The sequence below is a fragment of the Mixophyes fleayi genome, chromosome 1 (assembly GCF_038048845.1).
Source record: "Mixophyes fleayi isolate aMixFle1 chromosome 1, aMixFle1.hap1, whole genome shotgun sequence".
Taxonomy (NCBI): domain Eukaryota; kingdom Metazoa; phylum Chordata; class Amphibia; order Anura; family Limnodynastidae; genus Mixophyes; species Mixophyes fleayi.
In genome coordinates this window covers 106,132,811-106,421,168 of record NC_134402.1, presented here as the reverse complement: position 1 = coordinate 106,421,168, position 288,358 = coordinate 106,132,811, and the positions used below count along the sequence as shown (strand labels likewise).

The 288,358-nt window shown below is 39.1% G+C and overlaps 2 protein-coding genes and 2 long non-coding RNA genes across 6 annotated transcripts; 2 read left to right on the top strand and 2 right to left on the bottom strand.

Moving 5' to 3' along the window:
- Positions 1 to 9,862: 9,862 nt before the first annotated feature.
- LOC142141001 (uncharacterized) lies at positions 9,863 to 12,132 on the bottom strand. The gene is made up of 2 exons (XR_012688597.1): positions 11,697 to 12,132; positions 9,863 to 10,484 (listed from the first exon to the last, which is right to left on the bottom strand). It is a non-coding gene; the product is annotated as an uncharacterized LOC142141001 (long non-coding RNA).
- Positions 12,133 to 14,866: 2,734 nt separating this feature from the next.
- On the top strand, positions 14,867 to 18,591 carry POU4F2 (POU class 4 homeobox 2). Its single transcript, XM_075199042.1, has 2 exons — positions 14,867 to 15,884; positions 16,221 to 18,591. Exons 1-2 carry the CDS (start codon positions 15,666 to 15,668, stop codon positions 17,151 to 17,153), a joined length of 1,152 nt encoding a protein of 383 aa, XP_075055143.1. The 5' UTR covers positions 14,867 to 15,665; the 3' UTR covers positions 17,154 to 18,591.
- A 56,076-nt stretch (positions 18,592 to 74,667) lies between these two features.
- Positions 74,668 to 273,726, bottom strand: TTC29 (tetratricopeptide repeat domain 29). 3 transcript variants are annotated; one of them, XM_075199007.1, is made up of 12 exons: positions 273,643 to 273,726; positions 269,019 to 269,134; positions 259,197 to 259,280; positions 243,479 to 243,702; positions 200,669 to 200,854; positions 177,058 to 177,270; positions 174,250 to 174,335; positions 144,667 to 144,758; positions 141,519 to 141,642; positions 130,797 to 131,028; positions 107,940 to 108,023; positions 74,668 to 75,873 (listed from the first exon to the last, which is right to left on the bottom strand). In XM_075199007.1, exons 2-12 carry the CDS (start codon positions 269,126 to 269,128, stop codon positions 75,752 to 75,754), a joined length of 1,557 nt encoding a protein of 518 aa, XP_075055108.1. In that variant the 5' UTR covers positions 269,129 to 269,134; positions 273,643 to 273,726; the 3' UTR covers positions 74,668 to 75,751. The 3 variants fall into 3 exon arrangements, with proteins under 3 accessions (XP_075055108.1, XP_075055117.1, XP_075055127.1); XM_075199016.1 differs by having other exon boundaries at positions 269,019 to 269,130; positions 273,643 to 273,711; XM_075199026.1 differs by lacking the exon at positions 107,940 to 108,023.
- Positions 162,019 to 193,214, top strand: LOC142140986 (uncharacterized). Its single transcript, XR_012688595.1, has 2 exons — positions 162,019 to 162,368; positions 190,697 to 193,214. It is a non-coding gene; the product is annotated as an uncharacterized LOC142140986 (long non-coding RNA).
- Positions 273,727 to 288,358: the final 14,632 nt, after the last annotated feature.

Below are 288,358 nucleotides of genomic sequence, written 5' to 3'. Positions count from 1 at the left end.
GATAAATTATAGAAAGGGATTTATAGAGTAATTTCCGGTAATTAACTTTCGATTTCCACCTGTTATTCTGAGAGAACATAGGTCTTACAATAATGAGATCTGACAGATTGATCCATAGTGTACTCCGTGACTTGACAGTGGTTTCTAAAGGTTATATATACAATCACAGGGCAGGAGATGATGGGATTCTCAAAAAGACAATATTTGTACTACATGGTACATAAAATAAATCCAGTAAAATGCATCCAATGCAATTCAATATTGTTTTTATCTCATTGAACGTGAACAGGTTATATGATGCAATATAATAACAAATATTTGTTGCTGTGAGATTTGTTGATGTGTATATTCGCCTATCAAGAGAATTAGAAATTTCAGTGTGCAACTGTAAACCTAGCTAATGGTTCTATATGTAATTGTGGTGAAGACATGTGGTGTGAGAAGTGTGTAAGACTTATATCTTGAATATTTCCATCCTATTGTACTGGAATTAATGGGCCTGATTCATTTAGGAAAGTAAGGCAAAAAAAAGAGTAAGTTTTCTCCTGGACAAACCATATTACAATGCAAGGGGTGCAATCTAGTTTATTATTTTGCACATAAGTTAAATACTGTCTGTTTTTTCATCTAGCACACAAATACTTGATAGCTTTATTTTTACAGTAACATTTAAAGTTTATCTAGGAGATGCCCTACCGCAACTATAAATCTGCCCCCATATTTCACATTTATCTCCTCTTCCAATGCAACATGGTTTTGCCAGGTGCAAAGTTATTTCTTTTTTTTGCTTTACTTCCCTTAATGAATCAGGCCCAATGTGTTCAGATAGGCAAAAATAATAACAATGAAGATCATCATTGCCATCTTATTGGAATTTATTGTAGATAAATTTCAAACTTACGGTGCAGATAATCTTCATTCCATACACAATACTGAGGGCTTGATGTAGAGTCGGACACAAGTCCATAGTCCATCTCAGTTTGCACTCTGACTGAGACGGATCTCCCCCTCTGTACCTCTCTGTGATTAGAGAGGGAAGATAGGTGAGCCTAGCAATGTAAAGGCACTTTACATGCTATGCTTGTTGGTATTCGGGAGCGCTACGCTCCACCTCCTAGGCAACCGAAGCTTTCCCGGTGGTCTAGTGTAGGAGGAAGTGGGGCAGGACATCTGCGTCCTGAATGTACTACTGCGCATGCCCCAAATGCCCTAAAAAACGGAATTTCAGCTTCGCACCAAGACTTCCATCAGTGAGTGAACAGACTGGACGCATCAGTGATAGCTGCGTACTGTATGTAATATAGATACCCTCAAAGCACACTAGAAGGTGACCGGAGGCTCCCCTAATATAAGAGGAGAGTCTGTGCCCACAAGAATAAGTTTCTCCACAGACGTGCAGCTTACTAACAACCTGCCTGCGTATGTACATACGAGTGTATACTGCTGATACCTATACAAGTGTGCATTGCCCACTGCTGTAATGTACTACTTAACTGTATCTACACTGTGAGTACCTGCATATATTCGTCTGTTGTTACAATGTTCAATAAACCGCAACCTGTTTAAGTTCAAAAACGTTTCTGGCTTCACATCCACCTAACACCGCTGACACCTTTAATAACATCAGAAGTTAAAACCAATAATGCTGAGCTGAAAGCAGCTACAGATAGGTCTTTAGCAGACGTATCTTTTGTGGGTGCTTTCTTCTGGTGCAACAGACCTTGCAGTGTTAAAAAAAAGAAGTTAAAAAATAATTACATTTTAAACAAAAGTGTGCACCCCCTCCCAAACAGCATAACTAACCTTCCTCAAACCCTTCCAAACAGCATAACCAACCCAACTCCCTGCCATTTGGAATACTGATTTCAGTGTAAATTACACCCAACTATACATCAGACCCTGAATGTGTAAAGCCTAGTGCATCAACATCTAGCACATTGTGTATCAAGGAAGGATAGACCCAGTGGTGCAGAAAGGATCAGCCTGGAAAATAATGTAAAGTCACTCCTTTTCTGCCATTCTGCAATCAGAAAGCTTCATTTTGGTCCCCCAGATGGTAGATGTAATTCCACAATCCCTGCTGAGTGGGTTTCCTAAAAGTGTATAATGGGTAGTCAGTGGATAAATGGAGAAAACTAATTCTTCAAACTTCCCTTGGTTGGCTTGGTTTTGTTAGTGTGACTAGACTCTTGAGAATTGTAGAGGGGAGTTATTTTCTCTCACTTGCAAGAAGGATAGGGCATTCTAATTTTACATTGTAACTTTTACTGGACCAATCAACACTTGCTATACATTTACACTTCACACCATGTAATTAAAATACCACATCATTTAATACATAATAGTTGATCAACGTCATACACTGTTGTGTAGCCCTGGATCTTACTCATGTATCGGTAGTTGCATTATAGTGCTCCGGTTATTAGAGCTTATTTATGACCTCTCCTTTCCAGCTGAAAGGCTCTCTATTTACATTGGCCCAATTAGACACAACCCAGAATGTTAAGTCCTCATTGATTTGAGAAATCAACACAGTTGTGGCAGAAAGCAAAACCCAAGACTGACTATAAATCACTACAGGTATCTACCTAAGGTAGAACAAGTGAAAACATACCTGTCATCTACACATAGTGGAAGCAATCATTTTGTGAGTAAAACTATTATTCATTATATGGCATTCTCACAGTTATCTAGGAATCTCTATCTCATGAATTAAAGTCATTAATATTAGTCAAGCAGCGTCTTTGTGATATCACTCATTCCTAACAACTTGAAAGAATGCATATAGATTTAGCCCACAAAATGCCTTAAGTGTGTAGGTGAGAGATCTACTTTAAATGGATATCTGAACAGATAACATATAACGAAACCAAAGTTACATTTACTGTGTGTTACAATTGTATAGTTTACTGGACAACTATAAATATTCTTGACTATGAATGTCCATGTGACTAGCCCATGTACTGTCAGCAGTATGCTCAATGTGCTCCTGAGAAACATTCTATGACATCATCAAGCTGCCAGCTTCCAGTCCATTGGCTCTGAATGATCACATGAGATTAGTGTCATAGGAATTTCTGCCCACACCTACAGCCGATTTAAATTATGTCTAAGACATATATGACACAGCGAGAAGGCACACAGTTTTACATCTCAGTTTTCTTCTCAATGATATGTGTGTTATGTGTTTTGATATGTGTATTAATAACTTTGCATTGCAATTAGACTTTACTATTGTTGATTTTTCAAAACTGCATGGCAGATACACTTGAATATCACTCATTATCAAAGCAGCCAACTTTCCCAAATATGTTTGGAGAGTCCCAGATTTTGAAGGTTTGTCCTCATTATCTTAATACTTTAATTAACAAATGTAAAATACCTTTATCGAAACATGAAAATCGACGTTTTGAAGTCACACAGCGCCCCTTTTTCAAGGCATACATAAAGTGATCCTGTCAGGTATTTAAACCAGTAGTAGCCAATCAGGGCAGGTGTCAGATAGTGCTGCAGGTGAGAGGAGTTCAGGTGATCACACTCAGCCTGAAAACAACACTGCAGCAGCCAAAAAGAAAACAGCAGTTACCTGCTGTTCCTAACAAGAGCAACCAATCAGATTCTAGCTGTCATTTTCTAGAATGTACTAAATAAATGATAACTAGAATCTGATTGGTTGCTATAGGCAACATCTCTACTTTTTCAAACCCGCAGCTAGATAAATTTACCCCTAAGTGTTCTGTTCATAAACATTTGTTAGATAACCTGTATTGATGATGAACAACTAGTCACTTTACCTTTACCCTGAATTTCGTGCAGGTCATCCAGTAGCAAACATGAGCTATAGCAATTTAAAATTATTGCACATACCCTAACCAGTGAGGCAGTCACTATAGATTTAAAATACTCCCAGTCAAATGAGATTAGTTTGTCAACAAAATCTGAATAAATCTAAATTAATGACTATGAAAAATATCAACTTTTAAGAACAATTGAATTTATCTGTCTTTCCAACAGCTACTGTACTAATTGGTAGTTAACATTAATAATATTTAATAATGTATAAATATTTTTTGTAGTAAAATAAACAATGAAACTAGGGTTGGCCATCTCCTAAAACACTGACAACAATTAACATAGGATTGGGAGTTTTTGTATATAAACAGTCACTGTTACAACTGTCGTAAAAAAAGATACCAAACACAAAAAAAGGGGCTCCAAGACCTATAGTAGTCCCTGGCCTTTTGTCCCACATGAAAATTCCTACACACCTGACAATCACAAAGAACAGGAAAAGTAATGCTGTGCAGTGGGTCCATATTAAATAAGTTGTCCACTTTCTGTAATTAATCAGATTTGCCAGATGCTAGAAGATAATAAGGCTGACATCTAGCTCACAATCCGAGTATAAGCAAATCTCTGCGACACTGACCTTGATGCAAAAAAAGTAGAAGAACTAAATTAAACATATTCAATATTTTAAAGTTACACAGCTTCACTCTGCCTTTACCGGTTATAGCGGTCACACGCTTGCTTCTCCGTGCTCTTGGTTCTGTTATTTGTCTGCCAGTTTTCCTGATTTATACCCATTGTGACCTCTGCCTGGATACCGACCTTGCTTGTTTGCTCATGACCTTGACCTCTGCCTAAATACTGACCTTGATTGTTTGCTCGTGGCCCTGCCTTCTGCTTGGATTCGGACTCTGCCTTTTCATCTTAGAGATCTCCTTCCATCTGCAGGATCGTGGTGCCAGCTATTTGCTCCATCAGACTCACCTGTGTCTGCAGTGTTTCACAGTACAGATTTACTGCTCTATTTTGCTCCGGCATTTTCCCTGACACTGTGCTGCTCTCTAGCTCCATCACACTTAGGCCACAGCTGGTACTACACCTCTACTCCACACTGACAATCTGTTATATTGGTGGAGGTTGGTACTGCATCCTGTTGCTAGCTCAGCGTTCCTGCTTAATCTGGTCCAGGAGTATCCCAGCTCAGCATCCCACTGTCAAGTCCTCTGTGGTGTCTACCCACCGGAGTTGAGTTATCACTACTCGAGAATAAGTTGTGGGAACAACCGAGAACCGGCGAACATATCTGGTTCTGTGGGAAAGGGGGTTGCTATAGGTGAAGCTCTCTTCAACAACAGGTTCTGATAACTCAACTCGTAGGGTGATTCGTGACAGCTATAGGAAACATCTCCACTTTTTCAAACCTGCAGCTTCTTAAATTTATGCCTTAGAGGTTTTGAAATAAACAAATCAATCTGTATTAAATCTATACTAAGGCGATCTATATTAAAGAATATTTGGTAGTTATACTAAGACTATCCATAATTTAAAACGGTTTCACAAGTTTAGAATAGATACCGAAAATAAGGTTCCTCTCTTCATTTCTGGTTTCAAATTCTCTCAACACATTGTACAAGTTCAGCACAGCTGTGTGTTCTTGATGAACATGAAGTATTGGGATCTGTGTTTGGCGTTTCTGCATCATAAGAGACCTCAGATACGCTTTCAGGCGCTATAGGTGCGCTCTGATTTCGCAGCTGAAGCAGGCACAGCCATGACAAGCACCAAGGGCAAGAGAGTGCTCTCTCTTTCAATAACATCATCAAGTTACCTTTGTATGTTTCATGCCCGCATATTGCATTTGCAGAGCGCGTCAAGTAACGTAGAGAGGTAATAACTGTCAACATAGCGTTTTAAGCATTTGTTTGTTCTTTACGTTGAGCTACCTGTTCTCTGTTGAAAATAAACACATTTCCTACGAAACTGGCTTTTCTGATGAATGGCAAAATTACTTGTTGCTTTTTTCCCAGTTCTGAATACCTACTGTTAAAAATGACATCTCTACATCACGGTACTATGAGCTATCATCTTTCATAGCCATGTTGGAAGCTCAGACACAAGTGTAACAGAATAGAGAATCCCTTTCTGAATGATAGTGCAACAATCATACTGCTGGGACCATTCATGGTTCACTTTTCTGCCCCCAGTCTGCGCAAAGGCGATTTTCTTCAAAGGCCGAAATTTCTCTTCAATGGAAGGAACATTCTGAATCCCACTTCTCTTGCTTAGTTTTGTATTCACAGGTCCTCTTGGAGCATCTAAAATACATAAATTAGGAAAAATAAATATAATTTGATTATTCAAAATTGCTTTTTTTAATTGATTCTCGGCTACTGAGTATGCATAACTTGGAAATGACCCGTGGTCGCTTTGATGATGATTCAATACAATCGACCACCAAAAAAATCTTGACAGTGACTGCAGAGCAGAGAGTGCAGTGCAGTGCCGTGTTGGGGGGAGAGGGGATGTTTTGATGTTTATCAGAAGAACCGTCCTGGCTCGCAGTTATCTGCATTCAGTGACATGGAACATGCAGCAGTGTATTGGCCACCCTTGCTTCTCCTCAGGTCCTCTTCTTGGTGTCCCAGCTTGTCAATCACATAAACTCCATCCCCTTCAGACTAAACAATCATGTGTGGGTTGCGTAAATGTATTATATGTCTATATGTGTTTCTGCGTTTATGTGTGTGCGTGTGTGTGTATGATATAATGATATATATATATATATATATGTGTCTGTATTATGTCTGTATGTGTGGCTGTGAGTGTGTACAGTATATGTATATGTCCGTATGTGTCTTTGTGTGAATACAGTGTATGTATATCATAGTTGCCTTCTCTCCAGGAATGTCCGAGAGAGCAGGGCAATCTCCCAGTTCCTGGCCACTTCATTAGTTAAGTGGCGGGGGCGGGACTTAGGAAGTGATTCATAAGTCATCATGGCCCCGCACTCTGCTGTAATAGGCTACTAATGGTGATGATAGTTTAGGGGGCAGGGCCAAATGACGCGATTCACTGTGCCCCATTGCCACATGCCCACCTCCCTCCGTATCTCCTGGAGGATAACTTGTCAAGTATGATGTACATGTCTGTATGTGTGTGTGGGAGGGGGGGGGGGGAATTGTTGATAGGGTGAGTGAATGTGGCAATGGATGCTGGGAAGGTGAAATGAATGGGTTAATCAGTGATGGTGGGGGAGAGGATTATTAGGTACTGGGTGAATAGGTTGATGGGTGCTGTGTGGGTAGATCTTTAATTATGGGAGCTGATAGAGTGGATGAAAATGTTATTTGGTACTGGGATGGTTAAATGATGATAGAATGGAGAGGAATAGGTTAATGGATTCTCTATAGGGGACTGATAGGTTTTGAGGGAATGGTTTGATGGGGCGTTAATTAATTTGTGATCATGCGTGACAGTGTGTGCTTGGAGGGGGGTGCCGTGACATGAGCCTGCTCTAGGCATCATGGCTCCAGGAGCGGATTCCCCTATCAGGGGCTTGCTTCCGGTGGCTGCACACTATGCGCAGGTCCGTTCGGCAGAGACAGGCAGGGGGAAGTGTGCTGCCCGGCTGCTCTGATTGTGTTTAAAACAGCCTTAACAATCAAAAAGGGGGCAGGACTAAATCACCTAAATCAACCCTCGTAAAATAAAATTCTAGATCCACCCCTGCATAACTCCACACTACGCCTCTGAGGAAGGCAACCATTGTCTACACTACGATCTGGCAACAATGAGACAGCTGCTAATGTTTTAAACAGTCTGCAATCATTCACTCTTTCTGTTCCATTGTCGTACAACTTACAAGAACAGTCAGTGGGAAGTGCAGTTGCCCGATCTCATGTGACTGCAACTTGTGATAGCAAATTGAGTGGGGCTTCTAAGAAATAAAAAAAAAAAAAAAAAAGCGTTTGCAAGAAGAAAATGTACAAAGAACAAACATGAAGATTTTTTGGTTAACAGAAATGACAACAGTTGGCGAGTTCAAATAAAGCTGTTATCGCTTCATCCCCATCTTAATTTCATTCATCCCCATTCGCTTTTGTGTAGAAGTTCATGGGGGGTACAAAACACAGTCTTTGCCTGCCCAATAGAAATCATGGGGAGGGAACTGCCGACTCGGTTCCTACGCCCCTGGTGATAGGTATGTATCTCAGTATCTATTCATTTAAGTTTAGAATTATTAGAAAAGAACTACAGTATAATGTTCAATTGTCATTTTATGTTATGAGGAGAGTAACTGGGGCAAATGTTTTGATACACCTGCCCAACAGCAGAGGCCCCTTTCTAATACAATGTCGGCATTGTTGAACCATCACTATGAAAAGAAACAGAAATGTGTGCAAAGTAAAATCCCATAACAGGTAAACACATAAAAACTATTGAGAGCTTGGGGTTTCCTCTGCCAGTCATGCTCCCAATCTCCCTGCCCCTCAGCTAACCATAGAACAGTCTATTTGTTTTTGTGTGCTGCTATTGTATTTTGCTAGAGTGACAATTTCCTGCTGTTTTTACATTTTTTTTTGTGTTTGCTTTGTGCTTACCTGCTTGTCGACATTAATAAAGAGATTTTATAAAAAAGAACTTGAGAGTTTGATCATAAGTGACTTAAGAATTTTGAACTGACAACTCTGAATCGGCAGGAAATAAAATTATGAATAATAATAATTAATAATAATATAGCAAAAAGGTAAAGCACATTCACTTGTCTGCAGTGTTATGTAGAGGTAAACATTAGCATTGCCCTCCTTTCACAAAAATATCTTAATGGATTAAAATTTTATAGCACGCTTTAGAAGCTGTAAAATATGAATACATTCTTTAAATTTTAATCAAAATCAGAATAGCACTACTTAGGATATGACAGTGACTTTCCCCAGATGTCTAAGGCCTGTGGGGAGAAGAGGGTACAGTAATGCCACTTAAGCAGGCCATTAGTGTGCCCAGAACTCTAATGGAATGTGAAAGGAGAGCCTCTTCTCTTTCTGTGTCTGAGAGGGTTTTATCACATCTATCTGCAAGTGGACAAGTAAGGCTGGTGGCCTGGCACAATCCACTTCCTGGTTTGGATTTATGGCTTTATGATTTTTGGTCTTTGTACAAGGTCACTTTTCCAAGCACATCCCACTTTTCAGCCTTCTACTCTGAAAGTGACCACTATGCACTTCCTCCAGGTTTGATGGAAAATCTCCAAGATCCTATAGTTTGTCAAATTAGGAACATTTTATACAAATAGCTGACTGCATGTAAATGATTTGTTATCTATCATCATCATCAGTTATTTATATAGCGCCACTAATTCCACAGCGCTGTACAGAGAACTCACTCACATCAGTCCCTGCCCCATTGGAGCTTACAGTCTGAATTCCCTAACATACACACACATACACAGACAGAGAAAGAGAGAGAGAGAGAGAGAGAGACTAGGGTCAATTTTTTTGATAGCAGCCAATTAACCTACTAGTATGTTTTTGGAGTGTGGGAGGAAACCGGAGCACCCGGAAGAAACCCACGCAAACACAGGGAGAACATACAAACTCCTCACAGATAAGGCCATGGTCGGGAATTGAACTCATCACCCCAGTACTGTGAGGCAGAAGTGCTAACCACTGAGCCACCGTGCTGGCCGTATAGGGTCATAGTGTATTCTGGTAAGAAATATTACTGACGTGCTTCCTGAGAAATGCAATACAACAGCTATATTAAGTACATCTTTCTGTTAAATAGAATGTGGTATAATTTTCACTATAGTTGGCTATTAAAGGTAACACCTTTAGATTACTTGGATTATTTGAATTTGTAAAAATAATTATATCCATAATTATTCCTCTTCTCTAACATGTATAGAAAACTAAACATAGAGATAACTGTATCAATCGGCCCCAATGGGCTTTGCCTTTAATAAAATTGCTTGTTTAAATAATGATGGCAACCGTAGATTGATACATTTACCCTAAAGTGTCAAAGTCCTGTCAGTTAGTACCTAGAAAAAAAATCATAATGTTCCACAAGAAGATAAAAGTGTAATGTCATATATTTTAAGTAAAACACATACCTTTGTTATTAAAGATCACAGGCAAAAATAGATGCGTAAACAATGGTGATATCACAGAAATTGAAACACACAAGAGGAAATATTGACTTATAGGTCTTCTCATCATTTTTCCCTTTAGAAATTGTATAGGACGAGGGCTGGATTTAGCCTTGGCCACAGTAGTCTTGTGCCTACGGCCTGAGAGGCAGCGTTTTCCCTGCACAGCTTGTATGTGAAGCTTTGCTTTCATTTGCAAAGAAATGTAAAGTATGAGAGTAAAGCTGACTCAAACAATAAAAACACTGACAATAAAAGACCATCATTTAAAGATCCCAGAGAATATTGAATCTCTGGGCTTATTTTCCAACAGGCATTTTTAAAGGGTCAATAGACCTAAAATTCCAGTTAATGCAGTGTTAAAAATAATTTTGCAACATTTACAAATGTAAACATTCTCATTCCATCTTACAAGAAGTATGACATTGTGGGCCTCATGTAGATTAAGTCCAACTCGTAAATGGCAAAAGCACTTTTTCAAACTTCAGATACGCGTCTAGGAAATGTATCTGTGCCGATGATGATGATGACGACCCTCAGCAGGGAGCTGTGGTTAAAATAAATAAATAATTGATTAGAAATAAAAAAATCCCCCCCCCTCAAAAAATCGTAACCAGCCCTAGTGCTGCCAGCCTAGGATGGTACTAGCAAAACTGGGGGGTGTCCCCCTGACTTAGCTAATACCAGCACTAGACTTTGTTAGTCTGCTGGCACTATATTAGAGAAATACATAGCGTGAGGTCCCTCTGCCATATTGCCAAACCAGCCCTAAGCCTGTCAACATGGGGCTGGGTTCCTTTGAGGGATCTGGCCCGCAATAAAATGCAGGACATATGTCCTAATAAATAGGAAAAAAACATTTTGTTTGTGTTGCACTATACGTTCCAAGCATGCCCACGCCACATTAAGTATTTGGGCATGCTGGTGCTTGTGGTACTTCAATCACTAGCATACCCAAAGCTGCCATTGCATGCTGGCACTTGGGGAACCACAAGTGCAAGCATGGCCTGTAGTGCACCAGAGAAAATTTTAAAAAAACACAAAACACCAACACAGCATTTAAAAAATAAATGTATTTGAACAAAAAAACGCCCGTAGACTACCCGCTATTAATCAACTTCATCCAGGATGGCAGCCACAGCATAGCCAATGAAAAAGAATGGACATGCAATAAGCAGTGCGTGGATACACTGGGGTCATTGTAATATGGTATATCTTTGGCATTGTACTCCAATTTACAATGACCCAACTCTAAATCTAAATTATTCTGAGTAATAGATCCCACACAATCAAAACATATTTTTTACATGTGCAGCTACAGCCACACTTCTGTATCCCATGGCAACCACAGTGACATCAGAGTACCTTTGTGGCTGATTTTTAAGCTTATATTAGTGCATGTAAACACATATGGTCTAATATAATACTATACTATGAGACCTTCTCGGAAGTAAAGATTACAAAATAAATATATAAATCACACACACAGTTGTACATAAACTTTAGTTTACTACCAAAAGTAAGCAAAACATCTAAAAATGTACTGGTACATGGAATCCTTTATGAATATAGAAGTCGCAGATGTATATTTCGTGAGTTGAACTATTTGAATAAAAGTAATAATATTAATAATAAGGAGAAGAAACCAGTGTACCCTCTAAGATGTGCATTTTTGTGAAAATCATGGAAAGTGATGTTTTATATTAAAAAGGCTTGCCTGATTATATCTATAAAATGCTCATAAATTAATGTTACTTACCTGATTATAGCACCAAACACAATGTTTTCTGGAAACCACAAAAGTTGATTCTGTATAGTAAAGCAAAAGGAAAATCTCAAAAATTGCCTGGAATTACACCGGAGAGCCCTTCATGAGAACTATAGTCATGAAGGGGTTGATACTATTGATTCACAATAATGAACAGTTGTAAGACAGTCCTTTTAGCAATTGATACTTCTCTATAAAAAAAACAATATTGATCCTTCAAAGATCATTAGCTAAACATCACTCTGCTGTAATTCTGAGTGAATAAGCCTCAAAGTCAATCTCTTGCCATTCATTCTAGTCTCAGTGAATCATCATCACATCACCAGGGTCATACCTCACCTCACTCAGATTTGTTAAGGTAAAACACCCTCTGAGAATCAAATCCATGGAGCTGATGAAAAATGTTCAGCAGCACATCTACCTGAGTGGCTAAACTAGCAGCCTTTATCCTCATTATCTGGGACATCCTTAACTTGTTATAATGAATCAGGTTATTATTCAGTGAAAGACGTAATATAATTATACTTTAAACCATTTGAGGACTCACTGATTTACCTCTAAATCCTGCTTCTAGGTCAAGACGCAGCTCAGTGTCTGTTCATCTTTTTCACAGTTCCAACTTATGAATAACTTTACACGGATATCAGGAAGTCTTGGAAGCATTTCAGAATAACTAAAGTGTTTTAAAATCACCCATCCAGAAGAACTGTAATAATGATATGAAAGTGTATCAAGCTTGTTTCAAATCAGTTCTGCAGAAAGTGTGTGTAATGCTGTTTCACAGCTTTCACTAATCTTTAAATACAGATAACTATAATTACAAGTAGTTTTTGTCTCTAATATTCAAAGTAAAGAACATTTTTGGAAACAAAACATGTTTGCCCATGATATGAAATATTTGCAGTCAGATTAAACAGGTGAACTACGGCCGTTTCACAATGTAACTTTTAACTTTATCTTCCACCATTATAACACCAAAAAAAAGTTCAGTCAATTATTTCAGCAGTTTTCATGAATGTATTACAGTGCCGTATTTACCTCACAGAATAGTGACAAGAGTTTAGCATTTTGGAGATCTGTTGTCAGTTGCTATTAAGATCAAGATTAATGCAAATTGAGGAAAAGCGTTTCCCAATTCTCCCATGCGACAGAATACATTAAAACATGTCTGCAAGTAATTAAGCTCTAGTAAAAGTACAGTACACATTTTATTATTTGACAAAATGTGAATCGATTATATAAAAAAAGAGCTGCACTGAATATTTAAATAACACTTGCTGGCTATTGATACTGTCACCTGTTGACTCTCATCTATTAATGGTAAATGTCACCTGATAATTACCTTATAATTGAAAACATTTAAAGTATTTTTAACCCTTTCCCTAATCAAGTTAGCCACAAACACTGATATAGTTACACATTACAGAAATATACCATATTGATCTTACCTTTGTATAGGATATGCAGTACAGCAATACCAGAGATTTGGAGCAACCGACGATCCAATTCACTTCCAAACTTTACTGTAGACTCAGTTCTTTTACAATCCGTATCGTCCAGAACGGAGATAATCACTCCACACTGCATTACCCTAAGCTGTGGTACAATAATCATGGCTTGGGTCGTCATTCCTACACTACACTATATAACCTTCCGCACACCGAGACAGATACATCTCAGTCTCACTGCTGCACATGATATAATAATTACACCAACGAATGTCCCTTGAAGAGTAGGCAAATTATACAAACCTTGTTAATTAGAACATCATTTAAAGTTTGAACCATTATCACTGACAAAGCAGCCTAATTAACACGAGTCTACTAATCTACTTCTTCTAAAATGGTTTTATCAGTTTAAAGAGGTTTATATGATGGACTAGCCTTGCAGTCATTAATAAAAGATTTCCACAGACTTGAGCCTTTCCGCGCTGACACACAATTTATAGCACACACATGTATTAGACTATAGTACCACTCATTTTCCTCCACTATTATGAAAACTAATAAATTCGTCAAGGCGAATTAAGCATACAAATCAGATGAGGCATAACAGATTACATATTGAAGTGCTGTGTCTCCCCAGCCTAAATGAAATTTCAATCTAATAATTCCTTCCTGGCCCGGCCATAATTTGCTTAGAGATGTTGTTCTACGTGGTGCACAGCGCTATTCGCACAATAATTAAATGATCCTCAAGCTCTTAACTTTGATTTATTTCATTTCTGCGAGATGGCGACAGTAAAAGCTGTACAATGCAATTTTGGGATTTCCTTCTAAAAAGAACCCGTAGACCGAAGTATAAACAGCTGAGAACTTGCATTTCTGAAAGGGAGGATATACATTTCCCCCCAATATCTTGATGCTGGTAATGATATAAATGAATTAACCCAGACTGCATAATATACTGACGCAGCAATGCGCTATTTTGCGTTAGGTTCCTTAGCAGTAATCGGCGACACATAAGGGGTTAACCATTTGTATGTAATGCAGCTGTGATCCAGTGACCACAACGGGCAGCAGGTGCCTCTTGTATGTTTAACTCCTTCGTGTCGGTAGCACTTTCTCTTCCAGTGCTTATAAGCAATTGTTTCACTGCTGTCAGTAAAGAAATTGGTTCATCTGAGGGTGTGTTCACTGAGACTTGTGTATATTATAGTAGCAACGCCAAAGGCATTGTATAATGCTACAGTTTATTCTAGTTAATTGTGTTTAGGACACTGGGGCGCCCTGTGACAGTAAAGGCATCAAAAATCTAAAAATAGCAGCTTACAGGGGGAGCATATTAAAAGCAGGTGTGAGGAGCTATTTAAAGATGAGAGGTTTGACTGACTGCTCATGCGCCCAGTATTTGGCTATCCATCTTGTGTTGTGTTCTCTATGTGACTGCGTGGTACAGTGACAGTCCATGCACGAAATCCATCATTTAAAAGTCTATTGCCCTCAGAATAATAATGTCAATGGAGCAAAAATACATTAGTCACAAATAATAACCAGAACACTAATAGAGAAAATAAGTTTAGGGTGGTTAATGAAAAACTAAATAATAAGGGAAAGGGGGTAGAGAAAACACACACGTCTATTGTTATATACTGCACTAGCACACAGAGACTCTACAGTGTCAATCCGTCTTTCACACACACACACACACACACACACACACACACACACACACAAACACACACATACAAACACACATGCACGGCTATCCAATCACAGATGAGCCGAACCCATGGAACACAGAGGCAGGATGTTTTTCGTATCCAATCCACACTGATACCTCCTCTTCTCATAGACTACCTGACAGGCCAAGGTGTGCAGCACCAGCATCAGGAGCAGCATCCATCTAAGACAGGGAAGAGTGGCTCCCGAGAGGTATAGGAAAAGCTAGAGAGATAGAAAAGAAAATTGAACAGTGAAAAGGGATCAGTTAGAACTGCATCACAGGGTTCTGGTGAACTATGGAGACAAGAGGTGCATGGCATAAAATTTTAGTAATGTAAGTGTAAGGAAACAGAACACAGCCGGCCTTGGGCACATGGCTGTGGTACGAGGTTCTCCTCCGCTTGTCCAGTGTTTGGAGTGAGTTGCTCACTGCCAAGGGATATCTTTTTTTTTTATCGTATCAAACATTAATACCACGAGCGAGGGAGATCCTGGATGGGAGGAGTAATAGTGGCAGAGAAAGGAAAATATTAGAATATCTTGTATTTATTCTCAGGGGGGAGGAGGAGGATAGGCAAAGCCACGCTACTCACAGGGACATTCACAGAGACAAAACCTGGTTCCTTGCAAGTAGGGAGAGAGACAGGACAAGCAGAAGGAGGGAAGCTGCTGACAGCCCTAAGCTTCTAACCGCGGCAGATTTGAAGATCCATCTCCCCTTCTAACCCTGAGTCTGTCAATAATTCGGAGGGTGTCTGGTTCCCAGTACCCCTCTACTACACAACCACCCGCAAACATGATGATGATGTCCCTGAACAGCAAGCAGCACTTCAGCATGGCTCACGGCAGCCTGCAGGACGAGTCCAAGTACTCTGCCCTGCACTCCTCCTCCCCACACACATCTTCCTCGGCCACCAGCTCCCCCAGTATCACCAGCATCAGGACCAGCTCCGGCGCCGGGGGAGGCGGCAGCAGCTCGGAGGCGATGAGAAGAGCCTGTCTCCCAACCCCACCGGTATGTACTCTGCATAATCACCGCTGTAAGGCACATCCTGACAGCCCCTTTATCTGCTTGATGTTTTTTTCATGTCTGCACAGCAAATCACCCAACACTTCCAATGTTTTCCCCCCTCTGTTTCTCTCCCTCTTTTGCCTCAACTTATGTATTCAGCCGGTCTTGCCTTTCATATTAATTTTTATGACCTGGGATGTTGCATGTATCTTGTGTTGTGTGTGTCTAGGCGTGTGTTCTCCCTCTCTCTGTGTACCAGGATTTTTTAACATTCTGGAAAAGTTTTAATCGGTGAATTCCCAGCAGACAGTAATGTGTGCTTTCTATTTGACATTGCAGAGCAATATATTCGGAGGTCTGGATGAGAGTTTGCTGGCCCGTGCTGAAGCTCTGGCTGCTGTGGATATAGTGTCTCAGTGCAAGAGCCAACACCACCATCACCACACGCCCCACCACAGTCCCTTCAAGCCGGACGCTACCTACCACACCATGAACAATATCCCGTGCACCTCTGCCTCTTCGTCCTCCTCAGTTCCCATCTCCCATCCATCCGGAGTAGCTGGTTCCCTCCATCACCACCACCACCACCATCACCACCACCAACCTCTGGAAGGAGAACTTCTGGACCACATCACCCCAGGGTTAACACTGGGGGCCATGACAGGACCAGATGGCTCCGTGGTGTCCACTCCAGCTCATCCTCACATGTCAGGCATGAATCCTATGCACCAGGCAGCACTAAGCATGGCACATGCCCACGGGCTACCATCCCACATGGGATGCATGAGCGATGTGGACGCCGATCCAAGGGACTTGGAAGCCTTTGCTGAGCGGTTCAAGCAGAGGAGGATCAAACTCGGGGTTACCCAGGCAGATGTGGGATCTGCTCTTGCCAATCTCAAGATCCCTGGTGTGGGCTCTCTCAGCCAGAGCACCATCTGTAGGTTCGAATCCCTCACCCTGTCCCACAACAACATGATTGCCCTTAAGCCTATCCTGCAAGCCTGGCTGGAGGAGGCAGAGAAGTCTCACCGGGAGAAGCTCACCAAGCCTGAACTGTTCAACGGTGCCGAGAAGAAAAGAAAACGCACATCCATAGCGGCTCCAGAGAAGAGGTCCCTTGAGGCCTATTTCGCCATCCAACCTCGTCCTTCCTCTGAAAAGATCGCAGCTATCGCCGAAAAACTGGACCTGAAAAAGAATGTGGTCCGGGTCTGGTTTTGCAACCAGAGACAGAAACAAAAAAGGATGAAATACTCAGCTGGGATTTAGACAGCTTGGAATTGTATTCAATTTTGTAATGAACAGAACAGATTTTAAAGTTTTTAAATATATAAATATATATATATGTATATACCTACATCTCTATCACACTGGCATTTGTCAGCAGAAATAAAGGGATGATCTTTACTTCATAATACCCCTATATTTGTCAAGAACACAAACTAATGTCATGTTGACTCGAGATCTACTGTCAGTTTTTAATGGATCGGGACTAAACAAGTAAGACATGTTTTTATTATTCTCCCGATTAAAATTTCAACTATTTTTAAGAGAATTAAGCTCGCGGGAAAAGAGACTGATATGATGCTGGGGACTGGATTCGGCAAAGTGTTTGCTCAGATGTATTTTGTTTTGTTCTAAAATCATTACAATCGATTTCAACAATTACTTGATATATTAAATATAAATATATATATACATATACAGTACATATATTTTTAATGTGATGAGTATATTTGTCTCCTATTGTGATTCTGGGTCTAGATAAAATCACCCTGATGTATGTATCACTTTTTTTATTATTTATTTTACATCCAACTAATTGCTAGCAAATGACAATTTGGGTATGTGTTGTTTAAATATTTAGTTAATTTGCTGCTTTTTAATACGTTTCACTAATGTGATTCCTAGGTTGAATGCACAGAAAATACGCGTTTTAAGTATAAAATATAAAAAAAATTACAAAATTATTGTCTACCAAACCTTCAACATTTTCCATGAAAACATTTGTAGATTTCCATAGGTAGATCCCAAAATCTCTGATTTACAGTGACAATAATGACAATTTTCTGGCCCCAGGTATAGTATGTGGACCTTGATACTTGAATGATCTTAGAATTCCTTAAATATTTAATGTGGATCCCCACATTGCCAGACACAACACATGCAGACATGTAAGCTACACATTTCTATATAAGTGACAAAGTCTCGTTGTCATAAACGGACCTGTAAATAAATGGTCTGCATAATCATGTGAATGAAAACAAGACTATTAAGTTTAATAGAAGTAGTGGGACCTGCATATTTACACCATTAAGTAGAATTTCAAAGTATTGGAAACCAATGAACGATCAGAGTAGTGTAAATATTTAATTTAGCCTAACACACACCAACACATATATAAATATATTCTTACAGAGTTTTGCTGTTTTGCTGTTCTGAGATTATTTCAGGTTTTACGTCCCGTAAAAGGTTGGGTTTAATTGTTTTGCTAATAGACGTTATTTATTATAGTAATGTATTAAGTTATTCCAAATGTTGATGAATCGTATTTCATTAAAATACAAGGTTTCGACAGCAGTTTGCAAAGAATTCTTATTTTAAGAAAGTATGTATGAAATTAGCTCTGACTGTGTTACAGGACACACCAATTTATCATAACGTATTATAAACAATATGTGGTAATAAAATGAGAAAAACTGGTAAACATCTCGTACTTCTGGAATATCTTCTATTCAGTTACTATTTTACAGTTATTCAATATTATTCGTGAAACGTGCCTTTTTAAGTGCATCCATAGTAAAACTAAATTTGTTTTAAATGTGTAACCGACTGAATAATATGCTTTATTTTATATAATATGAAGCATTCTAAGCAATGCAAAATGCAAATAACTAATTGCTTCGTTTGATGAGAAGTAATTTCAGACACTGTGGATCAATCTGAAGGTGATATGGTCCCTAGAGTTTTGCCTCAGCCCCAAGCTCTAAGTTTGCTCACGGTATATTATCGAGCTTTCTATGGGACCCCCCAATGACCTACTTTATATCACTTGGGGGCTTATTCCCTGCCTACAGCCTGGGGGCAGGAGTACACCGATAATGCGGTTCTAACAACCTGCTTGGTAAAGCCTATTTAAGAATTCCACGACAGCTAGATATCATAAGCATCGATTTTTCCATAACTTGTAGTCGCTATAGGAAGTTATCAGTATGTTAAAGATATGTGCCAGTTATTTGCAATGTCTGCTACGTTGAACTATAAAAATAAAAAAAAATAAAAAAAAATCGTACAGAAAACATTTGCTTTTAGTGTAAAGTCTCTTGGGTGTTCTCGTATACACCAGCCTTAGAGCAAAGATATTTTATGTCACAACTAATTTGCAAGGAATCTGCTTAAGATTATTTTGTTATTTTGAGTCTGTCCTGCGATTCTTAATTAAATTAAACTTCGACGTTTAATAGTTAAATGTATATTTATAAATTATTAAGCAATGAACACAGATGGTAAAATCATTTTGACGGATGATCCAGAAATCATTTTATTAGGGTAGAAAGTGTAAATGAAGAATTGTTCTACTAAATGTGATATCAGTTTGATATTCAGTACCAAGGCCAGCTCCGTCCCTTTTTTACACTACAGTTGCTTATCAATTCCCTGGTCTCCTCAGTACATTCAAGATGCCGAAGATTACATTAAAATAATCATTTGATGAGATAAGTGAAGCCCTCTGCCCGCTGAAAGCTTGTGTCATTCTACAGTGTCCATGATAAGGGGTAGACTTGTGTGTGTAGTATTAACGCACAGGCCTTTGTCATCAGGACACAAGTGTTACAGTGCTTGACTCACAGTACAATAGTACTTCATGCATTACAAAGCGCTAATGTCCTGGGAAGCCATAAAATAAATCCTGAATCCATACTTATTCATAAAAACCTTCTTATATTCGCCTCTGATCCCCACACGTGTTCAATTGTTTGGACCACAGATGGAGGGGGTGGCCCGTTATGTTAATTAAAGACGTGTCACTGTAAAACTGGACCAAGAATGGTTGACACGATTTATCAACTATTATTTTCCTTGAGAAAACATACAGTGTGAAGGAAGTTCCATGCGATATTTTTTAATTCGCATACAATAAACAATGATAAAATAAAATGTTGCCAACCAAATCGTTCTTTACCCAGTTTTTATACCCAAGTGTTCTAATTTGTCAATCCAAATTGAGCAAGTATTACAATCTATATACATTTAATTACAGACATGTCCCCTATTACACACCCAAGATTGGACTTGTTGAACCGTGTCCTTTGGGATCTTTAGCGATATTTAAGAAATAATTATATTTTTACACGAAAAAAACTACTACTAAGAGGTGAATCATACACGATAATTGGACATAATATTTTATAACATAAATTAACATGATCACTGTTTGGAATATTGTGGAAATATATCTGATTTAATGTTAGTATTCTTTCCCTCTGCACTAAAATGTTGTCGGTTCATATGCTGGAGACTTGCCTGTGGAGTTCAAGAGAATTATACCTTCTCTCTCCCTGTAGATGAACTATTTGCTTTTACGAGCGACTTAATAAATTACACCGTGAATTATGAAATCCAGATAATTACAGAGAATAAGTAAGTAATCATTAGTTATCTCTACTAATTAGCGCGGGTCACAATGAGCTAGAGTGTGAAATCCTCATCGGGAATTGAAATTAACTTTGCAGAGTGAGTTTCTCTGCTTGACATCTCCAGTCTAGAGGCACATGGCAGCTCCCTGGTGGGACCGGATTCCCATTTAACTTTGAGAGACTGAAGATACAATTAAGCAGCATGTGATAATAGGGTGTTGTGCGAAACGCAAAATATGTGTCCGAAACTGTATATTTAAAATAAAAAAATAAAATATGCACATAGTTGTTCATCAACCTGTATTCATCGTTTGCATGTAAAAGAGGCTAACAAAGAAACTTCAGCACATTAAACAAACTGCGTTAAAGTAAGCAGTTTCTTTAATAGTGCAAAACTCACAGATTGAATATATTATTAGTATATAAGCATATTTTTATACACTTAATTATATACGAAGCACACATAAACACATGATTGTATATATGTTACATGTACATTATATAAATTATATTATAAAAAGAATTGCTGAGCAATATTTCGTATCATATACACATCTAAAAAAATCCCTATTTTCATTTGCAATTAGGAAGACATACTCGCTCCTCTTTTTCCCCACTCCCCCACTTACCAGTCTGGGATGCTGATAAAAAATTAATGAAGCTTGGGGTTGGCTGAGCATCGTCTGGGGACCTCAGGATAGAATATTTTTAACACATTTACACCCTGTGAAAGACAGATTTTTCTTTTAATCTCGAATTAGAAAACCACAGTAATAAAATGTAATTTGAGAAACTCCGATGTCTTTTTTTTTATATATTATATATTATGACAATGTTGTTTTGTTGTGATACACTGAACGCCTGCGTGTGTCACATACATCACTGTATATAAGGTTTCTAATTACATATTCGTTAATAATAGATAGCTCTGATACGATGCAGCAAGCTGTGCATTTTGATTTTTTTTTTTAAACAGGACTAATGTAATATTAATTGGTAGTATGACTATAAAATGCGCTGTTTTCCACGCAGTAATCGATGATGCTTGGATGTAGCAGTCCTGACAGTCTCCTGTTCTGCGGGCGCTGCGGGTGAGTACTGACCAGCACCTCTGCTGATGTCTGATAGGTGAATTAGGGCGACGTGTAAAGTGCAGAAAGGTGAAGACCAGGATAATATATCACACGTAGAACGAGGAGAGCGCACATGCTCAACAATAGAGATAGTAAGTCCACAGAGATGAAAAAATACTTAAGAAAAAAGTTATTGTGTTATGACCCAACACAATGCTTATATTTTCTACATAGGGTGATATAATATTTCGCTTTAATATTACATTTTTAAAGGTTTACAATGTAACAATTTTATCTTATACTGTAAATAAATATGTAATCTAATAACTTTGTAGTATATTACTGATTCTTCTTACAAGAAAGGGTGCAATTGAATTCTGATTACTGGCCAAGCCAGATATTCTATTTGGAAAACTCGGAGCCAATTAAAGACCATTTCTAGGCGATTGTATTTAAATGTCGGGAAGCTCTAGCGTCCTTTCAGGAATTGCACGATGTGCTAAGCATCAATTAATCTTACACATCCGTATAGGTGGACTAATATGGGTAGGGGCAGAGCAGTAATAAGGATTGTTTATAAATAAATGAATTGCTGAATCTTTCCTGATTCATGATTACCTAGTTTATGAGAATAATTTTTTTCAAGCAGACCACGGGTTAATTACGAGCCGTTTTAGTAAGAATAACTAAACACATTGCAAGCACATTAAACTGTGAAAATATTCAATATCTCAGTAATACTAAGATGCACATTTGATATAGAAAGCACATTATTAGAACGACCTGGAACTTTTTAAAAGATAACAAGGAAGAGGCAATGTCTAGATTTCCTATATCACTCTGCAAAAAAATGAAAAATCAATAAAGTAAATGAAAACCAGTGTAGTCCAAGAGGAAAGAGATCTTTCTACCTCATGTTCTGCTCTGTCCTATTTTCTTTTTTAGCTGTATTAGATGTGTATCTAATACTGAACATGAACTTCACTATTATACTTAAATACCACAGTTACCCCACCCACTATGTTCACCCTCCCCAGTTACAGAACATCTTTTAGTTGAATGGGCCCATAAATTCAAGTATCCCTGAGTTAAACACACTACAAATGTGTTGCTTAAATCCTTCCCTTTTTTACTGCTATTATCCAATTAATAATATTGTTCTACCATGTGTTTGAGAACATTGAACTTAATAGCTTTTCTGTAGCATTAGGCTTTTGCAGAATGCAGCACCATTATTGCATATACTAAAACAAACTACCGGTATGTAAAGCTGTTGTAGTAAGTATGAAAGGAATGGTCATGTGAGAGCCTAAGTACTATCTTTTCAACCTCAGGTTATGTTGTCAGAAATCTCTGGCTCACAAGTATATAGGTGCTAAATAACTTTTATATATGCTTACTTTCCATCAAAAGGCTGTGAAAAGTTAATAACTTTAATCTTCAATCATGTTATTATCAATTGAGGACACAGTTTGAAACATTTGAAAATCCAGGGACATACTTCTGCTGGTCAGATACATCTAAGCATGTTATTCATTGTGCTGTCTAGGAAGACAGTTCTGCACTATAGTCCCCATGATCACATATCTAATGCTTTCACTTTGCATTTTAAATGAAGTTAGTAATCATGATAGGCCGGGGTTTGAATATACAATATTTGGAGCTCCTCTTTGCTGCTACTTCCTAAGCTAATCATACAAAGTATTTGTTTAACAAAAAGTAGGTAACATAATGTTTCTTTAAAATGTTTTTAAATGGCCACAAACTAGTACTGGTGGCTCATCTCATTCCTCTTCCTAAATGATTCCATGCTTCCCAGTGAGGGAGGTCTGGCATCTTTAGACCTTTAATTGGCTGACGGATCAAGCTATAGGTACAAATACCACTGGCTATATACTAAACAGTGATTACAATTGGTTCTTGCCCTCTGCCATCTTGCTTCCTCAGTGAACCATGTAGAGCACAGGTGTCAAAACTCAGTCCTCAAGGGGTACCAACAGTTCATATTTTCAGGATTTCTTTGATCATGCATAGGTGAGTTAATCTATTTGGCTGTGTCAGTAATGATCCCACCTGTTTCTACAGACAGAAATTCTGAAACATGAACCATTGGCAGCCCTTGAGCATTGAGTTTGGACACCTCTGGTGTAGAGTATATTTATAAACCCTCTGCACTAGAAATGGATAATACTTATATAAAAAACAACAATGTGGTACTCAATTCTTAATGGATATTTAGTATTTTCTGTACAACTGGGTGCTCCCTCAGTAGTATAATCAGATAACAGTAAAAAGAAAAAGGAAAAATAACTACTTTTTATGTGGGGTACTAGTATGCTGAGGTACAGTGTCTGCAGTAATGTGTAGTTGCTAGTTGACAGTTTGAATAGCCAAACTGAACAAAATAAAAATTAACTTTTGTTATTTATTGCTATTAAAAGTTATTTTTTATTTTGTCCAGGTTGGGTACTAAACCTGTCAACTAGAACCTACATATTAATGTAGACACTGTCATTCTTTTTCCTTTTTACTGTAATTCCTCAGCCAACCACCAGCTGAGTGTTGTGGGTGAGTCGCCTTCCTCTTCTCCTCTTCATACCATGTTACTATCAGAATGGTGACTGTCTCACACACACTTGACATTCTAATTCCCACTCTTGACAACGACACGTGTGATAATGGCAGCATGGAGGCTGCAGGTGAGCAGAGCCATTTATCACCCTGCTTGAGAAGAAATTGCGCGGGAAAGAGCCAAGCTTGATCCTACCATTAGCATAATAAGATGAAGCAGCAGGGGTTCGCTGATCTAACTGGGTGCTTTCCAGATGTCCAGGGCTTACTGATACATTTTCTACTACTTATTATGGAAGGCTTTATAGCTGTGAACACAATGTGCATGTGCACTTATTTGTGGTATAATCATTGCTGTATTTCACTTGCTGTAATAAAGGCCACAAGGACTGAGGGGAAAGACTTACACCTCTAGCGACACCTTCAGCAGTAAAAAGTAATCAAAAACTTATGGCTTTCTCAAGTAACTTATAATAACATTTATGAAGTCAAAGCTATTAACCAGACCCAATGCCTTTGCCCACAGAGTGATCAGCATTAAATCCCATGTGCTGGGGAAGCACTTGTATTACCTGGAAGTCAGCAGCTGAGGTGCTGGCTATGGCTGCTGCATGAAGATTCATTCATTATTATATTCAGGTGCAGCAGTTAGTGCAGCTCATTGCACTCTTACTTTCCTTCTTGTCACTGGTGTAAAGAAGGGAGAATGGTCATACCATAGTACAAAATATTGTTCGCAGGTAGGGAAAGCTATTGAATAAATAGTTAAGTTAAAGTTTGGTACCATTTAATATTTTTAAATGGATTCTTCATAAATTAACAAGTGTATGTGTAAAAGATACAAGACAAGACATACAATACAAAGAGGAAATCAGCGTCAGTATAAGTTATTGTCTTCTGTTATCAGCCATAAGGATTTCTGCTGCTTTCTTATAATCAGGATGTCTGTTGTGAATAGAAAGCTTCTTCCAGGCTGTTGCCTATGCAATATATTTGGGACAAAGGGGCTCATGTTAAGTTGAACACAAATTGCTCATTTGTCATATAATACGGTTTTTAACAACAGAGCATGCACACAAAACTTTAGTTTCAAAACTAGTGCTTTGTGTCCTTGCACAGAAGTCAAAAAGCGCAATTTATGTTTAACGCAACATGAGCCCCATAATGTTTATTCCAGACTGCTGCATATTTGTGAATGTTTGTACATAGTTATTTTATAAAGCAATTTGTATTTTAGGTCTAGTGGCTCTTTGAAGAACAGCAAATGGTCAAGGAGTAAAGGGTCAAAATACATTTCATTTGGAGTCATTCTGTCTTCTGAGCATGATATGTCATACATATATAACAATGCAGAGACCATATACAGATTTCTGCAAATGTATAGCTCCACTTGCTCAGTTTACTACTATTACCTTAATTAAAAGGTGATATCCTGCAAAAGAGGATCTGTAAAGTCCTTAAACAGCAAACATTTTCAAAACAGTTAGGACCACTTTACAAATGCTGACAGCTATACACCCTCCATTAGAAGAAATACTACAGAATGTATACAAAAAAGAAAGGGGAAATAATAGGTGTGTTATGGGTTCTGAAGTCAAATCAGAGGCCATAGGTCACAATTTAAGAGAAGGGTCACTAATGAACCCCAAAACACCAGTTTAACATGTCTGTCCTAGATTGTAGAAGCTAGTGGCCAACAGTTGCACTGTAGTACAGTACTGTATTTTAAAATGTAAAGATAAACGTCTGAGCTACTTAACACCATATTAAATAAATAAATGTAATTCTAATTTAAATCAGAAAATTTGGGATTGAGTGACTAGAGTCGGCCTGAAGACTAGTAATACTTACTCATCCTTCCAATGCACCCCAGAATTGAGCATTTTCCTATCTCAGAGTGAGTTTTACCTTACTGTTATAACTTGTGAAAAGTGAGAGCATCTTAAGCCTCTCAAATAACACTTTCTGTAGTGGTTGCTGCTGCTAAAGCTTCAAACTATTACAATAGCTTAATTTTATCGTAAAATGTTATGTTGCGACAGGTAATAACTGGGGCCTGTGCATGCACACTGAATAGCCACCCTTCTCTCCCCAATCTATTTGAGAGGAGCTTGGGCTTAAATTGTTTTCAAAATATTATAGCAACACAACACAAAGGTTGTTGCAGTAAATCATGCAGCTGCTGCAGAACCTTTTGGGGGAAAAATCAACTCAGGTGAGTAATCTTATGTGATTGGGCTTTGGTAATTCTTTCACCCCAGGTAAACAACAAAAACACTTGTGGGGGTAAATGTATCAAGTTGCAATTTTTTTAGCAATTTCAAATTACTGCAAATTGCACAAGATCACTAGCGATTTTATGTGCAAAGTCACCATATGTGTTAACCTGCGATTTTGACATTCCCAAATACAATCTCCGGCGATTTGTGTCGATTTTAAAACACCTATCAAACTTGCCTGAGATTTAACAGAAAAAAAAGCATTCGCTTAGAGCTATCTGGCCAATGTTAACATAACAGAAACCACAATACCATTATCATTTATTTATTTATATAGCGACAGTAATTCCGCAGCACTGTACAATGGATCTTACAGTCTAAATTCCCTAATATACACACAGACTAGGCTCAATTTCTCAGACCATTCAGATATATCACACAAATGTTTACATGTTGGAGGTGTGTACATAAGTATGCGCATAAGTCAACCTTCTGTGCTTCAGGTCAGCCATAGATTCACACCATGACCAGCTGCAGTTAGCTAAACTCAATACAGTGAAGAGGAAGCTATCAAAGTAACTGAAGCTCAAAGACACTTGTCAAGAGATTGTTGAACTAGAAAGCAAAAAGTTGTATGAAAATCTCTCACATCAGGCTACAATTGCCTTTATGAACTTGAAGCATTGCTTTTACTGCAGCATCCTACTGCCATGACCAGCATAGAACTGTGTCTGATATAAGACAGTAAAATGTCTGTGAATGCAGTATAAATGTCACAATTATGTTCTTGCAAAATGTACATTTCCCTTGTGGATGTATCCTGAAATAAAATATGCACATTCATGTATACAGAAATACAAAAAAATTCATTCATTGCACCTACCTGCAAGATGGGCAAACTTATGAATTCATACAGCAAAGGGTTGTACAAGTTCACTTAGGAGAGTTTACTAGGGATAAATAGCTTTGCAAAGTCTATGAACCTGGAGGAGAAGGGCAGTAGTCAATAGATGGGTAAAATAGAAGAAGTGTGAAGGGGCTGAGTAATGGAAACTGTCATGTGGTATGTGGCAGTCAGGGACCAGGAAAGGGTAGTCTGGGCCCCTCATCACCCACTGGGCCCTAGACAGGAGCCTAAATTGGCTTGTGAGTGATCCGGCTCTGTAGCTTTGTGCTTGTTCTGTGCACTCATTTAATGAGCTAGATGGGAAACTTATGTAGAGATGTATAATTCTATAAAAACAACAGAGCTGTGCATGTTCAACTGCAGAGAGGCATGAAACACTATCCTAGTCCAGCAACATCCATAATGCCCAAAGTAAAACATAGAAAGAACAGAGTGTGCTCATAGGCAAGGCAGTTGTATTGGAGCACCGAGATAGATATGTATTGTACAGCCTGTTATAGATTACTATAGCTGTACTTTGTGCTCTTTTTGAACCTGTTTAATGAGCTGATTGTACCAATTAGAGCAGAGTGCACAGTAGTAGCATCTTAAGACTGAGCTTCACTGTGACTAGATGCAACTAATATGAAAGATTATTTAAGCATTTCATATTCCTGAAATGAGCTGTCTGATTGACATAGCTAAAGTACTAACAAAATATGTGAGGTACTTACTCATATTGTTAACGTTGCCGGGGTTTAAATATTCAAGTTATTAAGTTATCAATAAGTTGGATGTAACTTCTTATTCTCCCCGATTTTCCGGGAGGATCCCAAATTTCGGGGAGTTCTCACGGACTTTCGGAAGAGTAGGCAAACCTCCCGAACTCTGTAAAATGCCGAAATTCATGGCACTGAATAGCGGAGGCGGGGCTTAATCGCATCATTAAGCTCTGCCCCCGCTATTCAATATCTTTCTGTATTTTATTGTAGGGGCGGGGATATAGTGACGAAACGACGTCATCACGCCCCCTCCTACCCTCTGTCACATGATCTGTACTCCGGGATCTCCCGGAGTACAGATTTAAAAAGTAGGCAAGTATGTGTAACTGTCAACCTTTTATAAATAATTAACAGCTTAGCAGTTCTTCCAACACACCCATGAGGTGGTTGCCCAGTGTCGCTTTTGTTTTTATATTAAATGTCATCCAAATCCATCCAGTGGAAGGCCCAGAACAGGCTCCTCGGGTCAAGTTCTGCCCAGCGTACACCAACAAGATGTCCAAGTGAGAGCTCAACCCCCTACTGTGTCTTCTGAGACCCAATCTTACCAGTTTGTGAAGTTTTCATTCAAATCCATCTAATGAAAGGCTCAGAACAGGCTACCCAGGTCAAAGTTCCACTCAGCATACACCGGCCGGGACCCTAACCGCCCAAAATCCTGGCCAGGGCCCAACTGGACCACCTTGCATTGATTTCATCCAAATCGGTGCAGGGGTGTCCGAATGCAGGCTCAGAAAAGGCTCTCCAGGTCACAGTTCTGCCCAGCATACACAAACAGTGGTCCAACTGGGACCCTAACCCCCCTAAAACCTGTCCAGAATCCTACTAGACACCTCGCGTTGGTTTCATCCAAATCACGTAGGTGTGTCCGAATGCAGGCTCAGAACAGGCTCTCCAGGTCCAAGTTCTGCCCAGCGTACACCAACGGGAGGTCCGACTGGGACCCTAACCCCCTAAAACCTGGCTAGGATCCAACTGGACCACCTCACATTGGTTTCATCCCAATCGGCACAGGGGTGTCTAAATGCAGGCTCAGAACAGGCTCCCCAGGTCAAAGGTCTGCCCCCGAACACCAATGGGAGGTCCAACCGGGACTCTAAACCCCCTAAACCCTGGACAGGATCCAACTGTAGGGGTGTCCGTATTCATAATCGGACAAACAAGCAGACCAATGAATTTTATATATAAGATAACCTGATAATGCATTAGTTATTAAGAATTTACCTGTAGATGTTCCAGAGAGGGCATAAAAAAGAAGCAGGATGGTCCTGATGAGCTTGTAAGAAGTCAGTGGTTAATGCATCTGTGCCAAAAATCTGTATGCACAGGTAAACAGGGGCATGTCTAATGTTTACTTTAGCATGTTTCTCTGATTACTAGCTAATCCATGAACATCTATCTTCAGTGTGTTGAAAGGGAGATGAGTCAGGGGACAGCTGCATGTTTGTGTGCTTTCATTTATTTTCCAAATATGATGATATGTTGCATGATCCTTGTCAAACTAATTACATAGAATATAGAATATAGACTGAATCTTTATAGTAGATTACTTTCATAGTGATGTGATAGGTAGGTTCATAAGTCATTGCCTGTACAAGAGAATCAGCGTCCTTTCTACATCTATTTTATACACCCTTTATTGCCTTCTACATTGCCACTAACTAGCATTGACCTTACCTTATAAGTGAAATGAGTGCATGAAAACCTTCCCATGACAGTGTGCCCTACAACATTACGGAACCACCAAAATCCTTCACTGCTGGAAACAATCGCTCAGGGCTTCTGAGTTCTTTGGGCTGGCTCCACACATACACTAATTTATCTAGAACATGGTGAAGGATGATTCATATGAACATATCAACTTCCTCCACTGCACAGCATGATGCCCCTTATTTACACAGGTAGATCTATCTTTTGTCCACTACCTTTATCTTCAGTCACAAAAGGTAACACACAACCTGAAGACATAGATTTCAAGATATATGGAATTGTTTACCTGAAAATCTGTATTTTTTTAGTTGTATTATAATACCTATACAGTATATACTTATTCCCGTTCAATACTGTATACAACCCATTTAATGAATCTTTAATGTCATTCCTTTCCACAGTTGTCAGAAACTGTGAGCATACAGGCCCATCCGCTAACATTGTTATTTACCAACAACGTTAAAGGGTGTTTAGCAGGCCTCAAGAACGCACATTGAATGCCTGATTTAAATGCTCATGTGTATGAACAATTGAATTCTCAGATCCTCTACTAATGAGATCTTCATTTTACTGTTAGAGATTGTAGTTTCATTAGACATGCACTTCAATATTAAATGCCATCATAATTATTAGGTGCAATGGGATGCCTAGTAATTATGCACACAGTGATATTGCAGTTTGTTCTCACACCTCCTTTTAAGTAAAGCACAGCAGGTGGTTTAATGACATTGTATTGCTTAGTATTAATATCAAATAAAAAATCTGCCAGTAAAAGTGATGAAGTCAAGAAAAGTTGTAGACCTCAAATACCTAATAAATAGTGTTAATCAGAATAAAATTAAAAGTCCTAAATGTATGTGATTGTGTACATGAAAATAAAAAACCTTGATTATTCATGAAACAACTTGGATATTCAGAGGTAGAGGTTCATTATAGTTCCAGTTTGCAAATTGTGCTCCCTTTATGTAAATTTGTGCGCACAACTGCAACCTGACAAGGTGTGTTTATAAGTTAAAGGCATAGGGGTTGATATAGAGTTGTTTGCAAATTGTGGTAATTTTCTCTCAAGAAAGTAGAACGTAAAAATATTGCATTTGCGCCAATACGCTCAGCCGTACACATCTTAAGAAGAAGTCGGCACCACTAATATATACAACCCGTTTAACTCACAGATACTTAAGTCCCACTTGCGCTCAAGTTTTTTCCATTTGTTTTATATGCAACAAACACATTCAGTATTAAGCATCAATAAAACGTAAACTCACAGCAGAGACAACTCACCATCTCACGTATCAAAACAATGTTTTGTTTAAAGGTGCACGCAAAAGCATAATATATGCCCACAATGAAGAAAGTACCAACCAGCGTCAGCATTGCAATGACAAACAGCCAATCACAAGAGGTGCACTAGTCCTGGAGACTGTCATCATCCACTATTTGCCCCTGTGAATAATACAGCTTTCTTATGCATATATGCGTCTTAGACAGCCAGCATCTGTTCCCAATTAGGCGAACATGCCATTAATCTACTCGGCCTACAATAGGACACCCCCATTCCGCCTCTCTAGTCACAGCCTGGGTAGAATCATCCCAATTTGCATGGGCTCAAATGCTTGCACCCACTTTCTGGGCATGCGCAGATAAGCTACACAAGCTGGCTTAGTATTCCCTCTGCATCAGCCCATTTCTCACACTTCATTGAACAGACAGGGCTGGCGTCAGAAACAAGGAAATCCAGGGAAGAAATAAGATGGTGTTCCCAACATCACTAATTTTTATCTATTTAAAATCTTTACATTCATAAAAAAGGTATATTATGTTAAATTAAAAAGGTATATTACACAATATAATACAGATATTCACAGTAAGATATTATTAGACTTATTTTAGAAAAAAATAAATCTGTCCCTTTAATGTAGATATTCATCCTTTACAACAATGTTCCTATATATTATAATTAATATTAGACAGAATGAGCAAAAGAAAAAATGTATTTAATGCATCAAGTAAAGGATTTAATACCAGGGTTTTGGGAAGCTGTGCAAATAGACTTTAGTATTCAAATGCCCCATCTTGGTGGACATTCGTTAGCACTCACAGGCAAATTGGGTTGGGAAAATGTTGAAATAGCAGGCAATTTATTTTGTTTTTTAGCAATCTACATTTGGCTGTTGAACATAGCAGATCTTCCAAGCTGTGGGGCAAATTACACCTTTAGTAAATGATCCCCAAAAGTCCTTAAATATCTGGTGACTTACTTAATGCATACACCCCAGCTTGGCCAATATGTGTTTGCTTCCATTGCCCAATCTGTTTAAGAGAACATTTTACAAGATGGTTTATTTTATTTTATTTTTTCTAAACTGGTTGGATGCTGGAAGCAATCACATGTCTGCAAAGCTGGGGTAAAATGTACGTATGTAAGTTTACATCTGTAAATACCAGTTTTAAATATCAGTATAATTACAAATCTGGACTTAACAGCTGTTTATTATTATTTGTACTCATTACTAATACAATTTTTTTGTTTCATTTTTCCTAACAGAATATACAGATTTGCTCAAATAATTCCTATACTATTAAACTAAGAGCACATAACTCAATTCCAGTCCTACACATCCCCCTATTTTTTTTCTATGAAATAAGGAAATGATTTATAATGTTTTTCTCCCATGTACAGGAAATGAAGTGTCCCAGATCAGACGGAGCACTCTAGTGGCACTTTCCGTACAGCTGTACTGTGACGGCACTAGCGGAAGGACGACCAAAGGACTGCTTGGCAGATATTTTATGTGGAACCTCACAGAACATGAGGATATGATGTTGTAATACACTTCTGGCTCTGCTCTCCATTCAGCAATGGTTATCAATCCTTGTTCTTTGTCAAAAATGTACAATAAATAACACCCCCTTGTAGAGAAAATACGCTCTCTGAAATACTCTTTGCCAAAATGGCTTTCCTATTAGCTGCCTATGGGAACATCTTTTGAAAATGCAGCATAATAATTCTTCAACATATTATTTACACTCATGCAAGCTAAGCATAAAGAGAACTGTTTTATGCCATAGTAACACAAATGGCTTTATAAATATGATTGAAGCCATCTATCCTTTTCAAGTATCAGATTTTAATGTTAAACATGAAGAGGGCAGAAGTTAATGGTGGTGTTACATGGAGGTGGACATGTTACAGGCATTCCTAATAGCAGGGCCCTCTTAAGAACATCTTGGGCCCCCAGGCACAGCAGTGCACCGGGGCCCCTATATATATAAAGAAAAAAAAAAAGATTATATATATGGGCCCTGCAGCCCAGGGGGGCCCGTCGGAGGCAGCAAAAAAAAACAAAACCTGAAAAAAAAGAAGAAAATACTTACCTTGCGGTCAGCTGGCAATCCGGCTCCCTCCCTGGTCTCCTCCTCCGTCGCGCTCCGCAATGGATGTCGGGCGGGTGTAATGACGTCACGCCCGACATGCACTGCGAGTGCGACGGAGGAGGAGACCAGGGAGGGAGCCGGATCGCCAGCTGACCGCAAGGTAAGTATTTTCTTCTTTTTTTTCAGGTTTTTTTTTTGCTGCCTCCGACGGGCCCCCCTGGGCTGCAGGGCCCCCGGGCACCTGCCCATTGTGCCCAATGGGAAAGACGGCCCTGCCTAATAGATGAGGGTCAACACATCTGCTTTTTTTTCAATATTTCTTCAGTTTCATACAATGTGCCAGTGTATAGACATATTTAATTAAGCATATATTGTGGCAGTGTATATTGTACAATAAGATAGACATATAGGGCCCGATTCATTAACAACATGAGTTTTTAAAAAAAACAAAAACCCATGTACATCGGGTATACGCATGTACGCATTCAATAAGAAGCGGATCTTAAGATATGCCTCTTGTTGAACACGGGTCTAGGTCCACTCTGTTCTAAGAGACAAGACACAGCAGGATGCATCCAATTCATATTTGGAATATCAAGTCACAAATGAATGCACAGAAAAAAAAAATCAATTAATGTTACTTGTTAATAATATATTTATTAATGACAAAATGTAAAAAAATAAAAAACAGTTTTTTTCTTTATTTTTTTACCGTCATAAAATACATTTATTAGGCTATTGTCACGCACCGGACCCGCTAACCACCCAGTCAGGGGTTCGGCGCTCCTACCTGTCCCTCTGCAGCCGCTCCCCTATGTCGGTGCTGTGTCCCTTTCTGGTGGGCGCCATTTTGTCGGTGATTGTGCGCATGTATCGAACCGGCTTTTGATACCTCTCTTTATTCATTTAATTGGTTGATTGCTTGCCAGCCTTATTTCATTTAAAGCACCTCCTGCATTTCCCTGCTGCCGTCTCTGCAGGTCTCCCTACCTGTTGGTAAGTGTTTTCAAATGGCTCCTGTATTTATCCTGCTACTGACTACCTTAATTTGGGCTAGCTCTGGTGCCCTTCAGTACTCCTGATCCTCATTCTGCCACAAATCCAGCCATCGCTGGGTGTGCTCCCAATCATCACATGCCTGCCATCCAGGATTCCGATATCGTCACCTGCATACCATTGCACCTCTCAGTGATCTCAGTGATATGCTCCTCCGCAGATCATCGCACCAGGTGTATTTCTGACATATCGTACCGGCAAACCTGAACCCCTGTATCTTTTCCTCCTTCAATTCACTACACCTTCGGCTGCCCCAGGGTTTCCTAGCTCTCCAGGACCTCAGTGTCCTGGAGAGACCCTGCAGACCCTTTCACTCGGAGTATTTCAGGCTAATACCTACCTGCATCCCAGGACTCCGGTCTCTTTCCACCTGCAGATAGTTACACCACCAATTGATACTAACCTAAGGCTTTTTAGTTCACCAGGACCTCAGTGCATCATTCATCCACAGACCATCGCACCTCGGTGCCTTCTAGATCCTACTTACTGGTATACTTAGACTCCTGGATTCCCTTCTCCTGCAAACTGCGCCTCCTTCAAGTGACCGGTTCCAGGACTTTCCTATTCCCCTGGATGTCAGTACATCGTCTGCTCGCAGACCATCTCACCTTCAGGTGTTCCTGACATATCTTCCTGTTACCTCAACGTTCCATCTCCAGGCCTTAGCTTCTGTGTTCTCCACCAGGTCTTGTTTGTCACTCATCTGAGGACCGCTACCTTCGGTTTGGGAGTTGCAAAGTCCATACTTGCTTGTGAGGGTCCCTGGCGAAGACCTCACTCACCATTAGACTCCACATCTCTTGGTGGGTATTACCAATTCAAGCAGATCCCGAGGTCCTTACAAACTATTCTTAATGTCTGCTGTACATAAAATACATCTTTACAGTAGCTTCTGATTGCATACACAGTTGTAGCTGGTGTAAATGATACAACTGAAAAACACGTACCTTTGAGATGCCCAAAGCTTCAATAGAGTGCAGCTGTGTGTGCTTGAGCTGGACACGCTCTTACTGTACATGGCGTACAAGCATTCGTCCACTCCCCTCCCCGTTTCGCTCCTGAAACCGTAGGCTGTAGTAATGGTCCTTTGTGTTCGATGATAAATAGAACATTTCTGCATTCTCTGGCATATGGTACGGTTATGGGCATGTGCAGAGTGATTGTGTGCAACATAATAAGTAGCCCTCACAATATACTACCTTAAAACAGTACAGTTAAGGACAAAGGTAATTTCCCCCCTTGAGTTGTGATGTGTTATCATGTCCACCATTATTGTATATGCTTTTTGTGCGGCAAAATGCTGGTTTTTGCAAAGGAGAAATATTGTGCCCAAATGATTGTTGAATAGAGGAGTTAATTATGTACTTAAATAGCTAAAACAAGATATAATTATATGCACAAAATATTAAAATTGTCTAGAAGGAATGGAGAAAGCAAAAATGTTTCTAATTTAAGGGGAGTCACAAAGCTTTTGGTACCACATAAAAAATGATTTTATTTTAAGCAGCTGTTTTCAATAGAGTTCAGTTTGCTAAACTTTGGTGCACAAGATGTACAAAGTAAATATATTTAATATATCAGTGTATTCAAGAGTACAAACTAAACTATTATACCAATTAAAATAAAGACATTGAGTAATTAATGAAAGCAAAGCAAAAAAAGGAGTAACTGCACCTTGGCAAAACCATGTTGCATTGGAGGGGCAGGTAAATTTGTGAGGTCACATTTATAGTTGGGATAGGGCATGTCCTCGATCAACTTTAAATTTCAGTGTAAAAATAAAGCTATCAAATATTTGAGTGCTACATGAAAAAGCAGCCAGTATTTTCCTTATCTTTTCCCTTTCCCTTGCATTTTACCAAGGTTTGTCAGGATCAAAAGTACTCCTTATTTTTGCCTTGCTTTCCATAATGACTCTGGCCCATTATGTCACATTTATAACCTAAAAAGCAAAAGCCCACCTATCAGTCTTATTCATATGTAACAATGCTCTCACAATAAAATAGCTTGGGCATGCGGTCTAGTAACAGGGGCAAGTGTAAAATTTTAAGGTATATTACAATTATCTATTAGAATAGGAAAAATATTCAATGCAAGTATCTTGCCACCCAGAGCAATGATTGACTGATTATTGGTATGAAACCACAAATAAATCCACAATATTTATGCAAAAAGCAGGTTAGTATCAATACAAATTCAAATGCTTTTTGACCCTTGGCCGACCTACATACATCTAATAACATATATGGCTTCATTCTACAACACCAAACCACATTTACTCTGCTCCTTTGTAAGAAGAGGCATTCAGGAAAGCACAATCTTTCGTACTACAGAAGGTTTTCACATGTTTCCAGCTAGTTTATCCAACACAAAAGGAGAATGAAAGATTCTTTGCGCTCGGAATTTGGAGCTAGAATATTTTATGCATAACAATCTCAGTTACATCCATATCAGCACCAAGCCCATTGTTCTCCAATAGGCATGTATCCTGTATGGAGAGATGTTTCAAAGCAGAATATGCCAAACATTCTTTCCTTTTAACGTCCTATAACATCTCTGCTTGTTATCTACCAAAGAAGCAAACTGTCATTGTGCAGTATTTGGGCACTGCTTGCCCCAATGGCATGTCTACAAAGGGTACTTTTAGTGTGCCTGCCTTGCAGTAAAGTATCCCTGGATTCAGAAGTTGAAAACTGCTGTGCAAGTATGTTGCTATATCAATTCTTCCGACAATTTATTTACCTACATATGGCACTTAGTTAACTGTGATAGGAAGATGTCAGTACAATGAAGTGCTATGTGAGTCTGATGTTTTTTTCTGGACACAGACCTCAGATTTTTGTGGAACCCTCTGTCATGCAATCTGAGTTGTTTATATGTCTGTATGAAATGGATATGCCTTCAGATGTCTGTCTGTTTGTGCTGAGGGTCTATTAATCATATCCAGAAGCATTGCCAACATGGCATGGCAATCCTCGCCTCCCAGTTTATACAGAACAGAATCATTTACATAAAGTCCTTAAGGCAAATAACTGTTGGGGCTCTAATTTATATCTGATAGAAAATTAGCCGTCATTATGCGCTCCATTAGCAGCGTCTTTAATGTGCTTCTAAGCACCATTTGTCAAGCGGCTTGTTAATATCCTTCAAGTCTTTAAAGTTGAGAGCTCATTAAAGACTGCGCTCTGTTATTGATGTAATTTAGATGAGTTTGGAAGAGCAAGTATTCATCGCCTTTAGTGGACAAGTCACCAGAATATAGAGGATGCTGGTTGCTACATAGGCAGTACAGATTTTGCTGCTGTATGTATACAATCTGCTCTCTAACCTGCACACATATTAGCCAGCCACCTCTGAATTGCAACAGGGACGTCAGACATACCTCTAGTCGTCGTCACAACCCATGCCAGCTTTGCATGAAATAAAAAACTTGGCTACATTTATCGTGTCTGCCTCTTTTAATTTTGTCAGGTCCAGCATGATTAATCAGTGCAGATCAACAGCAAATCATTAATCCATGGATAAAAGATAGTAATCACTGCCCAGTGCTCAATTCTTAATACCCGTTTGTGTATGTATATGGTTGGCCTAACTTTTATTTGGCGATTTAACAATGTAGTTTAAACAGCTGTGGAGCTGCTTTGTTATGTACAAATGAAGATCCAGTTGCTTTGGAAGAATAATTATCATAAAAGATATAGCAAATTTTTTAGACAATATTCACAATGAAACAAATAGAAATCAATCAAGCTATCAAACTATGCACCATATTTATCACACATTGCCTGACTACTATTGTAACAGAATTGTACAGCAAGGCTAAGAAACTATTTTTCTAGCAGATTTATTATCATAAGTTTCAGAATTACGAGTGCTCACAATGCTGAGGCTCCCTGCAGTATTACGTTTAATTCACAATTATGTGCTTTCATGCACTCTGGTGGTTATTCATAACAGTATAACAAATAATGCATTCACAGTTATATTTCCAGAACTTCGTTCCACAATTTCATGGTATGCCATGGCAGATGCTTTGCATGATGTATGGAAGAATTTACATTGTAACTGAATTATTATTATCATTTAATTTATATTAATTAGTTTAATTATTTGAAGCAATTAACCTTCCAGTGTGTTTTTGGTCCATGGGGGTAGGCTGGGGCATGGCGGTGGAGGGACATGCCAACATGGTCAGAGAATACAGACTCTAGACGTTCGGAGCCCTGGTTGGAATCAAACCCATGGCAATGGTGATCATGGTGTCACCCCCCACAGTACTACCTACAATCATAAGGGATCATCCCCTTAAATAATTAATGTTTAATTTTTTCCCCTGCCCATTTAAAGTACTGGCTGAGGTGGCCAGTGTTGATGCCACCCCGTAACTGCAGAGGTATCATGTTTATGTTCATGTAATACCCATGGGTACACCACACTTGAGCTGGGATGTTCAAGATATGATGTTTTCACGTTACTCACTTCATCTCTTGTTAGAGCAGTGCCTACAGCAAGTCTTATGTGCTGCCATGCCGTGGGGATGCAGATATCTTGTCTTACCAGGGGATGACTTGGGATTCCACGCAGACATCTCAGGGATAACATATCAGAGCCTATATAAGAAAACCAACCTAGTACGTTTATTAAAAGGGAAGGTAATTGGAAAATGGATTTGACAGGTGGTACAGTTGGAAAAAGAAATAACATAAAAAAAAATAAAAAATGCAATATATACTTTAACTACCAATACAACTGTCAATAACTGTTATAATGTAACCTCACTACTATGAGATACATCTCACTAAATAGAACCTATATTCCTACAGTCCTACCACTCACACAGACAACACGCCACGCCCACACTAGACCTGGTTCCCTGTCAGGATTGACCACTCTTTTAATAAAACAAAATTAGACAAACAGCAATAGACAAATAAAATAGCCTTGAATTAAATTGATTGATTTAGCACAACCCTTAAAGATAAGTATAATAGCAAACTTGAATAACACTAGGAGCTGAGTAGCCATTACAGCTCAGTCACTAAACTGTGGCATATAAACTCCCTGCATATGTAATAAACTGAAAAATAGAATCCCAACAGCACCACACATATACTTTCAATAATTCTCTCACTGTGGCTATCTAATGCAAATAATACATTCCCAAGTATAATGCTGGGAACCGTTGGTTAGTAGAATGTGTATATCTACAGTGGTTATCTTAAAAAATTCTCCATAAAGAGAACAACTGAACAGAAATGTTGCAGATAGCCAATTGTTACGCTCAAGGAAGTCTCTCAGTCAGTATTTACACCGACCTAGCAGCGCGCGGAATCTAACAGCCTCTCAGGTCTTCACCAAGAACTGCCGCAAGGCAGCAGGGCTTGGCTGCTGAGAAACTACAGGTCGCGGCCCCAGGTTAAGCCTACTAACGTGGGAGACAGATAGAGGAAGCAGTTATATAATACAGGAATGGTACCTGCAGGAGTTTCTAGAGGTATCACTGAATAGCCTGAAAGCAGCTGGTTCTGGTACACAGTCGCAGATGTCAGATGTGTAGAGGAGATTCCAGCAGAATGCTAAGGGACTAGCCGGTCAGGTACATGATAGCAGATGACAGCTGTGCAAAAGGAGAATCCAATGGAGTAGTGAGGTTCAAGCCGGGTCTGGTACACAACAGCAGAGTAGACAACAGAAGGTCCAAGGAACAGAAACAGGAGCAGGCGCAGGAAGCCAGGGTTCAGGTGAGTAACCTGTTGCTCTGACAGAGGGCTTGTATCAGAGCGAGATCTTTATACAGGTGGAGAAGATGTTTGAATTCCCCGCTGGAGATCACATGATCGGGACTGCCGCAACCCAGAAGTAACAGGAGGCCGGCGGAGCGGAGGATTGTGCAGCTGGTGAGTATTACACCAATGTTGCAGTTCGCAATTCAATTGCAGCGCAAACCTATGTTGTTGTCTTAATCTTTATGCAGTATATGTGTTTTAATGATGAATACACTTATCTGTCACAGTGGGGGCAACACATTGGGTAGGGCTCAGCAGCAATCTGCATGGACCAGACTTCCTTTTGCTTGCAGTCCTCTTTGCTTACCTGCACTTCAGCCGTGCCAGGAGATTCTCTGACAAGGGACTAACTTTTAATCCCCACAGCAGCAACTCCTCACTGGGTTCATCCAGAGGTTCAATGGCACAGGTCTCTTATAAAACATGTCCCTCATGCTGGACACTCTCAGCAACTCTGCATAACTTTTATCTTTCTATGGGGTCTATTCATCAATAAGATGCAGTACAGCTAAATATGCATCGCTGCAAATTGCAGTGATGCATATTTATGCACTGCTAAGATGCACCATGCTGGAGCTACTCTTGGAGCCCCAGCGAAGTGACCTCTGTGCTGCTATCTTTTATTCCTATTTACCGGCAGTTGTTTCTGCATCTGTTATTTGTCAAATATACTTGAGCTTAGACACCTGAGTCTTTCCAGTCACTGGCTGGACTCAGACTAGCTATTATGCCCTACTTAGGCTACTTTACTCCAAAATGGCTGCTTCTCTTCCTCCCTGCTCTGCACTCTATGTTCTCCACTTCTGTAATTGGAGCCGGTGGGCTCCACAATGTACCTCCACCCTACTGCCTTGTTTTTTCCTCCTCCCAGCAGCTTAGACTTCTGTGCGATATGGGCATATATGAAATCTTGGTGCTGGTATCTTTGTGGACACAATTGGTGGCATCAGTTTGGTGTAGCCCTGCAGCTGTGGGAGGTCACATTCAAATATGCAATGTAGCTTTTGATGTCTACCTTCTTTCTCTCCCAGAAACCATTCTACTCTTCTGACAGCCATTAGGATGAGGTGCACCCCAACAGTATCACAGGATCTTTATTGAGGAGCATGTATTGGCAGCAGGGGCTACAGGGGAGAGAGGAACACTATAAAGAGGAGCATTACACTGCTCACTTTGTTCCCCTGTGGCACCTTGCACCTGGCTGATCACATAACTCAGTTCACCTGTCACTTAAATTCCCCTTAATTACTCAGAATGCAGATTCTACTTTCCCAGCAGTGGAAAGGATTTTGGAGTACATTACTGGTTAGTCTGGCAGCCTAGGGAAAAAAGAATTACCTGGATTCTCCCACCCCGGATACGCCATTGGCTTCAATGCAGGAGCGCACCTGATTATAAAGTGCAACTGCATAATGACCTCCCATATTTGCATTGTGGAGCATCGACAGACAAAAAAAATGCCTGCTTATCATTGTGTGTAAATAATTCCTATGTTGCATTTGGTAACATATTGGCACTGCAACCAAAAAAATTGGTGCATAGACATATAACAACACAAAACAGGAAGTCATGGCTCAAGAAAACCTTTAACAACCCCTATCACACACACGTACAAACAGGAAACTTTCACATCTAAAATCTTGTGCTTTGTGGTACATTCTTGAAAAGCATTATGCAAATTTTGGGGTTTTTGTTTATTACCCAATTTTATGTATTGATGTATTAATGTGAAAAAATGTGTCCAAATACATAAACAAAAATGTGTACAGGCCAGGAAGCACCACAATAGTGTGTGTGTGTGTGTGTGTGTGTGTGTCTGTACTGTTAGATTATGCAACACACAAATACAATGAGAATGAATTGTACAGTAAAATAACGGAAAATATGAATTAATGCATTTGGGACTACTATTAAAAAGTGTACAGCCCAGGAGTATATAATGTCATCAACTTATAATAAACACTCTTAATTATGTTCATTGTATTTGTGTGTTGCATTATCTACTGTGTACTTCATTCATTCAAAGCCCATAAAGGGCAACATATTAGCTTATTTGTGAATACCTGAATGTAGATTTGAGTCATTAAAATTGAGAAAATGAAAGAGCATTGGAGAGTGAAGGATGAACAGCGAGATAAGCTGATTTACTAGTAGTGTAATTGGTTTGGTCTGTGCTTGACACAGTTTTTTGGCTTACTTTCCCAATTTGCATGTTTATTATGTAACGTGTGCATGCTCGCAATTTGTTCTATTATGACGCATCACCATCCACAGTTGTTAAATGATTTAGACATATTTATGAATCTGCAACTAGTTTTTTTTTGCCTTTGTGAAGTCCATTTACCTATCATGTCATACTTGTAAAATGTCATTTGGTCATTTAAAATACTGCTATACATACATGCAAAATTGTTTTTCACTACAGTTATCTATAAATACATTAATGAGTCATATTTGTTTATGTGTTTATTTGCAAAACAGACTTCACTATTGGAGGCCTTCTTTTCATTACTTTGGCAGGTCTAGCACCTGAGAAACAGCTGGTGCATTTAAAGACATCGGCTACCTTGAATAATTAAGGGAGTGTTTTTTGGTTATTTATGATTTAATGGTTTGTGCTAATTACTCTGCGCTGTATTAATATACTCTGATATACTAGCACCTAATTGCTGCACTTTAAGTTACTTGGGTCCGTATTTATTTATTAACATTCATTTTTCTACTACAAGCATCGTCAGACTATTGAAAAATGAAATTTTTAAAAAATATTTTCATGTTAGTTTTGATTATATGGCTATTAGTAATATTTTCATAAAAATCTAATTTTTCTGTATTTGGTTGTGTTTTGCCTGATATGACCAGACCAGTGTCAACATTTTCTCTATAAGTTACTTTGACTGGGATTTTTTATGTTTTCATATCATAGTCTGTATTAGTGAATATTGTTGTTTTTAGAAGACAAACTGTACTTTTGGTAGCATATTATGATAATTATACATTATTAAACATAGTATGCTATTGTAGCTACATCAAGCGTTGCTACATTAAAAATAGGAAATGTTAGTTCCACATATTGCATGTTACATGTTAAGTTGACCAAGTAATCCACTTCTGGCCAGTCCTACACTAAATATAAGCATGAATTCAATATGAATTTTAACATGATTGCTATGCTTTGTAACTAGGTTGAGTTTTACCCACACACAGCTTTTAAAGGTAAGTACTCCCCAAGTAGTAGCAGATATTGGACACCTGGGGAATCACCTGACACAAGTTGGATAAGGACAGAAGCTAGAATAAAGGGTTGGTCACAAAAAACATTTTAACACAAAAAGGCTATAAAGTATTGTGCTCTACCACAAGTTTTTAAAGAATGTAAATAATTGAAAAGAGGGGTGCAAGAGGGGTGCGATCACATTGTGTAAACAAAAAGGCATTGGCTCCTTTGCACTCACCAAATACATTACCAATGTTGTTTTAGAGGGTTGGGTACATATCTCAGACTGAAGAAATACACACACTTATCCTGCGATATGAAAATGGCGACACGGTAAATGCCAGTATTTCAATTTGGACGACACTGATAAAATTCCAACATTGTGATTGCCGACAATCACAATGCTGACATTAAATCAGTGATGTCAGCGAGTCCAGTGGCTATACAGCTGCTGGAGCTGCCGGCAGTAAACTGTGTTACAATTCAAATGGTTTAAAAAGAAAGCGTGCCCCCTACCCACCCCAGTCAAATTGACCATAGTGCCGACAGCTTAGTGCTGGTTGGGGGGAAAAACAGGAAGACAAACAATGTGGAGTCTCCCTGATTCTCCTCCAACCAGCCCAAGGTTTTGGCAAACGGGGCTGGTGGCACTATAGCAGGGAAACAGCGTGGGGTCCCCTTGCCATAATGAGACAGTAGAACTACTTTCTTACTGAAGGAAGTCCCGACGCATAATGAAATCTTTTTATAACCTGAGACTTTCGTCATTGACAGCGTGGGATAGACCTGCCGGTTATTCAGTTAGTGTAACCCCACATACATATTGCTAAATTTATTTAACAAATTATATAGATACTGAGTGAACTTTTCAGAAAATATACCCACTATTAAAGGACTATAATAAATTCTATATACAATTTTCTTGGTGTGTGTATGTGTGTGTGTGTGTGTGTTGACTCCCTCACAAATTGGTGAAATTCCATGGTCCCTGATCTGCTCTTATGCTTGCACTCTGCATGAGCGTGTCTCCACTTGTGTTCACAATAGCACTCCCCCAAATTTTGCTGTGGGCCCAGTGATGCTGTGTTAATGCCCTCCTCACCACTTTTTTCTTACTATCTTCTCTCCTCCCTGAACACCTTGTAGGACAGATTATCCCACAAACAGCATTTGATGTAGAACAATGTGCTGGGTGATCCAAGGGGTGAAAAAAACTTATTGTGCATCCCGGCTGGTAGTCAGTGACAGCCTAAGCCCCTAGCAGGCAGTGTTTGCAGCATTGCACATCACTAGGATGCAATTGTACTGCTTTGTGTGGTTAGGCACAGTGCCACAAGAATTTGTTACACAAAAGATTATCAATTATTTTAACCTTCACAGAAGGTAGAAGATACTCCCACAAGTGATTGCGTTAAGATCAACATGCAGTAAGTGCATTGTCTATACTATCTAGACAGCCAGCAATGCACATGACTTTTATTAGATAGCTGAACACATTCTGAACATGCGTCTACTTGTAAGCAACCACATATGCTTACAGCAATCTTTTCTATCGGTGTACTAAGATTTTTTTAGTAAATAAGCTAAAAAAATATTTTCGCACTAGAGAACCAAAGTGATGCCAGTGATTATATTCAATTGAAACATTTAGACACAGATTGATCTATTTTGCTAAAGGAAATTCTAATAGACATGTCTATTAGGATACTTTTAAAATGGGAGAGCATCTTTTAAAATGCTTAATTGTTTAAAAACATTGCAGCACTTAATGGAGCATTTGCTGTATACAGATTCATATACGTTTCACAGTCACATGGCCGTTCATGTCCAGTATGTACGCATGCTTGACAATTTTTTAATCCAAAGTGGACGGGGGAGGTCATAGACCCGAAAAGCTAGATGAATGTTGTATAAAGTAAAAAATCAGCTTAAATATTAGAGGGGAAAAAAAGAGAAAAACATGAAAAACTATAGGTGTAAGAATGAAAAGAAAATAGAACCCAAATAATATTTAAAGAATTAATTCACAAACAGTAAACAGCTAATAAAAAATAAATAAATAACAATATTGTAATTAACGTTGAAATTAACAAAATATTTTACATGATTTCTGGTAGAAATAAACTGCACATTTAATAAGATAGGGAAACTAATATTAGTCTAAGCATGACCTCTTACATTAAGAAGAAATACATTCAGATAAATATGTATATAAAGTCAAAGCACAAATATTTGCATAATGTACAAAGTCAATTATGGGAAAAGGGTAAAAGTTATAAAATGATCAATTTAAGGACTTATTGAGGTCATTTGGCAGCACAAATATTCTCAAGTGAGGTGGATAATATGCAGTGGGGATTTTAGGCAGTTTTATTGTTGGTAGGATCCTCCTCATATCAGTTGTTTTTTACGCTATTCCTCCAGGCTAAAGTAATAAAGTAGATAATTAGAATGCTAAAGACAGATGTAAATAAAAGGAATGAGACAGTGCTGACAGATGAGTGGCTGGGTCAGATTCTCATCCAGGAGCCCAGTTGGTATAAATGACAAACACTCTCAATGCCAGTGGCCTTAGGCAACAAACTGGGGACAGAATGGGCAAAATTACATTCAAGAGCACAGCAAGAGCAGTGTGCAAAAAAAAAAGCAGAGATGCAGAATATGAGATGCTGTTCTTTTATACGGTTCTTTGTTCAAGTGCGTGGTCATAAATCATGAAAGAGTTAAACTATGCAGTGGTTTCTCCAGACTATTTCCTCTTAATAAACATGGTTTACTTATCTGATTTGGAGGCATTAGGTCAGCATGATCTTACCCTCTAAAACCTAATTTACAGTCACATAAGGAAACCTAGCACAAATATGAGACAGACATCATATGGGTGCCTTTCTATCAGAGCTCCTTGGTTGTGAGAATATATGACCCAGTCAGTAGATTGATAATTGTGCCTTGCGTATCGTGGGCTAGCCCTCTGCCGCACACAACTTTACAAAACAAATTCTGCTGGGAGTAATAGACTATCATTTCCGTTGTATTAGGTTTCTTTTCCATATGATTAGAAACCAATGACCCTATAAATCACACAAACCCAGACTAAAAATCTGCAAATCACAAATATTATTTTTCTCTTTTAACAAAACTAGTTTTTATTATGCATGCAAAATAATCTGTTATTAATTTTTTTATCACCCTATAATACACTATTTTGTAGTCTAAAGTGCATTGAAAAGTAAATAAATCCCATACATATTTTTTCTCTTTTTAAAAGGCACTTATTAATGACGTTTTAGAAAGGAAAATGAAGACATGGGTGTAAAAGCAAATGGCCGCATTGTGACGAGAGAATATTTCTGAATTTTATGCATTTCTGTATTAAGTGATCCGATCTCATTTTCAAACTCAAATAATAAGACATTAGGGCGCCACAGGGGCCCAGTGGTTAACATCATTGCCTCACAGTGCTGGGTAATAAGGATGATCAGAGAGTTGATACGTACTCCTGGGGGTAAATGTATCAAATAGTGATTTTTGCAAATCGACACTAAGCATTGACTTTGCATGGTAAATTTAAAGCTGCAATTGCTTTAAAGGCAACCCTTGTCTTTAAAATTATTGCCAATTTAAATTTACCATGCAAAGTCGCCGGATATTGGCGATTTGCAATAATAGCTATTTGATACATTTACCCCCAGGAGTACGTATCAACTCTCTGATCATCCCTATTACCCAGCAAAAAACTTACTGGTAGGTTAATTGGCTTCTGACAAAATGTACTCTAGTCTGTGTGTGTGTGTGAGGGAGGGTTTAAAGCTATAAAGAATACTAAATAAATTATATGCATAATTAAATAAGGTTTATATCCAACTAAAAAAGAATGAAGCCACACATGTCAAATATATAACAAGCTTAATAACTATAAGTTATTAAGAAAAAAAAAAGAAGAAGATATGTTTGCATGACCACTGACCAACCAATTTGTTTAGTCTGCTGACACCCAATATAAAATGTTAAAGCCACACCTCTTAGTTTTGCCATTAGATATGTCAGTAAAATAACACTTATCAGCTTTAACACTGAACACAGAAGAAAGGAAGCTAAATGCTTAACATTAACACCCATGGGGGGAATTAAATTCCCCCCGAAGTACCGCTGCGTTATAGATATTACCGTTATACGGTAATATTAATCCGGCTTTCTGCTCGCAGCTCAGGGAGATGCGAGCAAAAAGCCGGCATTCGAACTACCGTAATAACGGTAATAGTGTCAGCGTGGCGGTAGTTCGGGGGGAATTTAATTTCCCCCCATGTGCTCAAAGCTTTTCAATACAGGTATCCATTTAAGCAAGGAAACAATGTTTCAAATTCAATAAATACAAAATGTTCTATTGCCATTAAATAATTACATGTGCTATAATTGACAACCTTCATCTGTGCTGAATTGCCTTACTGCTCAATAATTCAAACAACAAGTTGATATATATGTTTATGTGGCAATATAGAATGTATATGTTGTTACTGAGACAGGTTAATTGGAATTTTAGCAGTGTTGAAAAAAATCTTACACCAGAGGGTAATTGTATCAAGCTGTGAATTTCTGATGGGTTTGAAAAGTGGAAATGTTGCCTATAGCAACCAATCAGACCACAGCTTTCATTTTGTTGAATGGACTAAATAAATGATAACTAGAATCTGATTGGTTGCTATAGGAAATCTCCACTTTTCAACCCCCCCAGAAAGTCGCAACTTGATATATTTACCCCCAGGTCTCCAATTCTGCACTTTTGCTCAAATAGAATTCTATGCAGTCATATATGAGAGATATAAGGGGGGAAATAAGCAAATGATAAATGAGGGTGATGTTGCCTAATATTTTGCCCAGTGTCATACCTGCTGTGAGGCAAGATGAACAGGTGACACTTTTAGATATGCTTGAAGCACTACACCATGATATTCACATTGCATAGCTTCCCTGTTGGCAATATGATACTTTGATGGAACTTAGTATTTAATTTTCTCCAAATCCACTTGAGACAGGTGGCAATGTTATTTATGGAGTTTCCTAATTGGCATCCTCCCATGCACACCATCCTTGTTGTGTTTTTCTTAGGGTTACTAGTGAACAATGCCATAAAGCAATATAAAGATACATATCATTAACCACATTACCCTGGGTCTCTTTGTGACCTCCTCAAGTCAGGTCAAAGACCTCTCTCACTGCCAAAATTATCATCCCATAACAATATTAAGCACCAATTTGAAAAAGTACTTAATAGTAAGCAGATCCAACCCAATTTTACCATATCGAATCAACTTGGACTAAGTGGTTGTTGTTCAGGCCTGATACAACACCAGATGAGTCCCCAAGAATATTGCATCCCAAGGACCAGTCAACACTGTTCATGTCATTGGACACTTAAAAGTGTTTATTCATCTACATTGGAGTTTCATGCACCATATTGTATTATAGTTTTTTTGTGACAAATTGTAGATCAATTTTAGACCTTTACACCAGTGCATGAATGAGGATCTTTAGCAATGTTTTTTCTTCTTGATTTCATCAATCAAATAGTACCCATTAAAGATGCCACTTTCACACCACACAGATATTTGTCCTAGTCTATTAGATTATGTGTTAGTTCAAATGGTTAAAATTACAGAACTCAAATTATGTCTGATTGCAGATGACATACTTTTGACTTTTGATGACCCCGAAACCTCTATGTGGTTGTATAGTGGCAATAAAAATCATGATTTTATCAAAGATCTTGTACCTGTATAGGATTATAACTTGATATTTACCTATTCTGTCCATTCAACTATCTCCCATCTCCTACAGTATTTCTCTAGCTTTAGATTTCCCTCTAGCTTTCAGTGATAGACCTAACCCGATATATTTCGACCTAAATCTTGGACACTGGCACTCCAGAGGGCTCATTTCCTTAATTTATCTATTTTCAGTAACCTCATTACCAGATTTTTACAAATTGAAGCCCAAATCCAAATCCCCACACATGACTCTTACAACTATCTCCAGGTACAACATATACGCTCACACAGGTCCTCAATTCTTCATGCCCAACCATCCTATACACTGAACCAGACAACTTCTAATAAATTTCTAATATAATCAAATGGGGTACAACATTCTGGTACCAGAACTTAATCTCCCCCTTATATCTAGCTATGTCTACTGCAATAATTTAATAGGTATCTAATACATTTGCCTTAAATTATTTGGGGGAATATGTTTATCAATTCACATTATATTTCCAGAAGAACAAATGTCATATAACTGAATCCACCTTATGTATCTCACTTTGATGAGATTATATAAGATGTTTCCTAAATTCTCCAAGTGTTGACTTAACTGTAACAAGATGGGAGATATCTACCATATTTTCAGCCCTGTCCATTATTTGCTCTACTATGTACGAAAGTGTTCTCTGTAATCCAGCAAGTCTCAAAGCTTCCTTTGTTACTCAGATACATATCTAATTGGGTACATCTTTGTAGCGTTTAGCAGCTATTTCACAAGTCTGGAGAACATCTGTCTTCCCCTTGGCCAAAATTAAAGCCAAGGTTTAGGGCTATGAGATTAAAAACCATTGGACTGAGATACATAACAAATCCCGGTTCCCCTTTATTAAAATGGGTTAAATGGCAGAGGTTCACTTCTCAACAGACTTCAGTTATATCCGTAAGTATAATAATAATTATCAAAGTTTTGTAAAACACCATCATCCCCAAGCTTTCATAGAGTAATGATAATTTAGATAAAACAACAAAAAACCCTAAAAACATCATTATGGAAAAAACACAGTGAAAACTATTTAAAAGCATAAAATAATTTCCTCGAGTATGGATCTACTGAATCTGTAACAGACTAACAGTGTACAGTACTATTTAATTTTCCAAAATATTAAAGATTAATTAGCAGATCGTTGAGTTGCCGTGCTGACATACCCTAAAAAATAGACTGTAAGCTCTATAGTACCAGTAATCACTTTCCTTGTCAAGTTATTTGAACAAAGTAGCACTAAATTCATTTAGCCTTGCTGGCTGTGCAGCAGAATTCAACACCATCCATATAAATGGAACTGGCAGCCACACACAACCTATCTTCCCAGATGTTCATTAGCAGAAGTTTGAAGTCTTTCCAAAATCAGGAATTTAACTCTTTCCAGTCTACAACTTATGCCCTTCACATACTGCATAGCATTTACATATTTTCTTCACAAAAGCAAATCAGTTGAAGAATGTCATCCCTCCAAATACTAGGTAACAGTAGAGTCTTGAATGATGAAGGAGTCATGTCAAGACTCAGGACATTTAGCAACAACATTGGTAATTACATGCTTGGCATTACATATCACCTGTGCATTAATGGAATGAAACATTTCCCTATTTCTAAATATAGTGCCATTCCTTAATGGAGGAACTAATGCCATATGCATGCAATCTACACTCATCAGAATGTTAGGGAACTGTGCCATGTTAGAACACTGTCACAATGAAGGGGTCGGTGGGAAATTTCATAAACAAGCTAACTATCTTGCACATTTTAATATATGCTTTTAGTATCTGACAAAGCTCTGCCTGGGAAGGGAGTTGCACATCACATTAGCAAGGACCTGCCGAAATGCACAGAGGTATTATCAGCATGGAGAGCACAGCAATTTTTTGACTAGATATGAGACTTTAGTTACATACCGTATATTCAAGTATGTTAATTGTACAAAATTCAAGGCTTTATTTTTCTATTAGGAACTGTAATTAAAAGTTACTGATGTTGGCTTTTTAACACCACTGAACTAAGCAATACATGGTTATGCTTATCAAGGCAAAAATTGCCAGAATAAAGCATTCAAGACAATTGAAAGATACACAATTATGCTGATGATGCGGAGTAACAACTTGTTTAAATTAGTTTTGATCATTAAAAGTTCATCATCTTTTATTTGTAATGCGCCACAAAACTCTGCAGCAGCAGTCAGTATATCCTTTCTCTTTCTAAACACACGACAAGACAAGTGTGAGATACACTGCCACTTCAGTAGGGCCGCCCTGTGAAGGCATATTCTAAAGAGAACATTGGGGCTGTCTAAATTCTGAAAAGTTAAGGAGTTGTGGTTGGAATAGAAGAAAAGGTTCGATTCAGAATACTGGAGGCAGACATATATAAAATGTGTCTTTATTGGCTCAAGTTCAGGAATGCGCAAACAGAATCAATGCAACAACATGTTACAGAAAATAGCAAACCAGCAATGGAGATGGTCAGACTAAGTTAGCAGCACTTAGGGGTATATTTACTAAACTGCGGGTTTGAAAAAGTGGAGATGTTGCCTAGAGCAACCAAAAAGATTCGAGTTATCATTTATTAAGTACATTCTACAAAATGACAGTTAGAATCTAATTTGTTGCTATAGACTACATGTCCACTTTTTCAAACCCGCAGTTTAATAAATATACCCCATAGTCTGAGAGAAGACAATAGAGAATTCCTTCCTCCTGTGACAGACATACACCATTCCATATTTCCTCCACTTAGAAGATGGTACTTAACAATCCAAAGTGGAAAAATGGCAAAATATCCTTGTGCGGAATAAAATATAATCACTGAAGTGCAGACACCCTGGGTGATATAACATCTCAAAAGAGTTGTACTGGGGGCCGGGTACCACCTAGTCAAATCAGGATTGCCCTCCTGCATGGAGTATTGCTACTTCAGAGGGGCATGGTTGGTGACAGCAAAAAACCCCGATGGCAGTACCAGAGTGCATTCACTGCCCATTATATGACAAGACACTCCTTCCACACCACAAAGTGCATAGTCTAATATTGGTAGAGCTTCAAGCTCAAGTACATGATGGATGTTTCACCCTTTCAAAGTCCTGACACAGGATTGCCCTAAGCCCCACATACAAGGCATTGGTTTGGAGGAAAAATTGTTGCCTGAAGTGTGGAGACCTAAGAATAGAGCCTTCGCACAGTACATTTTTGACCTTCTCAACACAACCTAACACTTAGGGTCCAATGAACATAGTCAACTGCCTGTTTGTTTGTTTTTAAAAAAAATAAATAAAAATCTGTCAGTGGGGCTGACAGGGTAGAAAAAATAGGTATAAACCTCCAAGAGACATCTTTCAGTGCCTGAATTGTATTGACTAAGGGCTTAAGACAGTAATTTCTGACCATGTAGACTACTTATATGGTCGTAAACTTCCCCACAGCACTTTTTCTTTAATTAGCAGTAAGCCTTGTGGCATAGAGGGATTGCAGTACTACCCACGGCCTATTTTAGTGAACCTAAATATTCACTGTACATGACTACATCATCCAGGTAATAATTGTAGTGTGGATGAAGTGTCTCCATGAATGAGAGCATCAGGAGTCCAAAGTTCAATGTGATTAAATGGAACAACCTGATCTGTCAATCTCAATCTGCCAACATACCTTGTGAGATCCAAAGTAGAAATATATTGTGCAGATCCTAGGCTGTGAGGGAGTTCACACACCTGTGGACTTGGGTATACAACAAAGAGAAATTATTAACATTACAAAACTCCAAAAAAGCCAGTATTTACATTAGGTGGCTGACTTCTCAATGACGCCTAACCTCAGCAATGCTCAGACATCCTCCACCAACTCTCTTTTCCCCTTTAGGTAGCCTCAGACACTTTGCCTGTGATAGCATTATACGCTAGTTTTGTGGTTCCTGTATCTGTCATGTGTGATACTGATCTTGCATCAAGCAGTTCCTGACTCTGCATGCAGCAGTCTCCTGGTTCCTGACACTTGGTTTTGCAACTTGTCTCCTGGTTCCTGATATATGGTTTTTCAGCTGCAGCTATTGATATATCTTTACACTGTATCTTTAGGCACTGACTATGATAATTATCATTGCTCATTCTGAGGGGCATTCATAGTAAAGACTGTATAATATTCCTACATTGTCACAAAGACTGTTATATTCCTGAATTGCCACAGAGACAGTGTTATATTCATACTTTGCCACAAAGACTGTTATATTCCTGCAGTGCCACAAATACTGTGTTATACAGTACTGTTGCATTACAATATATACGGTTATATTCCTGTATTTCCCCAGAACCTGTGTTTTATGGTGCCAGATCTTACAGCAAACTAAATAGAAAAAAAAGTTCTTCAACTTGTTGGCCACTTGCCTCATCTGGCCATGGCAGCAAGGAATAGAAAGGCTTCAAGGTATCTAGTGGCATAGTCTATAACCACCAATATGAATGTATGTCTCTTGGAAGAGGGTTCTATCAGTCCAGAAAATGGGAGTGCCTCTCCAGGGGCCTCAAAACTATTCCGTAGACACAGAGGGCAGAAAAGTCCTGCCAGTCCTTACCTACAAAAGAGCAGACAAATTTGGCATACCTCAACTTTAAATTATTGGTTTTCCCCTTTATACTGAGAGGAACACTTGCAGTGGGATAGCACTGGACATTCTCATTTTTGCACCCATGCCAAGTAAGATTTGGTAGGTAGGAGTTCCTCCAATACTAGGTTATTGCATGCAATAGAGCTCACCACTTTTCTTCTGTTACAATACCTGTAGTAATGAGGTCTTGGGTCCAAAAGAGCAGTCCATCTATGTGCATCTGTTTTTCAGTCAGGCATGGCTCAAGGCTGTTGACAAACTGCTCCAGGACTTCAATTATCTGGGCAGCTGTGTGTTCCCTGCTGTATATTAATAGGAGCACCCATTTGTTCTCAGCATTCAATACAATGTAATGGATATATCCTTGCTTTCTGTGTGACTCTTTTTCTTAAAATAGTGGCGCTCTCACTAGTAGGTTAGTATACCTTAGTACATCATGCATAAAGGAGACTAGCTCTGAACTGAATAAACTGCCTGGACAGCAGGAGATGTCACGACTAGTATAACGTACCTGCTATCGATGGCACTACTCGGAGGAATGTGCGGAGTCTAACGTGCCCCTGGTGTTCAACAGGGACCCCCGCAAAGAGGTATGGACTCAGCTGCAGGGAACATGCAGGTCGCGGTCCTTCCACGAGTCGGATAGCGAAGCACGAGAGGAATGTCAGACAGGCAGGTTCGGCAATGGTGCGGGCAATGCAGGTACACAAGGAGAATCCGAAGGGGTAGTGAGTCAAGCCGGGTTGGTAACGTGCTGACAGCGAGGTACAAAAGGGAGATCCAAAAGGGTAGTCAAGGCAATCCGGGTCACAATGGTCACAGGCAAAACGGCAAAAGACTGGAGACAGGCAAAAGGTCAGGAGACAGACAATCACAGGAACACAGGAACACTGGAGGACAGGAAAGGACCTGAAACTCTGGCACTGGAGGTGGGGCTATGGAAGCCTTAAATACATCTGGTGTCCAATAAGCTTCAGCGCTGTAGCGCTGTCATAGTATTAACGCCGTAGAGCTTCCTGGAGGCAGCGTCCCGTTGCCTAGCAACGGGAACGCTTACAGTATAGTAACTGGATGGCCGAGCTGGGCGGAAGTGATGCGCCTGGTTGCTAGGCAACCAGACGCGCCAAGCAGGAAGCGGGACCTCCGTCCCGATCTACAGGCGGCGCCTGACAGTATGCCCTCCTCCTCCTTCTCCCCTTGATTGGAGAAATCTTTTGAGTAGCAGAGGAGCATGAAGGTCTGGTTTGTCCACCCAAGATCTATCTTCGGGACCAAATCCCTTCCAGTGAACAAGGAACTGTTGACGACCATAGCGGATACGGACATCCAGGATTCGCCTGATCTCAAACTCTGTTCCAGAGGAGGTTTGAACTGGAGGAGGTCGAGATGGAGGTACAAAGAACCTGTTAAGCACCAATGGCCGAAGTAGGGACACATGAAAGGTATTATGACATCGTAAAGAAGCAGGTAGCTTTAACTTGACACAGACAGGATTGATAACTTGAGAGATGGTGTAGGGACCAATAAAACGTGGAGCCATTTTCATAGATGGTACTTTGAGTTTCAAATCTTTAGTGGAAAGCCATACTTGATCCCCTACCTTCAATAGAGGAGTAGCTCTACGATGACGATCTGCAAAGGTCTTATGGTGCTGTGTTGCTTTTTGCAGAGCTGCTTTGGTTCTGGCCCAAATGAGAGAGAATTCTCGATAGAGTGAGTCTACAGCTGGAACTGAGGAGGAAGAATTTGGAAACGGGTCTGGGATAATAGGGTGCATCCCGGTCACAATAAAGAATGGAGAAAACCCGGTAGATTCATGGACATGGTGATTGTGTGAGAACTCTGCCCAGGGAAGGAATTGTGACCATCTGTTTTGATTATCAGTGGTAAAACAATGAAGAAAAGTCTCTAAATCCTGGTTGATCCGCTCGGTCTGACCATTGGTCTGGGGGTGATACCCTGATGAGAATTTTAACTCCGTACCCAGCTTTTTACAGAAGGCCCTCCAGAACCGGGAGATGAATTGAACTCCTCTGTCGGAGATGATCTCTTCTGGGCAACCATGAAGTCTGAAGATCTCTTTAATAAACGTGTCGGCTAAGTGACTGGCTGAAGGTAGACCTGAAAGAGGAACGAAGTGCACCATTTTTGAAAATCGATCAATGACGACCCAGATGGTATTGAATCCTGAACTGCAGGGAAGGTCAGTAATAAAATCCATGGCTATACTCTCCCAGGGAGCATTAGGCGTAGGCAGGGGTTGGAGCAAACCAGCAGGGACCCTCCTGGAAGTTTTGTGTTGGGCACAAATAGTACATGCTGCAATAAAGTCCCGTATATCAGCACGTATAGTAGGCCACCAGAAACGACGACAGAGAAGGAATGTGGTCTTCTTTATACCAGCGTGCCCCGCGATACAGGAGAAATGGGCCCATCGCAATACCTTGAGTCGTAATTGTGGTTCCACAAATGATCGTCCTGTGGGAGGAGCATCCTTAACAGTATTGGTAATTGCAACGATGTTAGACGGGTCGATAATGCATTCAGGAATCGATGGATTCAGGCGATCTGTATCATCAAAAGAACGGGACAGAGCGTCTGCCCGCCCATTTTTAGCACCTGGACAGAAGGTAAGAATCATATTGAAGCGAGCAAAGAATGATGCCCAGCGGGCCTGCCGAGGATTCAAACAGCGAGCTTCACGAATGAATGTCAAATTTCGGTGATCTGTGAATATGGCAACAGGAAATAAAGCGCCCTCTAGTAAGTGTCGCCATTCCTCCAAAGCTGCTTTGATAGCGAGAAGCTCTTTGTCTCCGATTCCATAATTAATCTCGTTAGGAAGAAATCATCTGGAGAAGAACCCGCATGGAGAATGGGTACCTGAGGGTGTCTTTTGGAATAACACAGCTCCAATGCCAATTGAAGAGGCGTCTACTTCCACAAAGAAAGGTCGCTGTTGATCCGGCTGGGAGAGAACAGAGGCAGAGGAAAAGGCTCTTTTTAGCGTCGTAAAGGCTGAAACAGCCTCTGGAGACCATATCTTCGGATTGGCCGATCTCCTAGTTAATGCTGTGATTGGAGCAATAATGGAAGAGAAATCTTGGATGAACTGCCGATAATAATTGGCGAATCCGATGAACCTTTGAATACCTTTAAGGCCCTGCGGTTGAGGCCAATTCAAGATGGACGACACCTTGGTGGGATCCATCTGTAAACCAGAGCCGGACACGATAAACCCAAGGAAAGACACTTGGAGAACTTCAAAGACACATTTTTCCAATTTGCAATAGAGATGGTATTTGCGCAGTCTTCGTAAAACCTCCCTTACTTGTTCTTGATGAGAACTCATGTCTTTTGAAAACACTAAAATGTCGTCTAGATAAACAACTACGGAGGTATACAACAAATCTTGAAAGATGTCATTAACAAAAGTCTGGAAGATGGCAGGGGCATTGCAAAGGCCGAAAGGCATTACCAGATATTCAAAATGACCATCCCTCGTATTGAAGGCGGTCTTCCACTCGTCACCCTTCTTTATACGAATGAGGTTGTAGGCCCCTCGTAGGTCTAATTTAGTAAATACTTGAGCCCCGCTGATCCTGTCAAATAGATCGGAGATAAGGGGTAACGGGTACCGATTCTTGATGGTAATACGATTCAGAGGTCTATAGTCAATGCACGGGCGCAAGGACCCATCTTTTTTTTTGACAAAGAAGAATCCAGCCCCAGCAGGAGAGGTAGACTTGTGAATAAACCCACGTTCCAGATTCTCCGTGATATATTGAGACATTGCCAAGGTCTCTGGGTGAGAAAGAGGATAAGTTTGCCCCTTAGGTATAGGTTGATTGGGAAGCAAGGTAATGGAGCAGTCCCAGGGCCGATGGGGAGGTAACAACTCGGCTTCAGTCTTACTGAATACATCTTGAAACTCGGCGTATGCTGCTGGAAGGCCTGATTCCGTAACAGTAGACTAAGCAATAACTTGGGAACCGGGAAGCAGAACACTAGATAGACATCTATGATGACATTCTGTACCCCAACGAATAACCTGAGCCCGATCCCAATCCATCTGCGGAGAGTGTCTTCGTAGCCATGGAAGCCCCAAGATAACGGAATTAATGGACTTTGGCAACACCAATAACTGAATCATCTCGCTATGGAGGGCTCCTACCATTAACTGAATGGGTGAGGTGATGGAGGAGATGGAACCACTGCTGACACGATTCCCATCCACTGCCGTTAACGATAATGATTGTGGCAAGGTGAGTGTTGGAATTTGAAGCCCAGCAACGGGAGTGGCAGAAATGAAGTTCCCGGAGGAGCCGGAATCCACAAAGGCCGTGGTAGAGAAGGGACCTCTAGGGGTGCTCAGGGTGACTGCCATAAGAAGCTCAGGGGTGTTCTTAGAGCAGGGAGCAACTGTGGATACTCCTACACCGGCCTCCCTGCTACCGTTTAGGAGGACGGGTTTCCCGGTCTCTTAGGACAGACCTTGAGAACGTGTCCGGAATCGCCACAGTAAAGGCAGAGACGTTGCCTGAAGCGCCTCTCTCTTTCTTCTGGGGATAAGCGAGAACGTCCTACTTGCATGGGTTCATCCATAGGCAAAACCGGGTTTTGAAATTGTGGAGCCAGACGAGGAACAACCCGCTTAGAGACAGGACGTTCTTGGGTGCGTTCTTGATAACGTAAGTCTACTTTGATACATAACGCAATTAGGGTATCAAGGTCCGAGGGAAGATCCAGAGAAACTAGTTCATCTTTAATACGGTCGATTAGACCTTGCCAGAAAGTTGCGACCAGCGCCTCGTTGTTCCATTTCAGCTCTGACGCTAAGGTCCGGAACTGGATGGCATATTGCCCGACAGATAAGTTGCCTTGACGCAGGTTTAGCAAGCTGGTGGCAGCAGAGGCTACTCTCCCAGGGTCATCGAAGACTCTCCTGAAAGCTTCAATAAAGGAGGCAGTGTTGTTCAGAAGAGGGTCTCCCTTCTCCCACAACGGCGAAGCCCAGGCTAGTGCTTGACCACTCAGGAGGGAGATCATGAATGCCACCTTCGTACGTTCTGAAGGAAATGCTCCTGCATTACACTCGAACTGGATAGAGCACTGGTTCAAGAAACCCCTGCATTTCTTGGGATCTCCGTCGTATTTTTCAGGCTCGGGGATACGTATGCCAGCGGTTGCTGTAGATACGGTAAGCACACCAGAGGACGCCACTGAGGAGGAGGTAATGGCTGGAGTAGCAGGCAGAGAGCCTTGTAAAGCATCGAAGCGTGTAGCGATACATTGAACACACTGTAGCAGATGTGCTTGGGCTGCTTCTTGCTGTTCCACACGCTAGGCCAAATAAATGAGAAGGTCCCGGGCTGAGGGTTCACCAGTTCCTTCGGTAGACATGGCCAGAGTTTACTGTCACGACTAGTATAACGTACCTGCTATCAATGGCACTACTCGGAGGAAGGTGCGGAGTCTAACGTGCCCCTGGTGTTCACCAGGGACCCCCGCAAGGAGGTATGGACTCAGCTGCAGGGAACACGCAGGTCGCGGTCCTTCCACGAGTCGGATAGCGAAGCACGAGAGGAATGTCAGACAGGCAGGTTCGGCAATGGTGTGGGCAATGCAGGTACACAAGGAGAATCCGAAGGGGTAGTGAGTCAAGCCGGGTTGGTAACGTGCTGACAGCGAGGTACAAAAGGGAGATCCAAAAGGGTAGTCAAGGCAATCCGGGTTACAATGGTCACAGGAAAAACGGCAAAAGACTGGAGACAGGCAAAAGGTCAGGAGACAGACAATCACAGGAACACAGGAACGCTGGAGGACAGGAAAGGACCTGAAACTCTGGCACTGGAGGTGGGGCTATGGAAGCCTTAAATACATCTGGTGTCCAATAAGCTTCAGCGCTGTAGCGCTGTCATAGTATTAGCGCCGTAGCGCTTCCTGGAGGCAGCGTCCCGTTGCCTAGCAACGGGAACGCTTACAGTATAGTAACTGGATGGCCAAGCTGGGCGGAAGTGACGCGCCTGGTTGCTAGGCAACCAGACGCGCCGAGCAGGAAGCGGGACCTCCGTCCCGATCTACAGGCGGCGCCTGACAGGAGATACTCTAGAAAGAGACATCTTCCCTAGGTGTGGACCCTACAAAAGAGACACCATTATGTACTCAAATGAATTATAAAATACACATGAATTAACAGATTATTTACCAACTTCTAATGCACCAGTCTATTTAGAAACGTGTTCCAAAATAAGTAGTTTATCACTTAGAACAGTTGTCAACTAAGTCCTCAGTGTTACAGCAACATTGGATGAGATAATTAACCCCTAGAACATCTTCACAAGGTCTTAAGCTGGGTACACACTACAGAAATTTCTACATCTACATTAGTCTATAGCAGACACCTTCCCAAGGAACACAATATGCTCCAGAGTACTCAGTAACCACCAGATCTTAACTCAGGGTAGTAGGGACTTGATAAATATGATATTTCTGAATGAGGTGGACAGGGCATGGAAGTAGGCAATACATGGTAAGCAAGTGCAGTAAGACATAGTCCAATACACAGGTTAAAAATCAGGCCGGGCAGAGATTAATAAACATATATAAACAAAGGGCAGGTCTGGCACAGGTGATACACAGGAAAGGGTTTTTATGTGCTTGGGAACCAATGAGAGGGAGAGCCCAAACAAGCCATAACGTTGAGCACTGCAAGAAATAGAGACACCGTGAGACAGCTGCTGCTGCCTAGCAACTGGCTAGATGCCGCAGCAAAAGCAGAAGATGTAGTTTGCTGGTGTCTGGCAACCGGCCCAGCAGACGGAGGAGCCAATCACTACTATTGATACTCATGTACCCTTTAAGTACTTTATGAAATTAACAGAACTGTGGGAGGTACCCATGGACTGGAAATGAGAAACCCTGACTTGGACTAGATGCAAGAGATCTACACTTATTGAATCCAACAGTTTATCTCCTCCATTTTAATTAGACATGTTTATTCAATGAAAATACACAAATGTTCATATTCACTTCTGTCATTTCAACTTTAGATACCCAAAAAAAAGAAAAAAAGTGTTTGTTGCATATTATGTAACATTGTTCAAGAACTTCTCTCATACGTAATATTGCTTGTGTCACAATGGTGGTAATGAAACACTTCCAATATTGAATAAAGGAAGCATATTATATAAAAGTTGTATTTCAGTATCTAAAAAATAGTTGCAATAAAATGAGGTATAACCCCCTGATATGAATTGATATGAAGTTCAGAGGTTTCATACACAGTAATCATTTCAATGTGTGTGTGTATAATGTAGTGTATAATGTCATAATTTGTATATGTAATTCAGTCTGCATTTACTTGTATCACAATGTACAATAGTACAGTCCTGGAAAATGACCATTGCAAGGATTGATTAAAAACCTAGCCATATGTGATACATCAATCACTGACAATTGAAATCCATACATGTTCAAGCTGTTTTCAGTTCCCAAGTGTCTCCAGACTTTCTTCATTTGATGTGAATATATTGATTCCATTGTACTAGAGCCAGTTATTGATATTTTATACCCTGCAATAAATGTGCCTAGAATGATACAGTAAAGATATCGCGCTTTATGAAGCCTTTGTCTAGCCTGGAACACATAACTGGTTTAGTACAGAGATTGAAGGTGGGGTGAAAATGAGGGTTCAGATTTAGCATGACAGAAAATCATCCATATGGCACATAGCCATCTGTATTCCATTTTCTATGCTGATCACATTGCGATTATGTTTGTCACAAAAAATAAAACACATGTGGAAAAAATTAACTACACTAAAAGGTTAGTCATTTATGTCTCATTTATTAAACAATTTACCTGCTGATACTAGCACTGATTGCTTCACATTATAATTTGAAAATAATACTTCATGAAGTCTCTGGATTTTAAGACATTTTGCATTCTGGAATACTCAAAAACAGCATAAACAGCTATAGTACTCAACTAATGAGGCTTTCTGCATAAACCCTTACTACAATGTTTATTACATCTCTGCTTCTTTCATATGCTATCAGTTTAGTTTACTCTATGACTAAAACAAATAAATATAACATTATAACCATATATTAACCCCTTCATTTCCTAAGGCAATTTGAGAGATTTAGGTTTATTCTGATACGAGAGGAAAAAATTATTTATAATTCTACTCATAATTACCTTCATGCAATATGTGCCACCCCAGAGCTACTTTAGAATTTAATAGACTTATATAACAATAACAATTATTGCATGTGTACTTTAGTCAATGTTATAGATCAGAGACTCTTAACTCCAGTCCTCACGCACCCCTAACAGCTCATGTTTGCAAGATTTCTTTAATTGTGCACAGGTGTCTTAGTCTTATTGGCTGGGTCAGTAATTATCCTACCTGTTCCACAGACAGAAATCCTGAAAACATGAGCAAATAGGGGTGCGTGAGGACTGGAGTTAAGAAACACTGTTATAGATCAATGGTGGGCAACAAGCCTGCACAGCCTTCACCTGCAGCCCCTCAGTCGGCTGCTCCATATCTTAATAAGGCAGAGGCAGGGGGTGGCCAACTTACGTGTCACATGATCTCCTCTGCACAACATTAAGAGGTGACACTGCATAAAAAAGGAAGAGAAGGTGGAAGTACAGTGTGCTCTTTTTCCTTCCTCTGTGTGGTACTTTTGAAGGTTGGAGGGCCGAACAAGATTAAAGCACCCATAGGGGTTCATGTACTGTTGGATCTATGTCTGTTTTATTAGCGTAAAATTCTAATTTCTACTACGCATGCACACCAAAGTTTATATTAATCCATTTGTATGCACATTTAGTTGCATCTTACACTTTTGATTCCTTAAGGCTGGAGAGGCAGAACAGGTGATGAAAGTGATGAGCAAATGTAGGCAGGGTACATATAGCTGTGGAGCTCTCGTGGCTGGCAGTTGCAGTAATTGATGGATAATATAAAACAATATAATAATTTTAATTATTATATTAAAATATTAACAAATTTATTATTTATAAATATTATTCACCTTATAATAATAAAATAATATATCAATATTTTTATTTTCCTAACATGAAACAAGCATAAGATGACAATAGTGGAGCATATTTATATATTTTTTATAATATCTTAAATTATGTATTTGGAATGCTCAACTGAAATAATATATATATATATGATACCAATGGCAATATACATTCTGGTAGCAAGAGCAACAAAGGCGCAGAGAATATGTCTACAGGTCACATATATACCTGGAGCCTATGATCAGCATCACACAGCAATACCTAACAAAAATAAAATATTTTCTTTGCTATATTTCTGTGCATCTGGGTTATTCCAGTCAACAGTAGCTGTGGCAGCAGGAATGTCACACAGCTTTTGGTCATGTACTGAAGCAGGTACTATGGTATAGGTATAGGTAATATGGACATTCCTGTCATGCATCAGGCAGTTTATTTATTTGCAATTGGATGAGGAATCCCTTTTGTGGATAAAGCAGCAATTTTACACCATTGCTCAATTTCCGTAGAGGCAGTGGAAGCTACACATGGAGTTTTTTTTTAACACAGTAACGAAATTAAATAATCTATCATAACTGTAAACATTTCCATAAATGTACAGGCTATATATGATGTGTTTTTCCTTATCCGTAGCCTAGTTGCCAATTGGTCAGTGAGTAGCCTTAAACCTTGGCATGATGAGGAAACCTCTCTTCGTGAGGTTTCTCCCCTAGTGAGTACTGTCATTCAAAAGTCTGAAGTGGCCATAGAGCCAGCTTTGTCTATTAAGCAGAGACAACAGACTGAAAAAAGGATTCGCTGGAACAGGAATGTCTTCTCTTCTATTCCTGGGCGCACTACCTTAATCGAACATGACACTGTCACTCCGCCAGAAGTCATTGTAAAACAGAAGCCGTATCGCATTCCCGAAGCCAGACGGGTGGACGTGAGAAAGGAGATCGAAAAAATGCTCCAGATAGACGTGATTGAAGAGTCCACTAGTGAGTGGAATAGTCCCATTGTGCTTGTCCTGAAACCCAATGGAGCAATTAGGTTCTGCAATGACTTTAGGTGCCTAAACAGTGTGTCCCAGTTCAATGCCTATCCGATGCCACATGTGAATGAACTGGTAGAAAATCTTGCTGGTAGTAACTGTTTCACAACTCTTGATCTAACAAAGGGTTATTGGCAAGTCCCCCTGACTTCCACGGCCAAGCCAAAGCCTGCATTTCCACCCCTGATGGTCTCTTTCTATATAAAGTCCTACCCTCTGAGTTGCATGGGGACCCTGTCACCTTCCAAAGGGCCATGAATAAATTGTTACGACCTCACACATGCAGCCGCTTATTTAGATGATATAGTGATTTATACCCCAGACTGGGGATCACATCGAGCCAAAGTCAAATATTTGGGGTACGTTGTTGGGCGAGGGTATGTAAAACCCCAGCTAGACAAAGTAGAGGCAGTCAAAAATTGGGCAAGACCAGAAAAAAAATTGCAGTTAAGAACCTTTCTAGGCTTAGTAGGTTACTACAGGTGGTTTGTAAGCCACTTCGCCACTAGAGCTGCTCTACTTACGGACATGTTAAAAAAAAAGTTGTCCGTATAGATTAACCTGGTCTGACTCTGCAGCAGCTGCCTGGTCTGATCTTCGGTTAGCACTTAGTTCCCCTCCAGTTCTACAAGCACCGGACTTTACCCGGAGGTTCTTCTTTCAAACTGATGCTTCTGGTTTTGGTTTAGGTGCAGTCTTGTCACAGGAGAAGGATGGAGTAGAAAAACCTGTCCTGTACCTAAGTCGAAAGTTACTACCGAGGGAACAAAAATATGCCACCGTGGACAAAGAATGTCTCGCCATAAAATGGGCTACAGAAGCTCTGCGCTATTATCTCCTAGGCAGAAAATTCACCTTAATAACAGATCATGCACCATTGCGATAGATGCAGAACAACTGGGAGGTAAATGCCAAGGTAACCCGCTGGTTCTTGGCACTGCAACCTTTCAAGTTCTCAGTAGAACATAGACCTGGGATTCAGCACAAAAATGCAGATGCATTGTCACGAAAATATGCGCACCTCGCGAAATCTGCGTGCCCCTACTTGGAGACGCTAGAGGAAGGGATATGTAACAAAGTGAGGCATTTAGCTGACAATATGCAGAGAAAGCATGGAAGCAGAGTAAAACATTTGTGCAGTAATGCACCTAGATTGAAAACAAACCAGGTAAAGACTTATGTGTGACAAAAATAGCTTAAAGTTTGGTTAAATTACATGGTTTAAAATGTTCTTCCTCATAGCAAACAGAGAGGGTGTGTCTGTATCAGTGCAAAAAGAACCTTTGATGGGAGTTTTCTCTTAAAATGAAGGTGGGTGTGTCACCTGTCCATCAAGCTAGGGCTGTGGGAGGAGTATCATGTATAAAACCTAGCTTGTTTCATTGTCCAGGGAGACCAACGCTGGGGAAGCTGGCTGGTCTTTAGAAAGCTGGTCTTTGTCTAGCTAGCGTTTAGGGTCTCCAGAATGGGTGTGAAATTCGTATAGTGTCAAATACATTTACCATCCTGACAAAACTGCACAAATAGGAAGAAGCTGTATGTGTGTGCTTCAGCAGTAGCGGGCTCTTGCCACAATATATATATATATATATATATATATATATATATATATATATATATATATACACACACATATATATGCACATATATATACATATATATATATATAAATATATACATATATATATATATATATATATATATATATATATACACACACATATATATATGTATATATATATATGTATATACAGTATATTTTAAAAATATATAATTCAAAATAAAAAATAACTAAAGGTGTTAGAAGGACAGATTAAGGAATAAGGTTCTTATATCCAATTCTGATACCTTTAAAAAGGCGTCACTCTGGAGACTTTTATGGTAAATTTGACCCCTAAAAGAATCTTATAGATTTGCTGCCTGTCTAAAAAACAAATTCTCAGGAGCTGGCCTTAGGAATATTATTCTGCCATGTTTCAGATGGTTGATTTTTGTAATTAAGGTAACTGTTATGGTCTACCTTTTTAGGGACAATATCTTAAAAATGGTACCGCCCCTTACAGACAGGGAAATATTCAGAGTGGTAATGTATGAATTACTGGTGATAGTAAAGTAAAAGTGTTCAAGTGAATATAATCTGCAAAGGTGGAAATAGAAGTGACATCCCCATCACACATTAAAAAGAAATTGTCAATCTGACAATAGAGCACCAAGTATGCTTTGAAGGGACCATTACAGATATATTGCTCCTCAAAGCTCCATGTTTGGATGGCTCAACCTGGAGCAAAGCTTGTACCCATGGCAGTCCCCAATGTCTGCAAATAAAAGTGAGTGTCATAAATAAAATAATTATGGGACAAAATAAAATGAAATAAAAAGTCACCACTGGCAAGAAAATAGTTGACTGCAGAAATACTCGTTTCATGTGGTATATATGTGTAGAGGGATTCTACATCATAAGTAAAGAATTGATAACTTGCTTTCCATTGGAAACATTTTAGTAAGATTTTAAAAAAATATGTCTTAGATATAATTGGAGAAATACAACATGCATCTGCAAAAAAAGAAAATCAACATGAAATGAGAATTTAGTGCTAAGGAACCCATTACCAGATATGATAGGATTTCTAGGTTGGGAAGTGAGTGGCTTGTGAATTTTGGGTAAGTGGTAGTAGGAGTAGGTGGAAATAAATATAAAAAGTGCCACACTTCTCTAGATATCGTCCATCTGCAAGGGCATGAACCAAAAGTGACCTCAACTCCTCCTGGAAGGCATCTGTCGGGTTGGAGGGGAGTTTACAATCAAATTTAGTGTTATGTTGTCCATATGCATCAAAATAATATCAGTTGTGTTTTGGATAACCAGTCCACCTCCTTTGTCTGAAGGTTTTATCAAAAAAAACATTGTCTTGCATAAGTCTTCTCATGGCCCTTCAGGAATAGAGAAATTGTCCCTCAGATGTTCCTTGTCGGTATTGCCCCATAAATCATTCCACAAAATTATTTTTATGTTGCATAAGTTAAAATCTGGATTTTATTCTTTAAAAGCCTTGGATGTAAATATTTATCTAGATCAAAAACAATCACCTCACTATCACCAGAAAGGTTAAATACTATATATTAATGGCTCTTAGCTAGGATAAATGTCAAACCTAAACACTATGTGAAAGCCAGTATTTCCAAGGAAGAATTGGTTCAAGATATTGGCAAACTTACTGACAGTGGAATATTCTAGATGGTATTTGGGAAAACTATCTGGCCCAGGAGATCTTCATTTTCATTGGCATGTGTAAATGCTGATCAAAGTCTAATATTACAAACAGAGATTGCTAGTTTTGGATTTATACAACTATCTGGCAAACAATACACCTCACACTGACTGGATGAAAAATTAACTAATTTTAATTATTGTAAATGGTTGCCATTCATATATATTGAATGTAATTGGTTGACTTGCTCTCTATAAACTTTGTTTCCCACAATACAGTTTTAGCCTTGACAAAGCTCTATAGCGAAATACGCATTGGCATTTTGTTTGTGTGTTGTGTCTACCTATGTTCTAAATCATTGTGGGAGTCCTCTAATGATTGACCAGCTAGACTATGTTAGGAAATCAGTTAAATGGCATTAGTTGTGGAATTAGGGAAAGTGGAGTGAAATAGCAATCTCTTTATGTACCACATGGTGAGAGGTGTAAGCTTTCCTACTATATAATACATTGCAGCTGTTTATCAGGCCCTAAATATTTTGTAGTGTCCAAAAGGAAATATAATCGTACCATACATATAGATCTTTACTTATATGATATAATTTGTTATAAAACAACAGTGAGTAAAAGATCATAGTAGTCACAGCAATGGCATTCTAGGAGCTGCGACTGTTCTCGGTATTTGAGTATTCACAATCAAGTGTGGTTATAATTTTGCGACTGGAAACCGCATCGAATGCCACCCTAATAATTTGTATTCTACCACTAAAAAAGAGTAGGGGGACACCATGGAGACAAGTATATAATATATTCTATAATCTATATGGAATACTCTAGTGACTAACTAATCAGAGAACACTAGGAGAACAGCTAAGTGCCACAAGTAGTGAGCAGCTGGAAAAGTGGATAGAGATAGTTTATATCATTAACTTGAGGTTACTACGAATAAGCTCCAACTACAGTCGATGATCCACTTGGCTGCGTTCAAAGGTAAATTGTGAAATGTAACATTAAACAGATACATACTATTTAGATTGATGATCGTCTTACTAAGGTTTTGCTACAACATATTGAAGTGGAATTTGCTCAATCAATTTATAGGTTCATAGCAGGTGCTTGAATGGGTTGGGATATCCGGAAAAGAACAAACACAGAGAAAAAGCCTTAGGCACACTGCTATAAGAAGCAAAGGAACTGCCATTTCTACTTGTACATAAAAATGCAGAAATCACAGTTGCACTCGTTTGCAAATGTATGGAAAGCCACCCGCCACTTCATGGCGCTTCTGCTACTAGCTAACTTTAAACAGTCAAAGTCTATATTTGAGCCATACATATATGTGTTTTTAAATTGTGTAATATATATATATATATATATATATATATATATATAGACACACACGTGTATATGTCAGACATTATTTGCATTGGACTCATAACCACATAGTCAAACGTTAACAGTTATCATGTCTGATTTCTTTTGCAAATATTCTAAATATTGTTTTAACTTTTACTTCACTGTTTTTTTAATACAATAATCTACAGGAATGGATCTTGATAATTGTCATTGTTTATTAATGTTTATAAGAAGGGTTAACCTCAGTACAAAGTAGGTCAACCAGGTTTGAGCCACGGATGCAGGGAAAGATTAGTGGTACAGTCTATAGCTACACAGAACAAGCAGAGCAAATATGGATGATGGGACACAGTGAGCACAGGTGAGTCCAAAGGTGAAAACAGTGGAATCTGAGGCTGGATAACAGGCAGGACCTAGGTAAGTCCAATGGAGCAGACAGACGGCAGAGTCCAATAGCAGGTAAAGGGTCGGTCCAGGCAGTGATATGCGTAGTCTGGGTCACAGGCAAAAAAGGTCAATCCAGGCAGCAATATGCATAGTCGGGGTCTCAGACAAAGGGTCAATCCGAGAAGCAATCAGGAATGTCAGGTTACAGGCAAAGGTGAAACCAAAGTAGCAAACTGGAGCAGGTTATTCACAAGAACATCTGACAAACAGCAGCATCAAGGAACAATGATGAACTGCAAGGAACACTGACTTAGGCAGGTATATAAAGCAGTGGAACAGGTGCAAGCACTAATCAGGGATGGAGATTAACTTCTGCAGGCGAAGTGTAATGTTCATGGGCAAAACAGCAGCACCTAACACAAGATAAGCACTTTCCTTTCTTTTTTCTGTTTGTAATATAAATTGACATAGGGTAATCAGAGGTAGCACCTCCTACTGAAATAAGTATTTAATCATAAAGTAATTAGATATATGTGTGGTTAGGATATATTTGTTATAAGAGTGAAAGAAATTTCTGGTGCGGATGGGAATGTCCCAATAGTCAGAAAATTTGTTCAGAAGTCAGGGGATCTTATTTATAATGTAATTTTTATCAACATTTCACCCAACCTGAAATAAATTCTTCTTCTTCTCCCTGTGTCCAAATTCCAAAACAAATTCACCAAATTCAATGGTGCAATCTGTTATTAAAAATAACTTACAAGATAGGAGTTAATGACAGGTGTAGTAAGGTACTCATCAGTCACTTTTTTTCCCTATATGACCTGGTTGGCATGTTTACTGTTAAATTACATTCCTCCCCCAGCCATTTAAGCTATTTCAACTCTCATGAACACTCTAGTGTATAATCCTTTCTTAACATCTATTTGCAGTGCACCTATATGACAAAACACCCTTTTTTCCTTTCCCCTTCTGCAATTTTTCTCAACTCTTCCTAGACCCTTTTTTTATAAAACTCAAGTGTGTTAGTACTAAAAAACCCGAAACAATGCCATATTCAATTGGATGGCTGTTTCAAATGTCCCACTGAATATGAACTGTTGTTTTACGCTACTGACCAAGACTCCCAGAGGACTCACCACTCCATTGCTCACAAGCTATTTAAGGACACTATGGATGAGGTTGGCAGCATGCAAATGGAGCATGAGGTGAAATAAATAGGCAGGATCTTGGCACCAATACGGTCCTGTAGGCAGCAGCCACTCCTGGGATCGTACCCAGACTTCAACACTTAGACAGGTTGTCCCTCATCCACCTCATTCATGTCAAGTGGCACCCATATACTCAACAAGTACACTACATAGAAAAAAAGAATGCGCAAATGATAAATAAATGCAAAAAATAAATATACTTTATTAACACATCTAAATGGCCGCGTATTAAAACAATCCACATATATATGTATATATGTATATATATATATATATATATATATATATATATAATACAGAGAGTCCGCAGGAGGCAGACGAAACGCGTCACAGCAATCACAGTTTTGCTTAGTGTACTTACCAACCGCTAATTATTGAACGTGGGGATCTTAATGTTAGCAATACTCTGATACAGAGTTACCATTTATGCATTGCCTTTAAGAGGAACTACTCATATAAGCTCTATTATCGGTCTGGATTGAGAAGCTGGTGCGCACCACGAAAGGAACTTTCATCAAGAGCCGCTGATGCGGTAAAGAGGCATGTTTGATTCTTTCTATCCCGAGGCAGGTGAGTGTTTTTTGGGACACTATTCATTCATATTGTCGGCTGCGCTTACAGTCGAGTCTCTGGAGGTGTTCGGACTTTATATTTTGGAAGAATAACCACTGGCTGCTGATTACTTTTATATCCTCACTTTACATGATTGGCTGTACTGGACGATATATATTCCATGATTTATAAACCTTTTGTTTGATATAAACACTAAAGACGCAAATTCCTGGTTGGTCACTATTGCAACACTATTTCTCTTGATGTGGTCTAGGATTTTGTTGCCTATATTGCAGCATTATATATATATATACATGTGGATTGTTTTAATACAGTGATTTAGATGTGTTAATAAAGTATATTTATTTTATGCATTTAGGTATCATTTGTGCATTCTTCTTTTTTTCTTTGTTTGTTATATATAGTGGAGGCTCAACACTACCTCCATTAATTTGTGGCAATTGATACCTTTTTCAGTAATTGTTTTATCTTTTATTAATTTTAGCGCTAAAGATTCAGTAGAAGTACGCTACATGGCCATAAGTATGTGGCCATCCGAACATCACATTCACATGTGCTTGTTGAGCTCATTCTAAAACCAAGGACATTAATATAGCATTGGTACCCCTTTTGCTGCCATAACAGCCTCCACTCTTCTGGGAAGGCATCCATTCAGCCACAAGAGCATGAGTGAGGTCAGCCACTGATGTTGGGTGATAAGGCCTGGCTCTCAGTCATTGTCACGAATCAATGCAGGAATAAAGCTAAGGAGCCATGAATAAGGTGAAAAATCATTCAAGTTTATTGCTGAAGAGTCTGAACAGATGATGTAATAATGAGCTTGCAGTAATTACCAGGTATACAGCAGTTGCAGGTAAACAGGGGGTGGAAAGATTCCAGGCAGCAAGAACAGGAAAATGCAGAGGTAAATACCAGGTTCACAGATGAAACAGGTCAGCAGAATGTAAGTAGAGATCTCAAGAAGCATAAACCCAGGAGCACAGCAGGAGGAAGTGACCACAGAGTGAACATCAATAACCAGCTATGAATGCTGGGGGAGACAGGTATTCATAGGGGAAGTGAGAACACACCCAGGTGCATGGGATAATTAGTGAACATGAATGTCTTTGTTTTTGTTTTTATTCCTTTGTGCCTGTTCTCTTTTTTTCTCCATTCTTTTTTCTTCTCTCCTGCTCTCCACACCCTCGGGAAAAGGGTGTTTTTCCCACTATGGTTTCCCCCTCTAGGAGTCTTTTTCCTGTTGTGCGCCAAGAACACAAGAGGTTTTTGTTATCTCCTCCATAGTTGGTAGGGAGAGGAAGAGAGAGTTGAAAATTATCGGGGTCTCTCCCTCTGCCTCTCTCTTCATTTATTTTTTTTAGCTCACCACCACATCTAGGGACAGGTAATTTTTACTGGGGAGTGGGACTGTGAAGGGGGGAGCTGATGTGTGTGCGCGCACATGAACATAGTACAACTGCACATGCACAGTACATACAGTGGCCGATATCGGCACGTGCTTGGCCACACTGTAACTGCGCATGCGCCAATGGGCCCCACTGTGTGTGCCGACTCAAGTTAGCACTCACACAGTGGGGATAACCGCCAGGGGTGATGACATCATCACCCCTGGACACTAACATCCACGTGTGTGTGGTGAATCACCACACACGTTGCTGCTGGGGAGGCTGGGAGTTTAATTTTATTGCTTGATAAAGTCTGCCCTGACAGACGAAACGCGTCGCAAGGTATTGCTGGCTCCACGGAGTATTTACACTCTTTCTCTCTGGCCTCATTTATTGTGAAGACTCTTTGTTCTCTCAAGGAACCTTTTCCACACAATTTGTGTTTGTCCGGACGGATTTATTGGTGCGCACCAAGATTCAAGTTTCCATTTGGACTGATTAGCCGCTGAGACGGCGGACCTACATCTTCAATTCATATTGCCGAGGCGGGTAAGCCCGATTTATTTATCTATGGTTGGACTTATTCTATATTGGCTACATTAATATACGGACGGCGGACAAGCCACATATACTTGTATTTCACCGCTGCCATATGAATGCGATATAACCAATATTAGTGAGGTGTATACTCAACCACCTCTACCGCTTTATTCATTACGTGGCAAATTGTCATCTGAAGCCTTTGGTTTGAATTCGACATCACGGAGCCTCTGTATACATATCGTTACTAAGAACTTTCACTTTATTGTCTGAAGACATTTTTGGAAACATCGAGAGTTCCGTGGAATATAAAGATATATCTGTGGAATTTTTTCCTATATAGGTCACTGAGCCTGTGCACTAGTTCATGTGTAATATTGGTACTTTTTAACTGTTTGTTATATGAAGTAAATACTAGTTTATACCTACTATTGCCTTTTTGGTTGATTTTACCATATTACAATATTTATCTATACTAGGTCATCTTATGCGCAATCTATTTCTCTTTATCTATCTATGTTCTTTAGAGGATTTGCACTTCCTCTATTTGATTTGCTGCACTTGATGTCCTATCTATATTTACCTGTCTGTTGCATTGCCTATTAGCGCCGGAGACCTTCTAGTATAAGATATCAGAATAACAGTTGTAGTTACTGTCGGGGAAATCGTGTGTGGCTGTTGTAAGGCAGCAGCATTATAAAATAATAAAAAGTAATTGGAGCCTGACATTTCTGTACAGCTACCAGTGATACTTCACGGTTGATACAAAGAGAGACAGCGGAAGGGGAAGACATGAAGCATGAACCAGTCACTGTAGAATTCTTACAACAAGCAGCTGCTGTCAACCATAACTGTTCTTCACCATTTATCTTAACTGGACCTCATTTCTCTTCTGGTTTTGGAGAAGGCTTTCACTTTCATGTTTCATGGGCATTCTTGTGGTTAGCCGTTAGCTTGGAGCAGATGCATGTAGCCTGGTGTTTTTCTGTAGCATTATGCTCTCTGCTGAAGACAGAGCCAGGACAGTTTTCTTTCCGTAGTGACCAAAGACATAACTGATTTGGCAACAGCAATGACATATACACCTTGTCTCCTCTGCCCCATTCCTTATTTAAACCCCAATCTAACCCTTATTCCTCTTACATTTTTATCCCCATCTATTCCTCCTAATTGACCTATCAGTTTGGTATTTTGCATGACTGCAAATAAAAAAGAAAACATACCGAAGATGCACAACCTTTGGAGTAAAATAAAGAAAACATGACTACTATTTATAAAAGAATTAGTGATAATTTGCATTAGTCATAATACACTAAGAACCTGGGACCTGATTCATTAAGGATCTTAAATGAAGAGGTATCTTATTTCAGTCTTCTGGACAAAACCATGTTACAATGCAAGGGGTGCAAATTAGTTTTCTGTTTTGCACATATGTTAATACTGACTGTTTTTTCATGTAGCACACAAATATGAACTTTAAATTTCAGTGTACAAATAAGCTATCAAGTATTTGTGTGCTACATGAAAAACAGTCAGTATTTAACTTATGTGCAAAACAGAAAACTAGTTTGCACCCCTTGCATTGTAACATGGTTTTGTCCAGGAGACTGAAATTAGATACCTCTTCATTTAAGATCCTTAATGAATGAGGCCCCTTGTTACTGATGTATGTACACAGGGTACACAAACATGTCTCACCATCAAAGTTCTTCCAGGCAGATTCAATAAAGCAGATTAGTGTTCTGTCCAGCTCTACTGAATTGGACTAGGCAGATTGAGTCAGTTGCAGCAGCAGAATTCAGATAAAAGATGCTCCTGGCTTCAGGCAACTATAGTCACCTCAGCCAAATTCAGATACTTGGGAGGAAACAGTATATAGACCATTCTCTATTATGAAGTGAGAAGGAGAATGTCTGCTCATCGGGCCAAAGTATAGAAGCCAAATTAAAAGCAATCTTGATCATGGTGTTGTATATATAATTCTGTTTAAGTAAAATGACAACATGTGAACAAATAGCACCATCTATTTCTATTTCATACATTAGCAAATTTAGTATTTTAGTATGAACTGTACTGTATGCTACAAGGTTAAGCCAATGACAAGACATAAAGATGTACTACAGGAATCTTTTGGATATAGTACTTTCCATTTGTTTGACGAACACAACACTCAGCGTATGCCTGAGAAAATAAGAATAAGGAAGTTACCTTACAATATTATATGCAATAACATGTTATAGTCATTAGGATGCATGTACTGGTATTACAATATTACACGTGCATGTTGTTTGGGATTCATATGTGATTAGTGCACTTGACTGTGACAAAAAACTATTTTTTACCTTTTCAGTTTGTTTATTTTAAATTCGAATATACATTTTCCATTAAGTATTTGAGCACATAATAATAATATCTCTACATTTTAAGGTTTTGCTTCTCTATTGTGAACTTCGGAGCAATCACTAGCATTGAACTATAAGTCACTTTACAGAAAGAACCAATGACTGTATGATAGCATAAAAATTAAAAATTAAAAATACATTCTGGGAGAAAAGTGATAATAATTTAGTAGAATGTTGTCAAAATATATTATTAACTGACAAAATATTGTATGTTTACAGTTTGTTGCCAAACATTAAATTTATTGGGGCATTTTCAATTAGCTTTCGGATTCGCGGTAACGCGCCGGAACAGCCGCAAAACGTAATACACGTTACCGCAATAACGTGGATTTTCGTTCGCAGCCCATAGAGTTGCGAACGAAAATCCGCGTTAATGCGGTATCGTAATACCTGCAAGAATGCGCACTTTTTGCGGTAACGCGCGTTACCGCGAATCCGAAAGCTAATTGAATATGCCCCATTGTGTCTGGAAATTGTATTGATAAACTATAGAAATAGTGCTAGTGTGTCTGATTTAATGTTTTTTTTAACCACTTTATTCTCTAACACATGGAGAAAAAAATATGTCAATCTGTATCAAAACATGGCAGAATTTAAGATGTGTTTTGACGTTTGACCACTTTGAAAATATTATGTTATGTGAAGCAAAATGCTTCTGGTTTTACATTAATTCCTGGCTTCATATTTACCCTACAATTAGACATTTAAAAGTCCGAGTGGAGTCCTTAGCCATGTAAAGTGAGTTGCGACACACTAACTTCTCAGACCAGTTTTTACTTTCACATTATTAAAATCGAATCTATTTTATTATAATCAAATGCATGAAGTTATATAACTGTTTTATATCTTTGAAGGATATGTAAGCATAAATTACAAGCATTCGGTTTGGGCACTGAATTCGGTTTGGGTACAAACAGGAATTTGGCACTTAGATCAAAGTAATCAAACAATATTAATTGAACAGGAATTGTAACTATAGAGAACAAATTGAAATGATTTATTGAACCATGCGCTTTATGAGGGTGTTACAATCTCTTCTTCAGAAACCACCTGCACAGCAGTTCCAGGGCCTTTGAAAATGGTTTCAGCATCTTCACAATCTTTAGGCAAATCAGCTTCAACTAGAACCAAGCTGGCTGCAAGGAGACAAATAAGTCATTATTAGTATGGTTACATATTTCAAATATGGCTATTTGATCTTCAATTTCTGACAAAAATGTACTTACAGATCAATTAAAGACTGTACTGGATATGAACACATGGGATCTCTCTCTCTCTATAATATATGTCCTTTTCCTTTACTGGCAAAATTAAAAAATCTGTTATGGAAGGCAGCGCTTATCTCTAGCAGCACTGGAAGGTACTGAATATTCAGACTTGTTTACCAACATTGCAATTAAGTGGAACATTTGCATTGCACTACAGCACCTTGTCAGAAGTTAGCTTTGATCTGTCTGTTGTGCATGTTATGAAACAAAACAAGTGTCTGGTTGGTTGCCATAGTTTAGTGCAAATCTTGCAATAACTAAATACTTTGTAAATTTGCCCATTTGTGATTGGTTTGCAGTGCTCAGTATTAATTGAAATGGCCGGTAATATCACTGAAAGTTTTAAGAGAAAAAATGGACATGTTTTTCTATCTTTCTACGTTAGCAACCTTTTCGGCATCTTTTAAGATAAGAGAGTCTCTTTTCCTGTATTTCATGCAGGTAGAAAATATACTTACCCACACTTTACTACTTAACAAAGCAGCCATGAAAAGTCAGGGAGGCACTAAATCATGTCTGAAAAGGCGGTGTGACCGTGTCATGTTAGGGTTGTGTCTAGCTCTTCTAAGCAGCCCAACAACCTTCCTCTTCATGGAGACACCTCCCCGTTGCTATCAACACCCATTTACCACTGCTGTGCCTTGTAGAGCGGTGGTGAATGGGGCATATCTTATCATCATCATCACCATTTATTTATATAGCGCCACTAATTCCGCAGCGCTGTACAGAGAACTCATTCACATCAGTCACTGCCCCATGGGGGCTTACAATCTAAATTCACTAACATACACAGATACACACACACAGACAGACACACACAGATATTATGGTCAATTTGATAGCAGCCAATTAACCTACCAGTATGTTTTTTTTTTATTCTTATGCTTTATGATAAATTACATTTTTAATTTGAGAGTTAAGTTCTCCGTTAATTTTTAAAAAATAATAAATGAATGCCAGAATTGATAGAAAGGCCTGGATTTGTGGAAAGGGCAGATAGCCCAAACCTCTGGCCACATAACTAAAGGAGAGTCAGTCTGGGACATGATGTTTTAAGCACTGCAAAACAGTATTGTAATAAACATTTTGATAATTTTACAGAATCTTCTTTTGATAATTTTACAGAATCTTCTATAAAATGAATTTGCTAACTGTTGAAAAATAAGGTATTTAAAATATTTTATATTATTTATTTATTATGAACATATTTCTATGCAAAGTGAATGTTCTTGAGCGGTACAGCAGCATACATAATATTACTTTTAGACCACACTCTAACTAAGAAGTACACAAAGTGGGAATTCAGATTGCAAAGCATTAGTGTAGTCTGCAGAGGATTCCTTCATAAGCCTTTGTCTCGGTGAATTATATGTTGCTGTACAAAGCTTACGCTATTGCTTTTGAATAGCAATCACAATGGCTGATTATGTTCCATATAAAACTAGATCCTGCAGGCTACTATTCCATTAGCTATGCAAGTTAACCATTGTCAGACGTTGAACACAGGATCTACTCTAGCAATTCAAAAGTGATTTCTACAATACAAAGCTGCAAACAAATAATATTGAATATACATTGACTTTAAAAATTAAGTTCATTGATAATACATTTAACAAGGGTGTCTACCTTCATATTACAAATAATAACAGTGCTTAACCTGCCCAAATACTGACTTTTCTAAATGCAATCAAAACCTTATTCTATCTCTCGCTTTCCCATAAGCTATCTGGTGTTGTAAATGTTTTCTATGGTTGCCAGGGGAAATCATCTATAAGGAGCCATAGAGTTTGAAATAACCCTCCCCACAGCATCAAACTGTGGAGTGATCAAGATTGACAGGGGGGTAACTTTTTTTGCTGAGATTTGAAACTCAATGATATTGGTGATATGATGTAGCAATAGGTAATGTTTTCTACCCACTATCTCATTGATGGAGTCAGTTTACCATCTCAGCCATAGGAAAGACTTGTGTGCCCAGATATGGGTTATAGTGAGAAGAGAACCCTGTAAGTGGTAAACGATGGACGGATGCGCTTCCAGTGACATAACTACACATTAGGGCATAATTTACTGTCCGAATCCTTTGCGGAGTGCTACCGTAAAAACTGTCACCGTTATGCAGACCACACATGATGCTGTACATTAGCCTCTATTAGGCAACTGGCCAGCTATCACTGCAGGTGTGGCTCAAAATGACTATGATGTTCACGTTATTCTAACTATAACGGTCGGTTTCCCAGCACCCTACATGACCAGAAGGTACATTTTATAAAAGTTACTCACAGCCTATGTTCTCTAATTGAACTGATGAAGAAGAGTGTGTTTTGTTCATCAGATGTTTCTCTGTGTATAGGAAACCTTTCTTGGCCAGCCCTCCCGCTTTATTACAGAAGGAGGCTGTACAGCAGTACAGTGCCTTCTATGATCGGGCATTTCCCACTAAGAACCCAGGCTTCAAGGAACCTTGTGGAGGTTGCTCCATCGTGGATGTGGCTAAACAATTTCTGTTCGTTCTGCCATTTAGTCTAACTGTAGGGCAGGGCTGCCCAGGTAGATGTGAGGGTAACCAAAATGCCTGTAATCCTCTTCTTCTATGATGCTCAGGTGTGTGGATAATTCCTTTCCAGAGGGGCTCACATAGTGCTTAATATGTTTTCCACTAATTCGGAGCTCAACTGAACAGAGTCAATACAGACTGGTACTGCCAGGCGCCGTCCCCGCTGTTTCTCCACGTTGCGGGGACGGTCACCTGACAGAACAGGCCAGGGGCGTCCTGTTGCTAGACAACAGGCACGCAGTGTCCCCGGCCGTCCTGGCTGTGTCAGATGCATGCACGCTGCCTCGTCCTGATGCTCTTGCTCTGCGTTTCTGCCCGCCCATCCTCTTCTCCTACCAGCCTGCTGCAGCCTCTGTTTAGTATCAGGTCTCCCTGATCTCCCTGATACTTATTGTTCTTCAGCTTTCCTTATTCCTGTGCATATTTGGATCTGATCCGGCATCCATTGACTTCCCTCCTGGTTCGTGTTTTCTACTTTTGTATTGATCCCGGCTTGCTGACTATTCTCTGGATTGCTCATGACCCTTGACCTCGGCCTGTTTGACTTCTCTTTGGATTTCTCTGTGGTACCGCCTATCTCCGCTGGTTTGATCCGGACCGTTCTGACCCTTCCTTCATCACACTGGTAGCTGTCTAGGTGTACTGCGACCTGCGTACCTCTTGCAGCAAAGCACACAACTCCTTGCGGGGGTCCCTGGTGAACACCATGGGTATGATAGATTCCGCAACTCCTAGTTCAGTGGTGTTAATACCGGTTGGTGTCTTCAGTGTTCAGCGGCTCTTCCGGCCTGACAGTTACCCATATGTCTGGGTCCAAATGTTGGTGGTAATGAATAGAGACCATATAATCTTTGAACCCAAATTATATGTACCCTAAAAAAACAACATATTTATTCAAAAAGGGGGATTCCTACAAATTAATTATTGCTTTAACTAACAATTTTTTCCTAAAGTCTACTGACCAAGAACAAAAATAATAATAATAATATGCTTCACTTTAATTTAATAGTCTCCAAAACACCAAACTTAATACTTGTGTTACTAAGCAATCATGCTGCAGAAGAGATGGCACTGCACTCTGGAAGCTTTGCTGCTTGTTACGTTGCAGTAGCCCAGGCCTGTCCAACCTGTGGCCCTCCAGGTGTTGTGAAACTACAAGTCCCGGGATGCCCTTCCAGCTATCAGTTGGTTGTCTACCGGCAAAGCGTGCTGGGGCTTGTAGTTTCACAACACCTGGAGGGCCACAGGTTGGACAGGCCTGCAGTAGCCCAAGTCCTAAAACAGAATCCACACCCAAAGTTTAACAATAGACTTAATATTAGATAAACCTTCTATGTATACCATAATCCCTACTAATCTCTACCTATCTGAGTATTCACAGAGCTCTCATCTTGTCTACCCAAAATCTTATAATCTAGGAAACTATCAAATAGTATTATATGTACCAGTGACAATTTAAATAAAAACAATTTGTCTCTCTTAAGCAAACTTGATATAGTCTGAAATTGGGAATGGTAGGTGTCTAATGTGGTATTTGATTTAATGACTTAAAGCGGACCTGCTTCTGCTTCTTTATATTGTGTTTCAAAACCTGAAGATGTACATAAAAATAATAGATAACCAGCTATCATCTATCTATCATGTCATCATCACCATCAAGCATCACTAGGAAGTTGATTTACTGAGCTCTCACTTCTGACAACTATATATGTAATTAAATGTGAACATACTGGAGTTTTTATAAATTGGAGATTTGTGGAAATATCTAGGAATGGCGATTTAACTGTTATAACAAAGTATTAAGAGATTACAATTGAACTGTCAAGGTTTAATGATGAATTCTTGACTCCAGCTATTAAAATTTCCTGCATGTAGGATATTTTAGACTACAAGTGTTAATTGTAGCTATAACCTAATGACACCCATTATTTGCCAGTATACATGTACCTGTGAACTAGAACCAAGTTTCTCAAAGTTAGCAATTGCTGCATCATGACCTGCATGCACATCATCCAACCTCTAACATCAAACTTTTAAATTCAGTGATCATACCATTGTAGGGTCATTTGTAGCTGGAGAGGTGAGCATTATCTGTAGCTCTATAGTGATGTTATGAAAACAGTACTTACACTATACCTTTCTTACAATATTGCATCACTATCACTGTACCCTACTGTCAATTATACCCTGTTGGTCCAATAATGTGGCCAGGAACCATTCGGTTCAGTTCCTGCTCTCACGCCCACCCATCCGCTATAAACATCTTTTAAATCAGTTGTCTGATTAAGGAAGATGCACCTAAGCACTTCAGAATTTTAAGAGGAAACTTGAGTGATGCCACCAGGGCCTTCCTTTGTATTTGCATGGGGGAGCTGAATCAGTTATCCTATGCAAGGCATTACTAATAGTTCCATGTTGACATAATAACACTATTTAACTTAATAACAGATCCAGTTTGCGTTAAATCTATTAGTAATGAAAAAAAAAATTTAGATATTGGTAATTCCTAAAGGTCTCGATTACTTACTAAAAAGAGTGAAAGATGAAAATAAAAATAAAAGCATAGAGTTGTTTCTCAGTCATAATGGATGTGGCTTAATTTGTTTGGGGGAGTAGCGTATACAGAGCAGGTGTGTTTAGTGTACAATACAGATCATGTCACTGTATCATATACAGTCAAGTACCTGGTTGGCAGTGTACATTATGGCACTGCAGAGGGTGCAAATGCAAATGTTTTGTTTGGATGCAGGGTAAATACTGCATGTTCTTGCATGCTGCACAAACATACTGGTGAGCTTTATTTTTACTCTGCAATTTAGAGTTTGGAAAAGCTGCACCCCCTCACAACTCTAAATCAGGATGTGCATTTTTCACCCCCTTCCACCTATTTTCACCCCTTTCCACCAAGCTAAAAATACAGAAATACTGAAGGTACACCTCTACCATTTGTATATTAAAAGTGGAAATCTGATAATCTATGGAATGCTGAAACAAACTATGCCTTCAAAGGCTGTGGTCATTGCCATATTTTTGTCTACAGTTAGGGACCACACACTTATGACCAATAGAGATAGTGGAGGTTTCTTTCCTCAGTGAGTAGAAGGAATAAACTGTTGGACAACTTTTGTAGACAGATAAATCCAAACCCAGTTTGGTGCATTGACTTTTTGTGGCTTAAATGAACTTACAAATAAAGGTGTACATCTAAGTGATAAACCATAAAAAAACAATACAAATTAACATTGCATGAACAAAGATTTTACTGTCAACATTTAATGCTATAAACCTTATTATTTTCAAGTAAAGGAATATCAGACAAAGTCTATGGGCTTAATTTAGAGTTGCATGCAATTTTGCAGCCAGTGCGTAGATGTAAACCTACAGCTGCAAAATTGCTATTTTCCTTGCATATTTAAATACAAAATACAGTGTATGAAAGCATGCACATAAAGCTGTGCTCGAAAACATATAGATGCATCTGCAGTAAAGATACACAAGTCAACATCATCAACTTGATGATGATGATGATGACAGCCATATCTCTATTCCCCAAATAAGTATTTTCCTCCTATTAGGCAGTATTGCGTTACTATCTGTTTCAGTGTGCCCTTTCTGCCATGGCATCCTGGTACCATGTTCATTGTCCACCTGTCTCATTGGTAACCAGCTCAGGGTATAGTACTAGTGCTGATCACTCATATGCAGGAAGTGAGGCAACAAAAAACAAAATGCTTAATGGGTTTTATTTCTAACACAGTAGAAATGCATGTTGGTGCTGTCACCAACATCATCAGCACATATCTTTAAAGCAGGCCTTCGGGACTTGAAGGCATATCTGGAGGTGCAGCCAAATCTATGTGTGCATGGTCATACTGAGCATGTTCACCAGAGAGCAGGAAGTTACTGGAAGGTAATGAACGATGAGGCTTATTTTATAGGTCATCGGAAAAGCCACACTCATCTTTCCTCTAATTAGCTAGTATGGTTCAGGAACAACAATGTTAGGTGCTACATACTTTTTCTAAATATCATTAGCACTTATAATATGTTTGTGAAATACTCATACATCAACTTGGGATTTTCACTATGATGTTAACAGTGCTTATTTTTTTTTTATGTAATTATTTTTTATTGAGTTTTTCAAAGGCGGTATTGACAATGAAATACAAACAAATAGAAAATAATAACCAAACCACCAAGTATAAGGTAGCTTTGCAGTGACATAAAAAGTCAAAACTAATTACAATCTGTTATAAGAAAAGAAGAAAGGAGAGGAACTGAAAAAGAAAAGGAACAGATGGGGAAGGAGAACAGGGACAGAGACGGGCTGGGGAGATGAGGATCGGGGAAAGTGGAGATGTATGGCATCCTGAGAGACTGAGGAAAGAAAGACGGGGAAATGAGAATTAACTCGGATTGCTGCTGGTAGGAGGGGCGAGAACAGGGAGGCATATTTTTCGGAGACCTGAAAGTCAAGCCAAAGACACCACATAGCGAACAGTCAGAAAATTTGTCTGTTGGTGATAAAACTAATTCATCCATTGATCTATAGAAGTCTAAACATTGAAACCAATCTCGAATGGACAGGGGAGGGGTGGTGATTTCCAGTGAATTGGTAACATTGCTTTTGCCGCAGGAATGAGGTATTTTAAGATGGATTTTTTAAAGTAAGAGATTGGAGTGGTGGTCTTATTAAGGAGAAGTAACTCTGGATTGTCAGGAACATCATTCCCCAAAATTTCAGCAGAGCTCTATAACCTGAGTCCAAAAAGGACGGAGAACTGTACAGTCCCACCAAACATGTAAGAGAGTGCCTGGTGCGTTGTGACATCACCAACAGGAATCAGATACTCCTCGATAAAATTTAGCTGGTTGGGTTGGACACCTATACCATCTCTAAAGAACTTTACAATGGGTCTCAACAATAGAGAGGCTAACGGAGCATACATGGGTGGTCTCAAAGATAGCTGGCCAGTCTGCCTTTGAGCCCCCCCTTCCCCCAAACCAAGTCACGCTCCCAGGCCGTGGTGAATTTAGGCAAGGAGTCAAACAGGTTTTCTACTAGGAGTTTATAGATATTGGATAATAGATGTGGAGAGCAATTCGAGGCTGGGCACATTGATTCAAAGACAGTAGGATCTTTTCCAGTGTCTGTACGGGGAAGCCCCACTGATAGAAAGTGCTTAATTTGGAGATATCTCCAGACCCCGGAGTGTGGTAGTTCCCATTTAGTTTGGATGTCGCCAAAGGAGGACACCCAATGAACTGGTCAGCTGGCCGACACGTGTGATCCCCGCCCGCACCCATGTCTTAAATGAACTAACTTGTAGGCCTGGAAGGAATAGTGGATTATCAAATAAGGAGGACAGAGGTGAGATGGAAGAAGAGATATATGGGAGTGTCCGGAGTTAAGACCACCTTGAAATAGTGGGACCAATAGTGGGATATCAGACTGTAGGTAATTTGCTCAGCCAAGGAGTGTATTGGGGCTGAGATGGGAGGAAAGATCCCTCAATAGTAGTCCACTGCTTCTTACAGTTGGGATATGTCCATTCAAGGATTCTCCCTAGCATGACAGCATTATAGTAGGAAGGAAAGTGCGGAAGCTGGAGTCCCCCCATATGTCTACTTCTATAAAGGACATCATGTTTAAAACGGGGCCTTTTCCCCCCCACACGAAGTCTCTCAACAGTCTCTGTAGATCATTGAACCATTTGTCAGGAATGTAAATGGGTAACGTTTGTAGAAGGTAGAGAACGCGAGGGAGGATATTCATCTTAACTATGTTAATTAGTCCCAACCAAGAAAAAGCCTTGCCCCGCCATTCTCTCAGATCAGTCCGCAACCTAGCTCTAAGGGGACCAAAACTAAGGTCGAAAAGTTGCAATAAAGCTTTAGAAATGAACACACCCAAATATTTAATATGGGCAGGGTGCCATTGGAATGAAAATGCCTGCTGGAGTCACCCAACCACGGTGAGAGGCAATGATAAATGAACTGGATGTTTGTAGCCATCACATGCATATGATACATTGTCAGGATATAGAATGTATGAGATGGTTTGATTTTGGCTCTTCTATGGTAAAACTCACCTTACTATTTTTTTGAGCATATGTGTCTACATACATATGTGCTGATAATTAGCGTCAAGTATCGTCAAATATGTACTGCATGTGTATTCACTTATGATTGGTTAATTGAAATGATAGCACTTATAAGGCTCACACGAGCCTCCAATGAACCTGAATACTCCCTCTGATGAAGTTACGTTCAGTAATGAAACGTGCAGGACTGACTATCTAGCTGTCCTCCTTTTATTCATTTGCCTATTTTTGCATTCATTATTTTATACTATTTATGCCAATAGTGCCGGTTTTCATCTCCATGGATCATCTAAGAGCCGTTACTATCCATTCATCCATTTGGATTTACATGGATAGTGTCTCGATCTGATCCACATACTTCCCCCCCTCTCCTCCATTCAATTGGAGCTCATTTCAACCACTGATTTCGAGCGTATGTCGGGTCGGTTACACACACACAGTTGTGAACCGCGGACAACGCCAGTGTGTCTTCTTCAGCTCACCGCTCGCAGACATACAAAGTTTCACCTGCTAAGACCAAGAAAGTGCAGACACCACCTTCACAAATCGGGTGGCGTAACCCGTAGGATTATATGGTTATCACCAGCACTGGACATCTAGCGAGACTCAGGAGAAGAGTCTTCAGCGGAGTTACATTTGAAGCTGGTATGTGGAGCGATGTATGACAGTTCTATACTATATCACGGCTGAAGTCAGTGAGTACTCAAACTTTTATTGCCCACGTTTGGGTCATTATTTACTATCTTGGGGAACAAGTGGGACTATTGCTTATGGTTCCGGACATTTAACATTTAAGAAGTCTGAGCTCCGACTTTACACCATCTACGCTCTATAAGCTGTATACAGATATCAAGACACTACCATTCGTCTACATGTGACTGACCATCATGGTTTAACTGATAACCACGGCATTTATTGGCTATTTTTGTGTGGGAATTACTCCGAAGGCTTTTTTTCATATGCATATCGTTTTCACATCACTTTGGCTACATCGAGACAGCTGTCATTATCATCTACTTAGTAGCGCTGTTGTGTATTAATTAATCATTGTTATGTTATGATATATTCTATATTATTTTCTATATATTTTCTCTATTGTGCCTACTAGATCACAGTGCACTGTGATCTAGCTCATGTGGAGTTTTGTCCTTTTTTATGTCAGTATTAGCACAAATAGGTTATTTGTATATTTTTAGCAATAAGGTATGACATTAAACTTTTACATTTGATGATCCGTGACCTAGATTTTTTTATATTGTCCAGGCAGATAGGTTCTAGCGCTGCATACATAGTTGGATTTACTGTTTGTTTGTGGGTGGGTGCAGCCACCTGTTTTTTTTCAGCAGCTTGCCCATCTGTCCCATATCACCATTTATTTTTTATTGTGATTCTATATAGATTTTAGCATCACATTGCATCTGATTACTTTATCAGCTTAGTACATTTATTGGCGCCATATCAAGGGTTTTTTCACTGTATAATGATAAATTAAGGGCTACCGGTTTCGAGTAGTTGATTTTGAAATTTAATAAGGACCCGAAATGTTAAACGGTGCATATTTTTTAATTGGCTACTATTTTGTTTGTATTGCTATTTGCAAAAATGTTAATCATTATATTAGTAAATTACATGTTTAGCGTCTTAAGTTATTTTACCAAAATTCTCAGACACAGAAAAGACACCTAGCACATAGATTGATCTTTAAATTGCCCTATTAACTTGTCTTAAAATCTAATATACCTAATAACACACAAATCTTACACTATCGTATAAGAGGCTTCTGGGAAAATCAGCAGATTTTGCTATTTTATGTACCCACTTTGCGTAGATGAAGCCATTTTTATAGACAAGAGTATAGATTTATGGGCAAAAATGGCGGCACCTGCAGTGGTGCAAATTTATTTAAACAAGTCATTACATGCGTATTTAGGGAGGCAAATATATAAATATTTCATTCCCCACCAAAGGACTTGAATTCCCCAGATCTTCAGAAATGCCAGAAACTCATCCATTACCTACACTTTTAATGGAACACACTTTGTACCAGGTAGCTGCATACTTGGGGAAATATTTTGCACTTTGTATGTAATAGAAACATTCAAACACACAAAAGTGTCATATGTAAAAAAGACAGTCCTGATGTCGCCTCAGTCTAGTTATTAATCTAAGCCATATAAGACCAGTAATCCAATCAGTTTTGTATATTTTTTTTAATTGTAATCAATGAGGGTGATCCTAAAAATGAAAGTAGACTTTAATGTAAGTAAGGTTTAATGTATTAACCGCAAGCCTGCAAATAGAGGAGCAATGCTCTTAGCGGACAATAATGCAGAGTTGTGCATAGCAGCAGTGCAGGTACACATTTCATGACGTTCATGAATGACCCTTGCTGGCAGCATTTAAGAATAACCTTTAACTTGCATAAGTCTAGATAGCTTCAATAATAAATTTATGGGAAAGTGCGTATGCAACCTATTAGTATACTTGGCAGAGAGTTAGACACTATTGTGCAAACATAATAGCTGTGCAGGCGCATTTTATGTGGTTTATCAATGACCCTTGCTGTAAAATATAACACAACTATTAACTAAGATCGGTCAGTAATAAAAATGTAAAATAAACAAGAGAAGTACCAAAAACCATGGTAGTCATGTAGATAAATGTTACTTTTGCTTACAGGTAATGTCTTACCTTTAATGGTTCCAGATTGCTTAAAAATAAAAAAGTAAAAACAGTGTTATTGTTGTGTTTATAGCTCACGTAGATCTTTCTAAAAGCCAATAATTTGGAGCGGTAAAATTGATATTATGAGTGTTTGTGTATTGTGGTATTGCAAAGCTAATGGCTTTTATCATGCAACTGTTTGATTCCATTGATTTTTGTATCAGAGGATCCATATTCCTCTCTTGCCATTTGTCGCTGTAAGACCACTTGAACATCCTATTATTTGCAATTATGATGCAAATCCCACAAATAAATATAATTGCCAAAAACAGGTAGAGAGAAAATCAATACAGATCTACCTAGATTTGTTGCAGTAGAATGAAGGCTTTGGAAAGATGTTTAGATGCAATACATAAACTAAGCCCTTATTTATATAACAAGTGCTAACCAGGCTCAGTATAAATCTCAAACGGCAAGATGGTTTGTTGAAATACAATAGGATCTTCATAATAGCAATTCTATATACAGAATGTCCCTAAATGGCTCATTGATCAGGGACTGAAGCGGTTTCACTGAAACAGCACAAATGAAATCTGACAGTGATTTGAACTGAGAAAACATCACCAAACAACCAAATAAACAGACTGCCCTTGGTTTTCCAGGTACACTTGTCTTATTTTTCTGTAGTCAGACATTCTTTTCATAAATACTATTTCAAATCACAGATTAGTAGTCAGAACAAGCATATCTTAATTCTGCACTGCCACATTTTCAACATAGAGCAACATGGTGATGAAGTCTATTGTAACAAACTTTGGAAAGCTGTAAGCACATGTAGGTGTGAAATATCAGCTGTTTTGCTTTCAAACCCCAAGCCCTGCTAAACATAGAGGAAAATTCCTGATGGTGAAAGTGAAACCACACCGATGGCACATCACAAAAGCCTACTATGAACACTTGCCAAAAAGACAATTTAAATGAATGAACATCCTAATTTCCTGAACTGGCGATCATAAGTTCAAAATACTTTTAGGTTAGGAATACATGGGTGATTTTCACATCCCATTGCCTGTAAGCTACCATGAATCAAAATGACATACGATCAGTCTGATAACAATTGGACAGCCATTATTAAAACATACCCTTAAAATTGGGAAACCAAACAATTTCATTTAGACTTATGTCTATTAAAAGTTTATATGAGATGATCCTCATTTTAGGTACCCTTGTCTTTCACTAATTGCATAAATTCTGTTATCCACTGCATTCACTGACAACATTATTAAATCGAATGATGTCATATAATGAGAAGCCTATTTGTCGTCTTTGTGCAAGATAGGTTTAAGACGATTGTCAAGATTATACCCTAATCCAGATAAGTAGAAAATAATATATTAATGAGATCATGATCTATCATATGAGTTTTTTTTGCAGCAAATCCATGTGTGTAAGTAAAAAAAGGGTTACTGTATGTTTCAGAGGTCTTATTTTTTGTTACCTAGCTTGACTGTTTATTCAGTGATGGCTAGTCAACAATGGTTCATGGCTCAGTCCCAGATGCTTATAGATTGGGAAATTACTTTGGGTACAAAAAACAATAGCTGTGGTCCCTCAAAGAGCTGTAGGGAAAAATACATCATACTTTTCTTGAACAAGGTTTGGGAAGACCTCTGCAGAAATTTGTAACTACTGGAGCCAGTCACATCACATTTGTCATCGATAGATATCAGCCCAAAAAGAAAGCTATAGAGATAATGTATCTCCACAAAGAATCAATATAACATAATCATGTTTAATATGCAGATCTTTGAAAATCATATCCTGTTTAGTGGGCTTATTATCATGTATCTGCTATGTTTTGTAAGAAAGCAATATGATTTATAGACCCCAGTACTAGAACTGTTTTTAAACAAAAGGCAATAAAATGGTTGTATAACAGGGCACAATACCAGTATACTTCCTAATGGTGTCAGTTCATAAACTAAATCTTAGTGGTAGCTACCCTATTGGTTTCATAATGAGATATAACTTTGGTGGATTTTAGACAGACCAGGTGGTTTTGTTTTGATTAACCCTTTTACTCCCACGTGTCACACATGCCCAGGTGGGTTTTGTTGTTATTTACTAACATTGGACAATAGTGCAAATATGCAGCAATACAATAGCACTATATTTTCTCTTTCTAGTTCATGATTAAAAAAATGAAAGTGTCTGAATGTTTTAGTGAACATTTTCACCTTTTAGTAAGTTGGTTTTTTTTTAAAAAAAACTCTGTAAGTGTAATGAAGTCACTTGTGCTTCATAAGAAACTAGTATATTTCACCACAATCATCAAAAGAATAAATAAGAAATGTGTGTACTCATATGTTTTGTAAATAACTGTAGAGGGCACAGTTACACTGTATAAATGCTTCTATAGTTATTTCCATATCACTTGTTTTTGTTATTGTAATTTCACTATTTTACAGTATCTTGAAGAATAAAAGCTACTGGATTGAAATATGTGTAGAAATGTATAACAAAGACTAAAAGACTCTCAATAACAGCGGGATATATTGTATATAAAAAAAAATTGCAGACTACATAAAACACACATCACATCATCTGTCAAACTGTTTATAGCTAACAAAGTGTCATAGAACTGTGGCAAAGAAAAGAAAACTCAACAGTGCCTTTTATACTGTATATTGGAATTATATTACAACAGTAGAAGTGGCAGTTATTCATTGATGCTACATTGAGCTTTTATAATGTAAGACAAGAAGGGGCATCGAAAACTAAAATAGAATGCTTATTTTATAGTGGACCCAGCTACACTCCCTTCAAGTCCCCTGATATTTTATGAATTTCGATGCATGACTCATATTTAGTTACATTAAGGATTGAGGAAGTGTGATCAGAGATGAATAAATTCATTAAGACAATCATTATCAGTGCGTACAAAAGGCTCAGCTACATTAGCAACAGTGCACTGCAATAATGGCTCACGTAACCATATGGCACAGTTGAGTCATAAAATATAAACAAAAAGGTATACAAAAGTGCAAAATAAAAAGGTAGACTCCATGGATATAAATAAGACTATGCATAAAGTTTGAAATATGAACTTTTTGTTTCATTTACTGGTATAGCATGCAAGCATTTGGAATCAACAAGAAATGTCTTAGTTTTTGAAAGAATTTATATATATTTTATCAAGGTACTGTTACGAGCCACCGCGACGGCTTGCCTGCTGTTTCTTCTGGCTGTGTCCTGGCTGTCAGGGCATCAACCGTCACTTCCGCCTCCCTCGTCCCGGTCGTCACTTGGGCAACAGCTTGGATGCGGGCCGAACCCCGGCAAAATCTGACTGCTGGGAGTGTGCGCAGGGGGCACCTGTTTAATTATTCAGCCTCCTGTCACTGATTACTGGGCTGTTGCCCTGACATTCTAATTGGACAATGTTGCTATTTAAGGCAGGGAGGACCTAGCCTTCCTGCCAGTTATAGCGTCTGTGAATCACACTTGCTGACCAGCTCCAGGTTTTCCTTTGGATACTCTATCCGAATTTTGACTGATCTCTGTTTTGACCTCTGGCTAGTTTTGGACCCTGCTTGTTTTCTGATTGCACCTGACCTCTGTCTGTTTACTAGATTTTCCTTGCTTGCACCCTGCCCTGACCTTTGGCTTTCCCTGATTATCCTGTTCACTAATGACCCACAACCTTTGGACTGTTCCTGGTATTGACTTCAGTATTCCAGTTATCCTCCACCTCTGCGCTACGATCGCAGTAGACAAACTTTTACTGTGCTAGAGTGAAGTCCTTGGGGCATCCAAGTACCTGCGAGCGGTACAAGCTATATGGGAAAGGTGGTTGCTCAAGGTGAAGACCTCTATCCATCTGTTCTAAAAGTTTATCTCAGTAGCCCTCTGCAGTAATAGCCACCATTAAATTGATTTAAAAATATAGACATTATTAATGTCAAAAACGGCTATTACTGCTTGAAAATAGGGAAAAAAGGTTCAAATGGGCAAAAGAACCCAGAGATTGGATGGTGGATGATTAGAAAAGAGTATTATGTACGGATGAGTCTATGTTTGCAGTGTTTGGCTCAAAAAGAGGAGAACATATGTGAGATGTAGAGCAAATGAAAAAATGCTGGAGGAGTGCTTGATATAATGGTATGGGGCTGTTTTGGAGCTAGTATGGTGGGAGATTTACACAGAGTGCAAGGAATAATGAACCAGAAAAGCTACCACTCTATTGTACAATGTCATGCCATCCCCTATGGTCAGCTTTTCAATGGTGCAACTTTCTGCACGCAGTTGGACAATGATCCTAAGCATACTTCCACGCTCGGCAAAAAATATTTGGTGAAGAAACAGTGAGCCAGAGTAGTGTCTTTGATAGACTGACCGGCACTGAGCTGTTGTGGGATGAGCTAAACCGTAAGGTCAGGGGGAAAATGCCCTACAAGTCAGTCGCACCTCTGGGAACAGCTACAGACGTCATGGTACAAATTTAACCTGAATAACTTCAAACACTGACAGCCAGAATGCCAAACGTCTGTGAAGTTGTAATTGCTGCAAATGGAGGATTCTTGGATGAATCTAAAGTTTGATGAGTTATGTGACATAAAAAATAATAAGTTATGACATTGTCAAAGTATTGATTATAATTTCAGGTCAATTTAATGGTGAAATAATAGAAAAAAAGTATAAATTCTTTCAGAAAATAAGAAATTTCTTAATGATTCCAAACTTTTGCTAGTTTACATTTGAAATCACAATATTCATGAATCAGACTGACATGTTTGTACTGTTGGGGAATATTTTTTGTACGAAAATCTAAATATCAGTGTAATTTTATTCTCCATTACCCTTTTAACATTATTATACAGCCCATGTCCCATGCATCATTGTCTTCACTAGCATTATCACACAAGTGCAGAGGTCACTGCCTTCTACACGCTATACACACTCATCTCCTGAAATATACTGTGCTGCTGTGAATATATTGAAAATATAATTGGCTACAGATTGTTCTATATATATATGTGTTTACATCAAAACTAGATAGACAATCTCACCTCTATAAAAAAGTATAAGGAACACATGAAAAGAGACACATACCTCTCAACAATTAGAATTTTGAAATTGGGACACAGCACATGGGTGAATCACCAAGATATGTTGGGGTGTACCATATACCTAGGGGGGGGGGGCGTATTCCAATCACTAGCCCGCTTCCCTTCCCCTAAAAACACACCTTCAATACATGATAAAAGACCTGATTTGTAGGACAGTTCCCTTAAATCGGGACTGTCTCATCTAAATTGATATAGGTGAAGGGTATGGAGACAGAGGCCCTGTGCCAAAAAACTTGCAAAGTAATAAGTTAAATGGCTGGGAATTAAGTGCAATACCTGAGCAACAGCAAAGTCTCTGTGCCCCTTACCTCCTCTCACATGCTCTATATCTTGAGTGCTCAATTTCCTGGGCTTCTATATTTGTCACATTAGAAATAGGAAAGCACTAAGCAAATCAGAGAACCTCAAAACCAGAAGACCTCTGACAGGCTGTTCACCGGTTACACTAACTTAGACCCACTTCCCACTCCCACCTCAGACAAAGCACCTAACAGTATATTGTCATTGTGTGTGTGTCTAGATAGATAGATAGATAGTGTAATGTGCGTATTGTCGCTAACCAATAACGATTGTCGAACCTCGATTTGTGTTTCCAACGCACAAATATTTATTCGCAATAAGTTGAAAAAATATGCTCAAGCGATGTAATAGTAAATACAGCCGTTACTTAACGCAGGCGCTCTGGATCCAGTGCAGTCATTCAATCCTGAAGTCTGGGGACAAGAAGTCTGCACTCTGGATCACAAGCTGCTGCTTATATACACAATCAAGTACAGTAATACAATGAAGATGGTATGGCTTGCATCTATTGGTCCGGGTCTCAGGAATGTCCAAGGGGTCGTCAATCATTGGCTGGTTCATCCTAAGGAATCCAAAGGAGGGGGTCATCTCTGCAGGGGGTATGCTCTGCTCTTCCCGCCAGAATTCCTTACTCTTAAGTAGTTCATAATTCCCTATCATTCATAACTTGCGTATGCGCTCTGCGATTCCCTCGCAGAGCGCACCAAACAGTAGGATATGTAACAAGGTTCATTATGATACCACTCATGATGTTATTCCTTTAACCCGTTCTGTGTATTTCACTAATATGCATGTAACTCTGATATAACATATAAATACTACTATATTTCGACATAACTGACTATGTGTTGCAACTACCAATAATGTGTACTATTTTATAAGTATGCGTGTTTGTGCAAATGTATGGTAAAAGACCAATTACTGTTGCTGCCACGTGTAGTGGATGCGTACGCCCTTTCACGCCGTAGCGTGCCCTTGTACGACATAGCGTACCGTACGCATCTTTTCAGACAAAGACAACCAAGTTTGCTAGACTTTAATTGAAATGACTTTATCCAATTTGCTGACTTCGACAGTTCCACCCTTTGATAGTGTAATAAACTATCACCCAATCACCGTTTCAAGTTCAGGATTATACAATACTTCTTCACAGACCATGATCTCGGTATCTGGTACCACCCTTTCAGTCTCTTTCTCAGTGTTACTCTTATGAGACCGTTTTCCACACTTCAACACAGTAGGAACACATTTGACAACTAAACCAATTGCTAAGATGACACCCAGTATAAGGAGAAGGAGCTTACCTACACTCGCAATCATTTCCTGTACCCACTCCCCCAGACCAGAGAACCATTTTGCTGGGTTCAACCATGAGAACCAACCCGCCACCTTTTCCCCGACCTCATATAACGAAGAATTATGGCTCTTTCGAAATTCCCATTTCAGCTGCAAAATTTCATCCATCTTCCGGTCCATAACCTCTTTAGGGTCTTCCGTATTATTAGTAATGTACGTGCAACATTTGACACCGAACTGGGTGGCCAGTGTCACACAGTACCCACCAGTAATAGAGGTGAGATAATTTAGTACCAGTCTATGTTGCACCAACTCCTTCTTGTACGCTTGTAGCTCCCTTCCAGTATACCTGAAAGTGTCATCATACATCTCGGTGATATTATCTATTAATTTAGCTAGGTCTTGGATATATTTAAAGTTTAATGTTCCCCGAGCGGTCCTGGTGAGATCTAGAGCAACCATAACTTGGAAACCAGCAGTTTCACTAATCAATTTTGTAGCTATGGGTTCCTCACCAGGAATCATATTTCTCTTGCCACGGTGTTCATACTGTGTGTGTATGTATGGTGGTGATGTAGTCTTGTGAATATCTACCATTTCTTCATGAGTAATAGTCATGATTTCAGGAACCAGTTTAGCTAAGAAACACAAGCCCTTGGAACTCGGAGTCACCCAGGAATAAGCTTTCCTCCCACAAACAAAATACACATCATCAGGGAGAACATAAGGAACAGTATGCCCATGAATTATATCACACAGAGTCTTGATAAAACTACCCATGCCTAGTGTCTCCATCTGTTCTAGACACGTGTCGGCATTAATGATATTTTCACATTTATCTGTAGAGACTTTTCCAATAGATACCTTCTTATGTTTGGTTATACGCCCCAACTTGTGACTTCCATCAGCATTCCTGCCTAGTAGTGACCTTGTGAGTCTCTCTCTAAAATGAGTGTGGCGAGCCATTGTCTGATCTGATAGGTCAGCCTCCCAATTCTCCAGGCGCTTTGCATGAGATATGTTTAGGCACAGCAACGATCTGCCTATGGAGTATTGTCGAAGCGTCAGACTAGGGGACCTAGTGTTATTGTACCTCCCTTCTATGGGCCTCCCACCCCTTAATTCGAGTACTTCGGATATGTTTAGCGGGAATGGCACTAGTCCTATGTTATGCTGCCCTTGAGGCACGTGAGAGCACACCCAACACTCAGTTTGGTTTAGCACCTTACCCACCAGGGAGTGATAATCCTCCAATGGATGCCCGCCTATATTCAGAGTACTGGGGGACTGGCATCGTTGGATGCATCTCTCGTCAACTAGGGAGTTGCAGAACTTGCAGATACAATACTCATCAGACAATAGCCCCTCACACTGCCTCCGAGTTCCTGAGCTAGCAGACCTTTTCATAACCCCTGGACCAAGTTTGATAATGGGCTGCTCAGGATATCCTATTAACTTTTCTTCGGCCTCCATTTCATCCGTATCACTCCCAGAACTCTCCTCCATCCTCCATTCTCCTTCACAAAAATAGAATGTCCTAGAAAAAGTAAAAACAAGGAAAATCCTGGAACAAAAGAAAAACAAAAACCGCCACTCCATCGCTGGAAAGATAGTTCTGAGGCAACGTCTCTGGTTCAGGTGTCTTAACTGCAGGCTTTAGGTCTCCCGGAACAGGCTCACAAGTGACAGCTCTATGTCGTCGGTCTGAGTCTTGTCTTGCACTTTCTCCGGATTATGGACTCTCCTGCAGTGGGTGGAATGGACCCAAGTGTCTCTCTCTGCAACCTTCAGTGATGTAGTACTGGTCAGCAGCACTTGGTACGGGCCTTCCCAACGGTCTGTTAAACAACCTGAACGTAAGAAATTGCGGATCATAACATAGTCTCCAGGTTCAACATCATGACAGTTCGTTTCTGGCATACCAGGTGACAGCATTTTTAGTTTTTGTTGTTGTTGTTTCAGCTGTCTACTCATTCTTATAAGATATTGTACAGTCACTTCATTATTACACTTTAAGTCGTCTTGTGGACTCACGATCAAATGAGGTTGTCGTCCGAACAGTATCTCAAAGGGGGACAGATTAAGAGGAGGTCTAGGAGTGGTTCGAATGCTGTGGAGGACCAACGGCAAAGCCTCAGGCCATGCCAACCCAGTTTCAGCCATTATCTTACCTAGTTTGTTCTTGATAGTACCGTTTACTCTCTCCACCTTACCACTGGCTTGTGGTCGGTAAGGGGTGTGAAGTCTGCTACTGATTCCCATGAGTTTACACATATTTTGGAAGACATCACCAGTAAAATGGGTACCCCTATCACTTTCAATGATTCTAGGGATACCGAACCTACACACAAAGTCTTGTACAATTTTCTTTGCAGTGAACACAGCAGTATTAGTGGCTGCCGGATATGCTTCTACCCAACCGGAAAACACATCAATACACACTAACACATACTTCAGATTCCTGCACGGTGGTAGTTGGATATAGTCAATTTGTATTACCTGAAAAGGTCCGTCTGTAGGAGGGATGTGGGATGGCTCAGTTGGAATAGTTTTCCCAACATTTTTCCTCAAACAAGTAAGACATGACATTGCTTTCTTACCAGCTTGAGAGGAAAATCCGGGAGCACACCAGTATGCTCTCACCAGTTTGCACATACCTTCTTTACCCAGGTGAGTCAGGCCGTGTGCTGCTTCAGCCAGGCTTGGATAGTATGTTCGGGGAGCTACAGGCTTACCTTGTCCATCCCTCCAGAGTCCTGAGGACTCTTGACCACATCCCTTCGCCTTCCAGACCGCCTTCTCCTGCAGGGAACACAAATCTTGCATTTCAATTAATTTCTGCGTGTCTAATGTCTGAAAAACCATCATAGTCTCGGTCGATACAGTCATAGGTTGCCCTGCTGCCCATTTAGCAGCTTCGTCTGCCCTGTTGTTGCCCAATGACACTGGGTCTTCTTCAAAGGTATGGGCTTTGCACTTTATGACGGCTACTGTTCTGGGTAACTGTATCGCTGTCAGAAGTCCTTTTATGTGTTGTGAGTGTGCCACTGGTGTACCTGCTGCTGTTGTAAAGTTTCTAAGACGCCAAAGGGCCCCAAAATCATGCACTACCCCGAAGGCGTACCTAGAGTCAGTATATATGTTGGCTGATTTACCCTCTGCCAATTCACACGCTCTCCTTAGTGCTACTAGTTCCGCCACCTGGGCTGAGTGAGGTGGACCAAGGGGTTCAGCTTCTACCACATCCTGATCGTCTACAACAGCGTAACCAGTACATAGTTCTCCTGTCTCTGTCTGTCTATGGCAACTTCCGTCTGTATAAAACGTAAAATCTACATTTTCTAAGGGGGTGTCACATATGTCGGGCCTTGCAGTAAAGGTCTGATTCAGGTGTTCCATACAGTCATGCGTGTCAGTATTCTTGCCTAACTCATCATCAACCAGGGTCTCCTCACCTCCCACCCTTTGTGTCTCTTGAGACACATACGGAAGGTATGTAGCTGGATTTAGGGTGCTACATCGTTTGATGGTGATGTTTGAGAGTGCCATCAGGGCTAGTTCCCACTTTGTGAATCTAGCTGAAGAAACATGTCTGGTTTGGGCTGAATTTAACAGAGCTGATACAGCATGGGGTGTATAGATGGTTGAATTATGTCCTAATACTACATCCTCGCTCTTACTTACTAGAAGGGCCGTTGCTGCTACACTTCTGAGACATGTTGGGAGTGACCTTGCCACATTGTCTAATTGTGCACTGTAGTATGCTACCGGTCTGCTAGCGTCACCATGTTTCTGTGTGAGGACACCTGCTGCACAGCCATCAGCTTCTGTACAAAATAGCTCAAAAGGCTTTTCATAATCAGGTATTCCCAATGCAGGTGCTCTTGTCAGACTATCTTTAAGATTAAAGAACGCTTGCACCGACTCTTCTGTGTGTATGACACGTTCTGGTTTTGAGGAAGAGACTAGCTCCTGCAATGGTAATGCCAGAATAGAAAAACCTGGGATCCAGGACCTACAGTATCCACACATCCCCAAGAAAGTACGAATCTGCTTCTGGCTCTGCGGCAGGGTCATGTGTTGTATGGCCTCAATTCTGTCGGTTGTCAGGTGTCTTAGCCCCTTAGTGAGGCAGTGTCCTAAGTATTTGACCTTAGTCTGACATGGCTGTAATTTATCCTTTGCCACCTTGTGCCCTGTTTGTGAAAGATGAAGCAACAACAATTTAGTATCATGTAAACATGACATAAAAGAATCAGAGCACAACAACAAATCGTCCACATATTGAATTAGAACAGACCCATTGTGGGGTTGAAAGGATTGCAAACAGTCATGTAAGGCTTGGGAGAAAATACTGGGGCTGTCAATGAACCCCTGGGGTAGTCTGGTCCATGTGTATTGCACTCCCCTGTAGGAGAATGCAAAAAGGTATTGGCAGTCAGGGTGAAGAGGGACTGAAAAGAAAGCAGAACATAGATCAATGACAGTAAAATGACTGGCAGACGGTGGAATCTGCATGAGGATGACAGCTGGATTCGGCACTACGGGGAATTGGCTCTCAACAACTTTGTTAATTCCCCTTAAGTCCTGGACTAATCTATAGCCCCTCCCCCCACTCTTCTTCACAGGGAAAATGGGACTATTTGCTGTACTGGCTGTACGAATTAAAATCCCTTGTTGTAACAGCCTCTCAATAACAGGATATACCCCTAGTTCCACCTCCGGTTTTAATGGATACTGTGGGATTTTTGGGGCTATCCTACCACTTTTTAGATTGACCATGACAGGGGCTACGTTTGCCATCAGTCCAGTGTCCTGTCCATCTCTGGTCCATAGGGAACCTGGTATTTCCAGCAACATCCCCTTTACTTGAGATGGACTTTGTTCTATAACAGGAGAGTGTAACATTAACCTTGGAGGGGTGTCCAATATGTCCTGTACCTCATGTGCAACCCTCTCGGGTATATCTAGGAACACACCATCTGAAGTACAGTATATGACACATCCCATTTTACATAACAAGTCTCTCCCTAGCAAGTTAGTAGGAGCCGCTGCAGCCAAGAGAAACGAATGCTTAGTATGCAGAGGCCCGATAGTAACTTCGGCGGGTTTAGTTAGAGGATAATGTAACACTTTTCCCGTCACCCCCATAGCTGGAATAGTTTTGCTGGTCACCTGTAGATTGAAAGGAGAGGTTATCACAGATCGGGCCGCCCCTGTATCTACAAGAAAAGTTTGTTTCCTGCCAGCTATGTCAACTATCATTGTTGGTTCTTCACTCTGACTCTCAGTTAACCTCACTGGCTGTAGACTACAGGTATGACCTGACCCCTAGCGCTGACTAGTGATTTCCCGCGCATTTGCTGCCGTAATATGCGCGGGTAGATGTGAGTCTTCTAGTCTATGTGAATCCTTTCTTGGAGGATATCTATGTGACCCACCCCTATGTGTATTGAGTCTTTCTTTATTACAATCTCTAGCGTAATGTCCTTCCTCGTTACAGTTGAAACACCTGATCACTTTAGGTTTCCTGTTATATGGGTTGTATGCTGGTGGTCGTGTATGCACCCCTTCTAGAGCCTGTATACTTACCGTCATTAACCTATCACTTTTCTCTTCCCTTTTTCTAAAAAGGTTCTTGTCATGCTCCACAGCAGACTCCCTAAGGAAGTCTACCGTGACGCCTCTCCAATTAGGTAATGTGGTTTGTACTCTCGTCTTTAAATTTTCCCTAAGGCCATCCATCAGTACCCCTACAGCTACCTCTCTGTGATGTGGGTCCTCACTTATGTTGGATATCCCAGTAAATCGTGCAATCGCTGTTATAGCTCTAGCAAAGTAATCTGAGGCAGTTTCACTATCCTTTTGTTTAATGGTGAAAATCTTACTCCAATTTACTACTACTGGAAAACAGATGGCTAAGTGTTTGACAATTTGTTCTATATTCCATTGGTTAATCTCATCAGTCAGGGTGTCATCTTCCTCCAACAAACAATCTCCAATAAATTTTTGTATGTTAGTATTGGGAGGAAGACACGCCCTCAACACTACCCGCCAATCCTTACTGGTTGGTTCATGAGCATTCCCTAAGTCTTTAACAAATTTCTGACATTTAGCTAACTCTTTTCTAGGATCTGGGAATTCAGTCATAATGGAACGTAATTCTGATCTAGTCCAGGGACAATGCATTGTAACATTTCTTAAAGGAACTACACCATCCTTATCCGGTTTCCCATTGGGAACTGATATTGTGCGGACCGGGAACACACCCTCTGGTACACTAACTTCAGGGGACGCTACAGGATTTACAGGCCCTAGATTTAGAACACTTTCACTCCTAGTGATCACGCTACTCTCACCTATCTCAGCCATTTTCTCATACTTGCGCTGAGCCTCTAGTACATTAACAGCATGGGCAATGGCCGAAATCACAGTGGGTTCATCTTCGTTTTCAGATACACTTGATTGAAACTGATTTAAAACAGGGTACAACTTAGTAATTTTTCTATTTTCAGTTTTAACAACGGCTGTACTTACCCCTCCCGCCACATAAGGTGGCGGGGGCGCGCTTGCGCTGAGTTCGCCACGCTTCTCAATGGTTACATCCGCCTTGCGCGCGCTTTTCGCCACGCCTATTTCCGGTTTGTATTCGCTGCTCTGCCACGTGTTACCTTCCATTTGCCACAATTTTAAACAATCATTATGTCTATTTCTCTTTTTCGTTGACTTGATCAACCATATTTTATCTTTTACAGTATTCAGTACCTCTGCATTAAAACTCCCTATTGTTGGGAAAGGCCTATCACAAGCTTTGGTCATCCCGACCCACGTGTCACAATACACAGTTGCATATGCACCATACTTCTTACACATGAGAAACCTCGCTGAACCAATAGGGCCTTCCTTAGGCAGTACACTGACCATCTCTAGCGTATGCTTAGCACCCATGTTGAACAATATACCTTCTACCCGGAACACAGACACACCGCAATGCTCTGTTCCTTCCGGCCAAATGTGAAATACAGACACACCGCAATGCTCTGTTCTTTCCACCTAATAATTTCAACTCTGTTGCTATACTCACCGCTAGAGATCTATAATCCTCGGTGAACGTATTTCCTTTAGCCGCGTTCACTCGCTTTTCTCGCCCCTGGCGAGGATCCCTAATACAGAAATATCACTGTGGGCCCCAAGGGCTATCAGCTCCTCGATACCCTGGCTAAACCACAAAATCTGCTGAGTTTATTATCGCTGGGAGCGCAAAGTCGATACAATCAACCTGCCTTTCCAGTATAATTCCTCCTAGCTGCTTCACCAATTCGCACTAACGGTGCGACCGGATCGCACTGCCTACCAATACTAATTATTAGCAAACCTTGCGATCTATTGGTAGCGCTTTGCGAAAACCCAGTTTTCGCATTCGGTATACCTGCCCTGTATACCGTCCTTCAGTTGGGCAATCCGCCTCGTCAGACAGCAACTGAGCACCTCAACAATAAAACAGTGTATCTACGTTACAACATCACACACTATACACCTTTTCTGCGCAGAAAATCAAAAGTTCCCAACAATAGTAATAATGTCTCAGAGGCTTTCACAAGTAATTATACTATGCATGTATAATAACTATCAACACGATTGTTTAACCACGTGGCAAGTTTACCGGAAGTTCGCGTACGCACAGCAGGAAGTACACATACGCTAAACAATGCAATACAGTTAAAACGCACAATGACAGAAAAAAGAAACAGTTTTCTCTTTTGTCCCTAGGTTCTAGTTAGCGTGCCCTAGATAATGCAAAACGGACATTCGGTTTCGCAACACAGAGTAAAATTCAGGTTTTGAACACCATGCGTTCTTACCCGTTTATGACGCGTCTCCACCCTTTGTTGAGGAACCGAAATCCGTTGGTCTTGCGTATCATCGGCAACGAAACCTCCAAAGCTCACGAGCCCCCAAATTGTAATGTGCGTATTGTCGCTAACCAATAACGATTGTCGAACCTCGATTTGTGTTTCCAACGCACAAATATTTATTCGCAATAAGTTGAAAAAATATGCTCAAGCGATGTAATAGTAAATACAGCCGTTACTTAACGCAGGCGCTCTGGATCCAGTGCAGTCATTCAATCCTGAAGTCTGGGGACAAGAAGTCTGCACTCTGGATCACAAGCTGCTGCTTATATACACAATCAAGTACAGTAATACAATGAAGATGGTATGGCTTGCATCTATTGGTCCGGGTCTCAGGAATGTCCAAGGGGTCGTCAATCATTGGCTGGTTCATCCTAAGGAATCCAAAGGAGGGGGTCATCTCTGCAGGGGGTATGCTCTGCTCTTCCCGCCAGAATTCCTTACTCTTAAGTAGTTCATAATTCCCTATCATTCATAACTTGCGTATGCGCTCTGCGATTCCCTCGCAGAGCGCACCAAACAGTAGGATATGTAACAAGGTTCATTATGATACCACTCATGATGTTATTCCTTTAACCCGTTCTGTGTATTTCACTAATATGCATGTAACTCTGATATAACATATAAATACTACTATATTTCGACATAACTGACTATGTGTTGCAACTACCAATAATGTGTACTATTTTATAAGTATGCGTGTTTGTGCAAATGTATGGTAAAAGACCAATTACTGTTGCTGCCACGTGTAGTGGATGCGTACGCCCTTTCACGCCGTAGCGTGCCCTTGTACGACATAGCGTACCGTACGCATCTTTTCAGACAAAGACAACCAAGTTTGCTAGACTTTAATTGAAATGACTTTATCCAATTTGCTGACTTTTGCTGACTTCGACAATAGATAGATAGATAGATAGATAGATAGATAGATAGATAGATAGATAGTGTGACTGGATCACTTATAAATAACTTATGGTATAAATGTATTTAAAGGAAATAGCGCAGGGCACTTATTTATATAATTGCAAATGTACTTATTTTTGATATTGTGTGTATTTTGGGTAAAGGAAATATCTTTATTTCTCAGACCAGGGGAGGAAATTTGTTTTGTTTTAATCTTGCTAGTGGAAATGCATTATTTCTGAGCTATATACCTGATGCAGGTATATACTTCCTGTTGAAGAAGTCTTTTGTGTATTTTGGTAGGGAAATTACTTGTTTGGGGTTTTGTAACTTTTCTTTGCGAATGTGTATTCTGCAACTGTCTGAAAAAAGGACCCATGTTAATCTCATGTTATTTAGATCTTTTGATGTGTGAGGGTCTAGCACTTGAAGGCACAAGAAGGCTTAATTGGACTTGCTGTTAGATTTCTTGTGTCTAAAACAAGATGCAGGAAATAAAAGCAAGTTTTAGGATATCACAGATAAGTGTAAATATTGCTAGCTTTGCACTGCATGTAAATCCATGTTTGGATAAACATATTGCATTCTGATACTAAAAATAATTCAGACCTCAGGGTACTGGCTTACCCTGTGAGGCTGGTCCAAAACTGTATAAAAAAAAAGCACTGTTTTGTATTGAAAATTGTTCTTCTTGTTTCATCTGACCTGCTCACTGGTACCTTCAACTAGGGTGAGCAAATAAACATCACTTGCTTCAAAGACCTGCTTGGAAACTTGTCTAACCCTGTGACCTACAGATTAGACCCAACTCTAATCTGTTCCCGGCTGTTCTGAGATTTGGACTCAGCTTTCCGATACCACCGCTCTGCCCGCTACCCAGCAGCTCTGGCCAGTGTGATTGGCCAGGGGGGGATCCATCCACAGCAACCCTGATCCATAGGACGAGGTCAGGGGTACCAGCCCAGCTACACCAGTAACGGGGTACACTAGCAGCTTCAGTTTATGTTGCAAGTTTTCAAATAAAAACATTCACTAGCTGGATGCCGGTAAGGGGTCCAGTGGTGACAGCATTTGTAAGCCCTTCCTACTGTGGTTAGAGGGCGCATTTGGGATAACGAAGGGGAACGGTAACAAAGTAAGCCCAGCCAGTTCCTAGCAACAACAGACAGGGTGGCATAGGCAGCCCATCCTGTCACAGATAGATAGATAGATAGATAGATAGTGGGTGCAGTGAATATATGCTTTGGTGTGTATTCTTTTTTGTATATTAGATACATAAGAACACAACAGAGGAAATAACTACAACTACGATCTGAAAAAATGGGCTTTATGCCACTGAGCATGCACAGAAAATGCAACCACATTTAGAGTTTAGAGAACAATAGGGTATTAGACAAATAAGTGCAGCATGACCCCTGGAGATAAATTTAGTGTTTCCTATATACACTTGCACAAGCAAAATATGTGTCCCATAGCTATATGCATGATAATTAACCTAACATCTGGGATTCAGATTCCTGTTTTCTATAAGACATAACTTTGCATACTATAAAAGAAGTGTTTGGCTGAGATTGGGATTTTTCTGAAATGTTTCCTTTCATTTGTGCTACATTCTGTGCTTTAAGGGTTGGGTTTTTCATGTGGTTATTGCTTGCTGTTCTTGCTTATATTGTTGCTAGAACACATGTAGATGTAGGATATGCATTTTTTAATGAGTTTGAATATTCACTGTCATTGTGTAATATTAAATTGTGGTTGATTTCTTTTGGTGCACACTGTAGTTGCCAATATAGTACATAGTGTATGTTATTACTCTAGAATGGATCATTTGCCTCTCATTATTGTAAATGCTGGCCATTAGGGCTGTATATTATAATTACAATATTGTGCGTGGGGCTGGTAGGTGGTTTACAGGGTATTTGCAAAGCCGCTTTAGTATGCAACTACTTTCACAGGGATGACTGTTGAAGCATATGTCATGTTGGAAGCATATAAGTATGTGCACATAAGCCAATATAAAATAATAATCAGATTATAAATATGAGACACTTGAAATAAAGGTAGCTCCTACATCCCCTTTCTGTCATAACATTTAAATCATGAGGCTCCAGTGAGCAGTAATTTAGGTGAAAAAACAAAAGTCATAATTAATTAACGTGATAGTCCAAATATGTACAAATTCCTGATAAAGCTACAACCATATAAGATGTTGCATATAGCATCAAGAAGCAGATTGGGGCTTGGATGTATTGTCTGGTGGACAAATAATTCAATTAGCTTATGAGCAAAAGTGAAATAATAAAAAATAAATTAAAGATCAGAAATAATTTACTCGTGTGAATCTGGTTGATGGGCATTTTTGTTCTATAATTGATTTTTATTGTTGATGTATTTAGATTTCAAATTGTATCATATATTCAAATATATAACAATGTAATGTTTTGCTGCTGTAATGTCTTTTAACTGTGACTTATTAATGTGTTAACTTTCTTTACTTAAATTGCGTACGGATATATTCTGTCTACTGTTACCTTTATAGCACAATTTCCTACATAAAGCTAGTGGAGAGATGTTTGCAGGGGTTTTTACTGTGCAATCATTGCAACCTTTTTCATTTAAGAATCCCTGGCTATGGAACCTACTTTAGCTGGAAGGTTGTTGACTTTCCACTTTTAGCCCCAGGCACTTAACAGTACATATTACCCTAATCCTGGTGGACTTTTCTGTTCAGGATTAAACTGTGGTTGGCCATACCAGGTAATGTTTTCTCCAGAATGTGACATGGCAGGAGTGCCATTCTTAATTTTAGTAGAATGCAACCCATTATGTTGTAAAGCCATTTAAAGCTTGAATTTCATATTAATGCATAAAAAAAACAAAATCATTTTAGCCTTAAGATTATCGGAGACATTTTGTTCGCCATTGGCAATAAAATGTAGGTTTTTTTTTGTCTATACAGTAAGTAAGAAATCTCAAATTTGTTACTTGAAGAAAATAAAAGTATGGACAAAGTTGAGAAAGCACATAATAGTAGTTATTTTCTTCTACTTTTATACCAGTGTGGTGGTTCTGCCATTGTGCATTGAATGTTGCAGTATATATCACTTTTGAGATACTCTAGCAATTAGTTGCCTGGGTGAACTCTAAAACACGGCTGTCATTTGAATTAATGGCCAGTTGCCTAGTGGTTAAACACAGAACATGATTTGCAAGGAGATATAAAAAAAACCTTGTAAGGGTTATTTATCTAAACCTCCCTTTTGTACACAAAAATTGCACTTCTTTTACTGGTGAGAACAAATATGTATTTAGATAATTAATTACCTCTGTTTTTCAATGGCAACAATACAACAAATACAACAAAGTTCCTATCCGATAACATTAATTATTTTCTCGAATCCAGAAGGCAAACACCTCTATAAAGTTTAGTCTGTAAAGTTACAACTACCGTATATACTCGAGTATAAGTCGACCCGAATATAAGCCGAGGCACCTAATTTTACCACAAAAAACTGGGAAAACTTATTGACTCGAGTATAAGCCTAGGGTGGGAAATGCAGCAGCTACTGGTAATTTTCAAAGTACATGCAACAAAAACAATCACAGTAATAGCAATAATGATAGGCAGATAGAGCAGTATAGTGTCATCAATAGTCATCTATAGTGTCATCTATAGCAGTATAGATCATCAATAGTCTGTATGTAGGCAGACAGTTAGCTGTAATGTCTTAATACACAAAGCAGTCACTGGTGGATGTCAGAAGGAAATATGATTATGGATGCTGCTCTTGTTGTCCTCTGTATGTGTACAGCGATGTTGTGCAATTACCTTGGTATGGTAGTTAATGAGCTTTAACTGCCATAATCGAGAATGCTGCAGCTCCCAGATCTGGTTTCAGTGTCCTTATGCGCACCTTTGTCCTCTGTTGGCGGTGAAATGGTGGAGCGTGTCGACGGTTAACGCGATGTTTAGGGCAACTATGGATGTGCTCGGGACCACTGCGTGGCTGCTGTAAATCCCGATCATGTGGTGGTATTCCCCTGTATAAGCGATGTGCGCTCCGTGTCTGGCTCTGTTGGCGGATGTCCTGCTGCTGCAACCCGCGCATGCGCGGTAACCGGTGCTGGGAGTCCTGGGGCATCACTCGAGTATAAGCCGAGGGGGGGCTTTTTCAGCACAAAAAATGTGCTGAAAAACTCGGCTTATACTCGAGTATATACGGTATATAAAAAGCTAGGAAATCAGAATACAATGGACACAATTACAAACCGGAAAAAATGTTCCACACCAGTGCATTTCATTTTGTGCAACTGTGACAAGTTATCCCTCTCTGGTATTTGGAAGGGCCACCAGCAAAGTGAAGGGATGGGAGGGGATGGATGGTGTCCTCCTGAGTAGTCTCTGAACTCATCAAAAAAAGCTAGCCCTTGCAGTGACTCGCCAGACTGCCTGTCACTGAGAGCGGGCCATGGAGGTCTAAGTCTTGTAAGATAAAGTAATCCTTATCTGGTGAAACTAAGAGCTTTCCTCATTGCAGAGACACTTCTATCCAGGTGTACATCTGCTGCCCCCATGCTGTCATCTGCACCTGCGTACTTTGTTCTGATTGTAGATATTGCCATTTTGAGTATAACTGTCAGATGGAAATATAACATAGAAACTATGCAATTGGAAATAAATATCACCTACCTACCAAACTCATTTCAATAAAGAGCCTTATTAAAATATTATCATACACAGGGACGGGGTGGCCCGTGGGGGCGCTCAGTCACACCGCTATTAGGGCCGGGGGGTAGGATGCAATGTACCACCATTTCACCGGCGGCCGCATCTGATGACATGAGATGCGGCTGCGTCAGCGCACAGGTGGCCGCATCACATGACAGGCGATGCGGCCTCGTCATCAATGACGCGGCCGCATCCCATTTTATGGGATGCGGCCTCCTGTGTGCCCCCCGGGCTTCCCTCTCCCAGCCCGCGCCTGATCATACATAGCTTTTATTTTAACACATCAGAAACAAAAATAAGTCATAAAAAGCTCTCATGTACTTTGTCTGTACATCATACCTTCTTTTATAATGTAAGGATGTTCCTTTTGTTGCTGCAGCTGTTCACCTCGGCTACCTCTGAACTCATCAAACTCATCTGAACCTGGGGTAGAGCACAAAACATTATAGCTTTTTTATATGTTAGGTCCGCCTACTGTGACAGGTTCCAACTTGCGTTGTTATGACTCCGTGTACCATTACATGTAGTGTTAGCATCGCCTACCACTGATGTGACTAAGGATAACTGTGCTCTAATTCTGCCTACATTTGTGTTTATCCCACCTACAGTTAATTTGGTCCCTCCCACGTGAAGGCACTTCCATGTTTTTTTCCATCATTGCTTTAAGTTCCCAATCTGCCCATGGTTTAGGGTAAGGTATAGCAAGTTTACTTGACATTTTAAGATATCATATGATTTTGGGTTGTGAGGTATTTTACTGAAATTGCATTTTAGGGATTAGTTATACAAGAAGGAAATTGTAACGCTGAGACAACAGGAGTTAGAGGAACCTAGAGTGGAGATGGGACTGTAAGTGGTAGAACACCCAAAGGGGGTAATATCAGATGGGGGTAGGATATGCTATAATGAAGAGGTGTTTTATTCAAGAGTGCTTGAACGTTTGAAGGTTAGGGGAAAGTCCTATAGAATTTTTGGAGGCCAGTGTGAGGGGTGGCTATCACAGAATAAGGGAGGTCTAAAAGGATGAGAGGTAGAGTATCAGAAATGTGTTAGGGGTAGGCGTTTGTCATTGCATTAAAGGTGAGAAGCTTGTATTGGATTCTGGATGTGATGGAAAGCCAATGCCAATATTTGCAAAGTGGTGCAGTTGAAGGAGTGGCAGAGAGGTAGATTTGTTTTGCTCCAGCATACAGGAGGGGGAAAAATGGGTGAAGAGAAGGCCAGAAGTTGACAAGGTACTAGATAATAAGAGAACGTGTCCTGCTAAATTTTTAGTAGTTGGGGTTATTCTTAATGAGCTGACAAAAGTGGGTGGATGTGTATATAAGTAGATAGAATTCAGTTTCATTTTTATGCACGCTTTTTAACCTTCAAAGAAAGTGTTACCCGCATTGAACTGCTTTAATGCAAATGCCCTCTGGTCCCTGCCATAGTTCACAGTGCAGCCAGTGGCCACAGTAATACCAGGAAAGTGCGCATGGCAACAGCAAATTCTTTTTGTGGCCCCATGCAACCACCGAATCCCTTAAGTTTACTATATACTGTATGTGTATATGCTGACATTCTTTTTTCTCTTCTGAGTCAAACTCCAGTTTGAGTGTTTTTCTTTTGATGCTTCCATAAATGTCAAAGTGGAAAATATATATTAAAATATATGCTGCAATATATGGAAGAAAGGTGCAGCGCCATAGATGGACTTTGTAAGCGATACATTTTTAAACACACGTGTACCATTCTTCCATCATCTTATACAGCAATTTGTGTTAGTCTTTATAAATACGGTGTATAATTTATAACATAGATTTAGCACTCTGCAAACATTTTATGCCTGAACTATCAATCATTATGCTATGGTAAGACCTATCGGTTTAGGTGGCCACCTCTCAAATCATTCAAATCAGTTATACTGAGTATGATGTATTGTGAAGATTACGTTAAGATAAATCCTATAAAGTTTGAAAATCAAAAAGACATGAAAAACAAAACAGAATGTAGTGGTTGTTGAAAGATAGCTATCACCATGCCATATACACCACTCAAGAACGAGCTAATTGAGCAAGACAGCATGGATTTGAAAATATGACATGTGATTGTCCAAGGGATAAAATCATAAGGAACTGACAAGATTGCATGAAAACATGACCAGAAAATTGCCCCAGGAATTCTGAATGCTTACTCTTGAATTGTATCATTAACTAGCACGACTTAAGCAGCAGCCTTGTATACAGTACTTTAGTCCTCAGTCATTTTACATACAATGTCACTGTAATTCTCATTTTATTAACTTGAAATGCTTCTCCTGTACATTTGGCAAATACTTTTGGGGACCATTAAGTGAAAGGCATCTCAAATAGCTATTGTGCAGGCTACATTATATACATGCTGTATCATCCATGTTACATTGTTCTTACAGTCAACACTCTCAGCCAGCTACAGCATTCGTATCATAGAACACAGCCAGGCTCTAGAAGTCTGAGATAATCAGTAAATCAGTACTAAGGAATTAAACATTGCTATGGTAGACAAGCTTATGATTGCAAAGTAACTGATATTTTAAATCTAGTTAGATGGGGTAGAATGGTACTTTCACGTAAAAACATATACTATCTGAACAAACAAACCAAAATAGATCCAACAGAATGTTGTTGCATTTTAGAAACTAAAAGATAACTTCACAAATTGTGTACAGTGAGTGGATTAGTCATGGCCACTTTCTGCCATCCACATATTTACTGATATGCAAGTGTCTGTCAAATATATCATTAATATTTTTTTCTCTGTGCTAAGCCCACTTTCTTATACGGTTTGTGATTGCCTACCTAATATATATTGATCATTTTACACTGCTTTACATAAGTGAAATTCTGGATTTTTTATACATTCATGGCTAAGCACAAAAATTATTTAAAACACACTTCATTTTTATTTGAAATAAAGATTTGTTTTTCTCCTAAAAATAGTATGACATTATTATATTATATATTATATTATATTGTAAGACATGATTTTTGAGACTAAATATTAAAATATTCCTAAAGCAGGAAACGACCATCTGTAACAATGGGCCCCCAATTCAACATTATATTCTCTTGTATTTTTTTTGATACTACAATGCAAACAAACAATAATTGCACGACAGAAGAAAAACTAAGGGCACATGACATGCGTATATGTTTCCTTTCCCCGCCACAGTCAAGTACAGCTATGAATTGGTGATGGAAATATGCTAGGTGTTGTGTGCGGAAGAATACAGTGATCATATCATTCTTTCTGTCTCTTAATGCTCCAGGGACCTGGAGACGAATAGGAGCAATAAGTTCACTTTGCAGAATTAATGCAGTAATTCTTTATCATAAGAGCTTAGCACTATCTTGGACTGATTTTTCTACAGAGTGCTTCAAAGTCTAGTTTTAATGATGGCCCTAATTTGTTAACACCTCTTAAATTATTAATCCCCTTTATATTCAAGTAGTTATTGCATGTCATAACAATGTATCTATGCAGGGTAATGTAATAGTATTTTCTGGATGTCAAGTAAAGGCTTGTGCTGAAAAATGCTATTAACTCTGATAATTACCTGTATCTGAATATTTATTATCACCAGCTGAATTTATTATAGCAGTTTTTGTTTCAGTATTATATCATATTATTTATCAACAATCATAAAGCAGTTAAAATACAAGAAAGTATTTTATGTTTGGGGAAATATTTTTTTTTTCATTTTTTTTCCACAGTAATAATGTTCACGGCTCCTAAACACGGCACATTTGCTGCAACTGGTAGCTACATACATACATGATGGTTTTACTGTAAAATTGTACCTGTTATTTTAGATGAGAATTTGTTATATAGCTAAAATAATGATTTTGAGAGTGTTAAGTAAATTCCAATAATCTAATTCTCTTTTAACCTTTTAAATGCTCCCATGACGTATTCTATGTACTTTCTAAAGGAGTATCATGTGACCAAGGAGTATACTTACTAAACTGCGGGTTTGAAAAAGTTAAGATGTTACCTATAGCAACCAATCAGATTCTAGCTGTCATTTTGTAGAATGTACAAAATAAATGATAACTAGAATCTGATTGGTTGCTATAGGCAATTTCTCCACTTTTTCAAACCCGCAGTTTAGTAAATATACCACCAAGACTATTCAAGAAAGTGCATAAATGCTTACATATTCACATGCACCATGGCACAGTTTCTTGAACAGCCCCCATTACACCTACAGAATCTTGTCAAAGTTCTACTACTAATAATAATAATTATGCAATAGCAGTACCTAGCAAAAAGAATAAAAAGTTAAATGTTGTATGTTTTTAAAGAGGGAGCCCATTTAACAGGGAAATACTATTATGTAAATTTGTGACATCATTACAAAAACCCCTAGTGGGAGGCAACTCTTTGAGGATGCAGTAGAGACATCAATTAGATCACTTTTGCATAGGAAACATATATAGATCAATAGCCAATGGTAAACAGGAGATGTCTACTAGACTGTAAAAAGTCTCCCCATGTTAAAAAGAAGTTTAAACTTAAATACAATCCTTTTCTTTACATCCATCTGCACCTAACTTGCAAAGTCCGCACCTGGGCACACACACAGATTTTCATTAAACATCTTGTTTATTGATAACTTGAGAACAAGTATTACATTAATTTGAAAACATTGTATCTGTGCTATACAGAAAAAAAAAAGAAAAGAAAAGAACTGCACCAAATTAATCTGGTTAACTCATTTTTTAGTTCATTTAAATATCAGGCATGCACACCTGCCTTTTTGTTCCTACGCACTTGCAGGCATACCAAAGCCGACTGCTCTTTGTACTATCAATTGCTACATACATTCACATGATTATCTGCAGTAGTACTAATGGGCCACATAGGTTTTCACGCTGTTTAAAAGACCTGAGGTACTAAAAAAAAGGAAAATGTTAAAAATATGAAATTCTCGTACCCCCCAAAAAATTATTATTATTATTCTTTATTTATTATGCGCCACAAGATTTCTGCAGCACTGTAGACAATACAAACAGTAGACTATAGAGGATGAAACAATAAACGAAAAATACCAAGACTTCAATAACTCCAGGCAAGACTATTGTAGTGAAGTTGGAGCAGAAGAAGAGGTGTAAAAATCAAGAGGTATAAAAAAAGGTGTAAAAATCAAATACTGTTTCAATTCATGACTTAAAATATAATATTTATCTGTTTAGATAATCCTGAATGATGTCAGAAGGAGGTTCCCTCTGCTGGCACAACTTCAATTTGTAATCGCATCCCCCACACAGCGGATTAAAACATAATTAAACTTCTAGACTGTGTTAATACAAGCCTGTACTAAAGAAAGACAATGATACATAGATACGCAGAAGTGCTATGAACTGTGACAGTATTGGAAGAAGGACAGCAAAAGGTAAAATGAATTAGCCTTTACAATTTGTTTAATTCTATTATATAATATATTTGGCTCACATGCTCTAATTATTCTAATTGGTTCAAATTTAGACAAAAACGTACTTTCCGATAAAACTGTTGTGGGTTGAATTGCTCACTGTGCAGCACTAAATGTTTGCTAATGTTGATTTTGAAGCTGCTCCATCTCAAATATTTTTTACTTTCAGATATATAAGTTTTATTTCAGCAGTAATGGGCCAGTGTTCTTTATCACATTACACTATTTAAATAAAAGAACTACAGTTTAACCCGCTCCCAGCTCCTTCACGTTTCTGCTGTATATATTCCTCAAACATTTTCTTATTCAGATAAAGTATGAAGTCTGCAGTCTATTAAATCTGATACACGTACAATACTCAAAAATCACACTTTCTGGTTAACCTAATCACTTATAGATCTGTGGTTGATTAAAGCCTCCAGCAGTAGAATCCAATGCTGTGAATATGGGGCACCGACGGAGAAATATTGAAAAGATGTAATTTTAATCAGGCATTAAGGCTTCTGGAGACTGGGTAACACAGTGTACTTTAGCAATGATGATATTGCATTACTGAAATCTTAGTGGAACTCTTCTGACTTCAGGCCAGATTCCGAGAATGGCTAGAGTTAAGTACACCAATGATCAAATGCCCTTAGGGAAGCAAAGTAACTGTGTTCGCCTAGAGCTAACCACTACCAATATTTAGAAACAAGTTCAGTTTTACTTAAGTGAAATATTTATTCAGAAGCTTATCTTAGTCTATCAATGAAAAAGATATGCTTTTTTCAAAACAATTAATTGTCCTTCCTTTGAGGCCCAAAAGCATAAATAATTTATTTTACTTTTCCACTCATTAACAAACAATTCACAAATGACGTTTATATATTTATAAACTACTGCAAATATTATCTGGGCAAGCAGTGATTTATGATGTGGTCATTTATAATTGGTGAGTTCTGATGTCAGGACTTCAGTGATCGTTAAAGAATATTTGTGTATTATTTGGAATAATGCACATTGTACCTTAAATAAATATGGATATTGGAAATCACCTTAGATTTCTGTGATCTGTATAAAAGCACTTGTGCCTTTATATAGTCACAGAACTCCTCGGTGACTTCTAACATCCATTTAATTTACACTAGGGAGTGCATTATTATTACTACCTTATCTCTTGGCTTTGCTAAACAAATAATGTTATTGTACATTTAGGGGGGTATTCAATTGTTAGCGGTAACGCTGATAAACGAGCGCTCAAAAAATATTACCGTTTATACGGTAATATTGCACGCGAAAAGCGTTAATACGGTAGTTGACTCGCGAAATTTCAGCTCACCGCTCAGGGGGCTGCGAGCTGAAATTCCGCAAGTAAATACCGTATTAACGGTAAGATTTTTTGAGCGCTCGTTTGTTAGCGTTAACGCTAACAATTGAATACCCCCCTCACTGTGTTAATATTTCATGGTGCTGTTGCCATCTCAGTTCCTCCGTGATCTTTGCTGCCCCTCCTCATTTCAACTGTGACCACTGGTAGCTGAACCATTCATTAATGACTGATGCATTGTTGGCGGGTGATAAGGCTGCTTTCCTACAGCAGCCGCACACACTTTACCCACTACCAGCTACAACTGTTACGTTGCTACCTTATGTATCAAGTGTTCTCTACACCTCTTAGTTCCCATCAGCGTACATCTCTGTCACATGCACATTATAAATAAATGATAATAATAGTGCAGTAACATAATTAGGTACAACATATATACTTTTTTAGTGCTCAGAATAATTAAGTAATATTTACTTCAGTATGGAAAAAAAATTATTTTATGAGCTAGGCATAAAATAGATCCATATAAACAGAAGACACTGGCGCAAAGTATGACTTAAATGATAACAGAAGATAGGATAGAAATAATGTGAAAGGGGATAGGACAAAATAATAAAAATAGAGATGGATAAAAAATGAATTTTATGCAACAAATAAAAAACACAATAACCAGTGCATTTTTTATCCATCTCTATTTTTATTATTTTGTCCTATCCCCTTTCACATTATTTCTATCCTATCTTCTGTTATCATTCAGGTCATACTTTGCGCCAGTGTCTTCTGTTTATATTGTTGTATGTAAGGGTGGGACATCCCCTGTTACTCTGTGCAGCATTGTAGACCTTTTTTCCTAGAGCCGCGCCATTTGAGTCTTTGTATGAAATAGATCCAGACTTCCAACACAAGTGTGATAGGCTTTAAATTCTGTCCTTCCCATTAATCTGATAAATATATGAACACATACATAAGGTATATAATATAATATATTATAAATAAGGTTATACTGTATTTTCTATATAGATGGGCATTTGACATGTTTTGGCAACTGCGGCCAATTTCAATGCTCTGGCTATTGGTACTTTTATCACCTAGTGGACAGTAAATGGAGCTTACATACACATTGCTGCGCAACCTTGTTGTGCCTGATGAGGAATACCTACATATAATTTATTTTATTAATCCGTGTTAAAACAGAGGGACGTAACAGTGCATCAATCAATACCAAAATACGGATAGGGGCAATGTCGCTCTAGCCTTCCAGGCCCCCAGCTCCACCTCAAAATGGCAGAGTGGGGGCGGCTGAGAATGTATAGTCCGCCACAAACACCAACTGCACATGTGCCGGCTCAGAAGAGGGATTAAACCGGGCATTTTCGGGCATTCATCACCTCCATAGCAGCTGCACACCCTTTAGCTTAGCCGCTGTTTAAAAAAAACTTTTTGTATATAGATTAAGAAAATATAGTTTTTTTGTACATGCAATTTTCAGCATGTTTGCTTTCAAAAAAATATCCTACAGATGTAGGAGTTACTCAATAAGCTTGCAAGGCTTTTATGGTGATTTTATCTCATGCAAGGCAAGTAATGGGATTTCTACTGAGATTGTAGTCTTATTTTCTGCTATCTTGCTGAAAGAGATAAGCCATCTCATGCTATGGAATCTTAAGATGACCATACAAGCATTGTAAAGAATTATGCTGGATATACAAGCTGTGATATCGCAGCTGATTTGGGGCAATTGTCAGAAAAACAAGGGTGTCCATGCAGCACAAAAGGAAAAATCTTCTCCAGAACCAGAAGAGAAAGGATGTTCTGTTAATATAAATAGGACAGTTATGGTTACCATAAGCTGTCTTAAAATTTCTACAAAGACTACAAAGTCTCCATACCACCATACGCTGTACAAACATGCCACAGCTGCTTTAATATCGGCTGAAAACACTTCAGCTTTACTGTAGCAACACACAACCCCCTACTAACAGTTATTATTGTTACTTGTAGTATCGAGATTCTCTCAATGTACAGCACTGTGTAAAATGTCAGTGCTCTCTAAATATAGTAATAATAATATGTCTGCAAATGTGTTGAAGATGATTGCTATCTTCTGCATTAACAGGCCCTAGTTGCACATAATTTGTGTTATCATGTAGCCTTGATATCATGGATGCAAAGTCATTCAGTCATGGATGCAAAGTCATTCTGTGTGGAGTTTGTATGTTCTCCACGTGTTTGCGTGGGTTTCCTCCGGGTGCTCCGGTTTCCTCCCACACTCCAAAAACATACTAGTATGTAAATTGGCTGCTATCAAAATTGACCCTAGTCCGTGTCTGTCTGTGTGTGTATGTTAGGGAATTTAGACTGTAAGCTCCAATGGGGCAGGGATTGATGTGAATGAGTTCTCTGTACAGCGCTGCGGAATCAGTGGCGCTATATAAATAAATGCTGGTGATGATGATATCCATCAAGTTCAACCTGTCATCCTCAAAATTCCCAGATAAAAAGGGAAAAAAAAACATAGTCCAGTTTGCCTTACAAGGGTAAAAAAATCCTTCTGGAGTCAACTACCTTAACGTTATCTTCTCTGTATAAATTTTGTCACTTTTAATACTAGATAATAACCGACTGGCCTGCATGCTGTTGCCAATCCTAGGAACTACATGTATACCTACATCTACCCTGTACCAACAACACCAGTTTGGTCACCCATGTGGTTCTTTTTCAGAATGGCTGATGAAAACTATGGCATTATGAACTGCTGGCTATCAAGTTTATTGTGGAAGAGTGCTTGCCAGATGCTGGAGAAGGATATATACCATTAACTAGATCTGTTAGGATTTTGCTTTTGCTATCTGTTTCTGTTTCCCTGTGTGTGAGAGCTGGTTGCTTTCAATTACTTTGAGCTGCAATGCAGGTGTGCTACCCTGCATGTGTTAGGATTCTGCTGTCAGATTCTGCTATATTTCCCTGTGTATGAGAGCTCTCTGCTTTCTATTAGGCTGAGCTGCATTTCAGGTGTGTTACCTGCGCATTATTTTGATTGGTTTCCGGTCCTGACACTTCATCTTTGCCAATACTTTCCGGTTCTGATCCCTGGCTATGTCTATGCTTGTGGTTTTGACCCCTGGCTACGTTTGTTGATTCTGGTTCTGATTCCTGGCTCTGTCTGACCATTTGTGTTCCTGCTACTTGCCTGGCTGCCAAATAGGCAGCACTCCATTCCTGGCTGAGGTAGCGGTGACCTGAAAAACCTGCAACATTGGTACCATTTCCATTTATATAACCAACCCGTTCTGTTTTTTACGTCTGGTGGTACATCTCTCAGTTACTGTTCAGCTACTTCATATCCATTCCGGCCTACATCCTTACCAGTTGTGCAGCTCCACTTAAGCCTATTGGAGTGGTAAGAATTTGCATTGACCTTTGTACTGCTTCAAATGCTATTGTGGCAGACTGTTCTTAAGGACTCTGGATCTGTATCAGAATATTTTAGATATTCTGGACTTATATACACTTATACACTGCTGATAAGTACACTGTTGTATTCTGCTTGTCATGGGATAAAGACACTGAAGGTTACCTGCCGGTGTGAATACTACCCAAGAGGGAGATACGTAGTCTAATACGCCTTTGGTCCTCACCAGGGTCCCACGCAAGGAAGTTTGGGATTCGCTGCGGGAGACTGAGCCACCAACGAGCCAACGGAGAGTAGAGGGTAGTCAGACAGGCCGTGTCTGGTTGGTAAGCAACCAGGGGCAACAGAGCGGGCAGAAGTTGACCATCCCTGAATGGTGGAAGGACGGCGCCTGATACCGCTGTACCACGTCTGCTGATTTGGGATCTGAAACTGATATACCTGCATATCATTTTGAACATGATAATCTGCATATAATACTGAACCTGACTGCATCTGATACTCTGCATATACTGTTTCTTGCTGTTATAATATAAAGATGGTAATTTTAGGTCACACACCTTGTCATTCTAATGCTAATCTAACTTTAACCATAAAAAATCTTTTGTAGCAATAACCTACCTAGAGACACTACAGGCTTCATGTGCTCTCTTTTTGTGATGTTCTCATCTCATTTTTTAGACTCTAAAAACACTAAGTTTTCACTTCAACCCTACTTATATAACAGTTCTCAAAAAGCCAGATTTTTTTGTAATGAATTTTTTTTACCCTACGTGCCTTTACCCACTGGCATTTAAATGCTTAAATGAATGGACCATTGAAAGGAATTGGCTATTGACATGAGAGGTGCTCAACAGCATTGTTAATTTGTTTCATCCCACATAGAGATTCAATTAGTCTCTGTTGATATTTGATCAAAGCAGGTAGTTTTGAGGCTCCTCGCTACCATCCAATCCCATTGTGATTAGCAAATTGCAAAGTCTCTTATGATTTTTCATTTTTATTTCCCTCAGATTATTATTAGATATTCTCTTGGATTACAATTGATACATATATATTGATAGATCATAGGAGAACCCCATGTTTGTTGTCCCCATGTATTGTATTGTGTGAGCCGGCCCAGATTGTCTAGCTCTACGATTGGTTGTGGAACTTAGGGGTAGGGTATGCTGACCATTTGTTTTATTATTACATGTCACGCACAGCCTCACCTCATTCAAATAAATGGGCTATGAAAATGAAAAAAGTTCTCTACCAGTTGCATTCTCTGTGCATTTTTTTGCAAAGGCATATAAACGCAGAAAGAGCAAGCATACGGATCGCTTGTGAGTTGCATATCAAGCGTTTATCTGGTGCATGTGCAAATGCATAGCATTTATATGCAGTCTGCACTTGTATTTTTTATGCAAACAAAAAACAGTTGCTAAAGGTCCTAAGGTAACAGAGAAATGAAAAGAAACATTTGCAGATTATCTTACGGTCAGCTGGGGAATACAATGCTCAAAATTTGACATAAAATTGTGCATGCAAGCTTAGCACTGTTTCTGGACATGCATTATACATACAAAGTTATTATTATCATTATGATTTCAGGTGCCATGATTAAAGTTATGTAAAAATGCCCCCTGAAGAAGTTCACTGGCAGACCTAAATTTTGGCACACAGTTTGACACTTTTTATTATTTAAATCTAACTTTTGAATGGACACAAGTGAGTGCATGCCTTTACTTTTTCTTATTAGCAACTAAACATGTGCCTCCTCCTTACAAAAGTGCTTCCTCTTTGTACAATTTCCAATGTTACTAGCAAATAGTATATATAATTGTTAAAGCACATTATTAAATCACAAATGAATCTGCCATATGCTTTACGTGTACTTTTGCTGGATACAGTAAATAAGAAACTTTGCACAAAATATCTTCCCTTTGAAATAAATAAGAAAATAACTTATATGTTAAAATATCTTGACGACTGCTAGAGGAACATCTTGGTTCCCATAATGCTTTGCCTTCTGTTCCTCCAAGAGCACAATAATAAATAGTCTCTGGGGGAAATGTCATAAGGTACCGAAAAACTTTACATTTTTTACTTTTATCAGTTTTAAACCACAATGCCCACAATTTTCCTCTGGGTTGAATTCCTGCGCTGCAATCTCTCTCCTTTCTAACAACCGCTCCCTACCTGCCACTTGTCAGCACAGGATAGTGATTTTGTATCTGGGCTTTTCAAGTGCTACACTGGTATCTTCAGAAATGGAGAGAATCTGTATAAGGCTCTTTCTGTCCTAACTCAATTACCGCATTCTTGAACTGCAATGTATTCATTTGTGGGCGCTGAGGCAGCCAGTGGGTGGGTATTGATTAGGGTATAATGTCATGTGCAACAGTGAAGGCAAGAAATAAGTGTATTCTGCTTAATGGTTTGGTATTAAGTAGGTGGGAATGGCTTTTAATTAGCCAACAATTGCTGTGTATCCCAGTTTCCAAACTTTCCCTCCTCCCGTGGCCACCAGCTGCCAATTCATTCAATCTTTTTTTATTTTGGAGTTCATTGCTTACTGCAGCGCAAAAAGCCTTTGTTTAAGAAAGAGGTCTCCTAGGGTCTCAGCTGCTGGGGTACTGCTTGCTGCTTGCAATGAGTAGCAACTGTCAGTTTATTTTATCTCAATCTTTTCATCATTCTGCTGAAACTGGTCGAATGAAGCCACCTGAGAGACCTGAGCACTGAGTACCTACACGTCATTAGCCAAGCTCTCCCTACATAACAAGTCAACTGAACAGTGTCTCAAATGCAGCTCTTTAACCCTGTGTTCTCCACTTCATACTGACTATATGGCTAGAGCATTCAGCTGACGTCAAAAGATTCACTAATTATAACCCTGTTCATTTACTTTACTGGTCTAAATGGCAAACAATAAACTTCAGAATGCCAACTGTAACACACAGAACACGGCAACATATTGTGTGTATAATACAAATATCTGTTGTGAAGTAAAGAAATAAATTACAATAGTATATAGCCGTACGGATTTAATAAACTATATATATATATATATATATATATATATATATATATATATATATATATATATATATATATAAACAGCAAGAAGTGTGATAGTGGTCCCTGAAGTGCAGATTATTTATTAAAGGACAATTTATTCAATAATACAATAATTTGAAATTAAATTAATTAAAAATGTATTTCTGTACATTTTATAGACATGAGTATATAGCAGTCTGTAGATATTAGTCTTGAACGGGAAATATTTCCATACAATTTTTTGCTAAAAGTTTAAATCCCCTTAAATTTTGTATTTGCTTATTGATTTAAAGTGCAAAAAACAAATCAGATAAATTAATTACTTCTGACATAAAAACAAATAAACATTAAAAAATACAATCTATGCTTTAGCTCTTTGGTATGTAATTAGCAATGCTCAAAACTCAATGGTACAAGATGAACTCAGCCATACAATAAGAAATGTTGGCTGTGGAAATTGTTTACTTGAACAAAACTTATTATAATTTATAAGATATACAAACTTGTATGAGAAACAAGAGTTGGGGGCATATTTGTTGATTAGATTTATATTTTTAGCATAGACTGGAGAAGGGCCGTTGTGAAGTGAAAACTGTTTTTGTGTAATGTGTGTTGTGAGCTTAATATTCCGTTTTTTTGTGATATCATCAATTAACATAAGTTCTTTACAATTTAAAAGAGATGTGCTCTCCCACTCCACTGTGTTTTTGCCCCTGAGAATTGCATATACATATATATATATATATATATATATATATATATATATATATATACATACACACACACACACACACACACACACACATACCGCTATCTCTTGTAACTTTCATTTCTCTCTCCAATAGATAACCAAATTTCACAGCTTCAAGAATCATCCTTTCTCAACTATTAACTACTGTATACACAATGTAAAAATATTGCATACATTATCTATATCTGTTCAATCTTAGTAACAATTATTATTATTAGTAAATTATACATCTGTGCTTTTAACACTTGACTGCAAGAAAAATGATTTTCTCCATTTCAGTATTTAAGGCAAAATGTACTGCTGTAATTCAATAAGTAAAAGTTATAACTCTAATCTCAAAATGCATCCTGTCTGGGAGTTTCCAAAGGGCTTTTTAACATTTCATTTGACCCAATCTCATAAAACAACTCTCCACGCTTCCATAGACAGCCATGTATTCTATATTTACAGAAATGCCACCAGCCAAGGGCTAGGTCTTTTCATAGAGAGTCAAGATATCTTTCTCTTGCGACTGCACCTGATGCAAAGACAACACTCATGCTCTATAGCATTCATGCCGAAGAGAAATCGATGGTATTGCGGTACTGCTTAGTACCTTCGCTGCCCGTTCAAAAGCGTATCCGTGATCTCCGGACCTAACTGAATATGCCCCTTGGTCCTACTTTCATGATTAATTTAAGAACTAAAAGAGGCTAAGTCAAGCAGTACTTTAGGAGAAAAATGTAAATATTTAAATTAATAAAGGGGATGTGTGACGAAACAAGTTTGATAACACCTTAACTAGCCTGTCCCTTGTCTCACAAAATGTTGAGCATATCTACTTTTTTATAGCCCTGTTTTTTGTTCCCAAATTCACCAGAATACAACTGCAGTGTCCAGTGTCGGACTGGGGCATGAAGGGCCCACCGGGGGACTGCAACGCTAGGGGCCCACCAGTGGGGGTGTGGCCGGCCATCATAGAGGCGGGACCAGACACTAGAGGGGGAGTGGTCAGCTCACGAAGGACAGCTAGTACCATAGTGTAGTATATAAAGAATGCAGTGTGTATATAGAGTACACAGTCTTGACCTGCCCCTTAGATTGGGTAGAACAGTCACCAAAAATTGGGATTGTTCCAGTAAACCAGGCTTGGCTAACCTGTGGCACTCCAGGTGTTGTGAAACTACAAGCCCCAGCATGCTTTGCCAATATATAGAAGCTTATTGCTGGAAGGGTATGCTGGAACTTGTAGTTTCACAACACTTGGAGTGCCACAGGTTAGCTAAGCTTGCACTAGACTCAGAACATTTGACAAACTGCCCTACCTGTTATTGTCACTTTTACCACCTGTGGCTTCTGGTTTCTTTAGTTGCGGCTTGTCTGTATCCTGGAATGTTGAGGGTCCTATTTGGAAAAAATAATGGATACATTTAGAAAACACCAACCATCCCCGCTATTAAATCAACAGCACCCACATTTAATAAATAGGCCTCTCTCCAGCCCCAACATTAAAGTAATCGTACTCACATTTGATAAATAGATCTATTTCCCTCCAACCGACCCCAACATTAAATTAATACTATTCCCATTTAATAAATAAACCTATTACCCTCCCTCCAAACAGCCCCAGCAAGAAATTAATAGCATTTACGTTTAATACATCCATTTCCCACATTAAATATTAATATTCACATTTAATAGATAGCCCTCCTCCCCACACTCAGCCCTACATTCAATTATAGACCCAAACCACCCCAGCATTAAATTAAAGGTCCCATCACCCCCTCCCTATAGTGTTCTCTGTACAGCCCCCCTCCCTATAGTTTAGCAAAGGCAGCCCCCTCTAATTATAGTTTAGCATAGGCAGCCCCCCCTCACTATAGTTTAGTATAGATAGGCAGCCCCCCTATGCCACATAGTAGTGCCCCCAAAACAATATTATGCCACACAGTAGTGCCCCAAACAATGTTACTCCACACAGTAGTGCCCCAAACAATGTTATGCCACACAGCAGTACCCAAAATTCACATATGCCACGTAATACTGTCCCCAATTCATATTATGCCCACAATAGTGTCCCCAATTCAAATTATACCCTCAATAGTGCCCCCCAATTCACATATGCCATGGAATAGTGCTCTCTCAATTCGCGCACACACTAATATATATATATATATATATATATATATATATTCTCTGCAGTAAGCCTCTGCTTACCCAGTAGCTAGAGAACAGATGGAGGATATATATATATAAGATAATTCTGTGTCAAGTGAAAGTCCTGGAATTTGGAGGAAATTAAGACATATCCAATAATATTAAATAAAAATAAGAAAATCTACTTACCCATATTTTGATTGATGCAGCCTCTGCTCCTTAGTCCTTCAGCAGCGGCGGGAGCATAAGACAGGAGGAGGAGGGGGCAGGTTACATGATCGCAGCTGCGATCACATTTGAAAGATGACTGCAGCCAGTCATCTGTAGCAGCAGGGACGCCGAGCACCAGGTGAGCTGACCCCCCCCTTTGATCCAGAACGTGGCTGCCGGCTGGATGACAGGATGTTCAGCAGCCATTCATTAATTCCTGGTTTAAGTTAAATATTCTACGAGTATTCCCTTTATTATTCCGCTCACGCTCAGACAGTTTGTGTGTAACACACTTACTGACAAGAAGTCTGATGTGCGTAGGGGTAACTGTTCCCTGTGGTCAAACCTTATCTGGAAATATCTGACAAGAACCCCTGGACCTGGTCTCCCAGAAGGCACACGCTCCTCTGTCTAACACGCTGGCAGGATCTGGGCACACATACTGCGTGTAACATGGGTGATTTCAGAATGGTGATTGGGGAACTCTCCACACCAGGCCGGCAGTGAGAATGATTACAAAGGTTTATAACAAGCAGACGAGATGAACTCTGTACACACAGCAGCAGGGACGCCGGGGAGGGCAGCAGGGATACCGAATATGTGAGCTAAATAGGCCCCGCCCACTTCTAGAAGGGGGTGTGGCCGTAAGGCAGAGGGGCCTACCGATGATTTTTCCGGTAGTCCTGTGGCCCAGTCCGACACTGGCAGTGTCCAAGCAATGTGGAAATTTGAACCTGGATATAAGGAACAACTCAGGGTGAGGAGGGGTGTTCATTCTGAGATTTGATGGCTGGAAGCTGCAGGGTGGCTAGTTTTGAATTGCTGTTCTCTACTAGTGGACTACATCGGCAGATCATCATCATCATCATCATCATTTATTTATATAGCGCCACTGATTCCGCAGCACTGTACAGAGAACTCATTCACATCAGTCCCTGCCACTTTGGAGCTTACAGTTTAAATTCCCTAACATACACACACACACACACACACACACACACACACAGAGAGACTAGGGTCAATATTTGATAGCAGCCAATTAACCTACTAGTATATTCTGGAGTGTGGGAGGAAACCGGAGCACCTGGAGGAAACACACGCAAACACAGGGAGAACATACAAACTCCACACAGATAAGGCCATGGTCGTGCATTGAACTCATGACCCCAGCGCTGTGAGGCAGAAGTGCTAACCACTTCGCCACCGTGCTGCCCACAGATCCATGGGTCTTCAAGTCAGCACAGTCAGGTGACTGTAACTCCTTAAGGGACAGATGATGTGGTAAACTTGCCTGGCATTTATTTTCTGTGTGTATATAATACTCTAGTGATTGGTTTTATTACAATAAGGTACAGGAAGGTAAGTCGCTGACAGGGGATTAAGTCGCTGACAGGGGATTAATTGAGATTTGTTTTGGTTTATTAACCACCCATGGTCCTCGAGAAACCTTAAGGTTAAAGTGAGGTGCTGTTGTAGCAGCACTTCCGATGCGGCTTTGATGAGGAGGTCGTCCAGATATGGAACTACCTTTACGCCTCTTCAGTGAAGGCACTCCGCCATCACAGACATTATTTTTGTGAAGACTCTCAGAGCTGTGGAGAGTCTGAAAGGGAGAGCTTGAAATTGGTAGTGGGCTAACCCCACCTTAAATCTCAGAAGCGACTGATGCCCCTTCCAAATAGGGACATGAAGATAAGCGTCTTTTATATCTATTGACGCTAAAAATTTGTTCTTCTCTAGACCGTTGATTACTGATCAGAGGGACTCAATGCAAAACTTGTCCACCTTTAGGTGCACAATTAACTTTTTTTAAATTTAAAATCGGACGGTAGGATCCGTCCGGCTTCGAGACCAAGAACAGGTTTGAGTAAAACCCTAGTTTTTTTTCTGGTTGTCTGGGACTTTGCAAATAACTCCCGCAGAAAGAAGAAAAGCGACACAGACTTGCATCGCCTATCTCCTTTCTGGGTCTCGGGGTAGCGGGGTGGAAAAGAAGCGACGAGGAGCTGGGCCTGAAAGATCTATAATATAGCCTCTCGTCATAATCATGTGAATCCACAGGTCGTGGGAGGATGCCACCCATTGCTCCTGAAACAAAAGCAATCGTCCCCCCACCCCTGCTGCTGACAGAATGGGAGGGAGACAGTCAGGATGCCAGTTTCTCCTGAACCTTAGGCGATGGTCGTCTCGAAGAGGATGAGGATATGCCTCTGTATGATTGACCCCTGCTACGTGTCGGTCTGGCCCTAGACGACTGACCTCTTGCGAAAGAACTGCCCAGAAAAGAATGGCGAAAGGAGCCAAATCGGGGAGGCCTAGACCTGGAGACATTAACTGGTAGAAAAGTGCTTTTCCCACCTGTGGCTTGTGAGATCATATTGTCTAATTCAGGCCCAAAGAAGGTAGTGGCTGAAAAAGGCAACGTCTCAAGGGACTTCTTTGATTCTGAGTCTGTGTTCCAGGACCTTAACCATAAAGTCCTTCTAGCCGACACAGCGGAAGCCTGTATAGAAGAGGAAATGGAGGCTGCATTTTGGGCGCCCTCGTATAAATATCCAGAAGCTTCCTTTAAATGCAAAGCAAGTAGAAGTAATTCTGAATTCTGAAATCCTTCAGCTAATTGTTCTGCCCATGCTTCCATTCCTCTAGCGACCCATGCTGAGGAAAACATGGGCCTGAAAGAGGAACCTGTTGCCGCAAATATAGACTTTAAATGAGTCTCTACTTTTCTGTCTGTGGAATCCTGCAGGGCTGCAGCACCCGGGACCGGCAGCGTAGTGTGACGAGCCAAACGAGCCACTGGGGTGTCCACCTTAGGGATATGTTCCCAGCGAACCAGATCCTCCTCCTGAAGTGGATACAGGGAGAGGAACCTGCTAGGCATTGTGAACTTACGGTCTGGATGTTTCCAGGCTCCTTCTGCGATATTTCTTAATTCCGCCGATGGTGGAAAACGGACAGCGCGTTTTCTAGCTTTTTTGAAAAGACCCTGATCGGAAGATTTAGATTCCGCTAAATCTGTAAGATCCAAGGATTGTCTTACTGCTAGGACTAGATCATCAACATCCTGATTCTTGGAGGATTCCTCAGGGTCTGTGAGAATAGCAGAGTCCGATTCAAAATATTGGTTCGCTCTTCTCCTCAGAATACCCTTCAGAATCAGAGAGGGATAAGAGAGGATTTGTAGATCGAAGTCTTTTATTTCTTGAAAGTCCAGCCTTTGGAGATTCAAGCAACTTATTTAACTTATCCAGGCCTCTAACCAATGATAAGGACCAAGCTGGTTCCGAATTAGAGCCTGAATTAGAGGCAGGGATGATGAACCTGGCACCACTATTTCTGAAGACTGAGTGGTAATAGGCATTCTCACACTTGTTGGAAAGGCTGTTTGTTCAGAGCCCCCTGGGTTAACATTAGAGGCCACTATTAACTCTGTGGACCTCGTCAGAATCTGAGCCAGGGAAGTAACCGACTGTGTCAAGGAAGTTACCCATGCCGGTTCCTCCGGTGTCGGATTTACATTTGACTGGGCCTTTGTAGTGAGAGCCTTCATAGGCTCTATGCCTATGAAGGCAGCGCCGGTTGTCGGGAGGCTGTCAGAGTGACATTGGTTTGGATAAAACGCCTGTCACTCTGTTAAAAGGGACACTGAGTGCTCTGTCAGTGAGAGCTGTTCAGCTCTCTCCTAACAGAGCCGTGTTGCTGCAAGTATCAAAAAGGGGGTGCTCTATATATATATATAGAGCACACTTCACCGATCCATATGTAAGAAAACCTATTACTAACTTATAAAAGTAAATAACATGATAAATAAAAATAAAAAATCACTAGCTATAAAATATAAGCCCACCTCCTTGGGCACTTAGATTCAAACTGAGGCTACAGGGGTTGGTGGAGGGGAGGGGTCAGTCAGGAGCGTGTAACAAAGTTAACTAGCTAAGTGCCAACTCCCCAAGCTCCACTCCACAACCCATGGTAAGCAGTGTCCCCCAGTTAGGATGATAGAGAAATATGAGTTTAGCCCACAAAATGGCTTCCACCATGTAGACAATAGGTACACTTTAAAGCAAATGTGAGTTACACTTGATTTGCACAGAAACTCTGCAGTAACATCAGTTATGTTATAAAGCAAAGCCACTTTTCTAGATAACAGACTCAAAAGCAGCAATTTCAGCTGTGTAATTGCATACTGCAAGGTGCTCTTTGGTTAACCAGAATAGAGTATCATACATGTTAATTATGAGCTTCTCATTGATTAATGCTAGTTGGAAAATCAGAGCAAAAGATCACTTCATGTCACAACAAATCAAGTGACCAGGGTTCACTCATCTTTTCTTGAACATATTTGATCTTTTTGTATACTCTATTTTAGCAGAATAGAGAGCAAATGTGTATTACTGGACCACTGTCTTATTGTGGCCTGGGGTTAGATGACATCTACCATACTTATGTGTATCTGATTTAAATCTCTTACTACATAGTTCATTGCAGACAGTTTCCATTCTATATCACTGTGAATTTTGCCACAATTCTCATTTATTTGTCCTGTTAAGAAGATAAAGCTATAGCACCTGTAACCTTTATGCATCCAATAAGGGATTTTGATTGAATAATTACAAATTCTATTTTAAGGAAATAGGCAACATGAAAAACTACTTTTCAATTCAGAAAACAGAACTGTCGAATAAAAGGTGTGCAGTATATTCCATATATGTGATTGATATGTCAGTGCAGCATTATTTATTAATTTGGTGAAGACACCGAATTTATGTCAGCAGTATTTTAATAGTAGTCTTATTTGGCAAGATATACTGTTGCAGCATAATGTATCCATTGTCAAGTCCAGACAGGCTAATATCTACTCTTTCATTTCAATGGGAAGATGACTGTTGGCCATAAATTGAAAATTTGAACATGACTAGTGAAAAGTATAATACCAATTAGCTAGAGAAATGTATTACATGAAGCAATGTATGATTTACCAGTTGGAAAATCCTAAATAGGTAAGGTCAAACTTCATTGGTCATTGTCAGACTTCATCATTCTTCATAAAATCAAGAATTATTATAAACATTATGAAGATGTATGTTGTGGAGATTAACTGAATGTTACACACAAATACTGTAGTATGGTGCCTACAGAACAGCATATTCTGCTTACTGAGGTGATACACAAATCCCTACTTGATTTTTTTATGGTAGGGAAAGGTACCCCCATTTCCCTATGTCTTTATAGGTAGGATTGTCAAAGTAACAAATAAGTTAAAAGCAAAAGATAGCTGAGGTTGTATCCAATCAGATACGGCCTTTCATGTGTAGCCGTACACAAAAGTGACAGGTCGGATTCAGGGGCGAGGCTATATGTACATGCAAGGCAGCATCTGACAGGGCACTTCCTTGGCTATTCATGAGTTAGTGTTTGCCATTGCTGGAGGAAGAGCACCCTTCCCATGCTCTGACCAATCAGAGAAGCCGCTCTGTGTTAGTTAGAATGACAGGCAGCGACTTGTCACTCTGTGGCATGGCTCATCTAGGAGCAAGTAAGCAACATTCAATATGTTTTTTTATCATCATCATCTATTTCTTTATTTATATAGCGCCACTATTTCTGCAGCGCTGCACAGAGAACTCATTCACATCAGTCCCTGCCACATTGGAGCTTACAATCTAAATTCCCTAACATACACACAGACAGATCGAGAGAGACTAAGGGCAATTTAATAGCAGTCAATTAACCTACCAGTATGTTTTTGGAGTGTGGGAGGAAACCGGAGCACCCGGAGATAACCCATGCAAACACGGGGAGAACATACAAACTCCACACAGATAAGGCCATGGTCGGGAATCGAACTTATGAACCCAGTGCTGTGAGACAGAAGTGCTAACCACTAAACCACCGTGCTGCCCTATGCTTTGCTTTCCCGTGGGATTTAAGAGCTGCAAGCAAGAGGAGGATCCCCCCTCCCAAGGAATTTGGTGAGATATAAAGTGGTGAACGAGGGTGTGCTTTCATTTGCAATAAAGGACTTTTCTCTCTGTGTCTGTGTATTTGACTGTTATCTTTTTACAGCTCCACTACAGATCCCAGCAGGCACTGGATGCCAGGGAATCCTGGCGACAGTACTTCTACAAGTGCAAGCATGCTCTGCCAGCTATAGGTATACTGGCATTCTATTTCTTTAACAACCAACATACTTGAGCAGTTTACAGCTGCCAGGGCTTGCTAGGATCAATACTGCACCAGCACAATAACACATTTACAGTAATTAACTCTTTATTATCCCAGACCGACCGTCCCAGAGGTGTGGAAATAGCCCTAGCAGGCCTTATTTTTTATGGGTGGTGGCATTTTCTAGGGCTGGTGGACATTATGACAGGGTGACTGCATACTGCAGGTTGTCCTATTGCTACTACCAGTGTAGGCTATGAGAACTGGTAGAACCTTTAGGGGGGAGCATTTTGTGTGTATAAACAGCACAATGATACACTTAATAGCATATAATCATGCTTTAATCATACACATGCATTTACTTCTATATGCTGATTCCTTGAGATCCATGTAGATTTGTTAAATGTAAATATGCTGTTTTTACGGTCAACTCTGCATCAGTCCTTAAACTATAATTTAGCAGATTTTTCATATTAAAATATTTGATCATATTACTAATGATCTTACTATACTCTAAGACAATGAACCATACAACATTATTAAATAAGAATATTTATGGCTGATAAAAACCTGTATAACACTTATGTCTAAATAAATTGCAATAAAAACAAGGACACCGGCAAGCATAAACATTCTGTAAAAGCACTTCCAAATAAATAACTTAGCCATGTGCTGATATAAGCTATAAGTCCAGTGTGTGTCATAACCAGTCTTACCAGCAATTGCAGGGTCACTGAACATGTCACTTCTGTTTGTCTTCCATGCCAGCAGGTACTCCATGCTGACATAATCTGCAGCCTCTGTGTGTCTGCTCACTGCCAGCATCATCCTGTGTGCCTTTGCAATGCCGAAATGAACTTGGGCCTCTTCTATCAGTGGTATTTCACCGAGACTGACTGCTGCCTCATAAGCTTGAGAAAAATATTGGCACGCTTTCTCGTAGTTTCCCTGCAAGCAAGCCCATAAAAAGTTTAATAAAGAATGCATTTATTAATTAATGTTAATATAACAATCAACACCTGACCAGATAAACTATTATTAAATAATTGCAGGTGTAAATTAAAGGAAAATATAATTATTTTGTCAGAACTGCATATTAAGGGGCGTATTCAATTGTTCCTCCGGCCGCCGGAAAAACGAGTGCTCTAAAACTATTACCGTTTATACGGTAATTACTCGCTGAATTTCATCTCGCAGCTCCCTGCGCTGCGAGATGAAATTCAGCGAGTAAACTACCGTAGTTTTAACGCGCTCATTTTTCCGGCGGCCGGAGGAACAATTGAATACCCCCCTAAGGGTTATTTATGAAGGCGGTAAACTACCAGCCCATACATAGCACAAAGTAAAATTTTGTGACGTCTGTTCTTGTACAAATTCGCCCATGTTTACAGGAAGTGCATTGAGTCTGCATATCAAGTGCATCTTATGTTATGCTGATTTATTTCTGCCAAATAAGATATTTAAATGAGATTTAAGGGGTGAATAAACAGCACTTAATGGGGCGTTCCCTGGTTTGTAGGCTTTCTTACCCACTACCGTACTTGTTTTTTTATTGTTTGTAGATGACCTTTACATTCTCAGTTTGTTTCCACGCAACAATTTGCTAGTACAAATAGTTTAGGTTAGCGCAAGCATACAATATTAAATACTAGCAGTAATATACACATTAATGGCAAAATGGTATGCTCCCTATCATTTCCAATATTGTAATCACCTTGACAAGAGGCTTTCCTGACTGACAGAAATATATTCAAGCACCTTGTAATAGATATTTAATGTTTAGTCAGGAAACTGGAATGTACTTACCCTACACACCATCAAAATATTATTTTTTTACAAGACTACATTCACAGCATTGTTATGTTACCAACAAAATATTTAGTGTTATTATTGCTCTCGCAAGCGTTTAAAGCAAATATATTCACAACAGTGTGTTTACTGGAATTGCCATATGACTAAAAGTTGAGAATGTTAACTAGATATTGAGTAAATATTTAAAGAAATCCAGATTAGTGTTTTAAAGCAGTGTTTCTTAAACCTGGTCCTCAGGACCCTTAACAGTAGATGTTTTCCATATCTCCTTGCCTTAGCATAGGTGTATTCATTACTGACTGACACATTGTAACAGATCCACAGGTGGTGCTAATTATTTCCCTTGTCACCTGGAAAACCTGCACTGTTAGGGGTCTTGAGGACTGGGTTTGAGAAACACTGTTTTAGAGGACAGACACACATCCATAGCTAACAACTATCCCTAATTTCCAGGAACTTTTTGAGGTCTTTGAGATGAGCCTCTACAAGTTTTTGTTCATGGAAATGTCCCTGTGTTTCTTATTATTTTCTGAGCTTATATTAATGGTATGTGGCAATATATAAGAAGGACCCCCTCTTGGTAAGTGCTGGAACTTCCATGCAAAATCAGAGAAGTTGACTAATTGATGTACTCCGTAGCAGAAAGCAGCACATACTGGAGCTGTTTGTGGGTTCAATATAAGCCTGTAGGATTATTACTTATTCTTCAACAAAGTAAAAATGAAATAAATTGTCTTTCAATTTAAAAAACAAAACAAGACATTAGTCAAACAAATCAAAAAGCAAAAAATATGGGTTTGAAAGTAGACAATATTAGCCATTTCTGGTTACAAAGCTATAGGAATAACCATGTTTATGCTCATTTTAGCTACTTTAAGAAGAAATGGAAGGCATGTATTTCGAGCAAATGGTTTTGTAGTTTTTGGAAGGGCAGAAATATATTTAATATGTTCTACACTCCATTCTAACACCCCTGTCACCATTCTGAAGGGATAAAAAAATAATTCATGTTACAACCTACATTAAGGTACACACAAAAATGTTATTATGCTATCGTCTCTGTTGAGTTTATTTTTTGAATACTTTTTTAAGATTGTATTTATTATTCATATAGTCTTGTGTTTAAAGAAAGCAATTATATGAGAAGCAATTCAAGAATGAGTAAAAGTATTACACTGATACAAATCATAGATATGTCAACATATGGTTAATAGTATGTGGAGTATTTAAAGGTCTGGCACACTCAGTATGTGTGCAGGGTCCTGCGCATGTATAGCAGTAATGTGTCAGAAATTCCAATCATGACTTACTTAATGAGATTTTCCTTTTTATCTATTTGTATCAAAAGATTTATTTTCCCACTGGTCATCTTAATGGGCTTCAGAACAGCAAGAATTGGTGAAATAGCTTAGCTTCTCTAAAGACCCATATTACACACCATATGTCACAAACTTTAGTGGCTTCTGCTTTCACTTGGGTTTTAAACATCACAGGTCTTCCCCCATACTGTGTCAAAAGTCAGTCTTGGATCATGAACTCAAAATCTTCCCTAGTCGGGATCTGCAGCAAGCAGGATGCCATCAGCACGGGCTAATCTTGCGATAATCACAACTGGCAATTAGCACACTCTAACCAGCTGTCAAGCAGCAGACCGCAAAGAGTGACTCTTCCATTTAAACCCACAGGAAAGCAGTGTGTGCACTTTTTTTCAAAGCAATTCTTCCCTACTGGGAATTAAATGACACAAAGAAGTCACCAATATTACTACTTCTTCAACACAAATGGCAGGCAGCTGCACACAGTGCACTAGCTCACAGCATGTGAATAACTTGCAAAAATACACACACACAAGCTGAATTTAACAAAAAGCGCATAGTTTCAACTATAAACACAATATGAAAAGTAAGTCATAATAAAAACAAATGATATGCAATAGTAAAAAAAAGCTATTTTGTGCCGATGAGTTATATAGTGCAGATTAACGATAAGAAGCATTGTAGACATTGAAATAACCCATGTGGAGACATCCTCTATAGCCTATTCAATTGGTTTAAACTTTCCCATGTGTATAGATCAAAGCTCTACAACCTGTAGATGTCCAGCTGTTGTCATACTGCAATGTCATTGATTCTCTGTAAGTCCCTGGTTGGCTACAATTCATGGGGCTCATAGGTCAAAAAGGTTATTATACTGCATTTTTTTACTTCTTATGTTATTTCGAAAAAAAAAACCCGTATTAAAGTTAATGGGTTTTGCTTATATTTTGTCACATGGCATGCCATATTTAAGGCTAACAAGAGACATAACAGTCAAACACATGGTAACATCTAAAAATTGAAGGGCAGTCCCTTAATGGGCCCTGAAATACTTTTCCATCCACTTAGGAAGCCCCTACACTACACTTCGGGGCATGGCTGGGGCTGGCACATGCATGGTGAACACCCATTTGAGTTTTAAGTTTCAGGGCTACACTGTGCCGCCCCACTTTACGAGTTTAAAAGATGAGATGATGGAATATGGGAGAAAAAGGAGAAAGGAACAGAGAGATACCTAAAATAACAAACAAACACGGCAATAATATATATTACATACATCCAACTTTATTGGATAAAAAAAATGAACAATTGACGTTATTATATGAGTACTTGAGGGCATGTGAGAAAGAGAGAAGCTAAAAGCAGCAAATTACTTTGTCAACAAAAAGATATTGGTTAATTGATGTGAAATGGTAGCTGATCATATTGATTGACTTGGCTTGATGATAGACGGGAGCATCGAAGAAAAAAACAGCAATGATAAAAACACAGCAAATTAGTGTAATATTAGTGTTAAAAACAACATTGCTTGTAAGTGGCAGAGCTAGATAGGCGATAAAACCAAATATGTTGGAGTGTCATCTAATATGCAATAAAAACATTTTAGGGAGTGGACAAACAAGAAGCATTTACTACATTTAATGCAATCTGGTTGAAGCACCTGAATCTTTTATTAACCTGCCACATGCAATATCTGCTGCTGATCTTCCCATCTCATCCACCTGAGGCCAATGCCGCAGCCATAGTAATAAGAAATGCTGGGTTTTGCCAACCTGTATCATTTTCTTAAACTGCCATCATATTACCTATCTGAGGCTGCTCTTCTCTTCTGTTTTATTTGTGCCCAATGCCATCTCCTAGTATAAGTAAATGCTGGGCTTTGCCATCTGATCGTTTATGTAAGCTGCCATCTTACTACCTATCTGGTGCTGCCCTTCCTGATTGTTACACCCAATGACATCTCACAGCAGCAGACAAACATAACACTGTCTTAGTACTAGATATTTGGTCTATTAAATAGACAAAAGAAAAAAGAACAAGATCAATGCCTGTATAGGACAGAGCAAGCTGTTTTTCCATAGATCACTATTATTGGGTGTCGCTCTTAATGAACCTGATATTTAGGTGAATGTAAAGATTCCCCTTTGCATATGAGCAAGCATATACCGATACATGTGAGTTGTCACATCTGTATTTTGAGTTTCAAACATTTTATGATGTGGACCCTTAAATGTAGCAAACAGAGGCATCCAGAGCAAAGATGTGGCAATCATCATCATCATCAAGTCCAAAACTTGCACCCAATTGATGGAGGTGCAAAATTAACTTCTAATATATTTCAAGATTCGTGTAATTCAAAATAACAAGGCTCGCCAAGCGCAGGGGCCACAAGTGATACATGAAACTTTAAGTACAGACGCAAGCACTGCACATGCGCAGTGTGTCAAATTTGCACCAAGACACATCTTTACATCAGACCATTACACCTATGTGCCACTCTAAATCAGGCCCAATGCGTCATTATTATTAGACTGTAAATGAGTGTAAATATAAATACACATGTAGGAAAAAAACTGTTCAAAATGACCCAATTTTATGATTTTTTATTTTGTACCATTTTTTCAAAAACACTTTTTGGTGAAATTTTTGGTGAAATCCAAACACCAAAAACACTAGTCTGGTTTTGCTAAAAAATAAACAAGTAGAATGGCTTTAGAACCAAAACATGTGGTCCGGTACTCATCTATAATTTTAAACTGCTCTACCATCCTTGAAAAGCAGTATGGGAAAGAAAGAGGGGGATGAGTCATATATTAATGATAAGAAGCATTGTAGACATTGAAATAACCCGTGTAGTAGGAAAATTCCTAAAGTAGTAGGGGTTTTGTAATCATCATGTAGCGGGAAGATTGTGCTATTAATAGGTTGTATAATTTAGGGCTGCTTTCAAAATGTGTGACACATTTCAAAGTAATCCTCTCTTACAAGACAGCAGTGATTGCATTTTATAATCAAAAACTTCATGTCTTTGAAATGATCAATGACCTTTGATTGTTTTTGTAGTGTATTATGATGTGTAGAAAAATGTATCAGATCACAGTGCAAGACTAGTATGATGTATGACTGAAATACTTTGAATATCCTTAGCCCACTGGAATACACTCTAAAGCAAACACATTTTTTTGTAATAAAATTCTTGATATATCACAGCTGTCTGTTATACAGTGTGGAATCACAGAATCACTCATTCCTAACATTTTCTTTGCACCCTTTCATTCATATTCACAAATGAAAGTAAGGTTTGCAATACCTTGTTTTACACTGTTGCCTAACGGTTGAAAACAAAATTTGATCTCTGTGGCACTAAGGTGCCGTTTAGTAAGCGGATCTACATTGGATGGTCACTGGATATTAGTGAGAACATTCACTTTTATGCAATAGTGCAAAAAGGTAGAAACACTAACATGCAATAAAATCCCAGAAAGTTTCTACATTCTGAGACACCACATCTATGATAGCAGTAAAAAAGCTTCAATTTACAAATCATGGCATACGAAGTGATGAAGAGCTGGGGGACCTAGTGCGGTATGCCTAGCCACGTTCCTGATGTGTTGGGTGTAATTATACAGCTAGAAACCCTTAGAGTAATGCCATGCAGTGGGGTTCAGTTAGCCATCAGGACCACGTGGTCAGGGGCAGGCTGGGCTGGGGGCAGGGGCTCATCTGCCCCTCTGGGCGGTCCCATAATGGGCTATCTTGGGCTGGCTCACTGGGCCACCTGCATTTGTTTTCCTTTAAAATGTTCCTAATAGGCTGCTGAGTCGGGTCTTGCCCCCCAGGCTAAAAATTTCCAGCCCTCCTCTGCCCATGGTGCTGTGTGTGTTTGTGTGTATGGGTTGGGGTATAATAAAATGCCCTGGATTGGTCACATTTGATGTGATGGGAGGATTATAATAACATTACCCAAATGCCAAGGGAGGGAGTCCTCCTCAGTATCGGGCACTATTAAAATTACATGGCCCTGTTTGGTGTCATTGTGACTGGCAAGAGTAATTCTCATGCATTAAACATATGGAAATCTCTGAGCCTCAATTAGCCCTGTACAAGACAAGAGTGTATATGTATTTATAGGTTTAATATAGTTGTTATGCAGATAGAGGTATTTTTGTATCTATTCTTTTGTAATAAATAATTCTCTGTGCCCAGTAGACCAATATACCTAACAGGCACCCCATTCTCCAAAAACATTGGGAGCGGAGCGGAAGCACTCTGGAGATATCAATCAATGGCTCTTGATCCCCAAAGCACCAGTCAGACTTCTCTTAGATATCGGCTGCAATGTCCTGTTAATAAATTACAACTTTACTTTAAAATGTTTCTGTCCCCTGAAAACTTCTGCTTTCGGGGTACTATATTGCAAAAACAGATTAATAAATAGGCCCCCATATCCTTTCTCAACTGTTGCAACCCAAGGTTTCGCCTAGCTCAAGTTCCAAAGATAAACGTTTTTCATGTTGGTTTGTAAAATCATTATTACTCATTGCAACCCACTGTTTGGAAAATACATTATTGTTCATCGTAATCTACTGGTATCATGATGCTTTAAAAAATATTTTAAGAAATGTAATCCATTCTTCTGTATTTGATCTGATTACAGTTGTTTATCAATGTCATTTCATGCATTAAAAAACAAACCATTCTGTTTTATACATGTGCAATTGTCTGTCATTCATCACTGAACATTCCTTTTGTTGGATATAGATATTGGTTTCAGCACCAGATATAACCCTTACCCGTTAAGTGTCATCTACAAACTAGAGAAAATGTGGATGTGAAATGTATATTTGTAACTGAAATGCTTCTCTTACTGATCCACATACCAGGTACACTCTCCCATTCTGTTTCTGGGAAGTGCCTCAAACTCATTGGGGACCATTTGCAGAATCACGCTTCCTCACAAGACCTAACATGCTGTCAAAATTAAAAACACTAATCATAGCCCTACCAACTTTCACTTTTGGACTACACCATTCAACTTTTATTGTTTTCTAATTAAATACTGTTTGCTGGAGTCATAAATAAGACATGAGGCTAGGTGATATCAGGGCTATCTTTATTTCAGGTAGCACATTTGTACATGTCAATATTTCTATTTCATTGGTATTTGTGTATTTAGAAATGCTCTATAAAAGTCAAATAACTTTGCAGTGGTCAAAAACTAAACCAGGAACACCTCACTCTTTCAGTGTGCAATCTCCACCTGTTGAAGCTCATATAAATATATTGTTCCACCAAAGCCACATCTTAATTTTGCAGTGGGGCATAGGAAGATGTGCATTAATGAAGCTAGCTCCAAGGAACACTATGATGCACCCAGGTCCACCCACCAGGGGTAAAACTTTCCACCCTAGCAGCCCCTCAATTTTAAAGCACTGCTGCCAAGGGCTGGCTGGCAGACTTTAGCCCGGGGGGCAAGCACACAGCACTGGCCCCTAAGTAGTGGTCCTTCCTTAAAGGGTGGTTTTCTGTACAATATATATTAATCGAGATAAAAAGAGGCTATTATAGAGTTGCTTAATCCAGCGATACTTTATTATTATGAATAATAAAATCTTAAATAATAAAAATAAATACTACAACAAAAAAAACTGACCTCACTTTATATTGCATTTTATTTTATATGTTCCTTCTCCTTACACCATTTTTTTTTTCCTTTTTAAACATACCTGGCTGATTATAGCTGGATTTATCAAAATGCAAAAAGCCCTATATACTAATAGGGTTATTTGTTTTAGGGTTAACTGAAAACAAATAATATGAGCGGTGCTACTGGTAGGAGGAGCAGAGCATTAGGTGTCCATCTGACACCCTGGCCCAGAGCTGGATTAAGGTTCTGGGGGCTAGGGTGTACTTTAGACAGGGGGCCCCTATGATGTAACATGGTCATCATTTTAGACAAGTACACAGGCAATACTGTGTGCACTACAATCAGGTGCACACAGTTCTGCCTTCACGAGCAGTACACGGTAAAGCAGGACATACCTCCCAACTGTCCTAAGCGAGACAGTCACCCAAATTCGTGACTGTCCCACCAGATTCAGGACAGTTGGCAGACTGTCCTGCTCTCTCCTACCTGTTCTTTTCACTTTCACTACTTGTGACTGCTGGTTTCTTAACTCATTTGCTGCTTGTCTGGTTCCTGGAATGTTGGAGGCCCTATTTGGAAAAAAAATGGGTACATAAAATTTATAAATCTCCAAACAGTCTCGATGTTAAATTAATAGCAATCACATTTTATAATTAGGCCTCCCTCCAGCTCAAACATTAAAATAATAATATATACATTTGCTAAATAGATCTATTTCCCTCCAACCAACCCTGACATTAAATAGCAAACACATTTAATATATAAACCTATTTACCTCCCTCCAAACAGCCCCACCAATAAATTAAATTGCTCCCCACCACCCCACAAACAAAATAGCACCCAATAAATAACTAGTCCCCTCCTACCTCACACACTAAATTAAGACCCTGCTTCCCTCACACATTATAATGACAAGTGTGTATTGACATCACACACACACAGTGTACTGACATCTCACACAAACACTGTGTACTGACATCTCACACACACACACACACACACACACACTTTACTGACACATCACACACACACTGTACTTACATCTCACACACACTTTACTGTCATCTCAAACACACTGTACTGACATCACACACACACTGTACTGACATCACACACACATTGTACTGACATTTCACACACACTTTACTGACATCACACACACACTGTCCTGACATCACACACACTGTACTGACATCTCACACACACTTTACTGACATCACACACACACTGTACTTACATCTCACACACACTTTACTGTCATCTCACACACACTTTATTGACATCACACACACACTGTACTGATATCACACACACACACTGTACTGACATCTCACACACACACACACACACACACACACACACACACACACACTTTACTGACATCTCACACACACTTTACTGACATCACACATACTTTATTGACATCACACACACACACTGTACTGGCAACACACACACACACACACACACACTGTACAGACATCTCACACACACTTTACTGACATCACACACACTGTACTGACATCTCACACACACTTTATTGACATCACACACACTTTATTGACATCACACACACACACTTTACTGACATCACACACACACACTGTAGTAACATCACACACTGTACTGACATCTCACACATACTTTACTGACACACACACACACACATACACACCACTTACCTTGTTCCATCCGCGCGCGCTGATCTTCACACACGGGACGGCACCTGTCATGTAGTGCGCCTCTCATGTGACACCAGGAAGGGAGAGGAGAGACAAGCGGAGCCAGTGATGGATTGTGGCTAGTCCCAGAGGAGGGGCCAGCCACAAAGTAATAGAAACTTGGACCGGTCCCTGTACCGACCCAAAATTGCCTTTTTCGTGTCCGGCCCGGGGGACATCTGCCCCCCCAGCCCGCCCCTGACTACTGCCCATACAAATGAGCACAATGGCACAAAACTGGAGCATAATGTCACAAAAGAGGAGGAAACTGAATGTGTCCACATTTTTCAGTGGTTTGCAAATAACAATTATTGTCAAAAACTTACAAACAATGGAGCAGATTTTACTTAGATGCCAACTGTTGCTAATTTCCTGGTAAAGTCTCTGGTTCCAAAGATTTGTGTCTTGAGATGTTTGTCCATGTATTTTAGTATTTACCATCAGCACAACTGCATATTTGATGTTTTAATTATTACCATACTGTATAGTACTATTCACTTGGCATTATACACCTGTTAGCCTATATTTCATGCTACTGCACATGTGACTACGTATTGTATGCATCTGCACATGATACCATGTATTTCTTACTCCTGCAGATGTTACTATGTATTGTATGTCTCTACACATGTAACAATGTATTTCATGCCTTTGCATATGTGATTATGGGGTAGATTTATCAAAGCTTCTAGAAAGGAAAGGTGTAGGTGTTGCTCATAGCAACCAATCAAATTCTAACTGTCATTTTTCTAGTACATTGTAGAATATGATAGCTAGAATCTGATGCTATGGGAAACACTTTTCCTTTTCAGAACTTTAGTAAATCTACCCTTCTGTATTGTATGCCTATGCGCACGTTACTATAGTGCTTTGTGCTATTCTCACATATAAAAAACCCTGCAATAATAAAACAGAAAAAGCCAAAATTTAATTAGTACTTACTCTTGCATTGAAAATGTCTCCAAGACATATGCATGTCTCTGCAAGGCTTTGGTATAAATTGCTACTATTGGCAACGTCTATAAAATTTTCTAAGTACTCAATGCTTTCAACAATTTTTCCTTGGCTGAAGAGAGAAAGAGAAAAAAATAGTACAGTCATTTTAACATCAACAATATCGAAAGAACAAAAAAGCTAGCAAGCAGGTAAAAAAAACTCTACTGTAATAGATATTAGGTTAAAACACTTAATAATAAACACTTAATAATCATGCAACTGTAAAATATAATCATATAAATGTATTACAGTCTCTCTTTGGCTTATGTTTTTGTGTGAGTTTGTTTGATTTTTTTTTAAATAAATAAACTAGGTCTGTTTTAAATGAAATAATATATATATTACAAAATCTAGTGAGAAATATATATATATATTTATACTATATTTCGCACACCTAAGTCGCACAGTAATTCAATAGACAACTGTGTACATCTTATTTGAAAACATATTGCCACTTCACGGATCCAGTGATGACATCTATCCGTGTTGTCTCCTGGGATCCTTTAACCAACCCACCAATAGAAGGAAGGAAGGGAAGAAAGAAGAAGGACGGCCACAAATAGCCCCTTATGGGTGGTTATGCCATATTTTATTTTAGATTAAAAACAAGAGTAAATGCCCTTGCAACAATACAAAATGTAAAGCTTATTGTCCTACATGGTTTTGTTTAGCAGTGGAGCTGTCAGCATAATCATGCAAAGTCTGAGAAGAACTCAACAGGGAGGGATACTATGGTCAAGTTACAGTGCATAAACCCATTTTTATTAGTAGTTTTGCAACTATTAACATATGCTCAAAAGGCATCTTGATACACTCATATTTACACTTTGGATACTTGCAACTCAATATACGCATGTAAGGCTTCAATTTTGCTACCATAGGTTTATATGTCAGGTGTGAGAGTCAGTCCTTAAGGTCATTGTAACTACAAGTCAACATCGTAAAAAGTGCCAATCCACAATACAAATAATGCTTTACAATGTTAGGCAAGTACATTTGTGCAAATGCATCCATTTTTATAGGAAAGGTGTTCCTTGCCTCTGGTCCGGTCTCCTCTGACCTTGCTCCTATGCTACTTGTTTTTGCTCTGTTTATTGTGTTACTGGCAGTTGTTCTGCTCTTCTATGTAACTGTTTTATGCTAGGTCTATTTATTGATATTAATTTATATAGCGCAGGCATATTCCACTTATAATTGGGACTATGTATGTAAAATGTATGCTGGTTGATCTTTGTGTTACTTGATGTTGTTTGCTCTCCCCCATTGTATGGCGCAGCAGACCCTTTGTAGCGCCTTATAAATGATAATGATAATAAAAATAATCATATTATTAGCTGTTCAGAACATGTGATGTGGTTAAAATAGTTATAACACACATGTGACAAATAAGCATTGTCCACCCAAAATGAGCTCATACTTATATCCCACACATGTTTGTGAGTTTTTGTTATTTAGCAAATAACATGTTCACTTAGCAATTTACTAGACTACACAGTCCCTGATGCACGCCACTATCAGCAGAAACTTGCTAGACAAATAATAACATAACAACTGCACAAGTGGTAATGACTTTCAATAACCAAAAGCAATCAATATATATACTCTAAATGCATTGTACAAATATAAGCTCTACACATCACCAGTGTTAAGAAAATCAAACACAATCTTACAACATAAATGCAAAGGATTTACTGAGGAAAAGGACAGGGTTACGCTGTTAGACAAATATTAATTCCTCTTTTCCCAATTCTCTGAATGCAGTGCACAGGTGCAACTTGGAGAGCATATTATTGGTTATAATCACCAAATTCATTCAACCAGACCTCAGAGAGTTAAAACATATATTCTGACAAGCAGGACCCTTTGGTCCAAGGAAAAAAAGAATGAAAAATTGCAGGATATTTGTCTACCAAGGTGATTCTAGTTTCCAGATGGGCAAACGGGACTTTAAACACCCATATCCCTTGACAACTGTCCAATTATGTATATCACACTTGGCCTACTGTTTGCTGTAGAAGTAATCAATAAAGGATGTGGTTGAGTGAACATAGGTTTTGGTTGAACCAATGCATGAAAACTTAATCATTTACTCAGAATGGAGAAATCAAATAGAGCAGGGATGAAACTACCACAAAGGGGATTCTTGATGGTGCTATAAGTTTGAAGGTAGGAGATTAAAGTATTAAGGTAAATGGAATCAGCAAGAAGGGAAACGTATAAAAAATAAATAGCTTTCTCCTAATTTCAAGAACTAATATGAGTTGCCATGCACCTTTTTTTTTTAAAAAAAAAGTAACGCTTTAAAAAAGTATGTCATACTTACAAACATAAATCATCAGGCTATCCAGTTTATTTGAGGGAAAAGAATTAGTTCTAAAGGCAAGCATTTAAAACACACTTTACTTTTTGTTGTTAATCAGCACAGCGTGTATAATAAAAACATAAGTTTAATCACAAGTCCAGAAAACAAACACTTATACTTACACTTATAAAATTAAATTAAAACAAAGGCTATGATCCTTATTGTAATCAGAATACAGGTTGAGGTTCACCTGTTACCCAACGCTGATCTATCTTCATTGCCAAGACAGACTTGTCAGTTTGTGTGTGTAAATTAATTTATAGCAGGGATGCACCGAATTCTTATTTTATCTTTTGTAGCAATACTGAATCTTTTCACAATGGTTTATGGCAAATACTAAACTATAATTTGCATATTAAAATAAGAATTTAATTAAAGTGTTATTATAACTAACTCCCAGATATGTTGGATGCCGTATGTATCTGTCTGTCTGCCTGTTTCAGTGTGTGTCTGTGCATGTATAGAGGGAAATATAGAAACATTTAAACACACCTCAATACAAATATACAGTAACTGTAAGAGCACAGGATAGGAAAAGCTTTGATGCTGTCTCACACTGCCCTTTTAAACTGTATTTGTTTCAGATAATTTAGATTGAAAGGGTCATTGCAGAAGGGCAGTGCTTAGGATGTAAAGAGCCAGTAAATGGGAAGTGACAGATCTGTAGCAATTCAAGTCTTTCACAGTTGAATGAACTGGCAGTGACAGCAAGACACGGGAGTGCTGACTTACCTTTCCAGAGCTTTTGCCATTGCTTCATATGCTTTTCCTAGCCCAACATTATCTCTGAGATCTTTAGAGATTTCCATATAAGTAGTAAGGGACTGTAAAGAGAAACATGATAGAATTATAAACCAAATATTAAATCACAGCAATATAAAGATACTAAAGGTGATTTACAAAACACAAAAGTGGAAAACTGCAGAGGAAATGCACTTTTCTAATGCTACGTACCTAGTTTTGTGGGGGAGTGCACAGATCTCTGGGCCAAGAAGGTGGCACTTTTAGAGGGAGCAGAAGTTGATGGGTAGATCAAAAACAAGGATTAATTTTGCAGGATGGGAAATGTCAGAGGGCACATTTACCAGGGCATTCCTTGTTTTGTGGAATTTTATTACTTTTTAAATGAATTTTAACCAGCACAAGTGCACTCAGAACTGCAGAGGAGAGGAAGGGACCTAGGGTACTGTCCTATGGGACATGGGGGTAAATGTATCAAGGTCCGATTTTTTCAGCAGGTTAAAATCACGGCAAATCGCGGGTGACAACCCGCGATTTTAGTCAAAATTTTCTTAAATATATCCAGCTGCGATTTTGACCCTGATCTTCAAAATCGCTGGTCCTCTCTTGTTGTGATGTAAAACACTCCCGTGTTAGGTAACTCTCCTGTGTTGTAGCAGCGAGTTGTATAAACACATTACTGTTACACTGCCTGTCATATAGCTGTCCCTCTATTTAGTCTTAACCCTAGTGCTGCCAGCCCACTGCTGGTTCCGTGAAAATCGGGGGGAAAACTTTGCGTGGGGTCCCCCCTATTTTCACGGAACCAGCACTAGGCAAACCAGCTGGGGTTGGTGACACTATAGCAGGGGGACACGTGGCAGGGGTCCCCCTGCCATAATGACTAACCAACCCCAGGCTGTTCAGCACTGGGCTGGATTCCCTAGGGAGTGGGGTCCACCAAAAAAAAACGAGCAAGCCCACCCCCTAGGGACACCCAGCCCAGTGCTGATAGCACTAGGGCTCTTCCTACACCCCTAGGCGGTGGGTGTAGGGTAAAAACGGCGATTGAAGTGTTAAAAAACAGATGCTATTTTGTTTTGTATAACTACAAGTACCAGCATACCCCCGGCAGCCAGGGCATGTTGGCACTTGGAGAACCACAAGTGCCAACATGCACTGACACCCACGGCTGTCTGGGACCTGTACTTCCACAAACCAAAATGTTAACAAAATCACAACACCCTCATTACAACCACTAACATTTATTAAAAATAATAAACCCACAATAAAGACAATAAACACCCTCATATACACCACATATTTTTATAAAAAATAATAAATCCCCAAATATACTCACCAATGAAGCTGTTTTCTGTTGTCAGCAGCTTTCAATCCCAAAATGGCTGTAAACAAAGTCCAAAATAAATTTGTATCCAAAGTCCATGCTTGACCATGTCCAAAATAAATTTGTACTTCCAAAAGTCCTGCTTGTAATGTCTTCTGTTCTTCTGCCCAGGGGGGGCCCATTGTCGCTTTCAATCTTCTGTTCTGCAGCCAGGGGGGCCCTATATTTGTAACATCCCCGATTCTTCTTGCTTGATTGAAGGAAAATAAAAAAAGTGCAGGACCGCCGCAAACAGCTTCTACACAGTAGAAGCTCCGATACGCAATGAGCTTAGCTCATTGCGTTAGATCTATTTATAGTATTAGTGGATGCCCTAGGGAATCCAGCCCAGCGCTGAACAGCCTAGGGTTGGTTAGTCATTATGGCAGGGGGACCCCTGCAGCGTGTCCCACTGCTATAGTGCCACCAACCCCGGCTGGTTTGCCTAGTGCTGGTTCCGTGAAAATAGGGGGGACCCCACGCAAAATTTGTCCACGATTTTCACCGAACCAGCAGTAGTCTGGCAGCACTAGGGTTAATACTAAATAGAGGGGGGACCCCAGGCTTTTTCTTTTTTACACTTTAATCTTTTTTTACTGTTTTGACAGCTGCCGGAGCTCCGGCAGTATGACAGGGCAGTGTAACAGTGATGGGTTTATACAACACGCTGCTAGAATGCAGCGTGTTGTATCTGGCGTGTTTTAAAGCAAACACTCCTGAGTTTGCTTAATTGCAGCTTCATACATTTGAGACTTGTATAGCTGCAGTGGAAAACAGTCGGGAGTTTGATCTCTAGCGATTTTGCAAATAGCAATTTTGACAGAAGCACAACTCTGGCGATTTTACATGAAATCTCAGCTTCATACATCTGCGAGTTTCAACTCTCCCGAGAAAATCGCTGGATTTGCAAAATCGCACCTTGATACATTTACCGCCTGGAGTGCTCCAACTAGAGTGCATGTGTCACAGCTCCCTTCGCTGCAGCACACACACTCTGCCCGAAATGTTGGGAGTGACACTAAAGCTGCATAGGTAGAAGAGGAGGCATTACACTGCCAGCAAAATGTAATTGACTTATGGGATCAGTATGTGGAGCACTACCATACAGTAATGGGTGGGCGTGGAATCTCTGTGCAATAATGGGGGTTATATCTGTGTAATAATATGATGGTCTCTGCAACACTGGTGTGATCTCTTTACCAGGTAGCTTCCATTCCCAGTATTTTATTCCTAGTCTCCATTTATTTAGGACATTCTACAAAATGACAGCTAGAGCTAGAATGTGATTGGTTGCTATAGGCAACATTTCCAATTTTTCAAATTCAAAGTTTGGTAAATATACTCTTTAGGCTGTATTGCATACTGCGCAATGGAGGGGCTGTAGGCAGGTTAAGGGTGATACGGCTCTAAATCATGGGGGCCCAGCTACAGCACTGGTAAACCCTTCTATATTATTACTGACTGATTGTTTATACACATATACTGCATATGCTTTACAAAAATAAATATAATTATATAATATGTTTGTTATATAACACACAAATCATTTTAAGTAGTGCTCTACACAAAGAAATTCTCAGGGCCAGCTGAGTTTACAATTTTGCTTTTGCGCTTCAGATGACACCAAAACAAACTGACTTATCCAGCGCCACAGCAAACTGGCAGTGAGATTTGAACTGGGGTCTCCTGCAATCTCTCGGGCAGATGTATCAAAATGCACTTTATTATGTCATTTTAAAATCGATATTAATCAGATGCAGACTTCAAATACAAACTGCATTTATTTTATCAAAGAGAAAAGGCGCGCTTCTTTAAATGAATGAACTGTACAAGTGAATGAAATCATTTGAGACGGCCACCAAGAACAATTGAGACCAATGTGTATGTGCTAACAAAAGAAAATTGTTGTCCAGCGCTCACAAATAAACAATATTTAAATCACTGGCTGTGGAGGGACTTACCTACAGGAGATGCCTTGACGTAGCAGGTGAGCTTAATCCCAATATAGCTATATTGTGCACAAAATTCCCCTTTATCTATAGGCTGACACATAGTGATTTATATATTGTTTGTTTGTGAGCGCCAGACAATGATTTTCTTTTGTTTGTGCATTTATTTTCTGCATGAAATAAACCGTATGAGGTGTTGAACAAACCACATGCTGTGTGTAGAAAACCGCTGGTTTGAGAACCAAATATTATGCAAAAATCATTTGCTCCTGACCTAACCCTCTGGATGTGTCCAATTTTGACTAGCCTTGTGTGTCCCACAGTTTTACTGCAAGTTTACCTCTTGATAATGATTACTGTCACATCTGTTCCCTGGATTCATCTGTATGCTTTATTTAAACTTGTATTTTTCCCAAGATTCTGCTGTTTGAATCATTGCACCGTTTGCAGCTTCGGACTGGCCCACCGAGATACCAGGAAAATCCCAGATGGGCCCCACTGTCTGAGGGTCCCTCCACCTGCCTGAGGGGGACGGGGTCCAAACTGTGCACTGCTCGCTGCACCCAGGCGCTGCAGTGTGATTCAATAGGTCACATGTGCGTCAGCTGAGAGGATCAGGGGATGAGAGAAGAGAAGAAGCTGACAGGTAAGTAAGTCATTGAAAAACAAAAAAAGAGGGTACAGAAAATGTGTAAATGGGGCACTCGTGTGTTGTACATAATGGATTGAGAATAAAAACTATATTCTTTATTAATTCCACTTAAAAGCAACTTAAGCAAAATACAAAAAATGTGTTAGAGGAATTCAAACTACGGTAATATGAGGTGAACAGTTAAAAAAGTAGTAATACTACTTAGCTGCATCTCATATCTACTACATCCACTCATATGATTGTGTACTTAGTAAAATCCAGTCCTAACATGAACAACTTATTTCCTACTTAGATTTTATTATTTTGCCACTATATTGGTTATGTTCATTGGACTGTAAATACACATTAGGATTTGAGTTGGGTCAAAATTGATGTATAAATTGAAGTTTAGTGGATATTGCTCCACCAAATATCAGTTGGTTCTCAACCTATTTATTACACTGAAACTTCTTACAGTAATAAATCATAGAGGTTAGAGTCAATATTTATATTGGACTGTTTGACAATGGTCTGGTGCCAATTAAATTTGCAGCCCAACACACAGCACTAGCAGCCACCGGACATGCTGAATTGTCATCAATTTGGCAGCTAGTGAGTCACAGCTGATTTTATTCAATCCTCTAACAAATATTCAAGCTGATCTAACTACTATATGATTTAGATAAACAATAAACCCCCTAGAAATCTGACATAGCTGTAGTCCCTTCAGTTCTCTGCATGTAAGCTAGTTACTGGTAAACAACATGGACTGCCTATTTAGACATAGTATAACACAAATTGGGTCCTTTGCATTCCCTGCGTATGAACTGGTTACTGTTAAAAAAATTGGACTGCTTACTGAAAAGTCATTGACTCTGAGTGCTGAGGTAAGTAAGTCATTCCAGGGATTGTAGAGACCTTGTGGGTGTGGGTTTGGCAGAGTAGTGAGAAAGGGAAGGAGCAGGGGAGGGTGTGGAGAACTAGGTAGGATGGTTATAAACTGGGAATTACAGAAGCTCATGGAAACAAGCTGGCATCCTGTGTATAGGTTTGTGTTGGGTGCAGTATAACTATTTGTACCACGCTCTGAAAAAAAATTGTTGCACTTACTATGATTGTACTGTGCTTGCACTGTATTCTGAGGAGTCACATTTAGTAGGCACCTATTGCCCATTCCTAGTTTTCAGCCCAGGACCCAAGGTCATCTTAATCCCCCACAGGTGCTGGCAGCACACAAAATAACAGTGAGCAGCATCTTAATATAAGGAAGAGTGAAACCGCTAAGTATTGGGCTTGGATGTTGTGATACTCCCCTAGAAGTGATGGACCCAAGCTACCTCCTCTGTGAGTGATTTGGCTGGGCCCTGTATAAAGTGGTTGCACAGTTATATAATGTGTCATTATATACTGCTGTGTGGTGCCATATACTGTATATTCCAGTGTAAAAAAAGATTTTATTTTTTCTATTTAAATTTTAAACATCTTTTTGCTGTTGATGGTGGAGAGAAGTGGGGTGAGGGTTAAGTAGAGACTTGGTGGAGAAAACCAATGGGGGGTTGGGGGTTAGGAGTTTGAGAGAACTGAAGTGGGGATGGGTAGTGAAGAAGGTAAGTGTTAGGGGAAGGAGGGCTCCTTATGTAATGTGGCTGGAGGTAGTACTTGGGCTATTAATTTAATGTGAGGTCTAGCCCTTAAACAGTATAAGATATTAATTTATTGGTGGGGCCTATTGAATTTAATAAAGGGGTAATGGTAGTACCTATTAATTTAGGTTAATATTGCGATGATGGTATTATTTATTTAATGCTGGGTTAGTGTGGGGCTAATAATTAAATGTTGGGCATATTTTACTGAGAAAGAGGGCTATTTATTAAAAGTGAATACTTATTATTTAATTTCGGGCTGCCGTGGGGGATTTCTCTATTTATTAGTTGTGAGTACTTATTATGTAATGTCAGGCAGGTTTGGGGGAAATATGTCAATTTATTAAATGTGAATGCTGTTAATTTAATGTTGGGGCTGAGACCTATTTATAAAACTTGGGTGCTTTTGATTTAACGTCCGGGCTGGTTTGGGGGAGGGAGGCCTAGAGGGTTCGCTTATTGCTATATTTCATGTATCTATCCCTTTTTCCAAACAGGACCCCAACATTCCAGGATCAAGCAGCAGCTGAGCTTAAGACACCAGCAGCATCAGGAAGTGAAAACTACAAGAACAGGTAGGAGAGGGCAGGGCAGTCTTCCAACTGTCCTGATTCTGGTGGGGCAGTCCCCATTTTGGATGACTGTTTTCATCAGTAAGGACTTTGTTCCCACCGCAAAGACAGTTATGAGGCATGTCCTGCTTCATAATACTCTGCTTGTAAAAGGTGAGCTATGTGCACCTAGCAGTAGTGCACACAGCATTGCCAATGTATCTGAAGTGGATGGCAAGGGGTTGGAAAGCAGCCTCACACTGGCTAAAATGATAGCCAGTGATGGTAGATCATGCAGACTCTGGTAGCATGTCATGGAACCCCCCCCCCCTGTAGAAATCTTGCTTTTGCCTCCGCCCTAACTCCACTTTAACCGATCATGTGTCCAATGTGTTGGAAGGACATCAGAATCACTGCCCCAGTCACCTGAGTGATGATCCTTGCATTCTGACACATTGCCAGAAGGAGAGATGAATCACTCAGTTGAGGTCACTGGGGCAGTTATTTTACTTTTCCTCTTCCCCTCTGGTGGCTGAGCACACCCCTTCAGGTTTTGCGATGTTGCACAAACTATTTCATGGGCCCCTATCATTGCATTCCCCCGGTGGGCCCTTCATGCCCCATCCTGACCCTGACCATTTATAAGGAACCCAGGTCACTAAACCAGCACTGACTTGCTCACTGACTTAGTGCCTATCAGTGTAGGAGTCAATGTTTAAGTTTTACGGTGTGCTCATCCCATATACATATTTTGGTTATACAAATTTGTTAGAACTAAATGTTATCCGTTCACTATCTATTACTGCGTATGGATCCAAAAGCTCACATAAACCCACACCAAACAAGCAAAAGCAAACTAGGTAAAAAGGCATATTATATTTTTTTATTTCCGGTGGTAGTACCACTGTCTTGAAAAATACATCCTTTTTTTTTTGAGGTATACATCAATATTTAATAAATAAACAAGGGTACTGCTATTGCTGTGTGATGCATCAATCAAATGTTGCCAACAAATATTTAAAATACTGTTATATATTATAGCCTACAGTGGTACAAATGTCACCACCATAGGCAGCATGGTGGCACAGGGGTTAGCATTGCTGCCTCACAGCTCTGAAGTCATGGGTTCAATTCTAACCAGGGCACTATCTGTGTGGAGTTTGTATGCTCTCCCTGAGCCTGAGTCATTAAGGAGAGCAAGACACAAAAGGAGTAAAAATGATCTGGAATAGACCATGTTACAATGCAAGGGGTGTAAATTAGTTTATGTATGTAATGTAGCGCACAAATACTTAATACCTTTATTTTTACATGGAAATTTAAAGTTGATCTAGGACATGCCCTATCCCAACTATAAATCCCCTCTACCACAATTTTAAGTTTACCTCCCCCTCCAATGCAACATGGTTTTGCCAAGGTGCAAAGTTACTCCTTTTTTTTTGCTTTGCTCTCCTTAATGACTCAGGTCCCCTGTGTTTGTGTGGGTTTTCAGGTTAATTTGCTTCTTAAAAAATAAACCCTAGCATGTGTCTATGATAGCAAATATAATGTGAAGGAGCTGTAAAAATACCTGTTAACACAAATAAATCAATCAATCAATCTTGCTCTGCAAACCCATGCTTTTTTGAGAAAACCAAGTAGATAGCACCACCAAAGATTTTGCACTGCTCAACCTAAATGACCTTGAGAGTGTTCATTGATTAAACCAGTGGCACCACAAGATCATTTTCTTGTGTTTTGAGAACACTTAATAACTTCCATTTAGCACAAATATTCCCCTGAATTGTACAGGGGAAGTATAGGAACCACTGATAAAAGTCTTCAAACAAGGTGTGGGTTATTCAGACTTCGATTCTGTGTCTCCTCTATCCATGGACCTTGTCACTTTTTGTCACTCCATTTCAGTAGACAGCTAAGTAGTAAGAAGAATTTAACTAAAGTATTTCCTTTACCTACCTGACATTGTCAAAGATTATTGGAAATGCATTTCTTTGGGTTCTGGCAATCTAAACGTGCTCAGCTATTTCACAGTTTGTGAGCAGTAAAAATGCTTCTGCCTCATTTACAGCTCCAGAGCAGGAGTCAGACAATCAACTGGAACATTAGTCAAAGCGATCCCTAGCTAATGACTTCTGACATGTGCTGCTGAAATGGGCTGAGCAGTATGCTGACACACTGCAACTTAGAGATATGTTGGAGCCAGGGGTAGGTGTCTGCAGTCACTTGCTCACCAAGATTGATTACTGCTGCATTTGTATCAGCCAATAGTTCATATGCTCTTTTATAGAAAAACCTGATACTACATACTTGAAACTTTTAATGTATGTTGTACTGTATGGCATGTTGCATCTCCTTATGCCTGGAAAGACGGAATGGGTGTGGACAGTAAAGCTGTGTTCACATAATTGCGACACAATTAAACGTGGACAAATCAACAGATACACCATATACAAGTTGCTGGAAGACAGATGCAAAATCACGTGATCATGATGACGATCTGTAGCGTCTTCTGATTGACTGACCTCTACTGCCAATAGTACTCATTAGCTATATTATATGAAGTCATAGCCATTCATTCACATTACTCAAATGACATTTGCATTTGGACTACGGCAGAAGAATTCTATTTGATTTTTTAAATGTGATAACAACCAATGCTGTATTTAATTATACTTTATATTGAAAACCCGACTTTCACATTTATTAATAACACTGTAATAACACTATTCTCTCTTGTGTATATGACATTGTTATACGGTGCAGAAATGAAATAATGCAACTTTAAAATTTACTACTAACACTGTCAAGCCACATCTCTTTCTACACTATTGTGGAGCGTAAGTATGCACAGTATGCAAAAGCTACTGTGTTTGAGCTGGACACATTTTGAAATGCGTTGGGATGAACATATGCACATAAATATGCTTTTTCTTGCATGCATCTTTTCTAACGTACATAGGGAGCGCTTATGCGTCCAACTCTAAATGAGTCCCATTGTCTTCACATATCTTGAAAAGTATATCTTTATGTCTTCTTATTTGCTAATTTACTATTTCAAAACACCTCTCAAACACCTGCTCAATGCGGCAAAGTGATGCTGTGCTGAAAAATGGAAAATTTATCTTAGCTATTATTCATTTAAAACAGCCAAGTACAATTGTACAATAAAGGAAAAATTATAAAGTCCTGCACAGTTCTTGTTTCTTCTACGTACCAACAGATTCACAACATGAAGCAGATGAGAAAGGAAGAGAATCTATCAGAAGTCTTATGAGGAAGACAGATGCCTATTTATGAATATGGACCCACCAGCTACACACACAGTGCCTCACTAGCTCATATTGAATGGATACTCATAAATAAATTCATGAATTCTCATAAATATAAAAAATGGCTGCCTCCATTTTGCATGTAGGTGTCAGGTCCATAAAAGGGAAGGAGCTCGATGCCCTAGACATCAACGGTGGAACTAAAAGGGCCTGGAGGTGAGAGGAAGACTCTTCTGAACGAGCGCATTTGCTCAAAAGAGTCCCAGGAAGGGTGTCCAAATTTTGACATGCACTGATCTTGTCCTTGTTAGGCAGTCCTCCCCCTCAGATACACACCTAACTAATTCAATTACTTACCTTGTGTGGAGAATGTGGGGGTAATGGCATGTAGAGTAGGGGGGAAAATAGAAGTCAACACTGCCTGTGAAGCTGGCGGCTGCTGCTCCTTTGTGGCAATGGCAGGCTGGGAGTCTGGCGCCCAACCCCCAGCCTGCTGCTGACACAGAGGAGCTGCAGACGCCAGCATCACAGAACGAGGCAGGAAGTGTGCAGTGAGCGCTCGAATTAGTTTAAATAATTAAACACGCCCTCTATCCCCCATTGTCTGTTTCCTTGTCTTCACAATTACATTTTGTTTAGCTATTCAAGAGTTTTATTTCGGGGTATAGTACAGTCATGGCCACATGGGCAAAAGTTTTGAGAATGACACAAATATTATTTTTCACAAAGTCTGCTTTCTCAGTTTTTATGATGGCAATTGCATATCCTCCAGAATGACATAAAGAGTGATCAGATGAATTGCAATTCATTTCAAAGTCCCTCTTTGCCATGACAATGAACTTTATCCCCAAAACAACATTTTCACTGCATTTCAGCCCTGACACAAAAGAACCAGCTGATATCAGGTCAGTGATTCTCTTGTTAACACAGGTGAGAGTGTTGACGAGGACAGGGCTGGAGATTACTCTGACATGCTGATTGAGTTAGAATTACAGACTGAAAGCAGTAATAGGAGGGTGGTGCTTGAAATAATTGTTCTTCGTCTGTTAACCATGGTTACCTGCAAGGAAACACATGCAGTCATCATTGCTTTGCACAAAAATGGCTTCACAGGCAAAGATATTGCTGCTAGTAAGATTGCACCTAAAACAACTATTTATAGGATCATCAAGAACTTCATGGGGAGAGGTTCAATAGTTGTGAAGAAGGCTTGAGGGCACCCAAGAACGTCCAGCAAGCGCCAGGACCGTCTCCCAAAGTTGATTCAGCTGCATAATCGAGGCACCACCAGTGCAGATCTTGCTCATGAATGACAGCAGGCAGGTGTGAGTGCATCTGCACGTATAGTGAGGCAAAGACTTTTGGAGGATGACCTGGGGGTAAATGTATGAACCTCCGGATTCTTCAACTCCGGCGAGTTCAGTGTCTTCAGCGCTTAAATTTAAAGCGGCGCTGCCTTGTAAATGGAAACTTCCCTTTACAAGGCAGCGCCGCTTTAAATTTAAGCGCTGAAGACGCTGAACTCGCCGGAGTTGAAGAATCCGGAGGTTCATACATTTAGCCCCTGGTGTCAAGATGGCCAGCAAAGAAGTCACTTCTTTCCAGGAAAACCATCAGGGACAGACTGATATTCTGCAAACGTTACAGGGATTGGACTGCTGAGATCTGGAGTAAAGTAATTTTCTCTGATGAATCTCCTTTCAGATTGTTTGGGGCATCTGGAAAAACGATTGTCCGGAAAAGGAAAGGTTGGTGCTACCATCAGTCCTGTGTCGTGTCAACAGTAAACAGTGAGACCATTCATGTGTGGGGTTGCTTCTCAGCCAAGGAAGTGGGCTCACTCACAATTTTACCTAAGAACATATCCATGAATAAAGAATGGTACCAAAACATCCTCCATGAGCACCTTTTCCCAACCATCCAAGAACAGTTTGGTGATGAACAATGCCTTTTCCAACATGATGGAGCACCTTGCCATAAAGAAAAAGTGATAACTAAGTGGCTCAGGGATCAAAACATTGAAATTTTGGGTCCATGGGCAGGAAACTCCCCTGACCTTAATCCAATTGAGAACTTGTGGTCACTCCTCAAGAGACGGTTGGACAAACAAAACCCCCAAATTCTAACAAACTCCAAGCATTGATTAGGCAAGAATGGGTGGCCATCAGTCAGCATGTGGCCCAGAAATGATTGACAGGGCGAATTGCAGAGGTCTTGAATTACATTCAGCAAAACCAATAAACAGTCACATTCAAATGTACCTTCTTATACCTGCTAAAAGAGAGACATGGAAAGATTATACATATATAGGGGGTATCTAACTAGGTCCCGAGATCGCGTTTAAGCGACGGCTGCGCGTTACATAATTCCGCGTTAATGGGGTATCGTGTAGTACATTCGCCGACCGTTCCGGACTGTAACAGAGATCTCTGGACCTAATTTAAATATGCCCTATAGCTTGAAATGTTACATTGCTGAACTGATCTCTATCAAATTATACTTTTTACTACTTAATTGGAGCCTGTGAAAGCACAGATTGTTTTCCTATTTGCCTGGCTACAATACAGTTGAAGTTTTCCATGTGACCTGCAATTACTTAATAGGGGCAGATTCTCAGCACAAAACTTAAATTTTTACTAAATACTTAATAATGACAAGTACAGGTAATGGTAAGGAGGATTATAATAAAGTAATGGTGTAACAAAATGACCTATATATTACTAGTCTAAAGATTATTTTAATTTATAGATCAATTTAGCAACGATAGATCGATTTTATCATTTGGGCATTACGGTGGCACAGTGGTTAGCATTGCTGCCTCACAGTGCTGAAGTGTGTGTGTGTGTATGTGTGTGTTTAGATTGTAAGCTCCAATGGGGCAGAGATTGAGGTATGTTGTAACATATGCATGATTATTTATGAAAATATTCTATTCACAAAATCACTTATTTATAAGTCCCATAAATAATTAATCACCCCCTTATCAACTATTGCAGTACTTTCCAACTTCTCAATAATAGAGTGCTATATTTTTGAACCAATATGTATTCAGGTATAAAGAGAAAAGTTTCTAACTTTCCATTAAGTCTGACAATAAGAAACATGTCACACTCAATTATCCACATATACACAAAATAACAAAAACAAACTAGTAGTAGTTCAGTATCATGTGTTCAGAATCTAGTATCTGCTTCTAAGACAAGAGGAGTAGGGACACGATTAGAAGAACATGTCCTTCCCTCTCCCTTCTGTAGCACTACCACATGCCTCCCAGCTTGTTTTTCCAAAATCGGGACACTGAGCGTGCACACAACAAAGTGTGGGCGTGAACAGATCACTTTAGGGTGGAAAATGTACCCTTTAAGCGTGCCCAGTACTTCAGTGGTGCAGTGGCACCCAGCCCCCCTACCCTACATACAAACACCCCCTATCTATGCCATATGGACACCCCCCACCCTACTGTCCTGAAATGGGGACAAATATCCTGAGCCACAAGATCAGGGGACTGTCCTCTCAAACAGGAACTGTCCAGACCTAATAATAATAATTGAGCGATATGTTGTCAGCCACCACACTACAGTTATTGCAGGAAGGTTGCACAACCAATGCACAGCGTCCAGAGACTGGAATGGTAGAGGTAGAGAAAAACATTTTTGGGGAAATGGAGCGAGGTGAGAACCTGGTCTCTGAAGCTTGATATTCAAAATTGGATACAACAAAGAGGATTTGGTATTGCTACAGATGATAAAACAGGGAATTAGACAAGATAGATAATTAGATAAGAGATAGTATTTTTTGCAAGGTATGTCATATTCACTAGTAGTTCTGTAAGATCTATGTCATTTTTCAATTGTCCATTTAAACAAATAATTAAGTCTCTTTTGTCCATTTATTGCTCCTTGAACCAGGTTGGATATAATGTGAAATTCTGTCTACTCTAGGAAACATAGTATATTTATTCGGTTGCCAAACAGTCCAGTTTTTGCAACACTGCTGATTTTATGTTCTCTACGCACCACTAAAATCTTAGTACAGTATCAGACACATCTAGTAGTATGACCATTACTTAAGGACACAATGGCAAGTTTTTCCTTGCCACTGGCCATTTTAATCGTCTTCTGTAACTCCCCCCCAACAATAAAATGTAATTATCTCTGGAATTGAAGGATTCCCATGAGGAAAACGAGTACCGTACTATACCACAATAAGATCTATTGTACTTCATCACACTAACACAAAATGTTCTGCTACTGTGGTATTCCTGGTTTTAAAGTAACATTTCAGTGCTGAACTGTATGTTAATTGACTTAGAATACCAGTCCAATCTGAATAATATAATCATATTATTAATGACCGCACTTTGCCTCCTACACTTAAACTGGTACTATATCTGCTGTACTCCATTGCATCAAAAGCTTATGCACAGTCAAAGTAGGTCACATCTTGTGCATTACCTTGATCAAAATTTCAGCTTATTTCCTCAAAGAAGCTAATGAGGTTATTATGGTATGACCTATCTCACACGAAGCCATGCTGATTATCATTAACATTACTGTACTCTGTGAAACATAAAATCCTCAGTGCAGTAGCTTTCTATACAATTGATTCATAAAAAACATTTCTAAGAAAAAGAAACTGTAATTAAGAATATATGCCCATGCATTTTGATTTGTTGGCAATATATGAATTGATCTGTTGATCACTCACTAGAAGAAAGACCACATTATTCATTTGCTTTCTGTAGTAATCTGTTCAAACTCTCTTTAAATAATCTGAATTAGCAAATCCTTTGCATTTTGAAAACTAAAGTGTAATTTATTTTACATTTTATTCATCAGTAATTGGTACCATATCGTAATCTGGATGATCTATCTACTACAATGACGCTGTCCAAATGGTATATGTGATCATGTATGACATGACAATGGGCTGGGTGTAATATGGAGACTTCTCTGCTGGTAAGAATATCAAGTACTAAGCCTAATGTTGCATGCTCATAGAGCATCTTCAATTCACCAAATAAGTATTCCCCACTTGGAAAATGACAGAATAAGGCAGAAGAACAAATAAAAAAAATATCTTGTTTCTCATTTGGACTATGACAGATCGAGAACAAATATAACTTAAATAATCTAATTATAAAATAATTTATTTTATCATTAATAAATTAGTAAACAAGGGTTTGGAGAGTTTTATTCAATTAAAACTAAATTTAAAATAGTATATGTCATACCTGCCTACTCAGGGAGATTGTGCAAGTAACATCCAGACACGATGTGCTGCCAAATGGGGGCGGCTCTCGCTCCACCCATGGCCGTGTCTACTGAACTATTTATAGTACAGTCTAATATATCCTGATTTTCCCAGGATAGTCCCTGATTTCCACTAGAAATCTTTAACTTCATAATTTAAATTTCTGATGCCCCCAAATTACAATGACAAAGGGATTTAACTCCCTATAACAGTTTAACCGTATTTGAGACTTGTGTTACATTATAGGGGTTGTGCTTTATGCCATCTGCAAAATTCAACCCACAAATATGGGATCCATTTGTTGGTTAGATTCCAACATTATATGGAATACTTTAACAGTTAGGTGGGAATTCAATTAGCTGCGAAGTGTCTCGCGTCCATAACAGAGACAATTTGAGGCGGATATAGGGGGCATAATTGTCGTGGGTGCGGGGCCAAATTGACACGTTTGCCCTCTAGACATGCCCCTCTCCCAGATACAAATTGCCCAAAGTAGGCAAGTATGATAACAACTAGTGACATATGGAACCCACAGCAACAAATATGATTACAAATAATTACAGTAGCTATTTGATTAGCTGTTACAAATTACAGCACTTTTTAGTTGTGCACCAGGCTTCATGCATGTTTCTGACTGCATGTAGGCTCTAGGTCTGGTGTGTGAGAGACCAGACAGAAGCATGATCATTCAGTCAACAAGAGCTGTGAAGTATCGAAACCATACTTGTCAACTCTCCCGGGATGTCCGGGAGACTCCCGAAATTCGGGTCAGTCTCACGGACTCCTGGGAGAGTTGGCAAGTCACCCGCATCCCGCAATTGCGGGGCTAAAATGACGTGATTCGCGTCATTTTGGCCCCGCCAAATATGCCGTTTTGTCGTGGGTCGGGGCCAAAATGATGCATTTGGCCATGCCCGCCCCCTCCCGCCCTCTAGACACGACCCTCTCCCGGATACAACTTGCCAAAAGTAGGCAAGTATGGTCTAAACCTTGCAGAGTTAGACTGCCAGATAGAAAGTATTCTGTGTGAGGCTTTGAGTATCACTGATCCAATGATGTAGTGACAAATTTATGTTGCTACATTTTTCCCCTACCAGGTAATCTTATGTTAACCTTTCTGTGACTTGAAAGAAAATGAAAGTTGTCCAAACACCTATAAAAGGAGTTCCAGTGTTACAAGGCCAATGATTATGATTCAGTTGAGTTGTTTCCTCTGAAAGTACAGAAAACATCTATTTTAAACACACACTATGCACGTCTATAATATTTACAACACATGCTCTCTGGATGGACACACACAGAAAAAACATTCACATTAAACACTGACTGGACACAGACCACATCCACACACAGCAGACATCTATTCTAAACAAACACAGCTACATTACACACACAAAGAACCCACACACTCCTGTGGGTGGACACTCACAGGACACATTCGCACTGAAATACAACTACTTTGGCTGGACACAGACAGAACACATCCACGTTGTACATACACACATCGCAGTCACTGTGGCTGGACACAAACACACTCTTACGCATTCTGAACAAATTCAGAGCATTTCTACATTATACTTGGGCACACACAGAAAAAGTGCATAAATAGCAAAGTAATTAAAAGAAACAATATTGGATGGCTAAAAGACAAACTATGAAAACTACTGTAGCTAATAAATATGTAACTGTTGCATATTGGGAGATTTGATTAAAAATGCAACAAAAGATATGTTAAATGCAATTTTATATTTAGACAACAAATAATACGAGACTTAATCTTAAAAAATGCTGCAGATGTGTGACTCATAAAATAAAAAAGAAAAGTAATTTTTCTAACTAAGAAGAAACCAAAGGCAGTGTTGCCAAATAAACAAAGTAAAACAAACACAGAAAAACAACAACCTTGCTACAATGTCATAAAAGATACATTTTCACAATAAAACTGTTTGAATCATTCTCATTGAGTTTCCCCAACATGAACCTGCATTTATGAATACAAAAATCTATGTATATATAGGCACTTTTAATATAAGTTTAGACATGATGAAAATACAAAACAAGTGTTTCATATAAGTATAACAAATATAATAATCCCAAGAAAGTAGAAAGCTATTTTATGATGTGCGTTTTCCACAAAATGACAAAGAATATACATGGGAAATCACAGGGAAATGAATACAGGGAAGAGCAATGTATTATTTATCTGCTTTCGGACCCCATCTCTCTGAGAAAAAAAGAAATGTGTCTAAAGCAATTTATCACGCCATCTTCACTACAACCAAATAAAGGTGCACGGCAGATGGCTTATACTAACAAATATTTAGAGAAGCACATATTTATAGAGAATGGGGTCTGTGTAAACATGTATACTCTTCAAATTCTATCCTAAAACAGAAAAGCTCAAGGAAAATATATGGTTTTCTCCTTTATTTCTGACAGATATGACAAAGACAGGAAATGTAATTCCTGCCAAGAGCTTTTATCAACTATGTCATAACAACTGGTAATAAGTGTAAATAATAGATGCCCGAGATCTAGTGGGAAACGGTAGCAATACTAAACAATGTTAGGTGCCTGCTGATAGGGGCTTGCGAGAGCTGGAATCCCCTGACTTCCCAGTAGTTTTGGCCTGACAATAAACAACAGTTTAATACTTTATCTAATCCCAGCCAGGAGGTGAGTTCAGCAGCGAGCTTCTGCAGATGTTCACATCCAATAATCTATCCATAATTGATGAAACAGGGAGGTCAGATGTAATGGCTCCTACTTTTCCAGCAACAAATAAATGGTTATTGACAAAACAAGCCAGTGTGGAGCAGAGAGCCGAGCAGTGACAAGCATAGGACGCTACTGAGGCTGAGTGAAAGAGAAGAATGAGGCTCTTCATCTCAAGGATTCAACATCTTCATGTGTCCTGTAAAGGGCCAAACTATCACAATACAGAAGACAGAAAGAACTCAAATATAAAGGCGATGTGTGAACAGAGGGAGATTAAAAATAACAAGAAACAGGGACAGTAGTGAAGAATGGGGTAAGTATACGCTTACACTTAGACGTACATTGATTTGGCAGGACCCTGATCAGACACACTTAGCAGACTGATGTATCTGCCGATATTATACCTGATGCTGCGGTCATTTTAGTGTTCTTTCACACAGTTGCCATGTGATAGTGTCAGATTCTTCTATTCAATAACTGCAGACTACAGAACAGATAACAGGACTGTCTGTTGTTCCTATGTCACTGTTATACTTAAACTGAGGCTTGAAATGAGCAATGGCTAAAAATAGCACAACTAACGTGTAAATGTAAAGACAATATAATATTAAATGAGCAAACGTAAATACGTTAGGTAATAATTGATGATGCTATTAGTATTGTAGCTTATTTAAACTGTGCTGCACCATGCCGTCTTTTATGCAGGAACAATAAAATAACAATAAAACAACTATAAACTAAATGTGAAGATATTAATGTAGTTAAATATCTGATTAGCTTTTTATAGGATCCTTAAATCTTTTGATTTTTATTTGCAAGTATAATTGATTTTAAAGTGTGTAATTTCAGAAGAGACTTCTGAAAATATGATATTTAAAGTGATTGTATTATTTGGTCACTTTTCTGACCATAAAATGCTAATGGTTTCATTTCCCCCCAATAATTAGCTATAATTGAATTATGCATTTCACGTGAAGGAAATGTCCAACAAGACACAGATTTTTACAATAACTCCTGAAATAGAACTGTAAGTCGAGGCACATTTGGTAAATGTAATGGCATGCAAACAGTGAGCAACTCTGCAGGTTCCACTACAAATTGAATGTGAATTGGGCACTGGGAGATTAAATATTTTTCAATAATTAATGTGAATGCTGTAAGACGTGCACAAACCGTGGGAGAAGTATTGAGTTGTAGGTAAATAATGAAGTCCAGTACGTCTTAGCATTGCCTGCATTCATTATAGTGAATGACACTTAAAGGTGAAATCACTAACATGATGCATATATCATAAATGTGCTATAATCCATAGTATCCAATTAGGCATTTATTTAAGCTAGACTAATATTCAGTTGAAAGCTAATATCTGATTGGTTGAATGTGCTATGACACATATGTGGTAATTGTACCATATAAACAAGTAAGTCTTTGGAGTAAAATGGAATGGAATTGATATAATTTTAATGATGGAAATTGTCTTGAAAGCAATATGTGAATATATATAGGATTATTTTACACTAGGTGGCAACAAAGATTTAAAAAGTTTGCAAAAGATAAGTTTCATCTAAAAGAGTTTTATGTAAATATTTTGGTGGTCAATGTGCTGTATTTCCTTACAATATATAATTGCATGCTAGACAATAGGCCTAACGCATTCTATAAGCACACTCAATAAAGAAAGTTCAAATCAAATGAAATAAAAGGTTCAATATATAAATTTGCATTGGCAGAAAGTTTAGTGTAAATGTTATTGTTTTATTCAAGGTCATTTTGTCTCATTTCGATTAATTTTAAAATAATCATTTTCTTATCAGGTTGTTAATATTAAATAACCATGAATTTTTTAATAAAATCGAACTAGTAATAATATACAGTAATTCTACAAGGTATTTTGTGACATTGTATGCTCTTCCCGTGAATTTCGTCTGGGGGCTTTGGGTCCCACAGTCCAAAAACATACTGGTAGGTTAATTGGCTTTTGCCAAAACTGACCCATTTCATGTGTTTCCATAGTAGAGAATTTAAACTGTAAGCTCCAATGGGACAGGGACTGATGTGAGTGATTAAAAAACATTCTATCTACAGTGTTGCATACTACAATGATGCTATATAAATACAATAATTAAATAAAACAATTACAATTTGCTGTACAGGTGGGCCTATCTTATAAGATTTTTCTAGAAAGAGCCTTAATTGATAGTTTAAGAATATGAATGAATGATTGCTAGACCTATCTGTATTATCCAGTGATTCTAAGGGCACCTCCACTATGACATCAACTCCTTTTTTATGGAGTTAAAAATACATAAACAATAGAAATCCAATAAAGAAGGCAAGTTGCTCACTCTATACCAAGAGTGTGGGTCAAGTTCTGACCAATATATTTAAGAAAACATTAGGAAACAGCACTTAAACCTTTTCGCTGCTAGGTTAATTTGAGTAGTTAAATCTAAGGAAAGCAAATAGGGTAGCTGCAAGGAGACGGTAGGAGCTGCTGGAGAGTAATCTGTCTGAGAGCACTGAGATCCAGTATATCCCATATATCCACATTTGAAGCCATCCTAAATGCTGCTGCAAGACTGATCTTCCCCTCACACCACTCCACATCTGCTGCACCACTTTGCGAATCCCTACACAGGCTCCTTGTGTCCTCCAGAATCAAATACACATTACTCACCCTTACCTATAAAGCCCTCAATAGCACCACCCCTTCAGACATCTCAAATCTCATATTAAAATACTCTCCCTCCTGCTCTCTTAGATCTACTTTTGACCTGCGCCTTATCTCATCTCTGGTAACCACCTCTCACTTGGGCCAACAAGACCGTGCTGCTCCCCAATTATGAAATTCCCTACTACGAACAATTAGGCTTTCCCACAGCCTTCAAATCTTTAGACGTTCTCAAAAACCCATCTCTTTTTTAAAATCTTACCTTATCCCTGCTGATACTATTCACACTAATACACCCTCACAACCTTCCCAATATCCACCCTAAGCCACATTTGCACATCTTGTTTCCACTGTACCTCCTCCATTTAGAATGTAAGCTCTTTATTGAGCAAGGTCCTCCATAACCTTTGTTTTCATGTCTGTGTTTATTTTGTCTGCCTTCTAAGTCTTTGTTTTATGTATGTTCTGTTTTCCCTACTGTACGGAGCTGCAGAGCAGTGTGCTGCCTTACAAATCTATGATAATAACAATAATCAAATACACTTGAGATATTCCAGCTGACTTTTCCATGGTTATTGCACTACTAAATTCAGGAGCCCCCAGACTAGAGTGGGGCGATCCTGAACTGCAAAAATATTGGGGGTCCCAAAACGGTTGTAAATTCTCCTACCTAAAAAATTGGAAAACTGCTTTTAAAAATATATTGTAGAACTCTATTTAACATCAAAACCATTAAGTAACTGTTTTACTCCACTTGTAATGCAGCTTAAGGCTTCACACCCACTAGCGTAAAAAATAGCATACATTTACTAACATTTTTAATTGTTTTCAATATCACCCAACCACTTGGGTTCATACTTGCTCTTAGGAGTGTACATTTGCATTGTGTCGTGCTTATCAGAAGCTGTCTCCTCCATTTTTTGTGTTCAACGTAAGTGCACTAATGTCAATGGAGTGTCCTTCATTGACCTCCCTGAATGCAAGTACAATCGCTTGTTAACCAACGCATGTCAAACACATTCACGTTTGTCACTGGTGATCGAACCTGCATCTTCAAATGCTAGTGGGTTCTCGACCTTAACGTCAGTTAAAATAAAAGTTAGGCTAATGTTAAAAATCATTTTAAAAGCTTGATATATGTGTATGAATAACTTCCGATAATGCAGTGTCTATCACTGCATATGACCTTGGTATCTATATTAACTACACTAAACGTACTACTTACACAGTACTGTGGCACAGGCCTGCTTGGGGGCCCTGAACTGCCTGTTTAGTGGGAGGAACCTCCAAACTGGTGTGGTCACGCCCCCTTTGGTGGCTAGGGAACGTACCCCAAGAAGTTGCTTTACTGGGGCTCGAAATTCCTCTTGCCAGCCCTGACTGCATTTTAGCACTTTAAGCTGAGGAAATTTTTTATTTGTATCAGTATAACCAAACAAGTTCAATTATTTTAAGTCATATAAAGCCCTGCAATGTTACTGCATCTTAGGACATTTTCTATGTATGTATCGAGATATAGTTTCCCTTTGATATTGTAATCAGAATGTATAACATTTTTCATGTAAAATTCAAGCACAAAAGTTGAAATAATTAGACACTAGAATTCTACCCCCTGGAAGTTAATGTCTAATTGTGTTCCTCTTTTTAACATATGCTTTTTTATTATGAATAAGGTGTATGAGTAATCTCCAATAAAAAAGTTCATATGCATAAAGAGGTGTCAGAGGGAGGGCACCGGGCTATGGAAGCCGCAGAAATGAACAACCATGAGAGGAAATGAAATCTTTCACAACAGCTGCTCCCTTTGGATTCCCCTAGAAGGAAACTGCCTGAGGTAGGCTTTAGCACAAAAGGATACAGAAGATGAAAACTGTAATGTAAGGCAGGAAAACCACTGCTGAGACCCCTGAGTTTACATCCCATAAGTCTCTGGCTGTGTGGCAGGACCTTTTAGCATGTCACAAAGGCTGGTGATAAACAGCACATTACCATGAAACAAACGGAGCCTGAGCAGTATTGTAAGAGTAATGATAACTAGCACTCTCGTGGGAGAGGTGGCAACGTTTTCATCTCTCTGTGCATCTGAGCACAGATCGCTAAATGGAAATGAAAAGTGCAGATTTTTGATCAGGAACATACTAATTATTTTTTAAATAGCAGCTACGAAATATACACTATAACATTAAAATAACATTACTGTATAAATCATACATGGGATTTGAGTTTTATCTTTAGAAAGTAGTTTTAGCTATTATAATTTTAATTATATAATTACATTGCTTTTGGAAATGAGCATTGACAACTATGTTTATCTCTACTATGTCCTACTACGCAATCAATTGTTATGCGGCGCTGACAAATCTGTTGGCACACACTATTATATATACACATACATGTAAACATATATATTATAATGCTATTCCTGTTTTTCACATGTTTAATAAACACATGACCCATAACTGTCACTGTTATAGCAGTTCATGAAGAGAACTAGTCGATGACTAAACACCCCATTGTAGCAAACAACAAACTAAAGAAGAACAGCAACACTGACCAATTCATACAATCAAAACTACTTTATTTAATTCAATAAATTAACAAGTTCAATGATATTTAATTTGAAAAAAGTATAATTTAATTTCTAAATATTATCACTTGACAGTAAACAATAAACCTGTTAATGATTGTCTATAGCTGTATGTGGGAACTAATGTGTGTGAATCAGCACCGTTAATTCACCTAATAAGTATATTAAAGTAAATTCACACATCTGACGCACTGTATCAGAGCAAGTACATGACAAGAAACATAGAAAAAGGATCAAGTGAGAAAATCAGTGTCAAGACTGACAGATTTTGCAGACTGTTGACATTAAACCCCACAGGAACAGTTTAGTGTTTGCTTGATGGCTGATACTGTTTACATTATGACATTAATATATGTATTATGGCAACAAATTGGAATATACAATTATACTTTTAATCAGATGTGATGGCAGAAGCTGCAATCTTCTAATACATCTCCAGCATTTTTGGCAGTTGTCATTTGATGCATGTTACAGTATATTAATGCATGCAAGAAACGTGTTGAAAAAATATTGAGAAAAAAGTGTTTATACTGTGATATTTCTATTTTATTTTATTCCATATGCTGCTCTAGAAAAAAGCACATATACTCCACAAAACCAACATGCAGCCATGTCTTAGCTGCTGCTCTGTTTATCGTACAGCTTCAAAACATAGAGGAACTGCTTGTGTCTCTTTCCAACTGAACACATCTGTCTAAAGCCATTAAATATATCCGATTCTCATATGGTTCTGTTAACTCTGGATAAAGGTTTAACAAAGGGAACATACACTTACAAAGGCTAAAAAGTGATCAAACAGCAAAACTTTAAAGGAGAAATAAAGTTGTTTTTGAAGGCTGTAAAAATGCACAAAGATACCACACTCATTTTCTTTTTCTATTGAAAGCCCAGGTGCTTTCGTGCGTTAACGTGCAAAAAAAAGGTGTGAAAAACAGAAAACGGGCACAAGAGGGTGCGGAACTGGCCCTCCTCTAAAGAGAAAAGGCCCTAATCCCCGACCCCCAAGACCAAAAGGTCCCTTAGGGGGCAAGGGTCTTCAGACTCTCTTCACCGCAATGCTAGGGAGGCCCCATTTGCCCCTGTAATCTGCGGAAGAGTCACCCAGTGCATGACAAACTTGCCCATCCCACGGAATGGTGGGCATCGGTGAATTCATGGGGGCCTGAACCTCGGGGTCACACAGCCCCCCTAGATCTTCAGAGACACGGAACCCATAAGGCCCTACCCACACCCCCAAAATCTGTGAAAAAAACATAAACGTGAAAGTGACAAACGTGGAGGAAAAAATAAATAGTGCCGTTTGGTTGTGGTGCCGGCCAAATGGCCAGGCAAATCTAAAAATTTTCCCACCCAGCCATAAGGCCAGGCAAAAAGTAAGGCGTGTGCGCAAAAGAAAGTAGTCTGCTGTTCAGGGTGCCAACAAAATCACGTGTTATGGTACAAGACCTGTGATTTATGACAATCCATAAGTCGCCACTTCGGGGGCACATTAGTCCCGGATTTTCAACGCCGTTTCCCAGCCCCCTGGCCAGTGAACCAAACACAGCTCTGCCACAACTGCACTTGATCTTAGCCAGAGAAGCAAAAACTTCACACTCATTGTCCCGTTTAACCTTAATTGCTAGGAAAGACAAATACAATTGTAAAATTAGGTTGCTTGCACAGTTTGTGGGAGACACTATTGTCTCCCTTGTGGTCACATCTTTATGTCAGATTTTCTCTTAATACTTACCAAGTACATTACAGCAGGACACATCTACTGATGGAAGAATCTGGTTATCTAATTAAAATGCAGGTATTCCTTTGACCATGACCCTTGCTTTCTATTTTGGATTGTATTACATTTATGCATATGCATTATGTTATACAATAAATTGTCAACCAGTTGGACAGCCCCCTACAAAATCCTCAATAAAGGTTAAAAATATTATTATTTTTATATTATTTTATCATATTTTAGTTTTGTAAAAACCTATATTTCCATGGTTTAAAATGAACCAATTACTCATATTCTTTCTTCTGTTTCCTATCTGCAAACTGTACTCTTCTAATAACCACCACATTGAGTTCATTACACCTCTATTAAACCACTCACTAATCATATCTACTTTCTCCATATCATGGCAGATATTTTTATAGGTATCAGAAAACATTTTCCTTGGATCTGTTGTTTTCTCTCTTTGAATTATTATTATTATTATTAAATTGCTTATGTAAAGACAGTGCTGTCCAAGTATTACCATAAAATTGGTGCGGGTCAGCCCAATGTTAGAGGGACTAATATTTGCCACACTCCCCACCCTCATTATTTACAAGGGAGTAAAAACCCAGAATAATTTTATATTACTATGATGAAGAGCATTTCAAATTCCACCCTGTTTATCAAGGGAAGTGGCAGTGAGCATATATTGTGCAAATATATACAATAAGGGCAGACACAGAGCATTAGATGATCAAGCCTAAAGAACAAAATAAATAATACTATGCAATTGTTCATTCATGAAGAATAGAAACAACAGTTACAATTATATAATACAAGACAAAGGAAGTAGTACTGTGTGGATATCCATTCATAAATTATAGAATTACATTAGATTCATACCTTAAATGTGCTAAATTAAACTTGTATAGAAAACACAGCAGATGCAAAACACCAGACTGGTAGACTGTTTCATTTTAAATCCATGATTTACTTTAGTTTAATGCTACTTACATAGCCATACATGGCTTGGTTTGGCTTACAAAAGAAAAAAAAATCTAAACAAAACTGCCTCAAACAAATGTCTCCAACAAGTGATTAAAGAGTACCTTTCACCTACTCGGTGAAGGCCACTGTTTTGTGGCTTGAGCCAATACTAAACATAATGTAGGCTCTCAATTCACAGAGAACAAGAGCACTGTGAAGTTTGGTTGTGCCTTGTGAATATTGGTCCTGAAGTGTTTAATGGATGTCCCATGCCAACAGTGAATTTATAATGTATAGTTTGTGATCATTTAGACCAAATATTATTGCTATACTCATAACATGTAAAACTGTATCAAAAATGGCCAAATAGTTTCTAATTTAGTAAACATATTTCATATTGGCTTATGTTTATCATAAAGCCTTTATCTTAGCAAAGCCATCTCCTATTAAGTTATTAAACTCTCCAGCTCCAGAGCATTGTCTCTTCAAATGTAAGTCATTTTCTAGCAAATCACAAGTCTCATCTTCAGCTCTCTGCTCAGGTACCTCAGAGTTTTGACATTAACTATTCTTTTTCCATTTTAAGGTTGCTACAATGATAAAAATATTCTTAAAAAGGACAAGTATCTCAGTGCTTGTAACTGATTCATGCAGTGCCCCCAGGTTTGATATTTTAATTTCAGATGCATATGGCTGGATTGAAGATCTCTCAGATGACCACTGGTTTAAGATTCTGGTGGACTTGAATTAATGAGCACATTCCTATGTAGGTTGAGCAGATTTATGTATCCACGCACAATACAATGGTTTGTATGTGTGACTTGGCAGGGGCTTATGTCACTGAAGGTGTGCCCAGGTCCATAAAGGTCTGGAAACATCACAAATGCACAGAGGGATAACATACCAATCATGTCTAGCATATGAATGCCCCTGTACTAAACACAATTAAGCAAAGGAAGTTTACGAATTTAGAGAACCTTTAAAACCAGCCAGCTTATGTCTGCAAGTTATGTTGGTTGACCACAGGATATATATGCACATAGCTACATTTATCACTGCTTGCACGACAGCCAACATAGATCGAAATCCAGCTACTAAGAGTGTTAATTACAAAAATAACTTTTCACCATATTTTGATTACAGGCATCATTACATTGCTTTAATTGTAAATAAAATCTAGTTTAGTCTACTAAGAGAGTTGTTTTTGAGGTGAAACATTACAAAGGTGTCAGAATATTATGGGAATTGGATCATCGGTTTGGAGACATAGGGGTAATTCAATTAGAAATGAATCTTCAGTTTTTGCCTTGCAAGACATTTTTCCATGGACAAATTACAAGTCTGCAAAAAATAGCTATTCAATTTCATCTGTTATAATTTTTTGTGGGTGAAAATAAGCTTCATTCTCGCACTTCCAAAACGGGTGATCATTTTTGATTGAATTTTGGATTTTGCTTTTAATCAGGAAAAGCCACAAAATATTACAGAACATCAGATAAACAACTACTTAAACGTAAAAAGCAATTTCTGTTGTAGTCAAAGCCATAATCTATCTGGCTGTGAAGAGGTTGTTTTAAACTTATTCGCTTTATGTGATCTATACACAGTTTACTAATAAAGGCTTCATCTTTCTATTTTTATCTACTCCATATATATTTAACTTTACTGTGCCCTTCATTTCTAGATCATAACGGTTTCTTAGATATATCTAATGCAGTGAGTCTCCCCAGGACCTATTTCCCTGGTACTCCACCCAGCTCTATTTACTTGCCATCCGGATCTTAGAGCCTGATGAAGACCTATTAAAATAGTTCAAACCATTGTTTATTCTATTATAATAAGCACTGTGTGAGCACTGCTGCCAGCAGAGTGTGTTAGACCACTGACCACCAGTCCAAGCAGTCAAAGGTTCAGCTGCCAGGCATGAAAAAAATAATTATAAAAAACAAAAATATGTCCAGTCCTGCCAGCAAGTGGGCAACAATTTCCAGAGTCTTTATAAATACTATAAGTGTTCTCAAAAACCTCCAATAATTTCTTTCTTTATTATTATTAATGCAAACTATTACACTGCCCCCACCCTGCTACTTCTTATTGCAACACGGCTTGCAAAATTGTCTGTGGAAACACAGCTAATGGATGTAAAAGGTTGTCCAGCAGTGTATTAAATAGGTACTGGGGAAAGCTAAAGCCTACCCGGAAATTGGGAGCCAGACAGTTCTGTATGCGTCAAAGCAGCTGCTACAGCTCAGAAGAGCATTCAGTAGCTTAACAGAGTGCTTAAGTATGTTTATATAAGTGACTATAATTGGGTAACCAAGTATGTATATACTGTGAATTTATGTAATCATTCTAAAGTGTATTTTTTTTACTTCTGTATAATTATTTTGCCTTTGGTATGCTCAGGTTGTGCATTCAATAGAACTGTTAGTAGAAAACAGCATACTATGGGGGGTATTCAATTGTTCCTCTGGGCGCCGCCGGAACGAGCGCGTTAAAACTATTACCGTTTATACGGAAATTCAGCGAGTAAACTACTGTATTAACGGTTTTTACGCGCAAGTTTACCGTATAAACGGTAATAGTTTTAACACGCTCGTTCCGGCGGCGCCCGGAGGAACAATTGAATACCCCCCTTAGTCTTTTTAAATGTTATATACTGTAGCATCTGTAGAATAACAATGCTACTGTATGTTGGCGGAATCTGTAGTGTCTCATAAATAAATGATGATTAGTGATGATTATGAAGGTACAGTTTGTGATTTTTAGCAATGACAGCTTATGCCAGCAACAAATTGTAGGATAATCCTGCTCGACCCGAACACCACGATCAAAGTCCAATCTTACATCACATTATTGCCGATATAGCCAACATTAATGTTATTTCTCCTGACACTAGTCCTGTCTGCAGATCAAGTAAATTGGAGAAGACTAACAGACTAAAACAGTAGGTTTCCTAGCTCAGGGAACCATCTGCAGACATTCTTCTGGGTATGTTGTGCACTTTTGGGAGAAAGCAATGACGGGGTAATGAGAAACAATTTTGTGAGAGTGAAGGGTATACCACAGGGCAGGATTGTGTTACATTACGCAGGAAAGTTACTTTGTAGACATTTTCCTGGGCATGCAATGTTTTTATAGGGAAATGCAGCTTTCCTCATGGTGTTGTAGCGCTTTGAGAGAGCAATGAGACACAATGTTGTGTTTAGAAAGTGTTATGTGCAGGTTTTGTGTTACGGTGTCTGGTGGAAAGTTTTATCTAGTGCTTCTTTGAAGAATACACAGCATGGCTACCATCAGGGGGGTTCCCTTGTACCGGGCCCGAGCTCACCAGGGGGCCTGGCGGCACACTCTTACCAGGGGGCCCGCTATCTTCAGCCTGACTGTCACTGTGACAGCCAGGCTGAAGACAGCAGCGAAGACGCCGGGACTGAAGGACTGCGGGCAGAGCCGTGACTGTACTTTCAGCCTTAACTTCCGCAGTGGAACGCATATGCGTTCCACCAACAGGAAGTTCGGCTTTTGGAACGCAAACTTGTGTTCCAAATGCATTTTTTTAGCAAAATCAATGTATTTGCCAAATTAAAAATGCCAGGTTGGAACGATTTGTGGAATGACACTAGTTTTCCAAAGATCAATAAAGTTTCATATTAGTAATCCATTTTAAATTCACAGAGCAGTTATTGATATACAGTCAATTGGCCCTCAATGAAAATATTCATAGTACAGCATATAATAGCTTGTAAGACTTGTAGTACAACAATAGGATTTCCCTTTCATTTCAATTAGCAATGCATTTCTATAAACTTTCTGTGCCCATTGAAAATGCATTGTCTGTTCAAATGAATAGGAAAAGCGTAAATTTTGTGAGTAACATTGACCAAAATTGCATGAATTTCAAATATATTGATTGATTGAGATGTACTGCCTGAAACCAGTGAGATAAGTTTTGGAGATTTTTATGGCAATTGTATAAATTGCCCTTGGCTAGGTTCCCCCTGATCTACATTTCACAATGCAGAAATCAATAATTTCTATGATTGTGAGATATATGGAAAGTTTTTGGTGGTTTAAAAAAATGGAGATTTACATCTGATTTACCTTTAGTAGATTAGATAAATTAAAAATCGCCATATAAAGCACTAAAAAGTAGGTGATTTGAATTTTCATAGGTCACCCCCTTAGGTTGTGTTTACCATTTTTCCATACATAAGCACATTTAAGTTCTGAAAAAACACAATAGCACTTACTTTGATTGCAGTCTGGGGATTTCCAGATGAAATATGAGCCAATCCCAATCGATATGCTGCTTCCCCTTCCAAATTCTTATCATGACCTGCAGAATGGATGGCAAGAAAATGAAATTGAAACAAACTCCGAAACATGAAAATATTTATTTTTAAACTAAATGTATAAGACATCTATTCATTCATGTCATAGTGACAAATGTATATATATATATATATATATATATATATATATATATATATATATATATATATATATCTATATATGAATATGCAATGACACACTTTAGACACAAACAGTAACAAAATGTGTGTATTACTCTGTATTATCAATATACAATATAATATCTGAAATAAACATGAAGTTCTTAGTGTACATTTTGATCAATTTATTTCTATAACATGGGTACATAATGCTGTAGATCTTGCCAGCATTATCATCATAATCATCATCACAATTTATTTATATAGCGCCAACCAATTGGGCTGCGCTGTACAAAGAATATATTTGTCACACACATCAGTCCCTAAAGCTTACATTCTAAATTCCCTACCACACAGACTCTATAATCTGTATGCAGGTATAAAGAGTGTGATGTATGAACCCATGTTATAGAAATGAATTGTTAGAGTAGGTACCAATCAGAATGCATTTGCTTCAAAGCTTCTTGAACGGATTGTCTACAATCGCCTTACTATCTTCCTTTCTTCCCATTCCCTACTGGACCTTCTTCAATTGGGTTTTTGTCCACTCCACTGAAACCACCCTCACCAAGGTCACTAATGACCTTCTTCTTGTCAAATTCAAGGGTCATTACTCTTTACACATCCTCTTGGACCTCTGCATGGCTTTTGATGCTGTGGACCACCCTCTCCTCCTATAATTCCTACACTCCTTTGACCAATGTCCTATCTTGGCTGTTCTCATACCTTTCTGACTGCTCTTTCTCCATCTTCTCCCCTACCAATTTCACTCTCTGTCAGTGCCCCCCCCGTGTCTGTTCTTGGCCCCCTTCTTTTCCCCCTTTACACTTTCTCCCTTGGTGAACTAGTCAAGTCTTACAGTTTCCAGTATCATCTATTTGCCGATGATACCCAGATCTACATCTCCTCTCCTGACCTCTCTTCTGTTGCAAGCCTCCAGCTGTGTTTTTGTTATCTCTTCTTGGATGTCCCACTGCTTCCTTACAACTGAACATATCTAAAACCTCTTCTCATCTCTCTATCCATTGAAAACATAACCCTTTCCTCTGTCCCCCAAGTTCGCCACCTAGGAGTTATCCTTAACTCTTACTTCTCTTTCACTCCCCCCATTCAACCCCTCCAAATTTGGTGCTTCCGCCTTCGAAACATCTCCAGGATTAGACCTAATAGTTATGCTAATTCTTGCCAGAATATTGTTCTGTCTATATTGTAGTGCTTCAAACTTACCTTGGAAATTCCAGAAAAGCCTCTAATGAGTCTGTTTGAACTTTATACCAAGAGGCGACCCACAGAAACAAGGGGAGAACATACAATAGAGTGTGTTTGCTCTCCATCAAGACATGACAAGATCACAGATAAGCGTTCACTATATCACAACTGAGGCTATTCACTAATTCACATCACAATTCATTAAAATTATTTACTTCACCTTCGAGCACTCCTTATTGTTATTTTTCTCAGATCTTAGATCACCTGGGAAGCAACTGTGCTTTAAGGAAAGCTGCCAACATTTAGGTTTTAAAGGGGTGAATTACACTTAATGTTTTTTATTATTTTGGTTATTGTTTATTTCACCTCCAGTAGACATATTGACGTCTGATTTTATTTGATGATTTATTGACCACCAATTGCTAGTGGCTACATTAACTCACTTTGTGTAAGGGTCTGTTAATACTTTAGTAATTAGAGAAGACATCACAGTGATGGCAGAATGTCAGGTAGCTGCTTTGTGCTACCAATCTTTTTATTTATCTTTATCTTTGTAGCAATGGGTGAAAACACAATTTGTTCAGTCCTTCTAGCTATTACTTTGCCCTCGAATCCTACTGTAACTAATAAGTGGCACAATACTTCTCTGCCAATAGTGTACAATGAAAAGACTAATGCTCCCTTTGGATGGAAAAAGCACATTTAATCTCAAACCATGTGATGAATTACTGCATTTGAATTACTTCTTTTGACATTTTTTTAAACAAATCCTCTTACAATTCACTAAATTAGCCTTTTAAGTGGCTTAAAAACACTAAAATTCATAGGATCTCAATAACTGACAAAGCATTTCACAATTATCTACCTAAAGTTAAGTCAAGCCTCAAAATTTGAGGACCATTGGTTTAGTACATGGTGATGGACGCAAATTCTAATGATACCCTTATTTCGGAAACAACAACTGAATCATAAGCAATGCAAACATATTTATGTCTTGTTCTATTATATACAGCTCATGAACTTTTTGATATATACTAATAAGGTAGCAGATATTTTCCCTGGCATTTTGATGTAGAATTGTTCAAACTATCAACAAATATAATATTGCAAAATTGAGTTGAATTGCAACATGAAGCTGCATTAAAGCTGAACCAACATAGTTACCTGTATAGAACATAAGAGTATATGTAAATATGTTGTATTGTTTTTCTTTATGACATTAACGACAAATTTGATGCAAGGAAGCCTGTTTTTTTATAAAGTAAATATATTGATGGCATTTGTCTCTGAAAACAGACAGGAATGATCACCTAGCCAAACATTTAACAGCATTTAGCTTACTCATGGGTAAAAGAAGAAAAAAGAGAAATGTGATGTGAAGTTTTATTTTCCACCTACCTTCTCTTGCCATATTGAGTGCTTTTATTAGAGTTTTGATGGCCTCATGCCATTCTTTATTCTCTAGCATTTTGTCTGATAGCAATGTATATATTCTCCAGAGGTTCTCGCAGGCCAGTGAGTTGTGAGTACGACCTGCCTCATCTTTCCATAACCGGCCTACTGTCAGATGATGAAATGCCTCATAATGTTCTGCAGCTTTCTCCAACTGACCTACAATACATAAGGCTTTGTATAAATACAGTCACTCCAGACTACATAGCAGCAACATATGTAATCTTTAGATACTCATAAAGAGGTGTTACAATACTGAACTCCATGTGTAGTAACATAGTAAAAAGAAATAGTGGATACTAAATGTTGAAATTTGCAAATAAAATAACAGTCTGTTACATCTATACAATTATACATTAGTTTAACTGTTTGAAATGTAAAGCATTTGGCTTAATTATATAATAATCCCAGAAATAGTATAACCTGTATTCTGTATAATTCTGTATATTTAGCGTATGTATGAATGTTTTCTGGAAAAATCACATTTTTTTGCAAAAAAATAAGCAAATGTTCACAGCTAGGTTATTGTTTTTTATCCACTTAAAAATAATATTTACGTTTATACCTTATAATTATATGTTTGTATATTTCAAAACACACAGGTCATGACTTCAAAAAATATATTAAAGAGTACACTTTAATTAGAATATGTAAGAAAAATCATAATAATAATGTGATAGGCTACTTCCAAAAAACATTGAAATTATTTTAGCTGTGTTTGACAAGGATCATAACACCTATTGTATTCATTCTTAAAAACTAGGAACCCATGGATAAGCAAGAGATTCAGTTAGCAGAGCTAGAACAACTTAAAGTTATCATAGCATTACAATTAGGGCCGGTGCTGGGTTGTTCAGCGCACCCTTGTCTGGGGTGCTTACCGGGCTAACCATGTTCCGCCGGTCCTGATTACAATGTTAGTGTCAATTCACAGTATTTCATCTTAGCCAACCCCAGCAAGTGTGAGGGACTAGGTCAATCTGAATATCAAAATGTTAACAGCAAAAGCACAGTGATGCGATGCTCCTATCAAACCGGTGCAGGAAGACTGTGATGTAAACACACATTTAAATAAAACAGTTCATACTCCAACTTTTCCCTCTCAAACATTGGTAATCGGTTTTAGTGTGATAGAGTTTTAAAATATAATTTTATACTAAATAGGCATTTTTGTAACAATCATAAATATTAATGTGTGCTTGAAAATGAGAGGAAGTGAAGTGGGGGTGAAGAAGGAGGAACACGCATATATGCGTTTAATTTGTTTATGTACTCACCGGGCCTGACTCATCAAGGCACGTATTTGCCAATTTTGAGCGTATAATACAAAAATCACTCCGTGCATCACCAGATCCGGGAGATACGTCTATGAACGCAGCCCTGTCCGCTCCATTTACGAATGCAAACAACACTTACAACAGCCTATAATTTCAGTGAACGGGGCGGGGAAGGGGCATTTTGCTGTAGTCAATATACAGTAGGGGCGTACCAAACTCAAGCGCACACAGCCACAACCGAATCAAGGTTTGGCAATCCCAAAGAGACTTGTTTTTCTGTCGTATCTCATGCTCTAGCTACAGGGCTAGTCTAAGTCCTGAGTATTTGTGATGACGGTCTCCTATGTATGATATATGTGTTTGCAATCAGAAGCAACTGTAAAAAAATTTTTTATGTTCAGCAGAAATTAACATCATTCTAATAAAAGTCTTTCATGACTTAAAACAAATTACTGTTTGATAATTAATGTCATTATTATTATCAAGGGGCATTTACTATATATTTTTTTCTTCTGTGTGTTCTTTGGCGAATTTATATTTCACATAGGTATTGGGCGTATTGTGCAGTGTCTTTGTGTAGTAGAGCACAGTAGACCTATACCCATATCTTGAGATCGGTGCATTGATGAATTCAGAAGCCAAAGTACGTTTGTTTAATACCAAACGCAGGTTGAACTGAGTCAGTGTGCCCACCATTTTTAGGGAATTAGGTATGTTTTTCTAAAGGCAAGAACCAGCTATTGTGCTCCCTTGTTTCTGTTCTTTTGCAGTTCAGTAAAAGTCCTGGCTGCTTGTGTTACCTATTATTAAAGTATTCTATGATCTAGTGAGTTGTGTTTTGTTATTGGTAAAGCTATTTTGTAAACTTATTTTGCAATAGAGTCTGTTACGTTAAGAACACAGCGCCCTGTGGATATAGGATGAACACTGGAAGTAAGGAGAGTGATGACTGCTGTTATCAGTTCAACATGTTGAAATAAATGTGGAATGTACAGAAAAAACAGACCTGTATAAATAAGAAGCATCATGTCAGCATTTATAGTGAAGAAATTAACATAAGCAATACCTTTAATATGAGTCTGATGTTAGAACTTCTTGATTATATAATATAAATGTTCTGCCTACTGTAAATTATAAAGATATTATAAGTCAGCAAAAAATGGGTGCTTTTATTCAAGTCACGGGTCTCCAAGGTGACTTCTAATATTGTAATAATTTATAGTAGCTGGTGCACTATTCCTTATAGTACATGCTTCCTAATGAATACTGAATTGATGACATCTGAACTCAACGATTATAAGTAATGACATCAGAACTCATGATTCATACATATATCATTTACAGGAGTTTATGCATATATTAACATCTTTTGTGTATTATAAATTTATTTTCACCCACATTTATTAGTATGTATATTACCATATCATCATTATTATTTATTTGTAAGCTGTGGCAGCTTACCCCACGCCTGTATTCCATGATAAATGGCGTGGGGTCCGGATATTGCCATTTTAAAAGCGCCATTTTCACTGTGTCCATAGTAAATTACGTCATTTGGTACTGTAACTGTTTAGGCCATTCAGATCCTACAGTGGACAATGTTTTAAAGCTTCGGAAAAACTCCTTGTCTGTTATATGGTAAGTAGTGATTTTCTTATTGTCGCGCTTATACCCATTGTTATTCATCATCATCATCAACATTTATTTATATAGCGCCAGCAAATTCCGTAGCGCTTTACAATTGGGGACAAACATTAATAAGACAATACTGGGTAATACATACAGACAGAGAGGTAAGAGAACCCTGCTCGCAAGCTTACAATCTATAGGACAATAAGAGTTTAAAACACAAGGGCATGTGCTACATCATATTGCACAATGGACCAGCTAGAATGCAAAGGTAAAAATATTGAGTAGGCTGTGTGTGTTGCAATGTTGGTCAGAGGGCTGTTGTCTTGCGTTAGCTGTGTAGAGGATGGTAATAGGGTAATCTAGGGAAATTAAGATGGTGATTGAGGAATATCATAACCTTGTCTGAAGAGGTGGGTTTTCAGTGAACGCTTGAAGGTTTGAAGACTAGAGGAAAGTCTTACTGTGCGTGGGAGGGAATTCCACAAAGTGGGTGCAGCCTGGAAAAAATCCTGTAACCGAGAATGAGAGGATGTGATGAGAGTGGAAGTGAGACGTAGATCTTGTGCAGAATGGAGGTGTCGAGAATGGAACATGTGACAAGTGAGGAAATGTATGTCGGTGCAATTTTGTTGATGGCCTTATATGTTAGTAGAAGAATTTTATTTTGGATTTGTTGAAATACAGGCAGCCAATGTAGAGACTGACAGAGTGGCTCAGCAGAGGAATAACGGTTTGCAAGGAAAATCAATCTAGCCGCTGCGTGTAAAATAGATTGTAAGGGTTCAAGTCTGACTTTGGGAAGACCAGTAAGGAGGGAATTGCAATAGACGATGCGGGAGATGATGAGTGCATGAATTAATGTTTTTGCGGTATCTTGTGTCAGATATGTGCATATTCTGGAAATGTTCTCCCGTCGTTTAAAACTATGCCAGCTTTTACAAAGCTGCTCTCCCGTACCCCACCCGACTCGAGACACAGAAGTTGCAGACAAGTGACATATGGTAAAATGGGGCACTGCTTGTGAAAGCTTACAGGGAGAAGGAAGGTGGAGACAGTTGGAGCAAATGAGACACAAGTGGAAGTGGTGAGAGGAGCATGCAGAGGAAGTAGTCTAGGAGGGAGTAGGGTAGGTAATAGAAGAAGCGGTTTTTAAGAGAGAGCTTGAAAGATTGGTGGTTGAGTGAGAATCTGGTTGGGCGGAGGAGGAATTCCATAGGTGGAGAGCAGCACTGGAAAAGTCTTGGAGGCTGTGTGAGAGGTGGTGGCCAGAGGGGAAGAGAGTTGTAAGTCAGAGGCGGAGTGGAGAGGTCGAGCTGGGAAGCATTTCTTGATGAGGTTAGAGATGTATGAAGGGAAAGCATCGGTGACAAGTTTGCATTTCATGGTGAGAAGGTTAAATTGATTTCTGAAGGGAATGAAGAACCAATAAAGGGATTTGTAGAGTCGTGCAGCAAATTTGAGCAGATCTGAAAAGCAGATCTGGGAGTTTGGAGGATTACAGAGAGACATTGCAAAAATGAGGGGAGGGAATAAAGAATTAAGAGGAAAATATATATTAAGGTACTTCCTGTCTGAAACTAATTGCCAGATCGTTATTTTTTTGTTCCTGGTCCTTGAAGTGTGTTCCTGACCTCTGTGTATCTTGCTTATCTTGCCCTTGATTCCTGATCTTACTTGATCTTTTGTCCCTGACCCGACTTGCTTGTGAGTTCTGATACTGTCTGCCTATGCTCGGTCTGCGGCTTGCCCTAACTGACTTGCCTACAAGTCCTGATCCAGTTCTGCTTGATCTGACCCTGGATTGTTTGACAATGACTCTGTCTCATCCCTACACGGGGCACTTCCACAACCGTAACCAGCTCTAGCTCAACCTTCGGTGACGATGTTACTGTGCAGTAATACAGGACAGAATGCTTGCTTCAATACCAGATTACCAGGCAGTCACAGTATGCAATATTCCTGTTAAACACTACCAACATTCTGGAGGGGACCTGAATAATTGGGTTTACCACCTACAATCATGGCCAAAAGTTTTGAGAATGACACAAATTATTTTTCACAAAGTCTGCTTCCTCAGTTTTTATGATAGTAATTTGCATATACTCCAGAAAGTCATGAAGAGTGATCAGATGAATTGCAATTCATTTCAAAGTTCATCTTTGCCATGACAATGACCTTTATCCCAAAAACATTTCTACTGCATTTCAGCCCTACTACAAAAGGACCAGCTGACATCAGTTCAATGATTCTCTTATTAACACAGGTGAGAGTGTTGACGAGAAAAAGGCTGGAGGTCACTCTGTCATGCTGAGTGAGTTAGAATAGCAGACTGGAAGCTTTAAAAGGAGGGTGGTGCTTGAAATCATGGTTAACTTCAAGGAAACACGTGCAGTCATCATTGCTTTGCACAAAGAGGGCTTCACAGGCAAGGATATTGCTACTACTAAGATTGCACCTAAATCAATCAATTATCAGATCATCAAGAACTTCAAAGAGAGAGGTTCAAAAGTTGTGAAGAAGGCTTGAGGGAGCCCAAAAACATCCAGCAAGCGCCTGGACCGTCTCCTAAATTTGATTTAGGTGCAGGATTGGGGCACCACCAGTGCAGAGTGAGGCAAAGACTTTTGGAGGATGGCCTGGTGTCAAGAAGGCCAGCAAAGAAGCCACTTCTCTCCAGGAAAAGCATCAGGGACAGGCTGATATTCTGCAAATGGTACAGGGATTGGACTGCTGAGAACTGGGGAAAAATCATTTTCTCTGATGAGTTCCCTTTCAGATTGTTTGGGGCATCTGGAAAAACGCTTGTAAGGAGAAGGAAAGGTGACCACTATCATCAGTCCTGTGTCATGCCAACAGAAAAGCATCCTGAGACTATTCATGTGTGATGCTGCTTCTCAGCCAAGGGAGTGGGCTCACTCACAATTTTGCCTAAGAACACAGCCATGAATAAAGAATGGTACCAAAACATACTCCAAAAGCAACTTCTCCCAACCATCTAAGAACAGTTTAGTGACTAACAATGCCTTTTCCAGCATGATGGAGCACCTTGCCATAAGGAAAAATTGATAACTAAGTGGATCGTGATCAAAACATTGAAATTTTGGGTCCATGGCCAGGAAACTCCCCAGACCTTAATCCCATTGAGAACTTGCAGTCAATCCTAAAGAGGCGGGTGGACAAACAAAAACATACAAATTCTGACATACTCCAAGCACTGATTAAGCAGGAATGGGCGGCCCGTCAGTATGTGGTCCAGAAGTTGATTGACAGCATGTTAGGGCGAATTGCAGAGGGCTTTAAAAAGAAGGGTCAACACTGCAAATATTGACTCTTTGCATAAACTTAAAGTAATTGTCAATAAAAGCCTTTGACACTTATGAAATGCTTGTAATTTTACTTCAGTATACCACAGCAACATCTGACAAAAAGGTGTAAAGACACTGAAGTAGCAAACTTTGTGAAAACCAATACTTGTGTCATTCTCAAAACTTTTGGAAATGACTGTTGTACTCCAGCTACACTGGTGGGGCCTCATTGGACAGATGTCTTTTAAGGGCTAACTAAAAAATAAACAGCAACTATGTGATATCAGGCTTTATCTAACAAATTATGCTGATAAAAGGTAAATGCATGATGTCCTATATAAGAAGTGTGAAAGTCTGTGGCATTTTAACTAGGATATCGTTCAGATAAGTCTTTACCTCAGGAGATTTGAGCAGGCAGATTTCACAAAACAACATGAATCCATAGACTGAACTCAATCCTATTCTTGTCTAGTTTCTCAAATATTGTCATAATTTTATATTCACAGATCTTTCTCTCTCTGACATTTAAAGTTCCCTCTTAGTACCTGAACTTGCATATCTGATTGGGACCACAAACGCAGTTTGCATCATGTGTCTATTTTTACTTTGTTTATTGTGTAGTGATGAATATTCATATTTGCTTCCAGTTTGTCCCATTTCTCTTACATACAGCTCTCCTTTGGGGTATTTAGCACTTAATATTAGGTATACAAGATTTGTTGTGGCACATTTAAAGGTAATCTTGTCGTCTGTATAAAATGCAAACAATTATATTATAACCAAGTTCAATATACATCTTGTTGTCTGTCGGGAATGGGCATTCTCTCAGTGCATAAATAGTGTACGGCATTGTGCCTATTTCTATAGGATGAGGTTGTGAACCCTTGACAATGATGATTTTCGGATTTGGGAGTTGCCTATAAGAAAGAAAAGGTGGATCTAGACATATTCATTCAGACGACTATCATAACTATCACACCTTACAACATTTCACAATAATTTCCAGGGATACTTTGCTGCAGACAATGTGCATCTAAGCACATAATACACAGTATTGTCTAAGTGGACCTCAGGGTGCTAAATCTCCAAGATGCGTACGGAACTTGTTTTAATGTAATTATTTGCATTTTAAATACTTCACTTAAATAACAGTTCACTTCTAAAACCCTGAGAATAACAATACAGTGAAAATTGCATCCTATATAATGAAAAAGGGATATTGCACTGTACAGTTGGTAAATATTGAAAAAATAATGACATTTTCATGGACAAAATATTCCAAGAACACATTTTAAAAATAAAGAACTGTTCCTGGGATTAGGGCCAGTTGGAAACTGCGGATTGTCCTTGTGCTAAACTGATTGCAAGTTCTTTGCTATTCTCGCTACTACTTCCAGTTGCGGTTACTACCTGAGGCAATGGATTGTACTAGCCGATGCTTGTATGGGCGAAGTTTGTGTCTGGGTTCAAACCTCCAGAAACAGGCACATTTCCATGCAGGAGATGGGAGACCATCCATCATATGTTAAGTAGAGATAGAATACTCAACAGACAACAATATCACTAAATTACTAAATGTCTCACTGGGAAACTGTGTGTAGAAGAAATTGGATAGAAACTGAAAACATGAATAAATCTTGATTGTATAAAAAAATATAGACACTCGTTGGAAACTACTTTTGTGGCCCAGATCAGATGCCTAACAGACAAAAGTTCACTAAAAAGGAACTTTAAATATTAGACATAGGTATAAACATATGACAATATCTGAGATAGCAACAACAGGTGTCCATTTAGCCGATGGATTCATTGGTTTATGATATTTAGAAATCTGCCTCCACAACCACCAGAGCATATCACTTCTGGATCAAATTCCAATGAAAAGACCATAGAGATTCACACTCCTTATAAAATACAGGATACAATCTTGAACACCACTGCTTTGATCCATTATTGGGGACATTTTGATGTTGAATATATTACACCACACGTCTCTTTTTCCTTTATGCATTGTGTAAACAATGACATATATAGACAATTTTCTGTGTCTGTGTCCTGCATTTTCAGCATCAATATGTTTGTCTGACAAAGAGACCACAGTGTCATGAAAGCGTGCAGATTGTGTCTTCTTTCTTACTTTAAAGATATGATATTATTATTATTATGGTATTTTAATTTGAGACAAAAATACATTTGTCTGCTTTTCATTTGGTGGCCGTTTATTATTCTTGGGTAAAATTGCCTTTTCTGAAAACAAAATGCTTTACATATATATGCAAGCAAAATTCACTTGTAAGCCAAGATCTGTTTATAATATCATAATCCAGATCAGGTTCAAGCCTTTATTAACATATTTTATATGCTCCAAAATATCAGTACATTATACTTAGATTCACTTAATATATGCGAGTCATAACTACTGACCAAGCATTAGAAACAAGAACATGCATATGACTTCATCAGCTGCATTATTTTCCCAGTGCAAAGACTGATATTAACACAAATGGGTTTAAATGTGAAGCTGCCATAAAAGCAGGCACATAAACGTAATTCTTCCAGACGCTATTTTGATGCACATTTTTTGATGTCATGAATATTTAATGAAATGGCCCAAACTAAAGCCATATAACATTCTTACATTACTGATGCCTGCGCCCGTAAGCTACAAACATTAGAGCCATGATTGAGTGTACTAAAATGAACTCATTCAGCATTGCATTGATTAGTCCAAACACAGAGAGAGAGAAAGGAGAGAGAGAAAAAGATGCGTTACCCCACTTAAGAATAAAAGCTGGCACAATTGAAGGTTTCATTGCAGGAGCAAGAATAGCATTATACACTCACCCATAATTAAATAAATAAGGTATCGTAAAGCACTACTTGCCGAGACCTGACATTAATCTGGTAGGATGTTAATTAGGTTCAAAGACTGCTTCCGGTGTTGTTCAAGTAATTTATTATGTCACAGATTGCAAGATGTACTGGCTGACCTGCCCGACTTCGTATCAGCAATCTTGAGGGCAGCTAATTATCATCTTCCCTATAAGCATGTGCACTTTTTCTCTCCAGTAGAAGTTAAAGTGGCGGAAACAATCTTAGGAAAATAAATTGACATTTCTTTTCAGTCTTTGGGATAAGTAGGAACCACAGTCTCTGTTGTAAACAGAGATATTTTGTTATTCTGTTATATTGTGGAGCTGCAAGCTTAATATATATTTCATTTATTAAGTTGTATAAGGGGATGTATACTGAAATATAGTAATATACATAATATTTTTTTACTTACCTTCTAAATAATCTTTATTTTATTCCTTCCTCTCACATAATACAATTATTTTTCAGAGCTAGCAACACCACAAGTCTCGTCTCAACAAAATGTCCATCTATTTAAGGGTAATCAAACTAGTCGTGCATATGCCCCATGGCATTTTTATGCTCTACAGCCTCCCAATCAATGTCTGTAGCTCCTACTATACAACATCAATGAAACAACTCATTCACAATTGCAATTAAAGTCTGCTAATTTATGTAACTAAGCATTTTCTCAATTCCAAGTTAGCCTCTGCAGCTGAACTTACAGAGTGAAATCCAGAGTGGTTATAACCTTCAGGTACTACAGCTTTGGAATTCTAAAAATCTCACTACAATATAACAGTACCATTGCACACACAAGCACCAGAATATAATGTCACAAAAAAAAGGGCAGTGTGCGACATCCTGTCTAGTTTGTGGGTGCCAAAGTTCTTTTGACACTCATTCTTAACATTCACAATTGCTACATCAATGGTAATACATACTGAGCTTAGACTGTAAGTTTTATTGGGGCAGGGACTGATGTGAGTGTGTTCTATGTACAGTGCTGCGGTATTAATGGCGCTATATAAATAAATAAATGATGATGATGATGATTTATATGTCATAGGCAGCAAATGTCATAAATACATATTAATTAAATGTCTAAAATTATCTTTGACTTTCTAATGTAAGGGAGAGCATAAGGAGTGCTCACTTCAATTGGGTACTAAACTGCTTCACAAACAACCATCTCCTTATGGGTTAAATCATAGTTTCTCGACCCAATTGTTGATGTGAGATGGATGGACCATTACTTGGCAAGAAGTGGCTTACAGAACACACTAATTTCCAATTTTTAGTTGTGAAACAGATTTCCAATGCCTACCTGCCATTCTTTTCCTACGAAAGGTTGCCTATGGCTTTAAAGACATCAGACTAGATGTTTAGTAAATTGGTTAAGGAGTAATCAGCAGAAGGAACGACAAAAATACCCATGATTTTAGGGTGGTACAACACACAAAAAAGAAAGAGTATTTGTCTGTGGAGACATGAAAATTGCTATTATGCACAAACTCAGCCCAAGATAATGTCACGAAATGTGCGTGAACCGGTGGTTACTTGATGGTATTGACTCAACTCTAAGAGGAGGTGCTGAGTCTATCGTGGCTCTGGTCTTTGCAAGGGACCCCTGTAAGGAAGTTTGGGTGTTGCTGCAAGAGATGCGCAGGTTGCAGTCATCCAATAGATTTACCAGCGAGGCACGTAAATGGTAGTGGTTGGTCAGGCGATCTGGGTTGTTATCGTTTCAGTAGAAGAATATACAGGGAAGATCCAGAAAAGTAGTCAGGCAGGTCGGGTCAATACCGTTCGGCAGTAGAATACACAAAGGAGATCCAGGAGAACAGTCAGGCAGCCAAAGTCCGACACAGGAGACAGGTAACTGAGCCAACAGGGAGATCCAGAAGCCATGGCAGGAGGAAGCCAAGGTTGTGCACTGGAATCAATCAGGAAGCTTCAGAGCAACAGAGAGGTTCGCTGGAGCATGCGGACCCAATACTCTGGCACCCTAATGGTGCCAGTGTCCACTAAATAAAGGGGAGCAAGGGGTACGTAATTACCGGCAGTGCTGATGTAAGCAGCCACTGCCGAGACCAGGAATATCATCCCGTTGCCTGGCAATGGGACGCACATGCATAGAGGCAGCCCCCAGGTGGCCCAGGAAGTTGCTCCACAACCAGACGCAGCCATAATGCGGGAAGCAGGTGTCTGTCCCTGTGCAGAAACAGAGACACAGGGACGGTGCCTGACAGATAGCAAATCTCTCCACTCATCATAAAGTACTAAAATATAAGACCTCAAATATTGTTCCAAGACTTGATTTGTTCTTTCAGTTTTATCACTGGCCACAGAGAAATTGAATTTGACCCCCCAATTTTTGGAAGAATGTTTTCCAAAATTTGCCCATAAACTGAAGTCTAAAGTCTGAGACCAATTAATGTGGAGAACCATGTAATTGAAGGATTACTTAATGAATGGATCTTCAAAGATAGGAGCAGTATGACACCCTTCTTAAGGACCAAAATGAGCCATTTTAGAAAATTACTACTAACCAGATGATGTCAAATACCGGAACCAGAGTCCAAATGTCACCTACCAAATCTGGAGCATGCTCTTCTTCTGGTGCCAGAGTCACACACCCTGCATTTCCTCTCCCCACCACTACCCTGCTCTCCTTTAGCAGCAGGCAAACGTTTGTGCAGGAAACTTAAATTTGCTGTCATGTGAACGCTAAACCAGGCAAAGCCAATATCAGCATTTCTCTCTGTGCTGTGCAGTACCAGTGTATTAGATTCACTTAGTCCTTTACACATGTGTTCCCTGTGATTCCTAGGGACTGATCCTTGTGTGCCAATCTCGGATTGTTGGATTTCCTCCTCAGCTCCTAATGCTGTCCTGAGATTGCATCCTGACTCTTTACTGACCCAGCTTGTCCTTCTGTCTTTTGATTTGGCACTCTGAAGACCAACCGTGTACCAGACCCTGGCTTCTTGTCCCATTTCTTTCACTAATACCGCACTACACACCTAGGAGTCACCAACTTGTCATGCCAGTGAGCAGAGCAGTGGACCCAAGAAACAATTGATATTTCTCTGCAATAAATGATTTCACAGATATGGTAGTGGAAGAAAGTGTCCAAGATGGTTAAATTATATGGGAGAGCTTATCCAAAGATTCAGTCAGTACAATCAAATCAAAAAGAATGCAGGTTTAATTTTCAACATTTTTAGAACACTGTCGTCTGGTTTCCAAGTGTTGTTCTCTGCTCCATAACCTTGCCAATTGAAAATATATTGCACCCAGTTTCTGAAAATCCCTGAGTCCAGTATTATCTCCACAACATAATGTTTCTGACCCTCAAACATAATGGTATCTGGAGATGACAGTATTTAAAAAGCCATTTGGGAGAACAGGGCTACATGAAATACTGGATGTATCATCACAGATTATGGAGGTTTGACCTTGAACGCCACTTCCCTGAATTTTGCCAGAATTTTAAAAGGACCACAATGTATGTCCCAATTTTACTGTGTGTACATTGAGTTTAAGATTACTGGTTGAGAGCCAAACTTCATCTTTCATGGCTTGAGAAGTTACGCCTAATTTCTCTGCTGCCTTTTATAATTATCTTGGGCTATCTGTACAAAACGTATTTTAGCATTCAGGTTGCAATGGTGTGAATCTATTCTATCAGTGACAGCAGGGAAGCAGAACTCTTTAGTCAAACTAGGAAAGATATTTGTATGCTATTCCATGTCTTTCTACTCTGCTTGGTAGAAACTTGTTGGGAGTTGATATAGGAGAACTCAGCTACTGGAAGCATATCAAACCAATCCTCAATCACCCTGCATATGTCCTATATTACACCAGAGTCTCTTTGGTGCAATCAATTCATCCCAAAAGACAAGAAGAGACCAGAAATGGTTGTACCAGTCCCACCAGGTAGCTGCAAGGCATCTTAACCTGATAAAGGTGAGCAAGAAGAACATATTTCTTCACAACCTCCTGGGATGTTGGCCACCAAAAGAAGCAGGAGCATAGATCTTGCAAATTCTGAATCCCAAAATGTCTGGGTATTCTGGAAATGTGTATTATTTTCAACATGTTTAGCCTTATTGTATCTGCGATATACAAACAGTGCTTATAAGACCACACCTAGGCACTGCATTGTCCTTTCATAATGATTTATTAATATTTCTCGACTTAATTCTGGGATGCCCCGCTGTCACCCTAAATGTATTTTCTACCAACTTTTGTAACTGTCAGTTTTACAAAATAATTGTACAGACATATAAATCTATATTTGTTACTTTACAAGAAGGTTTTCAAAAGTCAAACATTTGACCCTTTATCATGTGACAAGGAATTTTTATAGTGTCAAAACAGCAGATAGATATAAAAATGAGAATTTGGTAATTCATATTTATCCCTTAGTGACTGATAAGGTAATTGTAATATATGTCTTTAATCATATGCTTTCCTATTATCTGTTAACAAGTCCTTGTTATATTTTTGCAGAAAATTGGATTCAAAGATGATGGTTGTCTGTGGTTCGTCTGTGGACTTGGCATCCCAATTTCACAGGAACATTAATGAAAGCTCGAGACCACCAAAAATATTTCCAGCTACACAGGAAACATTACTACTGCACACGTGAGTGGGCAGTAAAGTAAAGTCTGATATAGGTGGAGTGGAAGGAGGAGCTTTGTGCGGATTAACCCCTTTCTGACACATGCTTTTATATTCGGTTTTCCTACGTAGGCTCTGCTTCAGGTTTGGGATAGATTTTTTCTGTAATATATAGCTACAATTGGATGAGTATTGGTAACCGGAAAAGGACTTGGTTGAAGCAAACATTTATTGTCTCTACCACAAATGGATGCCTACACAGATAAAATGACGAGCTAAAGCTTAATATTCAGTGGGTACCTCTGCCCATGCCAATTCATCCTCAAGTGGGTTACAAAGTCCGTCCTTGAAAAACTTGAAAATCTTACAGCAGTGTTACATTCAAAATGGAAGGTGCAAAATGTTTTAATAGAATAAAACACATTTTGTCTATCAAAGATTAGCTTGATATTCACAGCAAACATATAGCTTTGTACGAGATATAAAGTACGTTAAAAAAAGTAATGCTTTAATGTGTTCAATTTAACAATGTATAAATCAGTAGTCACCTATAGACAACAACTGTCTAAATATTCACTGAACACATTTCTAGTCATCAAATTTCAATGTGAATTATGAGTGCACTAATAAATGTTATATTTCAATATATTGTTGTACAATGAGTAAGTGCAGCTCGCTCATTGTACAACAAAAGAACTGAGCTACTTTGTGTAGGGCTTGATCCCACCAATTCACTGGTTCATATGTTAACGCCTGAAAAGACCATCAAATATGGTTTGAAGGATTTGTTGTGGGCTAATTTGCAACACTACATTACAAAATTTTAACTCCTTCACTTACAAATTTAGAGCGTAGCACACCTAAGCTTCTTAAGAAACATGTCACTAAAGCCTGCATTAGTTTTCTTGCATATGTTTCCAGCATCTATATGCAAATGATCCCTCAGTCCTTTCAATCTATTTCATGTAAATTTCTATTCAGACTTTAAACAAATAATGTATTCCTCATATTGTAGCATTAATAAAAATTACACAAGGAAAAAGACAATGCTATACCGATCCTTAATACCATCACATTATTGTATATAAAAAGGTAATCTCTTGTTATTGCCTTTCATCAGGGCACTTTCCACACTCTATATTCATGATCTACAACTGATCTTAATGTAACACTAATTTAATATAGCCATAAGGTTTTGTCTGCATTTTAATTGCCAGAATTTGCATAATAATCAATACACTACCGCTATTAATTCCTGTATACTTAAAAGCAGTACAGGAAGGGTAACATTTATGCAGTGAACTTGTTAGAATGTTTCAGAGTTGTGTTGCCTCTTTACTCTGTTTAATAATAACATTACGCAAGAGTACAATTGGAATGAATTTGTTTTATTTATACTGGAATGAGATAAAACTATGAGCAAAATAATTAGAGTGGTATGTATGTTACGCTTTTTGTAAATAACTTGATAAAATGATACAGGATCTTACTCATATCTTAACCAACTTCTTTTAAAACTATGATTAATGAGGGAGTCATTTACAAACCAGAGACAAGTATTGGAGCAATTGGAGCACAGCAAATGCCCCATTTTAATTTTTACAGTCTGCTTCAGCAAAGACTTTCCATTAGATTTTGGAGATTATTCTGCTATTGAAATGCAGTGTCTGCAACAGCAAAAACCTAACCTCAATATACTGCTTACAGTTATAGTTGGACAACATCCCCTCCTTCATTATTTTGAACTTTTCTCTTTTTGATTCTTAAACACTGCTTTATAAAAATTCAGCTATGTGGTATATAATTTATGATCAGAATTTCAAATATCATAATTGAGCATTTTTTTTTTTATTACACAGTTTTATCCCCTACATGCCCACTTTATTCTGACGATAATTTTCTCCTCCTGTCACCACCACACACTCCCGCCTGCAGGACTTGACTCATGATGATCCCTACCTATGAAACCCTTGCCTGCCGAACGAGACTCATCTCCAATCTTTCGAGACTCACCTCCAATCTTTCAAGCGCTCCCTCAAAAGTCATTTCTTCACGCTTGGATACCCCGCCCCATCCTAAGACAACTCCCTCCTCACCCCCCACCTGCCAATGCCACTAGTTTACCACCACCCATATTATCTCAATTTGTTTCCATACCCCTCTATCATCATCATTTAATTAGATAGCGCCAGCAAATTCCGTAGCGCTTTACAATTGGGAACAAACATTAATAAAACAATACTGGGTAATACATACAGACAGAGAGGTAAGAGAACCCTGCTCGCAAGCTTACAATCTAGATTGTTAGCTCTCATGAGCAGGGCCCTCTCTAATGCCAATGTCCTGTAATCAAATCATTGTCCTCTTGTACAGGTTTCTTTATGTTATAAATTGTGTCTTCTTCTAATGTTTGTCCTCTTGTTCCAATATTTATTTGTATTATGTTCTTTATGTGTATCGCTGACTGTATAGCACAGCAAAATCTGTGGCGCCTCATAAATGAATGACGTTGATGATCTGTGCATATTAATGCTCTTCCTATATAAAATGGGTCTGTGTGGCTGATAAAATGGTGTAAAAATCTGCCCGCTTCGCAAGGTCAAAAAATTCTCTGTAGACTATTGCTGAAATATACCCAAACTCCACAGCCCTTCAGTTCAATATGATATTCTGATTCTGCAAACCTGAAGATTCATTTTCGCATGAGCTACTGCATTAACTTCTCTGTACTGCATATGTACATCAAAAGTGCTGAGGACGAGCCTAAGACATTCCACAAAATATGTATATTTTTATAGGTTTAGCATTGTTTCAAAGGGTATTTTTTTTCTCTCCTTATTTCAGCACCTAACGAGTGTACCTTGATCCATTATTTTTTTGTGGCTGAAAATATCTTATTTGGTCTATTAAATGTTTTGTCAAAATGGCTACAGACTTGGTTGAACTAACAGCTTGCCTGGTTTGTGGCCATGTGCATAGTTTCATAGTACTCACAAGCATGTAACAATTTGTCCCTAAGAAATCCAAGGAAAGTAATAGATTAGACCATTTACAATTTAGATTGGCCGCAGTTAACTCTATAAACATAATGACAAAAAAGGAAACAATATTATTTTTAAGGGTTGAAACAAATGATCAATCTGATTTGACAGATTTTGAAGCCAGCATATGATAGATTTGGTCAGATCAATATTATCAATGGCAGAAATAAATGTTATGCTTTGACTGAGTTGAAAACTGTGGTCTGTTAAATGCACACACTGATATTCTGAAAATGTTATTGTTTACTAACCAGGGGCCTGATTCATTAGGAATCTTAAATGAAGAGGTATCTTATTTCAGTCTCCTGGACAAAACCATGTTACAATGCAAGGGGTGCAAACTAGTTTTCTGTTTTGCACACAAGTTAAATACTGACTGTTTTTTCATGTAGCACACAAATACTTGATAGCTTATTTGTACACTGAAATTTAAAGTTGATATTTGTGTGCTACATGAAAAGACTGTATTTAACTTATGTGCAAAACAGAAAGCTAGTTTGCACCCCTTGCATTGTAACATGATTTTGTCCAGGAGACTGAAATAAGATAGCTCTTTATTTAAGATCCTTAATGAATCAGGCCCCAGATTGGTAAATTCTGAAAAATCAAATTATTGCATATATATATATATATATATATATATATATATATATATATATATATATAATTATGCGTATTAGATTAATAATATTCAGTAGAAATCTAGCAAAAAGTAAAGGTAGCTCAAAATAACAGAAATTAAGGGGTCAAGTTTCCTTTGTACTTTTGGCCAAAGGCTCAAGTTCAAAGTCAAGATTTTCTTATTCTAATTTTAAAGTATCTTTAGGCCATTTGGATTTATTTTTTGGGAGCTGATAGCTATAGCTGCTATGCTTCTGTATCAGGAGTACCTGAGAAATGCACACATTATAATGTAATTGAAAAATACTGAGAACATCATAAAACATTTAAAAAAGACTGGAAACCCATCTTAAATAAGTAAAAAAGCACTAGAAAAAGAACATTGAAATTGCTCTGAAAAAGTTATCTATGACAGCCAAATCTTGAAAACAAAAGATACAATCTGATATGTAAAACAGTATAAAGGAACTTATGTTAAGTTGAACGCAATTTGCGTTCTTGGCATATAATACACTTTTTTTATTTCTGGGCAAGCGCACACAACATTAATTCCAAAATTAGTGGTTTGTGCGCAGGTTGAGATGTAAAAAAAAAAGTATTTTGTAGGCCAAGAATGCAATTTGTGTTCAAATTAACATGAGACCCTAAATGTACATTTTTTCTAGCGGGCTGTAAATTATAAACCAGTGTATTCTTCATTGGGCTATACTGTTGGTGGATCATATGCCAGCAGAAACAATGGGAAGTAGAGCAAGCATTTCCAATCACAATCACCTTCTAGATATTAAAGTCTATTAACATTAAGATAGCAATGATTGGAGAACCTCATATATAGGCATGATTAGATAACATAGTAGTTATTTCAATAAGTCCAGCTATATGATGTCATAGGTATGGACATAGTTTACAGCTCAAGGTCTGTGCAGTCTCAGATCTCAAGATCAGAAAAAGTTGAATGTCTATCAAAATATAAAAGGTCTAATAATTTGTTCTTGATTTCCTCAATCATTGAAGAAATAGGAGAAATCCATTTACCCAGAATGGCTTTTTTCGCCATGGTCATAGTGAGAAGAGAGGTATAATATTATGGTCAGGTAGATCCTCCCTTCAATTATCAAAGGATTAGATTAAAGATTCATAATGTAACTGTAAGTTTAGATGAAAGGTGTAATTTTTGAAAGATACAACTTTATTCCAGTATTTGCCTATTTTTGGGCAAGTACAAAAGTTATGCATTAGATTACCCTCTTGCCTCTTGCATTTCGGACAAATACCCAATTCAGACATATTTAAATGTTTTCTCTGTGTTTGGGAAATATAAGCTCTATTTACTGATTTCAGATGCACCTCCTAAAACTTGAAGATTTTATGATATGCTCCATATGAGTTAACACATTTGTGGGATTTCTAAGATCTGGGAAATCATTCCACCACACTGACCAGAAGTTAGACCATAAACAATCTCTGTTCATGCCAATTAAGTCTACACACAAGAAATGTATTTAAATTTATAAATACGTGAAAAATTAAACAAATAATCAAGGATATTAGGATGGGGTCATTATTTCATAGTAGAGAGTGCATTTTACTGTGCGCATAGTGTCTAGTTTGTAAAGAGACGTCTAAATGAGTATGAGGAAGGTTATATATCTCCTGCAATTGTTAGAAACTACAAATAAGGCCTCCTGGATCAAAGATGTTTTTAATAGCAAGAACACCTTTCTCTTTCCAATCACATACATCGAATTGGACAATGATGGCAACAATTCAGGATTACCCCAGATCGGTAAGTATTTAGTGAAATTAGAATTACTGTTAAACTTTTTATTAACAGTCAACTATATGGAAAAAGTAATTTTAAAGAATATATTCTAAGACAAATGAGTCGGAGTATCAGATCTAAAGACACAAAGGAGAGCCGCTGGAAAAATACGGGAAGAAAACTTCCTCTTCTATAGTTCTATTAGTAAAGTAAAGTACCGAACATTGCCGACTTGGAGAAAGTCAATAGATCAGGGAAGTCCACTCCATCTTACTTTTCGGTAGATACACTATATGGACAAAAGTATTTGGCCACACCTGTTAATTATTGATTTGAGGTATTTCAATTAGACCCGTTGCCAAAGGTGTATAAAATCAAGCACCTAGCAATGCAGTCTCCATTTGCATCTTTATTAGCAGTATTAGGCTGTTCTTGAAAATAGAGTTGCTCATAGAAAGATTGTAAAATGCTTTTGATAATAGGGTGGTCCTAACGCTAAGCAACTAAGACTTTTGCAGTATGCTGGGAGAATTTTCTGTGTGTTTGTTCCTTTTAGGATAACCCCACCCTTTCAAGCACCTGCTATGAGCCTATAAATTGATTGAGCAACTTCCACTTCTGTTTTTGTCTGAGAGACATATTGGTGTCAGTAGCTGAGGGGGAGTACTGGCGCTAAATTGGTGTTTGGAGGCTTTTGGGGTACCTCTTTGGTAAGTTGGCTCTTAATTTAAAATCACATATATGTATGGCCCAAATATATGGGTCTCTCACTGTTTAGAGTTAGGACCACCCTAGTAGCAAAAGCGCCGTGGAGTGGCGGGTGGCTTTAACATACATTTGCAAATGTGTGCAACTAAGACTTTTACATTTTTATCTACAGTAGAAATGGCAGGTCTATTGCTGGCTATAGCAGTGTGCTGGGGGAATTTTCTGTAGGCAACTAACAATAATTGCCTTTATTTAACGTGTGAAAGTGTTCACATTCTTAGGCTTTACATATATATATATCTATATATATCTATATATATCTATATATATATATATATATATATCTATCTATATGTATATATATATATATATATATATATATATATATATGTATATATATACAACTATATTAAAATGAACCTCCTCTTTAAAATGTGCTTGACCTGAGCATGAGGCTTAAGTTTACACTAAGTATAGCGCCCAAGTTCCACTTTCTGCCACCTCCACGTTGGTATAAAATGTCACTCAGTGAGATTATTTTTGTGCTCATGCTTGTTCCCCCTCAATCAATGCTATATTTCTGCACTAATCTTATGCTTGTCATTGGAAACATGTGTAGTAGTGCAAGAGTAGGCATTTCATATTAATGAGCAGAAAGTAACAGCTTCAGCAATGTATATATAGTATACAAACAAGTGGTAGCTTTTGACTTTTAACAAAAGTTTATATTTAAACCTATTAAATGCCAGCACTGAAATTATACTCCATTTGTGAGAGTGGGGGAAAAAAAATACAGATTTTTATACAGGGTCGGACTGGCCTGGCGGGAAGGTGGGGGATTCACCGGTAGGCCCGGATGCCATGTAGCCCCGCCTTCTTCAGTGGAGGGGCGGAGTGAAGTAAAGCTTGTCCCAAGCAATGCAGAGAGTCATGTCTTGGCTCTTTGTACCTGTAAGCGTCTCTGCCGTTGATGACGTTGCGACGCTGTGGGATTGGAAGACCCGACCCCTGGAGTAAGCGCCACCGAGAAGACCCGATGGAAGAAGGTTACTTTGCGGATCACAGGTTAGTACACAATACTCCCAGAAAAAGAAAACACTAGCGCACAACACTTATTAAAAGTGATTTTAAAAGTTATTAGAAGTGATTAAAAGTTGCTTAATGCTAAACAATTAAACATATATAAATATGCGGATATGGAGGTAAAATCCTCACTATGTGAATTAGGCGATACTGCAGTATAATTGTCCCTTCCAGCACAAACCGGGGTGTCACTTTTACAGGTTTTCTTTACCTTGCAAGTGATCTAAAATGGAGAGAAGAAAAGTGGGTGGTGTGTAGTGTGATAATACCTAAATGCAAACTCTATGGGCTAGATTTACTAAGCTGCGGGTTTGAAAAAGTGGGGATGTTGCCTATAGCAACCAATCAGATTCTAGCTATCATTTTGTAGAAGGTACTAAATAAATGAAAGCTAGAATCTGATTGGTTGCTATAGGCAACATCCCCACTTTTTCAAACCCGCAGCTTAGTAAATATAGCCCTATATGTCAATATGTCAACATTGCTGATATCACACCTAAAATAATTACCTGCGTCATGCAGGACTGCTCTTCTGTTGCTGAGAAACTGGCAACTTTCTCACAGTCTGTGTATGACATGACCCTGATCTGTGAATATCAAAAGTACCTGATCAATCTCATTTACTTCCTAATCATCTGTTTAGTACCTAATCTAAAATCTGGCTCCAGATGGTTCATGGAGGTTTTGATCAGTTTTGAGGTTCTCTGTTATTTACTATAGTGTAGCAACAGAGAATGCATATTGGATAAAGAACTTACAAACTACAGTGACTTCAGAAGGTAATTCAAGTTGGAAAATTTGCAGTTTATAATAGTCAATCCTGATTGCAGTATTCGTATTATATCAGGCAGTAAGTACAAGCTTGCCACAGTACTTTCCAGAGAGACAGAATTAGGTGCAGAACAGATGATTAGGAAGTACACGAAATATGTAAGCACACTTTTGCGCTCAGGCTCTCATAGTAACAGGGAGAGGATAAAACTACTAGTAAACAACATTATACAGTATATACTGTTAATAGGGGGGTGGGTTCTGACATTAATTTATTGGTGCGGCTATTGAATTTAATAGTGGGTCCTATTAATTTAAGGTGAGGTGACGGGACCTTTAATTTTGGGGTGGTTTGGGGCTATTAATTGAATATGGGACTGAGTTTGGGGGGAGGGCTTTTTATTAAATGTGAATATAAATTATTTAATGCTGGGGATGGTTGTGGGAAATAGATATATGTATTGAACGTAAAATGATATTAATTTATTGGCGTGGCTGTTTGGAGGGAGGGTAATAGGTTTATTTATCAAATGTGAGTACTATTACTTTAATGTGGGGCTGGAGGGAGGCCTCATTATTAAATGTGGGTGCTGTTGATTTAATGCCGGGGATGGTTGAAGTTTTCTACATTTCATGTACCCATTTTTGTTTTCCAATAGGGCCTCCAAGGATCCAGACAAGCAGCAACTGATCTAAAGAAACCAGCAGCCAAAGGTGGTGAGAGTAACAAGACAGGTAGTAGAGAGCAGGACACTCTGTCAACTGTCCTGAATCTGGCGGGGCAGTCCCACATTTGGGTGACTGTCCTGCTTAGGCAGGATTTGGTTCTACTACAAGGACAGTTGGGAGGTATGTCCCACTTCACACTGTACTGCTTGTGAAGGCAGAACTGTGTGCATCTAACAGTAGTGCACACAGTATTGCCTCTGTATTTGTCTAAAATTATAATAAACATATTATGTGTGCCAGGCTCCCCAACACCCCTTCTGCAGCGCTACATGGTATGAGATGGGCCCCAGTCATTGGTTTGCCCGGTGGGCCCTTCATGCCCCAGTCGGACACTGTTTTTATACCATGTTATTCCACTAGAAACTCTGGATTGCACAAAAGTAAAATACACTATATATCACAAGTTCTTTATATTCACATGGTCATTCTCCCCTAGGTATAAGTGCTTTTCTCAGATAGTACTAATTGCTGATACTAACATTTTCAATAATGGCTGAGGACATTATTATCCAATAATGTTGGAAAACGGTTACATTGGTGATATTTGAAAGTGACATTAAAGAAGTCTTCCAAAACTAGTTAACAATATATATAATTTTTTAATAAAAACAATATTTTAGCCTTGCTGACGTGGCTAAATGCATGCATGTACATATACTATAAAAAAGGAGCTTTGTTGAGAATCGATTCTAAGGAAAATTTGTATGTTTGCAATACCATACAGGTTTAACCCTTCCTTTATTTATACACTTCTTATTATGTAAACAAAAATGTAAATAATTAATCAGGACATGGTAACGCCAACCATAATGAGGGTATCAATACAAAACTATGAATTCTAACAGATCAATTTGTTTATCTCTAATCATGATCAAACTGGCAGAAAAATATAATACTAAATAAATATTTGTACTTATAGATAAACTCTACTTTTAGTCACTTCCAGGAAGATTTGTTTCTTTTGTTCCCCTTTTATACAATAGCAGTTTTCAGCCACCTAAAGAAGCAAATATCTGCCTTTAGGGCAAAAAACGGCTGAAGGTGTAAATCCTCTTTAAAGTACATGACTCCACCGTACATGTTGAGGTTACATAAAACAGGGGATCAATATTTTCTTGATAGACCGCCCTTGAGCTATATCCTTACCTTGTTCTTCGGCCACCTTCCCAAGATTTGCATGGGCCTCAGCTTCCTTTCTCCCACCATCCGTTGTTATTTTTGAAGCTGTCTGAAAACAGCATTCAAAAAAGTGATTTGAAAGCCAGTGGTCATCCTGTATTTTGAAGTACTGCGCCAGTGCAAACTGATTTTTGTACACTTCTTCATAGTAACCTTGAAAGGAAGAAAGACATATATAAGCTACGTTTATTTACAAGAACACAAATTTATATGTGCAAAAGTAGGATTAGTGCACAAATAAGACTAAAAAAAAAATTTTTTCATACACGGGGCAAGACGATAAAACATTGAACAGTTTTAGAAACTTTGGTAAACTATCAACATTGTGTATAATTCATATTTCTACCTAAATATAGCATTAAGGTGGGTATACTGTGCTTGGAAATAATTTTTCAAAAAAATATTTTATTGTGAAAAGCAGCAGCTGTTACCATTGTGTTTTTTCTCCCTTTCATGATTTATCACTTTTTACTAGCACTTTTTACTAGCACACAGGCTGCTATATTATAACTAATTAGCTAACATTGGTGTCTAAGGCCATTGTAGCCTGAGCCAGGTTAATGCAGTAAGTAGTAATAGCTTTCAATGAGTCCATGAAAAGTTCTTTATAGAAAAACCACCACTGTTTGTTGTACTTGTGCAGTACAGCATAGATGTTTTAGTTTGCTCCATGGGATTAAGCTGTTGGTATACTAACAGTATATACAGATTACAATGATATAGAAATTTATGCATACTACAGCTAGAAAATTACTTTTTTTTCAATACAAAGTATATTCTCTAGAAATAAAAACTAGAAAATACACAAGTAGTCAAAAACAAAATGCTAATTAAACTTATTTATTTGATCTATGGTTGGTACTACATTTCAGCCTTCCTCACAATGCTTTTAATGTAGCCACATTCAGTAATAATGCACATCTTCACCCAGGGGAATAAGAGAATTCTGCATATCATTTACCCGACAGCAAGCAGCTGCTCCATGCTCTATTTCACGCCCCTGGTTATTTAATTTCTTTGCCAAAAGGACTTGCTCTCCTCGTAAAAGTTTCAAGCCTTGTATTGCCAATAGATCAGTCCCAAATGTCCCTTCTTGTTAGATATACATTATTGACCATCATTAGATTTGGACTCTTACAGGGATGCTATCTTTGGGAGTCAGTTTGCACAGGCAGTTCCCATAGCCGGATTAAGGGATTAATGGCGGCGGTGGCGGGGGGGGGTGGGTTGCCGGCGGGCAGGTTCGGGGCTCCCTTCGTTGGTGGGGGGAGCAGGGTAGCAAAAAAAAGAAAAAAAAAAAAAAAGATATACTCACCTGATCGCTGCGCAGGCGTCCCTCCTCCTCCCTCCTCTCTGCACTGTTAACACTGAATGACAGGCGTGATGTCATCAAGTCACGCCTGTCATTCAGTGAGGAGCAGCGTGGAGAGAACCAAGAAGACAAAAGAGAAGAAAGAAGCTAAAAGAAAGGTAAGTAAAAAAAAAGAAAATGGAATAACGCAGAAAGGCACACTATGGAGGAAAAAGGGGGAGAAGAGAGGCACACTATTGAGGAAAAAGGGGGAGAAGAGAGGCACAGTATGAAGGAAAAAGGGGGAGAAGAGAGGCACACTATTGAGGAAAAAGGGGGAGAAGAGAGGCACAGTATGGAGGAAAAAGGGGGAGAAGAGAGGCACACTATGGAGGAAAAAGGGGTAGAAGAAAGGCACACTATGGAGGAAAAAGGGGTAGAAGAAAGGCACACTATGGAGGAAAAAGGGGTAGAAGAAAGGCACACTATGGAGGAAAAAGGGGGAGAAGATAGGCACAGTGAGGAAAAAGGCTGAGAAGAGAGGCACAGTAAGGAAAAAGGGGGAGAAGAGGCACAGTAAGGAAAAAAGGGGGAGAAGAGGCACAGTAAGGAAAAAAGGGGGAGAAGAGAGGCACAGTAAGAAAAAAGGGGGAGAAGAGAGGCACAGTAAGGAAAAAGGGTGAGAGACACAGCATGAGAAAAAAGGGGGGGAGAAAGGCACAGTATAAGAAAAAAGGATGAGAGACACAGCATGAGGAAAAAGGGGGGGGAGAGGCACAATAGTGGGGACAATTAATTAATTTAAGATGGGGTGGTTTGGGCGCTACTGAATGTGGGGGTGAGTTTGGGGAGAATGAGGTCCCTTTATTAAATGTGCCTATGAGTTATTTAAAGGCAGTGACGGTTGCGGGAAATAGGTATATTTCTGAAATGTAATTACTATTAATTTATTGCTGGGGCTGTTTGTAGGGAGGGAAATAGGTTTATTTATTAAATGTGAATACTATTATTTTAATGTTGGGGCTGGAGGAAGGCCTAATTATTAATCATGGGTGGTACTGATTTAACGCCAGGGGTGGCTGTCATTTTCTAAATGTACCCATTGTTTTTTCCAAATAGGGCCCCTAACATTCCAGGATCAAGACAAGCCACTAAAGAAACCTGCAGCACAGGTGGTGAAAGTGAGAAGAACAGGTAGGAGAGAGCAGCAAAGTCTGTGAAATGTTGTGATTCTAGTGGGACAATCCCAATTTTTGGTGACCGTTCAATGGTGTACACAACAATGCAGGTTTTTTTGTCTGTAGGAGGGTGGTCTGGCCATGCCCAATGATGCATTATCAATGGTATTTTAATTTGCGGTATCATTGCTACTTTTAATGTGCATTATAAATTTTATTTTTAAAGTGCGGTATCATTGCTAGTTTTAATGTGCATTATAAATTTTATTTTAAAAGTGCGATATCATTGCTAGTTTTAGCGTGCGGTATCATTGCTAGTTTTAGTGTATGTTATCAATGGTATTTTTAATGTGTGATATCATTGCTAGTTTTAATGTGTGGTGTCAATACCCATTTTAATGTGGCCTTTTGGTGATTGTTTTAATGTACAGTATTTTAGTTTGTGGAAGCAATGATTTTTCTTATGCAGACAACCTAAGTGAGCCCTCTGGAAGAGCTGTAAGTGTCATACTGTGGGCTGTAGGTGATGTAATGCAGGATGTGTCCTTATGCCCTTAATTTTAGATCTTAGGAGCCCCCCTGTCTTAAGTGCCCCGGGCCCCCCGAAGCCTTAATCCAGCTCTGGTAGTTCCTCCCTTTTCATGTAAGACACTGTGTTCCATGATGTTTGTTGAATAATCATTAGTAAAACAATAATACAAATTAAGTTGTGAAAATATTCCATTATTGGCATATGGGTCCATCTAAGTTATATTGAATTTTCCTACATGCGATGACTTTTTATTTGAATGCAGTGCCCCCAAATAAGTTTTAATGGTCACCTCTCAGTGTTTGTGAACTGAATACCCTGTTAACAGTCTATTCCCATCTCCTTCTGGGCTATCCTATCTGTTTATTTGGATTGCAGGTTAACAGACTAAACACTAATAGATGTATTTGGCCTTCAAATGGAAGTCTATGAATGTCTTCTGGCTGATGACTGTCAATCGAATCAAAAAGATACACTCTATTTTGAGGTTTTTAGAAGACCTTGACCAGGGCTCCATGATTATGCAGAATATGTGAATCTCCAGTTCTAAGCCTGCCCTCCTTCACAAATGACTGGGTAACTCCAACACTGTTTTATCATTCTATTACATATAATATAGATACACTTTTTGGTACGCTATATATTTGTGCATTATATGATGTGGTCATAACATTGTTCTACAATTGGCTCTGATAGTTTTTTTTATGCTACTTTACAGGGAAAGGGGGGATTTCCCAATTTTAAGGGTGCATGAGCATGTGTTTAACATTTATGTAAGAGAAAACAAGTTAAACTACAACATGTAAGTAGAGCAATGTCCAACATCTCTTGCTGCTGTCCACAAATTATACTCAAGATTTGGCAGAGTTGTATGAGCTTTGTGTCTCAGAAATGGGAAGGGTGGCTGAAATATGCAACTGTGAGCAAAAGCCTAAAATGTATCCTATTGGGTAATATCCCAATCTCAAAGCACTCACGGCAGCTTTTAAGAAAACATGAAAGTCATGAGACATCTGCAGGGACAGCAACAGGACTCCAATTTGTCCATTAAATGAAGCTGTAAACATTGATTGTTTGCTCTAGATCTTGGCACACTGAATCAGGCCAGATGCTAGGTCACTAAATGCTATCATCTCTAACTACATTACACTATTCATTTATAACTGACCAGAGGAGCACAGAGGCATTTATAAAACAGTATCCAAGATTGCTGCATAATCTTCCCACCTTCTCTGATTCTGTGCCATCTTTTTTTGCCATGCAGGAAAACTGTATTTTATACAAGTCATAAAACTTTAAAAAATACTTATTTTTATCACTATATATGTATGGGTGATAGAGGATAAGCTTTAGCCACCTTTCACAAATGTCAAATGTAATAAAGTATAGCTCTGGTACCAATCTAGAATGCTTGCTATATTTAATGGACAGTTCACACTAAACTTTAGTGAAAAAGTAAGATGAGCATTTTAGTGTCAGGACTTTTTTCAATAAAATAAATTAAACAGATTATCTGTTAAGTATCCAGGCTAATGAGCCCTGCTTTAAGCTAAATGGAACAGATGCCAGGTATGGACTAAGATGCCAATGTGCGTATACCCTTTGGCAAACGTTATTTTGAAAGGCAAAAGTCTCAAGGAAAAAAAGAGATGCACATGACTATTGCTTAAACTAGCAATTAACTAACTACACTGTCATTGCATTGCATATTCACATTGAACTCGCTCATAAAAATAAAGTGGAATAATTATTTCAATTAAGTTAGCTAGTCCTGCTTACAATGCCACTAGCAGTAAACAGCACAATGGTTTCCTGTTTGACATTAGAAGTGTGTGTATGGTAGGTATATAACCAGAGTAACCAGAGTCACCAGACCTGTTAACCAACCTAGGCCGGAACCTAGGTTTAAGAGGAAGCCAGAGACATGGGCATGACCACCCACATTATTGATTTATATTTATATTGTATTACAGATTTTTGGACTTTAGCTTGGCATTACACACCACCGGCTTTGAGAAAGGTTTGAATACGGACATCCACCATTGTTGCTGAACAGTCACATGGGTACTGTGATTATACTGCTAGTATAATATTATAATATAGTAAATGTAGTATAATATTTGCTCTTTTATTATTATTATTATACAAAAAGTAAAAATAATGAAAAAATGGTGAATGTTTTATAGAAGTATAAGATGTAATAATAAAGTGCTAATGTAATATTGAATGGAGAGGTAAAATTGGTGCTCGAGATCAAAGGAGGGACCCAAAATTGCTACCCTACCTAGGGTATCATTTGGCTTAATCTGACTGTCATTAACACATTGTTAATAGAGCAGCATTTTGTAGTTTTGCACTATGGTACAATTTGATATATTTAATAAGGTATAACTTTATTAACAGTATCACTTTGTTATATAAATACAGCAACTGCTTCAAGGACCCTTTGATATTCTGGTAATAACCAAAAAGCATGAACTAGCAGCTGCTCAATGGAAGAAGAAGTGGGTAATAAGAAAAGGAAAAACACAAATTTCAGCCTGTATAATGAATATTGAAAATGAAAGCATAAAAGTGTACTATGCATATATGCATTTATTATAATACTATAGTATAAAAATACAATGTTATGTTTTTGCTAATTTCTGGCTAAATTAAATAAATGACACATATACTTGTGGAGGGTAATATTAAAAGTAAATATTTTCATTGTGATGTATATATTTCACTATACATGCTGGTAATGACTTATACACTAATACACAGATTTGTAAATATGAGATAAAACATATATAATATACAGAAACATGGCGGTAATGATAAAGGAAAGTCTGGAGTACAAATAAATAGGTAAACATATGGTGTATTCTGTCATTGGTAAAAGATTATATGTACCACATATGAAGGGATATTTTCGGGCATTATGCAAAATACTCCAGATATCGGACCTTGAAAAGTCTCATGAGAGTGAAGTGACCCAAGGCTGATTATTGTTACAGGCTAAGCTTTGATTGAATGAACTTACATAACCTCCAAGTGACAATCCTGCCAATGAATAACAATGAGTGCACAGACAACCATTTCAGCCCAATGTCTTTGGAGAAAAGATGACCCCTTCTCACAATGTCACTAAAGGCAAAGTTAATTTTCTCTTTACACACATGTAAGAATATAATAGACACATTGGACTGCATTACTGCAAACTTAAACATCATATTGAGATTTCATAAGGCTATCACCAGGTTATCAGTTCTCCAACAAGCAACATCATTATTTGTTCCCTACACCTTCACTACAAAATCTAAACTATTTTCCACAAACAACACTTAATCTTTCAATGCATATTATTTATTCAGATACTAAAATTGCATGTACAGCTTTCCAAATTACACTGCCATTTACTGTGCTGCTCCTACATTTTAAATGGCCACTAAACATGAAGAGTCTGATTTGCGAATGCACGCATAACGAGCGCAACATGCGTTTGTTTTAAAACGCACATAGTTCGGGCTTACGCATGCCTAAATTCAACAAACAGTGGATCTGAAGATAGTTGCGCTGACAGATTCGGGTGTAGGTCTGCTCAGCTCTACACTGTAGGATATGTCCAATACCTATGTGGAATATAAATTTGCAAAACAGCGCACAGAATATATTAAATAATAATATTATAGGCAATAATGATAAAACAGAAAAAAAAAAAAGTGTTTTTTTTTCTATTTTTTTCTTGCTCCTGATTGGAAATACATGTTATAGCATGCATACGCGACTGTCATCACTAGTAAACAGAACTAAGACAAGCCCTGTAGCTGAAGCAAGAGATACAGCAGAAACTCAAGTTCCTTTGAGATGCTCAAAGCTTGAATCGGACTTGCCTGCATGCGTTCGAGATTGGCATGCACTTACTATATATTAACTAAAGGCGAAACGCCCCTTCCATGCCACGTTCCCTCCCAGAAATCGTAAGCTGTAGTAAGTGTCCTTTTCGTATGCAGATGAATTGCACTTGGCTGCATTTAGTTGCATATGGTCTGGTTCTGGGCAGGCACAAATCAAATTTGCGGATTATACACACAAAATCGGCATTTATGTTCCTTGATGAATCCCGAACAGTGCATATATATTCCATATAGACTAGAATAGAGTAAACCTTCTCCAGAATGCCCTCCACCCTGAGTACTGAAACGGTGGGGGTTACAATGAGTAACTCCCTTAGATTTATACTATCATACTTGTCACAATGGGTAAACTTCAAATACTTTAAATACAGTGGTGTAACATCAGTGGTCATATAAAGCTTGGTGCTAAGGTTCTCAGGAGTCTTGTATCATTCAGTGTTAGCACTGACCTTCTGAAGGCGCGGAGTCTAACGAAAACCCTCACCCCCCCATCTTCCCCAAGAACCACCGCAAGGCGGGATGGATTTTGCTGCCGGAGGCCTGCAGGACGCGGCACTTAGGTTAGCCCACTGACGTGAGAGGTGACAGATGGTTGGTAAGGAGAATAGGCTCGGTAGAGGTAGTGTAGTACGGCACAAAGGAGCAGGATCAGTTAGCTGAAGAAACACAGCACATACAGATGAATCCAAGCCATATACAGTGTAATTTCCGGGTCGGATACACTGAAGACACACCACTCTCAGGAGAGTCGCCGGGTCGGATACACGCACGCTTTCTTTTGTGGGCATGTCCACATATTGTTTTTTACTTTGAGCTTTGGTCATATTTGTTAACACCTTCCCTGTCTTATTGCCCCACCTATAGAATCTATTTTTAGAATAATCCATTCTAGACTTTGCATTAGATGCCAATTAGTCTTCCAAAAGCTGACGTTCCTTCATATAAAAATCAAAAGAGGAAGCTGACGGAGATTTTATATAGGCATCAAATGCAGTTTTACAGCTCCATACAGAAAGTTATATTTAATTTGATATTCTCTTTTCTGCTTTACCATATATGCAATGATATGGCCCTGTAATACAACCTTGGAGATCTCCCAAAATAAAACTGCACCTTCCCAGTGCTCTAAAAATTGTCATCTACAAAATCCAGCCACTTATGATTGAGATATTCTGAAATCGTCTGACTGTGCTAAATATGTGGGGAACCTCCAAAACCGACGAGTGGCCATACCAAGGCGTGCCCTCAAAGTTATCATGATACGAAATTAGAATACTCCCAATTCCAAAATAACTTACTCTAGAAATCAACAAATTGGAGATCATCAAATAATCAATACGTACAAAAGTATGATATACCCCAGACTGGAAGGTATAAGTCCTTTCAGTAGGGTTATGAATCCTGCATGGATCAATAAGCCCATTATTATCTTTAAAGTGCTGAATAATATCCCCTCCAGAAATGACATAGGAAACAGGAATAACAGATCTGTCCAATCGTGGATTATCTATCGTATTAAATTCTCCTCCCATAATAAGGTTTGGGAGATCTCTTTGAAGTTCAGACAATTTGGTATAAAAGCCTTTATTAGGCATATTTGGAACATAAATATTCAACAACGTAAAATGTTCCTCATTGAGCAACAAATACAAAAGAATATATCTACCCTCAGTATCAATTAACACATTCTCAATAGTATAGCGCAATCACTTATTCAAGAGTATCACAACTCCTCGTTCTTTAGTTACATAGGGAGCAGAAATACAGTCTTGGATCCATTAGGCTTTCAAAGTTATCCTCTCGGCACAATTCCAATGTGTCTCCTGGATAAATGCAATATCCAGAGACAAAGTCTTCAAATGAGTTATAACTTTTTTCCGCTTAAGCGGTGAGTTCAATTATTATTATTATTATCCTTTATTTGTTAGGCGCCACAAGATTTCCGTAGCGCTGTACACCATACAAACAGTACACTATACAGGGTGAAATGGTATAAAACAATAAACAAAAAATACCAGTACTTCAGAAACTCCAGGCTGGTTGATGCAGTAAACACGGAGAAGAACAGGTAGGGAGACAGGAGGGAAGGGGGCCCTGCTCATGTGAGCTTACATCCTAAGGGAGGGAAAACAGAACAGGCACAAGGGGAGCCAGATGTGGCAAGGGGAGAGAGCGAGTGGAGGATGTGAAGGGGTTATACGGATGGTTGATAGGCTTTGAGGAAGAGGTGGGTATTCAGTGCATGTTTGAAGGAGCACAGAGTAGGAGAGATGCGGATGGAACGAGGGAGGTCATTCCAGTGAAGGGGGGCAGCACGGGAAAAGTCTTGGATTCTGGAGTGGGAAGAGGTGATAAGAGTGGAGGAGAGGCGGCGATCATTGACTGAGCGCAGGGAGCGGGCAGGAGTGTGAATGGAGAGGAGGTTAGAGATATAGGGGGCAGCAGAGTAGGAGAGAGCCTTGTAGGTGGTGGTGAGGAGTTTGAAGAGGATTCTGTAGGGGAAGGGAAGCTTGTGTAGGGTGAGGCAGAGGAGGAGCGGCGTGAGAGGAAGATGAGTCTTGCGGCCGCGTTGAGTATAGAGCGGAGGGGGGAGAGACGGGAGTGGGGGAGGCCGGTGAGGAGGAGGTTGCAGTAATCCAGGCGGGAGATGATGAGTGCGTGTATGATAGTCTTGGTGACATCCTGAGAGAGAAAGGGACGGATGCGGGCGATGTTGCGTACATTCCAGGAAACAATATGAAATTTAGACTCCAACATCTTAAATATTCATTTTTTTATCATAATATTATTCAGTTATCCTATCCTTTCCCTTGGGAGATAAGAAACAGACCTAAAATTTCCAAACATCTCTCTTGCCCTGTCCCAGCAAGCAGAGTAAATATTCATTCTTTTACATTTATGTTTGTAACCGCACCTGGATAGCAACACTCTTTTGACAATATATATCTTCATAAATTGTGGACTATAAATACCAAACTTTCTCCTTTTACAATTTTCCTCCTGGCCTAACTTCATGCAACTGGTTTTAGACACCAGGAGCATGAAAGAAACTAAATCGATTATGAATAATGTGACAAAAGACATACTAACATTTTGGAATTCCTTTAAAAAAACTACCCCTCCCGTAGAATAGGGGCCCAGTAATGTGATGTTTGCCTTAAGTCTGTTGATGTCTTAAAGTGGCGCAGTGTATGTTTGTGGTGCATATTTGTTTAACCTTATATCATGTATAATCTGCGTACAATCAAGTGTACAGATGCAAGTATCCATGAAAGGCTCTGCATAGTCATGGCCAAAAGATTTGAGAATGACACAAATATTATTTTTCACAAAGTCTGCTGCCTCAGTTTTTATGATGGAAATTTGCATATACTCCAGAATGTAATGAAGAGTGATCAGATGAATTGCAATTAATTTCAAAGTCCCTCTTTGGCATGACAATGAACTTTATTCCAATAACAACATTTCCACTACATTTCAGCCCTGCCACAAAAGGGCCAGCTGACATCATGTCAGTGATTCTCTCATTAACACTGGTGAGAGTGTTGACAAGGACAAGACTGGAAAGCACTCTGTCATGCTGATTGATTTAGAATAAAAGACTAGAATCTTTAAAATGAGGGTGGTGCTTGAAATCATTGTTTTTCCTCTGTTAAAAATGGTTATCTGCAAGGAAATACATGCAGTCATCATTGCTTTGCACAAAAATGGCTTCACAGGCAAGGATATTGCTGCTAGTAAGACTGCACTTAAATCAACTATTTATCGGATCATCAAGAACTTCGAGGAGAGAGGCTTAATAGTTGTGAAGAATGCTTCAGGGCCCCAAGAACCTCTAGCAAGTGCTAGGACCATCTTCTAAAGTTGATTCAGTTGCGGGATCGGGGCACCACAGTGCAGAGCTTGCTCAGGAATGGCAGCAGGCAGGTGTGAGTGCATCTTCACGCACAGTGAGGTGAAGGCTTTTAAAAGATGGCCTGGTGTCAATTTCGCTGATTAATCCCCTTTCAGACTGCTTGGGGTATCCGGAAAAACGCTTGTCCGGAGAAGGAAAGGTAAGCGCTACCATCAGTCTTGTGTCATGCCAACAGTAAAGCCTCCTGAGACAATTCATGTGTGGGGTTGCTTCTCAGCCAAGGGAGTGGGCTCACTCACAATTTTGCCTAAGAACACAGCCATGAATAAAGAATGGTACCAAAACATCCCCCAAGAGCAACTTCTCTAAACCATCCAAGAACAGTTTGGTGATGAACAATGCCTTTTCCAGCATGATGGAGCACCTTGCCATAAGGCAAAATTGATAACTAAGTGGCTCGGGATCAAAACATCGAAATTTTGGGTCCATGGCCAGGATACTCCCCAGACCTTAGTCCCATTGAGAACTTGCTGTCAATCTTCAAGAGGTGGGTGGACAAACAAAAACCCACAAATTCTGACAAACTCCAAGCATTGATTAAGCAAGAATGAGCGGCCATCAGTCAGTATGTGGCCCAGAAGTTGATTGACAGCATGCCAGGGCGAATTGCAGAGGTTTTCAAAAAGAAGCGTCCACACTGCAAATATTGACTCTTTGTTTAAACTTAATGTAATTGTCAATAAAAGCCTTTGACACTTATGAATGGTTGTTTATTTTACTTCAGTATACCATAGCAACATCTTCCGAAAAGGTCTAAAAACACTGAAGCAACAAACTTTGTGAAAACTAATACTTGTGTCATTCTCAAAACTTTTGACCATGACTGTATATGTAACTTGTAATTAATGTGCCTATATATATGCCATTATCTGGAACAATGATCTATATTTGTTATGGCTACCAATGCAACATAAACTCATAAAACAGGTTGAAGAGGTCTTCACCTTTAGCAGCCGCCTTTCCCGTAGAGACTGGTTGTGCTCACAGGTACTCAGATGCCCCCAGGTCTTATACTCAGAGTAGTATGGGTTTATGTTAACACGGCAGCGCACAGGTATAGGAATTGCAGACGGAGTAGTGGCAGGCCAGAGATAAGCAGAGTGGACAGGACACCTGAGAGTAATAACATAACCAGGAAGCATGTTTAAAAATATAAATGAACCAGTTTAAATCATATGAGAGCTCCCCCTGGAGTTGGAGGATGTCCCTACACCCTCCTACATCTATGCCACAAGGATAATCCCAAAGAATAATATAAGAGCATAGAAACTAGAGCACGCTCCCGGCTGCTAGATCACGCCAGGATGCGGCGTACCGCCGCGGCTCGTGACAATATTACCACATGTGACTATATGGTTTGTGTATTATAAGCATTATGTATTATGAGCATACCATGCGCTGAATTTGAGTACAACAAGAATTATTTATGAAGCTGAAAAAAGTGCTGATGCGATTTGTCCCCATTTTGTGACATAGCATTCCTATTTATGCACAACCGTGCATTTTACACAGGTGAGTGAATTAATTAGAGCATCTAGGTGACAACAACTGCAGGGATGCTGAATTTAATTTCTTTTTTTTTTTATAACATAAACTTTTTTATTAGATTATATAGATATCAGAAAAAGATAAACAACCCCAAACAAGATACAAATAACAAAAAATGAAATTACACATCAATAACTTGTTTAAGGGGAAGGAAGGGGGAAGGTAGGAGGCAGAGGGTGAGGGGGAAGAGATATCACAATTATGAATACAAATGAAAACCAAAACAAAAAAATAAAACCAAAACAAACAAACAAAATGAGAATGAAGGTGGGCTTTATTTGGAGAGAGCAGGGCGTGGAGACAAGGAGGAGTGAGAGAGTCACTTTGTACCAAAATTTGAATTCACAAGAAACCAAGTGGATTAAATGGTATTCAAGGGTGGTTCAGCCTCATAAAAACTCATCCAAGGGGACCATGTGCCTTGGAAACTCGAATGTGTATCATGTAAGCTGGCAGTGATGCACTCCATATGGCAGCTTAGCCAAATGCTATAGGAACGGTAGTGGCGGTTGATGAAGGAGGGTTGGTGATCTTCCAGTTGGATGCGATTAGACATTTAGCTGCATTAAGAATTTGTCTCAATAACTTTTGGATAGGACGCATCTTATTTTCGAACAGGACCAACAGATATTCCACAGGGTGCCCTGTTGGCTACATGATCTCCAACACAAAATGTAATTCCTTCTAATGGACATAGTACGGTGGAACAGAGAGTTGGTTTCTGAATGCTGGCTAGTCATAGCAATGCCCTTTGTACTGCATAGTCTGTAGAGGAAGAGGGAGAGCACATGCTGCAGAATGCACTGCAGTAACTAACTCCTCCTCCTCTTATTGGTTGCATTGTATGACCTCCCTGCAGTGTGCAGAGGAGATCACATGACACAGAAGCCAGCTGCCCTTATTTAGTTGATCAGGAGCAACTGGCTATCTATCGCAGGTGAAGTGGTCGGCGGGCATCCTGCAACAGAGCAGAACTTATATGCAAGAGTGCTAGTACCAATGTAGTAAAATCATTAAAATGTTCAAATGTAATACAAGAAATAAAGATGACTCAAATGTCTCCTTACTCTCAAGATATAGTCAAAGACATAAATGAGACACTAGCAAGCAGTATTTTAGGAGAATAACTGAAACATTTAGATTATTCAAGGAGATGCTACACAAGTTATAACAGGCAGAATTGAATTTCTTTTTAAATTTTGCTGGCATGCACTTTCCCATCTCAAACAAACTTCCAGAAATTGATCCATATGATTGGAAAACATAAATTGGGTATGCACCTATTTGTGCGCACAACAATGTATTTCAAGTATGTATAATCCGCAAGTAATATATATTTATATGTATCTACAAGTTAACCCGTGCATAATACTCATGCATTCTAGTCAAATCAAGCTACTTAAGGTGTTAAAAAGGTTCTTGTCATGCATTTGGGCCTAGCCCAGGCCTCCTCAGGGGAAGAGCGTTACTTCCCGACGCAAGCGCCCTTTTTTAACGTGGTTTTGTCCACATGTCACGACCTCATCATTTTTCTCCATCACCTCATCCTTCATCTTCATCGCCACATCCTTCATCAAGCTACTTAAGGTGTTAAAAACTCCCCATTGTCACCCCCGGCAACCACCAACCACTCCCAACTGTCACTTCTCCTTCAAGAAATATATAGGTCAGTGTATAACTCTGCCCAGCAGGTGGCGCTGCAGCTTGTTTTTTTTTTTCACACACGCCACTAGGCATTTATATAGTAGATAGTACACATGATTTGTGTGCAAAAACAAAACGGACACTTACAAAAAAGTGTATAGTGTAAACAATTCTACATGTGTAAACTCTGTATATCTATGTATGTATATGTGTGCGCTTTTCAATTTGTCTTAGGGGGCAGTGCTGTACAACCAGTTACTATCTTGATGACGTACACTGAATGGGTAAGTGTGTTTGAATCTTAAACACAATGAGAAATATAGCACATTTCTTTATAACAGTTCTGCATGCTGAAACAATTTCTCCACTGAATCCTCCGTTGCTTTAGTGCAGAAGAGGCTTATTGCAGCCACCCTATGGAGCTTGCAGTTTTCTATTGGTCCTCCCACTGTCATTGGTCCTCTCTATTTAAGAATGATGAACAATAAAGTTTTTCTTGTGCCATTCTACACAAAGGGGGAGATCAGATAAAAACCGTTTCAGCTGGCAGTTCATTTGGCTACACTAAGAGAAAGCAACTGTTTTTCCTGGTGGTCTACAGAACAGGCACTGCTGCTAGCCACTTTGTAATGGCAACAGAGGGGGGTTGCAAACAGGTAAACCAACCACAAGCTGCAATCTCTTTGTTGCTTGTGTGTCGTCCTACTGCTCACATCCCCCAAGTTTTCGGCTTGGGATGTAAGAGGAACACAGAAGCTCTGGGAAAGATGGCTAGTAGCATTATGCAGTGGCAAATTCATGGGAGGGTCATGCACCCTCCCCTGCCATTACTTTCCAGCATCCTGCTCCCTCCTTCCCACTGACTGTCTGGCGTAATGTCATGATCACATTCCTACACTGTCATTGAGGAGCCACGCAGAGAGGAGCCACTACCACAAGAAGAAGACAAAAGAAATGAAGGTTAATAGGAAGGTAAATGGAGAACGGGATGAGGAAGGGGACACAGTGTGGTGGAGAATAAAGGGGCATAGTGTGGTGATGAAGAAGAAGGCACAGTGTGGTGATGATGAAGGGGACACAGTGTGGTTATAAAGAAAGGGACACAGTGTGGGGATGAAGAAGAGGGCACAGTGTGATGTGGTGAGGAATAAAGGGGCATAGTGTTGTGATGAAGAAGAAGGCACAGTGTGGTGATGAAGGGGAAACAGTGTGGTGATGAAGAAGAGAACACAGTGTGGGGATGAAGAAGAGGGCACAGTGTGATGTGGTGAGGAATAAAGGGGCATAGTGTGGTGATGAAGAAGAAGGCACAGTGTGGTGATGAAGGGGAAACAGTGTGGTGATGAAGAAGAGAACACAGTGTGGGGATGAAGAAGAGGGCACAGTGTGATGTGGTGAGGAATAAAGGGGCATAGTGTTGTGATGAAGAAGAAGGCACAGTGTGGTGATGAAGAAGGGGAAACAGTGTGGTGATGAAGAAGAGAACACAGTGTGGGGATGAAGAAGGGGGCACAGTGTGATGTGGTGAGGAATAAAGGGGCATAGTGTTGTGATGAAGAAGAAGGCACAGTGTGGTGATGAAGAAGGGGAAACAGTGTGGTGATGAAGAAGAGAACACAGTGTGGGGATGAAGAAGAGGGCACAGTGTGATGTGGTGATGAATAAAGGGGCATAGTGTTGTGATGAAGAAGAAGGCACAGTGTGGTGATGAAGAAGGGGAAACAGTGTGGTGATGAAAAAGAGAACACAGTGTGGTGATGAAGAAGAGAACACAGTGTGGGGATGAAGAAGGGGGCACAGTGTGGTGATGAATAAAGGGGCACAGGGGCCTATTTATCAAATCTATCCCCCTGTTAAATCCTTGAAAACTGTTGTTTTCTGGGATTTACTGCTAAATTACTATGTATTATTGTAGCATCGCAGCAGATATCTGAGATATCTGCTACGATGCTACAATAATACATACTTTGCATGTATTATCGTTTTTCTGACCACTTCCCATAACAGTCTATGGGGAGTGCTCATTAACAGTATGTATCAAAATCTGCCCTTTCTCTTTTTCTACATGTTAATGTACAGCAGCTGAAGCTGGCGTACATTAACATAACTGACATCTTTCGCAGCTGTCAACTCTGCTCTGAAGAGCAGAGCTGAACAGCGTATGTGTGGAGGGATCATGTGATCCCTCCCTGTCACATGACTCTCCTTCTTGCAGTCCAGGATGTTAGTGCGCATGCCCGAGGTTCTCGGTCGGCGCATGCACACTAAAAAAAAAGAGGAGAATATCAATACAGTTTTCTTCGGATGAGAAGAGACTGCGATGAAGAGGTGAATAACTTCTCAGGGACAGCAGGTTATCGGCACTGCTGTCACTGAGATCTTTCTTGATACATTGCCGGAAACCTTATCAAGGAGATAAGGATTACAAAGTTTCAACAAAAAAACGATTGATCATAAATAGGCCCCATAGTGTGGTGATGAAGAAGAAGGCACAGTGTGGTGATGATGAAGGGGACAGAGTGTGGTTATAAAGAAAGGGACACAGTGTGGGGATGAAGAAGAGGGCACAGTGTGATGTGGTGAGGAATAAAGGGGCATAGTGTTGTGATGAAGAAGAAGGCACAGTGTGGTGATGAAGGGGAAACTGTCACGGGCACTAGGAGTCTTTACCCAGGGATCACCAGGTGATAGGCTTACCAGAGCAGTATAGGTGGTAATATGGTACTCTGGTAGCAGGGTGATCACGGAACAGGAAATAGCAGATGATGAGATGCTCAGGAAAGTCTATGACTAGCAGCACTGGCAATATGGAGGTAGTAATACACGAGGAACTGTATGGACAAAGGACACGTGAAGGTAGACAGTGGTCTGCGGTAGCAAGTTGTACCACTGCTATAGTGAGGAGGAATGTCCAACAGAAACGAGGAGGTGATGAGAGTCAGCGGTCTGCGGATAGCAAGTTGTACCGCTGTCTGAGTGAAGGAATGGAATCCAAGTGGAGGTATCCGGGGAGTCAGTGGTCTGCGTTAGCAAGTTGTACCACTGCTATGTGAGAGGATACTGGAACAGGTGAAACTGTAAACAGGAGTCAGTGGTCTGCCACTAGCAAGTTGTACTACTGAATATATATGTGAGGAGGTGCACGGGGAGAGACTGCAACACAATATATACACGGGCACCTTGACTTTGATCCACAGTAATATGCACAATATAAATGTATAAATGACTGAACAACACTGCCAATATAGAAAGTCTCTTGAAGTAATCCGGCATGAGATAACACAGTCAATGATGGCAGTAGAGTCAGCAGATAGTACACTCCAGAGGAGAACCAACACAGTCAAGCAAGGTATGCAATACACAGCACAGTCAATGGGAAGTATGCATACCGTGGTTCAGGAGAAGGCAGTCAGACAGGAGTGCAGAGATACCTGAAGGGCAGGAGGCCAGCAGGATACAAGTCCCTGGATGGGTGAAGCAGGGGTCTAGCAGGTGCAGCGCACAGGTAGGTAGACCAGCAGGGAACACAGGAAGGCGTGGAGAGCGGATCAGCAGTAGATGGATGAGTAGCGCTGAGAAGTAACAGCAGCGGGTCTCTGCGGGAACACGGAGGTAACCAATAGCAACCAGCAGGTGCAGTAACGATGGGACACCGGAGCAGAGTTGAACTGGAACAGATGATCACGGAGAGTAGCGGGTAGCAATAGTGGCAGCAGACTCAAGGAAACACGGTAGAGTAGACAAGGACTGAAGACTGAAGCGCACAGAGGCAGCGGATAGGAATCAGCTAAACAGTCACGATGAAACACAGACGGGTTGCAGGTTGAAGACTGTAGTGCACGGAGGCAGCGGATAGGAATCAGCTAGCAGTCACGATGATGAAACACAGACGAGTTGCAGGTTGAAGACTGTAGTGCACGGAGGCAGCGGATAGGAATCAGCCAAACAGTCACGATGATGAAACACAGACGAGTTGCAGGTTGAAGCCTGTAGTGCACGGAGGCAGCGGATAGGAATCAGCTGGCAGTCACAATCATGAACAGGTGAGTGGATGTGGTTGAAGCCTGTAAAGCACGGAGGCAGCGGATAGGCATCAGCTAACAGTCCCAATGATACATGGTAGAGTTGAAGTGATTAGAAGACTGTAGTGCACGGAGGCAGCGGATAGGAATCAGCTCACAGTCACGATGATACAGTAGATGGTAGAAGTGGTATGGGAACCACAGTAGCAGAAGTGGTTTGGAAACCACAGAGGTAGAAGTGGTTTGGAAACCACAGGAATCAGCAGGGCTGAATAAACAAGGAAACACAGGAACACCTTCAGAGACTCATGGGGAATGAGACTCCAAGATCAGGCAACGTGGTGTTGACCACAGGTGCTTAATATAGGGAGGTTGCCTGATCTGCCAATTAAGTTAAAGGAACATACACTGAAGGTTTGGAAAGGGCTGCGCATGCGCAGTCCCTCAGGATAGAGGACGTCCACGGTTCCTAATAGTCCGGGAAGAAGCACTCACAGTCCGGTGAGTGACAGTACCCCCCCTTTTAAAGGTGGGCACAGAACGCCTGGAACCGGGCTTGTCCGGATTTTTGGAATAAAACTTCTTCAGAAGGGCAGGAGCATTAAGATCTTCAGCTTTGATCCATGAACGCTCTTCAGGACCAAAGCCCTTCCAATGAACGAGGAAACGGAGGACTCCTCGCGAAATTTTTGCATCCAATACCTCAGTAATCTCGAAATCCTCCTCCTGATGAACTTGAACTGGCTGCGGTGCTGAGGAAGGAGTCGAGAAACGGTTGATGATGAGAGGTTTGAGCAAGGACACATGGAAGGCATTGGAGATCCGAAGATTCTTAGGAAGAAGAAGTTTAACACATACTGGATTGATAACTTGAATGATCCTATATGGACCAATAAAACGAGGGGCGAATTTCATAGATGGAACCTTCAAACGAATATTTTTGGTAGATAACCAGACACGATCTCCAATTTTTAGTGGTGGAATAGCCCGCCTCTTCTTATCTGCGAAAGACTTATATTTGTTAGATGTCTTCTTTAAACAGGTTTTGACCTGAGACCAGATATTTTTGAAGGTCTGACAAGCAGTCTCCACAGCAGGAACTTGGGTGGGCGGGAGGGCAGGAAATTCCGGAAAAGACGGATGGTGACCGTAGACCACAAAGAATGGAGTTTTGGATGATGACTCATGGTACATGTTGTTATGGGCGAATTCAGCCCAAGGGAGCAATTCTACCCAGTTGTCTTGGTTGGCTGAAGAGAACATCCTAATAAAAGTCTCAAGATCTTGATTGACTCGTTCCGTTTGTCCGTTAGATTGCGGATGGTAAGACGATGAGAGTGCTAATCGTATGCCCAAGGTTTTACAAAGGGCCCGCCAGAATCTGGAAACGAATTGTACTCCTCTATCTGACACAATCTCAGACGGACATCCATGGATGCGGAAGATTTCTTTAATGAAATGTTCAGCCAGAGTAGACGAGGAAGGTAAACCGGACAGAGGGACGAAATGAGCCATCTTCGAAAATCTGTCTACCACTACCCAAATAGTATTGTGATTCTTACTTGGTGGCAAATCAGTAACGAAATCCATACTAATATGGGTCCAAGGCTTGGACGGAATGGGTAGTGGTCGCAGCAACCCTGCTGGAGTTCTGCGGGAGGATTTGAACTGAGAACATAAATCACAGGAAGCAATAAACTCTTTGACGTCTCTCCTCATTGAAGGCCACCAGTAACTACGAGAGAGAATCTCAAAGGTCTTATGTTCACCGGCGTGTCCAGAAAAACGAGAGGCATGGAACCACGAAAGGATTTTCCTCCTCAGAGTAGGAGGCACGAGGGTCTTCCCAAATGGTAGCATTTTGGTGGATGAAGCAGCCAGAGAAATACATTTGGGGTCTAGAATAGCATGGTTGGGAACCTCTTCTACATCAGAGGACGTCACAAAAGCTCGAGATAGAGCGTCAGCTTTCTTGTTCTTAGCAGCTGGTTTGAAGGTTATAATTAATTCAAAACGGGAAAAGAAAAGAGACCATCTTGCTTGACGAGGGTTCAAGCATTGAGCAGATTGCAAATATGACAAGTTCTTATGATCCGTGAAGATCGTCACCGGATGGCGAGCTCCTTCCAACAAGTATCTCCATTCCTCTAATGCAGCTTTGATGGCCAGCAACTCCTTGTCCCCGATAGTATAGTTTTTCTCTGCGGGCAGAAGACCCCGAGAGTAGAAGGCACAAGGATGTAATTTTTGTTGCTCCGAGCGTTGGGAGAGAATAGCTCCTAAGCCCACATTAGAGGCATCTACTTCTAGGAAGAAGGGGAGTGTCACATCAGGTTGTCGCAGAATGGGAGCAGACGAGAAGGACTCTTTGAGGATTTGAAAGGCTTGGAGAGCCTCAGATGACCATTGCTTAGTATTAGCCCCTTTCCGAGTTAAGGCCACAATGGGAGATGCAATGGATGAGAAGTCTTGAATGAAGCGTCTATAGTAATTGGCAAAACCTAAAAAACGCTGGATGGCACGAAGAGTAGTTGGCTGAGGCCAATGTAGTACAGCATTTACTTTGTCTGGATCCATCTTCAGGCCAACTCCGGAAACTATATACCCCAAGAATGGAATCTGGGGTAACTCGAATGAACATTTTTCCAACTTACAGAACAATGAGTTTTTCCGTAGTCTGGAGAGGACCTCTGCCACATGTTGGTGATGAGAAGGCAGGTCCTGTGAGAAGATCAATATGTCGTCCAGGTAGACAACGACACATACATATAATAAGTCCCGAAAGATCTCATTGATGAAACCCTGGAAAACCGCGGGGGCATTACACAGCCCGAAGGGCATTACTAAATATTCGTAATGCCCATCTCTGGTGTTAAACGCGGTCTTCCATTCGTCACCGGAACGGATTCTAATTAAATTGTAGGCACCACGAAGATCCAACTTAGTAAATATCCGAGCTCCCTTGATGCGATCAAATAGCTCAGTGATCAGCGGAATGGGATACCGATTCTTGATAGTAATGGCGTTGAGTCCACGAAAATCTATACAAGGGCGTAATGATCCATCCTTCTTTTTGACGAAGAAGAACCCAGCTCCAGCGGGAGAGGTGGAAGGTCGAATGAACCCACGCTGGAGATTCTCCTGTATGTACTCAGATGTGGCTTGAGTTTCAGGTAACGAGAGAGGATAGACCCGACCCCTGGGAGGAGTCTTGCCAGGTAGAAGGTCGATCGGACAATCCCAAGAACGATGAGGAGGAAGACGTTCAGACTGAGCTTTATCAAACACATCGGCAAATGAAGCATACTGAGGAGGGAGTCCCGGGGAGGAAGATGAGATGGAAGATTGCTGTACTTTAAGAGGAATAACTTGAGAGAGACAACGATGGTGACATTCAGGCCCCCAAGACGTAACTTGAGGGGTGCGCCAGTCAATCTGGGGAGAGTGACATTGAAGCCATGGAAGGCCTAAGACAATCGGACTTGTCGTAACAGGAAGAATTAAAAACGAAATTTCTTCATGGTGTAGTACACCAATCTGAAGGGTTACTGGAGACGTACTCTGGGTGATGAGACCATTGATGAGACGTGATCCATCTATAGCCGTCACAGTAATGGGTGTTTTTAAAGTGATCACTGGTAGGGACCATTGATTCACTAGTGATTTAGAAATGAAATTTCCTGCTGCTCCGGAATCAATCAATGCCTGTGACTCAAAGGATTTAGTAGCAAAGGAAATCGTAACATCGAAAGCGCAGACTTTAGATTTCATAGACAATGGAGAGGACTCCAGGGACCCTAACTTCACCTCTCCAGAACTAGTTAGGGCCTGGCATTTCCCGATTTCTTAGGGCAAGAACTGAGCATATGTGTGGAATCAGCACAATAGATACAGAGTCTATTCTTTACTCTTCGTTTCCTCTCTTCTAAAGATAATTTGGAACGTCCTATCTCCATGGGAATCACAGAAGGTGAAACTGGACGAAATTGAGGGTTTAAACGAAGAGGTGCTTTAGCAGAAGTTGTTTTCTCAGATTCTCTTTCACGAAATCTCATGTCTACACGATGGCAAAGAGAGATCAAATCTTCTAGTGACGAAGGAAGCTCTTGGGTAGTCAGTGCATCTTTAATTTTATCGGAGAGCCCCTGCCAGAAGGCGGCAACTAATGCTTCAGTGTTCCACTGAAGTTCAGAGGCTAAGATCCTAAATTGAATGACATACTGTCCTACTGTATGGGAGCCTTGTCGCAAACGAAGAATGCTGGAAGCAGCGGAGGTCACACGACCTGGTTCATCGAACACACTTCGGAACGTGGAAATGAATTTGGCACTATCTTGTAGAATTGGATCGTTTCTTTCCCACAGAGGGGAGGCCCAAGCCAGGGCTTGTCCAGAAAACAATGAGATAAGATAGGCCACTCTGGAACGATGGGTAGAAAAATTTTGAGGTTGGAGTTCAAAATGGACTGAACATTGGTTAAGGAAACCTCTACAAGTTTTGGGGTCCCCGTCATATTTTGACGGAGTAGGCAGGTGAAGCGTAGGAGCTGTAGACACCTGGGATGGCACTGGGGAAACGGAGGAAAGCACAGGAGCTTCAATACTAGCTGTAACAGTCTGTCCAGATGTTCCTTGGGAGGTTAACGATTGGTAACATTGAAGTAACAGCTGTTGGCGAGCATCCTGTTGCTCCACACGACTGACCAGATGCTGCAGCATCTCTTTAGCAGTAGGTTCCGTATCTGGGTCTGTCATGGCCTGATCTTACTGTCACGGGCACTAGGAGTCTTTACCCAGGGATCACCAGGTGATAGGCTTACCAGAGCAGTATAGGTGGTAATATGGTACTCTGGTAGCAGGGTGATCACGGAACAGGAAATAGCAGATGATGAGATGCTCAGGAAAGTCTATGACTAGCAGCACTGGCAATATGGAGGTAGTAATACACGAGGAACTGTATGGACAAAGGACACGTGAAGGTAGACAGTGGTCTGCGGTAGCAAGTTGTACCACTGCTATAGTGAGGAGGAATGTCCAACAGAAACGAGGAGGTGATGAGAGTCAGCGGTCTGCGGATAGCAAGTTGTACCGCTGTCTGAGTGAAGGAATGGAATCCAAGTGGAGGTATCCGGGGAGTCAGTGGTCTGCGTTAGCAAGTTGTACCACTGCTATGTGAGAGGATACTGGAACAGGTGAAACTGTAAACAGGAGTCAGTGGTCTGCCACTAGCAAGTTGTACTACTGAATATATATGTGAGGAGGTGCACGGGGAGAGACTGCAACACAATATATACACGGGCACCTTGACTTTGATCCACAGTAATATGCACAATATAAATGTATAAATGACTGAACAACACTGCCAATATAGAAAGTCTCTTGAAGTAATCCGGCATGAGATAACACAGTCAATGATGGCAGTAGAGTCAGCAGATAGTACACTCCAGAGGAGAACCAACACAGTCAAGCAAGGTATGCAATACACAGCACAGTCAATGGGAAGTATGCATACCGTGGTTCAGGAGAAGGCAGTCAGACAGGAGTGCAGAGATACCTGAAGGGCAGGAGGCCAGCAGGATACAAGTCCCTGGATGGGTGAAGCAGGGGTCTAGCAGGTGCAGCGCACAGGTAGGTAGACCAGCAGGGAACACAGGAAGGCGTGGAGAGCGGATCAGCAGTAGATGGATGAGTAGCGCTGAGAAGTAACAGCAGCGGGTCTCTGCGGGAACACGGAGGTAACCAATAGCAACCAGCAGGTGCAGTAACGATGGGACACCGGAGCAGAGTTGAACTGGAACAGATGATCACGGAGAGTAGCGGGTAGCAATAGTGGCAGCAGACTCAAGGAAACACGGTAGAGTAGACAAGGACTGAAGACTGAAGCGCACAGAGGCAGCGGATAGGAATCAGCTAAACAGTCACGATGAAACACAGACGGGTTGCAGGTTGAAGACTGTAGTGCACGGAGGCAGCGGATAGGAATCAGCTAGCAGTCACGATGATGAAACACAGACGAGTTGCAGGTTGAAGACTGTAGTGCACGGAGGCAGCGGATAGGAATCAGCCAAACAGTCACGATGATGAAACACAGACGAGTTGCAGGTTGAAGCCTGTAGTGCACGGAGGCAGCGGATAGGAATCAGCTGGCAGTCACAATCATGAACAGGTGAGTGGATGTGGTTGAAGCCTGTAAAGCACGGAGGCAGCGGATAGGCATCAGCTAACAGTCCCAATGATACATGGTAGAGTTGAAGTGATTAGAAGACTGTAGTGCACGGAGGCAGCGGATAGGAATCAGCTCACAGTCACGATGATACAGTAGATGGTAGAAGTGGTATGGGAACCACAGTAGCAGAAGTGGTTTGGAAACCACAGAGGTAGAAGTGGTTTGGAAACCACAGGAATCAGCAGGGCTGAATAAACAAGGAAACACAGGAACACCTTCAGAGACTCATGGGGAATGAGACTCCAAGATCAGGCAACGTGGTGTTGACCACAGGTGCTTAATATAGGGAGGTTGCCTGATCTGCCAATTAAGTTAAAGGAACATACACTGAAGGTTTGGAAAGGGCTGCGCATGCGCAGTCCCTCAGGATAGAGGACGTCCACGGTTCCTAATAGTCCGGGAAGAAGCACTCACAGTCCGGTGAGTGACAGAAACAGTGTGGTGATGAAGAAGAGAACACAGTGTGGGGATGAAGAAGAGGGCACAGTGTGATGTGAGGAATAAAGGGGCATAGTGTGGTGATGAAGAAGAAGGCACAGTGTGGTGATGAAGGGGAAACAGTGTGGTGATGAAGAAGAGAACACAGTGTGGGGATGAAGAAGAGGGCACAGTGTGATGTGGTGAGGAATAAAGGGGCATAGTGTGGTGATGAAGAAGAAGGCACAGTGTGGTGATGAAGGGGAAACAGTGTGGTGATGAAGAAGAGAACACAGTGTGGGGATGAAGAAGAGGGCACAGTGTGATGTGGTGAGGAATAAAGGGGCATAGTGTTGTGATGAAGAAGAAGGCACAGTGTGGTGATGAAGAAGGGGAAACAGTGTGGTGATGAAGAAGAGAACACAGTGTGGGGATGAAGAAGGGGGCACAGTGTGATGTGGTGAGGAATAAAGGGGCATAGTGTTGTGATGAAGAAGAAGGCACAGTGTGGTGATGAAGAAGGGGAAACAGTGTGGTGATGAAGAAGAGAACACAGTGTGGGGATGAAGAAGGGGGCACAGTGTGGTGATGAATGAAGGGGCATAGTGTTGTGATGAAGAAGAAGGCACAGTGTGGTGATGAAGAAGGGGAAACAGTGTGGTGAAGAAGAGAACACAGTGTGGGGATGAAGAAGGGGGCACAGTGTGGTGATGAATAAAGGGGCATAGTGTTGTGATGAAGAAGAAGGCACAGTGTGGTGATGAAGAAGGGGAAACAGTGTGGTGAAGAAGAGAACACAGTGTGGGGATGAAGAAGGGGGCACAGTGTGGTGATGAATGAAGGGGCATAGTGTTGTGATGAAGAAGAAGGCACAGTGTGGTGATGAAGAAGGGGAAACAGTGTGGTGATGAAGAAGAGAACACAGTGTGGGGATGAAGAAGGGGGCACAGTGTGGTGATGAATAAAGGGGCATAGTGTTGTGATGAAGAAGAAGGCACAGTGTGGTGATGAAGAAGGGGAAACAGTGTGGTGATGAAAAAGAGAACACAGTGTGGTGATGAAGAAGAGAACACAGTGTGGGGATGAAGAAGGGGGCACAGTGTGGTGATGAATAAAGGGGCATAGGGGCCTATTTATCAAATCTATCCCCCTGTTAAATCCTTGAAAACTGTTGTTTTCTGGGATTTACTGCTAAATTACTATGTATTATTGTAGCATCGCAGCAGATATCTGAGATATCTGCTACGATGCTACAATAATACATACTTTGCATGTATTATCGTTTTTCTGACCACTTCCCATAACAGTCTATGGGGAGTGCTCATTAACAGTATGTATCAAAATCTGCCCTGTGAAATCTTTCTCTTTTTCTACATGTTAATGTACAGCAGCTGAAGCTGGCGTACATTAACATAACTGACATCTTTCGCAGCTGTCAACTCTGCTCTGAAGAGCAGAGCTGAACAGCGTATGTGTGGAGGGATCATGTGATCCCTCCCTGTCACATGACTCACCTTCTTGCAGTCCAGGATGTTAGTGCGCATGCCCGAGGTTCTCGGTCGGCGCATGCACACTAAAAAAAAAGAGGAGAATATCAATACAGTTTTCTTCGGATGAGAAGAGACTGCGATGAAGAGGTGAATAACTTCTCAGGGACAGCAGGTTATCGGCACTGCTGTCCCTGAGATCTTTCTTGATACATTGCCGGAAACCTTATCAAGGAGATAAGGATTGAAAAGTTTCAACAAAAAAACGATTGATCATAAATAGGCCCCATAGTGTGGTGATGAAGAAGAAGGCACAGTGTGGTGATGAAGAAGGGGACACAGTGTGGTGATGAAGAAGAGGACACAGTATAGGGATGAAGAAGGGGGCACAGTGTGGTGATGAAGAAGGGGACACAGTGTGGGGATGAAGAAGGAGGCACAGTGATGAAGGGAGGCAGTGTGATGAGGGGGGGGGCAGTGTGATGAAGGAAGGAGGCACTGTAATGAAGGAAGGGAGCAGTGTGATGAAGGAAGGAAGCGTTGTGATGAAGAGTGGGAACTTTTCAATTGGACTAAATAACACAATCAAATCAACAAACATAATTTAAAGATGATACCTATGATGGCTACCTAAAGTGAAAATCCTTGCAAGCTTAGATGAAGACCCTAACAGCCTTGGGGCTGATCCTAGCAATGATTTCTACTACAGTTACCCATTAAAGTTATCCCCATCAAATTGAACCTTTAGTCATTTCTGTGATAAAGGCAAAAAAAAAACACTCCAGAAAAACAGCCACAATTTAACCCTGGGGTGAAAAAAAGCTTTTGATCTAATAAATGACAACTGGATTAAATTGGCGGATCAGCCCCCACCAAAATGAATTAGTTACAGCTATAGATACAAAAAAGAAACAGAATCCATTGTTAAACAAAATTAGCTGATCTACCATCGCAGTAGTAATTCTTATCTGATTAATACTGTTTTTATGAATTAATTCAGACATTATAACAAAGATTTAAGAGACTGCTCACAAATGTATCACATAAAAAAAAATATCACAGTTTATTATATGTAAATCCTAACATTAATAAAGGTAACATGGAATAAAAAGAAATATTATTTTAATTATGCAAGTTCTTTTATTGTTTTTTTTTCTTTTAAAAAGGAAAACATACAAAAGAGACAAAAAGGAAATGAGAATGAAAATGTGTAACCAAATTGTAATTGAAAAGAGAAATGAACTTCTTTTTCAACCCGCTAAGGTTGGTAACCATAAGGTAACGGAAATGCCAAATTTTTCTTTAAAATACTGTAGCCATTCAAGCACTTATAATACTTTTCATTTTGTACTAGTGGAGCATATATTTACTTTGCATTCTACGCTTTCACTTTTTTTTTTAAGTTCTTAAAAAGAAACCCTGAAATTTTCCAATTTAGAAAATGAATGTATCTTTAAAATCTCTGCCAGGAATTGCAATGTTTATTGAGTGAGACTTAATTACTCTACAGTTTCTCCCAGAGAGCGATCTTTCAAATTTAAAGTGCCAGATGGGATTGTACCGTCATTAACCTTTTAAAGGAGAAGTGAAGTATGATGTCAAATATGAGTCTTCCTAAAACTGATCAGATTTTAACTACCTTAGTAAAGATTAGAAAATAAAAGCATGTGTAAGTTGATTTGCAGTTTCTCTGCATAAAGATTGCATATAAATCTATTGTGTAGTTGTATTTTCATTTAAATATTGAAATATCATGACATCAAAAACTTATCACAATAAAAACACTTAATTAAATACAAGAGAGGGCACACATTTCGGGTCCAGAAATTATAACATCATCCACACCTATGTTATTACTAAAGATTGTAACAGAGAATCTCAAAAACCTATTATTTCATACAATTGTTTTACTTTATTTATTGTCTTAAAAAGGGTTTTGTTTCATTGCTTGCCCATATAACTAAAAATACGTTTTATTTTTAAGCGTAAAACTATTCAAATATGTTACAGTGGTACAAATTGAAATGACCTATTTTATCTTTACCTATATAGAACTCAGGGGCAGGCTGGACCGGGGGGCAGGGGGCAGCGGGCACCCGGGCCGCTCAGTCTAACGGCTAGTTACGGCCCTGGCAGGCATTTATTAAATCCGAATACACATAGAATAAGTTATACATGATCAGGGAGCTAACAATATTGCATATACTGTAATTATATTTGTAGTCTGGTAATCTGTTTAAGTGCAACTTCTGTACAGACATTTAAATCTTCCAAACAATGTGGCACTTACATTTCTTAAAACTCAACCCCTGCATTATCTCACCTTGTTCTCTACTAAAAGATTTATTTTTAATAATTTTGTTCACTCTATTCTAACTGCACTTTCTTATGGAAATAAATTTAAAGGATCATTCTATCTTTTAATTTGCAGAGGCATCAAAAGAGAGCAGAATAAGTGCCCTGGACGGATCATCTTGGTGCACGAGTGCAAAAAGAAATCACTACGCTCTACCCATTGAGTGCAATAAATGACCTTCAATCTGTCTTTTTCATGTGACATCATCGATAAGATCAGCTGGTATTTAAATCCTAACAACTGCAGATATGGAGTTTAAAGTGGGAGTTGTGAGGAAACTGGGGTAACGTTTAGCCCTGTTCACCCTGCCAGTCGAGGGGTCTGCCTGTAGGTGTCAGCCCTATACGTCATCCCTGGCCTTCCTGGTACTTCGATGTGGGTTAAATACATCACCTAGAGATATAGTGGGTGAAAGACACAACCTTTTCATTTATATATACAGTATAGTCTCAGTCGTTTCGATGAGCAATACCGGATCCTGAGCCCCGCTCTTCACTCCTTACCCAGAACAACCAAACTAAACAATATTTCTTCTCAGAAGGCCAGGCATTTCTGGATCTTATCAACTATAACTCACAGGTGCCATCTTGTAGTGATACATATGTATGCTATATTATATCATATATTTCATGGAAGCAAACTGTTTGACAATTGAATTCTCTTTTATAATTTCTGAGCTGTTGAATATGTAAAAATTCCCTTTATTCTCACTTATTCCTTCTTTGTTATGTGCCCCCACATGTAGCAAACAGGAAGGTTCTCATTCTTGTTGTATCATGTTGTGTACTAAGTCCTATACTGTGAGCCTATGGAACAAAACGCTCCTGGTGTCAGCTAATGGGGGCTCCTGGAGAAGGACCCACCTATTAACTACATGGGGTGCAGGTATTAAAGAGGTGGGGTGTCCCAGAACTGGACAACCCCTTCAAAGCAAAATGCCCCTATGGCATTGCAGTTATATCTTAAGTACTATATAATTTCATCACCTTATGTGACATCCTCGCCACATCTATTAAAACTTGTTATGAGTTCTACTAAAAAAAAAACGTAGAGCAAAAGACTATTTCCAATTCTTTCCCTCAGGTTATTTTCATTAGTTTCCTGAGCCAATATTATATATGAGTTCCAGGGAGCTGACTTTTGTTTTGGCTCCCAAGCTTAACCAAAATTTGCTTTAACATATATAGTCGTCACCCCCACCCCACCAAAACCGCCACAACTTAAATTATAGTGTCTCACATTTGTGGCTCCACAATTGTGCACAAGTTGGAGTTATGAAACGCACATCAGATGCAGTTTTCAGTCCCAAACCGCAGGATATACTATATACTGTAGTTTGGAGGCTGAAAACTAAAACTGCAGTTTGCACACCTGTAAACCACATGCCGGCTAGGTCAAACTGCATGGCAAAACCAGATGTAAAACACCAGTTTACCCCTTTTATGTGCACGAGACAGGGGGCACAAATACTCCATATTTACTGAATGGGGTCCAAACAGGTTTTTTAATTTATTAGGGGGCCAACACTAGTAGTGGACACTTATTTTCAGTACTAAGTGATAGTATGCACGGTTGTCTGTGTGTATGCTGGCTCTTGTAGTGATATAAGTGCTTGCACTACATGTTGTCATTATTTTCCTGGTCCTACCAGCCAAGGGTACCAGGAGGGGTCCAGTACTTCTACAAACACCATGAGGTTTGATCTATCTCGCCTGTGTGAACCAACTGTTTTTCTTTTTAATATAAAGCAGTAGTTTGCCATGCGATTTGGCAAATCACCGCTTAATACCTTGGATGGTTTGTATACCTCCCACATAGTAAAGTCAGGATTGAGGTTTTCAATCTTGCAGTTCAAATCTTTGCATTTGGATGTACAGTTTGCCCTTTAGTAAAATGCTTAGATTATAAACTGCACATCAAAGCGCCATAAAACCTGCAGCTTATTCAACCTACTCCCTAGTGTTCAAAGATTATTATACAATATGTATTTCCAGGACTTGGCCTACTAGAATTGGGTCCTTGAGAGTAGAGGGCAATGGCTTCCCTTTACACTCATCCCTGTCTTCATTCATTTTTTTTAAGAGTATGTTAAAGGTATGCTTTCTATGTAATTGAAAAAATAAGCAACAAGATGAAAAAACAATTCTCATATAAGTAAAAAAAAAGATAAAATACATTCTTTGAAAGAGGTGGACAAAGTAATACAGAATTCATAAGCTGGGAAGTCAAGTATGAAAGATGATAATCCATTGACAAACTTATAAATTATTCACAAAAGTTAGGCACAAACAGAAATGTTTCAGTTGCACTGGCTACCTGGCTCATGGGAGTCTAGTCCTGTTGTTTAGAGTGTTATATTAACAGTGGAAAGCCAAGGTAAGTATGAGTTAAGTAATATCTTGTTCTCAGTTACATTCAGCTGAATCCATGTAACACATCTCTAAAAATGTCCTTATGTAATCTGATGCAAGTCAAAATGCCAAAATTTCAGTCGGTTAAGCTGTTGTGACATAATTGGCCCTGAACTAGTTAATTATTATTATCCTTTATTTATACAGCACCACAAAGGGTCTGCAGTGCTGTACAAAGAGTATACAACAAAACAGTACATAGCATTACAGGACAATACAATAAAAAATAAACACATTGCAGTACAATTCACAACACAGCTAAGAATAGCCATAAAGGGCCATAAGGTGGAAGTGGTGTCACAAAACCACTATAACTAGAAAAGGGAGGGAGGAAATGAGGGGGAATAAAGCAGAGCAAGCTGAACCTGTTCCTAGAAACATGAATACAACTAACAGGATTAGAAGCAGTGATTTAGGTGTGAAAACAAGGGAGATGTGGAGATCGAGAGAGCATAGATCCCAGGGAGGAGGTGCAAAATATAGCTGGGAAGAGGGCCGTGCTCGCAGGAGCTTACAATCTAAAGGGGAGGGAAAACAAACGGGGTGAAACACAGAAGTGAGTCAATATAAGGGAAACTAAAAAACAAATGGAAATGATAGAAACAAGAGTGGGTGACACAAAGAGTGGAGGAAGAATAAAGCTGAGATATACTTCAGAGGTGGGGGCAGCACGGAAGAAATCTTGGGTGCAGTGTGAAATGAGGTTACCAGAGGGACAGTGAAGTGGTGGTCATTGGCCGATCTGTGGGGGTGAGAATGAGTATGTATGGAGATGAGGTTAGAGATGTAGGGTGCAGAGGAGTTGTCGAGGGCTTTGTAGGTGAGGGTGAGGAGTTTGAAGAGAATTCTGTATGGGAAAGGGAGCCAATGTAATGCTTGGTAGAGAGGCGAGGTAGACAAGTGGAGTAGTGAGAGAGGAAAGACAGTCTTGCCGCAGCACTGAGTGTAGATTGAAGAGGAGCAAGGCAGTCAAGAAAAAATTACAGTAATCAAGGCAAAAGAGACTGAATGTGGGGGATGAAGAAGAGAGAGGAGTCAAGAATAACACCTAAGCAATGGGCTTGGGGAAGAAGGGAGATGGTGGTACTGTTAACAGAGATGGAGAGGTGGGAGGAGAGTAAACTGAGGGAGGACTGACAATAACTTCGGTTTTGGCCATGTTGATCTTAAGAAAACATAGGACATTCATGAGGAAATAGCAGAGAGGCAGCAGGACACCTTAAACAGGGGGAAGCGGAAAGGTCAGGAGATAATAAATAGATTTGGGTGTTGTCGACATAGAGGTGATACTCGAGGCCGAAGGAGCTGATGAATTTACCCAAGATGGAGGTGTACAGAGAGAAGCGGAGGGGGGTGCAGATGGAGCCCTACTGCACTCCTATGGGAAGCAGGGATGGGGTGGATGAAGAGCCAGAGGTAGAAACAGAGAAAGAAATGTCAGAGAGGTAGGAAGTGAACTAAGAAAGGACTGTATCTGAAAGGCCAATGATACAAAGTGTGTGTAGCAGGAGAGGGTGTCAAAGGTCTCAAAAATGTCCAGGAGGATAAGCAGGAAGAAGTGGCCGTTGGACTTGGCAGATATAAGATTTGTTCAGGGCAGTTTCTGCGGAGTGGATGGGGCAGAAGGGGAGAGAGTTGTCAGACATGTAGCTAGTGAAGCACTTGTACACGAGTCATTCGAGTAATTTGGAGCAAAGGGGTGGAGAAAAATGGGGCGGTAGTTAGACAGGGAGGTACAGTCAAAACTGGGTTTTTGAGAACAGGTGAGACAAGACATGTTTAAAGAATGAGAGGAAAATACCAGTGGAGAGATATTAGTTGAAGTGTTGGGCAAGGTGGGAGCAGGTGATGGGGAGAGGGATGAGAGGGGATAGGATCCAGGGGGCAGGTTGAGAGGGGAGAGGGCAATAGAAGAGAATGAACTTTACAGCTTATGGTATGGTGGAAGGAGCACATGGCATGGTGGCTGGAGGGCGAGGCTGTGGTAAGGGGGACAGGAGAGCGATGGCAGGAGTACATCATGTCTGAAGGTATTCATTTTGCAGGTGAAAAAGGGGGGACAAAGTGAGTGGAGGGGAGGATAAGGAGGGCAGAGCAGGGAGATGAAGGTGGCAGAGAGACGGGGAAGAGATGAGAGAATTGAAGAAGGAAAGTTTGGCAAGGGAGAGGACAGGAGGAGGAGAGAATGAACTTGAAATTAAGGAAGTCTGTCAGGGAGTGAGATTTCATCCAATGACATTCGGCGCTATGTGAGCATTTTTAAAGTGCCAAACAGAGGTGGCAGGGGCTGCAGAGTCAATGGCAGAGGTGAAGGTGTGGTTATATGGTGGTCGCCTGGTTGGCACAGGTCAAGGTGGATATAGTGGAGATGAGACTTTCAAGTGAGGAGAAGACAGTAGGGTCAAGAGTATCAAGAATACATCTAGTAAGGGGAAAAACTGGGTGCAAGAGTTGAGGACAGGAGATGGCGGTCAGAGAGTGGGATGGGAGAGTTGGAGAAGACAGAAAGAGTGCAAAGGTGGAAGAAGACAAGGTCAAGGGAGTGACCAAAACAGTGGGTGGGAAAGGAGGTCCATTGAGATAGATTGAAGGAGGACATGAGGGCCAGTTTGATGGATGCTGAGTCAGAGGTGTTATCAATGGGCATGTTAATGTCGCCCAATATGATGGAAGGGAGGTAATAAGGGAGGTAGTGGGAGATACAGACTGCAAAGTTCTCAAAGAATTGGGTCAGCGTGGGTAGAAGAGACACAGAGATGGAGTGGAAAAAAGACGGATAGAGTTGATCTCAAATGGAGAACGTAAGGGGAGACTCAGGGGGAATGGCATGGAAAGTACAACTGAGGTACAATTGGGGAAAAGGAGGATGCCCACACCAACCCCATATGCACACCAGGTCTGACGGATTGGGTTAAAGAGAGGCCCCCACTGGAAATAGCAGCGGGGGAAGTGGTGTCAGAGGGAGGAGAGACAAGTTTCAGTGATGGCAAGGAGGATAAGAAAGTTGGAGATGAAAAGGTCATGGATAAATGGCAGTTTATTGCAGATGGATCTGGTATTCCAGAGGGCACAGAGGAAAGGGAGAGAAGAAATTGGGGAAATGTAGATGAGATTTGCAGGGTTACTGGTGCACAAGGGTCTGTCGGGTCTTAGACGTGGTTGAGCGCAGGGGTTGAGCCTGTTTATAGAAAAGAGACATGGGGTAAATGTATCAAGCTGAGAGTTTTCCGACGGGTTTGAAAAGTGGAGATGTTGCCTATAACAACCAATCAGCCAAACAATCACATTGTAGAATGTACTAAATAAATAATAGCTCTAATCTGATTGGTTTTCAAACCCACCGGAAAACTCTCAGCTTGATACATTTACCCCATAGTGTGAGACAGATGGCGAAGGGGGTAAAAAGAAGGATGCAAGATGAAGCTCTACTGTGGGACTGGTATTAAAATGAGTGGTGGAGCTAAAAGGGAGAGCTACAGAGCATAAAAAATGAGAAGGGAAAAGTAGGGGAAGTAGAAGAAAGAAAGGGTGTAGGGGAAAGAGAAGAAAGGCAGCAAGGATATGAGCAGCAACAGATAATTAGTTACAGAGCAATATCTAGAAGAATGAGATACCAAAATAGAGTGATGAAATCAAGATACAACAAAAGAGAACTATATAATGCAATGATTGGTACAGTGGGTACAATACAGGAAAAGTGGACAAAATGGTCCCCAAAGAAATGGGCTGGATGATGGAAAATCAAAACCCAAAGGTTGAGTGAAACATAGATAGAGATATAGTCCAAGCCAATGAGATACCAAGGGTGAGCTCAAGAGGGTCCAAGGGTCAGATCAGTAGGTCCAGACGAGAGTGACAGTTTAGAGAAGTGGGGGGCCCAGGGATACATATGAAGGTCCAGGAGTGAATGTAGCAGAGACAGTGTCCAACCAGTAGTTCTCAGGATTAATCCAGGGTAAAACCACCACTAAAACACAGCAAATTATTTAGATAGCAGGCAACGGAATAGAGAGGTCTAGATCCATTGGTGGTGGACATCAGAGATCCAGGAAAACCAGGCCAAAGTCACAGTTAAGGTTAGTAACAGACTTGAATCCTGATTAGAACCCTGGAAGGATGCAGAGGAGAATGGAGACAGAACAGCACAGATCAGTACACACAAGGATTGCAGGGAAGGGCTGGACAGCAGATGGAGTGTCTGGCTGAAGAGAAGAGGAGTCAGTCAGCATAGGAGATATGTCAGCCAGAGAGCAGAAGAGGAACAGGCTACATAGACACAGGGGAATACAGTGAAGATAGAGCCTCAGGAAAGTCAGGACGGCAGCTGTTACTGGAGTGTCAGCAGTTTGTTCCGGAGGAAAGGGAGCAAGGCAACATTGAGGGAACAACGCCATGTATGCTGGACTAGGCCAATTTCCCAGCCTCAGTTACTGAAGTGCATACGGAGCATTGAAGGAGGGCATAGGAGCATTGTATGAGGGCATCGGAGAGGTAAATTGAAATCAGAGCAGCACCAGGGCAAAATTTTTAAAACCCATATGCTGATAAATACTGGGCCCCAGTGCAGAGCTCAAGTTCCTACAGAATTCATTACAGCAGAACAGGTTTAAAAATCTGTCATCCCCACTCTGCTTACTTAGACATATGAACACCTCCTTCCTAACATGATGGACATATTTAGTTATCTACAACTCATTTTTTTACATGTTTAATATTTATCTCAGTAATACCTGGCCTTTGATACATAAAATGCCAAATAGTGACTTTACTTGCTCTTTAATGTATAATTGCCAGACATCCACATCATATCATCATATCATCATGTAGGGCATGATTCAATAGGGCATGCATTCTGAGCGCAACTTGTGTCCTGTATTCTACGCACACATTTATAATCTCCGCACTTTCGAATTCATCAATGAACGGATCTCAAGATATGTAGCAAGATAAATTTGCTTGTAAGCCGTTTACGTCACGTAAAAGTAACGCAACGCATTGCTGCGTCCGATCATGAAATTGAATCAGTTTGGGGCATGCAGCACACGGAAGTGCAAGTACGCTATGCATTGGTAGTATTAATAAATAGTTTAGCAGATTTGAGTTGCAATTTTCCAATAAGTAGCTTTGAGGTTACTTTGCAGTAAAGTTCTAAGGTAAATAGAACATTATTTACCTTATTCAATGTTTTGGTTTGACAAGGTATATATACAGAATGTTGTATTTACCTGAGAACTCTCTTGCAAAGTAAACACAAGGCTATTTATTATAAAATGAACACAACACAACTGCACTCAACCCAATTATTTATTTATTTCAATGAATATTAATGTATAGTAATATAAATTTTAAATAATATAAATAATGAATTTACAAAGAGCTTACTTTGTAGGGGAGCTGATTTTGCAGGGTTTTGGTTTTATTGGAATTATACAATGTATTACAGATGACAGACCCCTTTTCCCTCTCAAAGTCATAGCCTGTCATAAGTGCTCCTTGCACTCGCTTTTGCACGTACTTTGCTTGTGTACACCACCGCATCTCTCAGTTTTGCGGCCGTTACTGCTGCTTCTGAGCATGTATAGAGTGATTTTGAGTACGATACGCACAAAAATGGCAGAATTTGGCTGCCTTGATGAATCAGGCCCATAATGTACAAGTATCATGCATATTGGCCATAGAAAACAAAACATTAAAAGCCTGGTAAAACTAAACTTCCACATAGGTATAACTAGTATATTACATGTCTGGTGAAAATTACTGCATTTGGTGAACATATTGAATTGTTCTGCAGCTCTTCTCCTGTTTTTTTTTGTATTAAATAATGTACAAATACCACTATTCTGTTCTCTGCTATTCCTCATACATCCATAGTGATATCACCTTATATATTTCTAATCTCACACAAATACTTCAAGCTCACAGAGAACAAAAAAATGAGATGGTAAATTTAGAATATAAATGCATCATAAGTAATGCTACATTAAAAAAATAATGTTATTTATATCAGTCAATATTGAATGACTAAGACATTCAACACCCAAACACAATGTGACAAAGCCCTTTCACACATGCATAAATAAACATTTTTACATTTTGAACCATGCGTATTTGTTAGAATAGATATACAGTTATGTTATGACTAATGGACATCTGACAATGCAATGTAATGCAGAACGCAGGTCCTCCAACATATGTCCTTGTAAAGGTACTAAATAGGCACTTTCTATTGTGAATTTTAAAAAAATGCACATATAGCTTTAAATATGTAGGTTAACCCAATTACACATACTTCACAATTATAAAAACCAAATTTACGTAAATACACATTTTTTATGCACGTGTGTGTTTGGATTCCTAGTATAAACACCATGGAGAGTAATGTAAGTTAAACGAACAGGTAAAACTGAAATGTAGCAAATGAAAAGGCAGATTACATAAAATATTGTATAGTCAGTGTAGGCAGGTCAGGCTTGGAAGCTTGTGAACTGGAGACCAGGCAGGTGCAATGATCTGCAGGCACAGAGAGACTGGCTTACCATGTTTAGTTAAGAAGCTGGTAAACTGGAGACCAGTTAAGTGAGATGATCTGCAGAGACAGATAGCACGGAGGTCCAGGTAAGCTTGGAAGCTTGGAGCTGGATACCAGGTAGTAGAAATAGTCTGCAGGCACAGGTAGAACGGAGGTCCAGGTAAGCTGGGAATCTAGGAGCTGGAAACTAGGTAGTAGTGATAGTCTGCAGGCACAGGTAGCAAACAAGAATGGCTCAGGTAACAAAGCCAAAAGGAACAGGTGATAAACAGCAGAATACAGATTCAGAGCAGCAACCCTTTAGTATGTAAGCTCTTATAAGCAGGGCTCTCTTCCCTTCTGTCTCTTTACCATTTCTTCTTCTCCAACATCACTGTACTTGCTATGTTTGGAACATTTGGAGTCTTGGTTTTACTTGTTTTGCTCTGTACTGTTGTACCCTGAACTGTTTTGGTCTATTGTTTTTGTATATTATACGGCGCTGCGGAAACCTTGTGGTGCCATATAAAGAATAATAATAATAATCATTTATGAACTGCAGGGAGCAATGTTTGGGGCGGGTATATAAGGCAGTGGAACAGGTGCAGGTGCTGATCAGGGAAGGAGGTTAACTCCTGCAAGTAAAGCGGAGATGTCCAACGGCAAAACAGCAGCACCTCTGGTAGCATAGAGGTACTGCAGGCAAAAATACAAAATAAGGACAGAGACCTAACAGCATGACAGAACACTTAGTCACTTGATCCTCTTAATATAAGATGCATCAATTTAAAGCATGTGATGACATTATAACCATCAAAGGGTAATTGTTTCAACTATTTTTTTGAGACATTTCTAGAAGTAACATGCAATGGACTCCACACAAGAAAAAAAAAAGATGGCTCTTTTCTGTATCTAGTTATCTAATGTGCAAACCCAATAACACCTTCCTAGTCTATTTGATGAACAATTATGTAAACTTTTTTTAAGGTCAATGATAATATGGTGAAGAGGTGTTATTTTATTGTTCTATACGATAGGACATATATAAGATAAATCCTTTGGTATAATAGTAATGTGACCAGACAGTTAGTCTGGTGTGCAGCTGTGACAAGAAAGATAAATCAATAAGATGTCCAACTATTACTCAATCTATTCATTTTACATAACCCGTTTAGTGCTACAAAGTCTGTCTTCCAACACTGAATAGGAGTAATGAAATTACCCCAGCCACGCCAGAACCCTTATGCACTGTGAACATCTAGCACATGTAGTAACCCATCTCCGTGCCATAAATATATGATGGAATATAGTATCAAACTTCTTTCTTCACAATTAACCACAATAAGGCTGTGAAATACTACAGACACACACCAGTCAATGGAAAAATATATAGCACCATTATTCTTTTCCTGCTCATTGTATTTTCAGGTGTGTTAAGTATCTCTTTGTGCTAGCCTGATACTTACTAAAATACTGTCTCTGCCCAATTCCTTCACCATTGTGACAACACATCTAAATATGAAGACCTCCACATATACTGTAGTTTTTTTTATTATTGCTTTATTAAACATGATAATAAAACTTAGTTACATTTTTTGGAAAATCAAACAAACTTTTCTGTTTCAGTGGCGGCAGAATATTTATATACTTCATTAAATAAACATTTGGCCGTCATAGCCATAGGATTAAAAGTTATCAAACAGGGAAACACACATCATAGCATACATGACATGGAATTCTTGCTTTCGGGAAGATTCAAAGGAAAAGCAGAATTCAACAAACATGACACATATCTGTAGTGGTCTTGTATCTAGGTTTAAGAATTGTATGTATTTTCATCTTGTAAATTTAAAGCAAAATTACAAAATTTGTTTAAACATTTTAGTGAACAAACATACAAACCATGTATATATAGATTTAATTTATATATTTTATATATATATATATATATATATATATATATATACACATTTTATTCTGCTAGACAGTGGCTAATTTGTAATTAAATACTTTGGAGATACTCCATTTTTATAAAACAATAAGATGACTACTTAACGATAGACTGAAATGATTGTCAATTATTAAATGTATAAGGATAAGGAAAAAAGAGTACAAAGCTAGAGGACATGTGCCTAAGGTTCTAAACTGTCACACAGCAGATAAATACTAATAAACTATTTGTAGGACATTGAAACCACTTAGTCCTTGTTGGTTCTGGCATGATGATACTAGTCCTGGCGCTGTATATAAACCAGAGTTATAAATTGCTACATGCAAGTATTTTTACTTAAGAATTCCGAACAATTATGCCTCCGTCTGATACCCGTAAGACGACTGGGGTATCCTTCCTCTTATGTTCCTCATATACACAGAATTTGATTTAGGTTCAGTTTATCACTTTGTTCAACATACTGCTGACCAATAAATTTCCTGTTCTTATCAACATATTTGAAATTTAGAAGTTGGGATCATAACACCAAGTAGTTTGGTACTGGATTAAAGTCATTGCTGGTCTATATTGATGACATACAGATATAAGATCTATTGTCCGCAATGCTTGGCTTAAATGGCTTCCTGTACTTAGGAACATCATGCTTTAAAAATATTTACTTAAATTTAATAATAACTCTTGTCCTTTCCCATCTGTCCATGGCATCCCCCTCCTTATTGTACATTTTAGCAAACCTCCTCATAGTGATTGTAGCAGGAAACAATTGATCACATCTGTGTGTATGATATTATCACCACACAATCCTCATAAACACAGATATGAACACCAAATGCTTAATTTACATTTTAGGTGTCTGGGTTTCTGACTTTTGTGGATAACAGATTTCCGGATATCTTTCTCTCAAATTTCTGGGTAACAGAATTCCATAACTGCATTTAAGAAGTTAGTTAATAAAAAATAAAGTTAGTATACAATAAATTTGTGATCATAAATAGTTCTGCAGGCTTTCCATAATAAATCACCATAATTTTAATATTTGCCTTCCAAATAAGCAATTGTTGTAGCTTTTACTAATGTACTGTTTCAACTTTCCATTTTCCCATTTGCTTCAGGCCACTATAGGGAAACATATTGATGCAAATCTTAAATTGATTTAAAAAAAATTCTGATATTCCTTGAATTGAAATTGTCATTTATTATCACTTATGATGAGTTTAGGAAGTCTATGAGAGGTAACATTTCTGTGCATACTATTAATTGCACTTATATCCATATCAATTTCCAGTTACTAAACTAGACTTCCATATTATTTACTTAGTATTGTTTTAGCACTTAGTATGCCTTGATTAGATCCATACACTATTTGTGTCTCTGTCTGTCTGTGTGTGAGTGTGTTTCTATATTAGGGAATTTAGACTGTAAGCTCCAATGGGGCAGGGGCTGATGTGAGTGAGTTCTCTGTACAGCGCTGCGGAACTAGTGGCGCTATATATATAAATAATTAAATGATGATGATGATGATGGATTTGTTTGTGCAATTTACAAGGCGAACGGATGCATTTCCAATTTACAATCAATTACCCTCCAATTGTAAGCTTTTTTTCACTCTCTGATAAGTAGCATATCAAGGATCCTATGTAATCTGTCAGACACCACAGTTGTCATTTTCCTTGGTCCCAAGTATTCGGACTACAATGTCAGATTTCCTTTAAGTTGCAATGAAGTAGACACTATATGCACTGTATAACTCAATATGGGGGTGGTATACCATCATAAACAATGACGGTGATGATGTTGCACAATTTTAGCCTTTTTAATTTATTTTTCAGAATACCCAAAGAGGATTCAATGATAACTACCACACTTTCAGTTTCCTGAATCTGCTATCATATTATAAACTTTGGCAGTAACTGGAACTCTGTTTTGGGATGCCTTAGATTTTATACCAGCACTATGTTGTTCTTTCCACAAGCATAATAAATTATATTTTGGACAGTTGTATAAAGTTAACTCACCACTGCCCCACATTTGGATGTTTTAGTAATCTACCTATTCGTCTCTGTTTTTTCCATTATTGGAACTTGCATGAACTAATTCTGGCTTTTCTACTAAATAAGTAAATCTTGAAGCAAGAACAGATAAAACTTCTTACAAGTTGCTTCAAAATGGAGTTAAGTTAGGTTTGTAAAGCAATGTTAGGCAGTGAGTGACAGTGTCCTAATGGGATGTGGTGTAAGTTAGAAGGCTGAGACCTGAAATATTAGAACAGGCGTGACATCACTTGTGTCCTGCACGTGTATAAATCCACCAATTCACACCGTGCATTTGTGCAGAGCAATCCTGCCAATCTGTCAGTCACTGTATGACTACTTAATATACTGCTCAGTGTTGTATGCATGTATGTTTGTGTGTGTGTATATATGTCCCCTTTTTTAACTGGACAACCGTTTTGAGCAGCTGGTGCTGCTAAAGGTGAACTGCGTCACACTTGTATGCAGCTGGCTCTGTTCAAGTTGAACCCCACCTCTGTCTGAACATTGGTCTATACATTCAACTTTGGTTTGGCCACTGGGTGGGTGAGATTTAATTTAACCTTGGCCAATCAAACAATATAGTACCTCCCAATCATATTAATAAATAAAAATATCTGAATAAACTTTGCACATAATATTATGTATATATATCTCTCAATTCACAGTTACATAAAAATAAGTGAAAGGAAATGATACTTATATATATGGTAACAATTCGCTTTTATCATTTACAATTATCCATGGGAGCTCAACTAATGATGACATTATACTAAAAAAACACCAAATTATGGGTTTGAATAAGGCTACTGTGCGAAACACTCCGTAATACTCAATAAATACATATTTTAATATTTAATCTCAACAAAAGTCATTATATTTAAGAATAGCATTTCATTTCATTGGAGCTGCTTATTACTTCACCTGGATTTTATCTCATTACATTTGCACAGTGTATACTGAATGTACATGATGGCACTGCAATATTGCTTAATGCAGCAGGGTTACCAGAACAAAAAAAATTGCACTGCCTCAATGCTATGCATACATAAGCTTCCCAGCAGACCTCTTGTGCATATAAAACAAAAATATTCCCTTAAGAGATGTTAAAATATATTCACCCCTTACTCTCATTGATTCTTGTTTTAAAGGATTAGAAAAGCGCAGTTTGATGCCAGACTTTCCTTTTTAACTATAGTTTATGATCTACTACTTATCTTACTATACGGATGATAAGAGTAAAGCTGATATGTGCTAAATTGTAGTAATGTTTCAAACTCAAAGATGAAACAATTTAGAATCCTCGCCTCAGGCTCTCACTGCTTCAGTTCCTGCTGTTCCTTTTCCCAGAATTCCCTATTTTACCTGCTTGTTGGGCTGCCTCAGCCCTGGTCAGGAAGTGTTGAAGTTGATCCAGTTTCTCTTGCTGCTCCTCCAAGGGTTTTTTCTGCCATATGGCTGACCCAGGCCCTCCAGCGTCCCTTAAGGCATTCCACTTCTGAATCAGAGTAAAGAGTTCTGAGAAAGACTTGTGATAGCCTTGGCACAGCATTTCTATGCAGATGCTGTGCTTGAACGAATTCTGATAACTGCACAAAGAAGAAAACAAATAATTAAATAGCCTCATAATTACAACAGCCACTGCAGTTAGAGCATGCATTACATTGCACTTTAATTGTTTATTTAATTTAAGCTATGTCCCAAATGTTTTACATTTAGCAGCACAGTATACTTATGTTGTAATTGTGCATCTTGTTACATATTTGTCAGTAACTGCCTCTTTATTGGCTGGCTAGAACAAGCTTGGAGAGAAATTCTTGGACAACAACTTATAAACATGGGCAATACTTTTCCCAGACAACAGAAGTGTAGTATTCAGACAGATACTGGCTTCCTCCGAAATGCTTCAGGACATGTTTGTATGAAGCTCTGGTGACTCCACCTGGCCACTGCAGGATAATAAAATAGTCCTCATCTATTGGAGCAGTGGAATATATATATACATACATATATATATATATATATATATATATATATATATATATATATATAGACAGATAGATAGATAGATGTATATATATCATATATCATATATATATATATATACACACATCATAAATAAATAGATAGATACATGTATATGTATATATATTATAGTATTACCATAATTGGTTCTTATTGTTTTATCACAACATCAAACTGAGTGTTTATACCAGCTATCTTCCAGTATGATTTACTAAGTATGTGTCTTTTCAACTGTTTCCAACTTACAAGAGACTTTAGCAGTGCACGACCAAAGTTACTTTTTTTTACACTGTAATTTTCTATTTGCACCCAGCATTTCTATGAGGGCACAAAAATTTATTTGGCGTGCACATATCAAAATAAGTGCTATGTGGACAAATATACATTTACTGCATGTCCAAATATTTTTGATTAGTAAATTAGTTTTATTGAATGATAATTTGTTTATTTCACTAGTGGTTTAACTAACATATAGGAGGAAGCATTTATTGCTTTTATAATCTTATACAATGATTTGGACCAGGTACCTTAACCCTTTTATTGTCAGTCCATTTACTAATTTTTTGCACCCACACTAGTATGGACCTATTATTTTATCATTGTACATTATTTAGCGTTATAATAGAACTGGACTGCCCTCTATCTTTTGTTTATGATTTCAAGAAACTTTAAGAGTACTATTATTCTTCTTTATGTCCATATTAAAAGCCAAGTTACATTTCTCTCCCCTATGTTATAATAACAAATGATTATATTGTGCTCTAAACTACATATTTTTCAAAGTAAATAGAGTGTAGTTTTTTCACATGGAGGGGGAGGCATTGCTGACATGTTTATAAAGCTAACAAGATTCACCCCTTAGATAAGATTAAGTCTACTGTAGTTCCCAACTGAAGATACTCTTCCCTCATGCTGTAGTATGACAATCTTAAAAGCTCTGAAGACCCTGCTCCAATTCCCTTAACGCACAATAGAGAGATGCCTTCCAAGCACCTGCACATTCACGTGACAGCACCATTAATGATCTGTTGCCGGCAGTCACTTTTTCTATCAAAGTGGGTAAAATATAAAGAAACTGTATTCCTCTGCAACCCAGGGACTTCCCAAGTAATGGCCTGGAGAAACCCTTGTTCACACCAGTATGTGAAAATAAAATGGAAAGACAATGGATAGACATGTAAGCACTGAATTGTGACACAAAATTATTTTCCTAAAATACTGTCTAACCTGCAACTTATAGTACAAGACTACTATATCTGAATGAGGCACTATTTGTCATACCCGGTGTCAAGATATTGCACTATAAAAACATCTTTTAACCCTACAACTCTGTGTGCATTATTAAATGTAAAATATTGATTCCATTTATTGTCTTTAACTATTGTGACAGAAGCACTGGGAAAATGGCAAATGGTAGGTATGTATTTACCAGGCAGTCTGTCTTATATTCTTTTAAACCCCAGGGAGATTGTCTGTGTGTGGGAAAAAGCCTCCCAAATAGTGTTCGGCTATAGAAAGAGGCTGTATAAGGGTTCCTGGGGTATAAATGGAGAGAGAAGGGTGGCCTCTATTTTGTGTTTTCCAACCAGCTGGCAAGTGCTGGTAATCAGGAGTTGCACCTGCAAAGTGCAGATAAAAAGCTGACAGCTTTCTCTGTCTCTCTCCGACCTGGGGAGGAGGTTGGATGCCTCCTGAGAGACTCTGCAAATGGTGACCAATTAGCTCTTTATTTTGTATGTGTGTGGGACACAAAGTCCTTCACAGGAGAGAGGGTGTTCCTCTGTGTTTCATTAGTGCCGGACAGGCAAGGTGTTTATTTTCACATTTTCTTTGTTTTTCTGCTTAATAATACTGCCTGAGGCCAGCTGTACCAAAACATTGGATTTGTGTGACTTCTCTGATGCTGTACACTACCATCTACCCCAGGAGATGGCACCTGTTCCACTAAACCGATAACACTATCTTTTCCCTTTAAGAGGTAAAATAGAGAGAGAATAGTGCATGATCAGATTTATAATTTGCTTAAGTAAGACTCTATAAATCTGTGGAAATCACATCACAAAAAATTCATGACGAAAAAGTTTTACAATCATATATTGTTATTATCCAGTATGTATAGAATTTTATATAGCATTGTGCAATTTGTAAGGTACACTAATACAAACTGATACAAAAGGGTAAAGAGTGCACTGCTTGTGAGAGCATGAAATGTAGCGGCTAGACTAAGCTTCCTCCCACACTGGTCATCATCTGCTACTTTACTCTGTAAATCTTCAGTGCTTCCAGAATGCAGTTCAAGCTGATCACCCTCATCTACAAAGCTCTTACTAATGCTTCCCTTACATACATCTCTGACCTCATCATCCATGCTAAACCACTTGACTCCGCCTCTGATATATGTCTTTCTTCGCCTCTTAATCTCCTCTCAATTCCCTATTCCAAGACTTCTTCCACGCTGCTCTTAGACTACAGAACTCCTTGCGTCACCCTACCAAACTCTTCCGCTACCTACAACCCTTCAAACCATTGTTTAAAACGAACATCTTTATGCTTACCCACTCCTAACCCTAACAATTAGAATTGGTAATGGTATCCATACTTAGCTCATGACTATCCATGTATGTGTTATTATGTATAATTGTATTCATGTATCTGCTATTATGCGTAATATATGCATATATGTCATAACTGTTAGATATATGTCATGTCATGTCAAATCTGAGGCACCCTATAAATAAACAAAGATGATGAATCACAGTACTATATAAGAACAATGTTGATGTTCTGTGGATTTTGTATTAGATTCAATTATTGTAGGATAAAATGAAAAGTATAATAGTGCACCAGCAAAAATTTATTTTTTTCTCTTAATCATCATCAGCACCATTTATTTATATAGCGCCACTAATTCCGCAGCGCTGTACAGAGAACTCATTCACATCAGTCCCTGCCACATTGGAGCTTACAGTCTAAATTCCTTAACATACACACACACACACACACACACACACACAGAGACTAGGATCAATTTGATAGCAGCCTATTAACCTACTAGTATGTTTTTGGAGTGTGAGAGGAAACCGGAGCACCCGAAGGAAACCCACGCAAACACGGGGAGAACATACAAACTCCAGACAGATAAGGCCATGGTTGGGAATTGAACTCATGACCCCAGTGCTTTAAGGCAGAAGTGCTAACCACTGAGCCACCGTGCTCCAAGGATATCCACAGACTAGCGATTGCAGTAGCTTTTTCGGGGAAAGCCATGCTGTTTGCCCCCATGAGAATTACATTACCAGGCTATTTTGCACTTTTAGGTGGGGTAACATGCTTCTCCCCATAATTATTTATTTAAAAAAAAACTAACCAATCATCATTATGAAGATGATAGTGATGATGACTGCCATCTATCTACTGAATGACACACTTATGTTAAGATAGTGCAGCAAAACAAACCCCTTGGGGGGAGGAGGGGTGTCTGGACACATTTTATGTCTGCGTTTTGACAGAAACTGCACCCAATTCTACACAGGGCCCAACTGTACTGTCAGTTATAGAGGAGAAATGGCAAAGTATTGTACCTGAAACTATTACATATTTGTGAATGTTGTGAAAGTAGCTCTTTAATTCAGAGCCACTTGTATTTTAACTTTAGAGGTACTTGGAGATGTGGAATTTCATGGATTGCACAGATAATTCTCATTGTGAGATCATTATATCCAATAAGTATTTAAGCAAAGCGATCTCTTAATTTGCACTGTATTATTGGAGTTTATGGCAAATTGCATATCTCACACTTATAATTTATTGTTAATAATTGCTCTAAAGCAGCTCCAAAAATCGGCAAGAGCTGCATAACATTAGCGTAAGCAGAGACATTTGTGCTAATTTCCAAACTTTGTAGTTTAAAAAATATATATTTTATTATAGCTTTGTTGCAGTGACTGAATCAAGCCACATTACGACATGTGTAACTTACATAATATGAATAATAAAATAAATAGCTTACTCCAAGTAAGTTTAATAGTCTTTTTAACAGCCATATAAACACAGGTTTGGTCTGCAACAAAATTATTGGTAAGTAAAATGGGCTGACTAGATGGACCAGTTGGTCTTTGACATTGAGGTTCTACACTTTTGTGTTTTGCAGTAATTGTAAGCCGAGACAGGCCAGAGACCCCATGAAGCTCCACATTAGCTCTCAGAAGTCTCACAACAACTCCACAGTAGCTCCTTCAACGCTCCTCAGCAACTCAACAGAAGGATCTCAGAAGCAAGTTGAAAAACAGAAATTCACACAGTATGCAAAAAGCTCACCCAATATTAAGAGATAAAATATTAATGCTGTGTACACAGCTGGAGGCAGAATTACTCAGGTCATTATCAACTGTAATCGCTTTAATGCAACCTGGGTCAAAATTGCATGTCTTCTGTCAGTTGGTCTGTGAGCACCATATTGGATTGGCTACATACATAGCTCTCTCTGAAAACAATTACAGCATGAGTTTATGAATGGTCTAGTTAATACTTATTGAACTATCAACAGTTTTTGGTAACATAGTTAGTGTTAACAGAGTTGTTGAAAATTTACAGACAGACAAGTACACTATAACATCCAATACCTCCATATGCTAAGAGTCTAACATCTATTCCAAAAATAAATAAATAATAATTGAATCAAAGAGGTTTGAACCGACAGTAAAAAATGGGTCACAAATCGCTAGTTTTATATTTTATTATTTGGCACTTTTTGTGCTGTGATTCATGGAGCAGTGTGGCAGTGGGAATTATTAAACACACATACATGAAGAATTTCAATCATCGCACAAGTAAATATATTACATTCATGTAATTTAAATTCCTTGTAATAAAAACAGACAACTGTACAGTTAATACCTATTGTATATAATGTGGCAGATACTTCAAATGTTACATTTTACAAGAAAGGTTAAATTGTAATATAACAAATATATTGTACAAAATATTATCCTAAGTTATAAAGTGTACATTTAGGGGCAGATTCAATTGGTAAAAATTAACGTTCATTTTTTGTTAAAAAAAAAAAAGAATCTGCGCAAGGTGTCTTGTGACCATTCCGGAGACACCTTGCGCTGATTTTTTTACAATTGAACCTTTCCCTTTGTCATAAAATTCCTGACAAATATTGGCATCAACTAGGCATCATAGGTGTGGGAAAAGCAGGGATCATGGGACAGTTGATGGCCAAAGAAGGAGACCAGATGCCAGGATTAGGGGACAAATGACGAAATGATGAAGCTTTGCTAGGAGATTCCCTAAATAAACTCTCAGGCATTTAAAGAAACAAATAATCACTTTCGAGCGTAGAGTCTCATCTTTAAATAGAGTTGTTGCTTCACCAAGATGATTCTAACATCTCAAGCAGGCCTGGCCAACCTATGGCTCTCCAGGTGTTGTGTAACTACAGCATGCTTAGCCAGCATGATAGACACATCTGGAGAGCCACAGGTCGGCCAGGCCTGGTCTAAAGGCTTGAACCAAACTTTAACCCCAGGCCTAACATGAGCACACACCCTACTCCAATGTACTCTATGTCCTAACTATAAATGGAAATTCCAGCTATAAAACTATCTGAGTGTTAACAGAGCTCTGATCTTTGATCGGTAAACGCTAATATTGCAAGATTCCCTCTCAGATGATAATCAGTATGTGCCTCTATATGCAATGAGGTTCATATGTCATATGTGAAGATACGTAAGTGGGCACTTGCAGGAAATTAAATCTGTAAAGTTCCAGATTGTTTATACACTGACATCATTGACCTGAAAATGAATACAACATGGGTTTACAAGCTAGGGGCATATTCAATTAAACGCTAAGTGCCATCTGAACAGACTCAAAGGCGTTTTGTGTTACTGCAACATCGCGGATTTCCATTCGGCCCTATAGGTTTGCAAAGGGAAATTTGCGCTGTTGCGACACTGTATTAACATAAAAATGCGCAGCCGCATGTGCCGCAATTTCATCTGCTAATTGAATATGCCCCCTAGTGTTATACGCCTCAGATATGTTTGGGTTTTTGTTGGCTGCACAGTCTGTGATGTTTCATATAAATTTGTTTTAAGAACAATGTAATGACTGGTCACTGCTCTACATTACACTCTGTCTATAAAAAAAAAAGATTGTTTAAGTGTGAATGAAAATAATCTATAGACAATATTTTCACTATAAAAAGAAAATGAAATAAGCATCATTTAAGCCTGAGCAATAAAAAGCTTAAGTGGTCTCTGGAGGCATCTACTGGAAAACTAACAAAACTGCAGCTATAAAAAAAATAAATAAAATGCTATCATGTGTGAAATAATGACAGACAATTTTATAAACGTATCTACAGCTCCAATTAAAGGAATAAAGTGACAAAAGAAATAAAATGAAACAAACACGAACTCACAACGTCTCAATAACTGTGTACTATAGATTTATAGCATTGTGAACTGAAACAGGTAATAGTGTAAAAACCCAAAACTGAGATAGATATTTACGTATGATACCAACAGTCACTGCAATCTGCATTGTAAATACTGTATTAATACCTTTATGTGGACCACAGATTTCAATACAAATAAAGTAATAGCTTGCTATGTCTATTTTTAATTATGATATGCTGCACAAAGGCTATACATGCGATTAAGAAAATGTCTAGAGAGATATCATTAAAAAAAACTTTATAATCCATATAAACTATGTTTGCCTACAGTTGGTTTCTGTAATTTACCTGAAATTACCATTTAATACAACGTGTTCCACCCGTGGCTTATTAGAAGCTGCCTCCACCCTAAAGTAAAACTATAGTTGTAAGTGAAATTCTGTGACCTAATATAAAATAACAATACTTTTATTTATTAGCGCTCTGTGGTTCAGGAGATCCAGCGGTTCTCTGATGCATGTAACAGTCAAAGCAGGAGATCCAGTGGGCCTTGTTTGTGGTTGACAAAGCATTAACTTCTCATTGGCCTGAATGAGAATTTCATTCCAATTAACTCATTTGGTGATCTGCCAAATCGCCAAATTCAACAAGTCCCGGTAAGTAAACCTTCATATTTTATTTGAGGTCCCTTGTATCAGCAACAAAAAATGTAATTTTGGATGGAGTTAACTTTCAAATTAAAGATAATTAAGAACAGTGTGTTTAATTAAGGCTTAAATGTAGTTCCATCATGTATTAGCTTATATGATACTACAAACTTCACAGGCAGGTCCATCACTACCCTATTTTCATGTGCTCACTTTATTTAGCTACCGTGATGATACCTGATATTTCTTTATGTGTATTTGCTATTTATGTCATTGTTATGTCTCTATGTTATTTTCTTTTTGTGTGGTTGTTTAGATTTTCCATTTATTTGTACTTGTACAATTTGTACTTGTATCTGCAACCTTTGTTTTGTTATGGTGTTAATTTGTTTATTTGTATCCAATTATTTGCATGCTGATTGTCCGATGCTGTGGAATTTGTGTTGCCTTACAAATAAAAAGGGGATGTTGATTACTTTTTTTTAAAGTAAATATATTTGCAGTATTCCATAGCACAGATAAAGGCATTGAGCAAATGAGCTTACAGCATATGCTTCAGCAGAACCAGCCCTCATTGTAAATGAACCCCATTTTGACTCCATTTGGGGCCAAAAAAGTCTATAAATGAACTACAAGTGTATTAGTGTAATGCATTACATCAAGCAAACTGTAACTTATGTGCAGAATGGTGTATCTGTAGACATCTACAACTATATATTTGGACACAGGGCCAGTGTTACCATTAACTAGGCTATGATTAAGGGGCACCCAAAATATCACTCATCAAGTTATTTTAATGCCCTGTGGCACACCGACACAGAGCGCCAGCCGCTGACATGGAGGAAAAGCAACCATCAGGTTCTTATAAGCTCCTGGCTGCTACTCTTCCATGTCAGTGTTACGCTGGAAGTCTGGAGTTTGGCTATGATGTCTAAGCGACACACACCCAGTCTGAGGTGCCCCAGATGCCTCCATCATGCCAATATAGGAAAAGGCAAGGGTGTGGACACCATTTCCGAGGGGGAGAGGGGGCTGCAAGGACCTGTTTATACAAGCTTTTTGTAGACCAGAATAAGGCTACCTGTGAGTCTTCAGTTCTTAACATAACTGAACTGCAGACCAACAGTTAGGTATGAAAACAGAACAAGTTACACAGGTCCAGAAATATATTTTATCACCAAAAAAATCACTGAATCATTTCTTGTTACTGGATAAACATTTTCATTAGTCAATGAAGTCTAAGTCAAGACACTGGACAAGTGATCATCAAAGGACTACACATCCTAGGGTACAGTAATGAACATGTATATAAGAAAAGATTGGAACAAAAGAAAACTACCCAAGGGCATCAATCAGACTATTAGAACTGTGTGGAAAATATAAAACAACACTGGATGCCCAATAAAAAATGAATTGTGAATATAGTTCAATCTCCCTTTGTAGATAAATCCCTGCTATAATCACCTTTAAAGAAATATTCAGACAATAAGAATATGTATTTTTTTATGATTGTATAACAAGGATCAACTTCAAGCACACAATAGTAAGTTCTAATATGGAGAGCAAGAGTGCAAGTCAAACTTTGGATCATTTGAGTTCTATATGTATATATAGGGAAATATAAACAGTCTAGCATGCCGTTATGTTGATGATTTGTAGTATTAATCACTGGGATACCACAGACCACATCTCACATAATGATACACTCCACATTTTAGTTGGAGAGTTACATTATTGCCTGTTGGAATGTAGAAATTCTGCAACAGCTGCAATAAGCACAGATGCTGGGACTGGATGAAAAAAAATAGAATCAAAACTAGAATAAGTAAGGTAGAAGTTCCCATGTAATCCTGGGACACAAAAGAATAAAACAGCCCTCATTAGTCTCTAATGCTGGGAGCTCTAATCCTGATTTGCACTGTTGTAATTTTGGGCATGGGTTTATCTTGTCACCCCATGTAGCAGGTGGGGGAGGGTAAATGTATACTTGATGATAATTTTTAATTCCTAATGCCAGGGATCCTACAAATGAACCCCAAAAGGTAGCATTAAGAATAGACACAAGGTTTCTGATCCTTATTTTTTCTGGCCTATTTTAAACATACTTTACCAATATATTTGCTACCCTGAAGCAAGATTAGATAATTTCACTAACCTATTTCACTAACCCACTGAATGATATTTACTAAAAAACGAAGATATATGCACTAATAGCAACCAATCAGCTTACATTGTTTCCCAAACCCAGTCCTCAGGACCCCTAACAGTGCAGGTTTTCTGGGGCACAAGTCAAATAATTAGTACCACCTGTGGATCTTTCAAAATGTGTCAGTCAGTAATGAATACACCTGTGCTCCAGCAGAGATTATATGGAAAACAAGCACTGTTAGGGGTACTTGAGGACTGGGCTTAGAAAAAACACTGAGCTATTAAATAAATCAATAAAGTCAGCTTGGATAGAAAGATAAGAAAAAATAAGTAGATGTAACTTAAGCATAAAGCCAAAACTAAAAAATGTATTCACACATACTGAGGAATGAGGATACTGCCAATACCATAAGGAACAATGTATTTTTGCACACGTTTACTTTGTTTACAGTACAAATGTGCACAGATTTAAAGTAGCTGTTCAGCATATTTTTTAAGGTCTTTTATATGCTTAAGTACTGAAAGTTGCAATACAATGTAATGAAGACTTGTTTTAATAAAATAAATAATGAAGAGAAGTATCACCTAATTGAAGACACGAGTCCTCAACTGTTATGGACATGGAAATCATGCTTTAGCGACACAGTCAAGTTTATCATTTCTGCTATGTATTGGATAAACAGAAAATACAATGTTTTTTTTGCTGGGGTAAATCCAGGTGAATTTTAAACTGTTTTGTTTTGTGACAGATAGGTAAGTGCTACACAAGCTACAATCTTTGCATTTCCCTCCTCCATTACAATCTAGTAGATTAACTAACACAATATGGGCCTCATTTAGAGTCGGACGCAAAGTCCGTTTAAGAAGTGTAGGAGTGGGAGTGTGCCGCAGCTTGGTAGGGTATTATGAGTGGCAAGCAACCTCAGTTGTGTCCCACTTGTAATACCCTATGGAGCTGCGAGCAGTTCCTGCAGCTACCCTAACCGCTTGCGCCACCTAATTCCTGCCGCACAGCTTTAGCCCTGTTTTGACGTGTGTTGCGTCTGCGCCTCACTGCGGCTAGGATGTATTTACATGGTCACGCCTTCACAATTCCACGTTCCTCCCATTCTCTCGTATTAAGTCGCAAGCTGTCGCAAGTGTTAATTGCGTCCAAGATGCAGACGGATTCGGTGCTTTCTGCACATGCGTGGTAGTGATTTTTTGGTTAGATGCGCCTAAAATGGACTTTGCATCCGACTCTAAATGAGGTCCTATATCTTTAGCCGTGGAACCCTTGTGTCTTGTAGCGTTTGCTGTTAATTTAGTCAGGACTTTAAATACAAAACTAAACAAAAAGTACTAAAAAAAGAAACCATTCCATGATTTTATTCATAATTTCACACACTCTATAATTATACACTCTAGAAATACATCATTAACGGATTTTTCTATTTCTCTAATTTATTTAAAGAGTTAGCATGTGTAGTTTTCCAATGTTTAGGGAACATTATATTGGCTAGAAATAAGTGTATATTTTTCAAATTTAAAAAATATATATTCTAAAGCGTTTTATGTGGTAAACCAGTCTTATCTTTTATTTTAGGTCACAATTTACCATTGTGCAAGGGTAGGCTACATACTGTAGAGCTCAGGTGGCAGTCTGATATCTGTAGGAGTCAGTAAGATCTTTTAAGGAGCCAGGGAAGATGTGCATCTATTGACATCAATAGGAAAGTCTCCCAAAAGTTAGGTGTCTGCAGTTATTTTTTGGGATCATTAGTTTCATGGCTCCTGGGATTGGGAACACTGCATATATTTATTACTTTTTATAACATATCAGTATCTATTCTAACGAAAACACAATATTATTATTCACATTTACATTCCATTTTCTATAGAACATTAGGCCGCTAACATCAGAAGGGTCGGAACTGTATATTGTGCTTAATGAACATCTGTCCTGAACCAATATCTGTTACAAGGTAACACTGGAGACCATGTAACTATAACTAGGGGATTCTCTAGAGATCATAACCCAACACTCAGGTCAATGAATAAATACAGCTTACAAATAGCAGAGCTCATCTAGTACTAAATATTGAATAAACTTTCCTATAAACATGTGCACTGACTTCTCAAACCTTTGAATTACCTCCATCAGTCATTATATACCAGGAGTAAATAGAAAATACAATACCTTTTACTTCCTGCGAATATCTTTAAGATCTCTTGTGCCATGGATAATAATGACAAAGGCAATTGGTAACTGCAGTAAACTCTATGTGATTTGAGACCCGGATCATCTACCCACAATGCCCCTGGTGGTTAGAGCATGTGTTTATATGTTCAAACATAAGCTTGGATGTTAATGATATCTAAGCCTACTATAAGATTACACCTAAGCCTATGCTACTGCATGCTAACATGCTATGCAAGTCTAAAGTTTAAAAACTAACAATAAAGTGGAATAAATACAAAAATCGAGAAGGAAAATTAACTAAGAAAAAATGAAAGAAAAACATATAGACACACATATATATGCTTTCCATATACAACTTATTATGCCTCAAAATACAGACTAGCCCTTTAAAAAATGAACATATTTTACATTTGGTAAAAGTTAGAAGTTGCAGAACACACTGAGAAGTATATTTCATACCTGGAATTGCATAAAAGGAAAGAATCAGGAAAAATGTTTACCCATTTTCTCTGTATGACGTACATAAATTAAAAATGTATTTACTTGACTAAGGTTTCAGAAGAAAGCCCCGCCCAGACGAAAAATCAACAATTATATATAAACTTGCGTGTGGTAGGGTAAAAAACAAAATACGTTTTTTTCAGTGATACAGAAGGTGCCACTTTAGTATTCACGCCTGTCAGCTAAAGGGTTAAATGACTGACCCAGCCACCCTAACCACGTGGTAAAATCTTTGCTTTCTTGTTCATTTCACCAACTTGTTAGCACTATTACTAATGTAACCCTAGTCCCAAGGCTCAAAGCATACTAGAAAATACGCACTATGGGCCTGATTCAGAGCGAGCCGTACGCCCACTACGGCTATTCAGACCTGCAAATTTTTGGCAATTACCATACCTAACGCCCAAAGTGGTATAACGGGGGAGGAAAGGAGTTTTCTAGCGTAGGAAACGTACAGTAGGGGCATGTTCAAGCAATTGCATAAAGATTCAGATTGGGTAGTAATCGCAGATAGCAATGAAAAAACAGTTTTATTTGCAGGTGGTCATCTGCATAAGTAGCGGATGATGCCATACACTCTATTTTTACCAATGCTTGAACACTGCACATCTCTTTTTGCATTTTTTACGCATTTATTTTGATGCTGCAATTCCAAATAGACTATCTTTTTTTCAAACAGCAAATTTTGTAACATGAATCAGTATTCCCTTTGCAAAATCTCTCTGTGGGGGAGGCTTATATGGCTGACATTCCAAAGCACAGTGTCTCAGCTGCAATGCATTTGCGGTTCAGCAGTAAAGTGCGTTCCCAAGTAGAGGGTCATATGTGAATGTGAGCCCTACCTTTATGTACATGATGGCAATGGAAGGAGTGACTGTGCTGTGAACATGCAAGCTGAGAAGAGGGGGCATTTCAGAGCATTTCTACTCATTACATATGTCATGCGACTGTTGTTGCCACGGTAATCAGACAACATTTAGCAAACTGGAAATCATTAGACACAGCTTGAAGGAAATAGGTAAGGGACAATCAGAGTGATTTATGGTAAAAAGAACAGACATCATTTTTCATGAGATTGTAGATTTAAGCATTTCCAAACAATCATACCAATTTGTATATTGTAGCAAATTCTCTGCATACTGCAATACATAAATATTATTAACACCATGGGATAAAGAGTTCCTATAATATTTGAGAATGAGATAAACAACTTATTACATTTTGTATTCAATTAAAAAAATGCAGCTATAGCAGGAAATTCATGCACTGATATAGAAATGTTGTGTTCAAGAATCACAAAACTTTTCAACTTTACAGAATGAATAAAAACAACTTGCACAAAAAACTTTTATTTCTTCTACATTTTATTACAGAAGTATGTCATGTAATTTAAGGTTTGATGAGGTTTTGCAAGTAAAATTCTGTTTCCTCTGCACTCGCTAATAGTCATGAGAATCTGTAGTTTGCACCTTCACATTAAAAATGCATTTCATTTTTTTTCTAAATTATTCACCCCGCCTTTTATCCAGATCATGTCTTTGAAAGGAGGATGAGGATAATAAATGGAATAATTCATGATTTCCCATTAAATATGAAAGTTTCTTTTACAGAGTTTAGAAAGTGAAGTTGTACATAATGTGCAGGACTTCATTAGAACTTTTTTAACCTTTTTATGAAGAATTACTAAATCTCGTGGCTGCGGTAAATATATAATGAAAACCAGAATCCTATGTCTTGTGCAAAAGGTACACTGTATGGTTACTGTATGGTTACTGTATGGTTACTGTATGGTTAACAGCAACAAATATTGTATAGAAATATTCTCTAAATAAAGAGCAAACAGAATGTAACAAAACAGCTGTCTGCACAGGTACAAAAATCGACATGTAAAATAAAAAATAAAAGACAAAAATAAACCAATAAATTACTTTACACTTTTGCAGTAAATATGGAGAAAATAACAGTAATTTTTCTGGTAAGTAGTATAAATAGTATATAAGTAATGCCTTCTCAAAACCTTGAGCTCTTCCCATAATATAAGATTAAAAAACAACATAAATCATGTTACCGTGCTATAATTCTTGGAAATATTTTACTTATATTTCTTCTATCACTTGCATTTTAACAATTTCATATACACTATTATAGAACATGTCTATTTATTTTTAAGGCAGGTATGTCTGTTTATTTTTAAGGCAACAAGGCAAACAAATGCAGAACAGAGAATACTAAAACAAATCTGTACGTTATACACAGTTCATGTGAGGAAAAGTCTGATAACTCTCAAGGAAACAGATCTTCCACACAAGTCATCAGCACTATTGTATACTAAATTATATTTGATGGAATGGAAATATAACTACAAACTCCCATTTCATGTTTCGCAAAGGGACCAAATAAGCTGTTAGATCCGGAAAAATTAAAAATCAGAAAGACCCTAAACTTCATGTAAAGTACTAAAATAAAACAATACAATGTGATTTGCAATTGACCAGTATGGCTTATTTTGTTTAACAGTTTGCTCAGGCATGTAATCTATCTACACATGATGGGCTGTCATCTGCACAGTAACGAAAGTAAAGAAATGTTGGTATGAGAAGAAAAAAACAAAAGAAACAAATTTATCCGTAACTGAGCAAACATAAGTCCTGTATATTGTATGTACATTATTGTGTAACTAATGCAGTACTGAAACATATTACTGTACAGACACACTACTGCATCAGTGGTACACATCAATAAACAAAAACTACTGTACAGCAATATGACCGTATAAATATATCTGGGTAATTTGTGCGATGCAAAATCAGTAAAATGGGTCCACTGAATTGTTTGGGTAATGAGAGGACCAAGAAACAAAGTGTAAATTCTGGCAAAATGGTCAAATCAGGGCATGCAAAATTGTGTGGTTTTAATTTATTTAAAATGAATAGAGCAAGTCATATACCATGATATGTCATAACAATGTATTTGTCCATTTCCCCAACTTCATCATTCTATTTTTACTGCATTTATTAATCAGAGCAAACTTCAAGTGCATGTTTTATAAATAACAAATGTGAATTAACAGCACAGTAACAATTCCAGCAGTAAACAGTGAACAGTCTCGGAAACAACTGCAATTGCTTCAACAATACTAAAACAAAATACATGTCCAATTTAAAGGGAACTTACATAGTAGTCTCCTCTCTTGACAGCTCTTTGATATTCTTCTGCTGATGATGATCTTTGACATCTTTGTCCCTGATCAAGTGAATCCTGAATTAAAATAAAAGCAGGGAAATTTCAACAAGACAGAAAAGAGAGGTGCACAATTAAAACGGCAGGAAAGTAGAATGAATAATGGAAGGCTGTTTCAAGAAGTATTTATTAACAAATTGTGTTTGTCCCTTTCTTTTTATATCTTTTTATAAAGCTCTCCATGTATAGGAAATTTCCCAAACTGTTCAAAAATAAACATTTTCCTTTTGTTAAGAGAAATAAGAGCAGCGTATTATTTTCATCCAATACCTGCTATATAAAAAAATTTCTAGTGGTGTAGGCAAAACATCGCTGCAAATGTGTTTCCAAAGTGTAATATTATATTATTATAAATTAATATTATAAATTCCCTACAATACATTTTTCTTTGCCAGAATCATGCTAAACAAGTTAGATAAATGAAAAGTAGGCAGCACTTGCTTACAGTGATTTGTAAATCAATGACAATGTTCACGTTCCTGTTTTAATTAATGAATAGGCAGCATCTGTGGTCTGAGTGGAGCAGTCAGTTATTTGCAGGAAAAATACACTAAGCTGAGCAGCGGAGAAGTGCAAATGACTGACAGTTACTACTGTACAGACCACAGATGTAATAAAAAAATAACTAAAACTTAAAACAAGTGCAGTATTGCCCCTCCACGCTCCTTCTTTGTATATATATATATATATATATATATATATATATATATATATTTCTTTATTGAGTTTTAGAACCTCCACAAGTTCTTAAGATAGCCTGGGCTGGTTTCCACTAAAACAGTGAAACCAAGACCATGTTCTCCCCGATATGAAAATCAGAAGACGAAATCTGGATACTATGGGGCTGGTGCCTCTATGGGGAGAGACCACAAAAAACATCTTACCCTGTCCCAGATACCAAACCACTGCAGCTCATTTCAAACCCTTTGGCCTGTGGGAATCAAAGTAATTAACAAGATTGGGACCCATGCAATGGTAACTGTGCCATCCCAGTGATCCCAGTATAATGGACAAGGGACCCTTAGACACCAGCACATTATTCCAAAAAGTACAAATAAATAACAGACACACAGATCATTTTAAAATAAACTCTAATTAATTTAATAAACAATCCTTAAAAACAGTGTTCATCACCTTCACTGTTCAAGTTTTTAAAAAATTTGTAATCTACGTTTTTTATATTTGCATTTAAAAATTAAATCTCCTTTAGTTTTATTTAGTGATTTGGCTTTGCAGCAGGGATTGTTAAATTTACAAAATTTAAAGATTTACATTTGCATATACCCAGCCAATTAAATAACTTTTTGGTTTTGTACAGTTTGGTTCTTGATTTAGTTTTTTGTAGTTTTTGTTTCTGCCTTTTGAAGTTAAAACATATTTTATATTTCGGTGATTTGTATTTGCATTAAGGGTTATTAAATATGTTTGTATTTACATAATCTAAAGACTAACATCTGTAGATTCTCTACTACATTAGTAACTTGTTGGTGGAGTACAGTTTGATCTTTGATATTAGGCAGAACAATATATATAAAACTAGAATAATAGAATAATTCTGGGAGAGGAAAAGGTGGTGAGGTTTGTAGAATTAAGAACGAGGTGGTAGGAGGAGGTTAGATGGTTAAGTAGAGATGTGAAGAAGTGTGGAGAATTGAAGTGAAATCATGGGGTCAAAAATAACAAGGAGTATTGTAAATAACAATAGGGGATGTGAAGATTATATATAATATTACATAAAAAGATAATATAACATAAAAATAACCACACACATATGTCTGAAAAAATAAAGATCAAATGATCTAGCATAAGTGATTAATATACTAAAACATTACATTATTTTTTAACAATAAAAAAAAATAATACATAATAAATATGGAATAAATAATGTAATGTATAAAATATATAGAGATGAAACTGTAATTTGCTGCTGGAGTATTCCCAAACGCACTTCCCCATAGATGTGGGTGGGTCTTCTTCAGTGGGTTTTTATGCAAAAGAGCACAGAGGAAGACACACACCAGTGGCTTTACATTATTGATCATATTTATTATTTATTATTTTTTTATTCTTTAACAAAATCAATTTCTTTAAGTGTTTCAGAGCAGTTAAACATGTATGATAGATCACTCAATTTATATATGTTTATAAAACATTTGTTCAGACATATCATCATCATCATCACCACCATTTATTTATATAGCATCACTGATTCCACAGCGCTGTACAGAGAACTCATTCACATCAGTCCCTGCCCCATTGGAGCTTACAGTCTAAATTCCCTAATGTACACACACATACAGACAGAGAGAGACTGGGGTCAATTTTGATAGCAGACAATTAACCTACCAGTATGTTTTTGGAGTGTGGGAGGAAACCGGAGCATCCGGAGGAAACCCACGCAAACACGGGGAACATACAAACTCCACACAGATAAGGCCATGGTCGGGAATTGAACTCATGTCCCCAGCGATGTGAAGCAGAAGTGCTAACCACTTAGCCACCGTGCTGTTAATTCCTGCATTTATCATCATTTATTTAATTTCTACTTCTTTTAGTAGTTATTTTTCTCCATATATTTCTATACTGTTATGTACTACAAGTTTACCAACATTTTTATTACATGCCACTATCCTCTTAAATCTTTATTTCTTCCAATCTCCATCCTACGTATACTATTTTCCAATCCTTTTTACTATTTCTCAAACCCCATGCTTTCCCTCCAATTCTCCCCACTCCTACACATCCCTACTTAACCATTTTAACGATATAAACCCACCACCCACCTAATTCCTAATTCTACAAACTTCACCACCTTGTCCTCTCCCAGAATTATTCCATTATTCTAACTTTCTGTTTCCGTTCCTCCCTCCTACTCCATGCCAATCTTTCTTTTCCCTAAACTCTCTCCACTCCTTTGCATCCACCATTAACCATTCCAACACTCTAACATTAACGGCCGCATATCTCTAAATGCCATAAATAATACTACCTCACTGTCTGCCAGAAATTTTCCATTACTCTATCCCAGACACATCTTTCATTTATCAAATTAAAAGAAAACATATTTTCCTTTTAATCTATTTTTTCCACAATCCATACCTATTCAAAACTTAACACACCAGTATTCATACTTCTACAACAGTACAATACACCCCTCATTTTCCATTTTATCACCCCTTACAGCATTTCATACCTGCAACCACATGTGTATATTCCACTCCCTCATTCACCATTGATAGACTCTGAGTGTATTCCCTAATCAACCATTGACCACCACTCACAAGCAGTGTTCTACAGCTACAGGCAGCTAAGTACCTTCAGACTGTGGGTGCCAGGGTTATAGTGCATAGTCAAAAATAAATCTACAAGTCCTAGCAAGACCTGGCAGCCATTGACTGCTTGTGTGTGATCTATACATTTGAGAGTGTGTTCAGTGGAGATAAAGGAAATATATATATATAAATATATAAAACTGTGACTTTGGCAGAATTTGAACTGGGAGTAATAAATATATGATGTGGAAAAGTTAGAAAAAATTCTAATTTGGAGGGTAACTGGGGTGATAAAAGTTGGTTTATCAATTGAGGGCTGGATAGCTTTATAAATAAAATAAAAACTGGTAATATGGGTATATGAATCAAACAACTGAAAAAGGTGTATGTGATTTAATAAAAGAAAGTGGTTATTCGTGTATCAAATAAAGAGCTGGTGAGATCAGTATATGAAGTCACTAAGTGCCCGAAGAATGTGTACATAAACGAACATGGATTTGAGGAAGTTGGATTATGAATTGTATAAAGGACTGTTATATGGATTGAAGGACGGAAGCTTGGATATATATTGAAAGATAGTTTGTGTAACTGAGCATGTGAATGAAATAAGTGATTGGCAAGACATGTATATAAATGGAATAAGGAACAGGGGAGAAAAGCGTCTAAATGGACTGGTGAAAAGGGGAATAAAACAAAAGTTTGGCAAGATGGGCATATGAATGAAATAAGGACTGGAGAAATTGGTGTACACATTGAAAGAATGGATGTAAAACACATGTATGCAAATTAAATAGACATGATACTATGAATGAGTATATGAATGAAACAAAAGATTGAATGAAACGGTATAAAAGTTGAATAAAGGACTGGAGTCCTTTATGCCCTGAGTGCAGGACATGAAGGACAAGGGAAAATGGTATGCAGATCGAAGGAAAGACTTGGGAAATCAATATATGAATCATATATGAAATATAAGGTTAAGGAACGCCTGTATACAAACTGAATAAAGGACTGGACAAAAACATGTAAATTAATTGATTAAAGGGCAAACGTGGAAAAACGTGTATGAAAATAAAAGATAGGTGACTGAGGTAAAGAGTATGTGAATAGAGAAAAAGACTTTGGAAATGGGTATACATGTCTAATAACGTGCAGGAGAATAGGGTACACAGACTGAATGAGTGAAAAGTGGAAATGATCAAATACACGCTGAGAATCACATGTATGAATCAAATTGAAGATAGGATAAAAGGGGTATGCAAATATAATGAAAGACAGAAGGATATATGTCTCAAGTAGGGACATGTGAACTGATAAATTCATTGAAAGATGGAACTGTGAAAATTAGGGATAATAGGGATTGCTGAATCAAAAGAGTAAACATTTGGAACTATAAAGTTTACAGTAGAAACTTTGAATGAATGCAAGATTTTGGAAGAGGTAATGCATGAAATGACTGGAGGTTAACAAAAGACGTATGAGTGTAATTCAGATGTATAATGACGACTGATAGATGATTAATTGCGAGAGGACAAATTGTACTTGAAGCAACAAATGCACTGCAAAGAAAGAGGCCTGGAAACAAGTCAAAGTTTGGGATCGATTTAAGCTGTGTTGACTGGTGAAATCAATAAAAATAAAAATAAATAAATTAAAATGAAGAGAATTGAGAGATTTCTGAAGTTGGGGGGTGGTATAAAATATGAAGATACAATCAAGAAAACTGAACTGCTACATGTCTGTCTTCATAAGTTATTGAATAAAACTTTAACAACTTATGATTTGAATAAAATAATGACCGAGGAGAGTGATCAGCATGATGTTACTTTTTTGGGGATTGTGGCGAAAACTAAACTACTGAATATGTCTTGTCATTGATGAATAGGATTGCATAAAACAAATGTGAACTTGACTTAAGCAGATATAACGCCTCTCTGTTAGACTGACCCCTCCGGAGTGTTCCTTCTCTTAGATCTTTTTAAACATCCAATAGTGCGTGGTAGGTGTTGTCTGGATGACTATCTGCTGCTTAACCTATCCACCTTTCTAGATGTTAAAGCTGCGATTTCTAACTACTTCCTGGAAAACTCTACCTCTGATGTAGCCCCAGGGATTATTTGGGAGGCCCATAAAGCCACCATTTGGGGTCACCTGATTAGTCTGACCATGACTGCAGAGAGACAGGCGTCAGGAGACGTGTCTTCCCTAGAACGTAAAGTTGCCTTGCTCCTTGCTCAACACCAAACCCACCCTGACCCAGCCCTACTTACCCAGATTAATTCATTAAAGGGCCAATTTAACATCCTTCTCTCCTGTAGAACGGCTGTTACGATGCAGAAACTCCAACAGCGCTACTACGACAAAGCCGAGAAGGCTGACTCAGTACTTGCTAGAAAACTTTGTCAAAAACTAGCCCTGAGCCATATAGACAAAATTCATCAATCCCCTAAGGATGAGGTCACCTATGACCCGTCTGCGATAGTACGTGAATTCCGGAAATTTTACTCCTCTGTTTATAACCTGCTCTTGCCCACCCCTTGTAGGGATCTTCCGATGCCTACTCTGGAAGATTACCTCACAACGACTCCGCTGCCAAAAATCACCCCACTGCAACTCTCCGCTCTGAATTCGGACATAACCCTGCCTGAGGTCCTGGCTTCGTCTGCTTCGGGCCCTGACGGATTAACCCCACAGTACTATAAAAAGTTTGCCGGGGTTCTCAGCCTGCAGCTGACAAAAATCTTTAATGAGGTGCTGGAGGGGACTTCATTTGACTCTGCTACCTCTAGGGCTAATAACATTGTCATTCCGAAGCCGGGGAAAGACCATTCGCTGTGTGCCACCTATAGGCCCATATCATTATTAAATGACGATTTGAAAATTTACACTAAAAATACTGGCCTCCAGAATGAACCCGTTTCCTCCTTCCCTCATCCATCCCGGGCAGATGGGCTTCATTCCAGGATGCCAAGCCCCCGATAACACTAGGACAGTCATCGACCTGATACATACTATCCATAGTGACAAGCTTCCCTCTCTCCTTATGGCGCTCGGCCCTATATCGCTCTCCCTGGCCACGGTCTCGGCAACTGGTCTGACCTCGGCCCCCTTTACTATTTCAAACAGCACCCGTCAGAGTGCCCCCTCTCCCCCTAATATTTGCTCTTGTGATTGAGCCTCTGGCTGCTAGGATCCGGGGCCAATCAATAGATAGCCGGTATACCAGTGGGCCCTTCCACTCATAAAATTGCGCTCTATACAGATGATGATCTAATGTCCATTGCTCACCCAACCATTTCTCTCCCTCCCCTCCTGGCTGAATTGGATCTCTATGGTCATTTTTCAGGCTACAAGGTCAATTCGGATAAGGCCAAGGTCCTCGATTTTTATGTCTCTGCCCCAAACAAATTGTTGCTTGAGCATTCCTTTCCATTCCAATGGCGCCTCCAAAAAATCAAATACCTCTGGGATTTTGTCACTAAACATTACCGACATCTGTTCCAAGCAAACCTCCCTCGCATACTTGCACAAATAAAACAATATCTTACCACATGGTCACACCTATATATTACATGGATTGGCCGTATTAATACTGTCAAGAAGAACATCCTCCCTAGACTGCTTTATCTCTTCCAGACCTTGCCCATCCGTGTCCTTCCCTATGTCTTCAAGTGTCTTCAGTTCCATATCTCTAAATTTATCTGGTCTGGTAAACGCTCCCGGGTTCGCCTTAAAGTTCTCTAGAGGTCCACATGGGGAGGGGGGTTGGGAATCCCTGATTTTCAACTCTATTTCCTTTCCGTCAAGCTTGCTCAATGTGTTTTGTGGTGTGATTCTGAAACCCCCAGAGTCTGGACTCGTATTGAGGCTGAGGGTCTGGGTCTGCTTTCACTATCTACTCTCCTCTGGCTTCCAAGGGCTCGTCACCCAAAACATGCCCTACTACATCCAGTTATTTCACACTCTTTGATGATTTGGAGCTCATCTTCGCAAAAACACAGCCTCTCTCCTCACCCCTTCCCTATGATACCGATATAATTCCCCTGATTTCTCCCTGGGACTTCTCCCCAATGCTTTCTGACCATGGCACTCGGGGGCAGTTAGATACCTTAACAACCTCATCTCTACCGATACTTTCCCTCCTTTTTCCGACATCCAATCGCGCCTCCACATCCCTTCAAAATATTTCTAACAATATTTACAACTACGCCACTTCCATAACACAGTCAAATCTCGCCTCTCCTCCCGCTCTCTTACTACTTTCGAGGTTCTCTGTTTACGCCACTCCTCCACAAAAGGCCTCATCTCTACACTGTACCATGAACTTGCGCCTCACACTACAGACCTCAGAGACCCCCACGAACTGGCTTGGGAAAGAGACCTTTGTGAATCTCTACTAGACGAAGAATGGTCTGAGATTCATGAGAATGCTCCTCCAGTTCCATCTGCATCAAAATAAAAGAGAATGTCTATAAGGTGCTGTTTCTGTGGTACTATGTGCCCTCGCGACTTCACAGGATCCTCCCTGATTCCTCTGATCGCTGCTGGTGGTGGTTTTCCCAGAAGGGCACTTTCCTCCATATTTGGTGGACCTGCCCAAAACTGACCCGCTTCTGGGCTAGTATCAAACACCTGATTCTATCGATCCTCCAGCTGGATATCCCATTGGAGCCCAAATTGTTTCTTCTCCCACTGGGAGCCCCCTCGACAACGCGCCACCAGGATAAACTGGCTAGACATATTATCTCGGCAGCAACATGCCAAATTGCAGCGGACTGGCGGCAGCAGCCTCCCCTGTCCCTCTAGGCCATAGTCAATAGAGTCTGGCAGACACATTGCATGGAATTTATGACCAGCATTCTTCGTAACTCGTCGAGATCCTTCACCAAGGTCTGGGACCCATGGCCCTCTTACTATCAAGTTAGTTCTCCTTTCTCTTGACTTCATACAGTTTATTTTGTCCCCCCTCATAATGCTTCCTCCTTCATATCTCTAACCTCCTCTTGTATGGACTTAGTCACTTTACTTCTCTGTTTTCATTTCCTCTGTTATTTCTTCTCTTCTTCCTCCTCTCCCTCTCTATTACTCTAAAAACTCTTGGTCATTCATTGAATCTTAAATAATATCCCCCCTGCACTGAGATGTTTTTCTTCTACGCTGGTCGTAGCTACTGTTTACACTCCTTATCTGCATATTTTTATCTCTAATGCTGGTTGTATTTCTATTTTTGACCTTGCAAGAATAAAACTTTAAAAAAAAACAAAAAAATCCCTGTGAAACGAAAGAGAAATAACGTGATAGAGTAACATTGTATGGCTAGGATAATGAGGAAGAAGTTGTCAGTATAGCATGTTATATTATATTGCGGAATGCACAGGAAGAGTCAATATTACTAGGCAGGGGTTGCTGGGGAATGGATTTGAGACTTCTGATTCTGGAAAACTTGTAATGTAAACAATGTTGCCTGATATTTGTTACATACATTCTTGTACAGTTATCTCTCCTTTATTAATCTATCTGCTACATTTCCTGCTGTCAGTTCTTTTCTAATGCCAGTAGCTGCAGTATGCAGTGGAAGAAGACAGATGCAGTAGCATTCAAGTAGTTTAAAAAGGAAAATTCACCTTGCCACTCACTTCAGGAACATGATAATAAAATTATTACAATAAATTATTTGCTAGTAAAGTCATTAATTACTATATGCTTTTATTTTTAGAAATATGTGTAAAACCCATAAATTTCAATACAGCTATAATTTATTTCTAGAACAAGATGATTTGAATAAAAAAAACAACAATACTACAGCGCACAGCCAATTCACAAAAAGTATGGTTGACAGATATGACGAACTTGGTCACATGTGTAAATAAATGTAAACAATACAGTGATCAATATTCACGAGATATAGCTTGAACATATATAATGTATAATGTGTATACAATTGTGCAAATGAGGTTGGTAAGGAATAATATACTCAAGGTATCCCAATTGTAATGACCTTATCTCCAATCCTATAGAGTCTCTATATTCCGGGTGTATCTGAAGCTTTCCGACTCCATAGATATCATGTCCGAAAATAGAGGATCCATTAGGAAATGCAAATGATAGAAAAAACACGGTCAGCACCCAATATGAATACCCCAAGTGAAAAAAATCTGCTACTTACACATAAGTAAGGAGAGTTGCTCCTATCCCTGTATAGTCGAAAGGAGTCAGCTGTCGATGTTGAATACCAAGACCGAAGTAGGCTGGATGGGTACATCGTTTTACAGGTGTACCCATCCTGCCTACTTCATTGTTATATTTGTGTGTTATATCTAGGAGGTTGGGATTCTCCACTATTAGCAGCACGCCAGTTAACTGTTGGCTATGGAGCCGATGCCCTCTTGTCATATTTTTGTCTACTAAGATAATTTGAATGTTCTAAGCTAAAAGGAAAAAAGATACACCAGTAAAAACTGATAAGGTGGAAAAAGGAACATACCTGTGTCTTACTTCATCAGATTTTTTGGGTGATGTGGGAATTGACTTTGGTTGCACATGGCTGGGAAACCCATGAAGGCTTTGCCTTGGCATAGCTGGCAATATACTCATCTCTTTCTGAAACAAAACACAAATAATTGTTAATACCAAGTTGGGTGTATGAAAGTTGATTCAAACAGAGGTGCGATTGACACCACAGTTTTCCCTGTGCCAGTCTGATAGCATCTTCACAACACTATTTTGTGCTTCTGGGTGACCCTGCACCTTCCGTATTTAGCTTTCAGTTTGCCTCCTTTCCATTCCTCACCATAATCATGACATTTCATCTATCATATGCAACCCTGTCCTCTATAACATAATTACATGAGTGGACAGATGCCTGGTTAGACAGTTCTCTGATCAGTCAACACATCTGCTGCTGGGAACCTTCTGAGAATTTTACAACACCACTATGACCACTTAAACTGGATGTGCATGAAATTAACACGGAATACAATAAGGCTGGGTACAGACTACAGAAAATTTCTCCTGATACGATACCTTTAACGATTTTACTAACGACAAAAAGTCCCGATCAGCATGCTGATTTATTTGTACACATTATACTCATTTTCAAAGATTTGTGTTCTTCATCTGTCATAACCATAGGCTGAAAAGATTGTGACCTGCCTACACTGCTAGTCGTGAGTGCATACACACTTCAGAATTTGTCCAACATTGTTCTATTGTTTAGAGATTTTTAGTCTAATTATAAAATCAAATGATGAAATGTACTTTGCCTTGATAAAATATAATCACAGGAGCATACACACTAATGCGATATCTAACCTAACATTCGTTTATTGTGTGATTGGCACGATAATCGGGTGAAAAACCTGTAGTACATAGCCACCCTAAGTCCAGGCCTGGCCAATCTGTGGCTCTCAAATGTTTTGAAACTACATGGTATACCTGGCTGGCTATCCACTGCAAAGCATGCTGGGGCTTATAATTACACAATTCATCAAAACTAGTGCATAATAAAAATATGTTGTTGCCCACTACAACATAACAGATACTAAGTCAGTATAGAAAATGAAAAGTTAACATCTAGTTGACCCGTCATTACAAAATGGTAACAGTGTCAACGATGGATTAGGGATTTGGATAATGATTTGGCAAAGGTCTTTTGCTAACTTTATGGCTGGAGTTATGCTTTAGGGTTAGTAGGTGTACTGTTTAATCAGAGACATTTAGCTAAACTATTTCAACTGTTGGGTTTTTGTGCCTAACAGCAAAGCAAAAACATATATCTCATCAAACTGGGTTACCTTTCCCCAGATAATTTTAGATTTTTGCAATGAAACTCATAGGGGCAGATGCTTAGTTGGACATGCGCCAGTTTGTACAGTATAAAATACACAAATTAGTTCTGTCCATGCCCACAAAACAGGCTGTACACATATGCGCAAATGCAGTTTTTCGGGACAATTCCTCTTGATTGTGACTGTAGACCCGGGGCGGGGGAGGAAGGGTCTATCGAACATAGATTGAGAATAGTAAGTGTGTGTTTGCGTAATTACAAACAGATGCAGATCCGCTCAGAGACGCAAATACACCATTTAAAGCTATATCAATTATGTGAGCCTGAGGACAGGTGCATATACACACTGATGATGAAGACAGTCGCCAGCACTAGCTGGCCATTTCTTATTGGTCTGAATGAGGATTCACCTCTGAAACTAATAGGGGCTTTTTTCAATTCTCAAGCATATATTATATGATTTTGTGCGCATATTTTAGCAAGATTTTTTTGTACCCAAGAAGCAGAGTTAGACCTGCTGCATTATAAAGAAGTTTTTTTACTTTATTTTAGTGAAATCTAATGCGTATTAGTCCACCGCATGATGAAGCGATAGTCATCGCTGAACAGATCAGCAGTGAACAGAATACTTCCGAACTTTCCCACCAATCGGGAGAAAGCTGTCTGGTTGGTGGGACAGACCCCTCAAATCGGACCTGTCCTACCTTAATCGGGACGGTTGGGCAGTAGGTGCTTTTGCAGATTATCTACCTACTAAACAAATTCATTTTAGTATTCTGTTACATGATTACAGGATTTAAACATGGTTTTGATGCTTTTATTACAAAATAATATATGTAGAAAACTATAATGTAAACAGTAAACAAAATGCTTGATTCAGAAAGTAATATGAATGCCTTATGGAGTAATGAAGAAATATTTTTCAGTCAGGTTAAGTTGGAAGCTACAGCTGGGGTTCTGTATGGTCTTTGTTTAGATGGGCGCTGACCAATTGCTTAGGTATGAAGGGGCAGATTTTAAAAGACCTATATGATGGAGGGCTAAACAGTATGGGAGGGGAAGTCGGGGGCCATGTGGCAAACCTGTAAATGGCATCTGTGATATGATGAAAATGGCTATGTGTGCATGAAACAGTTAAAAAATACTTAACATGTTTGGTAAGGTGAAAAAAGATTGTCAATCTTCATCATTACCATTTATTTATATAGCGCCACTAATTCCACAGCGCTGTACAGAGAACTCACTCACATCAGTCCCTGCCCCATTGGGGCTTACAGTCTAAATTCCCTAACACACACACACACACACATACACAGACTAGGGTCAATTTTGTTAGCAGCCAATTAGCCTACCAGTTTTTGGAGTGTGGGAGGAAACCAGAGCACCCGGAGGTGCAAAACACGAGAAAAACATATAAACTCCTCACATATAAGGCCATGATCGGGAATTGAACTCATGACCCCAGTGCTGTAAGGCACTCTTGCAATATCCTTTAAAAATAAGTTGAAATTAAAAATAGTATCTCCACCATTCTTCCTCTGTTAATAATACAGAACCTTTGTTTATAATAAAGAATGTAATACTGTATATAAATCACATGAAAATAAATGGCAATGACAACACTTTTGACACCCTAGACTTAATATTTGGTAGCACAGACTTTGGTCAAAATAACGGCAATCAACCTCTTCCTCTAGTTATGGATGGACTTTCTGCACGTATCAGTTTGGTCTACTCTTCTTGGGCAAACTGCTCCATTTCTCCCAGATTTGAAGGTGCCTTCTCCCAACAGCTGCTTTCAGATCTCTCCACAGGTATTATATGGGATTCAGGATCTGCACTCATTGCTGACCACTTGAGCTGGAAGACTCATGACCTTCGATGGAGACCCAGCTTTCTGACACTAGGTTCAACATTGCGCTCCAAAATGGCCTGGTAATTTCCAGATTTCATGATGACATGCACACATTCAAGACACCCAGTGCCAGATGCAGTATACTAACCCAAAACATCATTGAAATTCCTCCATGTTTGACTGTAGGGAAGATGTCCTTTTCATTTTGCTTTCTGTAAAGATAGGGATGATGTCCTTTACCAAAAAGTTCTAATTTGGTCTCATCTGTCCACAGGGCATTCTTCCAGAAGGAACTTGGCTTGTTCAGGTGAATTTTGGTGAACTCCATTTGGGCATTCTTATGTCTCTCCCAGCAGTGGGGCCCTCCTGGGCCTTCTACCATATAATCCTTTTCATTAAGTTGGCGATGGATGTGTCTGATGTGTCATACCTTGTGTCTGAAGGTCAGCTTTAATCTTTTTGGCAGTTGATCTAATTATTTCTAACTACTTCTAAAAGGTATCAATAATTTTGTCTGTCCCATTTACAGATATCTGTGTTAAATAAGCTATGACTAATTTTTTCAGATTTTTTGGTTTTATTATACTGCAAACCAAAGAAATACATATGCAAAATATTTTTAATTTCAAAATCTAGAAGAAATGATATGCCAACATTTTTCTACGGTATAGAGAAAAACTAAATGGCATTCTGGTATGGAAAAAGAGTAAATAGTGTAGATAAAAGACAAAAAACAGTCCACAATTAGTATAACAGCTAATTGCCCACCATAAACTACCTCATGCATATGTCACCACATATATAGCCTTGTGCCTAGAATTAAAGCCTCATACCCACCAGTTATATGCCTATATGCAGCCCTGTACCCAGAATTTCATGGTCACTCTGCATACAGCCTTGGTTCAGATAAGCAACCTCATGCAGCCATGCAGCTAGAGATGGCTACACTTTAGTTCAGCACTGTGTCATAACTCCCACATAATCTCCCAAAATTGTGAAAACAGTGAGAAATGAAAAATTAGTGCAGATAATTGTCATTGCACCAAAAACAATATTGATTTGAGGACTCAAGCATATTAAAACATTATTTCCTAGTGATCACACTTTAACTGATACTTTATCAAATCTTGTACAGCAGTGTATTGTACCCAGCCATTGTAAATAGAACCCAATCCCTATGAAACAATGGTACACTATTACTAACTGTAAATAATCAGATTGCCACATGACTAACTTCTACTGTTAGGTAGGGGAAACTATGCAAAATTCACTGTAAACACGTAAAAGCAAATACACAGTAACTTGTACTTTAAATAGACCGAATAACCTAAAACGTCAAATTAAACACAGATAAGAGCAATGTTCAAAAAAATCTGTGTGTGACATGTTTACTATTATCAAGTACAAGAAGTTCCACTATGAAGTGAAGCCAGACATTCGTTTAGTAGAGATATGCTGCAGACATACCTGTGTCTCTGTACCGGGTCACCAGCTCTATAACAACTTATGTATCCGGTAGTCATGGTAACCCCTCAAAAACGAAACTCCCAGACTTCCCCGCCCAATCATAGATTCTAGCCAATCGCCAGCCTGTGAGCAAAATGCCAATCACAACTTTTCTCTTAGATATGTTCCGGCTGAGAGTAAAGTGCGCTGATTGGATGACAGTTGTGCCGCTTCAGATGGTAAATAGTAGATACAGGGGACACTGCACAGTGCAAAATACTCTGCCCCGTACTCACCACTTAGTTTACTACTGCAATTAATTGGGCTATATTGATTCGTTGATGTGAAGTGCATTTTTTTAACATAAGTCAGCTTAGGACATGTATAAAGAGGCAGTGGTGTATTCTCTAATCGTGGGGTAATTTAACACTAGTACGTTTCCAGCTAAAAAAGTGCAGCATTCATAAATCCTCAATCAGTAGAGACACACTGAAGCAAGTTGTGAACACTCCTCCACTGTTACACTAGCCATTAAGGAGCATATTTATTATCAACTGCATTAAGCACGATTCATTTCAATCTTTAACGCAAAGATAAGGTTTGAATTATTGTGACTATTTATTAAAAATCTTCACTAGGAACAACAGTCACGAAAAACTGCGTTCCTGCGAAGATCTGTCTCCTATGTCCCCTATGGACTATCTTAAAGTGGCCACCTTTGCAATAGTGACCGGAGGGGAGAGCAGGTAAATTATGGTGAGGGATCTGAAGATCCCTCTACTGCAATGTTCTCCCATAGGCTTCAATGGCTATCACCAACTTCAGTTAGCATTAGGAGAAACCTATGCGGACTGCTTTTGCGTTCGAAGTGACAGGGAAAGCAGCATATATCTCGGAATCTGCTGCAATTCCCTAGTCATAAATTAAGAGGATACTTAAATATGCGGCTATCCCATGAAAACTCCTGAAAAATGTGTTTGAGTAATAGGCCCCTACGTACGAAGGATGCTGCATGAAATGTTTTCTGAGCTGAATCACTCTCGTGTGATGGAAAGAGCATTCCCTTTTAACTTCAACCTGTCAGCAGGGGAGCAAATAAACTGAACAAAAGCTCTCATGTACCATGTTTTATTGGCAAATATGTATGTTTGGGTGTAATGTATTTTTAAAGTAGGCATTCCCTTTAAATTGACAATAAAAAAAGTATTCACTAGCCATTCAAGTTATCTTCTGGTGGGCCTACTTGTGTGTTTGAAGCTAGCACAACTTTGGAAAATTGTTCTAATTTACCACCACCAAGCACAATCCATCAGCATTACATATACATAAATATATTAATTGACACTCCACACTGAGCCCCATGGGCATATTTTCTGAAAGTCCTTTATGCCTAAGTATGATGCTGTTTTCAAAACCGTGAAAACAATTTATACCTACGTTACACTTGACCCACATACATACCACTTGACAGAAATGATCCCTAAAATGAAAATGGAAAATCTCTAAATCTACATTCGACTCACATCCCTCAATTCTTCCTCTTTTTGACATGCATCTGCATATGGGATAATTGGTCTGTACCATTTCCATAATAGTCCAAAGTTCTCTATGTCTGTCTATTATATACCTTTGCATATTGTATGATTGTTAGTATGTCCTGTCTCTTTTTTGTATTTATGACAAGTATACTTATTTGTTTAAAGATCTTTAAAGCTTGTAAAAAAAAAAAAAAAAAAGTACTACAATGATGTGGAGCAATGAAGAAAAGCAAAGAGGTAGAATTGGGACCTACCAGCCTGGAGCGCATTTTTTTGTGATTACTCCTGTAGACATTTATCCATTTGGAAAAAAATGCATATTGCCATTCTCCTAGCTGACGCCTTACTTTTTATCATTTAAGCACTAATGAGCATATTTATGAATCCTACTTTTCATTAAAACCCCCCGAAAACAGCAGGCACATATTTAAGAATCATTTAAATTTATTAATAGGGCATTGCAGCAGATATTGGAAATATCTGCTGTGGTCCCACTGTCTTCGAACACAAAAGCAGTTACCATAGCTTTCTATGGGACTTGCTATTTTGTACCAATTAGCAAGTTCCAAAAATCAAAGCTTTTCAGAACCTGTGCTCAATGGCTAACATCATCTGAAGATGGCATTAGCCATTGAAGCCTATGGGAAGAACATTGTGGTAGAGGGATCTTCGGACCCCTCACTGCATCTTACCTGTTCTCCCCTCCGGTCACTATCACAATTTGCCCTATTTGCAATAGTGCCCATAGAAAGAGATAGAACTAAAATGTGTGCCGTTTATCGTGACAGATGTCCCGGCAGAACACTTTTAATTAATGCTCACAATCTTTCATTTCTTATCATTGCAATAAGGAATGAAAATAATCATGGCAAAAAGTGGTAGATAATAAACCTGTCCTTGAATTTCCTAGAGATGCAGAATAATGTGTGATGATGCAGTGAAATATGTAGTACTATGATGTAATTTGAGCAGTGAGCAGCTTGGTAGCTCATGAATAGTGTCTTCAATATCATTATGGTACAAACGACCCATAAAATGTCCTAGAATTGTTACACTAACTTCACTGCTGACATGGTTATTCTTACTGTCATACAGTCATTTGCAATCTTACATCTAGAATTAAAACAATCACTTTGAGTATGAGGCTCTCTGTGTATATTAAGGAATAATTTCTCAGTAGGTAATCAGGCAAAAAGGTATGTGCACTGGGGTCCCATTGCTTAAGCACCATGCAGGGCCAATGCAATGTTTAATTTGCCACCGTCAAATTTCCAGATAGTTTTACTGTTTTTGTTGTTCCTTTATTTTCTGTCATCTGGTGCTTAAACTTCTGTCAGTATGTCTGTATATATGGGGCTTTGTCACATATTATACAGGCATCCTAATACTTTTAGGAAAAGAAATTGGCTGTGCTCACTTATTCTACTTTAAAAATCACAATACCATAGTAATATAACTAAAATTAAAAATATAATGCAGAACCTTATTCAAATTCAAACTATAACTTTAATAAGACATATTATAACATTAAAAACATTAATATGCACATAAAACACTAACAGCAGAGGAACCTAGTTAATTTAAATGTCGCAATTAGATAGAGTAAAGTCTGTCATATATCAGATAAGATTCCAGTGGAGGATCAAAGAGGGTGGGAGTAGCACACTATCAGTCATCTGACTTCCTGACCTAAGGCAATTCCATCGGATTATTTTGCCTATTTTCTTCTTTCCCTGTTTCTTTGGCCAAACTTTTCACTTGTTTTCATATTTTTCACGCAAAAACTTGGCACAAATACTTTACCTTATATGTAACTTTATACTTTAAAACGTGCCAAAAAGAAACAAACATTGTGGCAAAAAGAAACAATGGAAAGTTAATAAAAGATATATTTTTTATTTTCATGTGTTATATACTGATTACAAGATATTCAAAATAACAATGTACCCCAATTCAAATTAACATACAGTTATCGTATTAAGGGGTCTATTTATGAAACCCTAAACCATGTGGAAACACCTTTTTTTAAATGGTTTAGGTATTTTTAAGTAAAATAGGAATTTAAGAAACGCCTAGCGCAGGAGATATTGGAGATGACCCTGATGGCGTTAGCCATGCAATCCTATGAGGAGAGCATCACAGGAGAGGGATCTTTGGATCCCTCCCCGCTAATGTTGCTGCTCTCCCCTGTTGCTGCAAATTGCATCTGTGCATACGCAACCCTAAGTTGTGCATGAGCAGTAAAGGCTCCAGGTCAGAACCCAGAGTCTTCATTAGAATTGAGTAATCGTTGTGACAGCCACCTATGAGAAGCGTTGTCCCAACATCAGTAGTAAATTGCCCCAATAATACGAAAGATCTTAAATAGCCCCTAAGTATTCAGAGCAGACTTTCTTTTCTCCTTTGATAAAATCATACTTGCCAACTTTGGGTCATGATGTCCAGGAGGTGTCTCTGTTATGGGGCCTTGGTCCCCTGGATTGTGTTGTTAGGCCCCGCCTCCTGTCAAATGTTGCCAATATCAGCCTATCATAGCAGGGGCCAGGGTGCCACATTTAGCCCTGCCCTCATCCACTTCACCAATGGAAGATGGCAGGTTGCGGGAGGTTATCCTGCTCTCCCGGGAGTCCGGGAGAACTCCCAAAAATTTGTGAGACTCCCAGACATTCTGGGAGAGTAGGCAACTGTGGATAAAATACAAGAGCTCGCCCCTCGCTTATGTAAACAAACTTACAGCAGTGTAAACTTCCAGAATTTCAGCTTTCTGAATCAATGTCTATACTTCTACAAAGAAATGTGAGTTTGGTAACAGCGCCATTTCTAAATGACCACTTAACTAACAACTGAGCTGGGATTAATTAATTGACAAGATTGTAATGAATTTTAACAATTAAATATTGACATTTATTTGTACCTATTATTTCACAGTTTATCCAAACTAATCTGTACCATTTCCACGACAAGTTCCCATCCTTCATCTACTATTAGCCACTTATAACTGGACAACTGGTGCTTTCAATTCACATCATAACAAGTTACCTTTATATATTAACAAAACAAGTTCCTTGGGTGCCTGGAAATCACATTTTATAGCTTTCCTCTGCCATTAAAATTTGTCACCATGTGTGTGTGCGCCATGTGAACATTACGGATCAAACTACTTATCTGTACCTGCCATAGATGCGTACTGATAAACATGATCCATATTGGCTGCCTCTCAGGCAGAAAAGCGAGGAATGTGTTGCGTTGTTTCTTTTAAGGCACTTGTTTTTTTTGGCAAGATCTAAGAGAAACTGCACTGAAGATTGGCAGGGTCAGTGTAAAATAGATGAAATGCTGAATGAAATCTTCAAAGCTGGAAAGGATATGCCCCAAAGTGTGTTTTTTTGTTTTCATATGAACAGCTCATCATATAATACCCTACAGCTTAACTCCCGTGGGGCACTTTTAAATCAACATTGCAAGAATAAAATTAAGTCAATATGTTAGAAAAATATCTATCTACAGGACATTTTGTAGATGAACATCACTGAAAGCAAGTTTCAGGGGCATCTATTTAATTGTACTGTTGAAAAATTACAATACTCATTATATTGCTGTATGTAATAATAACTTCTCCATTTACTGGAATTCTATTAAAAAGTTAAATAAACCCATAAAATATTATAAAACTTGAAGAATGCCAAATATTTAATAAGATACTTAACGTATACCTGCAGCCTTCACACATTGGAGGTCATTTTTTTTAGCTTAACCAATTTTCATGAAAATACAGCATATTAATTTAGGAATCACTGATATTACCAGTGGCGCACGCAGGGGGGGTTTCTGGGTCTCCAGAAACCCCTCCCCACCGCTAAAAAAGTGCCCTATATAGCAGCACTGTACTATACAGCAGCCGCGGTGCTTTTTAAAGAAGCGTCCGTGGCGGTGTATACAGCACCGCCGCCGATGCTTCTTTGACAGCGCCGCGACTGCTGTATAGTACAGTGCTGCCTAAACGGAGCTGCTGCGCATGCGCGGTAGCTCTCTCGCTTTTTTTTTTTTTCCGGTGGAGGGGAAACCCCCTCCTTAAAAACGCTCTGTGCGCCCCTGACTACTAAGGCATAAAGTGATGTCACTGATTCGAAGTGGATTAAGAGCGACTGCATTCTCATGAATATTAGGTAAGCTCACTAAACGCTTGCCTTCACTGTAGACGACAGATGCATTTTGATCACCTTAAGAATTATGTATTTTAGCTGTAGCTTTTTATATTTTTTTAAGTTGCAATGTTGATATAGAAGCCACTGAAAATTTGCCACGTCCTTTTCAAAATTACCTTTCATTTAACAATGTGCCTCCAGGGGCATCAGGAGGAATTTCAGGCCCCAAATCAGTAACTTCTTGGGGCCCCTTCCATAGTCACTGAAAGGGGGGTGTCCATATCAGGTTTGTGGCTCCTCCCACTACACAGACAGGCCAGGGCCCCCGGCAGGCTCAGTCCCAGTAGTTTTTGAACTGCCCACCCTGTTGGAGCCACTGTGTTCGTCATCCAAAATAGCCATAGTCTCATGCATATAAAAAATGATGGTGGCACAAGAAAAAAAATATAGTGCTTGATTATTCTAGTGTAATTCCCCTTTAAAATATCTCACATAATGTATTATTGTTAAAAACAGATTTACCCATGTCCTTTGCTACAAGCATGCTGTCATAAATCCCCAGCATTCACTTAATGACATGGCCTTTGGAAAATGATGCACCTGCACTCTGCAAGTCAAGTAATGCAGTTTAATTTAAAGACAGTAAAAAATATAACATTACTCTTTTTTTGTAGTGCAGTTGTTAAGTTTTTACTTGTTCTCTTTCTCATACACATTTTTTATATCTGACTTTAATATCGTAGGAATCTTTAATCCTGTTATTGAAGTAGGTATCTGAAAATACATTCATATGTAATGTGACAGTAATACCTTCAGGTATCTCCCTTGATCACTACTATTCTGGATTTAGATAGTTCCACAAAGCAGGTCCAAACTACGTTTAGACTTCAATAATGCATTGTTTATATTCTCCTAGACAAAGCTAGGCTTTTTATGCCTTTGGCAAGCAAAATAAATATCTTGCAGCAGAGTTTCAAGTAGGCTTTGCTACAGGACACAATCACTAGATGTTTTGCCATTACCCTATAATACTGAAGGCCACTAAATCTATATTGCAATTCACCTTTACACAATGCTCATTATTAACTTATATCGTCAAATAAAACTTTTCCGTTATGAGTAAAGCTGGCGGAAAGAAACTGAACAAGACACAGCAAAAATCAACATTGTTTGTCAGTGTCTTGTAATGTTTGTTAGCATAGCTGCTCTTGTTGCAGCAGTTCTTTAGCTAAAAATAGTTACAAATAACAAAATATTATTAGTGTCCTAAGCACCTTTAATGCGTAATAGTCTACAGTATGTATCTTTAATAATAGTTATTAAGTTGCTGTGTTTTTCTCAGAATCAGAATGCATCTGTCCAATATTCATGAGAATGCAGCTTACTGGAAACTAGTGCAGTCTTTTCCGGAATAGGACATATACTGCACATACTGTGCATATAATATATACAATTTCATTGGGCCAGTCCTAATTCACAGACCTTGAAATGGTTAAGGCTTACTGGGAAGTGGGTGGGACGTCACCAGAATATGGGCATGGTTGGACAGAAACTGGCCAGATTGTGGTGGAGTCAGGGGCGAATCTAGATTTTTTATAAGGGGAGGGGGGGGGGGGGAGCGATTTAGACCCTGTCCCCTTTTTTATTTTTATCAATGGACTGCCTGCGGTAGCACTCTATGTGCTGTAGGTCCCTGTCGGCATAATCAGAGCTGCCGGGCAGGGTTCTCTGTCTGCCGACACGGACCTGCATCACATAATGTGCAGCCGCAGGCAGAAAGTCCCTGCTGGGGGAGTGGGACGATTGCCTTTATCGCCCCCTCCATGGATCTGCCACAGAGTGGAGTTTGTGAATATGAATATTTGAGTGGAAGGGAAAGTTGAAAACCAAACCCCCGTGATAAAATCCAGCACTTGTTCCTGGTCTGTTTTCAACTAATAAACTAATGATTCATTATCTATAATATAAATGTCTAGTGGCGTGAGTTAGTCTGTCTGTGTGTGTGTGTGTGTGTGTGGAAAAAATAAAACCAAGCTGCAGCGCCACCTGCTGGGCGGAGTTATACACTGACCTACTAAATTCTTAGTGTGTGTGTAAAAAAAAATTCAGAAAGGGCTGAAATTTGGTATACTAAGATGTTTTTAATTTGTTAATTTAATTTGTTAATTGTTAAAAGTGTTTATAAAGATTTTAAAAAAAAATATATATATTTCTTGAAGGAGAAGTGACAGTTGGGAGTGGTTGGTGGTTGCCGGGGGTGACAGTGGGGAGTGGTTGGTGGTTGAGGCCTGGGCTATGGCCCAAATGCATGACAAGAACCTTTTTAACACCTTAAGTAGCTTGATTTGACTAGAATGCATGAGTATCATGCACGGGTTAACTTGTATTTTAATATCAGTATTTTGTACTATTCTTGCATATATTCTAATTATCAGTAATATTTAAGAACAGTAATGAGCACCATTTATAAAACTAGAGCATTTACTTGTGTTCTTAGATATCAGAGAAAACTATACAAATTAAGGTAAAATTTTAAAGACAGTACAATATACAGTACAAATATTACACAAAAACATCCCATGCAACCCTTAGCAAAAATCTCTAGAACACTGGGCAGCTTTTGCCTGAGTTTTCTGCTAAATAATTTCTGCATGAGTGCGATTGTTATACTATAAATATAGTACAATAGTGTGCAGTTTAATCCATGCCTACTTTTTTACAGCTCAAGAATCAGAAAACAAATACATGGTAAACCTGATTTATAATATTACACTGCTTAAAAAAACCTCTCTGCACAGGCTACTTGTTCACGGTAAAGATCATTTAGAAATAAGTGGGCGTGCAGAGCTTTTCTATTTGCACAAATGCGCACAGTTGTTCCCGCAATAAGAAAACACCCTCAACCCAGTTTTTGAACTTCAAACTGAAAATCAAACTTCTTATTTTTGCAGAAAATGCATCTGGAAATGGTGAATATAATGAATACATGATTTCAGAGTCCTGCCTACTTCCACTTTATTATCTTCATTAATTCCAACTTTTCCATTTTCCTTCTCAAATACTGCTTGGTTTAGCCTCATTTGTGTCTACATTTAATCATGAGAGTGAGTGAACATCAGAGTTGTCTTTATTATATTGTCACATTGTCTGCATTTGAATATTTTAGGTACAGCATCACCATCATCACCATTTATTTATATAGCGCCACTGATTCCGCAGCGCTGTACAGAGAACTCATTCACATCAGTCCCTGCCCCATTTTAGCTTACAGTCTAAATTCCCTAACATACACACACAGACAGAGAGAGAGAGACTAGGACCAATTTTGATAGCAGCCAATTAACCTACCAGTATGTTTTTGGAGTGTGGGAGGAAACCAGAGCACCCGGAGGAAACGCACGCAAACACGGAGAGAACATACAAACTCCACACAGATAAGGCCATGGTTGGGAATTGAACTCATGACCCCAGCGCTGTGAAGCAGAAGCATTCGAAATGCGTCTCAAAATCCTTTGCATTAAAAGTACAAAAGGGTTCCCAATTACCAAAACCTCTTGAGCAACTGTCAAATTAAAATCCTGTTATCAGGTCCGGCACTACCTTTAGGCGAACCTAGGCGCTTGCCTAGGGCGTCAATGATTAGGATGCACTGAAAACACAGGATGTGTGACATAATATCACTCATCCAATGCCATGGCAAAAAATAGAAGAAGCAGTTTCTTACATGTATGTATTACACCCGGAGTATGGTGCCCAGGAGCAATGGACACCACCCACATCCTGCTAGCTAAGGTAAGAAGCAGCGGAATGGGGGCATAATGCCTAAGGGCCATCTCCGACAGGGAGTGCTTGTGCCTAGCCTGCATTCTTCAAGGAATACCACCAATCCACCTAGTTCCCCCCATCAGAAGATGCAAATGCCTATATCTTTTTCTGCAAATTCATCTGCTTCCCCATTAATTTAGCCTACAGCTACTTGAACTTCTGTTGTGAAGAAGAATGAAAGTAGTAACAAGTATTTACAATACATAGTACTGTGCTCAATTATAATTTATGCTGAACATTAAAAAATAAATTTAATATGTTTAATTTGTAGATAACAGTAAAATTGTTCAATAATGCTTTACTTTGTTAGCTGATTGTGAATGTGGCATTGTATGGGACCCCTAGTGTTAGTGTTCCATTGCTTTGGAACCCATGTGGTGTCTAAAACCACAGAGTGCACCTCTGAAGTAGTGGTTAAAATTAAATAAATTATTAATTTAATACAGATCCATGTCAAATTTGCAACTTCTAGACATAAAGTTCCTGCACAGGGACACTTGCCCTCTCTGTGCTCAATTGCATTTTAATTAAAACCCGTACATTTACAAATTTATAATGTGGTATTAATGAACATAATGTGAGGATCTATTTGAAAATGAAATTCAAAATCAGTGATATTGGGTTTATTTATCAAAGAGCAAAGAGTCTTATTGGGTGTTAACGTCGTAATATGGTTCCTTTGTATTGTATTGCTCTATGTATCAAAGAGGTTATTGCTTGCAGTGTTTTTCACCTTTGCATTAGGAAGACTATTTATCAGGTATAGCAGCGGAACAAATATACATGTTCTGTTAATGGCAGCTCAGGAAGGTGTTACCAGAAGAAAAGCATTTACACGCATGTGCAGAACCACATACACTGACCCACTAAAGCAGTAAGTTAATTATTACCGTTCTGGGACAATATTGCCACTTTTATATTATCTCCACGATGGGAAGAAAATTAATAAATATGGCCAATTAAAGCATGTATAAATATACGTCAGGTTTTAGTCTGTAGGTTACTTCTTTTTAAAATAACTTACAGGCAAAAACTAAAAAAATGGAAAAAAGATAGAAATGTGTATTTGAGAACAGATAGTAAAAAAACATTTCACAAGATGGAAAAACGGCTTCATCTGATGGCACCCTCAGGCCGATGACAAGAAATTAGCCTAGAGCTACTTGGACTTCTGTTGTGAAGGAGAAATCTAGAATGAAAGTAAGTACAAGTATGTACTCACAACTTATTGTAAAACATTACAGACAAGCAGGTCGCTTTAAAAAATCAAACCACATTCTGATGCAATGAGAAACATTTATTAGAGAGCTTAATTCATTAAAACATAGTATAGCACCTATTAGCATTGTCCAATATATTTACATTGTTGGAGCTCTCAAATAAAATGGTTTAAAGGTTAAGGGTTTTTTTTTTCTTTGATGCTCCACATCAGTTAACTGGAAAAAAAATGTAAAGTCATGGCCAAAAGTTTTGAGAATGACACAAATAATATTTTTCACAAAGTCTGCTGCCTCAGTTTTTATGATGCCAATTTGCATATTCTCGACAATGTTATGAAGAGTGATCAGATGAATTGCAATTAATTTCAAAGTCCCTCTTTGCCATGACAATGAACTGTATCCCAAAAACAACATTTCCACTGCATTTCAGCCCTGCCACAAAAGAACCAGCTGACATCAGGTCAGTGATTCTCTCGTTAACACAGGTGAGAGTGTTGATGAGGACAAGGCTGGAGATCATTCTGTCATGCTGATTGAGTTAGAATAACAGACTGGAAGCTTTAAAAGGAGGGTGGTGCTTGAAATCATTGTTCTTCTGTTAACCATGGTTATGTGCAAGGAAACACGTGCAGTCATCATTGCTTTGCACAAAAAGGGCTTTTCAGGCAAGGATATTGCTGCTCGTAAGATTGCACCTAAATCAATCTTTTATCAGATCATCAAAAACTTCAAGGAGAGAGGTTCAATAGTTGTGAAGAAGGTTTCAGAGCGCCCAAGAACGTCCAGCAAGCGCCAGGACCGTCTCCTAAAGTTCAATTAGCTGCGGGATTGGGGCACCACCAGTGCAGAGCTTGCTGAGGAATGGCAGCAGGCAGGTGTGAGTGCATCTGCACGCACAGTGAGGCGAAGACTTTTGGAGGATGGCCTGGTGTCAAGAAGGCCATCAAAGAAGCCACTTCTCTCCAGGAAAAACATCAGGAACAGACTGATATTCTGCAAAAGGTACAGGGATTGGACTGCTGAGGACTGGGGTAAAGTTATTTTCTCCCCTGAATCCCCTGAGAAGGAAAGGTGAGTGCTACCATCAGTCCTGTGTCATGCTTACAGTAAAGCATCCTGAGACCATTCATGTGTGAGCCTCAGCCAAGGGAGTGAGCTCGCTCACAATTTTGCTTTAGAACACAGCCATGAATAAAGAATGGTACCAAAACATCCTCCAAAAGCAACTTCTCCCAATCATCCAAGAACAGTTTGGTGACGAACAATGCCTTTTCCAGCATGATGGAGCACCTTGCCATAAGGAAAAGGTGATAACTAAGTGGCTCGAGGATCAAAACACCGAAATTTTGGGTCCATGGCCAGGAAACTCCCCAGACCTTAATCCCATTGAGAAGTTGCTGTCAATCCTCAAGAGACGGGTGGACAAACTAAAATCCACAAATTCTGACAAACTCCCAGCATTGATTAGGCAAGAATGGGCGGCCATCAGTCACTATGTGGCCTAGAAATTGATTGACAGTATGCCAGGGCGAATTGGAGAGGTCTTTAAAAAGTAGGGTCAACACTGCAAATATTGACTCTGCATAAACTCAATGTAATTGTCAATAAAAGCCTTTGACACTTATGAAATGCTTGTAATTTTACTTCACTATACTATAGCGACATCTGACAAAAATGTATTATTTATAAATTATTTATAAATTTCTTGTTGTTTTCTGCCACATTCCTGCAACTCAACAACAAAAATCCTGCACTTAACAGTTTCCCCGAACAATAAATTGTCAGCAGCTGCTAAGACTACTGAGGTTTTCAGCCTCAAAAAGACAGACAGATTCAAAGGAGCACTTAGCACTACACCTTCCACTGTTAGTTGGTATAGTTAGTTGGTGATTGATGGTACTTGACAAATGTCCTTTATAAGCCTAAAAACTCTTGTCCATTATAACTTTGCATATGTCAAATCCACACCAAAAGGCTTTGCACATTTTAGGTGCTTACCATCTTTATCTTACAGGCACAATGTATCGAAAAAACAAAGATATCCGGATACATTTCTTACCTGAAGAAGTGGATGGTTCTAAACTGGAGGAAAGAAAGATGACTCGCACTGGGTGTAGTGAAAAGGTAAAGATAACATTGCCACCTGTGTCAGCTTCAAAGGCCCCCCTGGGCTGTTCTAATTCCTGACATAGGAGTGTCTTTTGGCACCTGGAGAGACTTTCAGGAACAGCTCAGCATGTGGTCTTAAACAAGAAGACGACATGATGGCTTGCAATATTGTATATAGACAAATATAACTCCATTTACAAAATACCACTTACAATCAATATAATTAGTGATCCAACACATATTCATAAATAGGATGAGGAAGGGCAACCCATACATCGAATGAAGCAGTCAGTCATGCAGAGAATGTGAGGAAATCAGTATCAGATCAACTAATCCACTGGACCTATTTATGTTTGGTATTCAAAGAATTGGGGTAGAAGAACCGCACTAGGTAAAATGCTATGATCACTTAATATGATAATCAGTTATGATCCCGATAGAGAGAAGACTCCAATCGGGGGGTGCACCCAACACTGTAATAAATTGATAGATATTTGGGAGGGGGTAAGGGGGAAAAGACAGTGTAACTAGAGGCACTCCTTGAGTGCTCGATAAAAAAATACTTTTATTAGGGCTATTTAAAAGGAAGGATAATGAGCGAAATAATTAAAAGAAGGTTGAGATAAAAATATTTGTGACAAGTGGTTAAAATGCAAATAATTGCAAAGTCCCACCTTTATCCTCAATAATATGTATTCATAGGCTCAAATAGCACTAAATGCTAATACTATAAAACTTCTTAACAATGTATTGATAACCATAATAGAGGAATAACAATGATGGAATCCTCTATTGCCTGCAGCAAAAGGAGCACTATCAATTGAAGTGCTACTGATGGATTGAAATATAATAGGAGGGTTGATAACCCTGATGTACAATCCGTATGAGTTAATACATATAGCAGCGTGACAGGAGTTGTAAAATAAACCTCCTGAGAAGCTAATAGGTAAAATTGCTAAGTCCTAAATGGTTACAAAATGAATCTCATAAGATACTCACAAAGCTGCATATAGCTATAGGAAATAGCAGCATAGGCATCAATAATAACAAATGCCATGACCAAGAATCGCGGGATTTTGTGAAGATTCCCTGTTTTAGCTATCAGAACGCAGAGTGTGTGCAATTGGGTAATTAAGTCATAGGTTTGCTAAGGGCCTTATACATAGCTGCTGGCAGTTGCGGATAGGTGTGGAAGAGTGTACCTGTGTTGGGAAAGAGATCAGTTGAATCTGTAGCCTAAGAGATAGGTGAGAGCGAGATTGAGACTGGAAACCTGTGTGTTCCCTTACAATAAACTTCCAAGTCACAAGTGCGCATGGTCCGGTTTGTGACATTTAAAGTTGGTCAGGTGTGGTTTCCTGACAAAAATATAAGTGATATATTGTTTGACTGGGTGAATATATGATAAGATATTAAATCAGGGAGCTGGCATAGGCCGCTATCCCTGGCATTGGGCATAGATGGGTGCTTTTTCTGCTTCACCAGTCCTGTAAGCACATTGTTGGTTGCATGTGGATGTAAAGATCGGATTGATTATTGGACTGCTTGTGTGTAAAATCAGTTTTTTTTTTCTTAAAAATCAGTATCAAAATAGTTACACGTGCATAACACAGCAGTCGCTCATATCTTAGAACGGCTGCAGCCACTACACATCCTCTTGCGTTCTGGGCTTAATTCAGTATATTTTTCTGGTATCATGTATAGTTGCAAAAGCGTTTTTGTTATATTATAGCCTTCTTCAGGGATGGTGCAATTAAACCGTCTCTCTCTGGTTTTGGATTTATTTAAAGTCCCCCAAATACCAACTCCTTATTGATGCCTCAGTTTATATTATTTTTGTAAATTCATATCTTTTTGCAGTTTTGATTACACATAACATTAATAGATGTCTTCCAAAGTT

Excerpts from the sequence above, each read along its gene's own strand:
- TTC29 (XM_075199007.1), bottom strand. The coding sequence starts at position 269,128 with ATGAGTATATTGCCAGCTATGCCAAGGCAAAGCCTTCATGGGTTTCCC. Across the intron at positions 243,703-259,196 it reads TCAAGAGAGGAGACTACTAT|TTATCAGAATTCGTTCAAGC; the intron begins GTAAGTTCCCTT and ends TTCTTTGTGCAG. Across the intron at positions 200,855-243,478 it reads TGAGGCAGCCCAACAAGCAG|GTTACTATGAAGAAGTGTAC; the intron begins GTAAAATAGGGA and ends CTTCCTTTCAAG.
- POU4F2 (XM_075199042.1), top strand. The coding sequence starts at position 15,666 with ATGATGATGATGTCCCTGAACAGCAAGCAGCACTTCAGCATGGCTCAC. Across the intron at positions 15,885-16,220 it reads CCTGTCTCCCAACCCCACCG|AGCAATATATTCGGAGGTCT; the intron begins GTATGTACTCTG and ends TTGACATTGCAG.